The sequence below is a fragment of the Mobula birostris genome, chromosome 2, assembly GCF_030028105.1.
Source record: "Mobula birostris isolate sMobBir1 chromosome 2, sMobBir1.hap1, whole genome shotgun sequence".
NCBI classification, from domain to species: Eukaryota; Metazoa; Chordata; class Chondrichthyes; order Myliobatiformes; family Myliobatidae; genus Mobula; species Mobula birostris.
Window position 1 is genome coordinate 179008209 of NC_092371.1, and position 288358 is coordinate 179296566.

The window sequence follows — 288358 nt, forward strand, 5'->3', positions numbered from 1 at the left end:
AATCTAGTCCTTCAGAAAGTTATTTCTGACACTATAAAGTGATTATGAAATATGAACATTGAAACCATAGACACCAATGCATGTTCTGTGAAATGTGAAGCTGTTTAAAATGTGCCCTAAATCCTATGAGTTAGTCCAGAGTAATTTATCAAGTCATCAAATTCACAGTATTGACAGAGATCTTGAAATTATTCACCATTGATTTTGTTAGAAACTTCCTCATTCCCAGTAACATGGCAAACATAAAATTCACACAGCTTTCAATATTGAAATCTAAATCAAATAATATCTGTTTGCTAGATATATTATAACCATTGACATTAAATTACAGTAAACATATAATGACTGGGAATAATCATTGCACAATATGACAGAGAGAGAGAGAGAGAGAGAGAGAGTGGGGGGAATTAATTTGGGATTATTTTGTGATAGACATGAAATTAAGTTCATCCTTGTAAGAAGCATCAAGACAGCTTCCAACGCCTACTGCTTAATTTGTAGCATTCAGGAATACAGTCTGCAATAATTACAATTCTAAATAATTCAAACGTATGTGGTACCTTTTGAGCTAATTATTTTAATGTTCAGATATTATTGACAAGTAACTGGCACTCTGTTGCATTGAAGTGAGATATGAAAACAATATATTTAAATTAAGAATCTGAATTTATTAAACACTCACAACCAGGGTGAAATTAAAATTTAATACTATAAAGTGAAATATTTGAAATAGGATTGGACGATGGTAAGAAATGTGTATCAATCCATTTTGCACTGAAAAGCAAAACTGATGGATCCCTGTTCTGGTGATGTTTTTAAAGCAAATTTTGCATTAACACTCATTTGAAAAACTTTCACTGCTTGTAGCAGTTTGTAAATCCCATTAACAAGTTACTAAAACATTTTGGATTATGAATTTTCAACACTGGTTTTGAGATAAATTAGAGTTGACCCTAGACTGCTCAGTAAAATTAAAACCCTTTTCAATATTAATTTATCTTTCATTAGGTGGTGCATTTACTGCATTGTATAATTGAGAAATTTCCCGAAGTACCTCACAAACCACACATTTTCTTCTGTTTGCCAGCTACAACTGGGATTTTTCATATAGCAAGATTTCACTAACTAAAAATAATAATAATAATAATAATAATGAAGGGTGCATCCGGAATTTTTCCGGGTAGCCGTCAACTTCCTTGCACGCCGCTCTGACGTAGTGGGAAATCGCATACTAGGCAAATTATAGTAGTGATTTGCCATTGCTTTCTGCCAGGTGAGTTTTTTTTTCAAAGAGATAACCAGCTCTTAACCCCACACGGATGGAAAGCGTGCCGGGGAGCCGGCTGGGTTCGAATTCGCAACCTCCGCCCCGCAGTCCAAGCGCTGATGCCACTACACCACCAGCCGGCCCAACTAAAAATATAAAATGATAATAATTTCCTCAGATCTTTGAAGGAATAAAAATAGGAACCAGACCACAGAAGAGCTCATTGTTCTTTAAATGTAATGTAGTCATTAGCATTGAAGTGAAAGACAGGAGAAAAAAATGAAGAATTATTCATGCAATTATTATTACACTCTCCTTCTAAACCATTGAATTTAATTTTTATAAGAATATGTAGTCTATGCACACCCAGGAAGAAGTACATTTGTTGTTGGGAACCTAATAACAACACAAAACTGTTTACTACCACATAGTAGTGTAATATATGATTATTAAGTGTTTGGTCATTTTGGTGACTTATGATTTACATCACCACAATCTCTGCATACTTAATAATCATATCTCCTCTCATATGGAACATAGTGTAACCTGTTTTCGACTCTAGACCAATAACAATTGATAATATCATGGTTTTTTAAGTTGCATATTACATTTTTATAGATGCATTGAACTCACCTTCTTTGCGTGACATCTTGCACACTTCTCAGGAGTACTGTGGCACCTGCTGGGCTCTGGGGAAAGCATAAGAAAAAAAAACACACCAAAATTTCAGCTTTGTATAAGAACCTGAGAAATACACTTTTTCACCACTGATTTTCTGTTGCTGGAGGTTATTTACTCCTTTTGTTGGACCACTCATACATTATGTTGGGCACAGAATTCCACAGTTTGTTAAAACAAATATTGTTTTTCAATCATTACTGCCTGACTCTTTCTCTCTTTAATGTATTTCACAAGTGATCAAAGTACCAGCACCAGGCAATAATACAAATGCAATATCGGACTAAGTTTTCGGTGACTTCTTAGTCACCTGATCATGACTGACCAATCATACAGTCCAATCAATGGTCAAATCAAAAAGTAAACAGAGCAGACAGAATAAGGCAAACAAAAGGAATGGTTACAACATAACCTGGAATTTTCCAAATGGTCAGCAGTGACATCCTGACCTTTAACCTCTTCTGTGCTGAAAAAAGCATGGGCTATGTTACAGGCAAGAGCTTACTTTGTAAAATTCCCAACCAATACGCTCTCTTTCAATGAACAGCATTTAACGAGTAGGCAATTCTCTTTAAATGCTGTTTATTGATAAGTTAGCAAAAGCAGGTAGGTAGATGTCATGAGTTAATAAATTTTTGGACATTAAGGGATACCGGAGTTATGGAAATAGGCCAGGAGTATGGAATTTATCTTTCACTAGTTTTAGTAGTGAAAAGATTAGAAACCTCACTACAGTGCTTCTGTTCCTTACAGTCTTATGTTTGTTTGGTAAATTAATATAATTTGTTTTGTTATTGGAAGGGGAGAATCAGTAATTCAGATGAATGTACCATACCTGTTTATCTAAATAAATAAATAAATGTTTTATTATGGCACTGTACGTTTTTATTGGATATTTTTGGGGTATGGATGTTCCTGAAAATGCCACCCAAATCAAGATACTTCCACGATGTTGTTGGGGGAAGAATGAGCTTCAGGGATCCAGTAATAATGAGGGAAGAACAATATAAGTGTACAATTTAGAGGGAAACCTGCTGCAGTTTTGTGATCTTCCCATCTTCCTTGTCCTTCTGATGGTAGCAATCATGGTTTTGTTATATGTCTTTGGAGTATCCTGCATGAGTATCTGAATAAAATCTACAAATAAAACCCAAAAAATCGACACAGATTTTGCAGATGGTATGAATGATACCCAGTACCCCAGTGGTGAATGGTGAATGATTTGTCACTCAGCTGGGTCGTTTTGTCCAGGATAATATTACGCTTCTTTGTATTATTGGAGCCGAACTTATCTAGATGAGCCATGTCACAATTCTGTGCCTGGGTCATCTGTTTCATCCATTATCAGCTTTAACATTGTTATAATACATTCACAGGTTTGTACGGCCATTTTAGAGGGCAGTTAAGAGTTAAGTACCCTTCAGTGTTCATGCATTAAGTCACATCAGAAAAGGTGCCATAGCAGATGTCTTCCACCAAAGAACATTAGTGAACTAGTTTTTACTATAATCCAGTAGTTTCATACTCATAATTACCAAAGAATATTCCTTTTATTTTTGCAGAGTCTTTACTGAATTTACAGTGGGATTTGACCACATTTATCCGAATTGAGGTCAGGTCTATGAGTTATTAGCTTGGTAATTTAAGCAGCACACTACCATGAGGCTAAATATATTAATACATATTTTTAAATATATACAATTAATATGGTGGATTCCTATGGAGAATTCAAGTGTGTGCTTAAAATGCACAACAAAAGCTGAGTTGTATTGAGTGCAAAAATTAAACAATGCCATTTGTGTATGATTAAGCAACACAAGCCAAATAAAATCACTCTTGCAATTTTGGGAAAAACTTGATATACGGTATGCAATAAGACGGATCTTTTTTCCAGCAATCCCTTGTTTCTTTAAAATTAAGCAGAATATCAGTCCAAAGAGCCTGCTCTTTTCCTTGAACTGATAGGTTGGCAAGAGCAAAACTTTTGAGCTTTGTGCTATTCTGGACAAAAAATAATTACTTAAACTGGTCATCTGAAATACAAATGAGCTTATTTTTATTGAATATATTCTAATTAAAAATGTATAATTTTGGTGCATTCAAAGCAACGTATTTGTATTTTGCTTTTTAGGCTAAGGCTCCTGGAAAATTGCCTCCATGTAGGACAGACGCACTGATGCAACGCTCAGCCTTGTTTCTTGGCATGTTAGGCTTCAGCATGAATTATTACAGTACATGGCAAATGCACCTCCAGCAGAAGTCAGCCTGAAATGTTGAAGTCGGATACTGATGAGGTCAATGCTGCCTGTTCAGAGTTGAACAATGAAGTTGACATGGTGATGGATGTCATCAGACTGCATATCTTACTATGCGCAATGGCTCGATATTCAAAATGCAAATACACTATGAGAGCAATAATTTGTCCTTGCAAAAGGAATTGGTCTCACCAGTGCAGAGTGTTTGTATTCTGAGAAATTCTGCTGTTTGAAATTACTTACCTGAGATGAGAATTTAGGATAAGCTATGTTGAAGTAGGGTGTGGAAGAAACAGATTATGTGACGTGCAGTGCTGCCATAGACTGTAATGCACACTGTATCACCTGTTTGAAATCCATTCAAAAGATTCTATTGCTCTCTTCTCAAAGGACTACAGTAATCTGAAAAATGAATGCAAACTAAGCTAACTAATTGATTATTGTATCTTCCTTTTATGGGTGAAAATGAGTGTGATAGAAGAAAGATTGAGATAAATGCACCAAAAAGATAAATGTATCTAAAGGAATCAAAGCATTAACTTTTATTAAGGCTTGAAAATGTTGGATTAAGTTGAGGCTTCCATGGTTTGTTGTCTCATCAGGTTTATCTTAATTTTCTGTCAAGGATCAATAGAACCATTGAAAATGAACAAAAATAAATAATCCAATGAATTATTATTTATTTGATCGTTATTTCAGTAATGATCTTTGTTTAAGCCAGTTAACAACTACATATCAAAAGCAATTTGGCAAGGTACAGCAACCAAGACCACCTTAGCAAATGAATTATCACTACCACATATGCCTGGGAGAATATATTGAGTCTAAATACAAGAACATAGAACATAGAAATCTACATTGTTGTGCTGACAATGTAACCTACTCTAAAAACTGCCTAGAATTTCCCTACCGCATAGCCCTCTATTTTTCTAAGCTCCATGTACCTATCTAGGAGTCTCTTAAAAGAAACCTATTGTATCCAAGTGATACTGGTAACTGAACGAAGCAAAGTGGGGTAGAATATGGAACGTAGAACTGTATAGTGCAGGAAAAGGCTCTTCAGCCCACTATTTAACCTAGTAATTAAATGCCTAACAAAATTAATCCCATCTGCCTACACTTAATTCTTTAAACACCCTGCACATGTCAGATGTGGACTTGCCCCAAGACAAGTTCTGCTTAATAAAATACTTATTTGCCCTGCTCCCATTGAGTACTCTCCAACCAGGTCCATATTTATCCTCGCAAACAACAGGAACTCTGCAGATGCTGGAAATTCAAGTAACACACATCAAAGTTGCTGGTGAACACAGCAGGCCAGGCAGCATCTCTAGGAAGAGGTACAGTCGACGTTTCAGACCGAGGCCCTTCATCCTGACGAAGGGTCTCGGTCTGAAACGTCGACTGTACCTCTTCCTAGAGATGCTGCCTGGCCTGCTGCGTTCACCAGCAACTTTGATGTGTGTTGCCCATATTTATCCTTATCTATAGCTATCTTAAAACTTAAGAAATTGTAGTGACTGTTCCTTAACTGTTCTCCCATTGAAAGGTCAGTCCTCTTACCAAGTTCATTATTGAAAACCAGGTCCTGAATGGCTCCTCCTCTTGTTAAGCTATTTACATATTGATTTAAGAATCTCTCCTGGATGCATCTATAACAAATTTTGCCTTATCTAAACATTTTGCAGTAAGGAGGTCCCAGACTATATTGAAGTCACCCACAACAATAATGTTCCCTAAACTGTCTGTAAGTCTGTTCCTCAATGTCCTGGTGTCTACTGGTGTGGTGCAGGGCAGGGAGGTGTCTGTAGAATCTGCCAATGAAAGTGATGGCATATTTCTTGTTTTTGAATTTTACCCATATAGATTCAGAGGATGCCCCCTCTGAGCACAGCTGTAATTTTGTCCTTGATTAATCGTACAGCTTCCCATGTTACCTTCCTCTCTATCTCTACTAAACCATTGAAAACCTGGAACATGAAGCATCCATTCCTGTCCCTCTCTTGAGCAAATCTCTATAATCACCAAAACATCATTTTTCACGATCCATACTCTAATTTTATCATCTTTGCCCCCAATACTCATTGAAAAATCATACCAAAACTTAAACCCACATGGGAAAAAATGAAGTCCATTTTTTTCTTTCTTGTGACACATTGTAATATAAATATTACATCAAACATCCCATTGAAATATTACGAGATGAGAGTGTTTTTACAATTCATGATTAATAGACGTGAGTTCCATTGGCAAGTCCCTTGTTAATTTAATTTACCTATTTGCTCATTAGGTACCTTCTTTACCTTCTTTAAACTTTCCTGTCCTTTGTGCAGCTTACAGTCATAGAACTATACAGCATGGAAACAGTCCATTCACACTTGTCAATTTTTTCCCTGAGCTAGTCTCCATTTGGCCCATGTCTCTCGATATTTCCTATCCACATATCTGGCTAAATGGTTATTAAACACTGTAATTGTACCCACCTCTACGACCTCCTCTCGCAACTCATTCCATGTCCCACCATCCACTGTACATTTCTCTCAGATCCCTCTACCCTGGGATAAAGACTGTGACCATTCATCTCATGGTTTTATAAACCTCTATAAAGTCATCAATCAGGCTCCTACATCCTGAGAAATACGTCACAGTTTATTAAGTCTCTTCTTAGCTCAAACTCTCCAGTCCTGGTCATATGCTTGTGAATCTTTGCTTTGCCCTTTTCTGCTTAATGACACCCTTCCTAAACCCAGGTAACCAGCACTGCATACGGTATTCAAAGTGTAGTCTCACCAAAGTCAAATACAGCTGTATCATGCCATCCAAACTCTTGCTTTCAGTATCCTGACATTCACGCCAAGTGTGTTGCTTACCACGCTACCTACCTTGTCTACATTGATTGGTCAGGGGACTATGTAGCTTTATTCCTTTGGTCACCCTGTTGCACACTTTTAAGGGCCCTACTGTTTAAGTCCTGTAATTGTACTTTATCTGAATGCCTATAGTATTTGAGACATGGTCAGAGAACTTCTGGCATAAATCAGTACAAATCAGATATGATTTAGTGACCATTACAGAAACATAGTTCCATGATGGGGATTTTTGGGAATTAAATATCCAAGGATGGGCAAAAAGGTAAGAGAGGCAGAATAGTGCTCTTATTTAAAGATGAGATCAGGGTGATAGTGAGAGATGATACAAGATCTAAGCAGCAGAATGTTAAATTCATCTGGGTGACATTAGGAATAGTAAAAGGGGAAAAATCACTGCTGGGAGTTGTATATAGGCTGTCAAATAACAACATTACTGTGGCACAGGAGATAAACTAAGAAATATCTAATGTCTGTAAGAATGGAATATAAGTTGTCATGGGAGACTTTAACTTGCACAAAGATGAATGAATCAATTGGGTCAAGTAGTCACAAAGATGTTTTCATAAAGTGCATCAACCCAGAAGAGCAAGAAGTGAGACACTGTAGAAGATTGAACTAGATGGCAGAGCACAAAGTTAATGTCAGAAACATTAGAAGTGTAGAGAAACAGAGGGATATTAGGCCAATGTCAATAGATCCCTCAAAGTTGTTCGCAAGTTGATAGGGTGGTTAAGAAGGTGTATGGTGTGTTGGTTTTCATTGTCAGGGAATTGAGGTTCAGAGCTGTGACAATGTTGCAACTCTATAAAACCCTGTTTAGACCTCACTTAGGTCTCTTGGAACCCTGGAATATTGAACTGCCAATCCTGACCCTCCTGCCACCAGGTCTCTCTAATGGGAACAATATCATAATTCCATGTGTTGATCCATGCCCTGAGCTCATCTACCCTTCCTACAATACTTCTTGAATTGAAATTTATGTGACTCAGAACATTAGCAGGTGGCATGGGTAGCATTCCTGAAATCACAACCATATAGGTCCTGTCTTTTAACTTAGCACCTATCTGCCTGAACTCTACAGAACCTTATTCCTCTTCCCACCCATGTCACTGGCACCTACATGGACTATGACCTCTGGCTACTCTCCCTCCCACTTAAGAATGCTGAAGACTTGATCCGAGATGTCCTGGACCTAGACACCCGGGAGGCAACATACCATCTAGGAATCTTGTGTTTGTCCACAGAACCTCTTTTCTGTTCCCCTAACTAACAAATCCCCTATCACTGCAGCTCACCTCTTCTCTCCCTTTCTGAGCCACAGAGCCAGACTCAGTGCCAGAGACCTGACCACTGTGACTTTCCTCTGCTATGTCACCCCACACCCTTCCCTCAAAAGTATACAGTGATATATCTGTTGTTGAGGGGATTGCCACAATGGTACCCTGAATGGTCTTTTTAATCCCTTTCTTCTTCCTCACTGTCACCCAGTCTCCTGTGTCCTGTACCTTGGACATATCACTCCCTCAGCCAGAGTTCATCCAGTTCCAGCTCCATTTCCTTAACATGGAGTATTAGAACATGCAGCTAGATGCATTTCTTGCAGGTGAAGTTGTCAGGGGCACTGGAGGTCTCCCTGCTTTCCCACATCCTGTAAGAGGAGCATTCAACTATCATGCCTGGCATACCTACTACTCTAACTGTGCAATTATAAAGAAGGAAACAATAAATAAGTTGGGAAAAAAACTATCTGTGGCTTTTAGTCTTCTCTCACTCAATCCTCTCCTCTCTGAAACCTCGAAGAGCTAAAGCCTCAAATCTCCACTCTAGCACTGTTCACTCCAACACAAGCCACTCCACTTGCCCCTGTCTTATTTTTATTTCCCTATGCTGATGAATCCCAATCTTTGCTGTTCAAATGCTGAAAGTCTTGCAAAGTGCTACTTTTTAATGCACACTCGCCGAACTGTGTAAGTCACATCTTCTCTCGCTCACTGATTGTCTGCTGTTCAAAAGCCAAAACTCCCACAAAGCACTGCTTTTAATACACACTTACCAATCTGTGTGAGTCACCTTTTCTCTCACTCCCAATCTCTAATTGGCCACAGGAATGCATGGTCATTTAGAACTGAAGCTATTGTCGATTGCAGAATGATTTAGGTTTTATAAGTGGAATCAAAAATAAAGGGAGTCCATTTCAGCATACATGGCTAATTTGAAGAGATTGTCTGAGCATTTGTTGTCAGTATGGTAATGGGCTAAATGATGCGCTGAGAGATTGTTTAGTTTGTGGAATCTTACGAGGAAGTATTCAAAAACAGCTCCTAATAAAAGCACGACTCACATGTAAAAGAGCAGTTGAAATAGCTGCATCAATGGAAACAAGAAACAGAGACATAACTGAGTTGCGGTAAGGAATGAAAGTGAACGTGAACAAAATTGCGATGTCTAAACAGACACTGGCTTGGCTGAACAAATTGCATTACCAGTATGGTAGGGGTTTACATACGCCAGACCAATGTAGGCTTAAAGGCAAAACTTGCAGAAAATGCAACAAAGTACAAAGAACATATCAGGCAGACAAAAATAAATGAACTGTACAGGGAAGAGAAAAAGATAAAAAGTCAAGTTGCAGTTTCAAAAAGAGCACCAATCTGCATGCTGATAATGACGTGAGTGGCACAGGACTGAGTAGCCTTGAGATTTAAAATGTAAAAACTAACAGTACACAAGTGATAAGGTTTACACTAGAAGTGAATAACAAATTAATTAAAATGGAATTAGACACTGGCCTGGCTCTTTCAGGCATTCCACAAAATGATTTTGAACAGCATTCCAAAGATGCTGAACTGAAGCCTACAGATATCGAAATAAGAACTTATATAGCTCCTGTGGGAATGGCATTTGTAAAAGTGAAATACAACAATGAGCAAGCCACATTGAGCTTGTGTCTGGTAAAAACAGTAGTGCCAGCATTGTGGAAGCACGACTGGCTGAGACAATTATAACTTGTTAGGAGATCCAGCAACCATTTGCCACATTCACTGTAATAGCATCAACTGAAAGTGAATTAAGAAAAGTACTGGATGGTGCCACAACTGTCTCCATGCTGTACACCATGATACCCTGTCCAACAGAAGGCAAACAGGTATTGGTGCCAACCTCTGGATGGAAAGCATATTGCATCAAGGATGGACTATGGTGCACAGAGGAATCATGGAAGCAACAAAAGCAGTGGCCTGATACAACAGTTTTTGTAGGCAATGTAAAGTTTCTGACCTGTTAATCAGGCAGTTACATATAAAATGTGGCTTGGTTTTAAGCTGAAAAAGAGTTCAAGGAGCTTCAAAAAAATTGGAAGCATTCGGTTTTTGTGACGATAAATAACTCTGTGTGTATTAGTGTTATAACAAGAACTTCAAGTGAGAGACAAAAGCTGCTTGTAAAAGTAGATGCAACGAACAAAGCCCTGCTGGATGAATGGAAGGCCAAAATGAAAGGCGCCAATGGAGATACGAAAACAGAGGATTAATCAGAAGATCTTGTTGATCAGGAAACCAGGAAATCAGGAAAGGAGATCAGATCATAAAGGGAACAGTAGAAGGATTAATAAGATAATATTCCAGTGAACTAAATGCACTTTCCCAAGAACAAGATGCACGTCCTGGAAAGAAGAAAAAAAAGAAAAGAAAGAGAAGGATGACATACGTGTTATGGAAATGGAAGAGGATAAGCAAAACCTAACTGAGAAATAAGCAAATTCAGAGATACTCGCAAGAAACTAGAAGAAAAAGGAAGGTGAGGAAAAGAAAGAAAATGAGTTGTAAAGGAGAGAAGAAATAAAGAGAAAAACCAAGAAAAGGAGAAGAGGGATGTCCAGAGCATCAGAACTCCCTCCTGCACTCTCAGAATCACCCCTACAACCACTACAGAGGCATTTCACAGCCACAAATCTCACCTGGCAAACAGAGTGAGACTCCTTTGTTAGGAAAAGTGTTATCCCACAAGAATAAGAAAGCCTCCACAGTGATTAAACCTTTAGGACTGAATGGAATAATTTAAAATTTACTATGCTGTGTAAGTCTGTATAGTAGTTGTATTACATAGTATACAGTGTTGAGATGCACTCTATATTGAGTTGAAGTTTATAGCAAAGCAGGGAGGAGTGTTGTGTATTTAATATATCAGTAATATTTGAGTAATATTGAAAATATATTGTTTGATTAACCATCCTTTGTTGTTTACATAATACATATTATCTGTAAAAGTATGTAAATGGCATACGTCATCACGCCATTATGTGATACATGTGCACCTCACTTAAAGTAAGTAACTAAATGTACTTGAGTTATCCCCAGCGCTTATGTATCAAAAATACATAATAAAAGACCAACAAATTTGAGATGATAAATGTAGAAAATGCCAAGAAAAAACAGAAACAATCTAACACATTGCAGTATCCTCCACCAGTTTAGATCAATCTGATTACTTACACAGGCACAATCAAGTGGCAAGTATCATTCACCAAAAGTTTGCTTTAAAATACAACCTCATAAGTGAAGCCATACCTTACTATAAGTACAAGCCTGATCCAGTTTTAGAGTCAGAATCTCGCAAATTATATTACAACTGCTCCATTATTACAGATACGATAATCCATAATAAACTTTCAGATATATATTATGGGATAAACAAGCAAGAACAATTTACTTAATAGATATAGCCATTCCAAATGCACATACCTTGCAGAAATCAATAAGTGAGAAACACCATAAATATTCTGAATTAAAAGAGGAAATTGAAAGACCATGAAGCATGAACAAGGTGTACATTGCCCTGATAGTAATATAACCTATTGTTTTAATACCATTCTTTAATCTACCTACATCTGTTCCCCAATGTCCCAGTGACTATTGAGGAGTCTGTAGTACAATCCCATCAGAATGATCGCACCCTTCCTAATTTTGAGCTCTATCCGTATAGACTTAGTGTATGAACCTTCTATTATGTCCCCTCTGAGTGTAGCTGTGATATTTTCTGTGATTAGTAGTGCAACTCTCTCCTCCCCTTTTTTTTACCTACCTCCCTCTTTATCTTTTCTAAAACATCAAAACACTGGACATTAAGTGCCCATTCCTGTCCCTCACTCAACCAAGTCTTTATAGTGGCCACAACTGACCTTAGCACCTTGGAGGCAACATAACAAACCTTTACAAACACAGAACCTCCTGTCTATTGCCATAACTATTGAGTCTCTGATTCCTGTTGCTTTACCTGACTTTACCCTTCCCTGCTGAGCCTCAGAAATGTCAATGTTGCCACGGACCCAGCTGCTGCTGCTGTACCCTAGTAGATCATTCCACCCCACTACCAGCTATATCCAAAAGGGTATAAATGTTGCTGAAGTCAATGGCTGCAGGCGCACTGTCAGACCGTGTGATCTTCCTTTCTTGATGGCCGCTCATCTGTTGCCTGTACTTAGGTGTGACCACCTTGCTAGAACTCCTGCCCATGATCTTTCAGCATCCTAGACAGTCCGAAGTACATCCAATTCTAGCTGCAATTCCTTAATATGATCTTGATGGGAGAATCTATTGTTTGGATCTCTATGTAAAATTCTTTGAGCAGGATTACAAGTAGGAAAGATAAAGGGGATGCAGTGGATGTTGTATATTTAGATTTACAGCAGGCCTTTGTTTGACAAGGTGCTGCACATGAGGCTGCTTACCAAGTTAAGAGCCCATGGTATTATAGAAAGGTTATTGACATGGTTGGAACATTAGCTGATTGGTAGGAGGAAGTGAGTGGGAATAAAAGAATCCTTTTCTGGGTGGATGCCAATGACTAGTGATGTTCCACAGGGCTTGGGACTACTTCATTTTACGCTGTATATAAATGACTTAGTGATGGATTAGGTAGCTTTGTTGCCAAGTTTGCTGATGATACAAAGATTGGTGGGGGGTAGGGAGTGTTAAAGAAACAGGAAGGTGGAAGAGGGCTTAGACAAATTAGGAGAATAGGCAAGAAAGTGGCAGATGAAATACAATGTTGGAAAATGCATGGTCATACACATTGGTAGTAGAAATAAATGTGCAGGCTATTTTCTAAATGGGGAGAAAACCCCTAGAGGTTAACTTGCAGTTTGAGTTGGTGGTGAGGAAGGCAAATGCAATATTAGCACTTCGTTCCAAGAGGTCTAGAATACAAGAGCAGGGATGTGATGCTGAGGCTTTATAAGGCACTGGTGAAGCTTCACCTTGAGAATTGTGAACAGTTTTGAGTTTCTTATCTAAGATACAATGTGCTGGCATTGGAGAGGATTTGGACAAGGTTCTCAAGGGTGATTCCAGGAATGAAAGGTTATCATAGGAGAAATGTTTGATGGCTCCAAGCCTGTGTTCACTGGAATTTAGAAGGATCTCATTGAAACCTTTCAAATGTTGAAAGACCTAGACAGAGTAGGTGTGGAAAGAATGTTTCCCATGGTGAGGGAGTCTAGGACAAGAGGGCACAGCCTCTGAATAGAGGGACATCCATTTAAAACAGAGATGTGGAAAAATTTCTTTAGCCAGAGGGTGGTGAATTTGTTATCACAGGCAGCTGTGGAGGCTAGGTCATTGGGTGTATTTAAGGCAAAAATTGATAGGTTCTTGATTGGCCACAGCATCAAAGGTTATGGGGGAAATATTGGGGCTGAGGAGGGGAAAAAGGATCCACCATGATTGAATAACAGAGCAGACTCAATAGGCCAAATAGCCTAATTCTTACGAGCTTACATCTTATAGTCCAATCAAAGTGCATCGGGTTTTGTTACTTAACTCCAAATATAATAACAGTGATTCAATACAAATTAAAGATAGCAATTGCATATATTACTTTAATATTTTAAGAGTAGACAAATGGTTCCATGGAATTACACCATAACAGAGGGGTTCCCATCTTACCTGACAAGAAAAACTCTGAATATTCAAGTCTCTTTGGGAATTGGGACACTAAAATCTTCCTATTTTATTTCAGACTTGTGAGGGCCAGCTTTCCAGATACAAAAAGGTGCAAATGTTGATTTACACCATTGGCAAGAGGCACAACTGCCAGTTTGGAAACTTCCCTGATGATGTCATCCCAACTGTTACACAATTGGGTTATGACCAAAGAAATAAATAGTTGGGGTCGCTTAGCACTTTTGTGGACTTTGTCAAAAATAAAACTTCAAAAATAGTGAAAAGAAAACTGTCAATGTTACACAATACCAGCCCTGTACTTTGTCCAGTGTGAGCTCCTGACAGCTCAATCTCTCTATCTCACTGAGAACAATGAATCCCGTTTATTAGGCACTAGGACATACCATCTTTAGTTGCCCACAAAGTTAACTCAAGACTATACATGAATTGAAATATGATGCACCTCACAATGTAACTACAATCCTATTACAAAACAAACAGAAGTATCTACCTTAAATAGAGTACACAAAGCAATATGTACACATTTACACATCCTCATTCCTAACAAAATGGAGTATTCTGAAATGCATGGTGGGAAAGGTACCATAAAGCAAACCCTTCAGGACCCATTAGTAGAATATACCAGAGGGAAGACATTGAAGTGTGCATTCTCCGTGCAATGACAGCAGAATGACAAGGCAGTGTTTGTGTGTGTGTGTGTAAATGCACATGTATAAGGAGTGCATATACCGAGCACTCTCCGTCACACCATCAATCAACTTATTTAACTACTGTGTTCTTCTATGTTATAAAGGTACAAACATTAGGATGGTCAATGACTAATGGCTAGTTACATGCTCAGAAAAATCTTAATTGTATTAACAGATGCCAATTATTAAATCAAATCTCTTTATACAAGTTTTCTAGATGAATTGTCTTGTCAGTTTCTGAAGCAGTCTTTCTATGGTTCTGTAGTTAGCTCTCTGAATGGATTGGTGGGGGGGTGGGGGAACCTTGTGGGAAAAAGAGCAATTGTTACCTTGTTTTCCTAGAATATTTGCTTCTGTAGTAAATGAGATATGGTCTGACCTGTGTCTTCATTCATTTCATTTAATACCACTTGCAATTAAGTTCACAGAATTCAGTTCAATAAGCAGTTTACTTTATTTTCCCCCTTGGACATTTAAAGCTGAAGTTTTAATTATTTAGTCAGTACAAATTAATACTTTATTCCAACCCATCCAAACCGACCACATTTCAGACCTGAGCTTGTCTGCATTTAGCTTATATCCCTCTAAGCATTTCCTGTGCATATATTTGTTCAAATTTCTTTTAAATCTTGCAATTGTACCTACTTTTTTTTGGTATTTGGTGACTTGGTCATCTTCATTGGAATTTCAAAAACTTAGGTAATTAGGAAAATGGGACTGCCCATCTTGCACACCTAGTTTACATTACTTGAGTTTATTTTGTAAAACAACTACCTGGCTTGTTTCAATTGCACCTTGTCTATTTCTCTTGATCTAGTCTGGGACTCATCTCTCTTGGGAGGTTTTTGAATTTGGGAGATTTATCCCAGCTTTTGATTTGTAGTAATATTGTGCATTCTTTAAATGTATGGATTTGTTGAAATTGCAGGTTTTATATGGTCATGCAGTTCCATAGTGGTTGGGAATTTTTTTTTTGGTGGTATATTGACATTGAAGGTATGATCTAAGCGTGAGAAGGAGGGTATAATATGTTTGAATTGTGGCATTCTGGAAAGATTACGTTGAGCCTGAATATCCTTGGGTATTAGGAAACTGGCTATTTGGATGTTAAGGATAAAGTTTTAGTGAACTAGACTAAGTACTTTTATTTAGATTTAGAATCAAGTCCAAGTGCAATGATTAGTGGCCAGTATGTATATTAAAAATGTGTGTATCTTAGGGTAGTATTCATTTATTATTGGGTGGGAAGCTGGGAGAAAGGGAATTTTCACATGGGTGGGAAATATATTGAGGATTAATTGTTTGCATAGCATGACTCTTTCTGATGGGTATTGACCAATTTAATTTCCAGTGTTTGCTCTTGGGTTTGGGTATTTGAACTCCTAGTCTCACCCGAGTTTCCTGCTGGAATTGTTCTTGCTGCTGCCTACAACCTCATCTCCCTTCCTTTTATAATTAGCTGAAACAATTGGGTATTTGATTGTACTTTTTTTTTTCATTTTAATGTTTCACCTTGTTAAAGTCTGTCAAAAACATCATGCCTCTATCTAAAATCACTAGGCCTGAATTTCTTGTTTGAGGTATTTTCTGATAAAGTATGATGATTTGTTACACCTGGCTCCATGGCCCTGACATATATTCCTTATTGATTTTGATATCATTGCACGTCTCATGTTACTTCTACAATTACATTTGGGCACCTGAGCAATATTTGTTGAGTTGTTGACAGTTAATAAAAAAAAACTAACTGTGTCCGCCTTAATTAATAGTGGCTGTGGGTTAACCTCTTGATATGGTAGTTTCAACACCAGTGGTTAATCATCTTGTACTCTTGTTCCTGTAAAAATTAGAGCTGAATAAGCTTGACTTTCATTTTCTTTCTTGTGTAACATATCACAGCATAATTTACAATGACCCACACCTGGATCATATCACTCCATACCACCCCCATCCATGTATTTATCCAAACCTCATAAATATTGAAATTGAACTCATATCCACCACTTCCACTGGCAGTTCATTCCACCCTCTGAGTTCCCCTCATGCTCCTCTTAAACATTTCATCTTTCACCCTTAATCCATGACCTCCAATTCTAGTCTCACCCAACCCATTTCAGTGGAGTAAGGGAAATTACAGTGGTATGAGAGAGGAGTTGGCCAAAGTAAATTGGAAGGAGCTGCTGGCAGGGATGTCAGCAGATCAGCAATGGCATGCATTTCTGGAAAAAATGAGGAAGGTGCAGAACATATGGTAAAATAGTACAACTATGGCTGAAAGGAAGTTAAAGCTGTAGTAAAAGCGAAAGAAAAGCCATATAACAAAGCAAAAATTAATGGGAAGATAAAGGATTGGGAAGTGTTTAAAAACCTACAGAGAGCAACTAAAAAAAAATCATTAGGAGGGAAAAGATGAAATATGAAAGCAAGCTAGCAAATAATATCAAAGTGGATAGTAGAAGTTTTTTCAAGTACGTTAAAAATAAAAGAGAAATGAGAGTGGAGGTAGGACCGTTGGACAATGAGGCAGGAGAAATAATAACAGGACAAGGAGATGTCTGATGAACTAAATGAGTATTTTGCAACAGTCTTCACTGTGGAAGACACTAGCAGTATGCCTGATGTTGTAGTGTGTGAAAGAAGAGAAGTGCGTGCAGTTACTATTACAAGAGAGAAGGTGCTCAAAAAGCTAAAAGACCTAAAGGTACATAAGTCACCCAGATCCAATGAACTGCACCCTAGGGTTCTGAAAGAGGTAGCGTTAGAGATTGTGGTGGCATTAGAAATGATCTTTCAAAAATCATTGAACTCTGGTATGGTGCCAGAGGACTGGAAAATTGCAAATGTCACTCCACTCTCAAGGAAAATCCTGCCTGATGAACCTGTTGGAATTCTTTGAAGAAATTACAAGTAGGATAGATAAAGGGGATATAGTGGATGTTGTGTATTTGGACATTCAGAAGGCCTTTGACAAGGTGCCACACATGAGGCTGCTTATCAAGTTAAGAGCCCATGGTATTACAGGAAAGTTAATAACATGGTTAGAGCATTGGCTGATTGGTAGGAGGTAGTGAGTGAGAATAAAAGGATCCTTGTCTGGTTGACTGCCAGTGACTAGTGGTGTTCCGCAGGGGTCAGTGTTGGGACCACTTCTTTTTATGCTGTATATAAATGTCTGAGATGATGGAATAGATAGCTTTGTTGCCAAGTTTGCAGATGATATGAAGATTGGTGGAGGGGCAGGTAGTGTTGAGGAAACAGGTAGGTTGCAGGAGGACTTAGACAGATTAGGAGAATGGGCAAGAAAGTGGCAAATGAAATACAATGTTGGAAAAAGCATGGTCATACACTTTGATAGTAGAAATAAATGTGTGGACTATTTTCTCAACAGGGGAGAATCCAAAAATCTGGGATGCAAAGGGACTTGGGAGTCCTTGTGCAGAACCCCCTGAAGGTTAACTTGCAAGTTGAGTCAGTGGTGAGGAAGGCAAATCTCATGTTAGCATTCATTTCAAGAGGTCTAGAATACAAGAGCAAGGAGGTGATGCTGAGGCATTGTAAGGCACTGCTGTGGCCTCACCTTGAACATTGTGAACAGTCTTGGGCCCCTCATCTTAGAAAAGATGTGCTGACATTGGAGAGGGTTCAGAGGAGGCAAGGATTATCATACAAGAAACGTTTGATGGTTCTAGGTCTGTACTGTCATGGTCCGGTCCATGGAATCCGGACTCCGGGTCTTCCGGCTGTCCCTTGTTTTGGTTGACAACCATAAGCACCTGATGATCATCTTGGGGCTGGGAATATAAGTGGCCCTGGGCTTGAGTGTGGTTGCTGGTTTGTCTTGTTGGTCTTCCCTCAGAGCAACCTACTGGTGGAAGGCTAGTGCAGCCATCAAGATATGGATTTGGCTGTTCTGTAGCCTGCTGGAGTTACTGGCCACCTTGAGTCTTGGAGCCACCCCAGACCTAGCTCCCTTCCTGTCCCTTGCCTCTTTTGGGTAAGCCAGGCTGATTGCTGTTACCTTGCAGTTGGCTCTGTCCCTCCCTGTCCTGCCCAGGTGTTGCCTCAAAGTACCGTTGCCTCAAAGTACCCTTGCCTTGCCAAAACTTCACCTGTTCTCTGGGAACCTAAGCCTCCAGTCCTGTAGCCATGTCATGTCCTTGCCTAGTTCTGGGGTCCGAGCCTGAGGCAAGACCCAGTTTCTGGGTCCTTGTCCAGTCTCTGGCTTGGAGTCCAAGCCCAGGCTCCCAGTTCATAGTTCCTTGTCTGGGGTCCCTGTTTCCTGTCCATGTCCTAGCCCAGGTCCTGCATCCTAGTCCTGTTCCTAGTACTTCAGTGTTTGTGTCTTGCATTTGGGTCTGTCCCCAACGCCCCCCTTTGTGACATGTACTTGCTGGAATTCGGAAAGATGAGGGGGATGTCATTGAAACCTTTTGAATATTGAAAGACCTGGACAGAGTAGATGTGAAAAGCATTTTTCCCATGGTGGGAGAGTCTAGGACAAGAGGGCACAGCCTGAGGATAGACTGGGTGACCTTTCAAAACAGATGTAGAGAAATTTCTTTAGCCAAAGGGTGGAGAGTTTGTGGAATTTGTTGCCACATGCAGCTGTGGAGGCCAAGTCTTTGGGTGTATTTAAGGCAGAGATTGATAGCTTCTTGATTGGACATGGTATCAAAGGTTACAGGGAGAAGGTTGGGAACTGGGGTTGAGGAGGAGAAAGGAGAAGGATCAGCCATGAGTAAAAGACTCAATGGGCCAGATAGTCTAATTCTGCTCCTATGTCTTGTGGTCTTATGGTCTAACCTCTATCTGCATTTACTCTATCTGTACCCCTCATTATTTTGGTTACTTCTATCAAATCTCTTTTCATCTTCTGCACTCCATGGAAAATATCCTAACCTATTCAGCCTTTCTCTATAACTCAAGTCCTAAATACCCAGCAACATCCTTGTACATTTCTCTGTACTCTTTCAATTTTATTGATATCTTTCTTGTAGGTGGGCAACCGGAACTGCACACAATACCCTAAAGCAGGCTTCACCAATGTGCTATGCAAATTCAGTACAACATCCCAACTCCTTATACAATTCACGAAGTGCTGCCACAAGAAACCAGCATCTATCATCAAAGACCCCAGGCCACGCCCTCTCCTTGCTACTCTCATCGGGGAGGAGGTACACACCACCAGGTTCAGGAACAATTATTACCAGGTTTCTGAACCGATGTCAATGTTTTCAGTCACAACTCTGAACTGAATCCACAACCAACACTCTCACTTTCAAGTGTGTAAGTTGAAAGTGAGCACGTACACTCACAACTCGTGTTCTCAGTATTGCTTTTTCATTTGCACAGTTTGTTATTTTCTTGTATGTTGGTTGTTTGTCAATCTTTGTTTATGTATAGTTTTTTTTTTGTCAATTCTATCGTTTTTTTTATTTCTTGGAAGTGCCTGCAAGAAAATGAATCTGCAGGTAACCTGTGGTAACAGATACACACTTTGATAATGAAGTTACCTTGAAATTTGAACTTTGAAGTAATCCCATAACAAGCAGATCAGATTTAAGTCAGACCTAACTGTGAATAGTTTTGGGCAAAGCAGACTTCACAAATATTGCTGTTTGCAACAATGAAGGGAGGTTTCCACTGTCATCCTGGTAGTGATGTACAATCCTCCTCCAGCCAATGTCAAGCAGGCACCGGAGGAGCTGGGCACCACGGTCAGCTGTCACAAAACAGCACACCTGGTTTTTTGTACTGTTGCCACGAAACTACAAATTTACTTGACTTTTGCAATGCTACATTTCCAACTCTCTTTGCACTTAACAAAATAATCGTGAAACAAGTTTTATGCCTCTTTCCTAAACTTCTGAAAGAACCTTGGATGAAAAACATCAAAATCCAACCCGACACTACCAAAGAGGTTTTTAAAAGTTCCTAATTGTATATGCCTTTACAACCACCCATGGTAGATGCAGGTACATTATCAATAGCAACACACACAAAATGCTGGAGGAACTCAGCAGGTTAGGCAGCATCTATGGAAATGAATGAACAATTGGCATTTTGGGCTGAGACCTTCTTCAGGACTAGAAAGGAAGGAGAAAGAAGCCAGAATAAGAGGGTTGGAGAAGAGGAATGAGCACAAACCAGAAGGTGATCAATAAAGCCAGATGTGCATGGAAGTGGGACGAAGTAAGGAGCTGAGAGGTGATATGTGAAAAAGGTAAAGGACTGGAGAAGAAAGAATCTGATAGGAAAGAAGAAAGTCCAGCATCTGTAGATTTTCTCTTGTTTGTGATTGGTATATGAGGTGTTGCTCCTCCAACCCTAGAGTGGTGTCATCATGGCAGTCGAGGAGGCATGGACCAAAATGTCATATGGGAATGGGGATTGGAATTAATCCTGCTTTGTGCAAATGGAGTGAAAGTGCTTGACAGAACGATCCTTCAGTCTTCATTAGATCTCACCAATAAAGAGGAGGCTGCATCAGGAATATCAGATACAGTAGATGACCCCAACAAATGAAGTCATGCCTCACCTGGAAGGATAGTTTGGGGCCCTGAATGGAGGTGAGGGAGGAGATGAACAAGCAGGTGTTACACTTCTTGTACCTTTAGGTTTAAGTGGCAGGAGAGAGGTTAGTGAGGAGGGACAAATGGACAAGGAAACCATGGAGGGAGCATTCCCTGCAGAAAGTAGAGAGTTGGGGAAGGCAATGCACTCAGAGGGGTTTAGGTTCAAAAAAGAGAGGAGTGCTGAAGTTGAGACAGTTGATATCTGTAATGAATAATTTAAACAACATATATATATATTACTTAAATACTACTGAAATATTAAATGCACAAGTCTTAAATTCACTTGGTCCATTTCTTACACCTCTCTTCTCTTTCCTGATCTCTGTCTCCATATCAGCAGACAAACTGTCCACTGATATCTTTTATAAACCTACCTACTCCCATAGCTACCTTGAACCTTCTCATCCTGCGCCCTGTAAAACTGTCATTCCCTTTGCTCAATTTCTTCATCTCCTATGCATCTATTCACAGGATACTTTCCTTTCCAGAACATCAAGAATGTCCTCCTTCTTCAAAGAATGAGGTTTACCTTCCTTCGCCATCGACGCTGCCCTCACCAGAATTTTCTCTATTTCCTGGATATCTGCTGTCATTCCATCTTCCCACTGCCTTAATGGGCTAGAGTTCCTCTTGTCCTCACCTACCACCCCATGAGTCTGGACATCAAACACATCATTCTCCGCAACAGGATCCTACCACCAAACATATTTTTACCTCCCTTGTACTCTCCATGTCCCACAGGGGTGTGATGTGAAGCTTTTATAAGCCATTGGTCAGACCGCACTTCGAATATTGTGAGCAATTTTTGGCTCCTTATCAAAGAAAAGATATGCTGGTCTTGGAGAGGATCCAGACGAGGATCACAAGCATAATTCCGGGAATGAAAGGGGTAACGCATGAGAAGCATTTGATGGCTCAGGTCTTGTACTCACTGGAGTTCTGAAGAATGAGGTGGGAGGGGATCTCATTGAAACCTATCAAATGTTGAAAGGCCTAGATAGAGTGGATGTGAAGCAGATATTTCCTAGTGAGTGAGTCTAGATTCAGAGGGCACAGCACCAGGTAGAGGGATATCCACTTAGAACCAGAGATGAGGAGGAATTTCTTTAGCCAGAAGGTGGTGAATCTGGGGAATTCATTGCCATCAATGGCTTTGTAGACCAAGTCATTATGTATAGTTAAAGCAGAGGTTGATAGGTTCGTGATTACTCAGGGCATCAAAGATTATAAAAAGAAGACAGGAGAATAGGGTTGAGAGGAATAATAAATCAGGCATGATGGAATGGCAGAGCAGACTCGATGGGCCAAATGGCCTAATACTGCTCCTATGGCTTGTGGTTTTATGGATCACTGCTTCGGTGATTCCCCTGTCTATTAACCCTCTCCACTAATCTCCCTCCTGGCACCTACCCCTGCAAGAAGCAAAAGTGCTACACCTGCCCATTTTGCTCCTCATTCACCTCCATTCTAAGCCCCAAACAGTTCTTCCAGATGAGGAAACACTTAACCTGTAAATCTCTTGGGGTCGTATACTGAATCTGGTGCTCCCGACGTGGCCTGAGATGGTGAGATCTGATATAGATTGAGGGACTGCTTTGTTGAGCACCTTCATTCCATCCACCAAAAGCAGAATTTCCTGTTGACCAGCCATTTTAATTCCAATCCCCATTCTCGTTCCAGTATGTCGGTCCATGGCCTCCTCTACTGCTATGATGAGGCCATTCTGAGTAGTAACACCTCATATAGTAACTTGGTAGCCTCCAACCTTGTGGCACGAACATCAATTTCTCTAACTTCCAATAATGTTTCCCCTCCCCTTCCCCTCTTCATTTCCCCACTCTAGCTCCACTCTTATCTCTTTTCTTCTCCTCACCTGCCTATCACCTCATGCTGGTGCCCCTCCTTCCTGTTCTCCCATGGTTCACTTTCCTCTCCTACCAGTTCCCTCTTCTCCAGCCCTCTGTCTTTCTCACTCACCTGGCTTCACCTGCCACCTTCTAGCTTGTCCTGCTTCCCCTTTTCCCTGCGTTCTTATTCTGGCTTCTTCTTCGCTTCTTTCCTGACCTGATGAAGGGTCTCAGCCCTATCACCTTCCAGATTCTTACCTCATCTCTCTTCTCCACCCTCTCACCGACTTTCACCTATCACCTGTCAGCTTGTGCTCCTTCCCCTCCTCCCACCTGCTTAGTCTGGCTTCTTTTTCCTTCCTTTCCAGTGCTGATGAAGAATCTTGACCCAAAACATCAACTGTTTATTCCCCTCCATAGATGCTGCCTCACCTGCTGAATTCCTCCAACAATTTGTATGTGCTTGTATGCGTGAAGTTAGTTACATGTATAAGTAAAGTTAAAATGGATCTTCTGGGAAGATACTAAACTGGGGGAGGCCAGATTATGATAATACTGATCTTTTAACCTACTCTAACATTAATCTAACCCTTCCCTCCCACATAAGACCTTCATTTTTCTATCATCTATGTGTCTGTCTCAGAGTTTCTTAAGTGTCCCTGGAGTATCTGCTTCTACCACCACCCCTGGCAGGATGTTCCATGCATGCACACTCTCTGTGTATAAGAAAAAGATATTACCTCTGACTTCCTCCCTATATTTTGTTCCAATCACCTTAAAATTAGGCCCCTTATATTAGATATTTTGCCCTATAAAAATGTTCCTGATAATCTACTTGATCTATGTCTCTTATCATCTTGTACACCTCTATCAAGTCACCTCTCATCCTCTTTCACTCAAAAGAGGAAAAATTCCTAAAACCTCAGCTTGCTGAACCTAATCTAATAAGACCCACTTTCTAATCCAGGCAGCATACTGGCAAATCTCCTTTGCACCCCCTCAGAGGCTTCCACATCTTTCTTTTTTCATCTACCCTTCCATCATCAAAGATCCTTACCACCCAAATCATACACTTTTCTCACTGCTGCCATCAGGTAGAAGGTACAAGCGCCTCAGGACTCACACCACCAGGCTCAAGAACAGTGACTGACCCTCAACCATCAGGCCCTCGAACAAAAGGGAATAACTACACTCATTTAAGGACTCTTTTATCTTGTTACTTCAGGCTCGTTCCTTATTGCTATTTATTTATATCTGCATTCACAGTTTGTTGTCCATTGTTTACAATTACAGTTCGATCGATTTGCTAAGTATGCTTGCAGAAAACGAATCTCAAGATTGTATGTGGTGACCTGTATATACTCTAATAATAAATTTTACTTTGAACTTTGAACTTCATAATGAGGCGGGGTCCTTGTATCAAGAAAAAGACAACTAAGTAGAGGGTAGGTAAACTCAAGAATAAAGACAGGAATTTGTTCTCGAAGTCAGAACAGATGGCAGAGTACTTTGCAACAGTATCTGCAGAGTAAAAGGATTTGAAGAATAGTGAAAGCAGAGTGGGCAAGATAACGTGCTGGGCCATTCTGAGATTCAGGATTGTGTGCTGATTTTCTGAAAAGCATTAAGGTGAATACGTCCTCAAGGCCTGATGTCATATATCCCAGAATATTGAAAAGAATAAGTGAGGAGACTACTGGAGCTTTGACAAAGATCTTTGTGTCCTCATTAGCATCAGGAAAGGTGCTGGAGGACTGGAAAGAAGCAGAAGGAAGTGGCAATGATCCAGGTAATTTGAGGACATGAGCCTCATGTCAGTGATAGGAAAGTTATTGATTTGTGTGAATTTGGAAAGTTATGACCTGCTTAAAGACAGGCAGCATGGTTTTGTGCCAGGTACATCGTGCCTTGAAAACTTGTTTGAGTTTGTTGAAGACATGGCAAAGCTTGATGACGGGAATGTAATAGATCGACTTCAGTAATGGCATTTGACAAGGTTGCTCATGATAGATTAATTCAAAAGATAAATTCTTATGGGAACTAGGGTGAATTGCAAGTCTGGTTTCAAACTGGCTTGCCCAGAGAAAACAAAGAGTAGGGGCAGAAAGGTATTATTTCAGTTTGAGTTCCATGACCAGAAGTGTTCTGCAAGGATTGATGCTGGGACCTCTGTCTATGATATATTTCAATGACTTAGATGAAAATATAGATGGGTGGATTAGTAAGTTTACAGATGACAGTGATATTGGAACAGTAGCAGACAGTGTCAAGGACTATAAAAGAATACAATGAGATATACTGCAGATCTGTTACAGATATGGGCAAAGTAGCAGATGGTGTTTAATCCAGGTAAATATGAGTTCTTGCATTTTAGAAGTCAAAAGAAAGGAGAGAGTGTATTGAGGTAGTGATAGGGGACTCGATAGTTAGAGGTGCAGATAAGAGGTTCTGTGGTCATGACAGAGAATCCAGGATGGTTTGTTGCCTCCCGGGTGCCAGGGTCAAGGACGTCTCTGATCGCTTGCATGACATTCCGAAGTGGGAGGGTGACCAGCCAGATGTCGTGGTGCACATCGGTACCAATGACATAGTAAGGAAAAGTGAGGAGGTCCTGGAGAGTGAGTATAGAGAGCTTGGTAGGAAGTTGAAAAGCAGGACCTTAAGGGTGGTAATCTCAGGATTGCTACCTGTGCTACATGCCAGTGAGGATAGGAATAGGATGCTCTGGAGGATGAACAAGAGGCTGAGGAACTGGTGTAGGGGGCAGGGTTTCAGATTTCAGGATCATTGGGACCTCCTCTGGGGCAGGTGGGACCTGTACAAGAGAGACGGGTTACACTTGAACTACAGGGAGACCAATATCCTTTCAGGAAGGTTTGTTAGTGCTATTGGGGAGGCTTTAAACTAGATTTGCAGGGGGATGGGAACCAGAGTGCCAGAGCTGACACTGTGGCTGGGGTGAAAATAGATGATGTTAAAAGTTCAAGCAAATCCGCTGACAGAAAGGTTGTGAGTGGTGGTAAAAATCTTCTGAGGTGTATATATTTCAATGCTAGGAGTATTGCGGGGCAGGCGGATGAGTTGAGGGCGTGGATTGACACGCGGAATTATGACGTTATAGCAATTAGTGAAACTTGGCTACAGGAGGGGCAGGACTGGCAGCTTAATATTCCAGGGTTCCGATGTTTCAGATGTGATCGAGGCAGAGGAATGAAAGGAGGGGGAGTAGCATTGCTTGTTAGGGAAAATATTACAGCAGTGCTCAGGCAGGACAGATTAGAGGGCTTGTCTACTGAGTCCTTATGGGTGGAGCTGAGAAACAGGAAAGGTATGGCCACATTAGTGGGATTGTATTACAGACCACCCAATAGTCAAGGAGACTTGGAAGAGCAAATCTGCAGAGAGATAGCAGGCAACTGCAGGAAACATAAAGTTGTGGTGGTAGGGGATTTTAATTTTCCATATATTGATTGGGACTCCCATACTGTTAGGGGTCTAGGTGGTTTAGAGTTTGTAAAATGTGTTCAGGAATGTTTTCTAGATCAATATATAGAGAGACCAACTAGAGGGGATGCAATATTGGATCTCCTGTTAGGAAATGAGTTAGGACAAGTGACGGAAGTCTGCGTAGGGGAGCACTTTGGTTCCAGTGATCATAACACCATTAGTTTCAATTTGATCATGGACAAGGACAGATCTGGTCCTAGGGTTGAGGTTCTGAACTGGAAGAAGGCCAAATTTGAAGGAATGAGAAAGGATCTAAAAAGCGTGGATTGGGACAGGTTGTTCTCTGGCAAAGATGTGATCGGTAGGTGGGAAGCCTTCAAAGGAGAAATTTTGAGAGTGCAGAGTTTGTATGTTCCTGTCAGGATTAAAGGCAAAGTGAATAGGAATAAGGAACCTTGGTTCTCAAGGGATATTGCAACTCTGATAAAGAAGAAGAGGAAGTTGTATGAAATGTATAGGAAACAGGGAGTAAATCAGGTGCTTGAGGAGTATAAGAAGTGCAAGAAAATACTTAAGAAAGTAATCAAGAGGGCTAACAGAAGACATGAGGTTGCCTTGGCAGTCAAAGTGAAGGATAATCCAAAGAGCTTTTACAGGTATATTAAGAGCAAAAGGATTATAAGGGATAAAGTTGGTCCTCTTGAAGATCAGAGTGGTCAGCTATGTGCGGAACCAAAGGAAATGGGGGAGACCTTAAATAGGTTTTTTGCGTCTGTATTTACTAAGGAAACTGGCATGAAGTCTATGGAATTAGGGGAATCAAGTAGTGAGATCATGGAAACTGTACAGATTGAAAAGGGGGAGGTGCTTGCTGTCTTGAGGAAAATTAAAGTGGATAAATCCCCGGGACCTGACAGGGTATTCCCTCAGACCTTGAGGGAGACTAGTGTTGAAATTGCAGGGGCCCTGGCAGAAATATTTAAAATGTCGCTGTCTACAGGTGAGGTGCCGGAGGATTGGAGAGTGGCTCATGTTGTTCCATTGTTTAAAAAAGGATTGAAAAGTAATCCAGGAAATTATAGGCCGGTAAATTTAACGTCGGTAGTAGGTAAGTTATTGGAGGGAGTACTAAGAGACAGAATCTACAAGCATTTGGATAGACAGGGACTTATTAGGGATAGTCAACATGACTTTGTGCGTGGTAGGTCATGTTTGACCAATCTATTGGAGTTTTTTGAGGAGGTTACCAAGAAAGTGGATGAAGGGAAGGCAGTGAATATTGTCTACATGGACTTCAGAAAGGCCTTTGACAAGGTCCCGCATGGGAGGTTAGTTTGGAAAATTCAGTCGCTAGGTATACATGGAGAGGTGGTAAATTGGATTAGACATTGGCTCAATGGAAGAAGCCAAAGAGTGGTAGTTGAGAATCGCTTCTCCGAGTGGAGGCCTGTGACTAGTGGTGTGCCACAGGGATCAGTGCTGGGTCCATTGTTATTTGTCATCATCTATATCAATGATCTGGATGATAATGTGGTAAATTGGATCAGCAAATTTGCTGATGATACAAAGATTGGAGGTGTAGTAGACAGTGAGGAAGGTTTTCAGAGCCTGCAGAGGGACTTGGACAAGCTGGAAAAATGGGCTGAAAAATGGCAGATGGAGTTTAATACAGACAAGTATGAGGTATTGCACGTTGGAAGGACAAACCAAGGTAGAACATACAGGGTTAATGGTAAGGCACTGAGGAGTGCAGTGGAACAGAGGGATCTGGGAATGCAGATACAAAATTCCCGAAAAGTGGCGTCACAGGTAGATAGGGTCGTAAAGAGAGCTTTTGGTACATTGGCCTTTATTAATCAAAGTATTGAGTATAAGAGCTGGAATGTTATGATGAGGTTGTATAAGGCATTGGTGAAGCCGAATCTGGAGTATTGTGTTCAGTTTTGGTCACCAAATTACAGGAAGGATATAAATAAGGTTGAAAGAGTGCAGAGAAGGTTTACAAGGATGTTGCCGGGACTTGAGAAACTCAGTTACAGAGAAAGGTTGAATAGCTTAGGACTTTATTCCCTGGAGCGTAGAAAAATGAGGAGAGATTTGATAGAGGTATATAAAATTAGATGGGTATAGATAGAGTGAATGCAAGCAGGCTTTTTCCACTGAGGCAAGGGGAGAAAAAAACCAGAGGACATGGGTTAAGGGTGAGGGGGGAAAAGTTTAAAGGGAACATTAGCGGGGGCTTCTTCACACAGAGAGTGGTGGGAGTATGGAATGAGCTGCCAGACGAGGTGGTAAATGCGGGTTCTTTTTTAACATGTAAAAATAAATTGGACAGATACATGGATGAGAGGTGTATGGAGGGATATGGTCCGTGTGCAGGTCAGTGGGACTAGGCAGAAAATGGTTCGGCACAGCCAAGAAGGGCCAAAAGGCCTGTTTCTGTGCTGTGGTTTCTATGGTTTCTATGGTACAGAGGGATATTGGGGTCCAAATCCATATTTGACTGAAAGTGGCCACACAAATGAATAAGGTGTTGAAGAAGGTATATTGCATGCTTGCCTTCATTGGTAATGATGTTAAGTATAAGGGTAAGAAAGTCATGTTGCAACTATATAAAACTTTATTCAGACGGCATGGAGTATTGCATGCATTTCTAGTTATTCCATTATAGGAAGGATGTGAAGACTGTGAAGAAGGCACAGAATAGATTTACCAGATGTTGACTGCATTAGAAGCCACAAGCTATAAGAACAGGTTGGACAAACTTGGTATATTCTGTTATTATGAGTGGCATAGATGGGCCTGAATCTATTTCCCAGGGCCGAAATGTTAAACACCAATGGAAATGCGATTAATATTAGAATATTAGAAGGGTCACTGAGGGGTGGGGGGAGAGGGGAGAGTCAGGTGACAGATAGTCAAAAGGGACGACATCAAGGGCATGGCAGGTCATTGAAGCAGGCAGTTTGGTGAAATCTAAGAGTCTTTTAGACAGACATATGAGTAAGAGCGGAATGGAGGGATTTGGATGATACACAGGGGAAGGATATTAGAATAAACTGTTAACAGGTCAGCACATTTTGAGCTGAATAGCTTGTCTAGTGCGATAATGTTCTGTGATCTATAACTACTTCTGTAATGCATCACATTGCCTGCCATTAAATTCTAAATGCATCCAATCTTATTTGCTAGCTTTGCTGGCCCTCTACACTTTTCCTCCTTAGACTTAACTTATCCTCAACTTTCATATCCAGGTTGAGGCACATTTTCTTTATTTTTAAGCACTAGATAGGAATGTTTGATTTCTCAGTCTCTTAAAGTCAACACTGAACTAAACATAGAAACATAGAAACATAGAAAACCTACAGCACAATACAGACCCTTTGGCCCACAAAGCTGTGCTGAACATGTCCTAACCTGAGAAATTACATAGGGTTATCCATAGTCTATTTTACTGAGCTCCATGTACCTGTCCAGGAGTCTCTTAAAAGATCCCATCATATCCTCCTCCACCACCGTTACCAGCAGCCCATTACATGCACTCACCACTTTCTGCGTTAAAAAAAGCAGCTCACCCTTGACATCTCCTCTGTACCTACTTCCAAGCACCTCAAAACTGGCCCTCTTGTGTTAGCCATTTCAGCCCTGGGAAAAAGCCTCCGACTATCCACACGATCAATGACTCACATCATCTTATACACCTCTATCTGGTCACCTCTCATCCTCCATCGCTCCAAGGAAAAAAGGCCAAGTTCACTTAACCTACTCTCATAAGGCATGCTCCCCAATCCAGGCAATATCCTTGTAAATCTCCTATGCACCCCTTCTATGGTTTCCACATCCTTCCTATAGTGAGGTGACCGGAACTGAGCACAGTACTCCAGGTGGGGTCTGACCAGGGTCCTATATAGCTGCAACATTAATTCTCGGCTTCTAAACTCAGTCCCACGATTGATGAGGCCCAATGCACCGTATGCTTTCTTAACCATAGGGTCAACTTGTGCAGCTGCTTTGAGTGTCCTATGGACTCGGACCCCAAGATCCCTTTGATCCTCCACACTGCCAAGAGTCTTACCATTAATACTATATTCTGCCATCGTATATGACTGACCAAAATGAACCAAATAACTAATCTTTAGATCTGCTCTTTTACATTCAGGACCCTTATCTCAGAATCAAATCTATGGGTAAATAACACTGGACAACAAAAATTTTGCTTCCTAAATACTTTTGGGTGTATCTTATGAATTTTGGACTACTGACTATGGAAGTTCCCTATTATGCACCATACTTTTTTTTAGAAATAGCCTATATTTGTTATTTCAATTCATAATTCAAGTCAATTAAAACGTTGACAACAATCTACGCTGAAAATTTTCTACCTTGTCCAGGCATGCCTGTGTATGCAGGACAGGTTTCAGAAAGGCTATGAAAGCCTCACGCACACACTGTTCTATGCATTGCGTTTACACGTATAGCGGTTTGTGATCACATTGATGCGCATGCTTTGCGTGTACAGCATACTGTGTCTACTCATTATAATAAAGTAATTGTATTTTCAGGAGTATTTGTGACAGTAAAATGTCTCACTAATACAAAGGTTCAAAGTTTCAAAGTTTCAAAGGTTGAATTTAATGTCAGAGAAATGCATACAATATAGTTTGCAATACTTTCAAAGGTTCAAAGTTTCAAAGGTTGAATTTAATGTCAGAGAAATGCATACAATATACATCCTGAAATGCTTTTTCTTCAGAAACATCCATGAAAACAGAGAAGTGCCCCAAAGAATGAATGACAGTCAAACATGAGAACCCCAAAGTCCCTCCCCAGTTCTCCCCTCCTGCGCATAAGTGGCAGCAAGCAACAATACCCCCTCCCCCCAACAGCAAAAAAAGCGCATCAGTACCGTCACCGAGCCCAAGCATGTGCTAAGCAATAGCAAAGATACAGACCAAAGTTACCCCAAAGGCTTTACATTTCATCTGACACTCGACAAACCACAGGCTCTCTCTTCCCCTGGCAAGGGAGAGGGAGGTGTCGCCCATTTTCACAGCGAACGGGAGATAGAACAACAACCCGCTGGTTTATAATTTTAAAAGTCAGTTTCGTCCCCTTTTTCAAGCTCTGTGTCGGAAGATTGCAAGGACCTCAGGTCTTCGGGCCCACAGCGAAAGATTTTCCGGCCTCCCTGATGACACACGAGTCTCCTGCCGTGACCCTGACCCTTGATCCGCCCGTCCCCGGAGCCCCGAGATCTTAGGCTTTCACAATCAAGACTCTCAGGCATATCAAATAGCGGCCACTTATGGAACCCCGAGAACAGGTCCCATTCCCGCAAAGAACCGAAGCTTGCGTGTAACTCCAGGTCAAGGTCTTCAAAAGAATCCTGAAAGGGAAAAATAAAGATATTAAAGGTAGAAATAGAGCTGTTTCTGAAGATGTAAGCAAAGGAGTCGCCGTTAGGCACCATTATCCCTCCTAAGCTCCGCTTTCTGTTATATTTGTGGTGCGTATATGCTTAGGTCTCAAAGACGGAGCAGGACTCTGCTTATTAAGAAAGCTTAAGAGCTCTACTTTTGCTGTAAAATTGGTGGCCAAGAGAAAGCTTGGACTATCACATTTATTGCACAACATGTACTGTCAACTTTAGAACTGGGCTCAGAGGTACTCGGAAGTCAATGCTGTTTGCTGTCACAATGATATGGTGAGAGCAGAAGGATCATGTGACAGACTGCTACTTGTGTCCGACCAGTGTGTCCAGTTTATCTGCTTAAAAACAAGAAATCCATTGAATACCCCATCTTCCTTCAGCCATGAGATCTGTCCCGCATGACAATAGTCTTCCAGTACTGAAGCCACCAGAGACATGGAATCTGGAGGAGGCAGATTAAGGTGCCATGACACACAAGCAAGGAATGGAAAACGACACTGAGCCTGACAGAGATTTTGAACCATTTATATCAAGTGAGACTCACCTGATAACTCAGTCTAAGTTAAATGACCTGGTCAGAGAATTAGTTTGTCAAAGGCAAAAGCAGAATTACTGTGTTCAAGAATACAAGGATGGAATCTGCTGTCACTGGGCACAAAAATTTCCATGAAGGATTTTGATATTTGAGACAGATGTTTCCCAGAATAATTGATGCCAAGATTAAGGAAGGCATTTTTGTTGATCCACAAATCAAACTGCTAATCAATGATGGGCAATTCAAAGAATTTCTAGTGGGACCAGAGAAAATCACATGGGAGGCATTCAAGGATGTTTTTGAAATTTTTCTTGGCAACTACAGAGCACCAATCTATGTTCAACTGGTTGACAACATGCTTCAAGCATACAGAACCATGAAGTGCAACATATCACTAAAGATTTATTTTCTGCATTCCCATTTAGACTTCTTCCCTGCAAATTCTGGTGCTGTCAGTGACGAGCATGGTTAAAAGTTTCACCAGGACATTGTAGTCATGGAGAAATAATATCAGGGCAACTGGAATCCATAAACAAGAGAAACTCTGCAGATGCTGGAAATCAAAGTAATACACACAAAATGCTGGAGGAACTCAGCGGGCCAGGCAGCATTTATGGAAAAGAGTAAACAGTTGATGTTTGGGGCTGAGACACTTTATGAGAGCATTTTGTTTGTATCACAACTACAGTTCATCAATGCTGGCTGGTTATTGCTGAATACTTAAGCAAGAAGCCTCAAACTCTGAGTGCAAATGAAAATCATCAACAAAACATTTATAGCTTAGTTGATCTATTGCAAAGTGCCAGCACCCTTGTGCAATTAAACACATTATATTCAATAAAAGTTAATTTCTTGTTTTTTCTAAATTCCTGAAATTATATTTCTGTTCAGCTTCAAGCAGTCAAACTACAAAAGATTTCTGAGGAAGCAACACTTTTGAAAAAAAAATTGCTGTCCAGTGTAATTGGTTGTAAACTACTATGGAAAAAATACTGTGTCACCAGGAAACATTTATTTCATTATAGCAGTTAATCCTTTTTAGTTACAAAGTTCCAACCTCTGAAAATGGCAAATAAATCTAAAATTTACATTGAACAATGTAAATCATTGGAATTGGTTTATTAATTGTCACATACTGGAATACTATGAAAAGCTTCTCTGGCATATTGTTCAAACAGATCAAATCATTGCACAGTGTATTGAGTTAGTCTGATGTTAAACAATAACAATAAAGAATAAGCTGTAACAGCTACAGAAAAAGTACAGTGGAGGTGAACAATAAGGTGCAAAATCGTAGCAAGGCTGATTGTGAGGTCCACCTTACCATATTAGGGAACAATATAATAGTCTCTAAACAGTGTAGAAGTGAGATCCTTGAATCTAGCGGTACGTGACATCAGGCTTTTGTAACTTCTGCCCAATGAAAGAGTGGAGCAAAGAGAATGTCTGAGGTCCTTGATTATGCTGGCTGCTTTGCTGAGGAGGCAATTCACAAGTCCATGGAAGGGGAACTGTTTTGAGGTTTTGCTGAGCTATATCAACATCTCCCTGCAATTTCTTGTAATTGTGGGCAGGGTAGTTGCCATACCAAGCCATAATGCATTTAGGTAAAATGCTTTCTATGGTGCATTGATAGAAATTGTTTGTGGACATCTTTAAGGTCCTGAGGAGATAGGAGTGTTGGTGAGCTTTTAGCCATGTTGTCTATGTGGTTGAAATAGGACAGGTTATTGGTAATGTTCACTCCTAGGAATTTGAAGTTCTCAAATCTCTCAAATTCAATATCATAGATGTAAGAACATAAGACATAGAAGAATTAGGCCATTCAGCCCATCAAGTCATTCTGTCATTCCAACATGGCTGATTTATTTTTCCTTTCAACTCTACTCTCTTATCTTCTCCCCATAAACTTTGACACCTGACTAATCAAGAACTTATCAATATCCACTTTAAACATCCACAGATTCACTACTCTCTGGCAAAAGAAGTTCCTCCTCACCTCTATTCAAAGTGGATATTCCTCTATTTTGAGGCTCCGCTCTCTGGACCTAGACTCTTTAATTATAGGAAACATCCTCTCCACATCCACTCTATCAATGCACAATAGATTTTAATGAGAATAAAAGAACCTATAGTGGATTACAGGAGGAACGGAGACAGGCTCACCACGATCAACATCAATGGATCTGAAGGTGAGAAGGTGAGTAGCTTCAAGTTCCTCGGTATACACCTCACCAATGATCTCACCTGGACTGTACATACTGGCTGTGTTCCACCTCAGGTGACTGAAGAAGTTCAGCATGGGCCCCCAAATCCTCAAGACCACCACAGGGGCACCATTGAGAGCATACTGACTGGCTGTATCACCACCTGGTACAGGAAATGCACTAACCTTGATCACTGGGCACTGCAGAGAGTGGTATGGACAGCTCGGCCCATCTGTGGATGTGAATTTCCCTCCACTGAGGACTGAGGACCAAAAGCTGTGGGACAGCTTCTTTCTACAATCCATTAGACTTTTAAATTCACAAGTCTGTACATTGCAACTGAGTCATAATGCAAATATTTTTACTCCTCATGTTGTGGGATTGATATAAGATCTGAATGAATTCTAAATTCTAATTCTAATCTTCCTTGTAATATCCTGGGTTCTTATACTCTTCAGTTGTTTCATGAGTGTCACCTTGTCAAAGCTCTTCTGAAAATCCAAGTACAAAACATTCACCAGTTCCCCTTTGACAGTCCTGCTTACTATTTCTTTAAAGAATTCCAATAGATTTGTCAGGCAAGATTTTCCTTTAAGAAAACCATTCTGACTTTGGCCTATTTTATCATGTGCTTCCAAGTACCCCTAAACCATATTCTTAACAATCGACTCCAACATCTTCCTTACCATTGAGTTTGGCTAACTGGACTACAACTTCCTTTCTTCTCTCTCTCTCCTTTTTTGAAGAGTGGAGTGACATTTGCAATTTTCCATTTGTCTGAAGCCATGCCCGTATCTATTGATTCTTGAAAGATCATTGTTAATGCCTCCATAATCTATTCAGCTGCCTCTTTAAGAACCCTGGGGTGTAGTCCACTGGGTCTAGGTGACTTACTTACCTTCAGATCTTTCAGTTTCCCAAGCACCATCTCTTCGTTATTAGCAACTGCACTCAATTCTTCCCCCTGACACTCTTGAACTTCTAGCATTCTACTAGTGTCTTCCACAATGAAGACTGATGTAAAATACTTATTCAGTTCATCCTCCATTTCCTGTCCCCTGTTACTATCTCTCCAGCATCATTTTCTAGTGACCCAATATCTACTTTTGCCTCTCTTTTGCTCTTTATATATCTGAAAAGATCTTAGTATCATTTTTGATATTATTGGATAGCTTGCCTTCATATTTCATCTTTTCTCCCCTTAAGATTTTTTATACAGTAGTTGCCTTCTGTTGGTTTTTTAAAAATCCACTAATTTTTGCTATATTATATGCCCTCTCTTTTACTTTTATGTTGGCTTTGGCTTTAAGTTCTCTTGTCAGTCACAGATGAATCATTCAGCCTTTAGAATTCTTCATTTCTTTGGGATGTTTCTATTTTGTACCTTCCAAATTGCTCCCAGAAACTCCAGTCATTGCTGCTCTGCCATCAACTCTGCTCATGTCCCCTTCTAATCAACTTTGGCCAGCTCTTCCCACGTGCCTCTCTAATTCCCTTTACTCCACTGTAGTACTGATACTCCTGACTTGACCTTATCCCTCTCAAACTGCATGGTGAATTCTATCATATTATGATCACTGTTTCCTAAGTGTTCCTTTACCTTAAGCTCCCTACTCATATCGGTTTCATTACACTGCACACAATCCAGAATTTCTGATCTCCAGTGGGCTCAACCACAAGCTGCTCTAAAAAGCCACCTCAGAGGCATTCTTCCTCTTGGGATACAGCATCAACTTGATTTTCCCAATCTCCCTGCAAATTGAAATCCCCCATGACTATTGTAACATTACCCTTATTAAATGCCTTTTCAATCTTCTGATGTAATTTGTATCCCACGTCCTGGCTACTGTTCGGAGGCCTATATGTAGCTCCTATCAGGGGCTTTTTGCCCTTGCAGTTTCTTAACTGTACCCATAAGGACGCTACATCTACGTCACTTCTTTCTAAGGATTTGCTTCAAATTTTAACAAGAGCAACCTCAACCCCTCTGCCTACCTGCCTGTCCTTTTGATACAATGTCTATCCTTGAATGTTAAACTCCCAACTATTATCTTCTTTCGGCTATGACTCAGTGACGCCATACTTCATACCTTCCAACCTCTAACTGCGCTACAAAGTCATCCACCTTATTCTGTATACTGCATGCATTGAAGTCTAGCACCTTCAGTCCTGTATTCACCAGCCTTTTTGATTCTGCACCCATGTTACATTTCAACTCATCCCACTGAACGTAATTTTGCACTATCATCTGCCTGTCATGCTTCACAATCTCACTACACATTGCATTGACTTGTTTACCAATTGCTTCATCCTCAGTCCTATAACTCTGATTGCCATCCCCCTGGGATATTATTATAACAATGAATGTAAACATATTCACTGTTTCCTTTGATGTTCTTTATTCTCTCATTACTGTACTATGCATATTCAGTTTATTAAGACCTGAGTGAAAAATTATTCAAGCAGATTGATTTTCTAGTAACAGCCCTGGAAATTGCTTCTGTAATTCCATTGATCAAATGTCTGTTATCACAAGGGATGCTGATAAATTATATCAAAGGCTTCATATTGATTTTTTTTCAATTTATGGCTTTTGTTGTCCATTATTAATGTTCTCACTTTGTAGATTTAGTACTGCAATGGACTGGATTTTTATTTTTCTTCCCGGTTAATGGACATAATATACCTTCCTTTAGGGTCCAACAGACACAAAGCCCGTACTTAACTTTTTATTATTAAGTCTCACTAGATTTGAGGAATTTTTTTTTTGTAAAAGTCTTATATAAATGTGGCTCCATGATTTTGATACATACAGAGCCCATAAAAAGTAATACCCCTCCCTTGGAAGTTTTCATATTTTATTGTTTTACAATATTGAATCACAGTTAATTTAATTTGGCTTTTTTTTTGACATTGATCAAGAGAAAGTGAAAACAGATCTTTACAAGGTGATCTAAATTAATTACAAACATAAGACACAAAATAACTGATTGCATAAGCATTTACACCCTTCAAACTCAGTAAATTAACCTTTGGCAGCAATTACAGCTTTGAGCCTGTGTGGATCGGTCTCTATCAGCTTTGCACATCTGGACACTGCCATTTTTCCCCATTCTTCTTTACAAAATTGCTAAGGCTCTCAGATTGCATGGGGATTATGAGTGAACAGCCCTTTTCAACTTGAGCCACAAATTCTCAAATGGATAGAGATCTGGACTCTGACTTGGCCACTCCAGGACATTAACTTTGTTGTTTTTAAGCCATTCCTGTGTAGCTTTGGCTTCATGCTTAGTGTCATTGTCTTGCTGGAAAACAAATCTTCTCCCAAGTCGCAGATCTCTTTCAGACTGCATCAGGATTTCCCTGTATTTTGCTACATTCATTTTATGCTCTGTCTTCGCAGGCCTTCCAGGGTCTGCTGCAGTGAAGCACCCCCACAGCATGATTCAGCCACCATCATGCTTCATAGTAGGGATGGTGTGTTTTTGATGATGTGCAGTGTTTGGCTTACACCAAACATAGATTTTAGTCTGATGACCAAAAATTCAATTTTGGTTTCATCAGAACATAGCACCTCCTTTCAGCTGACCACAGAGTCTCCCACATGCCTTCTGGCAAACTCCAGCTGAGACTTTGTAAGAGTTTTTTCTCAAACAATGGCTTTCTCTTTTCCACTCTCCCATAAAGCTGTGACTGGTGAAGCAACCAGGCAACAGTTGTTGTACACACAGTTTCTACCATCTCAGCCATTGAAGCCTGTTACTCTTCTAGAGTTGTCATAGGTCTCTCGGTGGCCTCCCTCACTAGTCCCCTTCTTGCACGGTCACTCAGTTTTTGAGGATAGCCTGTTCACGGCAGATTTACAGCTGTGCCATATTCTTTCCATTTCTTAATGATAGACTTCACTCTACTCCAAAGGATATTCAGTGACTTCAAAATTTTCTTAAATCCATCTCCCGACTTGTGCTTTTCAATAACCTTTTCACAGAGTTGGTTGGAGTGTTCTTTTCTCTTCATGGTGTAGTTTTTGCCAGGATACTGACTCACCAGCAGTTGGACGTCCCAGATACAGGTGTATTTTTGTTACAGTCAATTGAAACACCTTGACTGCAGACAGGAGATCTCCATTTAACTAATTATGTGATTTCTTAAACTCATTGGCTGCACTGGTGATGATTTGGTGTGTCATTTTACTTATGTAATCAATTATTTTGTGCTTTATATTTGTAATTAATTTCGATCACTCCGTGGAGATCAGTTTTCACTTTGACACAAAAGAATCTTTTTCTGTTGATCAGTGTCAAAAAAGTCAAATTAAATCCACTATGATTCAATGTTGTAAAATAATAAAACACAAAAACTTTCAAGCGAGGTGAACAGGCACTGTATCAAACAAAATATCTATTACTTAACTATGGGCAAGATATTGGAAGTCTTGAATTTGTGCCTTGAAGATCTACAATTATAAGCCAGATGACTGCAGCCAATAAGCTGAAAATCAGTGGCGGCGAAGTTACTAGAGGGGATTCTGTGAGGCAGGTCTGTCATCCACTGGGGCACTAAGTACAACAACTGGAATCTATTACAACTGTACAAGATATTGCTGACACCATACTTGAAATATTGTGTGCCGCTCTGTCTGCCTGGCTAGAGGACTTTTGTTATTAGCAGAATGGGTGCAGAGAAGGTTCATAATAATTTTACTGAGATTCGAGGGCTTGAGTTAGAAAGAGAAACAGGATATGCCGGGCTTATTTCCCTGGAGTGTTGGAGGCTAAGGGGAGACCTTATAGAAATTTTTGAGAAGCATAGATAATGTGAATAGTCATGACAAAGTAACAGTTATAAGGTCACAGTTAGAAGGTGCAGATTTAAAGGTGAGAGCGGAAAAATTGAAAGGGGACATTCCCGGCAAAATCTTACATACAGAGCATGGTGCATATGTGGAATGAACTTCAGAATAAGTGGTAGAGGTTGGAAAAATTACAATGTTTAAAAGACATTTGGATGTATTCACGGACGGGAACAGTGAAAAGTGATATAGGCCAAATGCAGACAAATGGGACTAACTTAGCATCAAATAGCTTGGCCAAATGCCAAAAATTTGAGAGTTTTGGGGACAGAAATTATTGTAGTTGCTACTGCTTGGGAAACTGGGAAAAGTGAAGGTAGGTAAGTCACCAGGACCAGATGGACTACACCCCACAGTTCTGAAAGAGGTAGCTGAAGGGATTGTCGGGAGATCTTACAAGAATCACTAGATGATGGAATGGTTCTGGAGGACTGGAAGATTGCAAATATCATTCTTTCAGAAGGGAAGAAGGCAAAAGACAGGAAATTATAGGTGAGTTAGTCTGACTTTGGTGGTTGGTAAAATGTCGGTGTCTATTATTAATGTTGGGTTTTCAGGTCATTTAAGGCACATGATAATATAGGCTAAAGTAAGCATGGTCTCCATTAGGGGAAATATTGCCTGACAAATCTATTGGAATTCTTTGAGAAAATAACGGGCAAGATAGACAAAGGAATGTTAGTGGATGTTGTTTAGTTGGATTTTCAGAAGTCCTTCGACAAGGTTCTGCACATGAGGCTGCTAAACAAGATAAGGACCCATAATATTACATGAAAGATACTAACATCGAAAGAAGATGATTGAATTACTGACAGGAGGCAAAGAGTGGGTATAAAGGTTGGTTGCCAGTGGCTAGTATTGTTCCATAAAGGTCGGTATTGGGATCAATTCATTTTACACTATATGTCTAAGGGTTTGCAGATAGAATTGATGACTTAGTGGCCAAGCTTGCAGATGATTCAAAGATAGGTGGAGAGGCAGTTAATATTGATGAAGCTGGGAGTCTGCAGAAGGACTTAGACACATTGGGAAAATGGGCACAGGATTGGCAGATGGAATACAGTATCGTTAAGTGTATTGTCATGCACTTTGGTGGAAGGAATAATGGCATAGACTATTTTTTAAATGAAGAGACCTCGCACTGGATTCCCTAAATGTTAACTTGCAGTTTGAGTAAGTGGTAAAGAAGGCAAATGCAACGTTAACATTCATTTCATGAGGACTACAATATAAGAATAAGGATGTGCTCAGGCTTTATAAAGTATTGGTCGGACTACATTTGGAGCATTGTAAGAAGCTTTGGGCCACTAATCTAAGAAAAGATGTGTTGGCATTGGAAAGGAGGTTCATGAGAATTATTCTGGCAATGAAGGGGTTAATGAACATGGAGTGTTTGATAGCTCTGGGACTGTACTCACTGGCATTTAGACGAATGAGGGTTGATCTCATTGAAACCTTTCAATATTGAAAGGCCTAGATAGAGTGGATGTGGAGAGGGTGTTTTCCTACAGTGGTGAGACTAGGGCCAGAAGGCACGGCCTAAGAACAAAGGGATGTCCATTTAGAACAGAGATGAGGAGGAAATTTTTAGCTGAAGTGTGATGATTCTGTGGTATTCATTGCCACAGGCTACTGTGGAGGCCAAGCCATTGGGTATATTTAAAGCAGAAGTTCTTGATTAGTAATGGTGTCAAAAGTTATATGGGGAAGACAAGAGAATGAAGTTGAGAGGGATAATAAATCATCCATGATGGAATAGCAGAACAAACTTAATGGGCTGAATGGTTTAATTCAGCTCATAAGCCTTCTGGTTGAGTGAAAAGTGGACTCATGGGCAGAGGTTGGAATCTGATAAGGAAGGTGATGACAGGAATACGTGCCAAACACAGGGAATTGGTACTAGCTTCGATAGGAATCTGGGTTGACGTGGACCAGTTGGGCTAAAGGGGCTGTTTCTGTGCTGTATGTCCCTGACTCCATGATCAGAGGAATCAGATAAGGTAAGGATAATGGGCAGATGAAGAAAGTTGAAGGATAGTGTGATAGACAGATAAAACGGGGGGGGGGGAGTTGGAAAATGAAACTGGGTGGGGTGGAGCATGGGGGAGATAAGGAAACAAAAGGAGAGAGAGAAGAGCACAGTGAGTATTGGGTTACCTGTAAGTAAAAAATTCCATGCTTGGACCATTGGGTTATAGACTACCGAGACTAACCTGAGATGCTACACTTTTCAGTTTGTGTTGACTTCACTATGGTAAGGGAGAAGGCTGAGGACTGATTTTTTTTTTCTAGAAATGTGAAGGAAACTATAATGTCACAGTACTGTGAGCTCACAATGGTGATTGTGAACAGAACATAGGTATCCCACAAAATAGAAATCTTGTCTCACCATTGTAGAGGAGGTCATGTCAAAAGAAATGAATAGGATAGTCAAGATTGGAGAATGGGCATCTGAATCTTTGTCTGATGTGGATGGGCTTTCTGGGTTTGTGGATGGCAGGAAGGCACGAGATGTATGTTAAGTGTTGCATTTCCCATAGTTACAGGTGAAAGTGCCAGGGAATAAGGAGGGGTGGGGGGCAGTAAGGATAAGAGAACTGGGGAGTCATGGAGAGATGATCCCTGCGAAAGTAAAAGGTGGAGGGGTGGAACCTCTGAGTAGTGGTGGGCTTTTGTTGCATTTGGTAGAAACATTGAAGGAAGATGTGCCATATGCAAAAACTGATAGGGTAAAAGGTGAGTTACAAGGGAAATTTAGAGTTGTGGGTGGGGCAGGAGTATGGGAAATAGAAATGTGTCAATCATCAACCTTTATCACCTTCATTACAAACTTCTACCCTGACCCCAAATGAATTTGGACCAGTCTGCTGTCTCTCTCCCTCCCTTTGGATGAAAGTGTAGATGGCAGGATTGGTAAGTTTGCAGAGTTGGGACATCATGTTATAGTTGTTCAGGTTGACCACAGTATTTTATGCATTTTTTTCGTCACACTCCTGGAAAGATGTCATTAAACTCAAACAAGATTCAGAGGCATGTTGCCAAATTTGCAGGACTTCAGTTATAAAACATTAGATACACTGGGACTGTTTTCCCTGTAGCAAAGGAGGCCAAAGGACACATAAAGGGGATGTATAATATTATAAGATGCAAAGATAGCATAGATTGCTGGAGTCTGTTCCTCATGATATATTGTACGTTCCTATCCGTTAGTTGCTTGATTGACTGGTACCAATATGGTTCTAATGAAACTTGAACAACTTCCTCTTTCCCCAGATCATTAATTGAATCCCATTTCACCCTCACTAATTTACAAACTATGCAGTCAACTCTCAGGTCTTCATTACTAGTTTCTACATGGAAACAATTTTCTCTTGATAGGTGCAAACAGAGGCATCATAGAAAAGGAAAGGAGTTGAATACCCTTGCAAAAGAATGCCCAGATCCCCAGATTTCAATTTTGATGTTTCAAAATTGAATCTGCCATCAGTTTGAAGAATTTCTTCACTGTTGGAATTATCTTCTATCCTTGTTTGGACCAAGGCTATCTGTGTAGCCATATGAACCTGTGAAACTTAATTGAGCATGTATAAAAAGATTACTGGTTAGAAAGAGTCACCTGTTAGTGCCATTGATGACATCTTCCACCAGTATGTTGATAATTAGGAATAGATGGATGGAATTATGCAATATTTTTGCAATCGACAATATTGGAATTATGACAATTTTGTGATTTATTGATTGAGTACCAGTTGTAGCAAAGAAATTCTTCCCTTTTCTCACCAGAAATAAAAGTAAGTAGAACCATTAATTCATCATCCTTTTCTAATATTTAACTCTCTTCAACAAATCGTCAGATAGATTTAAGTACTTCCTCTGGTGTATGTTTCATATGAATACCATTCTATAAGCTCCTTCACCTGTGATTTAGCTACTAAACTTAGAGGAATCATTTCTACTGACAGGAGAAGGGGAAAAGGCAGGTTATTGGTGTCTTAAAACCAGTTACTTTTGGCAGATGGATCTCATTAGCCATAGTTGGCAGCTCATCCAGGAGAAGGAAAATGCTGATCTCATATCTCCACTGACTTGCAACAATACCCACTCGTAGGAAAGGCTTCAGGAGTAAACTCCAAGGAAAAATCCGGAGCTGGAGTCCCGAAGGCAATCCCCCGTTGAGCTGAAGTCTGACTAGCCACTCCTGCAATGCCGCTGGTACCAAACTGTATTGGTCTCTTCCATTCCTTTGTATTCATCAGCTGCATGGAGAGGGGGAGCCTGCTGTATAGGCAACAGCATTCTCTCCATATCATACTGCCTAGGCTTTCAAACTAGCTTGCATATCACATAGACGGTTAGGACGCAATATCCAATCTCAGCGCCAACCAACGGAGGGCCTCGTATTCTAGGAAGTGGAAATGTTTTTACAATTCCTTAATCTTGGTGAGATTTAGAAAGTTTGTATTTTCATTCTGAATTTTTTTTTTAAATTGCTTCCTTCAGGTTTTCTTTGCAGGTGTTCTATAGGTGATAGGCCAAGGTCAGGAGAACAACTTTCCATCTTGAATGGTTTTGATATGTGTAACTAACTTGTAATTTTACATGGTATATGGACTTCTTGAACACAAAATATTTGTAGGTCAAATATGATGACAGAATATATAATTAATGGTAAGACTCTTGGCAGTGTGGAGGATCAGAGGGCTCTTGGGGTCCGAGTCCATAGGACACTGAAAGCTGCTGTGCAGGTTGACTCTGTGGTTAAGAAGGCATACGGTGCATTGGCCTTCAACAATCATTTAGGAGCTGAGAGGTAATGTTGCAGCTCTATAGGACCCTGGTCAGACCCCACTTGGAGTACTGTGCTCAGATCTGGTTGCCTCACTATAGGAAGGATGTGGAAACCATAGAAAGGGTTTAGAGGAGATTTACAAGGATGTTGCCTGGATTGGGGAGCATGCCTTATGAGAATAGGTTGAGTGAACCCGGCCTTTTTCCCTTGGAGTGACGGAGCATAAGAGGTGACCTGACAGAGGTGTATAAGATGATGAGAGGCATTGATCATGTGGATAGTCAGAGGCTTCTTCCTAGGGCTGAAATAGCTAGCACAAGAGGACACAGTTTTAAGGTGCTTGGAAGTAGGTACAGAGGAGATGTCAGGTGCAAGTTTTTTACGTAGAGAGTGGTGAGTGCGTGGAATGCACAATGTAACCATCTCTAAAGACTTAACACTAATCTCTGGAAAAAAAAATCCTCAAATAATTCATTGTGTTCTCTCTGATGGTGTAACAGCTTATTTCATCACATGATGTGATAAAACTCATAAATGACAATGCATTTAGTTTTACCCGGTTTTTGTGTCTGTACCTGTTCTATTTCTGTACATAAGTTGTCTACCAAGTACTCCACCCTTAGCTCTCAGCTTTGATTAAAATAGGGAAAAACATAAATAATATGTCAAGAGCATAGATGAGTGATAATTCTGTTTCTGTTCATAGAGAAAATCCATAGTCATCTCAGAATGTCTCAGAAGTAAGTTGCATGTTTTACATCGGCAATTCTTGAAATGCAAGAATTTCCTGTATTTGCATAACTAAGACAGTGTTTGGAAAACTTAATGAGTGTTATGGAGTGTTTTGGCTTTGGCTCAACAGGCTTAGGCAATGACAGTCTTGGGCAAGCACAGATACAGGTTCTAAGTAGGTTTTGTTTTCTGCTGATACATAGCTAGCGAGCTGCAAATGGGTCCAGAGTTAGTGCTATGTTCCTTGTGTGAGATGTCGAAGTTTTGGATGACCTCCAGTCTCCCTGATAATTACATTTGCATGAAGCGCACTGGGCTGCACCTCCTTGGAGACCGTGTTAAGGAACTGGAGCTCGACGACCTTCAGCTCACACAGGAGAATGAGGAAGTGATAAGTAGGAGCTAAAGGGAGGAGGTGGGGGAAGGGGAAATGGCTTTCCAGGGAGAAGCTGCAGCAAGCAGGTTTCTGCACTGAGTCTGGATCTGTGGCTCAGAAGAGAAGGGGGAAGGGGTGAGCTGTAATGGTAGAGGATTCGTTGTTTAGGGGAAGAGAAAGTTTGTTGCCTCCTGGGCACCAGGGTCGGAGGCACCTTGAATCAAGTCCACAGCATTCTTAAATGGGAAGGTGAGCAACAAGAGATTCATGGTCCAAATCGGTACCAATGTCATGGGTCGTATGGATGATGAACTATTGCAAAGAGAATGCAGGGAGTTGAGTGCTAAGTTAAAAGACAGGACCTCCAGGGTTGTGATCTCAGGATTGCTATCCGTTGATGAGTCTTTGGACGTGAGGTAATGCAGCAGCAAGATCCGTGGACCTGATACAGATTACAGAGAAGGAGGTGTTTGCAGTCTTGAAGCAAATTGGATAAATCCCCAGGGCCTGACAAAGTGTTCCCTTGAACCCTATGGGAGGCAAATGCAGAAATTGCAGGGGCCCTAGCAGAGTTATTTAAATTTCATTTGCTGCAGGTGAGGTACTGGAGGATTGGAAGATATTTAATGTTGTTCCATTGTTTAAGGAAGGTTTTAAGAATAAGCCAGGAAATTATAGGCTGGTGAGCCTGACATTAGTAGTGGGAAAGTTATTGAAAGATATTCTAAGGGACTGGATATATAACTATTTTGACAGACAGGCACTGATTAGGGATAGTCAAAATGGTTTTGTGCATAGTAAGTCATGTCTACCCAATCTTACAGGGTTTCTTGAGGAAGTTACCAGGAACGTTGATAAAGGCAAGGCAGTGGGTGTTGTCTATATAGACTTTAGAAAGGTCTTTTGAAAGGCCCACATGGGAAGTTGGTGAAGAAGGTTCAGTTGCTTGGCGTTCAAGTTGAGGTAGTAAATTGGATTAGAAACTGGCTTTGCAGGAGAAGTGAAAGAATGATGGAAGATGGTTGCTTCTTTGACTGGAGGACAGGGACTAGTGGTGTGCCGCAGGGATCGGTCTTGGATCCAGTGGGATCTGAACCAGCTGGAGACATGGGCTAAAAAATGGCAGATGAAATTTAATGCCAACAAGTGTGAGGTGTTGTACTCAGAGGAACAACCAAGGTAGATCTTACACAAACAGTAAGGCATAAAGCAGTGTGATAGATCAGAGAGATTTGGAAATATAGATGCATAATTCTTAGAAAGTGGCATCACAGGTTGATAGGGTTACAACAAAAGTTTTTGGTGCATTGCCCTTCATAAATTAATGTATTGAGTACAGAAATCAGGATTTTATGTTAAAATTGTGTAAGATGTTGGTGTGGCCTAATTTGGAATATTGTGCACAGTTTTGGTAGCCTATCTGCAGGAAAGATGTAAATGAGATTAAAACAGTGCAGAGAAAATTTACAAAGATGTTGCCAAGATTTGAAGTCATGAATTATAGGGAAAGGTTCAATAGGTTAAATCTTTATTCCCTAGAATATAAAAAATTGAAAAGCAATTTGATAGAGGTATACAAAATTATGACGGGTATAGATAGGGTAAAGATAAGCAGACTTTTTCCACTGAGGTTGGGTGAGACTACAACCAGATGTCCTGAGTTAAGGGTGAAAAGTGAAATGTTTAAGGGGAACATGGGGGAAGAATATCTTTACTCGGAGTATGGCGAGAGTGTGGAATGTGTTGCCAGCACAAGTGGTGGATGCATGGTTGATTTCAACGATTAAGAGAAATTTGGATAGGTACATGGTAGAGAGGACTATGGTCCAGGTGCAGGTTGATGGGACTAAGCAGATTAAAACTTCTGCATAGATTAGATGGGCCAAAGGGCTTGCTTCTGTGCTGTACTGTTCCATGAATCTAAGACTTAATATTTGCTTCAACCAGCCCATCTATACACTATTGTTTTGGATCCCTCCTCTTTAAACCCTCCCAAGTAGCATGAGCAAATCTCCCAGCAGCATATTTTTCTCTCTCCGGTTCAAGTGCAGCTAGTCTATCTTGTACAGCTCCTTCCTGCTCTGGAATAGATCCCAATAATCCATGTACCTGATGCCTTCTGCACCAGCTTCATAGCCATTCATTTAGCTCAACTATCTTTCTATTTCCTGCCTCATTAGCTTTTTGCATAGGGAGTAATCCGGAGAATGCAACCTTAGAAATCTTGTTTTATAACTACCTAACTCAGTAACTTCCCTTTGAAGGGGGACATCTCCCTTCCTGCTTGTGATATTGGTACCAATATGGACACAACCTTTGCCTTTCAGAATGTTCTGTGCCTACTCAGAAACATCCTTGAACCTAACACCACAGAGACAACGTAATACCTAGAAATCTTGCTTGTGGCCATAGAAACACCTGTCTGTGCCCTGACTATAAAGTTTCTTTATATCTTTGCACTCCTTGATTTTACCTTAAACTAATTTATAGAAAAGCCAGTTATGGTGCTACTTATCTGACTGTTGCTGCTATTTTCTTCCAAGAGAGAGTCTCCATCGAGAGTACATGAAACTGGTATACTTGTTTGAGAGAAAATCAGATGTGGCTACCTCTCCTGTTGGTTACCCATTTACCTGACTGATCCTTTGGTGTGACAAGCTTTCTGAAGTCCCTATGTATGTCACTCTCTGTCTCCTGTATCATCCTCAGTGTGTCCAACTACCACCCCAACTGAGTTAATTCCTACAAATGTCATCAGCTGGACATTCTTCTTTCAAATATAGTCATCAGGGACACTTGTCTGCTTCCCGGTCTCCCATATCTGACACTCCGCTGACTGCCTTGTTTGGATCCACAGGCTCTAACCTCTTGGACAGGCTTTTTATGTGGAACCTTGTGAAAGACCTTGCTGACATTCATGTAACCACACTTCCCCACTGGTTTGGAAGATGGTAGAATCAATTATTAAGGATGAGGTGACACAGTACAAGACAGGACAAAGTCGGTATGGTTTCTTTAAGGGAAAATCCTTCTTGACAAACCTGTTGGAGTTCTTTGAGGAGATCACAAGTAGGGTAGATAAAGGGGATGCAGTAGATGTTGTATATTTGGACTTTCAGATGGCCTTTGACAAGGTGCCACAGATGAGACTGTTTACCAAGTTAAGAGCCCATGGTATTACAGGAAAATTACTAACGTGGATAGATTGGAAGGATCCTTGTCTGGTTGGCTCCCGGTGCCTAGTGGTGTTCCGCAGGGATCGGAGTTGGGACCACTTCTTTTTATGCTGTATACAAATGATTTAGATGATGGAATAAATGGCTTTGTTGCCAAGTTTGCTAATGATACAAAGATTGGTGGAGGGACAGGTAGTTTTGAGGAAACAGGTAGGATGCAGAAGGACTTAGATAGATTAGGAGAATGGGCAAGAAAGTGGCAAATGAAATATAATGTTGGAAAATGCATGGTCATGTACTTTGGTAGTAGAAATAAATGTGCCAACTATTTTCTAAATGGGGAGAAAAACCAAAAATCTGGGATGCAAAGGGACTTAGGAGTCCTTGTGCAGAACACCCTAAAAGTTAACTTAGAGGTTGAGTCGGAGATGAGGAAGGCAAATGCAATGTTAGCAATCATTTCAAGATGTCTAGAAGACAAGAACAGGGATATGATGCTGAGGCTTTTTAAGGCACTGGCGAGACCTCACTTTGAATATTGTGAACAGTTTGGGGCTCCTCATCTTATAAGAGATGAGCTGGCATTGGAGAGGGTTCAGAGGAGGTTCACAAGGATGATTCCAGAAATGAAAGGGTTATCATACAAGGAAATTTTGATGGCTTTGGGTCTGTAGTCGCTGGAATTTAGCAGGATGGGGGGGGGGAATCTCATTGAAATTTTTCTAATGTTGAAAGGCCTAGACAGAGTAGATGTGGAAAGGGGCTTCCCATGGTGGGAAAGTCTAGGACAAGAGGGCACAGCCTCAGGATAGAGGGGCGTCCATTCAAAACAGAGATGCAGAGAAATTTCTTTAGCCAGAGAGTGGTGGATTTATGGACCTTGTTGCCAGATGCAGCTGTGGAAGCCAGGTCGTTGGGGGTACTAAAGGCAGGGATTGATAGGTTCTTGATCGGACATGGCATTGAATGTTACAGGGAAAAAGGCTGGGAACTGGGGTTGAGGAGGAGAAAAAAAAAGGATCAGCCATGATTGAATGGCGGAGCAGGCTCAATGGGCCAAATGGCCTAATTCTGCTCTTATGTCTTATGATCTCAATAATACATTCTGCTACCCTCCTAAAAAAACTCAGTTAAATTAGTTAGACAGGATCTCTGATCAATGAAGTAATTCTGACTATAACTGATCGATTATTGCCTTTCCAGGTATAGACTAGTATCGTCCCTCAGGGCTTTTACTGTTATTTTTACTACTACTTAAGTCAGAATCACTGGCTTGTAATCACTTACTTGAATAAAGATGCCATATTGGTTGATGTATTAGCTTGCTGCCCAGTGCAAATGGGCAGAGGTAACCGAATAGGACAGTACCATATATATCACAGCCGGACATGGTTATAGCTTGAGGAAATACAATACCTTTACAAGGATAGAGACAATAACCCTCCTAAATTATAAGTTTCTTTGAATGCCAATCTTGATTACTTGTCTTATTTATCAGCACTTTCCTATGATCTCTGAAGCTATTCATTGCACAACATGCTGCTCCTATTAAAGCATGTCACATCTGCTCATACTTTATTATTATTTCCTTCAAAGTCTCTTCACACTAGTATGCTTTCTCCTCTATTGATCTCTTTCCACTTCCTTCCTTCACTTACTTCTTTCTGGAAGTTCAATAACAGGGAGCAGACAATCATGGTGGGAGGGATATGTTTCAGACATATGTTGTCTTAACTTGAAATGAGGAACAAGAATATTATGAGCAAGGAGTGGGTCAGCAGTGTGTTGTCTGTTGGTTTGGTGGACAATTGCTGCACAGCTTCTAACCTTTCCTTTATTGCTTGAAGTACATTCAGTGGCCACTTTATTAAGTTCAAGTTGAAGTTTTAGTCATTCAACTGCATACTCATACAGCCAAATGAGACAACGTCCCTCCGAACCAAGTTGAACAACACACTGCATATATCTCAGATGCACAACACATAAAGTAACATGACAACAAATAAGTTAACAAATAATACAGTGTATGTACATTGCATGTTTAAAAGTAAACATTTTAATGCTACCGCCGCTTCAAACTTGATAAGACCTGGGTGGCGGCAGGGGGTTCAGTGGTCTTATGGACTGGGGGAAGAAGCATTTCCCATCCTAACAGTTCTTGTCCTAATGCTATGGCCTGATGGTAAGGGGGGGGGGGGTCAAACAGATTATTGGATGGATGGATGGATGGATGGAAGGAATTACTGACAATGCTGAGGGCCCTGGCTATGCAGTGCTCCTGATAAGTGCAATCCTACTGTTAATGTCTTTTTCCTATCTCAACAGATTCCCTTCTACCCCATTCAGCTTCCATTTTCTTCTGCATAAATAAGGCTAATTTATCCAGCTTCTATTAAAGAATATTTTCCAATTAACCAACAGTCAACAAGTTTTATAATGTATTACGTTGTATTCTTCCATGGTGTAAGTTATAAAAGGAATGGTATTCTTTCATTGTTGTCAGTTTATTAGTTGTTCACTTTTACTTTCATGCTGTGATCCAGCTACACTCAGTGGCCACCTCATTAGACGATAAGACCATAAGACGTAGGAGCATAATTAGACCAGTTGGGCCACCAAGTCTGTTCCACCATTCAATCATGGTTGATCCTTTTTCCCCCACGCCAGGTAGATAATCTCTGAAAAGTATTAATAATGTCTTGGGTCACCCTTCTTGTAAAGAGACTGTCCATAAGAAGGCAATGGCAAACCACTTCTGAGGAAAAATTTGCCAAGAGCAATCATGATTGTATAGTATAGTCCAATCTTTGAGCTCAGGAATAAGAAAGTACATTTATCACTAGCTATATTATCTCACTAGAGGAGTCTTCCAGTATGTTCTCTCTGAGTGCTATGGTGACATTTACCCTGATCACTAGTGCTTGTCCCCAGTTTTTTGATTTTTTTTTCTACTGAGTCTGAAACATCTGAATCATGTAACACTGAGCTGCCAGTCCTGCACTTTTCTAAATGTCTCTTAAACGGCTCTACTGTTTCTGCCTGTACCACCACCCCAGGTGACACAACCTAGGCACTTACCACTATCTGTGTAAAAACTTGCTCCTCACTTCTCCTTTAAAATTATCCCCTCTCACCTTAAATGCGCAATTCTGGTATAATATATTTAAAATCTTGGAATAAGATATTGCTGTCTATTCTACCTATTTCTCTCATAATCTTATAAACCTCTCTCAGATCTCCCCTCAGCCACCGGAACTCCAGAGAAAGCAACACAGGTTTATCCAAATTTTCATTATACCACATGCCTTCTAATCCAGGCAGCATCCTAGTAAACCCCTTCTGCACCCTGTTCAAAACCTCAACATACTTCCTATATTGGGGCATCCAAAACCATATGCAATATCCAGATGTGGCCTAGAGTTGTATAAAGCTGTAACATAATTTCCTGACTTTTGAACTCAATGCCTCGATTAATAAAGGCAAGCATGCCATATGCCTTTTTAACCACCCTATCAACCTGTGTAGCCACTTTCTGGGAGCTTTGAACTTGGACCCGAGATCCCACTGCTCATCAACACTATTAAATATCTTGCATTTAACAGTGTACTGTCTCTTTGCTTTTGACCAGCCAAGTTGCAATCTTTAACATTTGGCCAGATTAAAGTCTATCTGCCATTTCTCCACCCATATCTGCAACTGATGTACCGTATATCCCATTGTATTCTTTCCCAGTCTTCTATGATATCCAAACAAGTTTCTGTAATGGCAACAACAAAATCCCATGCAATAATCTGGGCCCTAAATTGTCTGCTTTATCTGTGATAGTCCTTGTATTAAAGTAAACACACTTCAGACCACTGTGCTCATTAGCTTGACCATGCCTGCCAATCTTTTCAGCCTTACTTGACGTAACTTGAATTGTTTTCTCCAGAACATTGGAGGCTAAAAAGTGACCTGATAGGAATGTATATAATTTCAAGACGTACAGGTAGGGTCGATAGAGTATTTCTTGGGATTGAACTGTCAAATAATTGAGGGCATAGGTTTGAGGTGAAAAGATGAAAATTTGAAGGAAATTTGCATGGTAAGATTTTACATGGAGCATGGTAGATGCCTTGAATGTGCTGTCAAGAGATGTGGTAGGAACAGACAAACTAGCAAACTTTAACAAACATTTAGATAGACACATGAACAGGCGCAGCACTGAGGAATTATGAATTACATGCAAACTCATGTCAGTTTAAATTGGCATCATGGCCAGCACAGACATCAAGGGCCATATGACCAGTTCTTATGCTGTGCTGCTCCATGTTCTCTGATCTATAAACTACTCCAGAACTAGCAAATATTTGATTTATACAGTGCCTATAAAAATATTCACCCCCACCTCTCGGAAGTTTTCATATTTTATTGTTTTACAACATTGAATCACAGTGGATTTAATTTGGCTTTTTTGACACTAATCTACAGAAAAAGGCACTTCTGTGTCAAAGTGAAAACAGATCTCTACAGAGTGATCAAAATTAATAAGAAATATAAAACACAAAATTATTGATTGGATAAGCATTTGTCCCCCTTTGATATGACACACCAAATCAACACTGAAGCAACCAATTAGTTTTAGAAGTTACATAAATGAATAAAATGGAGATCTGGTTTTGGAGACCTATGTGCAGTCAAGGTGGTTCAATTGATTGTTGTAAAAATACACCCGCATCTGGAAACTGCTGGTGAGCTAGTATTCTGGCAAAAACTACACCATGAAGAGAAACGAACACTCCAAGCAACTCTGGAAAAATGTTGTTGAAAAGCACAAGTCAAGAGATGGATACAAGAAAATTTCCAAGTCACAGAATATCCCTTGGAGTGCAGTTCAGTCAGTCATGAAGCAATGGAAAGAATACGGCAGAGCTGTAAATCTGTGGAACAGGCCATCCTCAAAAACTGAATGACTGTGCAAGAAGGAGACTGGTGAGGGAGGTCACCAAGAGACCTATGATAATTGCGGAGGAGTTACGAGCTTCAGTGGCTGAGATGGGAGAGACTGCGCATACAACAAATGTTGCCCGGGTGCTTCTCCAGTCACAGCTTTATGGGAGAGTGGCAAAGAGAAAGCCACTGTTTGAAAAAAAACACACACACACAAACTCATCTAGAGTTTGCCAGGAGGCATGTAGGAGACTCTAAAGTCAGTTGGAAGAAGGCTTTATGTTCTGATGGAACCAAAATTAAGCTTTTTGGCCATCGGACTGATCACTATGTTTGGTATAAGCCAAGGACTGCACATCATCAAAAGCACACCATCCCTACTCTGAAGCATAGTGGTTCTGCATGATGCATGATGCTGTAGGAATGTTTCACTGCAGCAAGCCCTGGAGGACTTTGTGAAGGTAGAGGGTAAAATGACCACGACAAAGGTAGATGACCTGGAATGGCCAAGTCAGAGGTCAGACCTCAATTCAATTGAGTATTTGTGGCTGCACTCGAAAAAGGTTCTTCACTCACGATCCTCATGCAATCTGAGAGAGCTTGAGCAGTTTTGTAAAGAATAATGCAGAAAAATCTCAGTGCCCAGATGTGCAAAGCTGATAGAGACCTATCCACACAGACTCAAGGCTGCACTTGCTGCCAAAGGTGCATCTACTAAATACTGACGTGCAGGGGCTAAATACGTATGCAATCAGTTATTTTATCTTTTATATTTGTAATTAATTTAGATCACTTTGTAGTAATATGTTTTCACTTTGACATGAAAGAGTCTTTTATTCTGTTTAAAGCCAAATTATATCCATTGTGATACAATGGTGTAAAACAATAAAACATGAAAACTTTCAAGGGGAAGAATACTTTTTATAGGGTCTGTGACTATCTTGAGATGCTTTGATGTAGTTAAGGCAAAAAGATGTATTGACAAAATGATGGTGAAAGGCAAGAGGGAATGGTAATAGGTCAAATAAACTGAAACAGAAAAATGAAGGCAGAAGATTTGCTCTGGTGAAATGTCTTTGACTGTAAGTTTTTACTGTTTATTCTTCACTCCACAGATACTCTCTTCTGAGTTTTTTCAGTGTTTTTTGTTGCATCCTTCATATTTCCGTCTGTTTCTGCAGAGCAACTGTGAATGAGAATAGTGGATTATTAACTGAATTGCTGAACTCAGTGCTATGTATGGAATGTGTTTAGGTGAAAGATGAGGCACTGTGCCTTAGTTTTACATTATACTTCATGGTAGGATGTAGGAAAAGCTGTTGACAGTGAGGTAACTTCAGTAGTGAATGTTGAACTCAGATGTTCTTTAAAGTGGTCACTAAATCTGTCTTGGCTGTTCCAATGTAGAGTCAAACAAATTGTGAGCAGTAAATGCAAAATACCAGTTGCTGTTTCATAATCACTCTTTTACCCAAAAAATATATTTCTGGCCCGTGTTTTGAGAAGAAAGGAGGCATATATTGTATTTTTCTTTGTGTTTGCATGGGAAAGTGTTGTCTAGTAGGAATGTGTGTGCAGGGATGATGCAAGAACCCACCAATTGTGTTTGTTCTCTTTGGAGTAGAAGGTATATTTGAAGGTGACATCATGCTGGAGGTGCTAGAAATGGTGTTTGAATGCCTGAATGAGAACTGGGCATATGGGGACTTCAGCATTTTTCTAGGAAGAAAGGTCAATAGAACTGTAAAAGATGGAGACCAGAGATCTGAGGGTCCTCTCAACCATAATGGAGGTGGGATCTTCAATTAAGATGTCCTGGTTCTTCTGACAGCCATTCCTCAGCTTCTAGCTTGTTAGAGCAGTTAAGAGATGGGCAATGAATTCTGACAACATTAGCTTTTCTAAAATAAAATGCTTGGGTGATAGCTTAAAAATGTACTTAACCTCACAAACTTTTGAAATTTCTAAAAAGATTGACTTCCAACCTGCTGTTTCAACATAATTCATTCGGGTGCATCAGAAATACAAATCCAATACATATACTCTAACTCATCTTTTCATGAATAATGCCGATTACTCACACAATAGAATATGCTTTAGATTATTGATAATAGTAGGTCATGCGCTATTTCTTCTGGAATGTTCACATATTATTCAAATATTTCAGTTATTCAAATATTTTAGTTATCCAACATTGCGCGGAATAGAACTATAGCACTTTCCAGTCCATTAATAGTTATTATATTTAGCTAATGTAGAATTCAGTATGAAACTACATTGACAGGAAAACAGTTCAATTGACAGATGTACTAACTTTGAGACACAGCTTGTGAGAACCACTGGCAAGATAATGGGACTTTTATTCAATTTTGGTTCAGCTGAATTCCAGTTCTTTCATTAGTTTGGCAGCAAAACAACAGAATAAATGCTTGAGTCAATTTCACAATTGGATTTTCAAAAAATAATCAATTTTTAAAGTGTAAACAGATTTACTTATTGTGCCATAAAAGTTTTGAGTCCAATTGCTTTTTTGGTCTGTGGGTATAACTGATTCGCAAAAATGTCTGGGTGAAACAAATCTGCCCTACGTTCTTTGGATAAACAGGTACACTCTGATCATCTGATTCGTCGCTACGGTTCTCTGATCTTATCTTCATCCTGCTCGGATATCCTGAAGCTGCTAACTGTATGCCCAACCCATCTTCTGAACGGCTGCTGTGGAAAAGATCAAGATTAGTTATATAACAATCTCCAACACCACCAGCAGTTATAATTCTCCACCCCTTTTTTTCCAGCAAACATGGTATCAAAACAAGTGTTATGGAGGAACTCTGGCCTGAGCATATCACTGAAAAAGATCAGGTAGTGCGCACAAGTAGTCGAAGTTAACAAGCATAATACATTCTTGCTCTTTCGGAGATTCCAACGAAACAAAAGAACGTCACAGGTGTTTTTAGTCTGCAACTTTAATGTGCCACTTCCAAACAATGATATTTTGTTTTGGGCGAGTTCACCAAAGAATACCCGTGGCTACCAGAACAAAAGACAAAATAATAAAAGTTCGCTTTAACTCCAGTTAAAATACCCGTTGCTAACAGTATTTGCTGAATCAGTCCCCACGGTTAGTGAAAGTGCGAGAAAGACGAAAGGTAAGAGAGGGACGAGAAGAGAGTGGAGAGTAAAAAAAAAAGCCGGGGGGGGGGGAGCGTGAGAAAAGGGGAGGCAGTGGAAGGAAAGGAGAGGATGGGAGAGGGGAAACTCTGCTATTTCCAGATTTTCCCTTTGATTTCTCTCCCACCCCCTCAGGAGCCTGGAGGCTGCAAGCTGGCAGCAAAGATCGCCCTTGATCTTGCGGCGATTGGTCGAACTAATCCTCCTAAACACTGTCATCGGTGAATCACGTGACGGATAGGCAGAGTGCTGGGGAGCAGCGTTGAACTGCTGGCTCCTGGCTGGCGGGTTTCTGTCTGTCGGAGTCTCGGAAGGTGCTGCCCGTCCTCCTGTATTTTGTTTTGGGAGTTTGAACTCGATGTAGCCTCCGGTGTGCAGGAGAGGAAGAGGGAACGAGAAAAAGCCCACGCGCCCCATTACTCAGCAGTCTGCTTCTCCTCCAAAGGATCAGCCCAATAATGTGGAAAATTAAGCACAGAGGACTAAAGGATTCTTACTGCGAGGACGACAAACCACAGGAGGTATCGAAGGTACGTTTTCTCAGGAATGCGGAGGACATTAGCTCTTTCCTGTGTACTCCACTATGGGCGCTACCCACACCAAAGGCACCGACTGCAAGTCCGTTATAAGGCGGCTGTGAAAATGCCGGCTAACTTTGTGCAGCCCGGCCTTGTATAGCTATCACGATCAGTGTAGGCAGTGGCCTATGAGTAGTGTCTATGAGGTGAAGACAATTATAATTGAAAGTTGTTGAATGCGTATTGCCACTCGATGCGAAGAACACTTGTATCCTTGAACTCCGCCAGCTCAGAGAGGTGGGATCTCTCACTCCAGTGTTCCCCAGGGGAGAAACCCACTGCAGAAGTATCCACTGGGCTGCAATATTCGATGCAGCTCTGTGACTTGACCGACGAGTCGGAGAGTGCCAATATTAGTATAGGATATCTGGTAGTGAAAGGGATAGATACTAACAGGAACAGTGTACTTTATTGAATTCGATTAAAAGACGCAATTGCTATGTTTCCTATCGCATCTTCGAGGATGTTAAGCCGGTCGTCTTTCGGTTGCATGCAGATCAATGTTAAAGTCGGCGCATTTTTGCTTCAGCATTTTATCTAGCTAAATACTGTGAAACAAAGATGAAATATCCAAAAAAACAGCTGCAACGTTAGCACGCTTTAGGTGCTTACTATTTATTGCATTTGTTTTTTTTTCCTTCCGATGCAATAACATTGTTTTAACTATTAAGATCTGGCTACAGATGATTTTCAGTTTTTGTACTTAATTCAGTTGAGAGCCTATTGCCTTCTTCAGTGAGCAGTAACATAGTTGAAATATCTGTTTCATGACCTGTTTCAGAGCAAGGATCCATTGCTTCCAGAAGAGGCTACAAGTTCTGTCTCGCAGCTCGCTACAAAGGTAGGAATCTGTTTTCACTCAGTACTATTTTCGCTTTGAATTGATTGCTCTGAAGTTTTCTGTGTATGTGGCTTATGTCTTTGCAGCTAAAGCCGAGTCTTACTTAAGCGGAACAAATTTTAACTTTAGTAATTAGTAAAAAAAACGTTGCTCATTTCATCTATGTGCTCAAGTGGCTCAGTTGAAATAGGCTATGAGGAGACTGAACAACGTGATAAATTAATAATGACAGGGTCAATATTATGAATTAGTAATGATAATGTAGAATAGACGAATCCCTGTAGAATATTTGTAGTACCTGTTGCATTTTGCTGCAAACCTTTTCTTACATATTTTCTCATTGAATTATTCAAGAATGGGCTGTTAGCTGGATGAGAGGGCCTGAGTTACAGGGAGAGGCTGGCTGATGTTTATTTCTTGGAGCATGGGAGAATGAGAGACAATCTTCATATACAGTGTAAAGTCTGTAGTTTATATGGCCTCCTTCAGTTTTCTGTGTTTTCTTTCTTATTGCCGTTTTCTGGGTGGCGACATGTTAGTTTATGTGCAAGAGTGGGGTTGGGAATTTGGGGTCTGATGTTCTTGCTGGTGTTTTTCTGTGTGGGCAATGTGAATTCGTTTGTGTGTGAGCGAGGAGGTTGGGGGTTTGATGTAATTGCTGTTTGTTTCTTTTGCGTGGGGGGTTAGGGGTTTGATGTTTTAGCTGCTGTTTTCTGGGTAGGCAATCTGTTAGTTCTTGTGCAAGGGAGAGGTTGGGGTGTTTGGAGTTTCTGAGTTTTGTTTCTTTTTCTTTTTTATGGGGGGATGGGGTTGTTGTCCTTTCTTTCTTCTGTATTTCATGGCTATCTGGAGAAGATGAATCTCAGAGTTATATTCTGCGTCCATAATTTGATAATAACCTTTGAGCCTTTAAAAATGAACCATTGAATCCTGTAGATGTGTTTAAAATAATGAGAAGCATTGATGAGGTGAATGGTAACAGTATTCTCCCCAGGGTATAGGATTACCTGAAGATGTTTAGGGTGAGAAGAGAAAGATTTAAAGGGGACCTGAGGAGGAACACTTCCACAGAGAGGAAGTCATTGAGGTGGCTACAATAATATTTTTTAAGAAGCACTTGAATAGGGACTTGGAGGGGCATGGTTTATAGAAATATGAACCAAGCACAGGAAATTGAGACTGGTTCGATGTGCACCATAGTTAGTGTGAACTGGTTAAGCTGAAGGATTCATGTCTTTGTTGTATTGCACTATGACCGATTCTAACTCAGTTTACTATTTGAAAGTTATTATTGAGTCTACATCCATCACTTCTAAGCAAACTCCAAGAATGCGAAAAACCTGTAATTAATTCATACACCACGCAATGTAAATTTTTCCCTCTGAAGTAGAGAAATAAACAAAAAGGTGCAGTCCTGTTAATGCCTTCGGTGATCTTACGACATCTCATTTTATTTTACTGCCAACAAGAACTTTTGAAGCATAGCTGCTTTTAATGTGGAAGCTAATTGACCCAGTGCAAGCTTCCACAACAGTCTTGTGAAAAATGACTAGGTGATTCGTTTTGATAATATCAATTATGTCATAGAGTCTACATAATGGAAAACATTCTCTAAAAATAGCACCACTCTTTCAGAATAATGCCTGGGGATGTTTTATGTCCATCAGAGAGAGCAGTCCGGGGCTTGAGATAATAGTATTTATTTATCTATTTGTTTAGTCATCTAGCACGATAACAGCCCCTTCCGGCTCAATGAGCCTGTGCCACCCAGTTGCACCGATGTGACCAGTTAATCTACTAAACCATACAACTTTGGAATGTGTCTGCCAACTGGAGCAGCACGTGGTCATGGGGAGAATGTGCAAGCTCCTTACAAATAGCAAAGGAATTGAACCCGGATTGTTGGCACTCTAGTATCATTACACTAACCACTGCGCTACTGTGCCGCCCCTTATTTGAATAATGGCAACTCCATGAAAAGCTAAGAGAGAGAAGCTTTTTTATAACATGAAATTTTTGATCTTGAACCGATTAAGAACATTGGATTAAAATTGTTTTCTGATATCTGGAAACAGCAGTGGTTCATAATGAATTAAGTTACTTTCACTGATGATTTGTTTATTTACCTATTCCTGGTATCTGGATTTTGTAGGTTTAGGGCTTGAGGTGTGAGGTCAAACCCCAGTCAATGATATAAACCAAAAAAAAATCCAGGCAGACGATTCACTGCAATGCTAAAGAATGGTACATATTTGGAGGTTCTTTCTTTCAAATGAAAAGTTGAACTGAGGCTCTATCTACTGTTGCAGGTGGGAGTAAAACAAAGTTCTATTTAGAAATTTGTCCATGCCAGCTAGGATACTCATCTAAGTTAGTCCCATTTACCTGAGTTTGGCTCACATACTTCTGAACCTTTCCTATCCATGTACGTAGCAACACACACAATGCTGGAGGAGCTCAGCAGACCAGGTTTAGATTTTGCTTTGGATTTCCAGCATCTGCAGATTTTCTCATGTTTGCTGTCTGGTTACATGTCCAAGTGCCTTTTAAATGTGTTTATTGTTCCTGTCTCAACTACTTCCTTTGCAGTGGCGTATCTAAGGTATGGCACGTGCCCTGGGCGCCACTTGAAGGGGGTGCCACTGAGCAGTTTCTATTGAAGTCAGACAAGTCATCCTCGGATAGTGAAAAAAGAATTTTCTTCTGATATATGATCTGTCTTTGATTATATTGGGTGAGAAGCACTAGGATGGCCTTATTTCAGAGCATTGTGTAAGAAGACCATGAAACATTTCTTCACGAAGAAGAACGAAAGTGGAACTGAAGGACGATAGAGACAAAAGTTGGAGGCGGAGGAAGCCAAGAAGTCGAGCAAGTTCTTCATGCCCTTCTTTGAAAAACCCCGAACAAGTAGTTGGACACATTCCATGGAGTGGCTTGCACCTGCTACAAGTTTGTTAGAATCTGAAGGTGGATCAAGTACAAGTGCGTCACAAGCCGAGGAGGAAGTCAAGTCAGATAAATCCGTGTATGATGAGATTAAGAGTGAGGCTGCCACAGAGAACGTGGACATGACAGGAGGGGAAGATGATGGTGGTGGTGGTGATGTTGAGTTTATTGACGAGATGTTACGTGACGAGATTGAACCTGACGACACTGAACCTAGTGAACTGGATGGTGTCAAAGAGCCTCGAACTGTCATACCAGAAGCGATTGAACAGCATGACGTTGGGCTTCTGAAGTTCAACAAGGATACTGGAAAAGCAATTCTGCCTGACGCGTTGAGAACAGAAATAATAAAGCTGGGTTCAAAGTATTTTCAGAACAATGAGGGGCCTTTCCTACCAACAAATAACCGCTCAGTGAACAAAACTTGATTCAAGAGGAAATTGGGAAATGGTCGTGGTGAGGAAGTGACTCGCTCATGGCTGATCTATTCCCCTTCTAAAAAGTCTGCATTTTGTATCTGTTGTCTTCTCTATTCCTGGTCAGGCCATCAATCCTCAAAGGAGCAAGAACGTGGATTCAACCTGTGGAAAGCACCTGAAAGGATTTGTGTTCATGAAAATGCCAAGAATCATCGGGAATGCTTCACACAGTGGAAATAAATGGAAAGAAAATTAGCTGGAAACAGAGGAGTTATTGACACGATATTTCAGACACAGATTGAGAAGAAAAAGCAGAAGTGGTGTGATATCTTGACGAGACTCCTTCATTGCATAAAATTCCTTGAAACTCAGGACCTGACTTTGCAAGGACATAGCGAGTCACTTCAGCTAGACGATGACCCCAACGCAGGAAATTCCCTTGGCTTACTGAAACTACTGGCCATCTTTGACCCTGTCATAAAAGAACACCTCACTCATTTAGAAAGTCATCCTGGATCCACGTCTTATCTTTCACTGGGTGTCCAGAACGAATTCATCCACATGATGAGCAGATGTCAGAAGTAGTGAGGTATGTGGAAGTTGATTTTCAGAGGAAAACAGTCCGTGTTAGAGAGTCCTTCCTTGGTTTTATCCAGATAAGCCAGAAGGATCCTGAGAGCTTGGTTGAAGACATCTTGAAACAGTTAGAGAAGGACGAAATGGAGCTACAAGATCGTCGGTCATAGTGCTATGACAACCCCGCGGTGATGGCTGGACACAGAAGTGGTGTTCATCAAAGAATAAGTGTTGTGTGCGCAACAATCACTCACTTAGCTTGGTGGGTGTACATGCAGCCAAGCAGGATACAATGATGGTCACGTTTATTGGAACCATCGAAGCTCAACGTGTTTTTCTATTGTTCAACACAGCACTGGGAAAGCATCCCTGTGGTTGTTAAGTCGGAGTCCGAAACCAGGTGGAGTGCAAGGACAGAGCAATGAAGCCCGTCAACAAGTACCTTGAGGAGATACTTCAAGTTCTCCGGGACACAAGATAGACAATGAAAATAAGACCAGTGAAACGAGAAGTGACGCAAGGCAGCTGTACAACCGCATGTTGAGTTACTGTTTTCTGATTTTGCTAGGATTTTGGAACAAAGTACTCATTTGCATTGATGGTATTCAAAGGCTGCAGGATCCTAGCATGAACTTCCACAGTGCTGCCCTGAATTTGAAAGCCCTCCGAGATCATTTATATGACGAAAGAGGAAGTGTTGGTCAGTGAGTCACTTGAAGGAGGAGTCTATCTCTGTCACGAATGGAATATTAAAGTTGAAAGGCGTCAGAGACGAAAAAAACAAATGGCTGATGAGAACTCAAGAGACACTGGGTTAACAGCTAAGGAGGAAATGGAAAGAGTCATGAAGGGAACACTCAACCGTCTTCACAGAGAAATGGATGAAAGGTTTGCTCGTTTGCATGACACTGACGCCAAGCTTGGGTTCCATCTCGATCTCGAGTGCGAAAATTTGGGCGAATTGTACAGCTCTGATTTTGATGGATAGCAGCTATATGAAGAAATTTTGGATTGCAGAATGTTGCTGTCAAGGGGGGTCAACATGAAAATATCAAGACCTGAAGAGCTTCTTGAATTTATTGTTCAGTATAGAGATGAGAGCGTCTTCCCCAATATTCGCATTGCTATTCAGATATTGCTAACCATTTGCAGTTTCCATCGCCAGCTGTGAGAGATCATTCAGCAAGTTAAAACTAATACTTTCATACTTTAGAGCCTCCATGGGTTAAGGTAGACTCTGTGATATTGCAGTGCTGAGTGTAGAAAGAGAAGAAACTTGAAAAAGCTGACTTTGATCACATCATAGACCGATTTGCATCAGTGAAAGCAAGGAAGGTGCAGTTATAATTTTCATGTAGTGCCATAATTAAAAGATTAACGAGCTTGACTTGTATTTTTGAGCTGATATTATGGTAAAGTTATCTAAAAGATGGGTGTCAGATGTTTGGACAGGGGCGCAATTTCATTGCTTGCCATAGACACTATTTTCCATTATTACACCCCTGTTCCTTTGGCAGCTCATTCCCTATGCATGTCACCCACTGCATGAAGAAGTTGTCCCTTTGGTACATTCTTCAATAAGAAGAGCAAGGATTTTATCCCATGTATACTGGGAAATGCTTGTATCTCAATGAACAACAGAAGAAACGACTGACCAGATCATTATAATTTCACTTTGTGGTGAAGCTTGCTGTGCACAAAATAGCTGGCATATTTCCTACATCCAATACCAAATGCATTACAAAAGAAATTATTTTGTAGTAACACACTGTGTGGTATCTAACATTAGAAAAGACCAGACTTGAAATTCAGAATTTTTTTTTTACTACTGTGTTTTCTTTTTTTAGTATAATGTGTTTTATGGAGTAGAAATATAGCCAGTCATACTGCACCACTCTTGAAATTTGATTGTGAGATTCCTTTGGGAATTGAATGAACATGCATCAGTAGTGCAGGGGTTTGCAGCATTCCACAAACAATGTTCCTTTCAGAGCATTGTGAGAAAAATTATATCAAGTAAAAGTTAGATCATGCTGTGACTCAAGGACATCAGTTACAGGGAAAGGCTGAATAGGTTAGGATTTTATTCACTGGAGTGTAGGTGAATGAGGGGAGATCTTACAGAGGTATACAAAATTGTAGAGGATAGATGGTGATGGATAGTGATTTTTTTTTTGGAGGTTTTTCCCCTCAAGTTGGGTGAAACTAGAGTTAGAGGTCATAGGTTTAGAGCAATATTTCCCTACTACTTTTTAGCCCAATGTCCCCTAAAGCACTTTCATACTTGCAAATGCCCCCCCAAAGCACCTTCATTCTTGCCAGCGTCCCTCTTAGGCACAGTGTACTTTCTAGCACCCCCATAGTGTGAAGACATGTCTACCATATGCTAACATGAGCAAAATGATTCTGCTTTAAATTTGTATTTGTCTTTAAGCCTAGCTCACACAGTAACTGTGCACTGTAGAGCAGCTTCAGTATCAATGTAAACCTTGAGCTTGGTGGTTTTTAGCAAGCATTGAAATACTTAATTCAAATTGTGACAGCAAAAGCCTTAAGTCCTTACGTGTAACAATGTCCAAGTGGTATCTTTTTGTGAGTATGTGGTTCACTGCACTGACATCCCTTTGAACAAGGTAGGAGAATGGAAAAGCAATGAGGGGCAGTTTGGCTCTTCTCCAAAGACCAGGAAACCTCGTATGGCAACATAACCACATACCACAAAAGCCGACATTTTTGAAAAGCATTTTTGTTTCTTCTTCATTCTGAATTTTTGTTAAGTTCTTCTTGCAAGCTCTCTTCCTGATCTTCCACCTTGCAAAGAAATGGGTTAATTACCCAGTCCGGAATTTCCAGATTGTTTAAATTATTAAATTGATTCTGAAAATCCTTCTTCTGTGACTGCAGGTGTAGGCAGTACTCTTGAAAATAGCCATTTATGAAAGAGAGTGCCATACCTTCCATACAGGGACACTGCAAGAACATTCTTCTCCTAATATTTTGGTTTGTATATTTATAATTTTTTGATGAAAGTGAACAGTACACTTTTTGTGTGGATTAACTTGAAATTCTCGCCTTGCAGTTTCATATTGAGAATATTTATTTTGTCATACAGATTGGCTAGGAATACCGTACCTCCACGTAGAAGTTCAATCTTGTTTCCCAAGCTTTTGTTGACTTTGAGCAAAAAAATCAACACAGTGTCAAAAAATCAAAGAAACGTTTTAAGCAGCAGCCTTTTGATAGCCAACGCACCAGTGTGAAGAAGCAAGCATTCAAGCTCTTCACCGCTATCTTGCCATTACTGGCAAAATATTATATTTAATGGATGGACTTTAATTTTGTTGATAGCAGACACTACAGGAGTCATGCTTGAAAAAAGTCGCTGGCTGAGTGTTTTTGGCTACAAGATGTTGACGATAAATTACGCAACGGATTGCAACAGACTTGGGATTTCTTTTTTCATAAATACCATTAAACCAGAATGGCATATATGATGCTCTATCTGTTGCACAAGAAATCATGCTCCTAATCAGAATACTTTTAATCCTCAATATACATTTTGATCTTGTCGTAGATTGATTCTCCGTTGATATTTGTTTTAACTTTTTACAAAAGAGAACCTCTTCATAAACTTCCATTTCTGATGAAGCATACATATGCCATACATAGAAAGCATAGAAAGAGTGCAGGGGAGATTTACAAGGATGTTGCTTGGATTGGAAAATGTGCTTTATGAGAATAGGGTGAGTGAACTTCACCTTTTCTCCTTGGAGCGACGGAAGATGAGAGGTGACCTGATAGAGGTGTATAAGATGATCAGGGGCATTGATCATGTGGACAGCCAGAGGCTTTTACCCAGGGCTGAAATGGCTAGCACAAGGGGGTGTAGTTTTAAGGTGCTTGGAAGTAGGTACAGAGGGGATGCCAGGGGTAAGTTTTTCACATGGAGATTGGTTGGTGTGTGGAATGCACTACTGGCGATGGTGTTGGAGGAAGATACAGTAGGGTCTTTTAGGTGACTCCTAGATAGGTACATGGAGCTTAGATAAATAGAGGGCTATGCAGTAGTTTAATTCTAAGCAGTTTCTAGAATAGGTGTAACATGCTGTAAGGTTTCACTGCTAATGTAATGGGTTCTCTGTAATATTCCACTGCTGAGATAATGGTTTCTCTGTAGCAGAAATGTTTGGGTTATGACTAGAGATAACGGGGCATGTTAGCCAATGAGCGGGATGTTGTTCTTTCTTGAGTGGGAGCTGGGAATTTGCGATCTTTTGCCGGGGAGCGATGAGGAGAGAAGACGCGAATGGAGAGAGTTGGTAGACCACAGGACGGAGTGGACGTGGAATGAGTGTCTGATGATCAGCGACAATCAGAGGAGGTTGATAGTGAACGAACAACCTTATCAGTGAGCTCCAACATTGTGCATTAGACTGTTTCATGAGAATGGACCCTTTTTCTTTTGTTTTCTTTACTAACCATATAGGCAAATTTAGAATTATAAAGCTCAGTCGTTTTATCGCAGATTGTGTACTGTTCATGTTATTTTGTAGTACTAATTTGTAACAGTGGACACATTGCACAGCATCTACCCAAACAAGATTTCTTAAGTTTGGCCGGGCCGAGGGGCTATCATCCCCTATATTGAGCCGCTAGCTGGAGTGAGAGTTACAATTGTGGGGCTCATCCGGGCTTGATTCCGTTGGATGCTGTGTGATTACCCTAAGTGTGGTAGATATTCATACTCCGGATGAATTGTTAATTCGCCTGTTAAGTACTGTTAAAGTTGCGATTGTGAGCAGAGGTTTGATGAAATGGCGGGCGCAGCTCTGGTTTTAATGCAGACCAGCGCTGATGTAACAGTAGCTGTGGGCGGTGGTTTCAAAGACAAGGTTCTATCATTTCTGAGGAGTGAGGGGGAAGGAGTGGTCAGATTTGGAATGTCTAATTAGTTCACGTCCTCCAGTGAAGAGTGAGAATTCTGAGTTAGTATCTGCCCTTGCCCCTCTGGCGAATAAATGGAAAAATCAGGGTCCATGTCCCTGCTATGGTAGGCTCCGCCTATTCTCTGGAATAATGCCTACTCCTAAAGGGGAGGAGGAGTATGAGAATTGGACAGAGCAGACCTCTCAGTTGTTAGTTGAGTGGCAGTGCTCTGATGACATAAAGCGACAGAGATTGGTTGAGAGTTTGAGTGGGCGGGCCGCTGACGTTGTGAGAGCCGTCAGGTAGTGGTATCCCGTAGCGACAGCTGGCAATTACATGCAAGCACGGGACAATACTTTTGGCCCGACAGGAAGCCCCACGGAGCTCGTGGGGTTTCAGAATATGTGCCAGAAGAAGGGGGAAAAGCTTACTGCTTTTATTTTTCAGCTAGAGAGGCAGTTAAATTGCTTGCAGTGCAGAAGGGTCATTCAGGCAGCTGAGGTGGATCAGTTAAGAATGGACCAGATAGCCAGGGGCACCCAGTCCCAGGAGTGATTGCTTTGGGTCTCCGACAGTCTCGTAAGACGCTCCCCCCTCCATCTTTTTTTGAGCTGATCAGAGAGGTACAGGAAGAGGAGAACGCATTGGAGGCGTGGGAGGGCTCCGTCAGCAGGGTACAGTCCTCGGTAGTAGTCCCCTGCGGTGAAGTGACCACAGTTAGCCTACCCTGGGAGCAATAGAGGAGACTGTAGCAGAGTTGAGAACGGAGATATGTTGGCTGTTATCAGCGGGTGTGACCCCCCCCCCCCCACCATATGATAGAGCTGATGGGAGTCAGATCCCCCAGGTGTCATGCCAGGAGAGTGAGCCCCCGGGTACCTAAGTAGAGAGGGTCGTTGGGAAAACTTAGAGGAGACCCAGTGAGGTCATTCCCAGCAATGTACCAAGGAACCCCAGAAAGTGAAAGACCCTATTCCTGAAGGCTTAGTGGGACCATGCTCCAGTGTGTCGCTAGGGATAGAGGGTATTTATGCTAAAGCCATACTCTGCACCGGATCACAGGTCATGTTGTACCGTTCATTCTACAACTGGTATCTGAAGCATTTACCCTTGACACCATTCAGGGCACTGGAGACCTGAGGGCTTGGTGCTAGTGATTATCCGTACAGCAGTTATTTGTCAGTGAAGTTGGAGTTCTCGGAGGTCGATGTGGGAGTGATTGAGGTCCTTGATACATTCGTGCTGGTTTGTCCGGACCATGTTGAGAAGGGTGGCGTTTCATTTCTGGTGGGACAAACACTCCTTTTGTGAGGAGGCTCATGGGGGACTGCAAGGAGAAGGCTGGCGAAAGCTTTCTGGGAACGTTGTCCATGCACCCGGTGTTTTGAGCTGCTTTTGAGGAAGTACATGGCTGCATTAGGCTGGATACCGAATCTAGACAATAGACAATAGGTGCAGGAGTAGGCCATTCGACCCTTTGAGCCAGCACCGCCATTCACTATGATCATGGCTGATCATCCACAATCAGTATCCAGTTCCTGCCTTATGCCCATAGCCTTTGATTCCGCTATCTTTGAGAGCTCTATCCATTTCTTTCTTGAAAGCATCCAGAGACTTGGCCTCCACAGCCTTCTGGGGCAGAGCATTCCATATATCCACCACTCTCTGGGTGAAAAAGACGAGGGACTCTTGGTTTACCCAGTCGAAGCCAATAGTAGTACGGCCCGGGGAAGTAGCAAGAGTGATGGGGACCCCCATATTTCCTGGAATCCCTGAGGTCAAAGCCCTCAGTGGACGCTCCGGAAAACCACGAAGGGAAGTTGGAATTTCCTACTGGGGTCCTGGTGAGGCCCGAATTGCAGAAGCCCTCAGTTGTGCAGGCAAGCAAATTGGCAGTGACTGTCAGGAACACTACAAAGAGGGGGATGCCTGTGGCACGTCTGTTCCTGGTGACGGTAATGTCTAGTGCCCCCATGAGACACGATGGGGAAAAACTTTTGGAAAAGGGGGAAAAGTTGACTGCTGAGTCATTCAACTTCAGGGACACCCCAGTTCCTTCAGGTTGGAAGAGGGGGTTCGTGGAGAAGATGTTGAAGCTGGAAGGTGTCTTTTCGACTAACGAGTTTGATGTGGGTTGTTCCAAGGGCACACGTCACACTATCCGGGTGACTGAGGATATCCCGTTCAGAGAAAGGTTGCCTGCAGAGGGGGAGGGCGTTCGACAGCATTTATGTAAGTTGAAGGAAGCTGGGATCATCATCGAGTCCTGAAGCCCCTATGCGTCCCTAATAGTAGTGGCCTGAAAGAAGGATGGGAAGGTATGGATGTGTGTGGACTATAGAACTCTGAACAGGCGCACCATCCCTGACCAGTATACTGACCCGAGGATTGAAGACGCACTGGCCTGCCTGAATGGTGTGAAGTGGTTCAGTGTGCTGGACTTGAGGAGTGGATATTACCAGATCCCCATGAGTGAGGTCGACAAAGAGAAAATGGCATTTATATGTCCCCTGAGATTTTTCCAGTTCAAAAGGGTGCCCCAGGGCATCTCAGGGGCTCCTACAACCTTCCAGTGGGTCATGGTGAAGGCGGTGGGAGTTATGAACTTGCTGAGTATTGGTAAATCTGGATGACCTCATAGTATTTGGATCCACCTTGGAAGAACACGAAGCGAGGCTGCTGAAAGGTTAAAACGTTCCCTGGACAAGTGCCAGTTCTGCCAAACGTCGTGTTAGCTATGTTGGGCACATGGTCTCACGGTATGGAGTAGCTATAGATCCAGCTAAGATCGAGGTGGTTACCACTTGGCCAAGACCCCAGACTGTGAGAAACAGGTAATACTTTAAGTTGGTGATCATTCAGTTGAACTGAGATATGAGAAATCAAACCTGTTTTAGGCTCAAAGGGAATGAGTGTGCTGTGATAAGGTAGAGATCAAGAGAGACTGAATAACCCAAGAGGCAGTGGTACCAGTGGAAATGGGCTATCTTCAAGTGTTGGTGTCCATTTTCAGAGGAAGTCCTGCCCTTTTGGATATTGGACCAGGCGGCACTAAGTGTTACTTTCCCTAAAAAAACAAGTTTCACCTACTGCTGCATTTGCTGACGTCAACAATGTTCACAGCTTATTGAAACAATGAAATCTGTGAGTAATAGTTTGCAGTACTCCTCTCTACGATATAATGTTAATTTAAAGAAGCCTCCCTTTTTTTTATGTAGGAGAACATCCTTATCAATCGGTTTCTCTGAGTTGATAAGTATGTTCACTGGCCCCTGAATTTGTGAATCCTGGTTGTAGCTGACCAACAGGGCATTCTTGGGGCTTCTCCAGGGGATGGAGGAGTGGGTTTGGGGGATATTACTCCTGGGAAGAGATTATGCATCCTATATGCCACACTTTCATCTTCACTTTGTTTGCAATAAAACCTGTTCTTGGTTATCTGTACCCTAGATGAGATTTCTTTAAAAGCATTGACACACTTTCTTTACTTCCCTTTGGTCAGCATGGAGTTGGCTATCCAGCTGTCTCATAACGCGACTGCTATTTGAGAAAATTACAGGTCAAAGTTTATTACACTTGGAGGTAGCAATGGTAAAACCTGTATTTTATTTTTTTCTTCATAATTTTTATTTTGGCATCAACAAGTTGTGTAGCAATATTTTATAATGATAGAGATTAAGTATGCTCAAGATGAGGCTTGTAATGTTGGAACAAGGAGTAATATACTTGAAAATTAGAAGCGTTTTTGAAATGGGCAGAAAATGACCAAAATGTTTAATGAGGGCATGGCAATCAGGCGAGGATTAGAAGGTGAAAGAAAGGATATGAGAGTAAAATACCATGCTGATGGAAAGGGATTAGTACTGGGGGAGAATACAGTTTTACAATATATTCTGGATTTGTGGTGAATTATTGTGACATAATATGAAGTAGAAAAACACATGGCCATGTTGATGACAGTTATTGGATTTTGCTGGCTGTAATCATACCTATCACCAGGAAAGATGATTGTCATCCATAAAACTTGCCACATTACAGGAAAGCTTGGAAACCAGAACTGCACATGATACCCAAAGTTTTGTGCCAGTATAAAATTATGTCCCAACTCTTGCACTGTCAGTACAAAGTCTGATGAAGGTGAGCATGATTTTTCACCACAGTGTCTGAACTGTACTATGGTTTTCATGGTAGTACATCCTTGTTCCTCAGGTTTCTATTCCCCAGGGTCCTGCCATTCTTTGTGTTAGTTCTGACCTGGTTTAACTTCCCAAAATACGGCACTTTGTACTTGTCTGAGTAGCTTCCATCTGCCATTCCTTTTCACACTTTCCCAGTTGATCAATATTATGTTATAATCTTATATAGCTGCCTTCATTGCTCAGTATACCACAAAGTTTGATTTCATCTGCAAACTAATTATGCCACCTGCATCTCATCCAAGTCATTAGTGTATATGCATGTGTGTGTGATTTATATATATATATATACACACACACACACATAATTTATACATTTTATAAAATATATGCATATATATTTTATAACATCTATAATATCATGGCTGGCACACAGCTAACTCCTGCCTACCATCTAAGGGCTTAAGTTAGGAGTCAAGCCAGTGAAGGAACACCCTCCACTTGCCACGATGTGTGCAGCTCCAGCAGTGTTGAAGAAACATTACAGCACACAGAACCAGCAGCCTACTTTTACTTGTTACATCACTGAAGCAGAGGAGCAGCAGTTTATACCATTTACAGTATGCACTGTAGCAACTTGACTAGTCTCCTTGGACAGCACCTTCCAATCCTACAGCCTCCACCAGCTAGAAGGACAAGGGCAACAAATGCTACTTTATGGAAGTTGCCCTTCAATCTACATATCATATACAATACATCTCCATGATTGAAGAAAATCCTGTAACCCTCCCAAACAGCATTATTGGTATATCCATCCCTCATCACCACCACCCTAAGGGCAATTAGATCCTGACAGTCAGCAAAGCCACATCTCTTAATGAAAAACCTTGCTCCCTATACCCATTCCCATTCAGTAATGCTAAGCAAACTATATTGTTCAGTCATAAATTGAACTTATTGGAGTGAATTACAATGTTGAATACAGTGCATTTAGTACTAATCCTAGGAATGATATACGAGGCTTGTGATTCCCCCCCCCCCCCCATGAAGAGGTTGTTCAGGATGACAATTTGCATTGTCTAAATGGATTGGAGTAAGAAAATAACTCTAATATTATCAAAGTGCTGTTGAATCAGAAGGTATAGGTTTTGAACTTATCTGAAGTGCCTTGGGTCATTGAAAGTGCTGCAGCTAGATGGATGGAAATTGTTCCAAATTGTTGCAGTCATTCTGTGCTTTGGTGTGGCTGTGTTTGTGTCTGTCCATCAATAGAACTGTCAAGTGGGTAAAATATCACTCTGATTAAAGAAAATATTGAAAACACTGCAGTTGTACAATGAATGTGGTTTGATTAAAAAAATGTAATTTATCCACTTTACTCAGATCACCTGAGATAAAACCCAGTAAGCGCTGGCTGCTAAACCACGAATGTCTGAATGTGGCCAGATGTTAATTGCTGTTGTGTCTGCACTAGCTGTCATCTGAGAAATTTGTTTATGTTTTGGTGTTTGAGGGTGGAAGCTGATGAAGGAAAGGAAGGATGGAAGATTCTCATGAGAGAAATTAGTTCTGTGATTATAAAAAGTGACTATTTCAATATCAGTTAAACATTTTACCAAAAGATATAGATTGGTAGAAAATATGGGTGAAGAAATGGTAGAAGATTAATCTGGACAAGTGTTGGGTGTTGCACTTGGGAGGGAATGTACAAGAGCAAAGTCTACAGGACCCATGAGAGCGCAGATCAGGGAGAGCAAGTTTGTAACTCCCCAGAAGTTGCTAAACAACTTTGTATGATGGTAAGAAGGGCATATGGCATACTTGCCTTCATTGGTTGGGACATCGAGTATAAATGTTTTGTTTTTACATGGAGAATAGTAAATGCCTGAAACATGTTGCCTGGGGAGATGGACAAAGCAGCAGTATTTAAGAGGCATATAGATGTGAGCAGGTCTGTTTCTGTGCTGTGCAGTTCTATGATTGAAATAAAGTTATGTTTCAACAAAAATTAAAATGACTTGGAGTTTTTAAAGTGGAATCCATTTGAACAGTTCTCAATTCACTCTTTTTCAATTATCATGTCATAGAGTGCTATAGCACAGAAACAGGCCCTTTGGCCAATCTAGTCCATGCTGAACTATTAATCTGTCTAGTTGCATCAACGTGAACCCGCAGCACAGCCCTCCGTTACCCCTCCCATCCATGTACTGTAGCTATCCAATTTCTCTAATGTTAAAATCAACCCCATATCCACCAATTCTGGTGGCAGCTCATTCCACACTTCTTCCACCCTCTGAGTGAAGAAGTTCCCTCTTATGTTTCACCCTTAACCGATGACCTGTAGTTCTATTCTCACCCATCCTCAGTAGAAAATACCTGCTTACATTCACCCTATCGATGTTCCTCATAATTTTGTATGCTTCTATCAAATCTCCCCTCATTCCCTTTTGCTCTAGGGAATAAAGTTTTATAAGCTATTCAACTTTTCACTATAACTCATGTCCTCAAGTCTTGGCAATATCCTTGTGATTTTCTCAGCCCTCTTTCATTCTTATTGATATTTTTCTTGTAGGTAGGTGACCAAAACTGGGCACAATACTCCAAATTAGGCCTCACCAATGTCTTAAAGAACTTCAACGTAACATCCCAACTCCTGTACTCAGTACTTTAATTTATGAAGGCTAATGTGCCAAAAGCTGTCTTTACAACCCTATGTACCTGAGACATATCTTTCAAGGAATTATGGATGTGTATTCCCAGATCCCTTTGTTCTACTGCACTACTCAGTGTCCTACTGTTCACCGTGTAAGTTGTACCCTGGTTTGTCCTTCCTAAGTGCAACACCTCACAATTGCCTGCATTAAATTGCATTTGCTACTTTTCACTCCATTTTACTACCTGGTCCAGATCCCACTACAAGCCTTCCTCGTTGTCTACACCCTCAGTCTTGGTGTCATCTGCAAATTTGCTGATCCAGTTTACCACATTCTCATCCAGATCTTTGATATAGGTGACAAACATCAGTGGATCCAGCAATGATCCCTGTGGCGCTCCACTAGTCACAGACCTCAGTCAGAGAGAGAACCATTTGCTACCATTCCCTGGCTTCTCCTGTGAAGCCACGTTGAATTCCATTTACTATCACATCCTGAATGCCAAGTGACTGAACCTTCTTGGCCAAAACCCCCATCCAGCACCTTGTCAAAGGCCTTGCTAAAGTTCATGTGGACAACAACCACTGCCTTGTCTTCATCATCTTTCCTGGTAAGTTCCTAAAAAGGCAAAAAAAAGCTAAAAATTATAAAAATGCTGTAATCTTCATGATGAGCATGCTTACTGGGCAGGGCTTGAGACAATTGGACCAAAGTAACTGGAAATGAGACAAGTTGCCCATTTTACATTTGTAAGTTCGGCATATGGTGAGGAATGGTGGTAACAAAGCTAGAGAGGTTGCAAGGCTGGAATATGCCACCTGTCCTCTAATCAGTCTTTTTATTCTGGCTTCTGCCTCCTTTTGTTCCAGTCCTGATGAAGAGTCTTGGCCTGAAACATTGACTGTTATTCCCCTCCATAGGTGATACAGACTTGCTGAGGTCTTCCAGCCTTTTGTGTGTGCTGTTACGTGTTAAGATTGTTGCTATTTTTTAATCAAGGCATTGGGTTGTTTGTCTATTGCTGGAATGCTACAGAACAGCTGATCCATGAGTAGCACCAGATGGCTTGTAGCAATGCTTCATAAGGACGCACTTAGAGACTTAATTAGGCAAGGTAGAGAAAGATTTGGTCCTAATGCAGGCAAAACTGATTTGTGTAGTTTGGCAAATAAATTGGCGTGGACTGAAGGGTCTGTTTCTGTGGTGTAGGACACCGTGACTTTGAATACACCATGTAATAAGAAACAAGGTAAAATTATGTCTGGGTGTCTGAAGCCATCTCTTTGAAACTTATTAATATCTCCCAGATATGGGTGGTGGGTTAGAGATACGTAACTATGAAAGGGGATATAAGGCGCTCCCTCCCTCTGCTAGCTTTCAGGTCATCCTTGTGTAAGGTGTAGCAGCTGCTTAAAGGCCAATTTATACTTCTGCGTCGAATCTATGCTGTAGGTACAGCGTAGCTGCATACCCTACACCGTAGCCTGGCGCTCACCTCCCCAAAAATGTAACTACGCATCGCAGACTGCAACAACTGTGATTGGTCCGCTTGATAGCACCGCATTTCCTCCTTCGCTTTTCTGGTTGCTTCTTCTCGTCAAATCATCAAATCTACCTGACGACATCTGAAAACATTTGAAATGCATTTCCTCGTCCATGTCTCCCAGTGGCCGGACAAGCACAGAAAATTTACCCACCTTCTGCCTCAATTTGTTCAATGGTCGTACACGCCATCTCTTCTGATGCCTTCTCTCTTTTCTGCATTGCAGTAATTTCAATAAAAGTAACCCTTGTTCAACGTTTATTAGCTCCAACTCCAACATGATGTGCTCAATTTCAGTTGCCGCTGTTTGAAGCACACGAAGAAACTCAACACAGTGGCATAGAAACCCCACCACCAGCCCCATTGCAGAGCGATGTAGACACACCAACGCACAAATATAAATACTCACAATGGCGTAGGCCACTTGTGTAGGCTACAGCGTAGAGCCTACGCAAAAGTATAAATCAGCCTTAGGCCCCAAATCAAGGTCCCAGGAAGCCATGGGAGCAGGTGGTGGATGGTTGCATGAACAACTGATGCACTTCATGTCCTGGTTATGCGACCACTGATGTCAGGCAGACAGTCTCTGAAGAGTATTGATGATGACTGGGGTCATGTATCTTGTAAAGACACTGCCCAGAAGAAGTCCATGGCAAAGCACTTCTGTAGGGAAAAAAAATTGCCAAGAACAATCATGGTCATGAAAAGTCCATGATCGCTCAAATCTCAAAAGCTGTAGCAAAAGTTTGTTTCTCTCTTGAAAATTCAATACAGGTTGATTTCCCCTTATCTGAAATGTTTGGGGCTGGATGTGTTTTGGATTTTGGATTTTTTCAGATTCTGTAACGTATAATAAGATAGCTTGGGATCTTCATCATTTTTGACTCTGAGTTAGTGTATTAGCAGCCTTTGTTTTACGCTTGTTCATCACACATACTATATGTACTGATGCAGCTGTTCAGTGTGTTAGATTTTTATCAGCAAAGATCTTGGCACATTCATCAATGAATTTCACTGCTGCTTCATGATCATCAGACGCTTTATCAGCACAAATCTTTAAACATTTAATGCACGCCTTTTAAATTTCTGAAACTAACCTGCTGAATATTCACAATTACCTTCAAATTGCAGTTTGTCGTGATAGATCTTTGCTCGTTTCACTTCGTTGCTGACAAATCCACTCTTTCAGTACATGATTGAGATCTTCAATTTTTACTTTATGCATTGTTTTTCTGTATTTTCATTAACTATGTTCATTAACTATTTACGTGAGGTCACTTCTCATAGCTATCTGTGATGTGCAGAGAACTGCACGTTGCTTGGGAACCTTCCCAGTGCCTTTGTAATTTTCCATTTATGACATATCAGCACTCAAAAGTTATTATTTTGCTGGTTTTTGGATTTTTAGAATTTTGGATATGGGGTGCACAACCTGTAGTTGTGTTTGACAAAGTTGTTGTGACTCAAAATTAATTTTCAGAATTCCAAGCAAGAAACATGGTGCAGTTAGTTTTATTTAGAGTAAAGTAATTTTAGACACATTTCTGGCTATCCTTGTGCCTGCTGGGAAATTTAACTCTTGAAAACTTGAATATAAGGTTTTCCTCAAATAATTTCAACAGTTAAGTATAGCTCAGAATTGTTTTTTAAATGAGATTTTTAGTGTCATCAGTTGAAAAGCAAGTGTTCTCATTTACTCAAAACTAATAGGTTTTACTAATTCTGTTCCTCTTTCTTCTGGGCAGTCTTTTGGGATCGAATATGATTGACGTGAAGCACAGGTTTAGGAGTTCTGAGGCAGCCAATTTAGGAATTTAATATTTTTCTGTAGTGGGGACGTAATGGTTGATGAGATGGATGGGTGGCTATTTTGTGAAATGCTTGTTCCTTCTGCTTTCATGAGTTTTCTCTGGACCAGATGGAAAGTCTTAATCTGAAATATTGACTAATTTATGCTGCAATTTGAGAGGGAGAAGCATAAGTCATATGTATCAATGGAATAAAGGGAATTACAGAGGCATGAGAGAGGAGCTTGCCCAGTTGGTTTGGAGGGTGATACTGCCAGGGATGACGGCTGAGCAGAGGTGGCTGAAGTTTCGGGAAATACTTCACAAGATGCAGGATAGTGGGAAGTTTTATTGGTGATCGGGAAATTTTAAAAGTCCAACAAAAGGCATCTAAAAAAGCCATAAGAAGGGAAATGATGAAATGAGAACAAACTAGCAGGAGTGAGTGTTATTACTATTACAAGGGGAGAAAGTGCTAGGCAAACTGAAAAATCTTAAGGTGGATTTAAAAAAACATTATGGGAATCGTATGTAGACCAGATGGACTACATCCTAGATTTCGGATAGAGGTTGCTGAAGAGATAGCAGATGTATTGGTTATGATATTTGAAGAATCTTGATTCTGGCATGATTCCAGAGGACTGGAAAATTGCAGATGTCACTTCACTCTTCAGGAAGGGAGGAAGGCAAAAGAAAGGAAAGTATAGGCCAGTTAGCCTAACCTCAGTTTTTGGAAAAGTGTTGGAGTCTGTTATTACGGATGAGGTTTCAGGATACTTGGAGACTAATGATCAAATAAATCAAAGTCAGCATGGTTTCTGTAAAGGGAAATTTTGCCTGACAAATCTGTTAAGAGTTCCTCGAGGAAGCAGGGTGGACATAGGAGAGCCAGTGAGTGTCATTTACTTGGATTTTCAGAAGGCATTTGATAAGGTGCCACACCTAAGGTTGCTTAACAACATAAAATCAAATGACATTACAGGCAAGAAACTGGCATGAATGGAGGAATAGCTGATAGGCAGGAGGCAGTGAATGGGAATAAAAGGGGCCTTTTCTGGTTGGCTGCTGGTGACTATTGGTGTTCCATAGGGGGCAGTATTGGGACTGCTACTGTTCACATTGTTTGTCATTGATTTAGATAATGGAATTGATGACTTTATGGCAATATTTGTAGATGATGCAAAGATAGATGGAGGGGTAGATAGTCCTGAGGAAACAAGCGATTATAGGAGGACTTGGATAAATTGGAAGAATGTGCAAAATAGTGGCAGATGGAGTACAGTGTTGGGAAATGTATGATAATGCATTTTGGTAAAAGGAACAGAGGTGCTGATTATTATCTGAATGGGGAGAAAATTCAAACATCAGAGGTGCAAGGGGACTTGGAAGTCCCTGTGCAAGGCGCCCGGAAGGTTAATTTACAGGTAGAGTCTATGGTAAAGAAGGCAAATGCAATGTTGGCATTTATTTCAAGGGGAACAGAATTTAAAAATGAGATAATGCCGAGGCTTTAGAAGAAACTAGTCAGGATGCACTTGGGGTATTGTCAACAATTTTGGGCCTCATATTTCAGAAAGAATGTGTTGTCATTGGAGAAAGTCCGGAGGAGGTTCATGAGAATGATTCTGGGAAAGAAGAGGTTGACATATGAGGAGAATTTGGCAGCTCTGGGTCTGTACTCACTGGAGTTTGGAAGAATGTGTTTGGGAGTGGGGGGCGGTATCTCATGGAACCTTCCGAATGTTGAAAGGAGTAGATAAGGTGAGTGTGGAGAGGATGTTTCTATGGTGGGGACATTCAGAACTAGACAGCATTTCTCAAATTGAGGGACAACCATTTAGAACAGAGTTGAGGAGGAATATTTTAGCCAGTAGATAGTGAATCTGTGGAATACTATGCCATAGACAGCTGTGGAGGCCATCTCCATGTGTATATTGAAGCAAATATTGATAGGTTCCTGATTGGTCAGGGCATCAAAGGTTATGGTGAGAAGGTAGGTGTATGGAGTTGCAAGGCATACGAGATCTGCCGTGATGGAATGGCAGAGCATACTTGATGGGCTGAATGGCCTAACTTTGCTTCTATGTCTTGTGGTCTAAAGTGGTGTTGCAGGTAGATAAGCTGGTGAAAATGTTGTTTAGCATGCAGGCTTCCATCAATCAGGTCATCAAGTGTAGGAGTTGAGATGTAATGTTGCAATTGTATACGTTGGTCATGAAACCAACTTATAAAGTTTTGGTTGCCCCATTATAGGAAAGATGTAGTTAAACTGTAAAGAGTAGAAAATATTTGAGGATGTTGCCAGGAGTGGAAGACCTGATTTACAGAAAGAAATTAATCAGACTATGTCTTTGTTCCTTGGTGTGCATGAGAATCAATGGTAACCTTATAGACACAAAATGCTGGAGGAACTCAGTAGGCCAGGCAGTATCTGTGGGGGGAGAAAAGTAGAGTCAATGTTTTGGGTCGAGACCCTTTGGTAGGACAACCCAAAACACCGACTGTACTTTTTTCTGTAGATGCTGTCTGGCCTGCTGACTTCCTCCAGCATTTTGTGTGCGTTGCTCAGATTTGCAGATCTGCAGATTTTCTCCTGTTTGCAACCTTATAGAAGTGTTTAAAGTTATGAGAGGCGTAGATAAGTTTGATATTTTTTTCCCCTAGGGTAGGAGAGTTGTCTGGTATGCATAAATTTAGAAGGAGGGGGAGAGATTTAAAAGGGACCTGAGAGGTAATTTGTTCCACCCCAAGTGTTGAGTGGAAAGAATGAGCTGACAGAGGAAGTGGTTGAGGCAGGTATCACAATAGTATCATTTAAACAACACTTTGAAGTACTTGGATGGGGGGGGGGGCTTAGAGATACAAGCTGAACACCAGAAGTTTAGACTAACTTTGTATAATGGGCTGGGTTGATCAGACTCAAAAGACCCAAATGATTCCAGTGCGTAGGAAATGTGGTTACAAGCATACAAGCAGAACAAAGTAACTAAGCTTAATTTATGAAACAGAAAGCCAAAATAAACCACAGTAAATACTATGTAGTAAGAAAGATTTTGGGGCTCACGATTCTGAGTTTCCACTTGATTTTCGGTCTCAGTGAAATCCCAAGGACAGAGGGAAAGGTGTTTTAAAAACGAGTTCAATCCTCAAGCATTGAGAGACACGCAGAGACAGATAAACTCTTTGGTGTTTTATTCTCATGGCACTAACTCAGCATGGTTTCTTCCATTCAAACAACTCGTGTTCATGGACAGACATCCTCATGCCATTTGTGCCTTGAGGCCAAGGAAGACTCCAGCCACCATCTGCAAACATTAAACATTAACAACCCTACAGCGTTTAACTTGTACAGACACCTTGACACCTTGCATGCTGGGAGCTCACAAAGAGTTAAAGTGTCACTTGGCACTGTTCAGATTTTCGTCCAATATTTCACAACACTTTAATACACTGCAACACAGCTTGGTGGGCACGCTGGTCAGCATAGGCTCTATTGTTCCGACTCTATGTACTTGCTTTACTTATATCAGATCTCCTGAAAACCTTAGGAGATATGACTTCCTGTGACCACAAACATAGCTACTCACATACCTTGAACTTCTGCTGATTTTATTTTGATTTTGGGATTATTCCAGGCTACCGTTGTCTGCCTTGTCTCTGCTACATCAGCGATCACGGAAAGTCAAGAGAGAATGTATGCTCCAATCACCTTTGACCCACCATGTCTGCACCGATACTTTTGCCTATTTACCTGCATTGGGTCTGTATCCTTTAATATCCTGTCTTTCTAAATGCCTGTGAAGTTTGATTCTATCTGATTTCATTCCTTCATTTTTCGTGTGGTCCAGGTACAAAGCTTGCTCTGTGTCCCCTCAGAACCTCTTAAACTCTTCTCACCTTAAACCTACCCCCTCTTGCTTTTGATACTCTGACCATGGGAAAAGTTTTGTCGATCTGCCCTACCTGTGCTTCTCAACTTTATATTCCTATATCAGTTCACCTCTCAGACTCCTTCATTCTAGAGGGAAAAGGCCAGCCTATCCAATCTCTCCATATAATTACAGTCTTCCAGTCCAGGAAACATCCTGATGAATCTCCTGTGCTCTCTTTGCAGCAGAGTCACATCTTTACCACAGTGAAGTGACCAGAACTACACACACAATTGAAGATTATGATCTACATTATTTTATGATTGTTGAGATATGTAGCTACTTCTCAGTTCACATCTTTGTAGATGATCATGAGGCTGTTTGATTACTACGCATCTCAGTGCAAAAGCACACAGATGGTCTGTAGGACAAGGTAGCTGGAATGAATAGTGATGTATCCTGTTTGTTTCTGAAGCAGCCAGCATAATCAAAGATGCCACCCACTCTGTGCATTCTGTGCTCTTAACTCTCCATTAAGGCAGAAAATACAAAAGCCCCAAAGCATGTACCACCAGACTCAAGAACATCTGAAGATTGTCATATGGTCTCCGGGTACAATAAAATGGAGTTTTCACTTCATAATCTACCTCACTATGACCTTGCACCTTCTTGTTTACCTGCACTACACTCTCTGTAACTGAAACACTTTACTTTGCATCCTCTTATTGTTTTTCCTTGCACGAACTCAGTGCACTGTTGTAATGAAATTATGTAAAGTTTCAAAAAAAAGGTTGAAAGGTTCATTTATTATCAAAGTATACAACTCTGAAATTATTCTTCTCCAGATAGCCACAAAACCAAGAAAGAAAAGAACAGTAGCACTAACATCAACCACCAAATCCCTCATCACTGCACAAAAAGCGAACACAAACGGAGCAGGCGTATCGACTTCCAAATCCCCCTCCCCTGCACACAAAAAACAAGAAAGATTGGGTGAAAAACACAGATTTAAAAAAAACTATAAAACTGAAAGAAAAGGTCTATAGTCCAAGTCCATATCCAAAATGCACAAAACCTCGGTAACATTCTCTGGACACCACGGCAGGCCTTACCCTCTCCGGCAGCAAGCGATTTCCCCCCACCCCTCCCAAGCGATCAAAAGGCAGTCTCCCCTCTCTGTAGCAGTGCGATATCACCAGCGATCTCTCTTTGGCAGCAGAGTAAGCCCCCAACAATAAAAAGGCAGGCAGCTGGCGCTCACCGGGATTCACATGGATGTTTCATCTCCCTCATCGCTTTAATCGACGAACAGTAGAAGCTTTAATTGGTGAAATGGAGTCGAACATCTACTTGCACTCCATCCCACAGTCATCTTGCCATGAGGTTCTTGAAGATGTCGACTGAAGGAGTGTTGTGCGCAGGTGCCATCTTGACCGGAATCTGCATGGACAACATACAAAAGAAGTTTTGCACTGATAATAAGCCAATTTACCAGTCCTTTCAGCCCATTGATCTGAGACAATCATCAAAAACGTATTTGTATCAATCCGTTTTTATTTCCCCATGTTCCCCTCAATTCCTGGCACTTTCTATAACTCATTGCAAAATAGGGACAATTTACAGAGGCAAATGATTTTACTAAATCCACATCTTTGAAATGTGGAGGGAAAGCTGGACGAAATCCACGTGTCCAAAGAAAGTGTGTAGATTTGACACCTCTGCTGCTACGTATTTGATGCCATATAACTTATAGAAGTCCTAGAAGGTTTAGGAGTCAAACTGGATACACTGGAGTCTGTGGTAGAACAAAGGACCTTACAGAAAATTGTGCCAATTCTGGGCAATGTTGATCAGTGTCAAAAACGCCAAATTAAATCCACTGCAATTCAATGTTGGAAAACAATCAAACATGAAAACTTCCAAAGGGGTTGAATGCATTTTATAGGCTCTGTACATGAGGAGCTTTATAAAGCCACCAGCAGATCAAAGAGGCACATAATAAAGACCTGCCTTTTTAGGTTAAGGACACAGGCCAAAGATAAAAGTACTTGTAGTGTTAGCTTAACCTCCTCCAATTCAATGCTTTCACGATAACTTTGTTGGATCAGAATTAGGTTTAATATCACTGGCACTGAGTATGTTGTGAAATTTGTTGTTTTGTAGCAGCAGTACAGTGCAATAAAAGAACTACACATTGCATTAAGAAATATATATATGTGTGTGTGTATGTATGTATATGTTTGTGAGTCTGGCTCTGTGGCTTGGAAGGGAAGAGGGGACAAGAACTCCCAGTGGAAGAAGAAAGCAAAAAACAATGGTTTTCATGGGTTTGTTCAGAAATCTGATTCCAGAGGGGAATACTCTGTTCCTGAAACATTAAGTGTGTGTCTTCAGGCTCATGTACCAACTCCCTGTTGATAAAGTTGAAGTACACTGTATTTTAAAGTGTTTCTCATAATAACCTAGAACAATAAAGCATAGGTAAAGGCCTTTCACCCTATGATGTTGTGCCAAACTAATTGTTATTAACAGCTAATAAAACTCATTCTTCTGTTTGCACATGGTCCATATCCCTGTATTCCCCATATGATCATGTGCCTACCCAAGAGCCTCTTAAACACCTCAATCATACCTGCTTCCATCGCCATGATTGTGCATTCCAGGCACCTACCACCTTTTGTTTTAATAAATGCTTGCCCTGCACATTACCTTTGAATTTTTCCCTCTTATTTTTAATGCATGCACTTTGGTATTAAACATCTTGGCCCTAGGAACAAGATACTAGCTGAACACTCCATCTATGCCTCTCATAGAATGAACTTCTACCAAATCTCCTCTCAGCATCCACAGCTTCTGAGAAAATAAACATAGTTCGTCCAGTCTGATATTGCACACGTCCGCAAAACCGGGCATTCTGGTAAACGACCTCCTCAACCCTCTTTAAAGCCTCCATCTCCTTCCTGTAATGGATTTCCTATAATTCCAGAATTGAATGCAATATTCCAAATGTGACTTAACCAGAATTTGATAAAGCTGCAACATCAAAGCTCAATGCCTTTGTATACTTGACCTCAAGATTCATCTGTGCATTTTATAATAAAGGCAACGTATCATAAACTGCCTTTACTGCACTATCAACGTATGCAGTCACTTTCAGGGAACTATTGACTTGAACTTAAGACTCCTCTGTGCATCATTACTGTTTAGGATCTTGCCATATTACTTTTGACTTCTTATTTTTACTTTTGAGCTCCTGAAGTGCAATACCACAATTGCTCCAATTAAACTCAATATTCTATTTCTTCACCCATATCTGCAACTGATCTATATATTGTTCTCTCCTTTGGCAATCTTCTACACTATCCACAATCTTTCCAAATTATTAACTCATCCAACTAAGTCATTGGTAAATATCACAAATAGCAGCTGCCCTATATGAATCCTGTATAAAAACACCATAGACCTCCAGCCAGAACAAAATCCATCCAACTTTGTTTTCTTCTCTGGCTGAACGAATTCTGAATTAGAATGGCCGAGTTACCTTGGATTCTTTAATCTTCTGGATGAGCCTACCATGAGAGACTTTGTCAAATGCTATGTAGACAATGTCAGCTGCTCTACCATTGTTGATTACTTCATCACCTTTTCAAGTTAGTATGTTTTTCAAGAGACCCAACACAACCCCTTTCTTTATCTCAAAATGCCCTAGCACGTTAACATGCCTCAGACTGATCTCAGTACCCTTCGTGTAATGCAAAGTACTCATTTCAGACCTCACCCACAGCTGCAGATTCCAAGCATGTTTTCCCTCCTTCATTCTCCTTCGTCATTGAGTGATCCTATTCTCTCCTTGCTTATCCTCTTGCTCTTAAAATGAGTACAAAGTGTCTTGGAATTTTCTTTAATCTACTTGCCAAGGACCTGCCTGCTTGGTTAAAAATGGAAGTGGTCTTATAGGGAAGGGATTAAAAATTGCAAGGGTAGAAATCTCTAGATTATTCCCAGTGCCAAATGCTAGTTAGTGTGCTAATCACAAGATATGACAGATGAAGAGTTAGTGTGGTTGAAGAGTTGGTGCAGGACAAGGGTTCAGGTTTGGGATTCTTGAGGCTAATTCTGGGACAGCTGACCCGCACAAGAGGGTACAGATTGAACCTTAACTGGAGTGTGATTGATATCCTTGTGGGTAAATTTGCTAGGGCAGCTTTAAACTAAATTGACAGAGGGGTGGAATCGAAAACAGAAATGTGGCAAGATGGGAGGCTTGAAATTCATCCAGAAATCATGGATAGTAAGGTCAGTAGACAAGACAGACAGCAGTACGGCAGGGAGAAAGGCAAGTCTGATGAAATTGCATTTATTTCAATATAAATGGCCAAATTAGTAAGGGGATGAATTCTAGGCATAGATTGCAATAGACTAGCAATTCTCATCATTACAGAAACATGGCTTACATTACTCCAAGTCCAGTTTGACCAATGCCTTACAAAACCTCAGGATTGCAACCTTGCTTTATGTTCTAGACCTCTTGAAATGAATGCTAACATTGCACTTGCCTGTTTCCACAACACCACCAAACCTCGTCATTAGTAAACTTACCAACCCACCCTTCCACTTTTTCATCCTAGTCATTTATAGAGAGCAGGATTTCCAAGCTGATACCGGCAGAACACCACTGTTACCAACCTCCAAGCAAGATATACTTCAGCTACTACCACCCTTGCTTACTGTAGGCAAGCCAATTTTGCTAAGTTTCCATGGGTCATATGCTTCCTTACTTTCTGAATGAGCCTACCATAGGGAACACACTAAAATCCATATACACCTCACCCACTGCTCTACCTTCAGATGTGTGTTTTGTCACCTCCTCAGTGAATTCAGTCAGGCTCATGAGGCATGATTTGCCCCTCACAAAGCCATGTTGACTATCCCTAATCAGACTATGGTTCTCCAAATGCTTGTAAATCCTGTCTCTAAGATTCCTCTCCAATAGTTTTCCCACCACTGATGCAAGACACTTTGGTCTATAATTCCCAGGGTTTTTCCCTGTTACCTTTCTCCAGCAAAGGAATAACACTTGCCATCATCCACTTCTCTGACACTACCTCTGTGGATAGTGAGGATGCAAAAATCATACCAAGGTATAGCAATCTGTTCCCATTTGTCCTGTTGTAATCTGTGATATATCCCATCTTGTTCTCGGGACTTAACCATCCTGTTTTTCAGAAGATCCAGCACGTCCTCTTTCTCAACATTAAAATATTCCAGCATATCAGCATGTTCCACTATGACCTCACATTCATCAAGGTCCCTCTTACTGGTGAATACTAAAGCAAAGTATTCATTAAAGACCTACCCTACCAACTCAAACTCCATGCACGTTTCCTTTCTTTTTATTTCCGATCGGTCTTGCCCTCACTCCAATTATCTTCTTGTTCTTCACATATGTGAAGAACGGCTTGGAGTTTTTCTTAATCCTACTTGACGAGGCTCTTTCATGCCCTATTCTAGTTTTTCTGTCCATTTTTAAAACCCTTCCCAGCTACCTTGTAATTTACTAGAACCCTGTCTGATCCTTGCTTCCTAAATCTTAAGAACGCTTCTTTCTTCCTCTTGACTAGATGTTTCACATTTCTTTTCAACCATGGTTTCTTCACTCTGCCATCCTTACCCTAACTCAATAGGGCAATCCTATCCAGAATCTCATGAAAGTATATTTATAAGCTGTATTCTCCCATCTTTGGACTCATTAGCATTTAGAACTGTGAGTAATCCAGAATTACTGCACTGATATCCTGCTTTTTGACAGTTTTCCTACCTCATGGTACTGTAGTCACTCTGCAGGATATCATCCCTTTTCTGCTTATATCATTTATTCTAATATGCATGGTGACTTCAATCTGCTTGGACCCCCTGTGAGAATGTTCTGCAAATGCTGAGAGACATTCTTGACCCTGGCACTAGGCAGGCAACACACTATCAGAGTTCCATTTGCAGTGTCCTATCACTATAGTGCTGTCTACCTTTACCCTGCTCCACTGAGTCTCCAATCTAGCCTAAGAACTACTTGCTGCCACTTTCTCCTTAGCAGTATCCAAAATTATATACTTGCTCCATCTGTCTATCCTCTGTACTTTTCCTAGTGATCACCCAGCTGTGTGCACCTTAGGTATAATTACCTCAGTAAACTCTCATCTGTGATGCTCCATTTCCTGTTCCTTAATGCAGAGAGTTAGGAATTGCCACGGACCCAGTAGCCACAGAAGTCATGAGGAAGTTTCAACACTTGAAGTTTCCCTGATCTTTCATATGTGGCAGGAGGAATATACTGCTGCCATGCAGCTACACTAACTGGATGAGTAATTTTGAGAAATGCCTGAAGAAGCATATGTGTGGGGGTTTCTCGCTGTTTAATTAATTTACAACTGATCACTACCTTAAACTGCATTAACCTGCTGTTGATCCATATACATTAGTGTCTTTGTCCAATAATAATCTCATCAATCTTAATCTTAAGTTTCAATGGACCTGGAATCAGCAGCCTTTTGCAGTGTGTGTCAGATTTTTCTTTACTTTGTGTGTGGGAGAAAAACACTTGAATGTCCTCCATTTAATTTTAAGATTCTGGATCTCTGTTCTGATTGCCTCACTAAAGATTACTTTAACTCTGCATTGAACTGATCACATACCCTTCTATACTGCTAATGAATTATTTGCTAGCAACAGTGAAAACACCTTGAGATACAGAACGAATATTCATTTTATTCTATACAAAAGGGAATGCAAGTTTAATTTCAACCCTTCAGTTCCATTATCCTTGATATAATTTGACTAAATTTGCACTACGCTCAATATATGCCTTTATGTGCCTTATGGACCTCCAAGCCTTTGGGCTAACTCAGTGGGGCAGCTCATCAACTGCTGAATCATACCTGAATTTGTCCTGATCTCAGGTGTGATTTGTATGCTGTTGGCTTGTTTTCCTTGTTACTGTATGAGTTTCCACCCAGGTGGTCCTGCTTCCTCCAACATCTGATCAACCATTGGCTTGGTCACTGCATTAATCTTTGTAAATTGTCCCTTGGGTGCAGTTGAGTGGTAGAATCTCATGAGAACTGAGTGTGGGATGAATAATCAATAACCCAACATTAATTGTATTGTTTAAGTGGATGGCTGATGATGAACATGAAACACACATCAAAGTTGCTGGTGAATGCAGCAGGCCAGGCAGCATCTGTAGGAAGAGGTGCAGTCGACGTTTCAGGCCGAGACCCTTCGTCAGGACGAACTGAAGGAAGAGTGAGTAAGGGATTTGAAAGTGGGAGGGGGAGGGGGAGATCCAAAATGATAGGAGAAGACTGGAGGGGGAGGGATGGAGCCAAGAGCTGGACAGGTGATAGGCAAAAGGGGATACGAGAGGATCATGGGACAGGAGGTCCGGGAAGAAAGACAAGGAGGAGGGTGGGGGGACCCAGAGGATGGGCAAGGGGTATATTCAGAGGGACAGAGGGAGAAAAAGGAGAGTGAGAGAAAGAATGTGTGCATAAAAATAAGTAACAGATGGGGTACGAGGGGGAGGTGGGGCCTAGCGGAAGTTAGAGAAGTCGATGTTCATGCCATCAGGTTGGAGGCTACCCAGGCGGAATATAAGGTGTTGTTCCTCCAACCTGAGTGTGGCTTCATCTTTACAGTAGAGGAGGCCGTGGATAGACATGTCAAAATGGGAATGGGATGTGGAATTAAAATGTGTGGCCACTGGGAGATCCTGCTTTCTCTGGCGGACAGAGCGTAGATGTTCAGCAAAGTGGTCTCCCAGTCTGCGTCGGGTCTCGCCAATATATAAAAGGCCACATCGGGAGCACCAGACGCAGTATGTCACCCCAGTCGACTCGCAGGTGAAGTGTTGCCTCACCTGGAAGGACTGTTTGGGGCCCTGAATGGTGGTAAGGGAGGAAGTGTAAGGGCATATGTAGCACTTGTTCCGCTTACACGGATAAGTGCCAGGAGGGAGATCAGTGGGGAGGGATGGGGGGGGACGAATGGACAAGGGAGTTGCGTAGGGAGCGATCCCTGCGGAATGCAGAGAAAGTGAGGGGAGGGAAAGATGTTCTTAGTGGTGGGATCCCGTTGGAGGTGGCGGAAGTTACGAAGAATAATATGTTGGACCCGGAGGCTGGTGGAGTTGTAGGTGAGGACCAGGGGAACCCTATTCCTAGTGGGGTGGCGGGAGGATGGAGTGAGAGCAGATGTACGTGAAATGGGGAAGATGCGTTTAAGAGCAGAGTTGATCGTGGAGGAAGGGAAGCCCCTTTCTTTAAAAAAGGAAGACATCCCCCTCATCCTAGAATGAAAAGCCTCATCCTGAGAGCAGATGCGGCGGAGACGGAGGAATTGCGAGAAGGGGATGGCGTTTTTGCAAGAGACAGGGTGAGAAGAGGAATAGTCCAGATAGCTGTGAGAGTCAGTAGGCTTATAGTAGACATCAGTGGATAAGCTGTCTCCAGAGACAGAGACAGAAAGATCTAGAAAGGGGAGGGAGGTGTCGGAAATAGACCAGGTAAACTTGAGGGCAGGGTGAAAGTTGGAGGCAAAGTTAATAAAGTCAACGAGTTCTGCATGCGTGCAGGAAGCAGCGCCAATGCAGTCGTCGATGTAGCGAAGGAAAAGTGGGGGACAGATACCAGAATAGGCATGGAACATAGATTGTTCCACAAACCCAACAAAAAGGCAGGCATAGCTAGGACCCATACAGGTGCCCATAGCTACACCTTTAGTTTGGAGGAAGTGGGAGGTGGAGGCAAAGTTAATAAAGTCAACGAGTTGTGCATGCGTGCTGGAGGCAAAGTTAATAAAGTCAACGAGTTCTGCATGCGTTTGATGATGAACATGAACTTGGTCTGCCAGTGAGCCTGTTGTATCTCTTAAAATCGAGTTTATACACAAGCACATGTATGCACAGGTGCAATGCAACTCCTACTTGCAGCAGCATCGCAGGCACAAAGCATCAGTAAAACAGCATTCCCTTGAAAAATATAAAAATTGTAAGTCTTAAGACTTACTGAAGAATAAAGTGCAGTGACTTGGTACTTGTACCAGTTTGAGGTGATCAAATTATAATGGTTATTCCATGAGAATAATTGTGTTCCTCAAGAGAGTTTGGCAAGAGGAACCCGAGCAGAGGAGGGAATCAAGTGAGGTCTGGTAAGTCCTTTTTTAACTTTACTCTTTATAGTGAGTGTAGTTAAGGTGTCAGTGATAATGCTCCTCCTGCAGGATGTGGGAGTTCAGAGAGACCCCCAGTGTCTTTGGGGACTGCACCTGTGGGAAGTGTGTTCAGTACCGTTCCTGATTCATCATATTAAGGAGCAGGAGCTGGACTTGGACATACTGAAGATCAGAATAGGGTTAATATGACTGTCATATGTCATGAAATTTGTTAACTTTGCAGCAGTAGTACAATGCAATACATAATAGGGAAAAATGAATTACAGAAAATATATATACTTGTTAAATTAAGTAAGTAATGCAAAAATAGAGATAAACATGTCTTAATACCAGAGGGCATGCATCAAAGGGGAGAAGGGGTAGGTTAAGGAGGGATGTGAGGGGTAAGTTGTTTCCTCAGAGCAGTGGATGCCTGTAATGCACTGCCTGATATGATGGTAGAGGCAAATACATTAGAGGCTTTTATGGGATGTTTGGATAGGTACCTGGATGTAAGGAAGACGGAGGGATATGGACATGGTGTAGGTTGGAGGGTTTAGTGTTTGGATGTTTTTGATTTGTTTTTTAGATGGTTCGGCACAACATTGTGAGCTGAATGGCCTGTTCCTGTGCTGCACTGGTCTATGTTTTAAAAAAAAGTATTGAGGTAGTGTCCACGAATTCAACATCCCTTCAGAAATTGGATGGCAGAAGGGAGGAAACTGTTCCCAAATCATTGTGTGTGTGCCTTCAGGCTTCTGTATTTCCTTCCTGATGGCAGCAATGAGATCCTGTATGATGGCGGTCCTAAATGATGGATGCTGCCTTTTTGAGGCAATGCTCCTTGAGGATGTTCTGGATACTACAGAGGCTAGTGGCCATGAAGGAGCTGACTAAGTTTACAACTCTGCAGCTTACTTTGATCCTGTGCAGTAGCTCCCCATTCTAGACAGCGATGCAGCCAGTCAGAATGCTAGCTGGGAATATCATAGACAAACTTTAATGAGGTGGTCACATTTCAGGTGCAGGCTGCAGGTAGTTGGGTAACCAGGACAAGTACGGGGATGCAACAGACAGCGCAGTGTCCTTCTGTGGCATTTCGCTCAGCAACAGATACCCCCTGGTGTGGGGGTGCATGATCTTTCTGGGCACAGCAACAGTAGCAAGCTCTGAGGCTTAGCGAATAGGAGAAAGATCAGGCAGGTGTTAATTAGATTAGATTATGACACGCAGTCCTCTTTTATTGTCATTTAGTAATGCATGCATTAAGAAATGATGCAATATTTCCTCCGGTGTGATATCACAAAACACAGGACAGACCAAGACTGAAAAAACTAACAAAACCACATAATTATAACATATAGTTACAACAGTGCAACAATACCATACCTTGATGAAGAACAGTCCATGAGTACAGTAAAAAGTTCAAAGTCTCTCAAATGTCCCACATCTCACGCAGACAGGAGAAGGAAGAAAACTCTCCCTACCATGCCCGACCACAGTCCGACTCTGAGTCGTCCGAAAACTTCGAGCCTTCGACCAGCCTCTGACACCGAGTACCGAGTGCCATCTCTATCCGAACAATTCAACCTCAATCTCGGTCGCCAGCAGCAGGCAAAGCCGGGGATTTTGAGGCCTTCCCTTTGGAAGGTTCTCTATCATGCAGTAACAACAGCAGTGAACTGGCGTTTCAGAAATTTCTCCAGATGTTCCTCTGTGCTTTCACGTCTGTCTCCATCAAATCAGAATTGCCCACGGCCCCTATTTAACGGATACTATATCATTTTTACCGGAAGGCTGCACGCGCGCGGCGCACTGTGCTCTCTCCTCCCGCTGACTTTTGATAGGAGACTTGATTGTTCGGAGGGATGGTGTGTTGCCTCCTGGGTGCCAGGATCAGGGATGTTTTGGAGCAACTGCAGAATATTCTCAAGACAGAGGGTGAGTAGCCAGAGATATTGGTTCCAATGGGATAGGTAGAAAAATAGAAATGAGGACCTCTGCAGTGAATATTGTGAGTTAGGAGAGAATCTTTTAATAAAAAAAAAACAGGACCTCAAGGGTAGCAAACTGGATTACTCCTAGTGCCATGTGCCAAGCATGGGTAGAAATTTAAATACAGTTCAGATGAATGTGTGATTTAGGAGCTGGTGCACGGGGCAGAGATTCATGTTCTGGGATGACTGGGATCTCCTAAAGGATTGGGATGACCAGTATAAGAGATGGATTGTGCCTGACTGGAGGGGGAGGGGTAACATCCCAGTTTATGATCTTTGGGAGAGTTCAAACTAGAGTGGGAGTGGGGTGTGGCCCGGAGCAGAAGAGTGGCTGATGAGAAATCAGGATAATTCTGTAGCCAGTGCGAGCAAATTTAGTCATCAGGATAGACTGGAACACAGTAAACAGTGGGGGTGGGGGGAGAGAGAAAGATCATTGGTTTGAGCTGCATTTGTTTTATTGCAAGATATCTGAGGAGTAAGGAGAAAGAACCCAAGGCATATATCGGCTCTGGGAACAGGGATATCATAGCCATAGCTGAAAACACAGCTGAGGGAAGGGCAGGACATGGATGCTACAGTCATATTAGAGGTGCAGGTAGGATGGGGGGAGAGCTGCCTTCTTGTGATGAAAGAGGACATAACTTGAGAGGCAATTACTTGGAGATCATTCAGTGAGGACATATGGGTAGAATTTATAAACATATAGGGGATGGTCACTCAGATGAGGTTGCATTATTGGACCCCCTCCCCCCCTCCACACACACACACACACACACACACACACACACACACACAATAGTCAGCAAGAATTGGAGGAGCAGATATGTAGAGATTTCAGTTAGTTATAAACAAAATAGGGTAGGATTAGTGGGAATTTTTAACTTCCCTAATATTGACTGGATCCGCCACAGGTTGGACAAAGTGGAATTTGTGAAATGTGTCTGTAATCCTCTCACTGTGGCTTGGAACAAACTTGGCTTGTTGGTTAACTCTGGCTAATAGCCACGTGAGTCAGCATTGCATGGAGAAGGCCAACTTCAACTTCAATAAGCAACACACGTCTATGGTCGGTATGAATCAGGTTCAACCAAACAGGAAAGTTGGGATGTTCCAATGAGGGAACAAACATTGTGGTAAATGCTGTATAAATGCTGCCCCACGCAGGGTTATCATTCACCAGGAAATAACCTCACATTAAAGTGAAAGTATACTTACAGGTATTTCAACTTTAACAAACAGTTAATAGGAGGGATAAAGGATAGATAGATACTTTATTGATCCCAAAGGAAATTACAAAATTGCAAAGCATCCCAAAAGAAAAGGGCACTACAGTTAAACCAGTCTAAATGGTCACATAAACAGTGGAGCTCATTTCTGGAGTATCTGGGATGCTTCGCTTTGATTACCATGTGGTGAACCCATGTTCTGCGTGAAAGACCCCAGCTACAGTTTGAACTTCCTTCGCAGACCATTTCGAATGAACTGGCTTGCTCTGGAGTATTGACACTTCCTCCTTGGAACCATTTGTCTGCACAATAGGGTCTCTCCTTCGGGTGGGATCTCCTGAGCATCTTCCCTTGTGTTCTTCTCCGCATCTCCTAACAAAAAAAATCCCAAAACCAGCCCACTGTTCTTCAGAAATCTGATCCTGCCCAGCTCTTTCGAATATTCCATGGCATCCCACTGGACAGAATGTTACAGCACAATTCCAAACAAATCCAATTGGCTGACACAACATTCCAAAGTTAAGCAAATGCTCCTTATCTCAGCTGAACCCAAAACGCTATGAAGCTTAACTAACTAAACAGACTGCGTTTGCAAAAAACTGCTAAAAATAAAAGTACCTCACAGTGTAGCGGTAGGAATATAATAAAACATGTACTAACTAGAGCATTACAAGTCAAAGAAAATTCCATTATTAATATATAGAGGGACCTACTCGACAGGGTGTAACACTGGATCTACACATGGAAAGTAAGGTAGGGCAAGTGGCAGAAGTGTCTTGGGGTGAGCACTTTAGGTCTAGTGATCACAACTTTATTAATTTCAAAACAGTTACAGAGAAAAATCTGACTGGTTCACAAATTATGGTCCTGATCTAGGGCAGAGCATAATTTTGGAGCCATTAGGTGGGATCTTGTATGGGTGAGCTTGTTTGCAGGGAAAGGAGCCAAATGGGAGGTCTTTCATTGTGTAGTAGAGTCAGAGTCACACAGTATGGAGACAAATCCTTTGGGTTTATTTGTCCATTCATGATTATAATATTGTGTAGCTCAGCATGTTAGTCCACCAGCCTCGTTTGGCCCACTGATCGTTAAACACCTCCAATCCACGTACTTGATGGAACTTAAATGTTTTTAATGTGCCTGCCTCCACTACTCTTTCTGGCAGCTCATTCCAAATGTGCACAAATCTTTGCATGAAGAAGTTGCTCTTGATGTCCCTTTTAACTCTCTTGCCTCTTTATTAGCACACCCTTTCTGGGAGAATGACTATGTGCTTTTACCTTGTTTATATCCCTCATGATCTTGTATACTCTCCTATGTCACCCCTCAGTTTCCTACGTTACAGGGAGTAAAGCCCTAGTCTGTACAATCTCTCCTTGTTACTGAGACCTCCCCAAGTGTAGGCAACGTCTTGGTAAACCTTTCCTACACTCTTTCTGGATTAATAACACCTTTTTTTTAATAGTAAGATGGCCAAAACTGTACAAACTCTGACTTCGCCAATATCTTGTGTAATTGTAGCATGACTTCCCAGTTTCTACACTCATCATCAGTACCCATTCTACCTGTGACACTACTTTCTGATACTATCTGGTGATGGCCTGAGTGCAGAGGGAGAAACATTGAAGCGGAATGAACAGTTCACTGAGTTTTAATAAGAACTGAGCTGAACAAAAGGAAAATGATAACACCAGACCAACAGCTCCACTAACTAAAGCTTAACATGAACACTGTGGTTCAGAGGCAGTAACTTAATACTAAATTAATATCATTCCTTTAAAGTGTCAATCTAAATTGCAGTCTTCTTTCCCTGAACTTGGACTAAGGCAAGTGGAGACTGAAGCAAAAGGAAAAGATTTAAATACAACAAAAACATCCAAATTGGCTGGAATGTGCATTCTCATGAGCGGGATTGCTGACCCCTTTCAGCTGCCCGCCTGCGTGGGGGCCCAATCTCTGTGGCAGACTCCATGTTTGTGACAGGACCCCTCCCTAGGTGCAGCTCCCGAGGCGGCAGAGACCTGTGCCTGTTGGAAGTCGCAGATGAGAGACTTATCCAGGATGTCATGAGCTGGAACCCAAGAATATTCCTCTGGGCCATACCTCTCCCAATCTATGAGGTAATGGACCCTGCCCTACTTCCAGTGAGATCTCAGGAGGTACCGCATAGAATAGACCAGGGACCTATCCACCAATCATGGAAAGAGAGTTGACTGGAGGAAGTGAAACATGGAACCCTGGGTGAACCTTCATAGATAATGGTAGGCGCAGTCTATAGGAGGCTCTGTTGATGGTCTGCCCTCAGTGAATGGGGCCTTCTTGCGGCTCTCAAATTTCAAAGGAAGATCTCTAGACGCTAGCCAAACTTTTCCCCCTGTTGTGAGAGGCCTCACCCGTCAGTGGATCCGATCAGCCTGCAGGGCATATGGTTTCTGAGTGCACAGAAGAGAAGCCCTGGCCTGTCTCCATATGCGCTTATAGTGTCAGACCACACATTCAGCATGAGGAACTCCCATATCAATATTGTGTTCAGAGTCATGGAATCCCCTTTGGCATTTAAAGGAGGACATGCCAGAGGAGGATGACTGGAGGATAGTGTGGATAATCTCTGCTTAAACCAGTTGCGAGCTCCAGGCTGTGGGGTTGGAAGAGACAGTGCAGTGCAGGATTGTCTCCAGCTCCTGATTCACTTTCTCAGCCTGGCTATTAGCTGGTGGGCGGGGGGGGGGGTGGTGGTGGAAACTAGATGAGAGGCTGGTTGTGGCTCCCAAAAGAGATCAGTAAGCTTTCCAAAAACACAATGTAAACTGTGATCCTTGATCAGGCACTAGTCCTGAAGAAAGCCTGAACCCTGAGGGTGGCAGTTCCACGAGCTGACGAGTGCTTTGGAACAGCAATGAAGTGGGCTGCTTTGGGGAACCGGTCTACAACTATCAGAATGGTAGTGTTTCCATCTGAAGGAGGGAGACCAGTGCTGAAATCGGCTGAGAGGTGGGACCAGGGGTAGTGAGGCACGGGCAGTGGACAGAGCAGACTGGCAAGGCCCTGACGTCATGCCATGTTCTGGGCAAAAGTGAGATTGGCAGAAACAAGACATGGACATTTTGGCATATAGACGGCCCCACAAAATTGTCTCTATAAACACCAGTGTCCACTGAATTCCCAGATGGGCAACTAGATGGGAAGAGTGAACCCACTCCATCACTCTGGGGCACACAGCGGCAGAGACAAGCAGCCAGTTGGGAGGTCCCCCACCTGGGCTTGGATCTGACAGATGGGCAGCCCTCACCATCCTTCTGTTCCCAAAATCACAGAGGTGGCTATGCACAAGTGAGGAAGGATGGATTCTGGATTGCATTGTCATCAGAGATGGTAGGAGAGAACATTGGCCTTGGTATTCTTGTTGCCAGGACAGTAGGCTCGGGTGAAATTAAACTGGGTGAAGGAGAGAGTCCAATGGGTTTGACGGGAGTTGATTCTCTTGGTGTCATGAATATTGGAGAGGTTTTTGTGATATGTCCATACCAGGAAGGGCTGCTCTGGCCCCTCCGGCCAACGTTGCCATGCCTCCTTAACAGCCAGAACTTCTCAGTACCTAGCATCATAATTAGGTCTGCAGGAGTCAAGTGATGGGAAAGAAAAGCATAGAGTTGCATCCGATTAGCTACAGAAAAGCACTGGGAGAGTACAGATCTAATGCTGACTTCTGATGCATCAACCACAACAATGAATGGACAGGGTAGGTCTGGATGTTGCAGCACTGGGGCAGTGGTAAATCGTGACTTTAGTTCTGAGAATGTTTGGTTTGCTTCACTTGCAAATAGGAATCCTGCAGATGTCTTCTTGGTGAGTGTATTTAAGGGAGTTGTGATGGAATTGAAGTTTCTGGTGAAGGAGCCATTAAAAATTTGCAAACCTCATAAAGGGCCTCCTTGTTTGACTATAAATGGTTTGGGCCACTGTGACTGCCTGAACTTTACATGTGTCTATTTAAATACTGTGAGGGGTGAGGATGTAACCCAAGAATGAAACCTGCTCTTTGCGAAACTTACTTTTCTGGCTTGGCATTAAGTTTGTTCTGGAGGAGGCTGGGCACATTCCTGGCAAGAGTGGAAATAGATAAGAATGTCATCCAAATATAGAAAAACAAACTGATTCAACTTGTCCCAGAGCACATTGTTGCTAAAGACCTGTAAGACAGCAAAGGCAATGGCCAGACCAAATGACATCACAGGGTACTCATAGTGGCCATTGGAGGTGTTGGATGCTGTCTTCCACTCCTCCTCCTTGGATGTGAAGCAGATTGTAAGCATTGCACAGATCTATTTTGGAAAATGTGGTTGCTCCCTGGAGATGTTTAAATGCAGAAACAAGCAGGGGAAGAGGGTAGCAGTTCTTCACCATAATGTTGTTGAGGGGCCGATAATCAGTGCAGGAATGGAGCTTCCCATCCTTGCTCATATTAAAAAAAAAAGCCCACCCCTCCTGGCTAGCTTGACAGCCTATCTCTCCTTGATGTTTGCTTCCCTTGCCAGGTTTTCCCCTGCCAGGTTTTCCCCAGTCGGGGTGAGGATTAGAACCGGGTACAAGGACTTCGGCACAGTAGTATGGCCGGTTTGAAGGCAGGGAGTTGGCTTCTTCCGTATTGAAGACTTCAAGAAGGTCAGCATAATCAGCTGGAACACCAGACTGGTCCGCAGTAGCAGCTGGCATAGGAGGGGATGTGCTGACAGGGGTTTGAGCTGGACCCTGCCAGGCAGACAGGCATGCTGGTGCCCACTCTTCGAGCGCCTTTAGTAGACGATTCACATGAATTTCAGGATCTTGGGGTGTATTGAGGAACAGTGGGACCTTGAAGGTTAAGAGGAGATGTGATTGTGATTAATAAAGTAATGAGGGGTATAGACAGTGTAGGCTGTAGAAAACTTTCCCCCATATCGGAGGTAAATAAATCTTAAGGAAACATGTTTAAAGTAATGGAGAAAAGATTTAGGAGGGATATGAGGGGACCAGACAGTGGCAAGTCCCTAGAATGCACTGCCTGAGAGTGTTTGAAGCTGAGTTGCTGACAGTATTCCAGATCTTTCAATGCCCTCTCTTTCTACCACAACAACAAAGTAAAACACATCCTAACAGTAACAAGATATGCAAACTCAGTTAAGCCATTAGAAAGAATCTAATAAAAACAAACTGTTATGCACTGTGGAATGTTTTAAAAATAAATCACGTATTCTCTGGAAAGTGTTCAAAATCCTCCCTAAATTCTTAAATCAGATTATATATAAACAGCTCAAAAGTTCATCCAAATACATGACACTAATTCAACTTCCAACTTGTTACTTCATTCCACAGGCAGCTTTTGATGTGTTTGAAAATTACTAGGCTGGAAAAGACACTTCCAAGCAGAAAGATGATTCTGAAGGCTCAATGCAATAAGCTGATGAAGAATAAAATCCTTAATTATCTTTCTGGAGCCAGCACCATGTAAATACTTGTATGTGATCTGACCAGAGTTTATATATCACGGATCTCAAAATGGACGAAGGTGAAGAGGAGGGAGTGCCATATCCAACTATATAAAAGAACAAGGATTTGGAAAAAAAAATTGAACAGGAACCAAGAAATACAGTGCCTTGTTAGTATTCAGCTCCCAGCTCTTCGTTCACATAAATGAGTATTACGTCCAGGGATTTTGATCAGTTTAACTGAGAATTTTTGTTTGTGAATCACGTGCTTTTTTTTTTCCACAGTAGAGCCCAAAAAAGCAGGGAAAATTGTAAAGCATGTGTCACGTACCCCGTGACAGGTTAAAGATCCAGCAGAAATGGAAAACACTTTGTAGTCCAGTATTGCTATTAACTAATGGTATTTATAAGAAACTGCAATACAGTAATATAAATGCAGATAAATCAAACAGGTTAGCAACGATTAGATATGTATACGTGTGGAAATATATGAAAGCCAAGCTTCTTCACGTCTAGGGGTAAATAGATAGTCTTATGATGATGAGTAAAGTTCAGTTCGGTTTGTGGTATTGAGTTGTGTAGTGATGGAGAGAGAGAGAGGGAGAGATTTGAGTCTTCAGGTGAGCTGATGCCGTCGATCTTCCTGTCCTCCGAATTCCTTTAGAAGTCACCGACTGTGACCACAACAAAGAGGACCGTTCTTCTATGGTGGAATTATCAACCCAGGCGAGGGTTGGACACACAAATAACTCCCCACCGGTCACTCCCTTTTTCACACTGCGAGAACCACTGATCGATCCGTCTGATTGATCCTCCAAAATCCACCTTTTCTGTGGGCACAACAAAGCTCATTCAGTGTTCAAAACCATGTGTCTGTGTGTCTATCATCTGATCTTCTATTTATCTCACCGTGCTGAATACCAACGGTCTCTCAAGTAGCTCCTCCCTTCTCTCTCTGTAAGAACTTACAAGCAGGCAGCGTCCTTGTAGAAAGTATAAACAAACTGAGCAGATTTCACCTCTTTCTCTTTTTAACAAGGTGTCTGTGTTGGGCACCTCTCTCTCTCTCTTTTCCAAAAGCACGGTTCATAGGGGTAATTCAGGACCCCATCACACATGAAAAGCTAAAAATTCAAAACCTGAAATGTCTGCAGTTCCAAAGTATTTATCCTCCTCAGATAATAAATGAACCTTTGAACCTTTTGAAGATTTTCCCATTCCTCCTTGCAAAATTGCTCAAGCTATGACAGGTTAGTTGGGGAGTGGCAGTGGATAACAATCTTGAGGTCTTGCCAGATATGTTTGATTGGGTTAAGGTCAGGACTCTGACTGGGCCAATAAGGGACATCAGTTTTCTTCAGTTGAAGCCACTCCATGGTTTCTCAGGCAATGTGCTTTAGGGTCATTGTACTGCTGAAAAACAAATTTCCTCCCTAGTTTAAGCTTTCTGGCAGAGGCTAGCAGGTTTTTATCCAGGAACTCTCTGTACTTAGCAGCATTCATCTTCTCATCAATCCTGACCAGCATCCCCATAGCATGATGCTACTGCCACTTTACTTACAGTAGTGATAGTGATACCTGGCTGATGTGCAGTATTAGATTTACGCCAATGTACTACTTAGTGTTGAGGCCGTTAAGGTCCACTTTATCTCATCCGACTGCAAGACCTCTTCCATATCTTTATAGCATCTTCTAAGTGATGCTTTGCAAACTTCTTACAGGCAAGGATATGCTTTTGTTTTTTAGCTAGGTCTGCTGCTTTACCAGTATTCCATAAATACCCTTTTTGTGCAAGGTCTTGGAGATTGTGGAGCCATAAACTTCATCTCCAGTTGCAGCCATGGACTTCAGCAGCTCACTTAGAGTGACTGTTGAAGTCACAGTAAACTTTTGTTGAATGTCGTTCTTCTCTGGCGATTAAGTTTAGAGGGATAGCCTGCCATAAGCAGTGTGGCTCTGGTTTCATAATTTTTACACTTTTTCACAATGGACTGCTCTGAGCTCTGAGATATATTCTATGCCTTTGGGATGGTCTTGTACTCTTCCCAAGACCTGTGCTTCTGTTATCATTTCCTTGACTTGTTTTGAATGCTCTTTTGTCTTCACTTTGGTTTGTTCTGTTGGAAATCGACAATACTTTTGGAACTTAGAGAGAGGACTATTTTTATGAATTCATTGAAGACCGCTGATCCTCCAATTTTCTACATCAACAAATTGGGTGAGTTGGTAAGGTGAGTTGCACCTGAGGAAAGTTAGTGTAGTCATTACAAAGGAGATAAATCCTTTTCCAGCCTCACAATTTTGGCTTTTAAATTTTAGTAAATTGTTGACAGGTTTTGGAATTTTTCTTTTAATTTGACATGATGCATATTATTTTGTAGATTAGCTCAAAAATGCTACTTCAATATATTTTAAACTTAGACAATGAGACACAAAAATACAAAAATTGATTGGGGGCTAAATACTTTTTTAAAGGCACTGTATCACAATTAGGCATAGAAGTATAGAAAACCTACAGCACAATATCGGCCCTTCGGCCCACGAAACTGTGCCGAACATGTCCTTACTTTAGAAATTACCTAGGGTTACCCATAGCCCTCTATTTTTCTCAGCATGTACCTATCCTGGAGTCTCTTAAAAGACCCTATTGTATCCGCCTCCACCACTGTCGCCGGCAGCCCATTCCACGCACTCACTACTCTCTGAGTAAAAAACTTACCCCTGACATCTCCTCTGTACCTACTTCCAAGCACCTTAAAACTGTGCTCTCTCATGCTAATGATATCAGCCGTGGGGGAAAATGCCTCTGACTATCCACACAATCAATGCCTCTCATCATCTTCTACACCTCTATCAGGTCGCCTCTAATCCTCCATTGCTCCAAGGAAAAAAGGCCGAGTTCACTCAACCTTTTCTCATAAGACATGCTCCCCAATTTACATCCTTGTAAATCTCCTCTGCACCCTTTCTATGGATTCTACATTCTTCCTATAATGAGGCGACCAGAACTGAGCTCAGTACTCCAAGTGGGTCTGACCAGGGTCCTATATAGCTGCAACATTACCTCTCAGCTCCTAAACTCAATTCCACAATTGATAAAGGCCACTGCACCGTATGCTTTCTTAACCACAGAGTCAACCTGTGCGGCAGCTTTGAGTGTCTTGTGGACTAGGCCCTCAAGATCACTCTGATCTGCCACACTGCCAAGTCTTACCATTAATACTACATTCTGTCATCATAATTGACTTACCAAAATGAACCACCTCACACTTATCTGGGTTGAACTCCATCTGCCACTTCTGAGTCCAGTTTTGCATCCTACAAATGTCCTGCTGTAACCTCTGACAGCCCTTTGTGTCATCAGCAAATTTACTAACCCATCCCTCTGCTTCCTCATCCAGGTCATTTATAAAAATCACGAAGAGTAGTGGTCCCAGAACAGATCCCTGAGGCACACCACTAGTGACCAACCTCCATGCAGAATATGACGCGTCCACTCTTTGCCTTCTGTGGGCAGGCCAGTTCTGGATCCACAAAGCAATGTCCCCTTGGATCCCACGTCTCCTTATTTTCTCAATAAGCCCTGCATGGGATACCTTGTCAAATGCCTTACTGAAATCCATATACACCACCACATCTATTGCTTCATCAATGTGTTTAGTCACATCCTCAAAAAATTCAATCAGGCTCGTAAGGCACGACATGCCCCTCACAAAGCCATGCTGACTATTCTTAATCATGTACCTCTTCAAATGTTCGTAAATCCTGCCTCTCAGGATCTTCTCCATTAACTTACCAACCACTGAAGTAAGACTCACTGGTCTATAATTTCCTGGGCCATCTATACTCCCTTTCTTGAATAATGGAACAACGTCCATAACCCTCCAATCCTCTGGAACCTGTCCCGTCCCCATTAATGATGCAAAGATCATCGCCAGAGGCTCAGCAATCTCCTCCCTCGCCTCCCACAACAGCCTGGGGTACACCTTGTCCGGTCCCGGCGACTTATCCAACTTAATGCTTTCCGAAAGCTCCAGCACATCCTCTTTCTTAATATCTACATGCTCAAGCTTTTCAGTCTGCTGTAAGTCAACCCTACAATCACCAAGATCCTTTTCCTTAGTGAATACTGAAGCAAAGTACTCATGAAGTACCTCTGCTATCTCCTCCAGTTCCAGACACACTTTTCCACTGTCACACTTGATTGGTCCTATTCTCTTACATCTTATCCTCTTGCTCTTCACGTACTTGTAGAATGCCTTGGGGTTTTCCTTAATCCTGTCCGCCAATACATTCTCATGGCCCCTTCTGGCTCTCATAATTTTTTTTTCTTAAGCTCCTTCCTGCTAGCCTTATAATCTTCTAGATCTCTATCATTGCCTAGTTTTTTTGAACCTTTCGTAAGCTCTTCTTTTCTTCTTGACTAGATTTAAAACAGCCTTTGTACACCATGGTGCCTGTACCCTACCATCCTTTCCGTCTCATTGGAATGTACCTATGTAGAACTCCATGCAAGTATCCCCTGAACATTTGCCACATTTCTTCTGTACATTTCTCTGAGAACATCTGTTCCCAATTTATGCTTCCAAGTTCTTGCCTGATGGCTTCATATTTCCCCTTACTCCAATTAAATGCTTTCCTAACTTGTCTGTTCCTATCCCTCTCCAATACTATGGTAAAGGAGATAGAATTGTGATCACTATCTCCAAAATGTCTCCCACTGAGAGATCTGACACCTGACCAAGTTCATCTCCCAATACCAGATCAAGTATAGCCTCTCCTCTTATTGGCTTATCTACATATTGTGTCAAGAAACCTTCTTGAATACACCTCACAAACTTCATCCCATCTAAACCCCTCGCTCTAGGGACGTGCCAATCGATATTTGGGAAATTAAAATCTCCCACCACAAAATCCCTGTTATTATTACACCTTTCCAGAATCTGTCTCCCTATCTGCTCCTTGATGTCCCTGTTACTATTGGGTATTCTATAAAAAACACCCAGTAGAGTTATTGACCCCTTCCTGTTCCTGTCTTCCACCCAGAGACTACGTAGACAATCCCTCCATGTCTTCCTCCTTTTCTGTAGCTGTGACACTATCTCTGATCAACAGTGCCACGCCCCCACCTCTTTTTGCCTCCCTCCCTGTCAAGACAAGGACCTCAAGGTTATGACTCCATATTTCTGCATGTCCACACCCTTTATTATGATGTCCTTTCCCACTGTTGAAGGCTATCACCTTCATGTAGTGATTCCTTGTACAACTAAAGCAAAAGTATATTCCGAACCAGGAGCGCAGCTAAGTGAGCTGATAGACCATTCAGCAGCAACAGTGGGAAGACTTATGTAAGGTTAAGAACTAGGCCTGATTAACTTGTCTTCAACCAATTTCAATCGATGGTCACTTAGGATGATGGCAGATAGGCAAAAGACTTAAAGGCCATGTCCCAGGGCCAAGACAGATGTAGTCTGGGACTGTGTAGCCCTGGGAAGGCAGAATGGTGGGTTGATTATCCAAGCAGGAGAGACCATTACTTGTTGAGCTCTTTCAAATGCCTTCTCTTTCAGGTTTACAAAGTTTGAAAGCTCTTATTTCCAAAATTGATTGCTGCTGGTACCTGTTTCAAGAGAGCTCCTCATAATCCCACGATGCAAACTAGAGAAATTTGTTCACCTAATTTTAATAGCTTCTATCGCTCATTTCGTCGTAACCTATTCTCTCTTACATGCCTATTTATTATGCCGAAGTTTCCTCACATTCAGTTACACTTGCGGGTAGAGTGGGATCAAATCCAGGTCATTGGTGCTGAGCACTACTACCTGCTGCCTCACTGTGCTGTCCCTGAAGTTCCTTAGTTGTGCTAACACCTCAAGCTCAACATATGTAAATATAGGGGGCACACTGTTGTACCAGATAAAATCACCTTTGGTTTATTGCTGTGATGGTAAAATAGAACATCCTTGATCAATTATAAATTGTTTTCAAATGAATTGAAATGAATGGAATTGACTTTATTACTTATATCCTTCATATACATGAGTAAAAATCTTTACGTTATGTCTCCGTCTAAATATGCAATGTGCAATTTATAGTAATTTATAATAAATATTATGTTCAACAGAACAGTCAATATAACATTGAAATACAGTTGTGTCAGCATGAATTAATCAGTCTGATTGCCTGGTGGAAGAAACTGTCCCAGAGCCTTTTGGTCTTGGCTTTTATGCTGTGGTACCATTTCCCAGATGGTAGCAGCTGGAACAGTTTGTGATTGGGGTGACTCGGCTCCCCAGTGATCTTTTGGGGCCCTTTTTACACACCTGCCTTTGTAAATGTCCTGAATAGTGGGAAATTTACATCTACAGATGCGCTGGCCTGCTCGAGCCACTCTCTGCAGAACCCTGTGATTGAGGGAAGTACAGTTCCCATACCAGGCAGTGATGCAGCCAGTCAGGATGCTCTCACTTGTGCCCCTATAGAAAGTTTTTAGAATTTGGGGGCCTATACCAAACTTCTTCAACCGTCTGAGGTGAAAGAGGTGCTATTGTGCCTTTTTCACCACACTGCCGGTATGTACGTGAGATCCTTGGTGTTGTTTATACTGAGGAACTTGAAGCTGTTCACCCTCCTCTCAACCCCAGATCCATTGATGTCTGTAGGGGTTAGCCTGTTTCCATTGCTCCTGTAGTCCACGACCAGCTCCTTTGTTTTTGCGATACTGAAGGAGAGGTTGTTTTCTTGACACCACTGTGTCAGCGAGGTGACTTCTTCTCTGCAGGCTGCCTCATTATTATCTGAGATTAGGCCAATCAGTGTATTGTCGTCAGCAAATTTAATTAGTAGATTGGAGCTGTGAGTGGCGACACAGTCATGGGTATACAGAGAGAAAAGGAGGGGGCTTAGTACACAGCCCTGAGGGGCACCTGTGTTGAGGGTCAGAAGGGCAGAGGCGAGGGAGCCCACTCTTACCACCTGACGGCGAGGTGACAGAAATGTAAAAGTATAAAGCTGATAGCTTGATTTGATATTTGTATTTAAAACTCAGTATGCCAGCAGATGACATCGGTATTGACTTGCTTTCTCACTGTTATTATTTAACAAAGGAGAGGCTATCCAAAATATTTCCTAATATAGATAATTATTGTGATAGGTGCAAAAATGAAGTAGCGACTATACATTCTGTTCATGTCCCTCATTGAAATCTTTTTGGAAATCTTTATTTTCTACAATTTCTGAAGCTTTGAAAATTAATTTACAACCTAATACATTGACTGTTCTATTCAGAATAGTTCCGCATCATATTCAGGATATTTCATTTTCAAACCAACATGTAATTGCATTTGTTACATTGTTAGCAAGAAGAGCTATTTTATTGAAGTGGAAAGATACCTCCTCTCCTACACTAATTCAATGGTTTTCCCAAGGAATGTTATGTCTTAGTTTGGAAAAAATTAGAAGTAGAACTTTTGATCCCGGTTTTGATTTTGAGAGAAGGTGGGGCTCTTTTGCTAAATATTATCATTTAATTTGAATTAGTTTACATGGTTTCCTTCCAATTTTATGTTCTATAAATGTGATTTGGCGGTTGTTGTTTTCTTTTTCTTCTTTTATACATATAAATGATTGTAAGACGTATTGCTCCAAGAGTTGGTTCCTAATGGTTTTTTTTCCTCTTTTTTTTTGTTTTGTAGTTAGTGGGTTTTTCTTAGTTGAGGTTCTCTTTTTTCCTTCTTTTTCTTTTATTAGCATATATAAGTTTTTTTTTCTTCAGCTTTATTAATTATATATATACTAATTTGTTGAACTTCTGTATTTTATAGCTGTAGAAGATTATATATCAATGAAAAGATTTAAAAATGAAATAAAATGACTTTTGCTTTCTTCTGATGGGAAATTGACTTGACACAGTGCCAACTGGAGGCTAGTTTAGTGAGAAAGGTTGGGAATATAGTCAATTCTGATTTCTTGGAAGCTCAAATTTGGGAGCAGTTAGAAAAAACTAAAGTACTCCAGAAATTTATCACTGACTTTATGATAACGTAAGGAATCATTGCGTTTTCATGCCCAACTATGCAAGTAAAATTTGGTTCTTTTGTCTTCAATGGGATTTCAGAATCATTGGCATCTTATCACAAAGGACAACTTAGTATCATATCAGTTTAGTTCTGTAAAGTTTGGAATGCAAATTTCCTGTTGGAGTTTGTACTTGATTATACCCTCTAAGTATTTGTGATACAAGTACACAGCCCATTTCACTTTCCATTTGATCAGCTAAATTAATTGTTGAGTTAAATTAGATCATTTCCAAAGAAGAACCCCTGGAAAGAGCCACCTTAGTTTTCTCTGCACCATCAATATTTCCTATTCCTGAATTTGCTCTTTAATATGTCATCATCAGTGAAATAAGTTGATGATTGAATGCTTAGAAATTAGGGCAATCCTAGACAGCATTTTGTTTTCTCAAAAGTGTGTGTGTGTGTGTGTGTGTATCCCCCTCTCTCTCCCCTCTCTCTCCCCTCTCTCTCCCCTCTCTCTCCCCTCTCTCTCCCCTCTCTCTCCCCTCTCTCTCCCCTCTCTCTCCCCTCTCTCTCCCCTCTCTCTCCCCTCTCTCTCCCCTACCCCCCCCTCCATCCCATAGGATGATGATGTTGTTTCCTTTCAGTTTTCTAAAAGGAACAGCGTGTGCGTGAATGGATTTTAGGTGAGTAGGGGGTTGCACAGGTCCAGACCCACCCTCTCGACATCCCCTCCCGGATCCAGCGGCATGGTGAGGTATAAGACGGCTGGGGGAAGTTCTGTTGCAGTCAATGGACAGACCAAGCTTCGATGCAAGGAATGCCCTTTCCGCACTTCATGGTATCTGTTTGCTAGCTAGCCGTTGAACCTATGAGAGGGTTCATCTGCCCTTTGACAGGTCTTGTTTTTCATCCTGCAGGGTGTCTAGCCACCCTCCTCACCAGGCAAGCCTGGTGGGGGAGCCAGTTTAGTTGCCGACCACCTGACCATGCGATACCAGTACCACGGTACCAGTAGCGCTCAGACAAGTGACCTGACATCAACAATGTACTTGAGCATCAGTTCCTGTGTCATAGAATAACTCGGACAATCTCATCTTCCAAGATGAGAGCAAAAAGATGGAGCAGCAAGTCAGTGTTTGTTGACCACTTGAAATATCCTTACCTTTGAAGATGGCAATAGAAGTTATAGTATCATACAACTTGGAAATAGACCATTGTTCTATATCAAGTATTGGGCACCCTTCTGCATTAAACCCATCTCTCAGCATTTGGTCCATATCCTTCTATGCCCAAGACATACATGTATTCATCTGCTTCTTACCTGTTGTCAGTGACCCAGTTTCAACCTCTCTCCCAGAGAATGCATTCCAGCTCTTGCATTTAGAAGTGTCAACTGTGTCTGCATCCCTTTATAGTTTTAGGTATTGAGCTCCTCAGATAAAGGGCGTAGTTCAATTACCTTTGAGGGAGATTGTTGAGTATCTCTTTTTTAATTTATGGATACTTGCTCTAAATGAGGGGATCCTAACCATTTTTATGCCATGAACCAATACCATTAAGCAAGGGCTCTGTGGACCTCAGGTTAGGAACCCCTGGTCTTGACTTTCACCAAGTTGTTCAATGGCAAAATCTTCCTTCTGTGAATACTGATGGAAAAATACACTCCACGGCCACTTTGATAGGTACTTCCTATAACTAATAAAGTGGCCACTGAAAATATGTTCATGGTCTTCTGCTACTATAGCCCATCCACTTCAAGATTTGACATGTTATACATTCAGTTACTTAGAACAACGACTGAATCTTTTGACTACGTCTGCGTGCTTTTATGCATGAAGTTGCTGCGGCATGTTGTGCTGATTAGATATTTACATTAACAAACAGGTGTACCTAATAAAGTGGCCACAGCGCGTACCACCTTCTTCTTCATGTGCCTTGCGTGTTACACGCTTGGACGATCATGGCTTTCCACATCGAACGATCCCTGGCAGCGTCAATGATATCTCGCACACTCAGATCTGTCAGTTCTTTCACAGTGTCCATATATTTTCTTCTTTGCCTTTCTCTTCTGCATTTCCCAGGCATACGGCCTTGTAATGTAAGGCATTCTGTTTCTCTCTTTCTGATTACATGGCCCAGGAATTTAAGTTTCCTCTCATTTAATGTTCTCATTAAAGATCTTTTTGTATGGGCACGTTGGAATACTGTCTCATTAGTTACCCTATCTCTATATGATATTTTCAGCATTCTTCTAAGAAACCACATTTCTGGTGCTTCTAACTTTATTTGGAGTTCTGGTGTTATAGTCCATGTTTCGGAAGCATACAGCAAGATTGACCAGATGTAACATTTTTGTAGCCTAAGCCTTGCTGTTATAGAAATGTGTCTGTTGGTAAAAATGGGTTTCATTTTTTTGGAAGTTGGTTTTGGCAATGGCAATTTTTCTTTTTATTTCTATTTTACTTCTAGCATCTTGTGATATAAAGCTACCAAGGTAATTAAAGCTGGTCTTTTGTTCAATCTCTTGGTTACCGATGTAAAATCGGCAGTTGGGAGTATCCTGCTGTTTTGATATAACCATACATTTTTTTTTACAGTTGACGGTTAGACCAAAATCTGCACTTGTTTTTACTACTTTGTCTAGGAGGATTTGTAGGTCTTCTGCAGCACTTGCTGTTGGGGGGTACCATCCCCGACTAGGAGTTGAGGATGCCATCGTCTTCCTGCTGAAGCGTGTCTATGCCCACCTGGACAAGCCAGCGAGCACTGTGAGGATTTTTTGACTTCTCCAGTGCGTTCAACACCACCCACCCTGCTCTGCTGGGGGAGAAGCTGACATTGATGCAGCTGGATGCTTGACTGGTGTCATGGATTCTTGATTACCTGACTGGCAGACCACAGTACGTGTGCTTGCAATACTGTGTCCGACAGAGTGATCAGCAGCACTGGGGCTCCACAGGGGACTGTCTTGTCTCCCTTTCTCTTCACCATTTACACCTCGGACTTCAACTACTGCACAGAGTCTTGTTATCTTCAGAAGCTTTCGGATGACTCTGCCATAGTTGGATGCATCAGCAAGGTAGATGAGGCTGAGTACAGGGCTACGGTAGGAAACTTTGTCACATGGTGTGAGCAGAATTATCTGCAGCTTAATGTGGAAAAAGACTAAGGAGCTGGTGGTAGACCTGAGGAGAGCTAAGGTACCGGTGACCCCTATTTCCATCTAGGGGGTCAGTGTGGACATGGTGGAGGATTACAAACACCTGGGGATACGAATTGACAATAAACTGGACTGGTCAAAGAAAACTGAGGCTGTCGACAAGAAGGGTCAGAGCCGTCTCTATTTCCTGAGGAGACTGAGGTCCTTTAACATCTGCTGGACAATGCTGAGGATGTTCTATGAGTCTGTGGTGGCCAGTGCGATCATGTTTGCTGTTGTGTGCTGGGGCAGCAGGCTGAGAGTAGCAGACACCAACAGACTCAACAAACTCATTCGTAAGGCCAGTGATGTTGTGGGGATGGAACTGGACTCTCTGACGGTGGTGTCTGAAAAGAGGATGCTGTCTAAGTTGCATGCCATCTTGGTCAATGTCTCCCATAATGTACTGGGTGGGCACAGGAGTACATTCAGCCAGGGACTCATTCCACCGAGATGCAGCAGTGAGCGTCATAGGAAGTCATTCCTGCCTGTGGCCATCAAACTTTACAACTCCTCCCTTGGAGGGTCAGACATCCTGAGCCAATAGGCTGGTCCTGGACTTATTTCATAATTTACTGGCATAATTTACATATTACTATTTAACTATTTATGGTTCTATTACTATTTATTATTTATGGAGCAACTGTAACAAAATTCAATTTCCCCCAGGATTAATAAAGTATGACAATGACTATGTATCGTCTGCATATCTCATATCGTTGATGTTAACACCAACAGTTTTTATCCCATCTAGGTCTATTTCTCTGAGAATCATTTCACTATAGATATTAAATAATTCCAGTGAGGCAGTGCATCCCTGTCTAACTCCTCTTTGAATTTTAGTCCAACTGCTTATATTATCATCAATTTTTACCGCTGCTGTTTGATTCCAATATAAATTTTGAAGCAGTTGTTAGTTCCTTCCGTTAATGTTTAGTTTAGCGAGAATTTGAAATAATTTTTCATGTTGCACTTTGTTGAATGCTTTAGTGAAATCAGTAAAAGGTAAAAAGACATAATTTTCATATTCAGTTGCCCTTTCTGAAAGCATACGTAGTATGAAAATTGTGTTCCTAGTTCCTTTATCCTCAGTAAACCCATATTGCAATTTAGAAGTTTCTGGCCTTGTTTTTAATTTGACTCAGAACAACTCTCAACAAAATCTTCATGATGTGACTCATAAGACTGATTGTTCTATAATTTTCGCAGTCAATAGTTCCAGGAATTTTTTGACAGAGTTATAAATACTGATTTCAAGAGATTGTCAGGCAATACACCAGACTCATATATGCTATTAAACAGTTAAAAAAAAAATCTATGCCCAGATCTTCTAGGGCTTGTATCATTTCCACTGAAATTTCATCAGGTCTAGTGGCTTTACCATGTTTCATGCTTTTCATTGCTTTAGTTATTTCTTCTTTGGTAATAGGTGGGCCAGTAGTAGGGTGTTTAATATCTGGGGGTTCCCCTCTATTATCTTCAAAAAGCTGCTCTATATACTGAATCCACCTCTCTCATACTTTACCTGGATCTGTTAGTATGGATCTGTCTGCTGATCTTATGCATCCTGTAGAGGAGGTTTTCTTAATTCTAGTAATTTCCTTAATTTTCTTGTGCATTTCTTTGCTGTTGTTAATATGGCCTTCTACTTCATTGCATTTTTGATTCAGCCATTCTTCCTTTGCAATATTGCACAATTGTCTGATCTGTCTGTCATGCTGTCTGTATTGCACTTCATTATTCTTCACTAACCATCTTTGTTCCATCGGATCTAGAATATCTTGGGTTATCCACCCCTTGTTATTGTGTTGGATTTCTTGTACTGTGATTATCTCCTCTGCTGATTGCTGTATAGCATATTTAAATCTGTCCCAAATAGGTGCTGTTACATTTTCATTGAGGTGTTCTTCTACAGCTGTTTTGAATTGTTGCTTAAGTATGCCATCATTTTTAAGTTCTCCCAACATACAGTCTACTTTCTCTTTTTTCAGTGTTTCCTTTCTTTAATTTGTTTTGATGGTAGCTATTACTGTATGGTGATCTGAACCACAGTCTGCTCCTGGGTAGGCTTTAGAATTTGTGATATTATTTCTAAAGCTTTCATTGATGGTACTGAAATCTATTTGATTCCTTGTTCTATCTCCAGGGTTAATCCAAGTACACAATCTATGTGGATGGTTTTTATACCAAGTATTGGTGATCACTTGGTTGTTTCTGACAGACCAATCAGTAAACCTTTCTCCATTTTCATTTTTCTCTCCTAATCCAAAAGGTCCTTTGATGTTATCAACCCTTTCCTGTCCAACTTTGGAGTTAAAATCTCCCATGACTAGTTTTATATCCTGAGATTTACATTGCTCATAAGCACTGTCGAGATCTTCATAAAACTTGTTGATCTCCTCTTCATCCGCATCATTTGTTGGCACATAGGCTTGGATTATGCTAATGTTAAAAGGGGTTACCCCTTAGTTTAACTAAAAGCAGCCGGTCGGATATCGCCCAATATCCCATAAGACATTTTGATACTATTGCGTAGCTATATCTTCCAATTCCAGGCACAGACTGCACGTGTTATCATTTAATGGGCCTGACTTAACCATATAACCACATAATTAGAGCACGGAAACAGGCCATCTTGGCCCTTCTAGTCCGTGCGGAACTCTTACTCTCACCTAGCCCCACTGACCTGCACTCAGCCCATAACCCTCCATTCCTTTCCTGTCCATATATCTATCCAATTTAACTTCAAATGACAACATTGAACCTGCCTCAACCACTTCTGCTGGAAGCTCATTCCACACAGCTACCACTCTCTGAGTAAAGAAGTTCTCCCTTGTGTCACCCCTAAACTTTTGCCCCTTAACTCTCAACTCATGTCTTGTTTGAATCTCCCCCACTCTCAATGGAAAAGGCCTGTCCACGTCAACTCTATCTATCCCCCTCATAATTTTAAATACCTCTATCAAGTCCCCCCTCAACCTTCTATGCTCCAAAGAATAAAGACCCAACTTGTTCAACCTTTTTCTGTAACTTAGGAGATGAAACCCAGGCAACATTCTAGTAAATCTCCCCTGTACTTCCTCTATTTTGTTGACATCCTTCTTATAATTCAGTGACCAGAACTGTACACAATACTCCAAAATTGGCTTTACCAATGCCTTATACAATTCCAACATTACATCCCAACTCCTATACTCAGTGTTCTGATTAATAAAGGCCAGCATACAAATAGCTTTCTTCACCACCCTATCCACATGAGATTCCACCTTCAGAGAACTATGCACCATTATTCCTAGATCCCTCTGTTCTACTGCGTCCTTCAATGCCCTACCATTTACCATGCATGTCCTATTTTGATTAGTCCTACCAAAATGTAGCACCTCACATTTATCAGCATTAAACTCCATGTGCTATCTTTCATCCCACTCTTCTAAGTGGTCTAAATCTCTCTGCAAGCTTTGAAAACCTACTTCATTACCCACAACTCCACCTATCTTAGTATCATCTGCATACTTACTAATCCAATTTACCACCCCATCATCCAGATCATTAATATATATGACAAACAGCATTGGGCCCAGTACAGATCCCTGAGGCACACCACTAGACACCGGCCTCCAATCTGACACAGTTATCCACCACTACTCTCTGGCGTTTCCCATCCAGCCACTGCTGAATCCATTTCACTACTTCGATATTAATACCTAACGATTGAACCTTCCTAACTAGCCTTCCATGTGGAACCTTGTCAAAGGCCTGACTAAAGTCCATATAGACAACATCAACCGCTTTACCCTCATCAACTTTCTTAGTAACTTCATGAAAAAATTCAATAAGGTTTGTCAGACATGACCTTCCACGCACAAATCCATGTTGACTGTTCCTAATCAGACCCTGTCTATCCAGATAATTATATATGCCATCTCTAAGAATACTTTCCATCAATTTACCCACCACTGACGTCAGACTCACAGGCCGATAATTGCTAGGTTTACTCTTAGAACCCTTTTTAAACAATGGAACAACATGAGCAATACGCCAATCCTCTGGCACCATCCCCATTTCTAATGACATTTGAAATATTTCTGTCAAAGCCCCTGCTATTTCCACACTAACTTCCCTCAAGGTCCTAGGGAATATCCTGTCCGGACGTGGAGACTTATCCACTTTTATATTCCTTAAAAGCGCCAGTACTTCCTCTTATTTAATTGTCATACTTTCCATAACTACCCTTCTTGTTTCCCTTACCTTACGCAATTCATTATCCTTCTCCTTAGTGAATACTGAAGAAAATAAATTGTTCAAAATCTCCCCCATCTCTTTTGGCTCCACACATAACCATCCACTCTGATTCTCTAAGGCATCAATTTAATTCCTCACTATCCTTTTGCTATTAATATAATTGTAGAAACCCTTTGGATTTATTTTCACCTTACTTGCCAAAGCAGCCTCATATCTTTATTTAGCTTTTCTAATTTCTTTCTTAAGGTTCTTTTTACATTGTTTCTATTCCTTTAGCACCTCATTTACTCCAAGCTGCCTGTATTTATTGTAGATCCCTCTCTTTTTCTGAACCAAGTTTCCAATATCCCTTGAAAACCATGGCTGTCTCAAACTTTTAACTTTTCCTTTCAACCTGACAGGAACATAAAGATCCTGTACCCTCAAAATTACACCTTTAAATGACCATTTTTCTATTACATCCTTCCCATAAAACAAATTGTCCCAATCCACTCCTTCTAAATCCTTTCACACCTCCTCAAAGTTAGCCTTTTTTCAATCAAAAATCTCAACCCTGGGTTCAGTCCTATCCTTCTCCATAATTATATTGAAACTAATGGTTTTGTGATCACTGGACCCGAAGTGCTCCCCAACACATACCTCCATCACCTTAATATATTCACCTCTGTGACCGTCACTTGCCCTTAATATTTTTATAATATGCTTTCGGAATTGCTTTAATCCTGTGCTAGTAATTTTATATTGTGTGGGATATCTCCTTGCCTTCACAATTTCCTTCCTTAGTTCTTCATTCCACTCCTGACAGGTGCCCCTATCATTTGTTCCTTGTACCTGTCCTTTGCGTTCATTTTTTTTCTCAGACTCTTTGTTCTTACCCTGACAATAAATGTTGACCTGATATCTTACGCATTGGGAAGCATTCCAAGGAGAAATAGCAGGTATAGACTTGCTTGCAAATAGGTGCTCCCAATCTTCATTGATGTTACCTTTATTACTGGTCCAAGCCCATGCTTTTTCATTACAGCTTTAAAATATATAAGGTTATGTCATTATCTCTGACTGAGATATCCACCTTGCACTTAATCATACACATTCCCCAAGATAAAACCAATTCCTTCCCTCATTGGTCTATTTGCATACTGTGTCAAAAATCTCTTTTGGACACCTCAAATTTCCACCCATTGTGAGCCTTTAATATCCCGTTATAGAATGGAAATTGAAGTTCCTCAACACGATAGCACTATTTTTATTGCATCTCCCTAATATCTGCCTACTCATGTTTCTACGTATTGCTCTATCTTTTGTTGAGTATTGGGAGGTCTGTTTTACAGGTCTAGAAAGGCAATAATACCCTTTTCATATCTAATCTCAACCCAAAATGGCTTCATTTGAGGAGCCTTCCAGGTTATCTGTCTGCCAGACAGTACATTTAGCAGTTAAATAAGATAGAATGGGACACAAGGGGTTAAAATATCATGAAACATTTGAAATGCCACCCGTGCAGTGGACATATAGTAGGTCAGTTTAGTGGAAGAAAATCAGAACATTATCTTCGTTAGTATTAAAGTAAAGCCATCTTTGACTAACTTTACTCTGAGCTCCTTTCTCTGCAGATTGAGATTAAACCTTTTTCAATAGCAATGGTAAACTAATTTAGGAGTCTGAAGTCCATTTCCTGCATCATCCCTTCATCTGACCTGTCCTTCTATTCCTAGATTCAGTATCTTATGGCAGTGGAGCTGCAGTGAGTCATCCTTGACCCTTGCACAGAGAGGCCTGCAGTCTCTTTTGTGACCACAGAAGTGCCCCTGCCAGTGTAGCTTTCCCAGTCCTACAACATTTTGTACTGTGACCTGTACAGTGGTGCCACAGTGACCTGTACTGTGGTGCTGCTCTCACTTGGGAGGTTAGCTCGCCACCACTGAAGAAAAACATTATCCAACGTGGTACAGTATATTTATTGGCGAGGGGATGACCACAGGGAGCTTTTCACTTTTTCCTGGTAGTTACATCCCTTTCTGTGCTGTGGAGTGTTCACCTCAGTAAACATGCTGTCTAATACATTTTCCCCATCCCAGTAATTCCATAACAAATCCATCTGCTCTCAGTTGTCTGTCAAGAACTGCACGAGACTCTACATCCTGCAGGAGGAGCAGACCATTGCCCTAGCCTCCATTACATGAAATGTCAGATACCGTGTTTGTAGGTTTAACCTGAAATGGGGCAAGTTTAAAGGGCTTTTCTGGTGCAAGTGTTTTTTTTTACACAGAGTTAGAGGTGTCAGGAACATGCTGCCTCGGAGGTAGTAGAGGCAAATATGATATCAATATTCAAAAGGCACTTAGTCGAGCATGTTGTATATAAATGCTGTCTTAAGAGCAAGTTTCTGTGTATTACTGTTTAACACTTATTACTACCTTGTGACTACTCTGCTTGGCTATCTAAATCTGTCAATTAATTTTACATTGTAATGAAAGTGATAGTTGTATGAATTAATGCATAATTGCATATACTAACAAAACAATGGCAGAATTTTCTGATCAAAACAAATCACTTGCACTTGTCAGTAACCCACTTCTTGTTTGCATCTGCAGCACCCTCAACCCCAGCTTCCTGACTCCTTAGCAAGAACTTTGTTAAACTTCTGCAGAAGGCTCAGCTGGTATTAATACAATCATTCTAAAATATATAAGCAAATATTAAAACTCAACAACATCTTTAAATGTGTATAATTTAAAATTGAAAATGAGCAGTTCATTAAACTCAGTTTAAAACAAAATTTTGTGATTTAATTTTTATATTTCAGGATAATTAAACTTGCAATCAACTTGCAACATTTTCAGATTTCATGTTTACTTTTTATTGTTCAGTAGTGATGCTAATTAACTATTCCAACCAGCAGTTCTTGATTCAGACATTATGCTGTTCAATAATCAGTTTTAAACTTTAAGAAGAAATCTTGTTACTTATCTGGTGTTCACATCTCCCAGGTGTTTTGTAGAGTGCACTGCACATTTTGGTTTTGTTAACTGCAGTATGTTGCAGACTAGAAAGCCATAGGAAATCCTTTGAGTATTGTGTGACTCGAGTGCTACATTTCTTTTGTTTTAGCCGGACAGTATAATGATTTAGTTGTGCAAGCATATTTGAATTGAGTTCTGTACTGGTGCATTTTACATTAATTTACTTCAAGATATGAACATTAATTGAATGAAGTTATAACATTCCCTTTGTGGCTTTTAATTGTTATTTGCATATCTGAACTTTATGGTTTCATATAAAGCAGTAGAAATAAAATTTGTTTGCAAATTGGACGGTATTTCCCACACAGTCCAAGGAAAATCCGATAAAAGGAGGTGTATTTGGCCCAGTACATCACGGGTAAAACCCTCCCAACTATTGAACACATCTCCATGGAACGCTGTTGGAGGAGAGCAGCATCCATTGTCAAAGATCCTCACCACCCAGGCCATGCTCCTTTTTCGCTGCTGCCATCAGGTAGAAGGTACAGGTGCCTCAGGACTTGCACCACCAGTTTCAAAAACAGTTATTACCCCTGAGCCATCAGGTTCTTGAAGAAAGAGGATCTATTGAGGTGTTCCCATAACCAGTGATCTCACTTTAAGGACTCTTATCTTGTTAATTCACATTCTTGTTATTTATTGCTATTTATTTATATTTGCATTTGCACAGATTGCTGTCTTCTATGCTCTACTTGCTCTTTCATTGATCCTATTTATACTACTATTCTATAGATTTGCTGAGTATTCCTGTAGGGAAAAGAATCTCAGGATTGTATGTGGTGACGTATACTACTCTGATAAATTTTACTTTGAACTTTGTAAAGAAAATATTGAGTTAAGTTGGCCAAGGAATAACAAGAGCCAAAAGTTTATGCTTTTCTAAGGAGTGTGGAAGTTGGAGATTCAATGCACAATTCTTGGCTCATCAGTGAGCATCATAGTTTAAGCACATGGAAATTTGCTCTGATGGAAACCTTGTTAACTCCAAAACTGACACAAGTATGCTGGTTAGCAAATGGCCACCGGTTTTCATAATAACTTTACCATAGGAGAGAGTACATGGATTTTCAGTCATTGTGTTGGAGAGTTTTGTGGCAAAGACCCAGAGGAGAAAGATTTGCCATATATTTAACATTTAACCAATTTCCCCGGGGATCAATAAAGTATGGCTATGACTAAATGCACAATTAATATAACTCACATGTATTCTCTCTGACTCGTCTGTAAATCGCTGTTGCTGCTCCGTCCTTCCCTTTGTCTTGTGAATTTCTATCAAGGTATTTGGTACGATAAAGTATCACTGTATACTATCTTTTTAAATAGAATCCAGAGGTCATTTCTTGAATAAATTTGCTAATGATTTTGAAGATTTCACAAAAGCACCAGGAAAATCTCATTGTTCAGAAGTCTTTTTCAAATCATTGACAGCAAATGGACAAGAGCTAAATAGAATCTAACATCTTTATCTTGTGTTTCAATTCTGATTTATAACATGGCACAATGGAAATGTGAAATTCCATGAAAATCCTCCATTGTCCAAGTGTTTCCAACAAATCTTTAGACTGTCAAGGACATGATATTGGGAAGCCTGCATTTATTTCCAATATTTGTTTCTCAAAATATGACTGATTGTTCTTCTACAATGTGGTTTATTAAGACATCTCAGAATAGTGTGCAGTAAAGGATGAACTATAGTTCTGACAAATTAGGAATGGGAACAGTTATTCCATGTATGACATTAATTGTTTGCACGTAGAACAGCATCCATTTGAGTCAGTGAACATCCATGGTGAAATGTCATCAGTCCGAAAAATGATATGTTTCCCTCTCTACAGATGTTGTGCTGAGCGCTTTGTTTTTATTTCTGACTTACAAAATCCACAGTATTTTGTTTTTGTGTTGCTATCAAAAGATGTGTGCATCTGTCATTCTTGAAACCTGCAAATGATCAGATTCCCTGATGAAGAAAACAAAACAGCAGATACTTGTGCCAGAACACAGACATTGAAAGCACATTTTGGTCAAGGCCTTGTAAGAGGCAAGAAGAGAACTTCTGTTTGAGGAATACCAACTTTGAAGAAGTGGCAGTGAAGTCAACAGGAAATCCTACATAAATTTAAAAATACCGAAGAGTGAATATGTGTGGAAAGAGCAACTGAGATAATATTTTCATTTGAAGAACATTGGAACTTTTTAGAGAAGCTCGTGGTTGAGCCCACTAGGGGATCAGCTATTCTACACTGAGTGTTATGCAGTGATCTAGAATTAATTAGAAAGCTTAAGGTAAAAGAACCCTTAGGGGAAATGTGATCATAATATGAATGAATTTGCCTTGAATTTTGAGAAGGGAAAGGTAAAGTCAGATGTAGCACTATTACCGTGGAGTAAAGGGAATGATAGAGGCATGAGAGAAGAGTTGGCCAGAATTGATTGGAACATAACACTGGCAGGGCTAATGGTAGAGAGGCAATGGCTGGAATTTCTGGAAGCAATTCAAAAGTCACAGGATATATACATCCCAAAGAGGAAGAAGCATCCTAAAGGCAAGATGACACAACCATGGCTAACAAGAGAAGTCAATGCCAACATAAAAGCCAAAGAGATGTCATATAAAAGCAAAAATTAGTGGGAAGTTAAGGGATTAGGAAGCTTTCAAATACCAACAGAAGGCAACTAAAAAGTCATTAAGAAGGTAAAAATGGAATACAAAAGTAAGTTCATCAATAATATTAAAGAAGATACCAAAAGTTTTTTTCAGATATATAAAGTGTAAATAAGAGGCGAGAGTGGATATTGGACCACTGGAAAATGAAGCTGGAGAGGTATTGATGGGGGACAGGGAAATGGCAGAAGAACTGAATGTATTTTATATCAGTTTTCACTGTGGAAGACATTAGCAATGTGGTAGAAGTTCCAAGTGTCAGGGTTCATGAAGTGTCTGAAGTTACCATAACCAGGGAGAAAGTTCTTGGGAAACTAAAAGGTCTGTAAGTCACCTGGACCAGATAGTGTACATCCCAGAGTTCTGAAAGAGATGGCTGAAGAGATCATGGATTAATGATCTTTCAAGAATCACTAGTGTCCGGAATGGTTCCAAAAGACTGGAAAATTGCAAATGTCACTCCACTCTTAAAGAAGGGAGAGAGGCTGAAGAAAATAAATTGGCCAGTTAGTCTAACCTCAGTGGTTGCAAAGATGTTGGAGTCGATTGTTAAGGATGAGATCTCAGGGTACTTGGAGGCACATGATAAAATAAGCCTTTGTCAGCATGGTTTGTTCAAGGGAAAATCTCGCCCGACAAATCTGTTGGAATTCTTTGAAAAAATAACAGGCAGGATAGACAAAGGAGAATCAGTTGCTATTGTGTACTTGGACTTTCAGAAGGCCTTTGACAAGGTGCCACACATGAGACTGTTTAACAAGCTACAAGCCCATGGTATTACAGGAAAGATTCTATCAGGGGTAAAGCAGTGGCTAACTGGCAGGATGCAGAGTGGGAATAAATTGAGCCTTTTCTGGTTGGCTGCCAGTGACTAGTGGTGTTCCACAGGGGTCTGTGTTGTGACCGATTCTTTTTATGTGATATGTTAATGATTTTGATGATGAAATTGATGGCTTTGTTGCAAAGTTTGCAGATAATATGAAGGTAGGTGGAGGGGCAGGTAGCTTTGAGGAAGTAGAGAGGCTACAGAAGGACTTGGGCAGATTAAGAAGTATGGTCATGCATTTTGATAGAAGAAATGAAAGGGTTGACTGTTTTCTAAATGGAGAGAAAATACAAAATATTGAGGTGCAAAGGGACTTGGGAGTGCTTGTGCAGGATCCCTTAAAGGTTAATTTGCAGGTTGTGTCTGTGGTGAGAAAGGCAAATGTAACATTATCATTCATTTCAAAAAGACTAGAATATAAAAGCAAGGATGTAATGTTGAGACTTTATAAAGCACTATTGAGGCTCATTTAGAGCATTGTGAGCAGTTTTGGACCCCTTGTGTCCTGAAACTGGAGTCGGTTCAAAAATGATTCCAGAATTGAATGGCTTGTCATATGAAAAGTGTTTGGCTCTGGGCCTGTATGCACAGGAATTCAGAAGGTGACCTCATTGAAACCTGTCGAATGTTGAAAGGCCTTCACAGAGTGGATGTGGAGAGTATGTTTCCTATGGTGGGTGACTGTGGGACCGCAGGACATGGTCTCAGAATAAAGGGGCATTCTTATAAAACAGAGATCAGGAGGAATTTCTTTAGCCAGAGAGTGGTGAATCTGTGCCACAGGCAGCTGTGGAGGCCAAGTCTTTATGTATATTTAAGGCAGAGGTCAATAGATTCTTGATTAGTTAGGGCATGAAGGGATATGGGGAAGAAAATAGGAGATTGGGGCTGAGTGGAAAAGTGGATTAACTATGATGAATTGGTGGAGAAGACTCAATGGGCCAAATTGCCTAATTCTGCTCTTATGGATTATGATCTTGTCAAGATCATAAAGGTGGAAAAAGAAGAGCAAGATTGTCTTAAGTTGAAAAGAAGGCACAGAGATTTCCCAAATTTGATTTTGCAACTTACCTAGGTGTGTTCTGAATTGAATTGCTCCTTCAAATAATTATGATGCAGTAGTTGGTTATGTTACTACTAGCAACCAATGTTCCAGATCAACAGTCATGAGTTCAAATCTCATAATAGAAGCTGGAGAATTTAGATTTCAAATTTATTAAATTACTGGAATTATGTTTCTTTTATCATTAGCATAATTGTAATCTGATGGTTGCAAAAACTGATCTGGTTTACTGATATTCAGGGAAGAAAATTTGCTGGTCTGAACTATGGCTCCAGAGCCATTTATTTCCCTTCTCAGTTGAAGTGGAATTGGGGATGGGGAATAAATGGCCATATTGCCAATGCCATCTGTCCCCAGTGCACAAGTGCACAATAAAACTAATACCATTAACTCTTCACTTCTCATTTTAATATCTTGTAAGGTTTTCTTTGTTTTCTTCTACTTTCTGTGCTTTTCTTTATCAATTAACAGACTATTCAGTTGAGAAGAATATTGGTCAAAGCTTAGTTCAGCATATATTCTATCACTAGACAGCTCTTACACTTGGAACAACACAGGAGAAGTCCCTTTGGCCGATTATCTCCTTTGCAACTCCCATTTCCCCTTTCATTATTTTTCCTTATCTTTGTAAAATATTCCTTTGACAAACATCCAGAAAAATCTGTCTTGATTCCTTTTGCCGTTAGTCTATGACGAGGGATAATTTACAATGGTCAGCTAACCTATCAGTACCTTTTGGGAAGAAATTGGTGCACACATATCGAGCATGCAGATTCTACCCAGACACCATCTGAAGTCAGGATTGAACCCAGATAGCAAACTATGAGGTGGTAGCACTGACTGGAATTGTTTTTCCTGCTAACTGCTCCTCAAGTTCTGAGATCCGTTACAATGCCTGCATTTGCTGCTCCTGGAATTGGTAAACACTGTCCAGATCTGGAATAAATCTAAAATAAAACTGTTCCAATCTGTGTGATTCCCTGCTCATGTACAGAGCGATTGAAGGAATCCTGAAAATGCCCTTGTTATTACATGCTTTGCATTGTAGCTATTGTTACTTTAATAAACTTTTTGCTTGATTTAGGTTCAAGGAGCAAGTCTAAAAAGTTGGAAGGAAGTAGCCTCACTTTTCAATAAAGATGATGAGCACAAACTGCTGACTGACAATGAACCTAAGAGGTGAGTATGGTCATCGTAAGTTGTCCCGTGATTAGGTTAGGGTTAAATGGAGGTTGTCAGGGGTTGTTGGGCAATGTGGCCACAGGGGATTATTCTGCGCTGTATCTCTAAATAAGTAAAATAATTTTTTTTTTTACCAGTATGCTGCCTGGATTAGAAGGTATGAGCTATAAGGAAAGATCTGAATAAATTGGGTTGTTCCTTGTGGAAGGTCAGTGGCTGAGGGGAGAACTGATGGTGGATTTTAAAATTATGAGAGGTGTAAATAATGTAGACAGTCAGAATCTCTTCCCTACTATAGAAATGTCAAACTTTAGAGGATGTATTTTCAAGGTTCGAGGGGGAAATGTCAAAGGTGATGTATTTTTTTATATACAAAGTGGTAGGTGCCTGGAATATGTTACTCGAGGTAGTAGTGGAGGCAGGCAGTTTGGTGGAGGTTAAGTGGCTTTTAGATAAACACATGAATGTGAAGGGAATGGAGTGATGTAGATGATACGCTGTAGAAGGACACTTGGTATCAGTTGGCATCAAAATCTACACGATGCCATGGGATGCATGACCTGCTCAATGCTCTACTCTTCTATTTCTATGTAATTCCCTGTCCAGATATTTGTGTGGATTCAATCGCCTCAATTTGGGTTATAAAGAAACCCGTCAGATATGATGTATTGGAGGATCAGGAAACTCCCTTTTATTGTTCCTCTGCTGAAGCACCATTAACAGAAGATACGACTAAGAGCAGCAAACAAAAAATCAAGCTCTTTTTTCGTAGCCTTAACTTGTATTTCAGATTCTGTGTTTTTGCCCATTCTTGCTGCAGTAATTTATCAGTTTTTTTTTGTGCGGTTGAGGGGGAGGGGTTGGTTGATGGTCTTGTTGCCGTTTGGTATTTTGTTAGTTTTTTTTGTTGGGGAGGGGTTTTGGGTTCAATGTTCTTGTTGCCATTTGGCACTTTGTTAGTTTTTTTTGTTGGGGTTGATGATTGCGTTGATGGTCTTTTTTTGTGGTGGGGTGTACATTTGATGTTTTCCTTTGAACAACTTCGATGGTTTTCTTTGATTCATGGCTATTTGGAGAGGATGAATCTCTGTCGTATCCTGCATACAGTTGCAAGAAAAAGTTTGTGAACCCTTTGCAATTATTTGGTCTTCTGCATTAATTCCTCATACAATGTGGTCTGATCTTCATTTAAGTCACAATAATTGAAAAACACAATCCGCCTAAACTAATAACACACAAGCAATGATACTTTTCATGTCTTTATTGAACACATTGTTTAATCATTCACAGTCCAGGCTGGAAAAAGTATGTGTACCCTTGTACTTAACAACTGGTTTAACCTGGTGCAATAACTTCCACCAAATGTTTCCTGTAGCTGCTGATCAGACTTGCACAATGGCAAGGGAAGAAATTTAGACTGTTCCGACATACAGAACTGTTTCAGTTCATCAGTATTTCAGGGATACCTTGTATGAACAGCCCTCTTCAGATTATGCCGCAAAAGCTCAATTGGGTTAAGATCGGGACTCTAACTTGGCTATTGCAAAACCATTCTGTTCTTTATAAACCATTCTGTTGTTGATTTACTGTTGTGTTTCAGATCATTGACTTGTTGCATCATCCAACTTCTATTAAGTTTCAGGTGATGGACCATTACCCTGACATTCTCTTGTAAAATGTCTTGATACAGTTTTGAATTTATTGTTTCCTCAATGATTCCCACCTGTCCAGACCCTGCAAAGCAGCCCCAAACCATGATGCTCCTTCCACCATGCTTCACAGTTGGAATGAGGTTTTGGTGTTGGTGTGCAGTGCCCTTTTTCCTCCACACATAGAGATGTGCATTTCTGCCAAAAAGTTCAACTTTTCTCTCGTCTGGCCACAGAACATTGACTTTGTGTGTCTTTTTTTATAAGGTAGGGCACCTTTACCCCTTCAATCTCATCTCATTGACTGGAACACCTGACTACAAACAGCTTTTGTAAAAGACATTACCCCAGAGGTTCACATGCTTTTTTGAATGTAGAATGTGATTGTTTAAATAATACACTCAGTATTGATGAGAAGTAAAGTTCTTTGTTTGATATTAGCTTAGGCAGATTGTGTTTGTCTACTATTGTGACTTGGATGAAGATCAGGTCACATTTTATGAGTAATTAATACATTTTATGAGGTAGTTCACGGTAAAATGCAGAATGCCTTATAGTTACAGGTTTCCCCTGCTATCCGAAAGTAGAGCGTTCCTTTGAAACCGTTCATAAGCCAAAATGGCGGAAAGCAAAGAAGCAATTACCATTAATTTATATGGGAGAAATTTTTGAGTGTTTCCAGACCCAAAAAATAACCTACCAAATCATACCAAAAAGCTCATAAAACCTAAAATAGCACTAACATATAGTAAAAGCAGGAATGATATGATAAATACACAGCCTATATAAAGTAGAAATAATGTATGTACAGTGTAGTTTCACTTAACAGAATTGGGAAGATTTAGCTAAAACCGATTTGTAAAAAAAAATCAGCACGTACACGCATGCGCACATACCTGCCCGCGCAAGGCTTCACTGTCATGGTAGCTTTTCTCGGGGTAAACACAAGTTTAAAGCGGGTGTCTTTTTTCATAAAAGCGAAAATCCTCTTTCGGTTAGCAAAAACAGGTACTGATGTAGGTCTTTCGTAAAAGCAAAGTGGCGTAAAGCGAACGTTGGTAAAGCGAGGGACACCTGTACAAAGTGTAATGCAGGGAGAAAGTAAGTTGCAACGTCACAATGAGGTAGATTGTGAGGTTACACGTCCATTATATCATGCAAGAGAAGCTTTCAATAGTCTTATAATAGGTAGAATGGTAGCTGTCCTTGAGCTTGGTGATGCATGCCTTCAGGCTTCTGTGTGATGGAAGAGGGGAGAAAAATGAGGAAGGTAGGATCTTTAATTATATCAGCTTCTTTACCAAGCCAAAAAGAAATGTAGACAGTCGATGGAGGTGAGGCTGGTTTCTGTAATGTGCTGCATTGTATCCACAACTCTCTGTAGTTTCTTGTGGTCTTGTATAGAGTAGTTGCTGTGCAAATGGTGGTGCATCTGGATAGGATGCTTTCTATGGTACATTTGATAAAAATTGATGAGGGTCAAAGGAACATGCCAAATTTCTGTAGCTTCCTGGGGAAGCAGAGGTGCTGGTAAGCTTTCTTGTCTATGACGTCAACATGATTGCACCAGTAGAGACAATTGGTGATATTTACTCCTAGGAACTTGAAGCTGTCGACCCCCTCAACATTAGCATCATTAATGTAACAGGAGCATGTGCACCAATCCCTTGAAGTCAATGACCAGTTCTTTTGTTTTGCTGATATTGAAGGAAAGTTATTGTCATGACACCTTTTCACCAGGGTCTATATCCTCTTTCTGTATTCTGACTCATTGTTACTTGAGATATGGCACAATATGGTGGTGTCATCTGTAAACTTGTAGATGGAGTTAAAGCAAAATCTGGCCGTGCGAACATGAGTGTGTAGGGCATGAGTAGGGAGTTGAGGCTGCAGCCTTGTAGGGCACCAGTGTTGAGAATAGTCGTGGTGGAGAAATTGCTGTCTATCCTTACAGTCTGTTGGTCAGAAAGCCAAGGATCTGGTTGCAAAGCAAGATGTTGGGGTTTCGTGGCAATTTTCCTTGGAATATTAGCATTGGAGGCAGAGCTATTGTCAGTAGATGATAGGCTGGTGTTAGGTGTCTTTACTGTCCCTATGTTCCAGGGAGCTGTGTCCACTGTAGAGCTATTTCGACAGCAGGTGAATTGTCAAGGTTGTCTGGGAGATTCGGGCTGAGACCTTTCATCAAGACCTGATGAAGGGTCTTGGCCTGAAAAATCGTCTCTTTATTCCTCTCCATAGATGCTGTCTGACCTGCTGAGTTCCTTAAGCATTTTTTGTGCATTATTCCAGATTTCCCGACTCTGCAGAATCTCTTGTGTTCGTATTGCAGGTGTTCAGTAGTTTTGTCCATTCTGCCATTGGCAGCTTAAATTAGAATCATTCATGTTGAAACACATTTGACATCGAGCTCATTGTGTGATGTAACAGTAGTTTTCCTGCTGCAGATTCCCTTCATTGTCCTCGACTAGAATGCAGCTTGTACAGAGCAGAATTGCTGAGATGACACTTGAAATGGTCTCTATTGCTAAAGGTTTGCACTGACAATCTGGTGTTTTCAGATGTACTCAACATTTTCTTTCAATGCAAGGGAAAACCTATCAGAAGGTTGAGCATTACTTAACATCTCAGCGGCATAAAAATGCTTTACACTGATATTTTGTTTTGAATGATTCATTTAAGTAATTTCCTTTTGACTTCAATAAAGATTCCCAATGTTCAGACTCCAGTAAACATGCCTCCTGAGTTGCACTGTAAAAGTTCTGACATCTTGCAGTCTTAGAGTAGTTACAAGCTTCAAAAAACTGGATTGGAAGCTTAGTTTTGCATGAGAAATCTGGGTTAAATAATTGTTACATAAGAACAGAATTTTTGTTTGGTTAAGATGGTTTAATTTGATACTTATACATTATTCAGCCTGAAGTTGTAATAATTGCATTGATTTGAATGGACTTAAGATATAATCATGTAATTTGAGCCCTGTGCTATTTTACAGTTGAGTTTAGTCACTGGATCCAAGTAATGTGAAGCCTTGTCTTATAACCTAAATTCAGTCTCATGAAGGCTGCATATTAAAACCCAATTTGAGGACTTTAAAACTTGTTCTCCAAAAAAGGATATAGTTTTCTCCCAACATTAAGAATTAATGGCATGAGCTTGTGTTTAAGAATGTTTTTTAGTGGGTGAAGGCAGTTAACATAACTCTGGACAGGCAGCTCTGTATTCCACTCCGCAGGTGACCACACAATGGTGGTTGCAATGTAACGGCAGTTTAGTTTACTTTAATGTTATTCCAGTTATCTTTTAGAGAAGTTACTGTTAAAACAAATGATTACTGATTAACAAGAAATAATTTGTCATCTCGGCTTGCACTGAGCTTTTCTACAAGCATAATGAAAAAGTTATCTTGCTTTTTATGCTGTGATTGTTTGCTGGTATTCCAAAAAATGAACCCTGACAGTGGTATGAGTGGGCAAAATATGTTTTAAGAAAAGGCATGTTGGGAGAAGTAAGTTTGTCCTGCATTTCAGCTACATCTGTGCAACAGTAATACAGTAATGCCTTTTATTATTTTTGCTGCTAAAGTGCAATGAATGACTCAGCATGATTGTCGATGTTATGTATTGCTGTGAACAAAGATGATCTTCACAAACAGAGGTGTATATTCAGATGAGTGGCTCTGTATATTTTTTTAGATTTGTAGCTGTACTGAGTTCAACACCGTGTAGGGCACACCTGAAATGTGGTTTTGTCGCAGCCTGTGAGAATCTGCGGAATGTATCAGTACAGTACCATGTGCCTTCACTATTGATAGTGAAGATCGTGAGAGAGGATGGAAAGGGGAGCAGTGTTAAACAACTGATGCAGAATGATCAATGCAATTTAAGCTGTTATTTCAACCAAAGTTTGTGAAATTTTAACCAATGTTACTTGATGTAAAAGTTGCACCCGAGCACAGGTTCTTGTTCAAAAATTCCCAGGAAGTCAACTTACATAAGAATCATAATAAGGGCATCTTGGTAATTTGTTATTTATAGTCACACATATTGAGATACAGTGAAGAGTTTTGTTTGCACACCATCCAAACAGGAAGTAAATAGAAAAACAATAACAGAATACATAATTTTACAGTTACATAGAATGTGCACCGCAGGTAGACAAATGAAGTGCCAGAGCCGTGATAAGGTATACTGAGGGATGAAGAGTTCACCTATATCATAGGAGGTGTCCATTCAAGAATTTTATAACTGTGGAGTAAATGCTATCATTAAGCTTGGTGGTAGGTGTTCTCAAGTTTTTGTATCTTTTGCCTGATTGGAGGTGGGGGGGTAATGAGAGAATACCGGGGTATTTTGAGTACCTGTACAAATGAGATAGTTTGCCTCTGAACTGGAAGGGGAATGTTTGCCAGTGCTGCTCTGGGGAAGAAACTAGAGTTGCAGGAGGTGGGAGCCAGAGTGGCAGGTCTGCAAGTGGAGAGACTATGAGCGGACTTAACATGACGAGTGGCTGACCATGGTGGAACTCATATTCTGAGTTGAGTCTGTTTCAGTGCAAAGAGCATTGTAGGTAAGGCAAATGAGCTTAGGACTTGGATAAGCACATTGAATTATGACATTGAAGCCATGGTTGGCCTGATCAGAGGGGATGACGAGACAGCCTACAGGGACGAGGTCCAGCACCTGGCCGCATGGTGTGCCGATAACAACCTGGCCCTTAACACCCAGAAGACCAAGGAGATTATTATGGACTTCAGGCATGCTAGGAGCCACACTCATGCCCCCATCTACATCAATGGAGCTGTAGTGAAGCATGTATCAAGCTTCAAATTCCTTGCTGTCCACATTTCCGATGATCTCACCTGGTCCCTGAACTCCTCCATCCTGATCAAAAAGGCACAACAGTGCCTTTATTTCCTGCGGAGCATCAAGAAACCTCACCTCTGTCCCAGGATACTGACAGACTTTGACTGCTGTACCATTGAGAGCATACTCACCAAATGCATCTCAGTGTGGTATGGCAATTGTCCCATATCGGACTGCAGAGCACTCCAGCGGGTGGTGAAAACTGCCCAGCGGATTATCGGCACCCAATTGCCCACCATTGAGAACTTCTACTATAAACGCTGCCTGGGCAGGGCGAAAAGCATTATCAAGGTTGTACCTCACCCTAAAAATGGATTTTTTTACTCTCCTCCCATCCGGTAGGCGCTACAGGAGCCTCCGCTCCCGCACCAGCAGGCTCAGGAAGAGCTTATTCCCTGAGGTTGTGACCCGGCTGAACCTCACATCACGGCGCTAAGCAGTATTGCACCCATATTGGACTGTCTCAGTACTTTTATATTTGTATGCTCTAGCACTTAATTTTTATTCGCAGTTATTTTGTAAGTAAGACTATTCTTTTGCACTTCTGGTCAGATGCTAATTGCATTTCATTGGCTTTGTATCTGTACTCGGCACAATGACAATAAAGTTGAATCTAATCTAATCTAATCTAATCTAATTAGTCCGACTTGGTTGCAGAAGGGGCAGAGCTGGCCTGTTCCAAGATTCCATTGTTTTAGACATAATAGAAGGAAGGGATTAAAAATAGAGTGGTGGCAATACTGATCAAGAAAATGTGACGACATTGTTCAGATAAGACAGACTGGAGGGCTCATTTGCAGAGGCAGTATGGTGGAACTGAGGAACAAAAAAGACATGACAGTGTTCAAGGGTGTATATTATGGACTTTCGCAAAAGTCAGTGTGATTCAGAGGAGCAAATTTGTAAAGAGGTAGGAGACAGTTGTAAGAAAAAAAAAACAAGGTTATGATAGTTGGTGAATGTAACTTTCCTCATAGTGACTGGGACTCCCATACTGCAAAAGGACTGGCTAGGATGGAGTTTGTCAAATGTGTTCAGGGAAGTTTCCATTAATGTGTGCAGGTTGCAACTTCAGAGAGCACGATACAGAATCTGCTGTTAGAGAATGAGAAAAGGCAGGTGACAGAAGTTATGTGGGGCAACACTTTGGATCCAGTGAACATAATTCCATAAGTTTCAAGATAATTATTGAGAAGGATAGAGCTGGTCCTCAGGTTGTGATTCTAAGTTAAAGAAAGGCCAATTTTGATGGTTTCAGAAGAGATTTGGCAGGTGTAGATTGGGATAGGTTCAAATGCAAAGTAAATTCACTTTCGAAGTACATGCATGTCATCATATACAACCCTGAGGTTCATTCACTTTTGTGCGGGCTTACTCAATAAATTCAATAAACATAATAGAATTAATGAAAGACTGCACCAACGGGGTGTTCAACCGGTGTGCAAAAGACAACAAACCATGCAAATGCAAAAAGAAAGAAATAATGAATAAATAAGCAATAGATATCAAGAATCTGAGATGAAGAGTGCTTGAAAGTGGATCCATAACCTGTGGGAATATTTCAGTGACAGGGCAAGTGAAGTTCAGTGAAGTTACCCCCTTTGGTTCAAGAGTCTGATAATTGAGGGGTATTAGCTGTTCCTAAACCTGATGGTGTGTGTCCTGAGGCTCCTGTACCACTTTCCTGGTGGCAGTAGTGAGAAGAATACATGTCCTGGGTGGTACATTCCTGCAACAATGCTTCGTGTAGATGTGCTTGATGGTGGGAGGGATTTTACTCATGATGGACTGGCAGTATCCACTACTTTTTGTATGATTTTATGTTCAAGGGCACTGGTGTGATGGAGCCAGTCAATATACTCTCCAGCACACATCCATAGAAGTTTGTCGAAGTTTTAGATGTCATACTGAATCTTTGCAAACTCCTAAGAAAGTCGGGGTGCTGTCATGCTTTCTTAATTACACTTGTGTGATGGCCCGGGACAGGTCCTCTGAAATGATAACACCAAGAAATTTAATGTTGCTGACCCTCTGCACCTCTGATCCTTCAATGAGGACTGGTTTATGGACCTCTGATTTCCTCCTCCTGAAGTCAATAATCAGCTCCTTAGTCTTGCTGAAGAGGTGTTCTTGTGGCACCACTCAGCCAGATTTTCAATCTCCCTCCTTTATGCTGATTCGTCACCATCTTTGATTTGACATTGGTGTCAACAGCAAACTTGAATATGGCATTGCTATGCTTAGCCACACAGTCATAAGTGTAGAGCGAATAGTGCAGAGGGCTGAGCACACAGCTTTGTGGTGCACCTGTGCTGATGAGATTGTGGAGATGTTGCCAATCTGAACTGACTGGGGCCTGCAAATGAGGAAATCAAGCATCTATTTGCACAAGGCAGTCTTGAGGCCAAGGTCTTGAAGCTTACTGGTTAGTTTTGAGAGGAAGATGGTATTGAATGCTGAGCTGTAGTCAATAATAAGCATTCTGATGTATGTGTCTTTGCTGTCCAGATGTTCCAGGGTTAAGTGAAGAGTCAAGGAGATGGCGTCTGCTATGCAACTGTAGCTACAGCAGGCAAATTGAAGTGGATCCAAGTCACTTCTCAGACAAGGGTTGATATGTTTCATCACTAACTTCTGAAAACATTTCATCACTGTGGATGTAAGCACTACTGTACAATAGTCATTGAAGGACGTTGACACATTCTTCTTAGGCACCAGAATAAATGAAGGCAGGTGGGAAACTCAGACTGCCGAAGCGAGAGGTTAACGATCTCAGTGAACACTCCAGCCAGTTGATCAGCATAGTCTTTAATACTTGGCCAGGTATCCTCCTTGGGCTGGATGCTTTTCTTGAGTTCACCTTCCTGAAGAATGCTCGCACCGGCCTCAGATACTGAAATCATAGAATCATTGGGGCTGTGGGAGTTTGTGACAGTTCCTCGGTGTCTTGATGTTCAAAGCGAGCGTAGAAGGCATTGAGTTCATCTGAAAGCGAAACCCTGCTGTCGCCCATGTCAGTTGATTGTACTTTGTAAGACATGATAGCATTTAAGCTCTGCCACAGCTGTCGAGCATCTTTTGTTGATTCAAGTTTAGTTCAGAGTTGCCACTTCGCCCATGAGATAGTTTTCTGGGGATTGTACCTGGACCTCTTGTAACTTTCTTGGTCGCCTTTAATGCACTCATTATTGTCGATCTCATGGTTCATCCAGGGCTTCTGATTGGGGAAAACTCTCACTGATCTTGTAGGGACAAACTCATTTACAACTGTTTGTATAAAGTCTGTGACAACAATAGTGTATTCATTCACATCCACAGATGAGTCCTTGAATATGGCCCAGTTCACTGACTTGAAGCAATTCCGTAGCCTCTACGTGACTCCAGCGACTACCTGTTTGCTGTCCTAATCTCTGGAGCCTTGCTCTTTAGCTTCTGCTTGCATTTAGCAGAAGGACAGCCTCGTGATCAGATTTCCCCAAATGCGGTCAGTGCATAGAATAGTAGGCATTCCTTTATCTTAATATAACAGTGGTCTAGTGCATTGGAGCCTCTGGTGCTACAGATTATATGCTGATGGTAATTGGGCTGGGTTTTCTTCAAACATGCCTGGTTGAAGTGTGTCAGGATGGACTGTTTCTTGTTAGGTGACGGCATCATGCAGTATCCCAAGCATCTGATTATAGTCAGCCGCTGGTGGCATGTAAACTCCAGTGAGGATCATGGATGATAACTCCCTGGGTGAATAGAACATTAAGTTCCATTTTCCCACTGGATTGGCCTTCCGCACTGTCCACTATCCCCCAGTCCATAAATGTGCTTAATCAGTTTACCACATTGTCACCACTGATCATTAATATAGTTATCCCTTTTTCTTAATGTAAGTTTTAAACGCTCATCCTTGGCCTTGCTTACCAAGGATATTTCAAGATCTCCTTTCACCTTAGTTTCCTGCTTAAACACTTTCCTACTACCTTTATAAGGGCCCAATCTGATTTTAGCTTTGTAAGCCTTACATATATTTCCTTTTTCTTCCTGACTAAATTTCAGAACTCACAGGTCATACTAGGTTACTTTACCTTACCGACTTTGTTCTCATTCCTTACCAATATCTGTCGATTCTGAACTCTAATCAAGTGATCTTTATAAACAAGTCCCACATGTCGTACATGGACTTGTCCCGACAGTAGCTGCTCTAATCAATATATTTTAGCACCTGCCTTTTCCGGTCATAATTTTCCTTCCCCCAACTTAGTACTGTTCACAAGTTCCAATTTTATCCTTACTCATAATTATCTGAAAACATTATGAGTTGTAGAGTTTAGACCCAAATGTTCATGCATTGCCAGGTCTGTCGCCGGGTCTTGCTCATTTTCCCAAAACAGCTGAGTAAGTGTGATATTTCAAAAGCAAGAGGGGCTGTTAAGACTTTTTGACAGGTTTGAGGGTGCATGAGCCATTGCTTGTGGTGAGTGAACGTGAGATTTTAAAAGTGAGTGAGGCCTGTTAGAACCTTTCAAAGGGGTTGAGGTCATTGGGCAGGTAGGAACTTGGCAAGGGCCGATAAAAAGAAGTTGGGTTTAAGAGGAGCAACCATTGTTGGAGTGGCTGTTGTAGAAATGGACCAGGCTTAGAGTGGGGAGCTTTGAGGCTTTGGCTCTAAAAACGTTCATGAGAAGAGGCAGAGAACAGGGTTGACAAGTACAACTGCAAGAAGTGCACCCAGCTGTAACGTCTTACAGACCATGCTAGGGAACCAGAGCTGGATATACTCAGGATCATTCAGGAGGCTGTGAGGTTGGTTGACAAGAAATACAGGGAAGTAGTTGCATCTAAGGTGCAGGACCCAAGTAACAAGGTGACCATCACAAGGAGGAAAAGTGATACACAGACAGTGCAGTGTATCCCTGTAGCTGTCCTCCTTCCTAACAGGTGTAATGTTGGGGTGGGGGCTGAAGACCTAGCAGAGGAAAGTCACGGCAGCCATGTCTTTGAGATTGACTCTGCCTCTCTTTGGCTTAGAAGGGAAGGGAGAAGAGGAGTGCAGTGGTGATGAAGGGGAGCAGCAGTAATAAGGGATTCATTAGTTAAGAGAACAAACAGGAGATTTTGTGGACAGAGACTCCCAGGTGCCAGGGTCAGGGATGCTACAGAATAGGTTCACAGCTTTCTTAAGGTTCAAAATTAGGGTCAAAGGTTCATTTTATTATCAATTGTATGCAGAATACAATTCTGAAATTTGTTGTCTCTTCTCTAGATAGCCATACAGAAAACCATATTGGTTGAAAGAAAGACATGAATCCCTGCCCCCTGCATGAAAAGAAAATCAAACAAAAATTCCCAAACCCCAAACACCCCCAACCTCTCCCTTGCACAAAAACTAACAGATCACCCAAACCCCCAGCCTGTCAATTGGCAACAAGAAAGAATAGGCTCGAACACAATATAAAACATAGAACTGAAAGAGGCCAATATGAATTATAGTCCAATCTATAAATCTCAGTGTTTCATGAGTGACTTCAGCTTCACTATTAGTGAATGCCACCTTCTCAGTACGAAAGATTTAGTTGGGATATAATTTGTTTGGTATATCCTGGAAAGGTTAGAGGAGACAGAAGGGGTAACACTTGATCTGGTGTTCAGCAATGAACCAAGTCAGGTGTCAGCCTTCTCATTGGATGAGCCTTTCAGAAACAGTGATGACAACTCACTGAGCTTTGGCACAGTCTGGGACTAGGATAGGAGCAGACGGTATGCGAAAGTAGTTAATTGGTAATAGAAAGTAGTTTAAAAATTACTATTAAGTAATGTGGCTAAACCTTAGGAGATTAAGTGCATTATAATTCAGCAAATCTTGTAACTTGGAACTAATGGGTCATCTGATTTTTGTTGCAGCAGCTTCAGAATGCTGAAGCTCCCAAGCTATCTGACTTGAAACTCTTCACAGTTGCTAACCATGCAAAACAGTGTAATACAGATGAAAATGTATCATGCTAACAAGATGGCATTTGAAAGTCCAATGTTAGAATGTGATTTTTGGCTCTCTTTTCCTGATTATCATAATTCAGGTTTGCCTGCAGTTTTAGCTTTTAATTCTATGTAATTTTTTTTCCTCTGTGAACTATATATGTGAGCTTCAGTAATCGACATGCACTGATGGTGTAGACAGTACTAGCAGACTTGCATTCCAGGATGCTTAGAATCATAATAGAAGACATACTGCCGTACTGGAGAACTTGGTTGAAGAGATATAGAAGAGGGGTGTTACATTCCTACAGGAGGTAAAAGGGATCTATTTGCCTTTTCTGTCTCTCCTACGCAACAGCTGGTGTAGCTGTCCCAGACTTGATCACCCTCTCTCTCTTGCACGCTAAGGAAGATTGATGATGGTCAAGCACCTGGTCTCACATGATGATTCCAAATGTACAACTCAAAAATTTAGTTGTGCACAAATAATTGATGTCTGAGGCGCTCAGAGCTATTGTTGATGTACTTCAAGTCGTTAGACTCCAGCTGGTGAGTAAACAGTTAAAAGTTAGGTACATTTATTAGCAATTGGCCACATCGATCAGCTGGTTGTTCTTCAGAGAGACTGTTAGTCTCCATCATCACTGACAACAGGCAACAAAAATGGTGCAGGCTACAGTTGTTTTAAATTTGCTTACGGTATAACCATTGTTGGTAGAATCTCAGGTGATGACGGAAGGGCGTACAGGAGTGAGATATGCCAACTAGTGGAGTGGTGTCACAGCAACAACCTGACCCTCAACGTCAGAAAGACGAAAGAGCTGATTGTGGACTTCCGGAAGAGTAAGACGAGGGAACACCTACCAATCCTCACAGAGGGATCAGAAGCGGAGAGAGTGAGCAGTTTCAAGTTCCTGGATGTCAAAATCTCTGAGGATCTAACCTGGTCTCAACATATTGATGCAATTATTAAAGAAGGCAAGACAGTGACTATACTTCAGTGGGAGTTTGAAGAGATTTGGTATGTCAGCAAGTACACTCAAAAGCTTCTATAGATGTACCATGGCGAGCATTCTGACAGGCTGCATCACTGTCTGGTATGGGGGGTGGGGGGACTACTGCACAGGACTAAGAGAAGCTGTAGAGGGTTGTAAATATAGTCAGCTCCGTTTTGGGTACTAGCCTACAATGTACCCAGGACATCTTCAAGGAGAGGTGTCTCAGAAAGACAGCGTCCATTATTAAGGACCTCCAGCACTCAGGGCATGACCTTTTCTTACTGTTACCATCAGATTGGAGGTACAGAAGCCTGAAGGCACACACTCAGCGATTCAGGAACAGCTTCTTCCCCTCTGCCAACCGATTCCTAAATGGACATTGAACCCTTGGACACTACCTCACTTTTTCTTAATACATAGTATTTCTGTTTTTCTGCACAATTTTTAATCTATTCAATATATATATACTTTATAAAGTATACTGAATAAGATTTATTTATTATTTTATTTTTCTTCTTTTATATTATTTATTGCATTGAACTGTTGTTACTAAGTTCAAGTCACATGCCGGTGATAATAAATCTGATTCTGATTTTATTACCATATGTCATCTTGCGCAGACTACAGACTAAACTATGGGACTCATCAGATCTCTAAAACATAAGGGGAAAATGGCACCCCCTCCAATTCCCATGTAATTGACTACCTAGGGTTTAAACAGTTTTATAATATGGTTGACTGAATGCTTTCATTACTTGTCACGTCTCCTGCGCTTAACTCTGAAGCTAGTTTGCAAAATTTATCTTCCACCCCCTACAGAACCTAGACAGTACAGCACAAACAACACCCCTTCCTTACAGAACCTAGATAGCACGGCACAGACAGCACCCTGTCCTTACAGAACCTAGACAGTACAACACAGACAGCACCCTGTCCTTACAGAACCTAGACAGTACAACACAGACAACACCCCGTCCATACAGAACCTGGACAGTACAGCACAGACAGCACCCTGTCCTTACAGAACCTAGACAGTACAGCACAGACAGCACCCCTTCCTTACAGAACCTAGACAGTACAGCACAGACAACACCCCGTCCATACAGAAACTAGACAGTACAACACAGACAGCACCCTGTCCTTACAGAACCTAGACAGTACAGCACAGACAACACCCCTTCCTTACAGAACCTAGACAGTACAGCACAGACAACACCCTGTCCTTACAGAACCTAGACAGTACAGCACAGACAACACCCTGTCCTTACAGAACCTAGACAGTACAACACAGACAGCACCCTTACAGAACCTAGACAGTACAGCACAAACAACAATCCCTTTGGTACACAATGTCTGTGCAGATCATGATCCCTGTTTATACTAATCCCATCTGCTTGCATATTATCTATAACCCTCTATCCCTGTGTCCCCTTGAATCCCTCTTAAATGTTGTCATCACATCTACTTTCACTATGTCTCCTGACGGTGTGCTCCCACTCACTCTGTAAAACAAAACTTGCTGTATAAATCTCCCATTCTCAGTTCAAATCCATGCCCTCTAGTGACTGACTTTTCAATCCAAGGAAAAAACTCTTATCCATCCCTTGCTTTCCTTGCAGATTTGCTGTTTCCCAGATACCTTCTTAAAGCTCATGTCTAGCTCTGCTTCCCATCCTCACAACATTAGACTCCCAGTCTCATGAATTTTTTTTTATGTTTGTTATTGCTAATCATTTTAGTCTCCTTCACTCTATTATAGCTAAGTTTTGTGGTTGAGCCAAAGTCAGTTGGGGGTTGATGATATAATTTACTGTGTTCTTCTTGCAAATATCTGTTGTTATTCCAAAATCCAGTGATCCCAGGCCAATCAGCATGTTAACTAAAATAAACTAACACATCAGGAGTCAATTGCCTTTTCCCAACCATGTACCTTTGGGTAACCACATGCTTTTATTTTGTTAGCTGTAAAACTAATTGTGAAAAGTAAAATAAAAAAAATAGATTTATTGTTAATTGTCCCATGTGATGTTAAGTCTAAGAACCAAATAATGAATATCATTAGGTTGGCCTCATCACCCACATCCGATGAATGCATGTATTTGAAAACAATATTTGCAGTAATTTTTTTCATGCCCCTTTTATCTCTGCAGGACAACTGTGAAAGTAAAAGAAGATGTAAAAATGGAAAAGAAACCCAGTTTCTGGGACACCTTGGGAATTAAACAGAATTCAGCCAGCAAGAGTCCCACAGAAGGAGGAACTTGGGAACCACAAGTTACAATGGAGAATCCTTATAGCAATTTGACTGACTCCTGTGTCTGGTCTGACTGGGCAAGTGAGAGTAGCAGCAGTTCAAAATATACCACCCTGGAGAGTGAAACAAATGTGAGTGGTTCCAGGTGGGGAATCATAACGGCAGGGAAACTGCCTGGAATCCGAAGACGCAGCAAAGGAAATCTGACTGACTGCTGGGAAGAACTCGAGTGATACTTCGCTATCTGCTTTAATGATAGTCCAAAAATTAGTTGCACAGTTCTCACCATTTTCAGTTCTTCCGTCGGGTTTTCTGTGGATTCTTTGCCTCTGTGTAATTTTATGCATGTGAAGTCGGTGTCTGTTGAGCACTAAACTAAAATCGCCAACCTTCTTTCTTTTGTGCCAATTCTTCAATAAATGTATTAGCACCTTTTCCATTTGGTTGAGCTCATTTTAAATTGTCCCATCAGCATTCTTTATTTGTGACTGCTTGTCATCAGCTTTATTGAGTGCCTAAATATAACTATTTATTGATACCTCATTCTTTTGAACATTAGGTATACTGTATTTGTTTATGAGCATCAGTATATATGCATGCTTATTTTGGCTACTACTCCACTGCACATATTGGGTACTAGAGACCACAGTGGAACAGAATAGGAGGTACAGGCAGTAGATTTACTTTGCATGTGTTTACTGTTAGTGACCATAGACTAGCTTCTTCACCTTTGCCCTTTTCTTGACTTAATAAAGATGGGTGGTTGGATTACATGTATTACAAGGGCTGTTACAGTTGTGGAAAAAGAAAACTCAGCTTCTCCTTCATGTATGCTGAATGATGAGAAAAAGATTCTGGTGAACTGAATTTGAACATCTGTTAAACAGTTAGCATTGGTTTGGAATCCAGTGTCTTACCATCGCTGGATAAAAGTTGTGTGAAGTTGTTTTTGTCTGAATGTCTTGTATGTTTTTTTTATTTCACAGAAAGCCAAGTATTTTCAGCAAAAACTGATCCAACAGCTTTGTTTTCAGTAAGCCTTAATTCATCAACTGGGGGATTGATATCACTGATTCTGTCGTGACATGCTCTGATGTAGTAATAGCACCCACTGTGAAACTGCTCAATGAGCTTTTTAACTATGGGAATCAATGAAAGACTACTCAAGAAATTTCTCAGGAATCTTCTCTGGCTTTACTCACCTTTTAAACACAAAGTTTGCTTTGGCTGTTGTATCCAAGTTCTTTAGTGTAGTATCAATATATTTGGTGACCTAAATCATAACAGTGACTAGTTAAAGTGCAATTGGTAAAACAGTAGGCACAATAATTCACTGAGCAGTTTTCTTGGGAGAGTGCCATGCTAGATGACTATGTCTTGTCCAAGTCTGGACCTTCAGCTTCATTTGTAAAGAGTGGGAATATTATCAGTTTCCACGCCCTATGAAACTGTTGGAATTATTGTCCAGTAAAGGAGGGGCTGGAAAAAAAATCATACTCTTTCAAGCAGTAGGTTTGTATTGCAATAAGCAATCTGCTGTAAGAACTCTGGGCGGTGCAGCATTGGTAAGAGGAAAGGAGTTGCTTTTCCCCAACACAGGCTGTCTGACCTGCTGAGTGCCTCCAGCAGTTTGTGTGTTGGTCCAAATTCCAGCATCTGCATTCTCCTTTCTGCAGAAGGATTCCATTGGCTTTCACACTACTTCATAATACTTCGTATTAAAGGTTCTAAGATGACCTATTAAGCAATCTTAAGAACAGCTAACAGATTACCAGTAGTCAGGGTGTTTCAGTCATCAAATATTTGATATTGATTGTATAATTTAACTTGAATCAGTTGCCTCATGAAGCACTTTCTGTACACTTCAAAGTTTCCATACTGCTTTTAACATTAAACCTTGAATTGTAACCTTCACAAAAATTATCTTCATTCATCAAAGGCTTGGTCTTTTGTGATGAAACAATTTAAAGGTTATTTTTGTTTTGTTGGTAGTAACGTTCTTAGAATTAGAATTAAGCAGTTACAATGATTCTGCGTTGGGAAGGAACAAAAAGCACCCAACCATTGTGGGAAATTCAATTAAGCAACAGGAACAGTTAATACTTCAACTCTAACCCAAATCCAGCATCCAATAGTGAAGAGAAATTAAATACGAGAGTTTTGTTATTTAGCAATAACATGATTGTCAAATGATACAGCAGTACATGATTACTTTTATTAAATTGCATCTCAGGGTGATTAGACAATTGTATTTAAAAAGCTTTATGTCAGCAGTTATTGCTAATTTCTGAATGGATCATCATTGGTTTAGTGAATTTGCTTACTGCAAAATTAATTTTGTTTTGTACCACAGATCTATTTTTGCTGGCTGCTGTTATTATCAGAAATGCTGCCAAAGTATTTAATTAATCCTTGCAGACTGAAATTACCTAGTATAGAAAGGTCACTTGTTCATTTGTGAATGATCTACAAATGTAGATAATGCAACTGTACAAAAGCTGTGGTAGCACTTCATGTTAATAGATTAAAAGTTTGGAAGAATTTTCTTGATAAATGGTTTAGTAAGAACATTTTTAAATACTGCAATTGTATTTTAAAACTAATAAGTATTTCCCATTCACATATTTTACTACCGAATTCTTACTTTGTACTGTATGCACAGTAGTCAACCTTTTGATTTCAATGTGATGTGACAGATGATTTTTTTAATATTTAGAGTTGACTTTAAAACTCGCTTTTCTTTGTATAATTTGCCAGACAATGCTGCTTCACATCAATAAAGTGTTAAGACAAAAGTTTTGCTTTTCATTTAATTGGAAATAATTAACTGACGAAGTAAAGACATTTATTTATTTAAGACGGCGTTAATGTGGCTGGATCAGGAAAAAATTGTTGCTGATAGTTACACCGAGGTACTTGAAGTTCTGAGCCATCTCTATCACAGCACCAGTATTGCCAGGCCTTCTAAAATCAATGATCAGCTTCTTTTACTGACATTGTGGGAAAGGTTGTTATGACATCATGCCCGTACGCGCTCTCCTTTCTGAATTTAGTGTCATTGTTGTTAGAGTTCTGGCCCACTTCAGTGTTGTTATCTGAGAACTTGTATATGGAGTTAAATCTGGAATTGGCTATATAGTAAAGAGGCTGAAGACAGAACCTTGCAGGGCACTAGAGTTGAGGATAATAATAGAGAAAGTATTGTCACCTGCCTTCAGATTGCCTGGAAGTCAAGGATCCTGTTTCAAAGGTAGGTGTTGAGTCCCAAGTCCAGGAATTTGGAGAACCGTTTGGAATTATGGTGTTGAGGGCAGGGCTGTAATCAATAAACAATAGTCTAATGTAGGTGTTTCTAATGTACAGGTGTTCCAGGTATGAGTGTATAGCCTGCGTATACTCTCCGTCATGGACTAGTTTTAGTGGTAGGTAAATTGTAGTGTGTCAAGGTTATCTGGGAGGCTGGAGTAGATGTCTGTCATGATCAGCCTCTTCATGATGTTGGATGTTAATGCCAGCAGGAAGTAGTCAATACAGTGTATTATCTCATTTTTCTTAAGTTCCAGGATGAAAACGGTCTTAAAGTAGGTAACAGCCTCAGATTGGAGTAGGGAAAGGTCCAAGATATCTGTGAATATACCTGACAGATGGTCTATGCTGAATCTGATGACACAGCCATAGATTCCATCTAGGCCAGTCATATTATGCAGGTTCACTTCCCAGAAGCTCAATATGATATTTCCAATGGGTACAGGTGCAATACAGGCAGAGTGTGAATTCAGAGAGGGCATCTTTAATCCAACAGTTGTGATGTGATGTAACATCTGTACAAAACACATTGGTCAGGTCAGGACAATAGCAAAGGATAGAGTGGGGCATAGATCAACTGAAGGTTTGGGTAGAACAGTAGCAGGTGGAATTCAATCCTGACAAGTCTGAAATGAAGCATTTTGGTCATCCAGTGCTGGCCATAAAAACTGGCTAAATTTAATCACAGCATCTGAAAATCATTTGGACAGTTAGGTAGATGGGAAAGGATAAGAAGGAAATCTGTCAAATGTGAGAAAATTGGATAGGTATTTTAATTGACCCAATAGAAACTTTATGCACTACTGAATCCCAATATTTTCCTATTTATAATCATAACATATTTTGGGTGTTAATAAGCAATTAAGTCTGTGTTAAAGTCCAATAATACTTGAGAATTAGTAAAATAACTGTCTAAAATTAAGTGTTGCCCAAGAATAGTTTGTTCACATCCTTATTTTGCCTTGATATTATTGGTGATCTTGGTTCACAGGCTTGAAAAGAAAGTTTGTATAAGGGTTAGACTTTCAAGGGCCATATTCAGGCTAGGTGACTGCACTATGCATACTGTTTCTGTAAGCTTATCATCTTGACTGTTACCTTAGTGAACTTCCACACATAGGAAGACTGCACAACGTGTCTGCATACTGCTCTGCTAACACACCATTTTAATCCATGCTGCAATTTCCACAATAGAAATTTAAAAAAAAAACACCAGGATGTAGTGTTTAACTAATAGGGATTTTTAATGGTCGAGAATAGCTGTCGCTAATCTGCATTCAGCTAGGATCAATCTCAACCCTAATGCCTTTTATGACAGAAGAAACCACTTCGATTTAAAGATTTAAAATACCTGTAATGAGCTGCAATATTTATAAGGCAGATCAAGAGTTCAATCTTAATACGGCATCAAAAACTTCACACTTCCAAAATATCTACATGGCGGAGTTCTGACAGTACATAACCAGTGGTGCAAAATATTATAAATTTAAAGATTTTATTAAAAATTAATTTGCATCTCAAACGTGTTACAATGTTGTACTTGGATCACCAAAATCTGCAAAATTACAAGCAGCAGGAGTGACATAACAAAATAATGCACTTCATTACATTATACTTTTTAAAAAATATATTAAATACACAATGAATCATAAGCAGGAACAGTTTTACTCATACAACTGCAACTTAAAAAAATATTATTCATACAAAAATGCTGTTTAGGGTCCAATGCTTTATCCAAAAGGTGTGCTGTGGGTGAAAATGATAGCATGTATTTGTTTTTGCTAAAAATAGCTAAAACAATGTTTCGCTTTTACATTTAGCCTGAAATATGATTATTGTGCACAAACATGTTGAAAATGAATTCTAACTTTATTAATACAAATCAGGAATCAAAACATGCAGATATTGGAAATGTCCTACATTAGTTTCATTTAATTTTGGTAGTATATGGATATAAAAAAAAATTAATGAAAAACATATTGCAGAAGAAAAGGAAGCAAATTGGTTGCTCTCGTATGAGAAATGATCAAGGCTATCGAACATAAAAGCCTTAAAGCATCAGTAGTTCCACTTAAAACTTAAAGAGATCTATGAAGTGCTGAGGCGACACTGGTGTACAGCAACTTTCAGGATTGTTGGCTGTACAGGGATGGCCTGTATCCTAGTGGAAAATATAATGAAGAAGTTTTAGCTTTTACTATTAACATTATGAAGGTACAGGTTGAGTACCCCTTAACTGAAATGCTTGAGGTATTGGATTTTGAATTTGTTTTTGGATTTTGGAATATATAATGAGATAGCTTGGGATTGTCATCATTTCTGACTCGGAATTTATGTGCTACCAGTAAGTAGTCTTTGGCTTACACTTTTTCATTACACACATGTACTCAGTACTAAAAATTATTATATTTTCATTGTATTAATGGTATGTAATGTATGCAGGGTAACAAAAGCAGCGCAGCAGCATCAGGAGAATACTTGAATCACCTGTTGAACAACAATAAACAATGCAACACACACACAAAATGCTGGATGAACTCAACAGGCCAGGCAGCACTTTGTGTGTGTTGCTTGGATTTACGGCATTGCAAATCTTCTCCTTTGTGACAATAAACATCAGGCTTTCAGTCTTTACCTATGATTATTATTCTTTGATTTAAAATGTTACAGTACAATGTATGTATTTGTTGTTTTTAAGTTTTACGTAAGGTATAAAAACAATCAGCATTGTAGACTTGCTCTGGTGTTAAGATTTCCATCTGCAGTGCTTTAAGAATTTAAGACCGTTATGCAAGCTCTGAAAACAATCAGCATCGTAGACTTGTTATGCTGCTAGATTTCTATGATCAGCAGATGCTTTGAAATTTTAATGCCATGCTTTTTCTTAAATTTGTGCAATTAGCCTGTTGAATATTTACAATTGCCTTCAATATTTCATTCATCATGATAGATCTTTGCTTGTTTCATGGTCAGCGTACTGTTAAGTGGCAAATGTTCACTTCTTAATGAATGATACGTGATAAACATCTTCATTTTTCAATTTATGCAATGTATTTTTCTATTTTTCATTAACTTCTGTTCATTACATATGTGAGGTCACTTCTCAGAACTGTCTATGGTGCACAGATACCTGGACAGCTTCTGGGGACCTTCACAGCGCCTTGTGGAATTTTCCATTTGGTGACATCATGTTAGCACTCAAAAAAAGTTTGGATCTTAGAGATTTTCAGATTTTTGAATTGTGGATAAGGGGTACTCAACCTATAGTTGCTAACTGCAGCATGCTTTCATTTTCTCAAACGAGATTATATACCTTTAAGAGAAATAGTACACAATCATTTTTTGTATAAGTCTAAGACATCAAGAAGTTGACTGGCCTGCAGAGATTGGACAGATACATACTAGATGGTATTCAAGAACACAAATATTTGAAAATACCTTGAATAGTAAAGCAAGGCAGTAGTCCTTTGAGATCAAGGAAGGAGGAGCAGGGGAGGTGGGTGCAGGCATAAAGGGAAAGGGATGAGGAGGAAAGAACAAATAGAAATAAAGAAATTAAAAGAACAGATTCACCAGATCCTTTCCACTGGACTTTTAAAGTCTTTGTGAAATTACAGATACAACACTAAATATACAATTTATGAAAAACAAGTCAAAATTAATATTTTTCATGGAATATTGAGCTAACTAAACAAATAAGGTACTGAGCCAAGAGACAATTAAATATTTAATATTCCACACCTTAACTGACAAAATGAACAATAAAAAGATTTCAGAGATTAAATTCCAAATTGTTATTTAATTTGTAGAAAGGCAACTGATAGGGCACTCACCATCACATTGGCATGTAAGTAAATGTTTAAATCTGTTCACAATTCACATTTTGCTCCAGAAGCAGAAAAGTATACATGACAAGATATGCAAATCTAGAAGTTAGATTGTGTTATTACATCAGCTTTGACCTGAGGCAAACTTGCAACTTCAAGACAATATTGAAACCAACGCCAAATTCTGTCAACTACAATAGTCTCACCAGTCTGTAATCATCCACTGTCCCAGCACCGATCCTTGTGGGACACTTCTAGTCACAGATATCGAATTGCAAAAGCGATCTTTACCATCACCCTGTCTCCTATTGCCAAGCTGATTTTGGATCCAGTTTCTCATTGGCACGAAATTTGAAACAGTCTCTAATGTGGGAATTTGTCAAAAGCTTTGCTAAAGTTAAAGCGACCACCTGTCCAGTCAACGTTTGAACTGGGAGAATTGGTTGCAATAAGGACACAACTGAATCACATCTGAAATGCTGCTTAACATGGAAAAATTGTTTGGGGCCCTGAATAATGGTGAGGCAGCAGGCAATAGAGCAGATGTAACACTTGGCACTGTTGCAGTGCTAAGTGCCTCGAGACAGATTGGTTGGGAGGAACAAGTAGGTAAGTTGCAATTGAATTGAATTGACTGTATTTCTTACATCCTTCAAATATATGAGTAAAAATCTTTACGTTACATCTCCAACTAAATGTGCAATCATAGCAATTTATAATTAATAGAACAGTTAATGTAATATAGAATACATTCAAGTCAGCGTGGGTTCATCAGTCTGATGGCCTGGTGGAAGAAGCTGTCCCGGAGCCTGCTGGTCCTAGCTTTTATGCTGCGGTACCACTTCCCGGCTGGTAGCAGCTGGAATAGATTGTGGTTGGGATGGCTACACACCTGTCCTTGTAAATGTCCTGAATCATGGGAAGTTCACAACTACAGATGCACTGGGCTGTCTGCACCACTCTCTGCAGAGTGCTGCAATTGAGGGAAGTACAGTTCCCATACCAGGCAGTGATGCAGCCAGTCAGGATGCTCTCAATTGTGCCCATATAGAAAGTTCTTAGAATTTGGGGGCCCATACTAAACTTCCTCAACCGTCCAAGGTGAAAGAGGCACTGTTGTGCCTTTTTCACTTCATAGCTCTTCTGTACAGACCACATGAGGTTGTGGGTGATGTGGATGCTGAGGAACTTGAAGCTGTTTACCCTCTCAACCCCAGATCCAATGATGTCAATAGGGGTTAGCCCATCTCCATTCCTTCTGTAATCCACAACCAGCTTTTGTTTTTGCGACTTTGAGGGAGAGGTTGTTTTCTTGATGCCACTGTGTCAGAGAGATGACTTTTTCCCTGTAGGCCACTTCATTATTGTTTGAGATTTGGCCAATCAATGTAGTGTCATCAGCAAATTTAATTAGCAGATTGGAGCTGCCTTGCAATGGGATCCTAATGGAGATGGCAGAAGTTGCAGAGTGATGCAGTGGTGGAAGGTGAGGACAAGCGGATCCCTATCCCTGTAATTTTGGGTGGGGGGGATGGGAAGAGCACAGACCTGTGGAAAATGGAGGAGATATGGGTGTGCTTCATTGATGGCAATAGAATGGAAAATCTTTTCTGAGCAAAGAACAGGACATCTCAGCGGTTGTGGAATGGAAAACATGAGAATAGCTATGGCAGAGGTGGAGGAATTGAGAGGAGGGAATAACATCCTTGCAAGTGACAGGGTACAAAGAGCTGTAGTCAATGTTACCATGGGAATCAGAAGTATGTAAAAGATGTCAGAAGATAAAGAGATCAGGAAAGGGAAAAGACGTGTTGGGGATGGACCACTTGAGTTTGTGGGAGATGTGAAAGTTGATGAAATTGATGAGCTCTACATTGGTGCAGAAAGCAACATCAATGTATTGATACAGATTGGAGGATCACTTTTTTGAACACCTTCACTCCTGCTACAGCAACTGTGATCTTCTTAGACTTGCTATTTAAATCCCACTTCCCATTCTTACATTGATGTGTGTCAATGGTTGCCTGTACTGCCGAGTACAGGCTAGACACAGATTTGAGAAACAACACCTCATATTCTGCCCTGGTATTCTCCAACCTGACAGCATCAACAATTATTTCTCTAACTTCCCTCTGTTTCCATGCCCCCACCTTTCTTTTCCCTTATTCCTCTGATCTCTTTCCACAAACCCCTACCCATGATCTCCCAGTATCTCCTTCCATTCCCACTCCACATCTTCCCTGTCTCACATGGATTTACCCATCAATTCCTGCTCCTTTGCCCTCCCCTTTAATTCTGGCATCTGCCTTTCTCCTTTGGAGTCCTGATAAAGGGTCTTGACCTGGAATATTGAATTCACTTCTCTCCATTAATGCTGCTCGACTTGCTTAATTCCTCTAACTTTTTGTGTGTGTTGCTAATAAGTACGTTACTTCTATGGTGAAAGACATAAAAAAACTAGGATGTGGATGTGTTGGATAAAGTGAAAGATGTGAAAGTAGACAGATCTCCAGGGTCTGTGTGTAAATATGGAAGAACATTGCAGGAGGCTTGAGAAGAAACCGGGGAGACCTGGCTGAGAAATTGCTTCATTGAAATACAACGGTATACAAGTAAATGCAGTGTGTAATGAGATTGTGAGGAAGGATAGACAGATGATTGGGTAAATGCAGTCAGTGGGCTGAGTTGAAGTATAAAATTGGGACAAAATCGAAAAGGGTGATGAATGCAGGACTGAAGGTGTTACATTTGAGTGCACACAGTATGTAGATGATCTTGTAGTGCAGTTAGTGATAGGTAGGTATGATCCTGTGGGCATCACTGTGTTGTAGCCGAAAGAAGATTATATCTGGGAACATACTGTCCAGGAATACACAATGTATTGAAAGGACAGGCAGATAGACAGAGTAGTTGAGATGGTTCTGTTGGTAAAAAAATGAAATCAAACCCTTAGACAGAGGTGACATAGGATCCAGAGACGTAGAGTCCTTGTGGGCAGAGTTAAGAAAATGCAAGGGCAAAAAGGCCCTGATTTGAGTTACAGACAGGCCTCCAAATAATAGCCAGGATGTGGGATACAAATTAGAAAAGGAGATAGAAAACGCATAAAAAAATGGTAATGTCATGACAGTCAAGGGTGATTTCAATATGCAGGTGGATTGGGAAAGTCAGATTGGTGAGAGGTAATTTGTAGAATGCCTATCAAATGGCTTTTTAGAGCAGCTTGTAGTTGAGCCAACGAGGGGAAAGGTTATTGTGTAATGAACCAGATTTGATTAGTGAGCTTAAGGTAAAGGTACACTTAAGAGGAAGTGATTATAATATGATAGAATTCATCCTGCAGTTTGAGAGGAAGAAGATAAAGTCAGGTTACAGAGGAGTGAAGGGTATTAGAGAGGATAAAGGAGGAGCTGGCCAAAGTTGATTGGAAGAGGACAGGGATGATGGCCAAACAGTAATTACCAGAGCTTCTGGGAGCAATTTGGAAGGTGCAGGATGCGGATTCTGAAACTGGTTAACTCTTCTTCGATCTGTGCTAGTCATTCACTGATTCAATTTAAAATTGTATATTGTTACCATTTGACAAAGGAGAGATTGTGTAAAATATTCCCTAATGTTGATAGTTATTATGATAGATGTAAAACTGAGACAGCTACACTGACACACGCGTTTTCGACAATTTCTAAAGCACTTAAAATTAATTTACAACCTAACAAATTAACTGTGCTTTTGGAATAATTACTCAAAATATCCATGGTATCTCTGTGCCTGACGAACATGTTATTGGTATTTGTTACATTGATAGCTAAGAGGGCCATTTTGTTGAAGTGGAAGAATACAACGGCTCCCACTTTATCACAATGGTTCTCTCAAGTGATGCTATGTCCTAGTTTGGAGAAAATTAGAAGTCGAACCTTTGAACCTATGTTTGATTTTGAGAAAAGATGGGGTTCATTTGCTCATTATTATCATTTGAGTTAATTGATGGATTCTCCACGATCTAACTGTAAATTTTTGGTACTTTTTTTTTGCTGGCGGTTTGATGTTCATCTTTAGAAGCTTTATGTATGACGCATGGCTCTAGGGTTGAACATCTAATGGGATTTTTCTTTTTTCCCCACTTTTCTTGCTTAGTAGGGGATTTTTTTTCCATCACAAAATTTTTTCAATCTTTATATAATTTTTTTTCTTGAGACATTGTAAGTGTTGTTTACTTCGATGTACTCGTGTTTATTTTGGAAAAAAATAATAAAAAGATTTGAAAAGGAAGGTGTAGGATAGATGCATGCCAAAGATGAAGAAGTATTCTAAAGGGAGGATGAGGCAACCACGGCTGATAAGGTAAGGCAAACACAGCATAAAAGGAAAAGGGAGAGCATATAATAGAGCAAGAATTAGTGGGAAATTAGAGGACTGGGAAGCTTTTAAATACCAAGAGAAGGTGCCTCAAGGAGAGAAAAGTTGAATATGAAAGTGCACTAGCCAATAATATAGAAGGGAATAACAAGAGTTTTTTTTCTATATATATGGGAGAGAGTAAAAGAGGTGAGAGTAGATATCAGGCAACACACATCAAAGTTGCAGGCCTGAAACGTCGACTGTACCTCTTCCTAGAGATGCTGCCTGGCCTGCTGCGTTCACCAGCAACTTTGATGTGTGTTGCTTGAATTTCCAGCATCTGCAGAATCTGCAGAATTCCTGTTGTTTGTGAGAGTAGATACCAGCCTGCTGGAAAATGACTTTGGAGAAGTAGTAATGGGGAAAAAAGAATTGGTGGATGAATTTATTAAGTATTTTCTGTCAGTCTTCTCTGTGAAACACAGAGCCAGACATTCGAGAATCATGGGACAGAAGTGTGTACAGTTGATGTTATTAAGGAGAAGGTGCTTGGGAAGCTGAAAAGTGAGAAGGTAAATAAGTCACCTGGACAAGCAGTTGTGAGTCCAATGTTAAGGATGAGATCTTAGGGTACTTGGAGGCACATAAGAAAGTAGGCCAGAGTCAGCCTGCTTTCCTTTAGGGGAAATCTTGTTCAACAAATTTGTTGAAGTTCTTTGAGGAAACAACAGGCAGGATAGACAAAGGAGAGTCAGTAGTTGATGTTTACTTGCATTTTCAGAAGCCCTTTGAGAAGATGCCATACACGAAGTTGCTTAACAAGATAAAACCTTATGGTAATACAGGAAAGACACCAGCTTGGATAGTTCACTGCCTTAGCCGTGAATTGGCTTCATGGCTGTGTCCTCACTTTCAGGGACTCTGCAGTTCATATTCTGTGTGTTATTTGTTTACTTTTTTATTGTTTGAACACTTCCTTGTTTTCTATGTTGGGTGTTTGGAGATCTGTGGTGTGCGTGTTCTTTTTGAAGGGTTCCATTGTGTTTCCTTGTTTTGTGGCTGTCTACAAGAAGACAAATCTCAAAGTTGTATACAGTATGCACTGTTCGATAATGTACTTTGAAATACCTCTTCTTTTCCTGTTATATGGCAATGATTTGCATGTTGGAGGTAAACGGCATGGCTTTGGGAATGCTGTATAACAGAGGGACATTAGAGTACAAGGACTTGGATCCCTGAAAGAGTCGTCACAGGTACACAGGTTAGTAAAAAAGCCTTTTGACATGCTGACTTTCATAACTCAAAGTATAGAGCATGAATGTTAGAAGGTCATGGTGCAATTGCACAGAACATAGGAGAGGCCATACTTTGAGTATTGTATTCAGTTTAGGTCACCGTGATATAGGAAAGATATTATTAAACTAGAAGGAGTACTGAAAATATTTACAAGGATGATGTCAGAATTTGAGAGACTGAGTCATAAGGAGAGGTTGGATAGGCTAGGATTTTATTCCTTAGACTGTAGGAGACAGAAAGGTGATTATATTGAGGGGTATAAAATCATGAGAGGCATAGAAAGACTCGATCTTTTTCTTCCCTGGAGTTCAGAATCAAAGACTAGAGGGCTTAGGTTTAAGGTGAGAGTTGAAACATTTAACAGGAGTTTAAGGGGCGACTATTTCTTTTGTACACAAAGGGTGGTATCAATGTGGAGTGAGCTACCAGAGGAAGTGGTCGAGGCAGGTACAATAACAAATTTTAAAAGATAGTTGGACAGTTAGACTAATTAGAAAGGTTGAGAAAGTCATGAGCCAAACTCCAGCAAATATGACCAGCTTGGATGGGGCATCTTGGTTGACATGAACGATTTGGCATGAAGGGCCTGTTTCAATATTTGTCTTCTCCTGGACTCAAGCTAGTCCCATTGTCCCAAAAAACATCTGCAGTCATTGAGGTCACTTTTCAGTTTCAATATTGAAGTATGGTTGGCATCATTCCTTCACTATACCCCCTTCAAGTACATGAACCATATACAAATAGATTTGATTGGGTTGTTGCACTAATTAAAATGTATTGATCAAGTCCAATGATATTTAAAGTGATGCTTCTTTGTTACACATCTAGGACAGTGGATAAATGCAGTGCAAGCATCCTGTAAGGCTTTTCTGCAGTTAACCACTAGACTCTGAAAAAACTGAATAGAGCTCCTATTAGAAATTGAAATGGGCCACTCGAGATTAAATTGAATTTATTGAATTACCAAAAGAACATAGAACTTTACAGCACAGTACAGGTGCTTCGATCTATGATGTTGTGCCAAACTTTAACCTACTCTAAGATCAATCTAACTCTTTCCTTCTACATAACCCTCCATTTATCTATTATCCATGTTCCTCTCTGAGTTTCTTAAATGGTACTTATGTCTCTGTCTCTATCACCATGCCTCGTAGGGCATTCCATGCAACCACCCCTCTTTGTGTGAAGAATTACCTCTGAAATCTGCCTTATATTTTCCTCCAATCACCTTAATATTATGCCCTCTTGTATTTGTCATTGTCACCCTGGGAAAAAGGTGCTGGCTGTCCACTCTATCTCTGCCTCTTATCACCTTCAACAACTCTATCAAATCCTCCTTTACTTCAAAGAGAAAAGCCTGAGCTCGCTCAACCTGTCTTCATCCGACATGCCCTCTAGTCCAGGCAGTATTCCAGTAAATCTCCACTGCACCCTTTGTAAAGTTTCCACATCTTCCTTTACTGAGGTGACCTGAACTAAACACAATATTTCAAGTCTGGCAACACGCATCAAAGTTGCTGGTGAACGCAGCAGGCCAGGCAGCATCTGTAGGAAGAGGTGCAGTCGACGTTTCAGGCCGAGACCCTTCGTCAGGACTAACTGAAGGAAGAGTGAGTAAGGGATTTGAAAGTTGGAGGGGGAGGGGGAGATCCAAAATGATAGGAGAAGACAGGAGGGGGCGGGATAGAGCCAAGAGCTGGACAGGTGATAGGCAAAAGGGGATACGAGAGGATCATGGGACAGGAGGTCCAGGAAGAAAGACAAGGGGGGGGGGGACCCAGAGGATGGGCAAGAGGTATATTCAGAGGGACAGAGGGAGAAAAAGGAGAGTGAGAGAAGGAATGTGTGCATAAAAATGAGTAACAGATGGGGTACGAGGGGGAGGTGGGGCCTTAGAGGAAGTTAGAGAAGTCGATGTTCATGCCATCAGGTTGGAGGCTACCCAGACGGAATATAAGGTGTTGTTCCTCCAACCTATCTGGACTATTCTTCTTCTCACCCTGTCTCTTGCAAAAACGCCATCCCCTTCTCGCAATTCCTCCGTCTCCGCCGCATCTGCTCTCAGGATGGGGCTTTTCATTTTAGGACGAGGGAGATGTCTTCCTTTTTTAAAGAAAGGGGCTTCCCTTCCTCCACTATCAACTCTGCTCTTAAACGCATCTCCCCCATTTCACGTACATCTGCTCTCACTCCATCCTCCCGCCACCCCACTAGGAATAGGATTCCCCTGGTCCTCACCTACCACCCCACCAGCCTCCGGGTCCAACATATTATTCTCCGTAACTTCCGCCACCTCCAACGGGATCCCACCACTAAGCACATCTTTCCCTCCCCCCCCCTCTCTGCATTCCGCAGGGATCCAACCTGATGGCATGAACATCGACTTCTCTAACTTCCGCTAAGGCCCCACCTCCCCCTCGTACCCCATCTATTACTCATTTTTATGCACACATTCCTTCTCTCACTCTCCTTTTTCTCCCTCTGTCCCTCTGAATATACCTCTTGCCCATCCTCTGGGTCCCCCCCCCCCTTGTCTTTCTTCCTGGACCTCCTGTCCCATGATCCTCTCGTATCCCCTTTTGCCTATCACCTGTCCAGCTCTTGGCTCTATCCCGCCCCCTCCTGTCTTCTCCTATCATTTTGGATCTCCCCCTCCCCCTCCAACTTTCAAATCCCTTACTCACTCTTCCTTCAGTTAGTCCTGACGAAGGGTCTCAGCCTGAAACGTCGACTGCACCTCTTCCTACAGATGCTGCCTGGCCTGCTGCGTTCACCAGCAACTTTGATGTGTGTTGCTTGAATTTCCAGCATCTGCAGAATTCCTGTTGTTTGCATTTCAAGTCTGGTCTAACCAGGATTTTCCAAGCTACAATGTTACCTTGCAGGTCTTAAACACAATCCCCTGACTAATGAAAGCCAAAACACCATATGCCATCTTAACAAACCTATCAAATTGCAAGGCAACTTTGAGGGATCCATGGATGTGGACCCCAAAAAGTCTCTATTCCTCTATACCTATAATAATTCTTTCATTAACCCTGTATTCTGATTTCAAGTTGAATCATTGCATCATTAATTTTCCTGTTCCATTTTCAAATTTTTAGCCCAGTTCCGCATTCTGTCAATGTTCCACTGCAACCTACAACAACCTTCCACGTGATTCAAAAGTCCACCAACCTCCGTGTCACCTGCAAACTTACTAATTCTCTCTTTCACTTCCTCATCCAAGCCTCATGAAAATCACAAAGAGCAGGGGTCCCAGAACAGATTCCTGTGGAAGGATACTCCTCATCTTCTACAATCCCCTGCCTTCTACGGGCAAGCCAATTGTGTGTCCACACAGCCAAGGTTCCCTGGATCTCATGTCTCCTGACTTCCTGAATGAGTCTAATATAGTGAATCGCATCAAAGGACTTACTAAAATTCATATGCCTTGCTCTACCTTCAACAATGTTTTGCCACATCCGCCAAGATCAGGAACTTGGAAGCATTAATTGTGAGCAGATGTTCTCAGGGAAATGTATGGAAAAAATGTGGCAAATGTTCAGGGGATACTTGCGTGGAGTTCTACATAGGTACGTTCCGATGAGATGGGGAAGGATAGTGAGGTACAGGAACCGTCGTGTACAAAGGCTATTGTAAATCTAGTCAAGGAGAAAAGAAGTGCTTCCGAAAGGTTCAAAAAGCTAGGTAATGATAGAGAGCTAGAAGATTATAAGACAAGTAGGAAGCAACTCAAGAAAGAAATTAGGAGAGCCAGAAGGATCCATGAGAAGGCCTTGACGGACGGGGTTAAGGAAAACCCCAAGACATTCTACGAGTATGTGAAGAGCACGAGGATAAGACGTGAGGGAATAGGACCAACCAAATATGACAGTGGAAAAGTGTGTATGGAACCGGAGGAGATGGCAAAGGTACTTAAGGAGTACTTTAGTATTCACTACGGAAAAGGATCTTGGTAATTGTAGGGATGACTTACAGCGGACCGAAAAGGTTGAGCATGTAGATATTAAGAAAGAGGATGTACAGGAGCTTTTGGAAAGCATCAAGTTGGATAGGTCACCGGGACCGGACGAGCTGTACCCCAGGCTACTGTGGGAGGCAAGGCAGGAGATTGCTGAGCCTCTGGCGATGATCTTTGCATCATCAATGGGGAAGGGAGAGGTTCTGGAGTATTGGAGGGTTACGGATGTTGTTCCATTATTCAAGAAAGGGAGTAGAGGTAGCCCAGGAAATTACAGACCAGTGAGTCTTACTTCAGTGGTTGGTAAATTGATAGAGAAGATCCTGAGAGGCATAATATAATTAGGAATAGTCAGCATGGCTTTGTGAAAGGAAGGTCATGTCTTACGAGGCTGATTGAACTTTTTGAGGATGTGACTAAGCACATTGATGAAGGTAGAGCAGTAGATGTAGTGTATATGGATTTCAGCAAGACATTTGACAAGGTACCCCATGCAAGGCTTATTGAGAAAATAAGGAGGCATGGGATCCAAGGGGACATTGCTTTGTGGATCCAGAACTGGCTTGCCCACAGAAGGCAAAGAGTGGTTGTAGACGGGTAATATTCTGCATGGAGGTCAGTCACCAGTGGTGTGCCTCAGGGACCTGTTCTGGGACCTCTACTCTTTGTGATTTTTATATATGACCTGGATGAGGACGTGGAGGGGTGGGTTCGTAAATTTGCTGATGACACAAAGGTTGGGGGTGTTGTGGATAGTGTGGAGTGCTGTCAGAGGTTACAGCGGGACATTGATAGGATGCAAAACTGGGCTGAGAAGTGGCAGATGGAGTTCAACCCAGATAAGTATGAGGTGGTTCATTTTGGTAGGTCAAATATGATATAGTATTAATTGTAAGACTGTTGGCAGTGTGGAGGATCAGAGGGATCTTGGGGCCCGAGTCCATAGGACACTTAAGGCTGCTGCGCAGGTTGACTCTGTGGTTAAGGAGGCATACGGTGCATTGGCCTTCATCAATTGTGGGATTGAGTTGAGGAGCTGAGGGGTAATGTTGCAGCTATATAGGACCCTGCTCAGACCCCACTTTGAGTACTGTCGTCAGTTCTGATCGCTTCACTATACGGAGGATGTGGAAACCATAGAAAGGGTGCAGAGGAAATTTACAGGGATGTTGCCTGGATTGGGGAGCATGCCTTATGAGAATAGGTTGAGTGAACTCAGCCTTTTTTCGTTCGAGCGATGGAGGATGAGAGGTGACCTGATAGAGGTGTATAAGATGATGAGAAGCATTGATCATGTGGATAGGCAGAGGCTTTTTCCCAGGGCTGAAATGGCTAGCATGAGAGGGCACAGTTTTAAGATGCTTGGAAGTAGGTACCGAGGAGAGGATATCAGGGGTAAGTTTTTTTTTTATAAAACGCAGAGAGTAGTGAGTGTGTGGACGGGGCTTCTGGCAACGGTGGTGGAGGCAGACACGATAGGGTCTTTTAAGAGAATCCTGGACGGGTACATGGAGCTGAGAAAAATAGAGGGCTATGGGTAACCCTAGTAATTTCTCAGGTAAGGACATGTTTGGCTGAAGGGCCTGTATAATGCTGTAGGTTTTCTATGTTTCTATGATCTCTCTAATCAAAATATGCTTCCCCAAATACTTAAGTTCTGTGCCTAAGAAGCTTCTCCAATAATTTGCCCACCACTGAAGTAAGACTTTCTGTTCTATAATACCAGGGTTATCCCTACTCCCTTTGTTGAACAAAGGAATGGCATTTGCCATCCTCCATTCATCTGGTACCACTCCTATCGCCAGTGAGGATTCAAAGATAATTGCCAAGGGTGCAAAAATCTCTTCTCCCACTTCCCATAGCAACCTGAGGTATATCCAGTCTGGCCCTGGGGACTTATCTATCCTAATGTTTTAATAAAGCTCTAGACATCGACATGTTCATGCATTTCAGTCTATTTTATGCTCTCCTCACAATTGTCAATGTCCCTATTACTGGTGAATACTGAAGGAAACTGTTCCACCACTACCTCCTCTGACTCCAGTACATGATTCCTCTACTAACCCTGTTCAGACCTGCCCTCACACTGGCCATCCTCCTGTTCTTCACATACGTGAAGAACACCTTGATGTTTTCCTTAATCCTGCTCACCTAGGTCTTCTCATGCCCTCTTCTATCTCTACTAAGTCCATTCTTCAGCTCTTTCCTGATGTTTTTGTCACTCTCTAGAACTCTATCTGATCTTCACTTTCTAAATGTTTAAGTAAGCTTCTTTCTTCTGCTTGACTAGATGTGCCATCTCTCTTGTCAACCATCGTTCCTTCACCCTACCATCCTTTCTCTTTCCCAATGGGATAAATCTATCCAGTACCCCAGCAAGTGCTCCCTAAACAACTTGCACATTTCCGTTCTGTATTTTCTGTTCCTGAGTACTGAATATTTCTGTTCCTAGTTTATGATCTGCAGTTCTATCTGTTAGCATTATAATTTTCCCTTCCCCAATTCCCTCCCCAGTGCCATAGTAAAAGTCAGGTAATTGTGACCACTGTCACTGAAATGGTCTCCCACTGAAAGATTTGGCACCTGACCAACTTCATTGCTTCATACTAGAGGCAGTATGGCCTCTCCTATAGTCGGCCTGTCCACATCTTGTATCAGGAATCCTTCCTAAAAACAAACCTAACAAATTTTGCCTCATTCAAACCTTTTGCATGAAGGGGATGCCAATCAATACTAGGGAAGTTGAAGTCCCCCATGACAACAAGCCTGTTATTTTTGCACTTTTCCAAAATGCACATCCGAATCTGTTCCTTGGTGTCTCTGTTGCTGCCGGGAGTTTTATAGAATACTCTCAATAGAGTGATTGCACTCTTCCAATTGATGACCTCCACCCTCCTTGCCTCAGTGGACAACTCCTTGTTGTCCTCCCTTTCTGCAGCTGTGATACTATCCCTGAGAAGCAATGTCATTCTCCCACCTCTTTTGTCTCTACCCATTCCTTTTGAAACATCTAAACTTCAAAGCATCCCGCAACCATCCCTGCCCATGACAGCCAACCCTCTATATTCCTGATATTTCTTATAGTAAAATACATTAGTTCCTGATAAAATACCTTAGTTCCCGATATTTCTTATACTCAATTACATTAACTTCAACCCATCACACAGACTGCAATTTTGACCCAATAACTGTTTATACTTTCTCAAAGACATTCAACATACCACATCTATTTCTGCACCAACTGCCTCACGCGGTGAGACGCAGCACATGTGGAAGGGCATTCAGGACATCACCAATTACAGGACAACATCACCTACCTGTGCTGGTGATGCCCCCCTCCCAGATGCATTGAAGAACTTCTGAGCTCGTTTCGAGGCAGTATATGATGTGGTGGCGAGGAAGACCACTCCTCCTCCCCCTAATGACCAGGTGCTGTGTCTTACCGTGGCCGATGTGAGGAAAACTCTATGCAGGGTCAACCCACGGAAGGCTGCTGGACCAGACAATATTCCTGGCAGGGTGCTCAGAGGATTTGCAGACCAGCTTGCAGATGTTCTCACTGATATCTTCAACACCTCCCTGAGCAGCGCTGTCATTCCAGCATGCTTCAAGACCGCCACCATCATCCCCGTACCAAAGACGTCTTCGGTGTCCTGCTTCAACAACTACCGTTCTGTTGCATTCACATCCATCATCATGAAGTGTTTCGAGAGGCTTGTCATGAGGCACATCAAGACCCTGCTGCCCCCCCTCACTAGACCCCCTGCAGTTCGCGTATCGTCCCAACCGCTCAACAAACGACGCCATCGCCAGCATCCTCCACTTGGCCCTCACCCAGCTGGACAAAAAAGACACGTACGTTCGAATGCTGTTTATAGACCTCAGTTCAGCATTCAACACAATCATTCCTCAGCACCTGACTGGAAAGCTGAAATTGCTGGGCCTGAACACCTCCCTCTGCAACTGGATCCTAGACTTCCTGACTGGGAGAACTCAATCAGTCCAGATCGGGAGCAGCATCTCCAACACCATCACACTGAGCACGGGGCCCCCCAGGGCTGTGTGCTCAGTCCACTGCTGTTCACTCTGCTGACCCACGACTGTGCAGCAATACAGAACTCGAATTACATCATCAAATTCGCCAATGACACGACCGTGGTAGGTCTCATCAGCAAGAGCAATGAGTCAGCATACAGAGTGGAGATGCAGCAGCTAACGGACTGGTGCAGAGCCAACAACCTGTCTCTGAATGTGAACAAAACAAAAGAGATGGTTTTCAACTTCAGGAGAGCATGGGGCGACTACTCTCCACTGAACATTGATGGCTCCTCCATTGAGATTGTTAAGAGCACCAAATTTCTTGGTGTTCACCTGGCGGAGAATCTCACCTGGTCCCTCAACACCAGCTCCATAGCCAAGAAAGCACAGCAGCGTCTCTACTTTCTGCCAAGGCTGAGAAAAGTCCATCCCCCCCCCCCCCCCACATCCTCACCACATTCTACAGAGGATGTATTGAGAGCATCCTGAGCAGCTGCATCACTGCCTGGTTCGGAAATTGCACCATCTCGGATTGCAAGACCCTGCAGCAGATAGTAAGGTCAGCTGAGAAGATCATCAGGGTCTTTCTTCTCATCATTACAGACATTTACACTACACGCTAACCTCATAAAGCCAACAGCATTATGAAGGACCCCACGTGCCCCTCATACAAACTCTTCTCCCTCCTGCCATCTAGCAAAAGATACCGAAGCATTCGGGCTCTCACGACCAGACTGTGCAACAGTTTCTTCCCCCAAGCCATCAGACTCCTTAATACCCAGAGACTAGACTGACATCTACATCATTTATTATATTGTAATTTGTCCTCTACTGTACCTATTGTCTTGTTTATTATTTATTGTAATGCCCTGCACTGTTTTGTGCACTTTCTGTAGTCCTGTGTAGGTCTGTAGTCTAGTGTAGTTTTTGTGTTGCCTTACGTAGTCTAGTGTACCCTTGTGTTGTCTCACTTAGTCTAGTGTAGTTTTGTGTTGTTTCATGTAGCAACGTGAGGAACGTTGTTTCATTTTTACTGTGTACCGTACCAGCAGTTTATGGTTGAAATGACAATAAAAAGCGACTTGACTTAACTTGACTCATCCTCAGACCTATCACTCTGATTCCTATCCACCTACCAAACTTGTTTAAACCCTCCCCAACAGCTGTAGCAAATCTGCCACAAGGATATTGGCCCTGCTCAAGTTCAGGTGTATCTAGGCCTTTTTGTACAGGTCATACCTGCCCACAAGGGATCCCAGTGATGCAGAAGTCTGAAACCCTGCCCCTTCATCAAATCATCCTATTCTTACCCTCAATGGCATGCAGTTTAAGGCAGCAATCCAGGAGAAAACTACCCTTGTGGTCCCGCTTCTCAGATTTTCACCTAGTTCCCTTATATTTTCTGTTCAGGACTTCATCTTACCTATGTCATTGGCATTAATATATAGCATAATTCCTGGCTGCTCATCATCCTCCTTTAGAAAGCTGTGGACTCTATCTGAGACATTCTGGACACTGGTATCTGGGAGGCAACATGCCATCTCATTGGGTTTTTCACTCCACAGAATCTCCTGTATTCTCCTCTAATTATCACCATTAATCTCCTATCACTACTGCACTCCTCTTCCCTCCCTTCCTTTCTGAAGCACAGAGCTGGGCTTAGTGCCAGAGACCTGGTCACTGTGGCTTTCCCCTGGTATTTCACCACTCCCCCACCGCCAACTTTATCCAAAGTGGTATATATATTATTGAAGGCAACAGTCACAGATGCACTCTCAGCAATAATCACAAAATAAAAAACGATTCAACAAAACTCAGAAATATTGCCCATTACCTTCCAGAACAAAATACTGCAATGGCGACAGAATTGAAGGGCATCTCCATATTGCTCCTTTTTCGGACAGTACTTCTGAAGTGTGAAATACATCAGCTTCCAATCAACACAACCGTTCTCGGTCAAAATCAAGTGTCTACAAAACTAGAATAACAGATACATATTATTTTTTCACAACTCAACTTCCACTATTTTGTTCAGAAGTAAAATTATTCAGAATTCAGAAGATATTCAGAAAATGAACATAATGTCATATCTTGTAATGGTTCAAAACAATACTGAAATTTCAAATTTAAGATGATAAAGAAGAGAATAACAAGGAATGCATCGATAGTCTACCAAAACTATTTTTTTTCCATTTTAATGCTTGATTCCAAATTACATCAGGCTCGTGTGGTTGCATTAACTCCTCCTTCAATTTTCATATCATGCAACTACTATAAGTTCCATAATATTACTTTCAGAAACTCATGTGCCAAGGGAATTCCTGTGCTTTAAACATGCTCTATGGTGTCTGGCATTCTTGAGTAATATTTTGAGATAGCTTGGTATATTGCAGTTGATTATTTCTGGTAGCAATGTGATATTTAGCTCAATTTCTATTAAATTGTGTTGTGCTACTATGACCAATATTGTTGTGTAAACTGATTCCTCAATCACTTTGAAGCTTGTTCAATCTTTGGAGGCAAAAGAGAAATATTGGACAATTAAATACCAAGATTCACAAAGAAAAGTGTGCCACTCATCTGCATTTGCAGACTGTCCCCAGGTTACAACTAGTTTTCCTTTTTTTATGCAGATGTACATCAGTTGATTTTGGCTACAAGATGAAAATACGCAAATTTGTTTGATTATGCTGTGATACTCCATAGTACTGTAATGATTGGCATCAAAAGCACAAAAGACTGATAATGAAGAACAATTGCTAATATCAGACAGAAAAGACTAGTTCTGCTGTTCATTGGAAGGAACATTCATTGGAGTCTTGAATTTAATAATATTCTGGGAGCTTGCTCATGTGTACAGGTATATATAACTTAAGTTTTCATAACCTGGGACAGCAGGTGAAATGAGAAATCAATAAATAATGTGCAAGAAATCAAAATGCATCTCTATTAAGAGGTCACAGTTTAGTTGTTTTCACTTTTCCAAACTTCAAGCAAAATCTGGACTTACTAAACAAAGTTGGCATGGGTATGTGCAGGTAATGATTCAAGCAAAATCTGGATTTACTAAACAAAGTTGGCATGGGTATGTGCAGGTAATGATCCACAATAACAACAGCAAGTATCACACAAAACTGGAGCAAATATCAACACTATTGGATTAAAATGATGTCAGAGTGTGAAGGGTGCGCAGAACACTGTCAGTGGAGTTGGGAGAAAAAGATACATTAGGGGCATTAAATAAATTCTTAGGTAGACAATGGATGCTAGAAAAATAGAAGGTTATGTATGAGGGAAAGGTTAGATTGATCTTAGAGTAGGTTAAAAGTCTGGTACAACATCATGGGCTGAAGAGCCTGTACTGTGCTGTAATGTTCTATGAACCAGAAAATAGGCAATATTTTTTATCTTAGACTGGAAGGAGTCAAAGTGGATGTAGAGGGTCATTTTATTATTTTTTTTTTATATAAAGAGACCTCTGAGCAGGGTCTGCCACAAGAATTTATGCTGGATCTCCTGTTATTTGTCATCCAAATTTGGATGAGAATGTAGATAGCATAGTTAGTAAGTAAGTTTGTAGATTGGGTACATACTGAACAGTGAAGGTTATCCAAGTTTACAACAGCGTTATTTCAGGATCTAGATCACGTGGATAGGTGCACCAAGGAATAGCTGAGAAAAATTAACTCTGTAAAGGGCCAAACCACATATAGGGAAGTTAAACCAGGGGAGGACTAATGCAGTAAACAGTAGGCCCTGAAAAGGCTATTGAAGAACAGAGAGACTGAGAGGTACAGAGTTCCCTGAAAGTGACAACTCAGAGAGGTCAAAGCAATATTTGGCATGCTTGCCTTCATCAGCCATGGCACCGCGTACAAGCACTGTAAAATCATTTTACTGCTGTACAAGACATTGTGTGCAATTCTGGTTGCTGTACTAAAAGGAATGATGTTATGGAGGTGGAAAGGGTGCAGAAAAGATCCACAAGGATGTTGCCTGCAGTGAAAGACTTGAGTTACAAGGAGAAACCAGAAAGACTGTTGATTTTCCCATGGAGCATGGAGGCTTAGGAGTAATCCTAGAGGTCTATAAAATCATGAGGGGCATAGTTAAGCAGGATGCTCATGGACTTTGTCCCAACATTATGGAGTCTAAAATTAAACCACCCAGATCTGAGATGGGAAAGACTTAATGGCGACCAGAGAGACAGGTTTTTCCACATAGAGACTGCTGGGTACATGGAATGAGCTGCAACAGGAAGTGATAGAGGTTGGGGTAATTACAATGTTTAAGACATTCAGGAGGATACATGGAAGGGAAAAGTTTGAAGGGATATGGGCCAAATGGAACCAGTTTGGGTTGGCATCTTGGTCAGCAAAGTTGGGGTGGATTGAAGAACCCTTTTTGATGCTATATAACTATGACTCTATGGAAGAATGCATATATGTATGTTCCTCAGCAAAGAGTATAGGACAACTGGTTATTTAAATATTAAATAACCAGCTTAATTATACAGCCTAAAAGTAGGGGTCTTGCTATCAGTGATCTTTACCAAATAATAGGGAAGCAAGTAATAAATACAAAGGAAACTAGGAAAGCACAGGATAAGGAAAGGCAATACTCGTCTATATTTTATATATGTAAATGGACACAAATTTAACTTCTCTTCATAACCTGGCTGTTTTATTTTTATTAAGCTTCACCTGATATACTTGCCTGCTTTTCCGGAAAATGGTACTGGCAAAGTTTTTTCCACAGATATCTATCTTCACTAAGCATATGCAAAGTGGAAGTCACCTGTCCCAAACTGATAATGTCCAGGCCATCAGAAAACCTGTGCAGAATGCTTCTCTGCATGTGAAGTGGAAGGTCACTCAGTGTCACACCACTACATATTCTCTGTACATACAAGAAAAAGCATACATGCCATTAGCTTTATCTAAATAAGACTAAAATATTCCAGGAACTTTTATAATTTTGCCAAAGTTACAAAACAATTCAATTATAACTCCTTAAAAAAAAGCACTTAAGTTTGGAAATTCAGCACCTAGCTGTCCTGCTAAAATTGAACTGCAGGACAGTATGATTTTTCAACAGTTTTTTCCACCATTATGGAAAGCAGCCAGGATACAAGACTCAGACAATTCAATGAATTCAAGTTCTATCCAAGGGATCAAGGAGTTGAAAGCTAATCCGTGTTTAATAATTTGACCCACCTCAAGCCTGTGGAAACATTCCTGTTGCTTATGGCCTGCAATAATTATTGTAATTAATTAGCAATTACTGTAACTAAAGGTGTAATGCTTTACTGAATCAGGGTTCAATTCCTGCCGCTGTCTGTAAGGAGATATTACGCTTCCCTATGACTGCAGAGGTTTCCTGCAGGTGATCCATTTTCCACCCTCATTCCAAAAGACTATGGCTTAGTCAGTTGTGGTGTGTTAAGTTGGCACCAGAAGCATGGTGACTCTAACAAGCTGCATCCAGCACACCCTTTGGACTATGTTGGATGTTGACGCAAGTGATGCATTTCACTACAAGTTTCGACTTTCAACGTACAGATTACAAATAAAGCTAATCTTTAATTAGACCTCCAGCATCTTTCATCTGCTGGGACTCTGGAAGTCCCAAGAAATAGGACTTCCAGTTAGAAATCTATTCTACAGTCAACTTGCCTCCTGAAAGCAAAACAATTGTACGCTTGAACTGAAAAAAAAAACATTTTTAAAATTTAATTCACCTATTCTTGGAGTATAAGATCCTCATTCCAACCCACACTTCCCTTTACCTCATTCTTCCCACCCCTCTCCCCTGCATCTTTTCCTTCCATCTCCTCTGGAGTCTGCCTCAAATAAATTTTGCACAATTTTAGATAAGTTCTTCAGAAGTCTACCCATTATATTCAACTATGCACCATCTAACTTTGATGTTCCAATAATTTAGATGGATTAACATCCAAAGTGATGGTCAGGGGGTAAAAAAATTGGTAAGTGACACCTTCAACCCACTTTAGTAGATATTCTCATACTGACTAAAATCTATATTTTTTGTTATATGCATCAGAATTATTGAACCATAGATGAACCATAAGAATATAGCTACATATGATTACACTTTTCCAAAAAGAAAAATCAAAAATATAAAATCGTATACAGTAAACAAATTCATTATGGTCAAGTTGAAAACTTTATCCAGTTAAAAAAACTAGGGCATAAAAGATAAATCAAACCCTTTAATTCATATTGATCAGCTATAATTGCCTTAACAACAAGGAAGTTAAAACAAAAGGTAGCAACCAACAGAGTAGCTTTATTCTTCCTACCCTGGTAATCTTCAGATTATTTAGCTGATGTTGCCAATTCAGGATGGTTTCCAAGCGGTAAACCCAGATATTAATGTTCCCAACTAGGACACACCTTCCCACTTCACGGATTAGGATACAGAGAGCAGAAGCCAGATCCTGCAGAAGATTTTTGATAAGTCGAGGATTCTGTTGGTCCTCAATCACTGTTACACAAGGAGAAGGCATATATATCAATCTTCACAATAATTTAAAGCTTGGATTAGAATTTAAGTAGACTTAAAAGCACATCAGAATTACAAATGATCTTTTCAGCTTTGGGGTTATTTGAAGTTAATATTGAGAAGTATAATTTATTTTCTTAAATTGGTTAATTCTATCTGCAGGAGAAATTTTACCTGCAAAATCTGAGGTGCTATAAAACTCTTGGAAGTTTAGAATAAGCTTTAAATTCATGGGCCATCTTCTGAAAAGATCAAGGCAGCAAAAAAGGTACTCACCATAAAGCTCATCTAAAAAGTATTTCCTGTTTAAATATTCTATGTTCTATGAAACTAGCCTAATGTAACATTGGTGTGCAATTCCACTGGGGTGAAGATTCCCATGTAATGGCAGACCTCTCCCTCCCCTCATGATCAGTACAGAAATTTTAATGAAGACATTCAGATGTCCCAGAGGTAAGATTATTGCAATGCAGCAAATTATTCCAAATACTATTTCACTACCCTTGTTTAATTATTTGTGTTGGATTTAAAGTTTAATATTTTTATAGTAGTTAGAATCCCAAGTTAAAATAGGTTGTTCTTTGATTATCCAATTGCCAAATAAAATGATCAAAGTATTAAGTTTTCAAATATTCCTCAGTGTTTTTGCAAACACAATGTATCCGAAAGAAAAAAACTATCCTGTAAATTAGTTTGGCAACATTTTAAAGCCGCACTTTGAGAACACAAATAACCAACAGGGTAAATTAACAACTGTACAGTTGTATTAAAGAAAGAAAAGCAAATATATGGAGGCATACTGTACATTTTCTACAAAATTTCAACAAATCAGAATCCAAAACAATGTCCCAAACATGAGAAAATATACAGATGCTAGAATGTACCAATATTGCCAAAGAATTTACAGGTACCAATACTGAAGGCTAACACTTTTTTAGAAAATGGAACAAACAAGATCAATCACTGCTAATTCTGCAAGCTTTCACATCACATCAAACCCAATACTCAGAGAAGTCAGATGTTATTTGGTCATTCACAGGATGTGGATGTGGTTAACAAAGCTGGGATTTCCTGCTCATCCTTCAGTAAAAGGGTAATTAAATCAACCGCATTGGTAGGTCAGGAGTCACAAATAGAACAGACTATTAAATTAGATTTCTTTTAATATAAATAATAATTTTGAAATTTCAGATATAACAGGTTGTCCTTGTTCAAAAGCAAACTTGTGTCAGAATGGCAAATATATGTATTTTTGAGTTTTTTTGGTAAATCTTGATGGCAATAATTTTGTAAGGATTTAATACTCTGAGCCGACATAGTGTTAATTATATTTAGCTCCACATGATGGTTCTACAAAATGTATAACACATAACTGGGGATGTTAAAATAATAACTAGGCTACACATGATTAATATTGCATTGATCCTTCATGACCTTCAAAACTAGGAAAGAATAGAATCATAGGCCCAGGAAGCAGGTAGGGATGAAATATCTGCTGACCACACCAAACAATTGGACAGTCCCCTCCCTATTTTGAAAATGGTTCCCTGCAAAGCAGTCTTGATAGAATGAATAGGAAATAAAATATTGCCTTCAAAGAACAACATTCAATACAGGTTGCTCTGGGAAGTAGTGGAAATGCTATCTGGGGCCCTAATGGATATGTCTGCAGCTTCATTATCTACAGGGAATGTGCCAGAAGACTAGCAAACTGCTAAAGTACTTTTAGAAAGGTTGTAGCTGATTGGTGATGACTTGCTGTGGGGCAAATGCTGCTTCATGAATTTGAATGAGGCTTACTTAAGACTGAAGGCAGGATCATGAATGTTGTCTTTTAGGTTTTTAAGACATTTGATGAAGAAACATAGTAGGCTAGTCCAGAAGATCAAGACGCATAGCATCCAAGGTAAGCTGGCTTAATGGATCCAAAACTGACGGTGAGAGGAGGCAAAGGCTACAGGAGCAAGAACACTTCTCTGAACAGGCATCTGTGAGCAGTGGTGTTCTATAGGGTTTGGTGTTAAGATGTGTTGTTTATAATCTATATTAATGGCTTGGATGAAAATATAGGAGGTATAGTGTAATTAACATTTTTGAGGACGATGAGAAGTTAATGCAGTTTTAAATTGTGAGGAAGACCATCAAAGGCTATAGAAGGATGTATCAGGTAACACGTTGTGCAGAGTGTTGGCAGATGGAATTTAATCCCAACAAGTTTAGGGTGACACACATCAGAGTTGCTGGTGAACGCAGCAGGCCAGACAGCATCTCTAGGAAGCAGTACAGTCGACGTTTCAGGCCGAGACCCTTTGTCAGGACTAACTGAAGGAAGAGTTAGTAAGAGATTTGAAAGTGGGAGGGGGAGGGGCAGATCCAAAATGATAGGAGAAGACAGGAGGGGGAGGGATGGAGCCAAGAGCTGGACAGGTGATTGGCAAAGGGGGTATGAGAGGATCATGGGACAGGAGGCCCAGGGAGAAAGACAAGGGGGGGGGGAACCCAGAGGATGGGCAAGGGGTATAGTCAGTCAGAGGGACAGAGGGAGAAAAAGGAGAGTGAGAGAAAGAATGTGTGTATAAAAATAAATAACGGATGGAGTACGAGGGGGAGGTGGGGCATTAACAGAAGTTAGAGAAGTCAATGTTCATGCCATCAGGTTGGAGACTACCTAGACGGAATATAAAGTGTTGTTCCTCCAACCTGAGTGTGGCTTCATCTTTACAGTAGAGGAGGCCATGGATAGACATGTCAGAATGGGAATGAGATGTGGAATTAAAATGTGTGGCCACTGGGAGATCCTGCTTTCTCTGGCGGACAGAGCATAGGTGTTCAGCAAAGCGGCCTCCCAGTCTGCGTCAGGTCTCGCCAATATATAAAAGGCCACATCGGGAGCACCGGACGCAGTATATCACCCCAGTCGACTCACAGGCAAAGTGTTGCCTCACCTGGAAGGACTGTCTGGGGCCCTGAATGGTGGTAAGGGAGGAAGTGTAAGGGCATGTGTAGCACTTACTCCGCTTACAAGGATAAGTGCCGGGAGGGAGATCAGTGGGGAGGGATGGGGGGGGGACGAATGGACAAGGGAGTCACATAGAGAGCGATCCCTGCGGAAAGCAGAGAGGAGGGGTAGGGAAAGATGTGCTTAGTGGTGGGATCCCGTTGGAGGTGGCGGAAGTTACGGAGAATAATATGTTGGACCCGGAGACTGGTGGGGTGGTAGGTGAGGACCAGGGGAACCCTATTCCTAGTGGGGTGGCGGGAGGATGGAGTGAGAGCAGATGTGCGTGAAATGGGAGAGATGCGTTTGAGAGCAGAGTTGATGGTGGAGGAAGGGAAGCCCCTTTCTTTAAAAAAGGACATCTCCCTCGTCCTGGAATGAAAAGCCTCATCCTGAGAGCAGATGCGGCGGAGACAGAGGAATTGTGAGAAGGGGATGGCATTTTTGCAAGAGACAGGGTGAGAAGAGGAATAGTCCAGATAGCTGGGAGAGTCAGTAGGCTTATAGTAGACATCAGTGGATAAGCTGTCTCCAGAGACAGAGACAGAAAGATCTAGAAAGGGGAGGGAGGTGTCAGAAATGGACCAGGTAAACTTGAGGGCAGGGTGAAAGTTGGAGGCAAAGTTAATACAGTCAACAAGCTCAGCATGCATGCAGGAAGCAGCGCCAATGCAATCTTCGATGTAGCGAAGGAATAGTGGGGGACAGATACCAGAATAGGTACGGAACATAGATTGTTCCACAAAGCCAACAAAAAGGCAGGCATAGCTAGGACCCATACGGGTGCCCATAGCTACACCTTTAGTTTGGAGGAAGTGGGAGGAGGCAAAGGAGAAATTATTAAGAGTAAGGACTAATTCCGCTAGACGGAGCAGAGGGTGGTAGAGGGGAACTGATTAGGTCTGGAATCCAAAAAGAAGCAGAGAGCTTTGAGACCTTCCTGATGGGGGATGGAAGTATATAGGGACTGGATATCCATGGTGAAAATAAAGCAGTGGGGGCCAGGGAACTTAAAATCATCGAAAAGTTTAAGGGCGTGAGAAGTGTCACGAACATAGCTAGGAAGGGATTGAACAAGGGGGATAAACTTTCCATTTATTATTTCTGCCAAAGTGCATAACCATACACTTTCCAACATTGTACTTCATTTGCCACTTCTCTGCCCATTCTTCCAATCTATCCAAGTCTCTCTGCAGACTCTCCGTTTCCTCAGCACTACCGGCCCCTCCACCTATCTTTGTATTGTCAGCAAACTTAGCCACAAGGCCATCTATTCCATAATCCAAATCATTGATGTACAATGTAAAAAGAAGCAGCACCACACAGACCCCTGTGTAATACCACTGGTAACCGGCAGCCAACCAGAATAGGATCCCTTTATTGCCACTCTTTGTTTCCTGCCAATGAGCCAACGCTCTATCCACGTATGTAACTTTCCCATAATTCCATGGGCTCTTATCTAGTTAAGTCGCCTCATGTGTGGCACCTTGTCAAAGTCCTTCTGAAAATCCAAATATACAACATCTACTGCATCTCCCTTGTCTAGCCTACTAGTAATTTCCTCAAAAAATTGTAATAGGTTTGTCAGGCAGGATTTTCCTTTAAGGAATCCATGCTAAGTTCTGCCTATCTTGTCATATGCCTCCAGGTACTCTGTAACCTCATCCTTGACAATTGACTCCAACAACTTCCCAACCACCAATGTCAAGCTAACAGGTCTATAATTTCTTTTTTGCTTCCTTGCCCCCTTCTTAAGAGTGACATTTGCAATCTTCCAGTCCTCCAGAACGATGCCAGAATCTATCAACTTTTGAAAGATCATTGCTAATGCCGCCGCAATCTCCACAGCTACTTCCTTCAGAACACGAGGGTGCATTCCATCTGGTCCAGGAGATTTATCTACCCTTAAACTATTCAGCTTCCTGAGTACTTTCTCTGTCGTAATTATGAATGCGCACACTTCTCTTCCCTGCCACCATTGTATTCAAAACTATTCAGCCCCCACAACTATTTTCACATTTTACTGTCATTTTCTAAATTTAAAATATATTGAAGAAGGATTTTTTTGAGATAATCTACAAAACATTGTGCATCATATCATAGCAAAAGAAAAAAATCCAAAACCAGTCAACAATTTACTAGAAGTAAAAAACCAGGATTGTGAGGCTGTAAAAGTATTCATCCCCTTTGTTATTACCCAATTTGTTGAAGTAGGAAATTGGAGGATTACCTGTTTTCAATTAAGTCATTCTTATGAATAACTACCTCCCCTCTCTGTAAGGTCCAACAATATGGTAAATTTTCAACAGACCAAACCAAAATGACGACAAGATAACAGGTACAAGGTCATCTCAAATGCACTGAACATACCTCAGAACTCAATACAATCCATTATGAAAAAGCAGGAAAAAATACCACACCTTGTAGGTCAGGCTGCCCCTCTAAACTTAGTCATTGGAGAAGAATGGCATTTGTAACCCTACTGTGACACCAACAGTCACTCTGAGTGAGCTGCCAAAGTCAGTGGATGCAAATGGAGATGAAGTTCATGGCTGCACAATCTCCAAGACCTTGAACAAAAAGGTTATTTATGGTAGAATGGGAAGGAAGAAGCCCTGGCTATATTTAAAAAAAAACATTTCTTGCCTGTAAAGATTTTGCAAAGTGTAGCTTGGAAGATACTGTAAAGGTGTGGATGAAAGCCTTGGGGTCAGATGAGACTAAAGTGGAATTTTTTGCCCTCAACACTAAGTGGTAAGTGCAATGTAAAGCTAATATTGTGCATCAACCATGTAAACATAGAAGCATGGAAAACCTAGAGCACAATACAGGCCCTTTGGCCCACAAAGTTGTGCTGAACACATGTCCCTACCTTAAAAATTACTAGGGTTACCCATAGCCCTCTATTTTTCTAAGCTCCATGTACCTATCCAAAAGTCTCTTAAAAGACCCTATCGTATCCGCCTCCACCACTGTTGCCAGCAGCCCATTCCATGCACTCACCACTCTGAGTGAAAAAAACTTACCCCTGATATCTTTTCTGTACCTACTCCCAAGTACCTTAAACCTGTGCCCTCTTGTGGCAGCCATTTCAGCCCTGGGAAAAAGCCTCTGACTATCCACATGATCAATGCCTCTCATCATCTTATACACCTCTATCAGGTCACCGCTCATCCTCCGTCGCTCCAAGGTGAAAAGGCTGAGTTCACTCAACCTGTTTTCATAAGTCATGCTCCCCAATCCAGGCAACATCCTTGTAAGTCTCCTCTGCACCCTTTCTATGGTTTCCACATCCTTCCTGTAGTGAGGCAACCAGAACTGAGCACAGTACTCCAAGTGGGGTCTGACCAGAGTCCTATATAGCTGCAACATTACCTCTCGGCTCCTAAATTCAATCACACGAATGATGAAGGCCAATACACCATAGGCCTTCTTAACGACAGAGTCAACCTGCGCAGCTGCTTTGAGCATCCTCTGGACTCGGACCCCAAGATCCCTTTGATCCTCCACACTGCCAAGTCTTACCAATAATACTATATTCTGCCATCATATTTGACCAACCAAAATGAATCACTTCACACTTAACTGGGTTGAACTCCATCTGCCACTTCTCAGCCCAGTTTTGCATCCTATCAATGTCCCGCTGCAACTTTTGACAGCCCTCTACACTATCCACAACACCCCCAACCTTTGTGTCATCAACAAACTTACTAACCCATCTCTCCACTTCCTCATCCAGGTCATTTATAAAAATCACGAAGAGTAAGGGTCCCAGAACAGATCCCTGAGGCACACCACTGGTCACTGACCTCCATGCAGAATGTGACCCATCTACAATCACTCTTTGCCTTCTGTGGGCAAGCCATTTCTGGATCCACAAAGCAATGTCCCCTTGGATCCCATGCCTCCTTACTTCCTCAATAAGCCTTACATGGGGTACCTTATCAAATGCCTTGCTGAAATCCATATACACTACATCATGCTCTACCTGCAATGTGTTTTGTCACATCCACAAAAAATTCAATCAGGCTCGTAGGGCACGACCTGTCTTTGACAAAGCCATGCTGACTATTCCTAATCATATTATACCTCTCCAAATGTTCATAAATCCTTTCAGGATCTTCTCCATCAACTTACCAACCACTGGAGTAAGACTCACTGGTCCATAATTTCCTGGGCTATCTCTACTCCCTTTCTTGAATAAGGGAACAACACCCTCAACCCTTCCCCAAACGTCTCCCTTCCCCATTGATGATGCAAAGATCATCTCCAGAGGCTCAGCAATCTCCTCCCTCGCCTCCCACAGAAGCCGGGGGTACATCTCATCTGGTCCTGGCGACTTATCCAACTTGATGCTTTCCAAAAGCTCCAGCACATCCTCTTTCTTAATATCTACATGCTCAAGCTTTTTAGTCTGCTGCAAGTCATCCCTACAATCACTAAGATCCTTTTCCATTGTGAATACTGAAGTGAAGTATTCATTAAGTACCTCTGTTTCCTCCAGTTCCATATACACTTTCCCACTGTCACACTTGACAGGTCCTATTCTTTCACATCTTATCCTCTTGCTCTTCACATACTTGTAGAATGCCTTGGGATTTATCTTAATCCTGCCTGCCAAGGCCTTCTCATGGCCCCTTCTGGCTCTCCTAATTTCCTTCTTGAGCTCCTTCCTGTTAGCCTTATAATCTTCTAGATCTCTAAAATTACCTAGCTCTCTGAACCTTTTGTAAGCTTTTCTTTTCTTCTTGACTAGATTTACTACAGCCTTTGTACACCACGGTTCGTGTATCCTACCATAACTTCCCTGTCTCATTGGAACGTACCTGTGCAGAACTCCACACAAATATCCCTTGAACATTTGCCACATGTAACACCAACCCTACTGTATGGGGGAAGTAGCATCATGCTATGGGGATGCAAGGATCAGAAATTTGATCAGGATTGATCTGAAAATGAATGCTGCTAAATACAGCGAGATCCTGGATAAAAACCTGCCAGCCTCTGCCAAAAAGTTTAAACAGGGGAGGAAGTTCATCTTTTCGCAGGACATTGACCCAAAACACTGTGTCCAAACAACCAAGGCATGTGTTCAAATGAACAAAATTGATGTCCTTGAGTGGCCCAGTCAGAGTCCTGACCTTAACCTGATCATGCATTTCTGACAAGACCTCAAGATTGCTGTCCACCGCCAGTCCCCAACTAACCTGGCACAGCTTGATGAATGGGAAAATCTTGCTCCATCATGTTGTGCAAAGCTAATAGAGACTTACCCAAAAAGACTGCAGGCTGAACTGACTGGCTACAAGTGAAGAAATCAAAGATCCAGTTGCACAAAGAGGTATTGAGGCCTAGGTCTTGGAGCTTATTGATTAGTTTTGAGATGATGATAATATTGAATGCAGAACTGTAGTCAATGAAGTATGCATCTTCACTGTCCAGATGTTCCAGAATTGAGTAGAGAGCTAATAAAATGGTATTTGATGTTGACCTGTTGTGACGGTAGGCAAATTGGAGCAGATCAAAGTCACTTCTCAGGCAGGACTAGATATGCTTTGTCATGTGACCTGGATGGTGCAGAGAGTTCAGTAGTCTTGCGGCCTAGGGCAAGAAGCTGTTTCCCATCCTAACAGTTATTGGCCTAATGCTACCATACCTCCTATTTCATGTTAAGGCAGTCAAAGAGATCCTTGATCCTGCGTACACAACCTTCCTGATAAATATCTGTGTTGGGTTCTAGAGAGACCCCAGTGATCCTCTCAGCAGTCCTCACAATTCTTTGTAGGTATTTGCAGTCAGATGCCTTGTAATTCCTGTACCAGAGTGTGATGCAGTTGGTCAGGATATTCACGATGATGCTCCTGTAAAAACTGCGTAAAGTGGGAGGGGAGGGGGGGGCTCACTCTCTTCACTCTCCTCAGCAAATGGAAACACTGCGGTGCTTTCATGTCAAAGAGGTGGTGTTGAGGGACAAGGTGAGATCATCCATTATGTGCACTTGCAGAAACTTGGTGCTACTAACTCTAGCTTCTTGGAGGATCCATGTACGTGCGGTGAAGTGTGATCAGCCTAAAGTCCTGAAGTCCACAATCATTTCTTTGGTCTAATCTACGTTGAGACACACATTGTTGTGCTCGCACAAATTCTACCAGTCATTCTACCGCCTCTCTGTATGCCATCTCAATGTCGTTGTTGAGGAGGTCACCCACTGTTGTGTCATCGGCGAACTTGATGATTTGGTTTGAACGGGATCTTGCAGGGCAGATATATCAGCTGTGTGAACAGCAGCAGGCTGAGCACACAGCCCTGGGGAGTGCCATAGCTCAGGGGTGATGGAGTTGGAGGTGTTTCAGCCAACATGGACAGACTGTGGCCTTTCTGTCAAGAAGTCCAAAATAGAGTCACAAACAGTTGGGGTGAGACCCAATGAAGACAGTTTACCCACCAGAATGCTGGAGAAACTCAGCAGGCCAGGCAGCATCTGTGAAAAAGAGTACAGTTGATATTTTGGGCCGAGACCCTCTCCAATCCTGCTGAAGGGACTTGGCCCGAAATGTCAACTGTACTCTTTTCCATAGGTGCTGCCTGGCCTGCTGAGATCCTCTAGCATTTTATGTGTGTTGCTTGGATTTCCACTATCTGCAGATTTTCTCTAGTTTACCCACCAGCTTCTTGGAGATTATTGTATTAAACACCAAGTTGAAGTCGATAACCAGCATTCTGGCATATGAGGCAATGCTTAGGGATTGGGCCACTGCCTTCAGGTTGGAGGACAGGACGACTCTACACTCAGCAAGAGCACACTCTCTCATCCCATCAGGAAGTCGAAGTGTGAGGATGCACAGAAAATCCACAGACACCTTTGTGACACCAAGTATCCGCGGCACATGTGGAAAGGTATACAAACCATAACCGATTACATGTCCATCACGTCATTGACAGCAACACCTCTCTTCCCGATGGGCTGAATGCTTTCTATGCAGTATGACCAATTGAATGATATGACATTGAAGAAAGGCCCCTTTCTTCCTGAGGAACAGACACCCTGTCTAGCCACAACCAATGTGAGGAAGACTCTAGCCAGGGTAAAACCATGCAAAGCTGCAGTGTCAGTCAATGTACCCGGTCAGCTGCTGAGGGGCTGTGTAACCCCACAAACAGAGGTCTTAATGGACTTCCTTAACATCCACTGTCCCTCCAGGCTTCAAGGCAGCCATCATCATTCCACTGCCCAAGAGAACAACGGTAACTGGCCTAAATGATTACTGCCCAGGGGCACTGGCTTCAACAATCAAAGACTCCAGCCAGCCTGAGTTGGTGGAAGAAGCTGTCCCGGAGCCTGTTGGTCCTGGCTTTTATGCTGCAGTACCATTTCCTGGATGATAGCTGCTGGAATAGATTGTGGTTAGGGTGACTTGGGTCTCCAATGATCCTTCAAGCCCTTTGTAAATGTCCTGAATCATGGGATGTTCACAACTACAGATGTGCTGGGCTGTCCGCACCACTCTCTGCAGAATCCTGCGATTAACAGAGGTACAGTTCCCATACCAGGCAGTGATGCAACCAGTCAGGATGCTCTCAGTTGTTCTACTGTAGAAAGTTCTTAGGATTTGGGGGCCCATACCAAACTTCCTCAACCGTCTGAGGTGAAAGAGGCGTTGTTGTGCCTTTTTCACCACACAGCTGGTGTGTACAGACCATGTGAGGTCTTCGGTGATGTGGATGCTGAGGAACTTAAAAGCTGTTTACCCTTTCAACCCCAGATCCATTGATGTCAATAGGGATTAGCCCATCGCCATTCCTCCTGTAATCTACAACCAGTTCCTTTGTTTTTGCGACGTTGAGGGAGAATTGTTTTCTTCACACCACTGTGTCAGAGAGATGACTTCTTCCCTGTAGGCCACCTCATTATTGTTTGAGGTTAAGCCAATCAATGTAATTAGCTGTGGGTGGTGACACAGCCAGGAGTATATACGGAGTAAAGGTGGGGACTTAGTACACAGCCCTGAGGGGCACCTGTGTTGAGAATCAGAGGGGTGGAGGTGAGGGAGCCCACTCATACCACCTGCTGGTGATCTGACAGGAACTCCAGGATCCAGCTGCACAAGGCAGGGTCAAGGCTGAGGTCTCTGAGCTTTCTGTCCAGCCTGGATGGAATTATGGCATTGAATGCTGAACTGTAGTCCAAGAACAGCATTCTCACATAAGCACCTTTCTTCTCCAGATGTGTAAGGACGGTAGGTAGAGCAGTGGCTATTGCATTATCTGTCGATCGGTTGTGTCGGTAGGTGAATTGTCGGGGTCCAGTTTGGGTGGTAGCAAGCGGCAGGTGTAATCCTTGACCAGCCTCTCAAAGCATTTGCTTATTATTGAGGTGAATGCGACAGGCCCGCCAGTCGTTCAGGCATGTTACCTTGGTCTTACCACTCATCCCACAATCTCTTTCACCCACTATCATCAGGAAGAACGTACGGAAGCACCAGGACTAGAAATGCCAGACTGGGTAACAGCTTCTTCCCTCAGGCTGTGGGACTAATGAATACCCTGCCCCCACCGAGGTCTCATCACCAGGATAGCGAGCTGTTTGCTGTCCTATTTACCTGCGCTGCTCTTTACTACATGGATTTTGCATTATATTTTGTTAACTTATTTATAGTGTAATATATAGTGTAATGATATATCTGTGTGGGTGCATTGTTTCGTTTGGTTGTATATATGTAAAGTCAGATGACAATAAACCTGAACTTGAATTTCCGGGTGGGACAGGACAGAGTGGTGTGCAGAAGCAATGGCATCATCAGTGGAATCATTTGAGTGATAAGCAAACTGGAAAGGGTCCAATGTAGCAGGAAGATGGGATTTAATGTGATCCATAACCAGCAGCTCAAAGCACTTCATTATTGTTGAGGTCAGTGCCACTGTACAGTAGTCATCGAGGCAGGTTAATTTCACCTTCTTGGGCATCAGGATGATGGTGGAGATCTGGAAGCTTGAGGGGATAGTGGACTGCCCTAAAGAGATGCTGACGAAGTCTGTTAGAATCTCCGTTAATTGGCTGCACAGTCCCTCAGCACCTGACCAGGTCCGTTACCAGGCCCCACAGCTTTACGTTAGGGTATTCCTCACATCAGCTGTGGCCAGATAAAGTGCCTGCTCCTCGGGTCAGGAAGGGGGACCTTCCTCACCAGCACATTCTCTGTGCATAAAACCAAGCGTAGAAGACATTTAGTCAATCAGGAAGAGAAGTGTCACTGTTATTTATGCACAGGATGAAATTTGTTGTCCGTTATAACCTGAATGCCTTGCCACATGTGCCTCAAGCCTCTGGTGTCACAGAAATGGCCGTTTATTCTCTGTAAGTAATCCTACTGTGCCTTCCTGATGGCATGGGAAAATGCAGCTCTTGCTGACCTGAAAGCAGTCTTAAACCCCCAACGATGCAATCTCTCAGCCACTTGGTTTCAGTGATAGCGTTCAAGCCCTGCCACTGCTGTCGAGCATCTTTCAGTGATTCAGGTTTGGTTAGGAATTGCTACTTCTCGCGTAAGGTAGCTTTCCGTTGGGATGCAGCATGTTAAAATGCTTTTAACTGCACATCTATACAAGGTCCCAAGTGATTAGTTGTCCTGCTGCCATCTCAGTCTTCTGATCTCTAATCTCTTCTAAATACCAGGTTGCCACAATTCTATTTGGTGGGGATAAAGATACGTTAAGCTTACACTGTAAAATAACCAAAAATCAAATATAATCAAATCGTACTTAACACTTTGGAATATAAAATTGATGTTTTTCTTGGCAAAGAGGAATTTAGTATAGTTAATTTAAAGTTCACATTTTTTTTTATTTTAAAAGATAACAAAATGTACCTTTCCGAACAATCTTTTCCAAAATATTGAAGTAATTCTTCTGTGCAACTCCACTCAAAGAGGTTAGCTGTGAGTTTGCCACAAGCTGCAGAAGCTGTTAAATTAAAAAAAAATCAATGAATTGTGCTTCCCTGCAGGTTAATCAAAGTGTGCACATATAAAATTACATAGAGAAATCCTTCCACTTCAAGGTTCACGTCTTAGCATAATGAATTATGCAATAAATGTACACCAATACTCAATATAGGAGACAATGTGCTTTGCGGCAATGATAGTAAATAGTGCTTTATATGTTGAACTGCAAGTGAAAAAGGGAGTTATTACATTTCAAATGCCACTTAGGGCAATTCATAAGCACTTCATACCTTTAGACTTGTACTGGAGATCAGCTGCTCTGAAGGGATTATATGGTAGTGTCTCTGCATGTCACAAAAATCACTTGTAGAATCTAGCACCATTTTAGTCAATGAACCAGAACTACTCCTTTTTCTTTCCCTTAGTAAAATTATCAGATGTAGTCCCACATTCAAAAGAATTTTGCGCAAGAACACTTCATTAAATTTAAACAGATTAAACACATTTAAAGACAATTATACCCAACATATGAACAGGAGAGGAGGTTCCAGAACACCAAAGAGGCTACGCCATGAAACTATTTTGCAAGCAATATGTTTATAGTGTTCAACACCAAAATGAATCCATACCTTGCATTTGGGAATCTAGAGGACAATGAAAATAAAGCTGCATAAAGATTACATATCTGTTGATGAACAATGATTGATGATTCTCCTGAATATTCAGATAGATGTTTTTCTGAATTTAATATCTCAGTAATATTGTAAGTATATTGTTCAATGTTGTTTAGATAATTCATTATGGGTTATATGCCAAAGTACATGAATGGCATATGTCATTTACGTCACCAGGTTATATGTATGTGCCCTGCTAAAAGTAAGATAAGACTAGACATATTATCCCTGAATCTGTGTTTTTCTCTCAATTAGTTTTGTGTTTTGGAATTAAAATTATAGAACAGTGGTGACCAGCAAGTTTTAAAATGAACCCAAGACAACTCCCTATTTGTTGAACTGCAGCGAGATGTTCCAGTCTAAAAAAAGGAAGTGTGCTTTCTTTTTAAGAGGAGAAAATGGTCATGTTAACATAAAGGCAGAAAATGAATGAAATTCATGGGTTCATAAACAGCGAGTACCAGGTAATAATGATAATAATACATTTTAATAAAGCAGAAATGGCTGACTACATCAGAAAGTCAGATGCATTTCATTGCACAACACATATCTGGATTTTGTATACTAAGCAAATTGAGCAATATTTTGAAGCAAATGAAATAGCCAATAGCAAGTGCCACTGTTGCTGAGTGCATTGGGTGGAAAGGCATACAGTGGAACTAGCTGAAATGAGCTTTTCTGATATTGTGAACGTAATGCAGGAAAATTTAGAACCAAAGCCATTGTTGATTGCAGAATGCTTTAGGTATAAGTGGAATCAAGAGGAAGAGGAGTCCATCTCAGCATACGTAGCTGAATTGAAGAGACTGTTCAAGCACTGACAGTTTAGTGAAGGATCTAATGGTACACTGAGAGATTATTTACTTTGTGGAATCTTACAAAAAAAAGCATTCAAAATGGCTCCTAACAGAAGGACAAGTCACATTTAAAAGAGCAGTTAAAATGACTGCATCAATGGAAACAGAAGATAGAGAAACAGTTGACTTGGAGTCATGAATGAAAGTGAGCACGAACAAAATTGGAACATCCAAACAGAAACCTCCCTGGCTGAGCAAATTGTATCACCATTGTGGCAAGGGCTCGTGTACACCAGACCCATGCAGGCTTAAAGGCCAAACTTGCAGAAAATGCAACAAAGTAGGCCACATCAAAGAACATGATGGGCACAGAAAACTAAATGGAAGAGATAAAGCAGTTTCAAAATCTGATAATGACTAGGGTGATTAAGGACTGAGTAGCCTTCAGATTTTCATGTGAAAACTAACATGAATAAAGCAATATAGTTTATACTAGAAGTGAACAGCAAATTAAATTTGAATTGGACACTACCTCAGCAGTTTCAGTCATTCCACAACATGAGTTTGAATGGCATTGCAAAGATATTGAACTAAAGCCTGCAGATATCCAACTAAGAACTTGTACTGGAGAAAAGATAACTCCTGTTTTAATGACATTTGTAAGTAACAGTGAAATACAACAACCACCATGCCACATTGGGCTTATATGTGGTAAAACCCTACTGTATAGCATTAACAAACTAGGATATTAATTCCCCTCCAGTTCAGGTGCAAACTGTCCCTTCTGTTTAGACCCCACCTTCCCTGGAAGACAGCCCAATGATCCAGAAATCTTATGCACTCCCTCCTACACCAACCCTTTAGCCACAAATTAAACTGTATAATCTTCCTAGCTCTAGCCTCACTAGCATGTGGCATGTGGCATGGGTAGCAATCCTGAGATCACAACTCTGGAGGTCCTGCCCTTTAACTTAGCATCTAACTCCCTGAACTCCCGTGCACAGCCTCGTCACTAGTCCTACCCATGTCATTGGAACCATAACTTCTGGCTGTTCACCCTTCCACTTAAGAATGCTGAGGATTCGATCCAAGATACCCTGGACTCTGGCACCCAGGAGGCAACATACTATCTGGGATTTGCGTTCTCGTCTGCAGAACCTCCTGCCTATTCCCCTAACTAACATATCCCCTATCATCACAGCATGCCTCTTCTTTACCCCTTCCCTTCTGAGTCACGGAGGCAGACTCCATGCCAGAGGCCTGACCACTGTGACTTTCCTCTGATAGGTCAACTGCCCCACTCCCCCAACAGAGTCTAAAGTAATATTCCGACCACTGTTCTAAAGTAATATACCTGTTTTTGAGGGAAATGGCCACTGGGATACTCTGCACTCGCTAATTAACCCTTTTCTACCTCCTGTTATCCAGTTTCCTGTGTCCTGCACCTTGGGTGTAAGCTCCCTCTCTAAAAGTCCTATCTATCTCACCTTCGGACTCCCGGATGAACCAGAGTTCATCCAGTTCCAGCTCCAACTCCTTAACATGGTTTGTTAGAAGCTGCAGCCGGATGCACTTCTTGCAGTTGTAGTGGTCACGGATACTGCCTTCCCACATCTCGCAAGAGGAGCATTGCACTATCCTGCATCAACAGGACAAACTAGTCCTAACTGGCTTGCCAATGTCTCAGTAAATGCCAGTATCACCCAATACCAATACACAAGATTAAAGAAATATGTAATACCTTGGTTCAATTTAGGATTTCAAGTGGAGCATACACTGAACGGAGATTCTATCAGACTAAGATAAGTATAAATTTACTGTCTTAAAGTACTAACACATTTTGAGGCTGCCTTTTTTGTGTGGGGGGGGGGGAGTTATCACATGAGATTTAAGTAGACAAAGTTAACATGGTCTATTTTACAAAACGTTGGCCATTGAGCTTAATATCCCACAGCATTTCCTCGCTATTTTCAGAAAATTATTTTAGAAATTTGTAAAATGTATTTTAATGGCTTTGATGCCCATTAGCACTCAAGCACAAAGTGAGCTGAAGGATAGAATTCTCAAATGCATTTCCCAGAAAGTATTTTAAAAATATTCAGCTGCTCATGTGGTGCATTAGCTCAATTGAAATATACTTCACAAATACACTAACAGTGGCAAAAAAGAACTACAATGTAAAATGTGAAGTGGGATATTGAGCAGACAGAATAAGTGGAGCTTTTATTTCTGTAAATGAATACATCCATCAGAAGTGCTCAGAAGAAAGTAGAAACAATCTAAGGTCATTTTCCTTTGTATATCAATTAAAAAAAAACACCAGGGAAAACCCAATGACTGTTGGAGAATTTGAAACCAATTAACAATGGAGCCATGAGCAGAGAAACCTGCTCCTTGTTCTGGAACCTCCTCACCTGTTCATATGCTGTGCATATTTAGCTTAGAATGTGTTAAATGGCTGACCATTTATACCAGAAGACCATAAGACAAAGGAGCATAAGTCGGCCATTTGGCCCATCTAGTCCGCTCCGCTATTTTATCATGAGCTGATCCATTCTCCCATTTAGTCCCACTCCCCCGCCTTCTCACCATAACCTTTGATGCCCTGGCTACTCAGATACCTATCAATCTCTGCCTTAAATACACCCAATGACTTGGCCTCCACAGCTGCCCATGGCAACAAATTCCATAGATTCACCACCCTTTGACTAAAAAAATTTCTTTGCATTTCTGTTCTGAATGGACGCCCTTCAATCCTTAAGTCATGCCCTCTCGTACTAGACTCCACCATCATGGGAAACAACTTTGCCACATCCACTCTGTCCATGCCTTTCAACATTCAAAATGTTTCCATGAGGTCTCCCCTCATTCTTCTAAACTCCAAGGAATACAGTCCAAGAGCGGACAAACGTTCTTCATATGTTAACCCTCTCATTCCCCGAATCATCCTAGTGAATCTTCTCTGTACCATCTACAACGTCAGCACATCCTTTCTTAAATAAGGAGACCAAAACTGCCCACAGTACTCCAAGTGAGGTCTCACCAGCGCCTTATAGAGCCTCAACATCACATCCCTGCTCCTATACTCTATTCCTCTAGAAATGAGTGCCAACATTGCATTCGCCTTCTTCACTACCGACTCAACCTGGAGGTTGACCTTAAGGGTATCCTGTACGAGGACTCCCAAGTCCCATTGCATCTCAGAACTTTGAATTCTTTCCCCATTTAAATAATAGTCTGCCCGTTTATTTCTTCTGCCAAAGTGCATAACCATACACTTTCCAACATTGTATTTAATTTGCCACTTCTTTGCCCATTCTTCCAATCTATCCAAGTCTCTCTGCAGACTCTCCGTTTCCTCAGCACTACAGGCCCCTCCACCTATCTTCGTATCATCAGCAAACTTAGCCACAAGGCCTTCTATTCCATAATCCAAATCGTTGATGTACAATGTAAAAAGAAGTGGCCCCACACAGACCCCTGTGGAACACCACTGGTAACCGGCAGCCAACCAGAATGGGATCCCTTTATTCCCACTCTCTGTTTCCTGCCAATCAGCCAACGCTCTATCCACATATGTAACTTTCCCATAAATCCATGGGCTCCTATCGTGTTAAGCAGCCTCATGGGTGGCACCTTGTCAAAGGCCTTCTGAAAATCCAAATATACAACATCCACTGCATCCAACCCTATTTATCAGCACTTGTCTGTAGTGTTCTATGTTCCAATATTTGAATAGGTACTTGTTAAATATTGGAAGTCTCTGTCCCTACCATGCCCCCCCACCCCCCCACACCAATGAGAGCATTACAAATACAAATGACTCATTTACATTTACTCCTTACTTTAAACTTATGACCTCTGGTTATGTCATGGAAAAATGTTTTTAAAAAATTGGAAATGGATGGAAAGATGGCGCCAATAAGTAGAGACTCTGCATGCAGCTCTGATGGGAGTCATTAAGTAGTCCAACTGAAATCCACAGTCACAGCCATGGGTACTTCTGTTGTGTTTTCTAACTTCAAAACATTAAACTAGTTCAAAGGAAGACATGAGAGTCCAGGAATGCAGGTCGATCTTCCAAGTTTACTTTAAGTGAGGCACGCACATACCACCGTCAGTTAATCAGGACAGCTGCTTATTTGAGACAACTCTTATAGAACAAAAACTAATTGAGAAAATAGACAGGATCCCCTTTATTTATGTTGAACACAATGCTGCTTAATTGGGACAGGAGATTATTGCTGAACAGTTTCTAACTAGCAACAGTCATGTGCACTTGTGTGGCCGTTAGACAGTACAGAGCAAACAGATTTTAAATAGTGTCAGTTGTGTGTGCTTGTGGTATGTTTACCCACTTGGGCCGATGGACACCAATTCAAAAAGTAGTGCTTTTTGGTAATTTTGGCTTTTTTTATTTTGACATTATGCAGGAAGGCAATGAAGACTGTACATTATCTGCACTCTGTGTCTGCGCTGATTTAACTCATTTACAGTCAAAAGAACACAGCAGCATAAACTGGATGAATACCTCTGTTGATAACTATTAAGAACCAATGCAATTTTATAGTACTGTAGTGGTATTGGTAGTGTTCTAATTTATTCTGTATTTCATTTAAATACATAAATTGTTATTCAGTTAAACAATAGCTCATTTTTTAAAACACCTTTTAAATATTTCCATCAAACTTCAGCTAATTAGGGCAGCCACTTAACTAGGCCAAAATGGACTGGTCCTGATGTGTCCCAATTAACCAGAATTTACTGTATACAGTATATTTCTTACTGTAATTTATAGTTTATTGTTATGTATTGCAATGTACTGCTGCCACAAAACAGCATATTTTATGATATATGTACTGGTTCTGAATTGGGAATGGTTTATTATTGCCAGTTATACCAAGACAGTGAAAAGCTGTCTTGCACAGAGATCATGGAAATCACGATTATTACACAATGCATTGAGGTAGAACAAGTAACACAATAAAAATGCAGAATAAAGTGAAAAGATACAGAGAAAGATTAATTCAGGTAAATAAGAAAGGGCAGGCTCATAACAAGTCTTGACCTCACAATCTTTTTGTAATAAGGGACCATTTAATAATCTTATACTAACAGGGCAGAAGCTGTCCCTCAGTCTGATTGTAAATGCTTTCAGGCCTTTGTAAGTTCTGCCTGATGGAAGAGGGGAGAGGAGAGAACGTCCAGGGTGGGTAGGGTCTTTGATTTTGCTGGCTGTGGCTCATTTACTGAGCCAGCAAGTACAGACAAAGAAGTAAATCCAATTTACCCAGCTTCTCCTCAGACAGTAAATGAGGCACTCCATCCCAGGCAACATCCTAGTGATCCCCAATGTGCAGAGCAATCTTTTTTGTACCATAGAATAATCCAGAATTTGAAAATAAAGCACCAACTAGTCTTCAAAATAAAGATCATTAAAAACTACCAGAATCGTATAAAACCATCAGGTTCACTAATGCCCTTTAGCAGTAGAATTCTGCCATCCGTATCCAATCTACAATTACTTGCAACTACAAGACTCACACCTAGCTGACTCTAAAATACTTTCTGAAGTGGCCAACCTATCTTCTAGGGTAACCATTACAGCTACGGTTAAGCAGGATGAATAAAACTGAACAGATCACCTGATATTGATGCCAGTACTGGATATGAACATAGCAATGATGCTCTGAAAACAACTGGCCTTGTACAGTGCTGTCAAATATCTGGGGACTGGCTTTCACAGGCTTCTCAAAAACTGATATATTTGCAGTCACAGAATCACAGGGATTGGTAGTGTAATACTAAGACCAATGGTGTTAGTATTACAGAAAGAATAGATGACTGGCAAAGAATACATCATTTACAGTTACAGACATGGGTGGAGAAATGACAGGTGGAGTTTAACCTGGCCAAATGTTACACCTTGGTAGGTCAAATGTAGAGAGATAGTGTGCTGTTAAGGCCAAGGCTATTAACAGTGTTGATGAGCAGAGGGATCTTGGGGTCCAAGTTCATAGCTCCCTGAAAGTGGCTACACTGGTTGATAATGGTTAAGAAAGCATATGGTGTGACTACCTTTATGAGTACAAAAGTCAGGAAATTATGTTGCAGCTTTATAAAACCCTGGTTAGACTGCATCTGGAGTATTGCATGCATTTCTGGTTGGCCCATTATATGAAGGATGCTTTGGAGATGGTGTAGTAGACAAACTTTTAAACTGGTAATAAGGGTTGGACAAACTTTGGTTATTCTCAGTCGAGCATCAGAGGCTGAGGCAAGAACTGACAGATTTTTAAATTCATGAGATGCAAAGGTAGGGTAGACAGTCAGAATCTGTTTCTCGGTGCAGAAATGACAAACACCAAAGCATATAAAGCTGAGGGCCCCAAGGTAGAGCAGTGGATGTAGTGTACAGTATATGGATTTTAGTAAAGTGTTTGACAAGGTTCCCCATGTTAGGCTCATCCAGAAAGTAATGAGGTACAGGACTCATGGAAACTTGCCTGCATGGACTCAGAATTGACTTGCCCTCAGAAAGCAGAGGGTAGCTGTAGATAGATCATAATCTGTCTGGAGCTCAGTGATTAGTGGTGCTCCGCAGGGATCTGTTCTGGGACCTCTGAGTTTTGATATATTTAAAAACGATGAAGTGGAGGGGTGAATTAGTAAGTTTGCAGATGAGACGGAAGTTGGAGGTGCTGTGGATAGCGTACAAGACTGCCGTGGGTTGCAATGGGATATAGACAAGATGCAGAGTTGGGCGGGGAAGAAGCAAGTGGAGTTCAATCCTGAAAAGTGCGAAGTGATACACTTTGGAAAACTGATCTTCAAGGTAGAGTACAGGACTAATGGAAGAATTCTTAGCAGAGTGGAGGAACAGAGAGGTATTGGGTTTTATGTCCATAGATCCCTCAAAATTGCCACTCAAGTTTATGGGGTGTTTCTGAAGGAATATGCTGATTGGCCTTCATTATTTGAGGGATTAAGTTCAAGAGCTGAGAGATAATGTCGCAGCTCTATAAAACTCGGGTTAGACCACACTTAGAATATTGTGTTCAGTTATGATCACCTCATTACAGGAAGGACAAGCTTTTGAGGGTGCAGAGGAGATTTACCGGGATGCTGCCTGGATTAGAGAGCATGTTTTATTGGGAACGGTTCAAAGATTGAGTGAGCTAGGGCTTTTCTCTTTAGAGCAACAGAAGACAGAGGTGTAAAAGATTATAACAGGCATAGATGGAGTAATTACCTAGCATCCTTTTTCTAGCTCAGCAATACCATCCAGAGGACATCTGGTTCAAGTGAATTGAGAAAAGTTTAGTAGGGAGGCCATTGGGAGTTATTTTTTACTTAAGTGGAGAGTGGTGAGTGCCTGGAATGCACTGTTGAGGCTGGTGATAGAGGCTGTTACATTGGGACATTTAGAAGACTCTGAGATTGGCAGATGAATATACGAGAAATCGAGATTAATGTGCTTAGTAGGAGGGAAGGGTTATATTGAGCATGTAGTTTGTTTATACAGGTTGATGGAACATCAGGGGCTGAAGGACCCTTCCTGTGCTGTATTGTTCTATGTTCAAAGGTGCTATGAGGGGCAAGTTTTTATTTTATTAAGTGCAGAGTGGTAGCTGCCTGAAATTGTTTACCAAGCACAGTACTGGAATTGAGCAGTTTGGAGGCTTTTAGATGGACATGAATGTGAAGGGAATTGGGGGGGGGGGAGAAGAAATGAGGACATTTAGTATAAATTGACATTAAGATCAGCACAATATCGTGAGTGGAATCATCAGCCCACTGGTGATGACTGATACAGATCAATGTTCTGTATCACGGGAGAACACACAAACTGTACATCCAGCATCCAAGGTCAGGATAAAACCTGGATCTCTGGTATTGTAGTTCCACTAGGGCACCACTGCACAGTGTTAGGTAAATATCCATGTGGTGCTCTTTCTGTGCAGGTTGGTAACTCCACTCAAGTGAATGTATCTGGTGAAAATCCATCTGCCATGGCTGTAATAATGCTGTGTGACCAGATATCAAGCTCAGCATGGCTTAGGCTCCATAGAATCAGAATCAGGTTTATCGTCACTGCCATATGTCGTGAAATTTGTTGTTTTGCGGCAGCAGTACATATAATATAAATTACAATTATATGTATATATTTTTTAAACAAGTAATTAAGTACGAAAATACATATTAAGTAAATCGTGCAAAAAGAGAGTAAAATAGTGAAGCAGTGTTCACAAGTTTATTGATGTTCATAAATCTGATGGCAGAGTGGTACAAGCTGTGTACAATCAGTAAAATAAAAACAACTGAACAAATTGGAATCTCATTGCTACAGTGCTCTACTCAATTCAAAAGGCAAATATTCTCTCTGCAGTATTAATCGAGTTCACAGATTACTACTTACTTTAACAATGTAGTTGAACCTTCTCATGTCTTGAATTGCACTTGAAAAATCTAAACGGTTAAAAGCTTCTCCCAGTGTACAGTAACCATGTCTCTAGAAAAGGAAGTCAAAAGATTTAAAAAGCAAACAGATATAATTGAAGAAATTGTTAATGGGGATCACACAGAAAAATAACTTACTTCTCTAGTACTTCCTTTATGAATGTAGATCCACTTTTCCTTATAGAAGTCTGGAAAACAAAACAAATACCATTTCCAAAAGCAAACAGGATATTACTGGATGATGTGACATTAATACAAGCCGATACATTATTGAATCCCTGAGTCATAATGCAGTACAGTACAGAAACAGGGCCTTCAGCCCATCTAGTCCATGCTGAAACCATGTAAACTGCTACTCCCAATGACTTGCACTAGACCATAGGCCTCCATCCATGTACCTATCCAAACTTCTCTTGAACACTGAAATCAAGCTCACATGCACCACTTGTACTGGCAGCTCACTCAACAATGTCATGACTCTTTGAGTGAAAAAGTTTCGCCTCATGTACCCTTAAACTTTTTAACCTTTCAGCCGTAAGCAATCACCTCTGGTTGTAGTCCCATCCAACCTCAGTGGAAAAAGCCTGCTTGCATTTATCCTATCTATACCCCTCATAATTCTGTATACCTCTATCAAATCTCCTGTCAATCTTCTACATTCCAAGAAATAAAGCCAATTCTGATCTGATGGAGACGGATGTGAGGAGCACGGAGGAACATCTGTAAAACTTCTGAAATGCCCGCTTCGCTGCCGCTGCTACTGTGTGGTAACCAGAATCTCTGGAGCAGAAGGCCTCAAAATCCTCGGCTTTGCTTGTTTCAGTGGCCGGGGTGAGGTCGAAGGTGCTCCGCAGAGGATAGTGCTCGGGAGGCTGTATGGGAGAGGCTGGTTGGAAGCTCAAAGTTTTCGGACGGATGGACTCAGTGTCGACTGTGGTCGGCTGCTTCCAAGACATCGGCAAGTTGACAGTGCCTGGAGGTTTATGGCAGGGGATTTCTCCCTTTTGCCGCCTGCTATCGGAGACTCGGGAGTTGATCGACTCGGGGACTTTTGAGACTTTATTTACCGTGCCCATGGTTTGTTCTTCATCAAATTATGGTATTGCTTTGCACTGCTGTAACTATATGTTATAATTATGTGGTTTTGGCAGTGTCAGTGTTTGGTTTGTCCTGTTTTCCGTGATATCACTCTGGAGAAACATTGTATCATTTTTTAATGCATGTATGCATTTCTAAATGACAATAAAAGAGGACTGACTGTTCTCATAATCTAATCTAACCTATTCACTCTTTCCTTATAACACAGGTCCTCCAGACCTGCAACATCCTTGTAAATTTTCTCTGCACTCTTTCAACATTATTTACATCTTTCCTCTACGTAGGTGACCAAGACTACACACAATACTCCAAATTAGGCCTCACCAACATCTTATGCAACTTCAACATAACATCCCATCTTCTGTACTCAATACATTGATTTATGGCCAATGTGATGCCACTTTCAATGAATTATGTACCTCTGTTCTACTACACTCCTCAGTGCCCTAAGTTCACTGTATAAGACCTACCCTGGTTGGTTCTACTTAAGTGCAAAACCTCATACTTGTTTGCATTAAATTCCATCTGCTATTTTTCAGCCCATTTTTCCAATCAGTTATAGGAAAAAGTTAGGACTTTATTCCCTGGAGCACAGAAAAATGAGGGGAGATCTCATAGAGGTACATAAAATTCTGAAGTGTATAGATAGGGTAAGTACATGCAAGCATTTCCTCCTCAGCTTGGGTGAGACTAAAAGGGATGTTATAGGTTTAGGGTGATAAGTGAAATCTGAGTGGAAACTTATTCATTCAGAGCAAGGTACAAGTGTGAAACAAGCTACCAGCTGAGATTGTTAATGCAGGCTCAACTGTAACATTTAAGAGAAGTCTGTATAGGGACATGGATGAAAGGGGTACGGTAGGCTATAGTCCAGGTGCAGATAGACGGGACTAGGTAGACCAGGCTGGTACAGACTAGATGTGCCAAAAGGTTAGTTTCTATACTGTAATAATCTATGACTCTAAATTATGCTTCCTTAGAATATACTTAAAATTATGAAATTATAGTCCCCAGATGTTGCAAGTGTTCCACTCCTGAGAACTGTCCAGAAACCACTTTTTCCTGCAAGTCAGAAATAAATATTCTTAATGAGGGTCAATTAACATGACCATGTATATATTGTCTTCCACACATAGTACAGAGTCAGAATGTCCCATATAGCATGGCTCATTTTGATAGTCATAAACTATCAATGGACATTATGTTGCTTAATAAAGCAATTTGCAAGATTTAGTAGAAGAGATTTACTTGTTAGTTTCCAAAATAATTGATCCTGTAGTGATTGAGTAATTTAAAAAAAAAATAGATTTTGACTGAACAGTGGTGCAGCTAGAACTGCTGCCTTAGCTCCAGTAACCCAAGTTCATCGGAGTTCACAAATGTGTCTTTGTGGTGTTTGCATATTCTCAGTGAGTATGTGGGATTTCATGGTGCACTAATTTCCTTCCATATGCCAAGACATGAGCAGGTAAGTGCATTGGGAACTGCAAATTGCACTTAGGGTGTAGCTGAGTCTCTGCAAATTAATGGGAATAAGGAAACACTAATGCATATAATTAGATGCTTGGTGACCATGATGGCCCCAATGACCCTTTTTAATGCTGTATCACTTAAGGGCATCCATATCCTCTTACTATCTCTTCTTTCAGTTAGTCCTGACGAAGGGTCTCGGCCCGAAACGTCGACTGTACCTCTTCCTATAGATGCTGCCTGGCCTGCTGCGTTCACCAGTAACTTTTAAGTGTGTTGCTTGAAATTCCAGCATCTGCAGATTTCCTCGTGTTTGCCATATCTAGAAATACTAACTTTCCTCCAATCACCTTCAAACTATGTACCCATTTTCAACCTCAGCAAAAGACTGACTACCCTCTTGATCTATGCCTCTTGTTATCTTGTATACCTATGCACATGTATGCAAATACAGTTGGGTATTTAGAACAATAATATACCCTAGAATAACACAGCAAAAATTAACAATAAACTGTTTGTGACTAATCAATGTAACAACTAAGTCTTCAGCCAGAAAATACATTAATTGTTCATTTTTTTGATGGTAGTAAACCTTATATTCACTTTGTGTGTTGATATTAAAATGATCCTTCTTCCTCTTTTTTGCTACTACCTCACAGTCTTCAACAATGTTATTTCCATTGAGCTGTTCTTGCAATCTATGGCAAACAACAAAAAAAAATCAAATAGTTATTAAATGCAACATACACACATCCAATCAAAATGTTAAACCATTTTATGGAAACACATTTCTGCATGAATAAAAATATTAGATTCAATCTGAAATTGCAAAGATGAACATTTTTGAATTGGTTGTAAAATATACAAAAGTCACGTAATGCTTCTGAATAATAATTAGTGAATGTAAAAGGTCAGGAAATGTCACTTAAAACAGGAAATACATTGTTGACAGCAGCTCACTAGCCATATTATGCAAAACAGAAACAAGGAGATTAACAAGGGAGCACTGATCCATTGCTGCAGGATTGTTTCTCCTTTGATATAACATTTGAAATGCATTATATTCTTTCTGAAAACTCTAAAATTTCATGTTAAAGTTGCAAAAATGCACTAAGTAAACATAGAAACATAGAAACCTACAGCACAACACAGGCTTTTGGCCCACAATGCTGTGCGGAACATGTACTTACTTTAGAAATTACCTAGAGTTACCCATAACCCTCTATTTTTCTAAGCTCCATGTACCTATCCAGTAGTCTCTTAAAAGACCTTATCGTATCTGCCTCCACCACTGTTGCTGGCAGCCAATTCCATGCACTCCCCACTCTGCGTAAAAAAATTACCCCCAAGATCCCCTCTGTACCTACTTCCAAGCACCTTAAGACTGTGCCCTCTCGTGTTAGCCATTTCAGCCCTGGGAAAAAACCTCTGACTATCCACACGATCAATGCCTCTAATCATCTTATACACCTCTATCAAGTCACCTCTCATCCTCCGTCGCTCCAAGGAGAAAAGGCCAAGTTCATTGAACCTATTCTCATAAGGCATGCTCCCCAATCCAAGCAACATCCTTGTAAATATCCTCTGCACCTCTCTATGGTTTCCACATCCTTCCTGTAATGAGTGACCAGAATTGAACACAAGTTGGGTCTGACCAGGGTCCTATATAGCTGCAACATTACTTCTCAACTCTTGAACTCAATCCCATGATTGATGAAGGCCAATGTACTTTATGCCTTCTTAACCACACAGTCAACCTGCACAGCAGCTTTGAGTTTTCTATGGACTCAGATCCCAAGATCTCTCTGATACCCCAGACTGCCAAGAGTCTTACCATTAATACTAATAGTACAGTTGAAGGTATATACAGTATTTGGATTTTTCAGAAGGCCGTTGACAAGGTGCCACACGAGGTTGCCTCAGAAGCTACAGGCTCATGGTATTACAGGAAAGATGCTAACATGGATAAAGCAGTGGCTGATTGGCAGGAGGCAAAGAGTGGGAATAAATGGAGCCTTTTCTGGTTGACTAGTGGTGTTCCACAGGGGTCTGTGTTAGGACTGATTCTTTTTATGTTGTATGTTAATGATTTGGATGATGAAATTGATGGCTTTGTTGCAAAGTTTGCAGAAGGTACAGAGATAGATGGAGGGGCAGGTGGTTTTGAGGAAATTGGGAGGCTACAGAAGGACACTGATTAAGAGAATGGGGAAAGATGGGGCAGACGGAATACAGTGTCGGGAAGTGTATGGTCATGCACTTTGGTAGAAGAAATGAAAAGGTTGACTATTTTCTAAATGGAGAGAAAATAAAAAATTTCAGGCACAAAGTGATTTGGGAGCCCTCGTGCAGGATTTCCTAGAGGTTAATTTGCAGGCTGAGTCCGTGGTGAGGACGGTAAGTGCAATGTTAGCATTCATTTCAAGAGAACTAGAATGCATCCTAGGTTTTATATTCTAGTAAATACAAAATAACCTGCAGATGCTGTGATCAAAGCAACACTTTCAGTACTCTGGATGAACTCAGCAGGTCGGGCAGCATCAGTTAGAAACGATGAGTAGACGTTTCGGGCCGGAACCCTCCTGCCAATCAGCCACTGCTTTATCCATGTTAGCATCTTTCCTGTAATACTATGAGCCTATAGCTTCGAGGCAACCTCATGTGTGGCATCTTGTCAATGGCCTTCTGAAAAATCCAAATACTGTATATACCATCAACTGTACTATTAGTATTAATGGTAAGAAGGGTTCCAGCCCGAAACGTCTACTCATCGTTTCTAACTGATGCTGCCTGACCTGCTGAGTTCATCCAGTGTACTGAAAGTGTTGCTTTGATCACAGCATCTGTAGATTATTTTGTATTTACTAGAATATAAAACCTAGGATGCAATATCGAGACTTTATAAAACACTGGTGAGGCCTCACCTGGGTATTTGCATGCAGTTTTGGGCCCCTTAGATTAGAAAGGACATGTTGAACCTGGAGAGTACTCAAAGGTGGGGTCACAAAAATGATTCCAGAATTAAATGGCTTGTAATATGAAGAATGTTTGATAGCTCTGGACCAGTATTCAGAGGAACTTAGAAGAATGGGGGGGGGGGGGGGGCGGGGGTGACCTAATTGAAACCTATCAAATGGTGAAAGGCCTTGACAGAGTTATGGTGGGAGTGTCTAAGACCAGAAGACACAACCTCAAAATAGAGGGGCATCCTTTCAGAATGGAGTTGTGGAAGGATTTCATTAGATTTAGAGTGGAGAATCTATGGAATCTCTTGCCACAGGCAGCTGTGGAGACTAAGTCTTTATGTATGTGTAAGGCAGAGGTTGATAGATTTTGGATTGGTCAGGGCATGAAGGGTTACGGGGAGGGGGTTGGGAAGGCAGGAGGTTGGGGCTGAGAGGCAAAAAGGATCAGCCATAATGAAGTGGCGGAGCAGACTCGAGGGCCAAATGGCCTAATTCTGCTCCTATGGTCTTATAAAAACGTAGGGCCTCGATTTATGACAATTCAGAGTTTTTTAAAATTTCAAACAAAATTGCAATAAAAGTGATATGCAAATACTTAAAACACTTCTGTTAATGTACATTCCATACATTTAAAATAATGTATACAATATTTATGATTTCCCGCAGAGATACTCCTAAGAAAAATAGTATGCAATAGATACCACATTTTGTTTCACCCAAGCCAATCAAGCAAAATTAGTGTATCTTATAACTGACTAAGTGCATATTACAATTGTAGAAAATACCTGGAATTGAAATGTGAACATTACTTCCTCATGTTCACTAACATTTAATTAGAAAGCCAACATTTAATTGGCCATCATTAACAGCCTTTATCCTTTTACACCCAATAATGATGATTAAATTGTAAAATATGCTCCAAATCGGGATTCTGTGTATTTGAGAAAGATATTTACAAGTGATGGTTCTTTTGCTCTTCTGGATTGCATAAATGCAGGTCATTAGTTTAAGGGGAAGTTGCTGACTAGCTCATTCTTAATGATAAACTCACTCAGTGATTACATTCCTTTACTTGCTTGCCTCTCTGGAAGGTGTACTCACCATCATGTTGTTAACACTGACCATCACCAACTCAGCATGTCAATGACCAATTTGCTGAGCTGTGCTAGCAGAATGATGTTCAAGTTATTTTTTTCTAGGATTGCTCGTCATGGTCCTGACACTCCAGGCTTATTTTCCCCTAAAAGGATGGGAAAATGATTCTCCTGCACCATTTCAACACGAGAGGGAAGTCTGCAATGCCCATCAACCACACCCCACAGATTCCAAAAATGTGTTGATTTAATTGATTACCTCTTGTGTCATGAGCATGTTTGAAAGAATAGATTACAGGGAAATAGGTAGGATAATGGGATTACTCCGAGAGCTGATATGGACCCAGCAGGCCAAACAGAGTCAAAATGCTGGAGGAATTCAGCGGGCCAGGCAGCATCTATGGAAAAAGTAAACAGTTGGCGTCTTGGGTCAAGACCCTCCATCTCAGCCTGAAACATTGACTGTACTCTTTTTCATAGATGTTGCCTTGCCTGTTGAGTTCCTTCAGCATTTTGTGCTTGGATTTTTAGCATCTGCAGATTTTCTCTTGTTTGCAATAAGCCAGATAGCCCTTCTTTATATTACAAGCAAATATATAAAAAAAAACTAGCAACCATAATTTAGCTCTCTTCAGAATCACTTACTTAAATTGAAAAAATTGGAGGTCAGAGCATGGTTTCTGTGGCAACACAATCATTTATGCTTTTCATTGGCATAACTGGTTGTCTATTATGTTTCATGCTAAACCATAAGTCAGAGTCAGACAGCACTACAGCATTAAAAAGAGCCCTTCAGCCCATCTAGTTCATGCTTAACTGTTACTCTGCCAAGTGCCATTGACTCACACTTGGACCATTTCCCTCCATATCCCTCCCATTCATGTACTTCCCATTTGCACACTCATGTACAAAACACTTTTCAAAGTTGTAGTTGAACTCACTTCCACTACTTCCACTGGCAGGTCATTTTACACTCTCACCATCGTCTGAGTGAAGAAGTTTCCCCAGATGGCCTCCTTAAACATTTCACCTTTCACCCTTAACCTATACCCTCTAGTTCTAGTCTCACCCAACCTCAGTGGAAAAAGCCTTCCCTGCATTTACCCTATGTATACCTTTCATAATTTTGTATACGTCCACCAAATCACTTCTACACTCCAGGGAATAAAGTACTAACCTATTCAACCATTCCCTATAACTCCGGTCTTCAGTTCCTGTAAATTTTCTCAACACTGTTTCAATCTTACTGATATATTTCTTGTAAGTAAGTGACTAGAGCTGCATACAATATTCTAAATTATGTCTCATCAGCATCTTATACAACTTCAACATAACATAACACCCCAACTCCTGTACTCAATGCTCTGATTTTTATGAAGGTTTAACATAAGCTTTTCACTTCTGCCAAAAGTTTTGAAACAGCAGCAATCAAATGCCTTCTGGAAATGCAAGAGAAATACATTACCAGTACTGGAGAGATTGCGGAAGCATTAACAATGATCTTTCAAGAGTCGATAGATTCTGGCATGGTACGAGATGACTGGAAAATTGCAAATGTTACTCCGCTATTTAAGAAGGGTGGGAGGCAGCAGAAAGGAAACTACAGACCTGTTAGCCTGACATCAGTGGTTGGGAAGTTGTTGGAATCAATTGTTAGGGATGAGATTACAGGGTACCTGAAAGCACATGATAAGATAGGCCAAAGCTAGCATGGTTTCCTGAAAGGAACATCCTGCCTGACTAACCTACTGCAATTTTTTGAGGAAATTACAAGTAGGGTAGACAAAGGAAGTGCAGTAGATGTGGCGCACTTGGATTTTCAGAAAGCCTTTGACAAGGTGCCACATATGAGGCTGCTTTGCAAGATAAGAGCCCATGGAATTACTGGGGAGTTACTAGTGGAGCATTGGCAGAAAACAGAGAGTGGGAATAAGGGGATCCTATTCTGGCTGGCTGCCGGTTGCCAGTGGAGTTCCACAGGAGTCAGTGTTGGGACCGCTGCTTTTTACGATGTATGTCAATGATTTGGACTATGGGATTAATGGATTTGTGGCTAAATTTGACGATGATACAAAGATAGGTGGAGGAGCGGGTGGTGTTGCGGAAACAGAAAGACTTAGATAGTTTAGGGGAATGGGCAAAGAAGTGGCAAATGAAATACAATGTTGAAAAGTGTATGGTCATGCACTTTGGTAGAAGAAATAAATGGCCAGACTATTAATTACATTGGGAGAGAATTCAAAATGCAGAGATGCAAAGGGACCTGGGAGTCCTTGTGCAGGATACCCTAAAGGTTAACCTCAAGGTTGAGTCAGTGGTGAGAAGAGGAATGAAGCCAGGGCATCAAAGGGTATGGGGAGAATGCAGGGGCGTGGGGATGACTGGAAGAATTGGATTAGCCCATGATTGAATGGTGGAGCAGACTCGATGGGCCGCATGGCCTACTTCTGCTCCTATTTATTATGATCTTATGGTCTTTAAAAAACACCAAAAAAATTGAACAATCACCATTTGATTCACAAAATTAAGTTTACTTTTCATGATTATCTTGAGTTTTTCTAAGCGCCTTGATGTCACAGCATTCCTAGTGGTATAACTTTTCCCTACCAGGTTCGTCTATCAGTATTTTGACCAAAAGCCGAACAGCACTACACAACCACATGCATGACTAGAAGAGAACAAAGGCTCTGTGGCAAGTGACCTAGTCTTCACATTAAACCCTTTCCACAGTCCAACAAATCAATTTTCTCCAATCGTCTAGGTGGGTATAGCTCCACCATCTCAAGATGCTCAGCGCCATTTAGAAAAACGCAGTCGCACTTGATCAGCATCCATCAATTTCCCTACCGTATATGTTCATTTTCCCCAACATAGCAAAGGCTGCAGTATGTATCATCTGCAAAATGTACCCCGTTACTCTACCAGGCCAGTGTGCCAGCACCTCCCAAACTGTGACCACTATCATCAAGAAAGCCATGGGCACAAATGCAGAGGGACACTATCCTAAATAGGAAATGTGTTGCTTTTCCATCATTGTCACTGGATCCAAATCCAGGAACATCCTTTCCTCAAGCATGTTGAAAGTGTTTTCATCAATAAAGAACTGCAGTGATTAAAGACTAACTCAGCAACACCTTAAAATTAAGTTAAAGAATAGAAATATTGGCAGTGATGACTAAATCCGCCCCCCCAAAAAACGAAGATAGCAGAATAAAAGAAACTTCAACAGTGCATTTAGAAAGCCAAAAAGGAAGAGCAGCTCTTGCATGGATTAATCTTTTAAGTAACCGGTCCTACTGAATGCTATTAAACATCCATTACCATAAAGCCATTAACTGAGACGAAAAAAGGGATCAACCACCAACTAAATAAAATGGAAGAGTATGCGGGGGGGGGGGGGAAGAGGTAGATTGATCTTGGAGTAGATTGAAGAGTTGGCACAACATTATGAGCCAAAGAGCTATGATAAACTGTTCTGTTCTATATTTTAATACAAGAACCTTAAAACTACAATGCATCAGTCTGGTTTGTGAATAGAGTAGATTCTGGTTAATTAGGACACATTGGGACCAGTACATTTTGGCCCAATTAAGTAGCTGCCCTAATTGGCCAAAGTCTCAGAGAAATAATTTCAACATTTTAGAAGACAAACTACTGTTTAAGTGAGTAACAAATTAGGTATTTAAATGAAATACAGAAGAACACTACGAATGCTACCACAGCACTGAAAAAGTGTGTATTAGTTCCAAATAACTATTGACAGAGGAATTCATCCACCATACTCAGCCATGTACATAGTGTCCACGGAGGTGGACCACCTCACAAACACAAGAAAATCTGCAGATGCTGGAAGTCCAAAGCAACCCACACAAAATGCTGGAGGAACTCAGCAGACCAGGCTGCATCTATAGAAAAGAGTAAACAGCCGGTGTTCTGCCCTGAAACATTGAGCCGGAGTGGCTCCTCTAGTGAAGGGTTTTCTCATGTCTAATTTGCAGCAGCCCACTCACCTTTGGTCCCCACCTGACATGCGGCTCTCACCTGTGGCTCCAAGTTGCTGTTCGCATGTGATAGCAGCCACACCACGGTATGTCCCTTCAACAGGCAGGCTGAACCAGGTGAGGGTAGCTGGCAGGCCTCATACTTGGGTGAAACAGGGACAGGCCTGTCCTAGCATGCAAAGTCAGCTCCTGCAGACTACGCAGATGAGATCAACAGTGAGCTCCAAAGACCAAGAATGCAGTTCTGCAACGCTTCATGGACAGTGACAAACATGATAAGGCAGAGAATAGTCATTCACTGCGACCAAGGAAAACCCCAGTTTGTGATGACTACTTGTACAACTAGACCCGGACTTCCGAGGTTGAGAGACTGGAACTATCCTAGTGCAACAACCTTTCCCCACTTTAAAAACTCCCCTGCACTGTCATTGTCAGATACAATGGACAACCAATATGCTGCTGTGTTCTTCTGATAGACTGTTAGTGAATAAAATTAGCGCAGACACCTAGTGCAGATATTAGACTGCCTTCATAAAATACTTTTGATTGCATTCTCCAAATCCTCATCTTCACTGTAACATTCAAGGTGATTGTCGATACCTTCAAGTTATTTGTAATTCCTAGCTGAAGTGAAATGGTTTCATTTTCATTCCTGGCTGTTTCTGGCGTCTCTAAGCCTGAGTGCTTGAAACTACAGTGAACAAAACAATTCTAAATTGTCTTACTGTTTAGTTCTCACAAACTGTCATGGACAAAATCCCTGTTCTTTTAACACAAACACATGCAACTGATGCTATTTTAAACTGTTCAATCTAAGCACAGTGTACTGTCTAAGGCTATACAAGTTCACATACCTGACACTGCTTAAAAACTGTTTAGCAACAGTCTCCAGTCCCAAATAAGTAGCATGGTATCCCAAGAAAAGAGAATCTTGGCTATTTGCTCGATTAGTTTTTGCAATTTAAAAGTTGTCCCAAATGAACGGTTGCCTTAATTAACCAGAATCCACTGTAAATTGGTAAACTTACATTAAGTAGTATTGGCACAGCAAAAGTAAAGAAATCCATGACACAGTGTTATAGTTTGTAATAGATCTGGTGGTTGTGGAACCTCACAAAGATACACATTTTAATTAAAAGGTCAGGCAAGTGGGCAGAGGAGGTGGGATGGCTCTGTTGGTAAAAAATGAAATAAAATCTTTAGAAGTAAGTGATACAGGATCAGATATAAAATCTTCATAGGTGGAGTTAAGAAACTACAAGGGTAAAGAGACCCTAATGGGAGTTACATATAGGCCTCCAAACAGTAGCTAGGGTGTGGAATATAAATTATAATGAGAGCAAGAAAAGCGATATAAAAAGGACAATGTTAACGTGGTCATAGGGGATTTCAATGTGCAAATAGATTGGGAAAAATCAAGTTTGTGCTGGATCCCAAGAGAAGGAATTTGCAGAATGCCTACTAGATGGCTTTTTAAAGCATGTTAGATTAACAGAACACAATAGCACAGAAACAGGCCTTTTGGCCCATCTAGTCCATACTGAACCATTAATCTGCCCAGTCCCATTGACCTGCACCAGGAGCTCGTTATCCGTCCCGTCGATGTACCTATCTAACTTTCTCTTAAATATTGAAATTGATCCCGCATCCACTACTTCCTCTGGTAGCTTGTTCCACATTCTCACCAACCTCTGAGTGAAGAAGATCCCCCTCAAGTTTTCCATAACTATTTCACCTTTCACACTTAACCCATGACCTCTAGCCATGTTCTCATCCAACCTCAGTAGAAAAATCTAATTGTGTTTACTCTATCTACACCTCTCATAATTTTGCATACTGTATCTCAATTGAATCTCCCCTCAATCTTATGCTCTAAGGAATAAATTCCTAACCTATTCAATTTTTCCCTATAACTCAGTTCCTCAAGTCCTGGCAACATCCTTGTAAATTTTCTCTGCACTGTTTCAATCTTACTGATATCTTTCCTGTAGGTAAGTGACCAAAACTGCACACAATACTCTAAATTAGGCTTCATCAAAGTTTTATACAATTTCATTATAAGATTCTATCTCCTGTACTCAATACTTTGGTTTGTGAAGGCCAATGTACCAAAAGCTTTCTTTATGACCCCATCTACCCATGACATCACTTGCAAGGGACTATGGATATGTATTGCCCAATCCCCCTGTTCTACCACACTCTTTTATATGGTCACCATACAAAACCTACACTGGTTGATCCTTCTAAAATGCAACTATTAAACTTGTCATTTTTTAGCCTATTTATCCAGTTGGTCCCGATCCCACTGTGGGTTTTGATAGTCTTCCTCGCTGTCCATTACACCCCAAATCTTGGTGTCATCGACAAATTTGCTGATCCAGTTTACCACATTATCATACAGATCATTGACACTGATGACAAACAACAACAGACCCAGCACCAGTACCTGCAGTACACCACTAATCATAGGCTTTCAGTCAGAGTGGCAACCATCTACAACCACTCTCTGGCTGGAGGCCTGTGACTTGTGATGATGAGCTTGTTGTGGAGCCCACAAGAGAAAAGGTAATTCTGGATTGGGTATTGCATAATGAACAAGATTTGATTAGCAAACTTAAGGTAAAGGAACCCTTAAGATGTAGTGATCATAATATGAGAGAATTCACCTTGCAGTTTGAGATGGAGAAGCTATAATCACATGCATTGGTATTGCAGGGTGTCACGTGACCAGCAACAATAAATATAGAATTGAGTCATGTTTTAAAAACAAACATAAACTTTTATTAAACTCTGCTCAACAATAGCAAAAAGTATTCAAACGACTAACTTAACCGGAAGTTAACTGCTATACGGCAACTCTGGAACAGTTCTTAAAGTGGTAAATTCGAAAGTCCATGTGATTTACACAGTCAATAAAGAGAGACTTCTCTGGAAATGGATTTCTTCGAAGACCTGACGTTACTGCTGATTCTGTCCAAAGGATTCACGACGAAGGAAATAAAACGGCTTAAAGGATCTGACCTTGTCCTGGCGAATGAACACTGCACAAACCTTTCTGATCTTACAGGGGTTATCTTAGATGCAGGCCACTATTTCTGAACGAAGATTCAAAAAGGTCGATCCTGTATTAAACCGGCGAACAACACCAACTTTACTCAATCCTTCAGGTTCCCTTACTTTAGTAAGGTCTTCACTCTCCAATACTAGACTTACAAAAGAAAGTAAAACTCTTCTTTAAAACAGAACTGCATCAAGAGATGAATACGCAGCATAACGGAGTAACTGACGAATTAAACAATGAATCAACTGTGTAACAACAGGGGTTTCCCGTTACATACCTGTTGAGAACATGTCATCTCATGACCTCACACTGGTGGGAAAATTACATCACCCCATCATCACAAGACCATTACATCATGCCCACAAGATACTCAATTACATCATGGTCATAAGACAGTCACAAGATACCCAGGAGGTATGTAACAAGGGAGTAAATGGAACTACAGAGGCATGAGAGAAGAGTTGGCCAAATCTGATTGTAAGGGGACACTAGCAGGGACAATGGCGGAAGTTTCTGGGAGCAATTCAGAAAGCACAGGATGGGTTCATTCCAAAAAAGTATTTGAAGGTGAGGGTGTGGCAACTGTGCCTGACAAGGGAAGTCAATCACAGCAAAAAAACAAAAGACAGGGCACATAATATAGCAAATGTTAGTAGGAAGCTACAGGATTGGGATGCTTTTAGAAATCAACAAAAGGCAACTAAAAAGCAATAAGGAGAGAAAAGGTGAAATTTGAAGGTAAGCTAGCCAATAATATAAAAGAGGCTGAAAAATCTTTTTGGTAGATATATAAAAAGTACAAGAGAGGCAACAGTGGATGTTGAACTGCTGGAAAATGACACTGAAGAGGTAGTAATAGGCGACCAAGTAGTGGTGGATGAACTCAATAGGTATTTTGCATCAGTCTTTATTGTGGAAGATACCAGCAGTATATCAGAAATTTGAAAATGCTAGGACAGAAGTGAGTGCAGTTGCTATTACTAAGGAAAGGTGCTGGGAAGCTGAAAGTTCTGAAAATAGGAATATCACTTGGATGAGACTGACTACACCTAGGGCTTCTGAAAGTTGTGCATGAAGAAATTATGGAGGCATAAGTAGTGATCTTTCAAGAATCACAAAAATCTGGAATGATTCTAGCAGACTGGAAAATTGCAAATGCTACCCCACTCCGTAAGACCTGAGGTAGGGAGGCAAAAGACAGAAAATTATAGGAAAATTATATATGAATTCAGTGCTTTGCAAGATATTGGAGTCCATTATTAAAGATGAGGTTTCAGGATACTAGGGAGGCACAGAATAAAATAGGTCAAAGTCAGCATGGTTTCCTTAAAGAGTGTTTTGAAGAGCGATCCCAGGAATGAAAGGGTTATATATACGACCCATTGATGTGTTTGGGCCTGGACTCAATGGAGTCTAAAAGAACAAGTGGGGGTCTCATTGAAACTTATCGAATATTGAAAGGCCTAGATAGAGTAGGCATGGAGAAGATGTTTCTTACAATGTGAAACTCTACGACCAGAGGACACAACACGATACAAGGACATCTCTTTAGAACAGAGATGAGGAGGAATTTCTTTAGCCAGAGGGTGATGAATCTATGGAGTTCATTGACACAGATGGCTGTGGAGGTGAAGCCATTAGGTATATTTAAAGTGGAGGTTGCTAGGTTCTTGACTAGAAAGGTTGTTGAAGATTATGTGAAGAAGGCAGAGGAATGGAGTTGACAAGGATAATAAATAAACTGTTATGGAATCGTGGAGCAGACTCAAATGTGCCAAGTGGCCTGATTCTACACCTGTGTATTACTGGATAATGAAGGCCAAGTAGATCAGGAGGAGAAATAATTAAATGGACAGAGCGCGTACAGCTACTGTTGGTTGGAAAATTCACTGTTAGTGCCATGAGTTTATAGACTACCTAAGCAGAATATAAGGTGTTATTGCTTTAGTCTGCATTTATCCCTATCTTGGTGAAGGACAGATGTGTCGGTATTAGAATGGGAGGAGAGCTGAAATGAATGGCAACCACAAGATCCTCATATCAACTGCAGGCAGGGTGAATGTGCTTGGCAAAGCAGTCAACCAATTTGTGTCCTGTCTCACCAGTGTAGAGGTGACCACAGCAGAGCAGCGAGTGCAATGAACGATGCTGGATGTGAAAGACTGGAGCGGCTGCTTATGGAAGGGATGATGATGAGGAAGGAGTTTTCAGGCCAGGTATTGTATCTTTTATGGTTAGAGGAAAGTGCTTGGGGAGGGACGAGCTGATCAGCAATTATGAAGAGAGTGATCCCTGCAGAAAGCAGAAAATGCGATGATAATGTTGATGGTGGGCTCATGAAACTCCTGTTTATTGACTGTAACTCTACTTTCTACACCACAAGTTCAAATGAACTCATCTCCAAACTCCTATATATAGGACTCTGCACGTGGATCCTTAACTTACTGACCAACAGACCACAATCATTAAGACACAAAATACTCTGCAGATGCTGGGGTCAAAGCAACACTCACAACACGCTGGAGGAACTCAGCAGGTCAGGCAGCATCCGTGTAAACGATCTGTCAACGTTTCGGGCCAGAACCCTTTGTCTGGACTGAAGAGGGAAGGGGCAGAGGCCCTATAAAGAAGGTGGGGAGGAGGGTGGGAAGGAGAAGGCTGGTAGGTGCCAGGTGAAAAACCAGAAAGGGGAAAGATAAAGGGGTGGGCGGGGGGAAAGCAGGGAGGAGATAGGCAGGAAAGGTGAAGAAAGAGTAGGAGAAAACACAATGGGTAGTAGAAGGAGGTGGAACCATGAGGGAGGTGATAGGCAGCTGGGGGAGGGGGCAGAGTGAAATAGGGATAGGGGAAGGGAGGGGGACGGAACTACTGGAAGTTGGAGAATTCTATGTTCATACCAAGGGGCTGGAGACTACCTAGACGGTATATGAAGTGTTGCTCCTCCAACCTGAATTTAGCCTCATCATGGCAGTAGAGGAGGCCAGGTATGGATATACCCAAATGGGAATGGGAAGCAGAGTTGAAGTGGGTGGCTACCGGGAGATCCTGTCTGTTGTGGCGGATGGAGCAGAGTGCTTGACCTCTTTCCCCTTACTGGTTTTTCACCTGGAACCTACCAGCCTTCTCCTTCCCACCCTCCCCCCACCTTCTTTATAGGGCCTCTGCCCCTTCCCTCTTCAGTCCTGATGAAGGGTTCCGGCCGGAAACGTTGACTGATTGTTTCCACGGATACTGCCCGACCTGCTGAGTTCCTCCAGCGTGTTGTGAGTGTTCACAATCATTAAGAATAGGCTCCACTGCCGTGAGTATTCTCGACACTGCTGCCCCTCAAGGCTGCACCCTCAGCCCTTCACTGTACACCCATACACTCATGTATGTCTGGACAGAGTCTTCCAGAACTCCATTTATAAGCTTATGATGAACTGAACTGAAACTACAATGTGACAGAGTAAAGACAGGAAATACAGAATGTATTGGCATGGTGTGAAGACAACCACCTCTCCCTCAACGCCAGCTAAACAAATGAGCTGGTCATGGACTTCAGAAAGTGCAGCAGAGTACAAACCCTTTCTATATCATTGGTGCTGAGGTGGAGGTAATTGACAGCTTTAAGTTCCTAGGTATAAATATCAACAATAACTTTTCCTGGTCCAGCTATATAGACCCTATGGCTGATAAACCACATCAGCACTCCTACTTCCTCAGAAGTCCAAGAAAATTCAGCACATCCCCATTTTTTTTTAAAGCAGGTTGCAACAGAGAAAACACCCTATCTGGAAGGAACAGATCTTGGTATGACAACTGCTGTGCGGAAGAAGACAAGAAATTTCTAGATACAGCTCAGTTCAACACCTAAGCTAATCTCCCTCTGTTTATTCTGTCTACACTTCCCACTGATGGGGAAAGTAGCCAACAAAAGCAAATACGGTACCCCTCCTACACCAGTCATTCTGTCACCTGGTGATAAATATTCCTTGAGAACTTGTCCCACCAACTCAAGGACAGCTTCTATCCTGCTGTTCTAAGACTCCTGAATGGACGATAAGTTGGATTCTTGACCTCACAATCTACCTCAATGTGATATTGCACCACAGAAGCGTAGCGGTTAGCGTAACACTATTACATAGCTCAGGATGTCAGAGTTCAGAGTTTAATCCCAGCATCCACTGTAAGGAGTCTCTGTAGTCCTCCTTGTGGGATGCATGGGTTTTCTCCGAGTCCTCAGGTTTACTCCCACAGTCCAAAAGACGTACTGGGTAGGTTAACTGGTAATGGCAAATTGTCCGACGGTTAGGGTTAAATTGGGGTTGCTGGGCAGTGTGGCTCAAAAGGCCTATGCTGTGCTGGACAGAGAATTAGTTACTGCTGAGCTGCACTCACTGGACTTTCTCCTTACTGTAATATTTTATTCTTCATTGTTATTCTTTTACCTTGTACTATCTCAAAGCACTCTTGTAATGAATTGAACTGTATAAACAGCATAAAACAGCACAGCACAGCACAACATAACAGTACAACATCCTTCAACCCACGATGTTGTACCAACCCTTTAACCAACTCTATGATCAATCTAACCATTCCCTCCTACATAGCCCTCCATGTACTGTCATCCATGTGGGTATCTAAAAGTTTCTTAAAAGCCCCTGATATACCTACATCTACCACCACCCCTAGCATGGCCTTCCACTCCCCCACAACACTCTGTATAAAGAAATTATATAAGAGGCTTTGGTGATAATTTACCAAAATTCTCTGGACTCTGGGCAGGTCCCGGTGGATTAGAGGAAGGCAAATGTCACATCACTGTTCAAAAAAAGGAGGTAGGCAAAAAGCAAGTAACTATAGGCCAGTTAGTTTAACATCTGTAGTTGGGAAAGTGCTTGAAGCTATTGTAATGCCATGGTTCATATTTTTATGCTGCATGTGTTTCATTTTGGCAGCTCTGTAAGAGCAGACTGTTCAGTTTTCATGCTTGTTTGGGTTACCGTTGAAGATAAGAGAGGAGAAATGTATGCCATCCAATTAGGATGGTCAGATTAAGGGGAAGTTTCTCTGATGAGGGACACTAAGGTTGGGCTTGGAGTTTTTGGTTTAAATGGTGATGAAGAGGGAAGAAGCTGGGGAGAAGAGGTTGTAGCATACGATCTGGTGGGAGACCCGTTCGTTCGAGATGGATTGCAAGCGACGTTCAGAAGGGGGTGTGTGCTTTCACATTGACCGAGGGCCCAGTGTGTGAGTGACTGAGAAGTTCAAGATGATCTGCAACTTGTGCACATTTGACTGTTTAATTAGAACGGGTCCTTTTCTTTTTGTTATTCCTTACTAACCCTTCAGTTAAGATTCATAAATATAATTCCCTTAATCGTATGCAGTGTACTGCCTGTCATTTTGTGCCATTAATTTGTAACAGGGTAGCAAATGACACAGCATCCACACAAACCGGGGTCTGGGGTGGGATTGAGCACACCTCAATCTCACAAGTTTGGCCTGGAGGTTGTCTTCCCTAGACTTATGCAGCCAAGCAAACCAGGGTGTTTCGCTATCATTAAAGAAGAAATAGCAAGGCATCTGGAAAGAAATGTATCTTTCAGGCATGGATTCAGCAAAAGCAAGTCCTGTTTGACAAACTTACTGGAGTTCTTTGAGGATATAATGAGCGCAGTGGATAGACAGGAACAGATAGACATTATTTACTTGGATTTCTGGAAGGCATTTGATAAGGTGCCATATAAAAGACTTATCCATAAGATAAGGATGCATAGAGTTGGGGGTGATGTATTAGCATGGATAAAGGATTCGTTAACTAATAGAAAACAGTAAGTTGGGATACACGGGTGTTATTCTAGTTGGCAATCAGTGGTGAGCGGTGTACCGCAGGGTTGGTACTGGGCCCGCAACTGTTCATGATGTACGTTGATGATCAGGAAGAGGGGACCGAGTGCAGTGTACTTAAGTTTGCTGATGATACTAAAGTCAGTGGAAAAGCAAATTGTGCAGAAGATATAGAAAGTCTGCAGAGAGCTATAGATAGGCTAAGTCAGTGTACAAGGCTCTGGCAGATGGAGTACAATGTTAGTAAATGTGAGGTCATTTACTTTGGAAGGAAAAATGAAAGAGCAGATTATTATTTAATTCGTAAAAAAATTGCAGCATACTACTGTACAGAGGGACTTGGGAGTGCTTGTGCATGAATCAGAAAAGGTTGATTTGCAGGTGCAGCAGGCTATCAAGAGGCCAAATGGGATGTTGGCCTTCATCGCTGGAGGGACTGAACTTAAAGAGTAGGGAGGTTATGCTACAACCGTACAGAGTACCGGTGAGGCCACACCTAGAGTACTACGTGTAGTTCTGGTCTCCTTACTTGAAGAAGGATATACTGGCTTTGAAGGCAGTGCAGAGGAGGTTTAGCAGGTTGATTCCAGAGATGAGGTGATTAGACTATAAGGAGAGATTGAGTTGCCTGGGACTATACTCGCTGGGATTCAGAAGAATGAGAGGAGATCTTATAGAAACATATAAAATTATGAAAGGGATAGATAAGATAGAGGCAAGAAAGTTGTTTCCACTGGCAGGTGAGGCTAGAACTAGGGGACATAGCCTCAAGAATCAGGGGAATAGATCTATGATGGAGATCAGGAGGAACTGCTTTTCCCAGAGGGTGGTGAACCTGTGGAATTCTCTGCCCAATGAAGCAGTGGAGTTTAAAAACGCACACACAAAGAAATCTGCAGATGCTGGAATTTCAAGCAACACACATAAAAGTTGCTGGTGAACGCAGCAGGCCAGGCAGCATCTCTAGGAAGAGGCACAGTTGACGTTTTGGGCCGAGACCCTTCGTCAGGACTAACCAGGACAAAGTAGTAGAGGCTACCTCAGTAAGTATATTGAAGACAAGGTTGGATAGATTTTTGCACAGTAGGGGAATTATAGGTTATGGGGAAAGGGCAGGTAGGTGGAGATGAGTCCATGACCAGATCAGCCATGATCTTATTGAACGGTGGAGCAGGCTCGATGGGCCAGATGGCCTACTCCCATTCTTATTCATTATGTTCTTAAGCTCTTATGTTTAATTCCCACCCCACATGCACCCCTACGCAGCACTATCAAACCTATCCTCTAGGATATTAGTACCCCTCTTGTTCAGGTGCAAACAGTCCCTTCTATACAGATCACACCTTGCCTAGAAGAGAGCTCAGTGAACCAAAATCTGAAACTTCCCTCCTGTACATTCTTTATATCCATCTTCCCATTTCTGGCCTCACCCGCGCATGGCACAGGTAGCAATCCTGAGATCACAACCCTGAAAGTCCTGTTCTTTAACTTAGTACACAACTCCCTGAACTCCCTATGCAGGACCTTGTCACTCTTCCTGCCTGTGTCATTGGTACCGATAAGGGCCACAACCTCTGGCGGCACGCCCTCCCACTTAAGAATGCTATGGACTCAGTCTGAGATGTTCCTCACCCTGGCACCCAGGAGGCAACATACCATCTTGTTCATCTGGGAATCTTGTTCTCAACCACAGAACCTCCTTAATGTTCCCCTACCAACAAATCCCCTATTACTACAGCTCTCATTTTCTCCCTCCCCCCATCCCTTCTAAACCACAGAGCCAGACATCTGATTGCTGTGGCTTTCCTCTGCTAGGTCATTCCCCTCCCCCACTTCCCCAACAGTATCCTGTTGAGGGAATGGCCACAGGGGTACTCTGCACTAACTGCTTATCCCCTTTCCTTCTCGTAACAGTCATCCCATTACCTGTGTCCTGCACCTTGGGTGTAACTACCTCCCTGTATGTTCTGTCTATCAACCTCTCAACCTCCTGAATGATCTTAAGTTTATCCAATTCCAACTTCAACTCCTTAACACAGTCCGTCAGAAGCTGCAGTTAAATGCGCTTCTTGCAGATGTAGTTGTCAAGGATACTAGAGGTCTCCCAGCTTTCCCATATCCTGCAAGAGAAGCATACCACTCCCCTGCCTGACATCCACACTACTCTAAATGTTCATTAAGAAAGAAAGAATAAATAAATAACAAAAAAATTCTACCTCTGGTTTACACCTCTCCTCGCTGAAGCCTCAATGAGCCAAAGTTTCAACTCCCCACTCTAACACTGAGCCACTCACACAATGGTTGCTCCCAAAGTGGCCACTCTGCTTAAATCTAACTTTTTTTTATTGGATCTTAGCAAGTGCATAATTATGCACAATCCCATGTCTCCTCGGAATCTGTGGTGTGCAAAATGTTCAGATTGCCCACGCTCACTTCATTTAAAATCTGTCTCCTCTACTCAACTTAAGATCCCGAGATAATATTGCAGTTCTATAAAACCATGGTTAAACCACACTTGGAAATGGTGCTCAGTTCCAGACGCCTAATTTTTGGTAATGATGTGGAAGCTTTTGAGAGTGTGCAGAGAAGATTTATCAACTTGCTGGAGCAACTCTGATAAGTATAGACTGAATGAGCTAGAGCTTTTCTTTTTTGAATGAAGGAGAATGAGAGGTTACTTGATAAAGTTATACAAGATGATAAGAGACATAAATCGATTAAATAGCCAGAGACTTTTTCCCAGGGCAGAAGTGGCTAACACAAGGCTGCATAATTTTAAGGTGATTGGGGGAAAGTAAAGGGGAGGGGGAAATCAGAGGTAATTTCTTTGTACAGAGTGGTGTGTGTCTGTGGAAGGCCATGCCAGGTTGATGCAAATATATCAGGGGAAAGAGGTAAAGAAAATTGAAAGACTGCAGAAAAAATTTACAAATATCCAGCTGAGACTTGACACCTGAATTATAGGGAGAGACTGAATAGGTTAGAACTTTATTCCCTAGAATTTAGAAGATTAAGGGGAGATTTGATAGAGGTATACAAAATTATGAGGGGGATAGATAGGGTAAATGCAAGCAAACTTTTTTCACTGAGGTTGGGTGAGACTACAAACTAGAGGTCATGGGTTAAGGGTGAAAGGTGAAATGATTAAGGGGAGCTTGAGGGGAACTTCTTCAGTCAGAGGGTGGAAAGGGTGTGGAACAAGCTGCCAGTGTAAGTGTTTTTTGCAGATTTGATTTCAATACTGAAGTGAAATTTCAATAGGTACATGGATGAGATGAGAATGAATGTCTCTGGTCCAGGTGCATGTCTGTGAGACTAGGCAAATAAACTGCTCAGCACTAACTAAATGGGCCAAAGGGCCTGTTTATGTGCTATAATGTTCTATGACGCTGTGACTCAACCCTCTGACTAATGGCCACTGTGTGGTGCCCCTATCCTTCCACTAACTCTGTATTCTGCCTTCAAATTTGTCCTTACAAAGTGAATCACTTCACATTTTTCCAGCTTGGACTTCATCTGCCAATTCTCAGCCCAACCCTGCATCCCGTTAATATCCCATTGTAGCCTATGACCATATTCTATAGTATGCACAACTCTACCAACCTCCAGCTCATCTGCAAACTTACTAGCCAACTCTGCCACCTCCTCATCCCTCATTCATAAAAATCACAAAGAACAGAGGTCTCTGCAGAACTTCACTAGTCCCTGACCTCCAGGCAGAATACACCCCATCTACAACCACACTGTGACTCTATGGGCAAAACAATTCTGAAATCATTCAGCCGTTTTCCTGGATCCCATGCTTTTTAAATGAACCTACCACAAGGAATTTTATCAAACATCTTACAAGATTCATTCACAACAGCTTCACTGCTTTACCTTCATGAATGTGCTTTGTCAGGTCTTCTAAGAATTCAATTAGGCTCATGAAGAATGACTTGTCCATCATTAAAACCATGCTGACTAGCCCTAATCAGACTATAGTTCTCCAAGTGCTCACAAATCCTGTCTCTAAGAATCTTCTCCAATAATTTTCCAACATTAATGCAAGACTCAGTGGTCTATTATGCCAGGGTTATGTCTACTCCCTTTCTTGAGAAAAATAATATAAATTTGTCACCCTCCAATCATCTGGTACTATTCCTGTGGCCAATGAAAATGCAAAGGAGCATCAATCTTTACCTTCTCTTCCCATAGTAACCTGGGGCACATCCCATCTAGCCCCAGGGAATTATCTATCTTAATGTTTTTCAATAGTTCCAGCACATCCCTTTTCTTAATGTCAAGATGTTCTTGCACAGTCAAATATTTTGCATTGTCCTCATAAGTGCCAAGGGCCCTCTCACTGGTGAATACTTAAGTATTCATTATGGATTTTCCTTTCTGCCTTTGACTCCAGGCATGTTTCCTCTTCTATCCCTGATTGGTCCCTTCCTTAGGCTGGTCATCCTCCTGTTCTTCATATACATGTAGATCAGCTTAGGGTTTTCCTTAATCCCACTCACTAAGGTCTTCTCCTGCCCTCTTCTAGCTCTCTGATCCATTCTTAAGCTCCTTCCTGGCTATCTTGTAACTCTCAGGACCCCTGTCTGATCCTTGATTCCAAAACCCAAAGCAAGTTTCTTTCTTCCTCTTGACTGGATGTTCTACATCTCGTGCAGCCATAGTTCCTTTGCTCCACCATCCTTTCCCTGTGTTAGTGAGACAAAACTATCCTAACTTCCACATTTCCACATTGCATTTCCCAGAGTACATCAGGTCCCAACTTATGGTCCTGCCTAATAGCATCATAATGCCTCCTCATCCAATTAAACACTTTCCCACACCATCAGTTCCTAGCTCTTTCATAGCTATGGTAAAGGTCAGGGAGTTGTGGTCACTGTCTCCGAAGCGCTTAACCGCCAAGAGATCTGACACCCATGCAAGACCAGTTTTTCACTGTACCTCAGAACACGTGACAATAAAAAACCTATTTACCTCGTGTATGATAAAGAACTCCTGATCTCTCATTCTGCCACGTCATGACCCTTGCACCATTCTGACTACCAGCACCACACTTTCACTCCAACTGTAACACCATATTCTGCAATCTGTTTTTGCAGTTCCTTTTCCTATGATGTTAATATATGTATGTATAAATGGAACAATCTGCTTGGATGGCACCAAACAATATTTTTCACCATATCTTGCATCAAAATTCAATATTTCTACACCACAAGATTTTCAAGAAGGAACAACAAATTTAACATGGGTTAATTATCCAAACTTCCAATGGTTATCTACATCTGATAATGCTGTGATTTATAAAAATAGCATACATGGGCCCAGAAAATGTTAATGACCTTAAAAATAATGGTTGACTATAAAGTCATTTCTATATTGCTGCCATTTCAACATTACTCTAAGTATCTTACTTAACAGGATGCCCTGTGAATAAATAATAGTGACCTTAAACAAAATAGCCAGCTTTCGACGAATCATTACCCAGAGGGTGAAACTGCTTCCACTTTATATTGATCCATATACAGTATTTTACTGGATGGCAACTTGTTTTCAGTTCTTTAAACAATCATTTCCTCCTGTACTTTCCCTGTCTATTCTACTTGGTCTTGTCCATTAAATTTATCTTTTGCTTGTTTGGTTTTAGAAGAACTTTTTTTTAAAATATTGATATCCTACCATAAAATAAGTTAATCTCCTTTAAGTGATATCAGGGGATAAATATTATTCCATGTAACCTGCCTACTGTTATCAATCTTTCTGTTTTTTCATAATTTTGGTTTTCTTTGCATCATCCAAAAGGCATCTCCTCTGTGGGCACTTTCCAATCCAATCCTCACTGCCCAGTAGGCAACTTAAACCAATATACAAGACAACTTTACCCTCCTCGCCATCCCACCCCCACACACACATACCAGAAGGCAATTGGAACACACTGCTTGATGGATAGTGGGTGATGGCAGGGCACAAACCAGCTGGCAAATTGGATTACTTGATGGTCACTACAGATATGAACTCTGTTCCTGTTGTACGACATGACTAGGAGTACAAGGAAAGCTTCATTTAGCTCTTCACCTCTTCATCTCATCCCAAGAATTAGCATCCTGTATCCCAACTCGGTGGCAAATTCATCCATTTGGGTAAAAACAGTCAAATCTACGCCACGTCACTAAACCTCCGCATAGCCTCAGCAATACAATCCCCTTTCAATAAATAATCCCGCTGTACTTCAAGGGACCTTGCCTTTAACAGTATATTCCCGCGAGGTAGCGTTGACCACCCATTCACTGTCCCGCACTGGCTGCAAAGTGGGACTTCGGGCAGCCTGGAGGACGTATTTTGGGGAAGGATGCTGTGTAGGTGCAACCCCCCACCCCCCAAAATGCAAAAGCACAACACAATCGAAACCGCTAACTCGAACCTGTGCTCGCTGGCGTTTCGACGGGAGGGATGCAGAGAGTACCTACCGTGTGCACACCTGCTTTTCCCCGTGACTATCCACTTCCCGGTAAAACTGCGAGCGTTTCCACCCTTCCTCGGATTTCACCCAACACCCTCCCGGGGAGCGCCAATCCTGTCCCAAGAACGGCATCCTTAGCTCAGAAGAGACTCCAACCACCTCCGACTGTGCTTTTATTCCGTTGTGATTCCAACAAACAGCTCGAACGTTTACATCACAACTGACAAGCGACGTTCCTTCACAGGCAACCCCGACCTTCCGCACTGCCTTTGTTGACAGAAGCGCTGCGGTAGTTCCACCCCAACCCCCATTTAGCCACTCGAAACCAATGAAAAGTGAGCTCCTCCTCTTTATTCCGCAATGTCTAGAGCTTTCACTGGTCCATTTTAACGTCAATCGTCAAGAAGACGCGAGTGCTTTTCCTCCTTCCTTATGTGCTTGTTCCCCAAAACTATCCAGTTGCGGGTTCATCTAATAGTACGACGTTTTTTTTCCCCGTGTGTAACTGAGAATCAGCCTTGTGAGAAGAAATCATTATATCTCATAAAGAAATATATATCCTGTTCTAATAAACAGTTGGACTGAAAGTATCAAAGATGTAAAAAAGAGATTATACTGTAGAATTTGCGGCAACTACCGGGACACTAAATTGCAGATAAAGGAAAGGTGTGAAAAACATGTTTGTTGTAGTGGGTGAGTTCGAACTCCTTCATAAAGACTCCTTACCGCTAAAAGTTTAGATGGGGTTAGATGGACCTTTGAGGGATTCTTAAATCAACGTGTTGAAAACAATAGAGGGCCTAGTACTGGGTAGCCAGGTGACTGAACTTTCAAAGGGAGAACATTTAGGGTACAATGATCAAAGCTCCCTAAGTTTTGAAATAGACTCAGGTATGGATTTTGCAGGAGAGCATTAAATTGGAGCAGGACAAGTTACAAGAGTATTAGGCAGGAACTAGGGAAAGTTGAAGCAGAAAATTAATCAATAAACAATAAACTGTAAGTAGGAGAAAGGCTGCAGATGTTGGAAGTCCAAAGCAACACACATAAAATGCTGGAGGAACACAGCAGGTCAGGTAGCATCTATGGAAAGGAATAAATATTCAGCATTACCGACTGAGACACTTCTTCAGAATGGAAAGGAAGGGGGAAGGAGCCAGAATAAAAATGTGGGGGGAGTAAACAATAAACTGTTCTGCCTTCAATACTATTATTACAAGCAAATTCATCACCAAATTCCAGACCTGGGAATCAATGCCTCCCTATGCAACTGAATCCATTGTAAGAGTCTGTTCTAATTCCAACTGAGGCTGCACTCTGGATAATGGTGAGTACAGGAAGGAGAGAGAGAGCTTAGTGGCATGGTATCTTGACAGCAATCGTTCCCTCAATGTCAACTATACAAAAGAGCTGGTCATCAACTTCAGAAAAGGGATGGTGGGCTTGCACATGCTGCTGTTCAGATTGAGAGGGTGGAGATTTTAAAGTGCATTAGCTAGGTGAGGTAGGTGGTGAAGGGTACATTGGCCCAAGTGATGGAGGGGGAGAGGGCTGAAAGACCAGTCTGGTGGGACAAGTGGAAACAGAGAAAAAAACCTATGAGCAGGTAGAGTAGGACAGTGCTGGGACTTTGTGAGGGGAGGTAGAAAAGGAGAGGGGGTGTGGAAAGTAGAGATAAAGACAGAACTGTGAAAGGAAGCCAGCCATGGGAAGGGATAGAAAGGGTAGGCCAGGTGAGAAGAAATGCAAATGAATTCCAGCATCTTCAATCTCTGATGTCTCCAAAGAAATTAAGTAATTGGTTAGGAGATAACATAAAAACATATTCCAAAAAAGAAAACCATTTGACTAATCATGCCCATTCCTGGGATGCTATAGCCATATTGGAAATGTGGCTGAGAAAACCACTAGACCGATTGCCTAATATTCCCTGTTATAGATGCGATGAACATGAGAGAGGTACAACTTAGCAAGGAGGGAGTGTCGCCTTGTTGATAAGGGAGGACATATCAGCAGTACTTTGAAATTAAACTTTTGAGGGATCATTCATTGAGGCCATATGGGTAGAACTTAGAAAAAAGAAGGGAAGGGTCACTTTAGGCCCCCAATTGTCAACGGGGAGTTGAGGAGCAGGTTTGTTGAATAATTGCTCATAGTTGTATGAATAATAGGGCTGTGGGACAGTTTAATTTCCCTGTATTGACTGGAGAACCTACAGTGATCAGGACCCAGATGGATGTAATTTGTGAACTGTATCCAGGAATATTTCCTGAGTCAATAAATGTATATACGTGGAGGGTTCAGTACTGGACCTCCTCTTAGGGTACAATGTGCAGTGAGTAACTGTTGTGACAGCCATGGAGAAATTTGACTGTACTGACTAGAATTCTATAAATCTATTCATTATAGGAATAGATTCTCTACACTCTCATTCCTGATGCAGGGCTGTGCCCTGAAATTTCAACCATCCCTTTGCCTCCTCAGTTGATGCTTGACCTGCTGATTCCACCAACAGTATGGTTTTCAATTGAAGTTCCCGTAAGTATAGTCTCCCTTCTACATAAATATAAAAATTGATATGCAAAAGCATTTCTAAGCCTGTGCATTAATAATTTCAGTAGGAGACTGAAATACCAGGCAACCACTGCTGTCGGCATATGAACCATAGTAATGATCTTCTAGTCCAGATGGTGCAGATCTGTGCTTTGTATTGAAGTTGCAGCTCAGACGTAGTTGTTTTTGGGTTCATAGTGATGGTTTAGGGACTGAGAGCAAGGGTAGGGGTCAGGTAGCGTTTAGGAACGTAGATGTAGGGAGGTTAGAGATCAGAGCAGAGTCTAGGCCTCTGCTTCTTGCTCGAAGGGCAGCAATGTGGACGTGTGACTAAGGATACCCATGGTTGAATATCGGGCTGGCAGACCAGTGAGAACTAGAATTAGTGGACTCCCTAGGTCGGCAAGTCAATGGATTGGAGTTCCGTGCAGGCAGTAGGTACGAGGGCTGGTGACAAACCCACCCCAGGTTTGCGGGTCAATGGGACTGGAGTTTAAAGCCTAGTGTTTGGGGTCCCATCACTGGCAAGTCTGGAGTTTGGGTGTTAATCCATGGTTCTCAGTTATCATCATCACTAGCAATTCCTGGGGTTGATACCAAAGATCAAAATCCAAAGGTTGATAGGAAGTTCAGTAGTTGAGGCCTAGTGTCTGGAGTCCTGAGTCTGCAAGTCTCTGTGAGTCTACAGGGGAAATCAAAAGCCTAATATCTGCAAATCTGAGTCCAGTGGAGGCTGGAGGTGGAAGACGTTCTGTCCGGGGGTTGGAGGACTGTGTGTGCGTGGGTGGAAGGGAGGAACAGGGCTTGTTTTGCCATTGTTGTTTTGTCATTTGTTCTATTTTGCTGCATTCTGTGTTGTTTTGCTGAGCACTTTGGGCATGCTATGTTGCCACTGGAATGTATGGCAACACTTGTGGGCTGCCCTTAGCACACACTTGGGTATGTTGGTTGTTAACACAAATGACGCATTTCACTATTTGTTTCGATGTACATATGATAAATAATCTGATCTGAAACCTGCCCCTCACATTGCCTTTAAACTGCACTCCTCCCCAAAAGTATGTCCTCTCGTGTTTTACATTTGAACCCTGGGGAACAGATTCTGACGGTCTAAGTATCTATGCCTCCCCCAATTTTAAAAATCTCTATCTCTACAGAGGATAGTTTTTAAAGCTTAAAGTAGTGAGGGAATGTTGATGCTGGCTGTTATCTATAAACAGCAGTCTGTTGCAGGTATTGCTGCTGTCTAGGTGGTCCAAGGACAAACAGAGCAGTGAGGTTGGACCTACTGTGGCAGTAGACAAGTTGCAGTAATTCTAGGTCCTTGCTCGGGTAGTAGCCAATTATAGCCATGACTGGCCTCTCAAAGCACTTCATCACAGCAGAGTGAGTGTTACTGGGTGATGGTTGTTGAGTCACCCTGCTCTTTTTGGGCATTAGTATCCTTGATGCTCTGTTAAAGCAGGTTGGAACCTCAGACCGCACAAATGAGAGGCTGAAGACGTCTATGACGTCCAGCCGGTTGTCAGCATAGATTTCCTGGCAGGCACACCATCGGGATCTGATGCCTTATAATGGTTCATCCTCTTTAAAGATGTTCTGTTGTTGGCCCCGTTTAGAGATCACAGGATCTCCAGATGCTATGAGAATTCGTCCAAGTGTTGTGTTATTCTGCTTTTCAAAGTGTGCATAAAAGTCATTGGGCAGTAAAGCAACAGAGCCATTTATGCTGTTAGGTTTTGTCTTGTAGGAAATAATAGCATGCAACCTCTGACAAAGCAGTTGTGCATACAATTGTGTATCTACCACGTCACATTTTCGCTCTCACAATGGCCTTTTGCAAGTCATACGTTGACTTCTTGTGGAGTTCTGGATTACCAGTTCTGAATGCCACAGATCTAACATTCACTGCATTGCAAATCTCCTAGTTCTTCCAGGGCTTCTGGTTAAGGAAGACTTGGTATATTCTCAAAGGCATCTGCATGGGTCCCAGCTATGTCTACTTTTTGTTAGCAATGTGGAATAGTCCATATTCCAAGCCTTCCCCAGAAATCCTCCCCAACTCTTTCTGCGCTACATTGATGACTGCATTGGTGCTGCTTCATGCATCCATGCTGAGCTCATCAACTTCACCAATTTTGCCTCCAACTTCCAACCTGCCCTTAATTTCACTTGCTCTTTTTCTAGTACATCTCTCCCCTTTCTCAATCTCCCTGTTTCGATCTCTGGGGACAAATTGTCTACCGACATATTTTATAAACCTACAGATTCCCATGGCTATCTTGACTATACCCCTTCTCACTCCGCCTCCTGTAAAATGTCATTTCCTTTTCTCAGTTCTTTCATCTGTCATATCTGATCCCAGAATGCCGCTTTCCAGGACATCAAAAGTGTCCTCTTTCTTCAAAAAAATGGTGTTTCCCTTTGTCTACCAGTGATGCTGTCCTCTCCTGCATTTCCTCCATTTCCTGGACATCCACACTCACCCCATCTTCCTCCCACCTTAACAGGGATTGTATTCCTCGTCCTCACCTAACCACCCCATGAGCCTCTGCATCCAACATATTATCCTTCGCCACTTTCGTCATCTTCAACTGGATCCTACCACGAAACACATCTTAACAGCCCCCCCCCCGCCAACTCTCCACTTTCCACAGGGATCACTCACACTGTGAAGTGCTACACCTGCTCATTAACCTCCTCCCTCACCTCCATTCGGACCGCTGGCAGTCCTTCCAGGTGAGGCAATACCTTACCTGTGAATCTGTTGGGTTCTGCTGTATCTGATCCCCCTGACACAGCTTCCTCCACATTGGTAAGACCCGACAAAAATTGTGGGACTGCTTTCCCGAGCATCTTCGCTCCATTTCAGAATTTCTCAGTGGCCAACCATTTCAATTCCAATCCCCATTCCCATTCTGACATGTCAGATCATGGCCTCCTCTTCTGCCATGATGAGGCCATTCTCAGATTTGGAGGAGCAACACCCTATATTCCATTCAGGTAGCCTCCAAACTGATGGCATGAACATCAATTTCTCCAACTTATGATAACTTTCCCCCCTCCCGCTTCTATTCTTCTCTCTGACTTCTTACCTATTCTCCTCACCAGCCTGTCACCTCCCCCTTACCTCTCTCCCATGGTTCACTCTCCTCTTCGATCTGCATTCCACACACCACACTGTGGAAAGAAAAAGTTACCTCTGGCATATCTCCTCCAATCATCTTAAAATTATGGTCCCTGATATTAGCCAATTCTGCCCTGGGATAAAGTCTCTGGCTAGCCAATCAATCTATGTATCATCTTGTACACCTCTATCAAGTCATCCCTCACTCTCCTTCACTCCAAAGGGAAAAGCCCTGCTCACTATCCTCAAAAGACATGCTCACTAACCCAGGCAGCATCCTCGTAAATCTCCTCTGCATTTTCCAAATCCTATAATGAGGCAATCAGAACTGAACACAATATTCCAAGTGAATAAAAAGCAGGGAATAAATAGCTGGAAGATCACCTCATGGCACTTGAGCTCCTTACCCTGACTAATGAAGGCCAGCACAATGTACACCTTCTTAGTAACTGCTTCAATTTACAGGGCAACTTTGAGGATGTGGAGCTAAGATCCTGCTGTTCCTCCATACTGCTTAGATTCCTGCCATTAATTCTGTATTCTGCCTTCCAATCTGAATCACATCAGATTTTTCTTGGTTGATCTCCATCTGCCACTTCCCAGCTCAGCTCTGCATCCTGTCAATATCTCATTTTAACCTAGACATTTGCCTACATGATCGAGAACTCTATTAACCTTTGTGTCATCTGCAAACTTACTATCCTACCCTAACGCTTCCGCAGCCAAGTCATTTATTATAATCACAATGAGTAGGTGTCCCTATGGAAGACCACTGGTTACTGACTTCTAGGCAGAATAGACTCCATCTATAACCACCCTAGGGAGCTTAACTTAAAGGAACCCTTAGGAGGCAGTGATAATAAATTTATTCTGCAATTTGAGAGGGGGAAGCATAACTCACATATATCAGTGTCACAATGGAATAAAGGGAATTTCAGAGACATGAGGGAGGAACTTGCCCAGGTGGATTAGAGGGGGATGACACCAGAACAGAGGTGGCTGAGGTTTCTGGGAATAGTTCATAAGGTACGGGATAGATATGTCCCACAGGAGAAGTTGTTCTCAAGTACCAGGGCTAGGAAATTGTAGCTGACAAAGGAAGTTAATAACTACATAAAAGCTAAGGAAAAGCTATATAAGGTAGCAAAAATGAGTGGTAGCAAAATTTGAATGACTGGGAAACTTTTAAAATCCAACAAAAGGCAAGTGAAAAAGCTATAAGAAGGGAAACTATGAAATATGAGTGCTGACTAGCCAATAATATAAAGAAGTATACGCAAAGATTTTTCAGTTAAACAATGAATAAAAGGGAGGTGAGAGTTGATGATGGACCACTTTAAAATGATGCTGGTGAGGAAGTAATGGGGGGGGGGAACAAAGAAATGGCAGATGAACTTAATGGGTATTTTGCTTCATTCGTTACTGTGGAAGACATTAGCTGTATGTCAGAGATCCACGAGTGTCAGGAAGCAGGAGTGAGTACCATTGCTATTAAAAAGGAAGAAGTGAGAGGCAAGCTGAAAGGTGTTAAGGTGGATAAGTCACCTGGACCAGATAGACTTCATCCCAGAGTCCTGACAGAGGTTGCTGCAGAGATAACTGCTGCACTGGTCATGATCTTTCAAGAATCACTTGATTCTGGCATGGTCCCAGTGCACTGGAAAATTGCAAATATCACTCCACTCTTTAAGAAGGGAGGAAGACAAATGAGAGGAATTTATCAGCCAATTAGCCTAACCTCAGTTGCCGGGAAAGTATTGGAGTCCATTATTAAGGACATTTTGGAGACTAACAATAAAATAAGTCAAAGTCAGCATGGTTTCTATGAAGGGAAATCTTGCCTGACAAATCTGTTAGAAATTTTCGAGCAGGGTGGACAAAGGAGGGGTAGTGGATGTCATTTACTTTCATTTTCAGAAGGCATTTGTAAAGGTGTCACACATGAGGCTGCTTAAAAATATAAAATCCTATAGTGTTATGGGAAATATACTGGCATGGATAGAGGAATGACTGACAGGCAGGAGGCAGTGAGTGGGAATAAATTGGGTCTTTTCTGATTGGCTCCCAGTGACTAGTGGTGTTCCTTAGGAGTCAGTATTGGGACAACTACATTTCCCATTGTTCGTCAATGATTTAAATAGTGGAATTGATTGAAATATTGAATTGACTTTATTCCTTACATCCTTCACATACATGAGGAGTAAAAATCTTTATGTTACGTCTCCATCTAAAAGTGCAATGTGCAATCATAGTAATTTATAATAATTTATAATTAATAGAACAGTCAATGTAACATAGAGATAAACTCAAATCAGCATGAGTTAATCAATCTGATGGCCTGGTGGAAAAAGCTATCCCGGAGCCTGTTGGTCCTAGCTTTTATGCTGCGGTATTGTTTCCCAGATGGTAGCAGCTGGAATAGATTGTGCTTAGGGTGACTTGAGTCCCCAATGATCCTACAGGCCCACTTTTCACACCTGTCTTTGTAAATGTCCTGAATCATGTTCACAACTACAGATGCGCTGGGCTGTCCACACCACTCTCTGCAGAATCCTATGATTAGGGGAGGTACAGTTCCCATACCAGGAACTGATGCACCCAGTCAGGATGCTTTCAATTGTGCCCTTTTAGAAAGTTCTTAGGATTTGGGGGCCCATACCAAACTTCCTCAACCGTCTGAGATGAAAGAGGCACCGTTGTGCCTTTTTCACCACACAGCTGGTGTGTACAGACCATGTGAGGTCCTTGGTGATGCAGATGCCAAGGAACTTAAAACTGTTTACCCTCTCAACCCCAGATCTATTGATGTCAATAGGAGTTAGCCCATCTCCATTCCTCCTGTAATCCACAACAAGCTCCTTTGTTTTTGCGACATTGAAGGAGAGGTTATTTTCTTGACACCGCTGTGTCAGAGAAATGACTTCTTCCCCGTAGGCCACCTCTTTATTATTTGAGATTAGGCCAATCAATGCAGTGTTGCGGCAAATTTAATGAGCAGATTAAAACTCTGAGTGACGACATAGTTATGGGTATACAGGGAGTAAAGGAGGGGACAGTACACAGTCTTGAAGAGCTTCTGGGTTGAGAGTCAGAGGGGTGAAGGTGAGGGAGCCACTCTTACCACCTGCTGGGCGATCTGACAGGATGTCCAAGTTCCAGCTGCACAAGGCAGGGTCGGAGCCGAGGTCTCTGAGCTTCCTGTCGAGCCTGGAGGGAATTATGCCGTTGAATTCTGAACTGTAGTCCAAAATCATGCATTCTCACATAAGCATCCTTCTTTTCCAGATGTGTAAGGATGCTATGTAGAGCAGTAGATATTATGTCATCTGTTGATCGCTTGATGGCTTTGTGGCAAAGTTTGTGGATGATACGAAATTGGGTGGAAGGGTAGGTAGTGCTAAGGAAACAATTTGTCTAAGTCCTGCTGCCAAGGATTGCAGCAGGACTTAGACAAATTAGAAGAATGGGCAAAAAAGTAGTAGATGGAATACAGAGTTGGGAAATGTGCGATAATGTATTTTGGTAAAAGGAACAATAGTGCAGACTGTTCTCTAAATGAGGCAAAAATTCGAACATCAGAGGTGCAGAAGAACTTAGCAGTCAATGTGCTTGACTCCCAGAAGATTAATTCACAGGATGAGTCTGTGGTAAAGAAGGCAAGTGTGATGTTGACATTTATTTCAAGGAAAACAGGATATAAAAACAAGTGGATAATGCTGAAGCTTTGTAAGACACTAGTCAAGCTGTACTTGGAGTATTGTTCACAGTTTTGGGCCCCTTTGACCAGAGGAGCTCCATGAGCATGATTCTGGGAATGAAGGGGTTAACATATGAGGAGCATTTGGCAGCTTTTGGCCTGTGCTTGGAATTTAGAAGAGTGCATGAGACTCTTTATTGAAACCAAATGAATATTGAAAGGACTAGATAGGTGGATGTGGAGAGGATGTTTCCTATGGTGGGGGTATTGAAAACTAGAGGCCGCAGCCTCAAAATTGAGGGGCGACTTTTTAGAACAGAAGTAAGGAGGAATTTTTTCGCTAAAGAGTGGTGAATCTGTGGAGTGCTTTACCACAGACTGCGGTGGAGGCCAAGTCCATGGGTATTTTCAAAGCGGAAGTTGATAGATTTCTGATATATCGGGGCATCAAGGGATATGCTGAGAGGGCAGGTGTATGGAGTTGAATGGGGTCCGGGATTAGCCATGGAACAGACTCGATGGGCTGAATGGCCTAATTCTGCTCCTATGTCTTATGGTCTTATAGTCCTTTATGTGTAAACCAATTTTGAATCTACATAGTCAAGTCTTCTTAGATCTGATGCCTCCTGATCCCTGAATGAGGGAACCTTATTACACGTTACTAAAATCCGCATACACTACATCCAGGTTAGTTGATCATTTTAAATTGACCTGTAATTGGGTTAGAGGTAAATCAGTGTCGATGGGAGTTGCTAAATTTAAGTTATCCCTACTCACACTCTTGAACACCTTTTTTTTGCCACCCTCCAATCATCTGGTACCGCTCCTGTGGCCAGTGAGGATGCAAATATCATCACCAAAGGTGCAGCAATCCCCAGTAACCTGGGTGTATCCCATCCAGCCCAGGGGCCTTTTTTTAAACTAATGTTTTTCAAAGGTTCCAGCATATAATCTTTCTGAATGTCAATATATTCTAGCATATCAGCCTGTTTTACCCTGTCATCACAAACGTCAAGGTCTCTCTCACTAGTGAATGCTGAAGCAAAGCATTCATTAAGGAGCACCCCTAACTTCTTCAACTCTAGGCAAGTGTTTCCTCTTCTATCACTGATTGGTTCTACCTCCACTCTAGCCATCCTTTTGTTCTTTACATAAGTGGATTACACCTCGTTGCTTTCCTTGATCCTACTTGACCAGATGTTGCCCATCTCTTGTTCCACATCTCCTCATCCTACCATACTTACCCTGCCTCAATGGGACAAAGATATCCAGAACCCAAAGCAACTGCTCCCTAAACAACCCACACATTTGTTTTGTAAATTTCCTTGACTATATATGTTCCCAATTTACAATCCAATGTAAGATGTTGGAAAAGATTTGTAGCTCGGGTTGAGGATATTGTTGTTGAGTGGCTCACCGAGTTGGCTTGTTAGCTTGCAGACATTTTGTTACCCAGCTCAGCAACAAGCCAGCTCGGTGACCCACTCAACAACAACATCCTCAACCCAAGTTACAAACCTTTTCCATGCCTAGCTGGGTAACGAAACATTTGCAAGCTAACAAGCCAGCTCGGTGAGACACTCAACAACACATTCCTATGTCTCTGCCTAATTGTATCATGATTCCCTTCTCCCCAGCCAAATACTTTCCAATACTCTCTGCTCCTATTCCTCTGCAAGGCTACGGTAAAAGTCAGGTTGTTATGGTCTCTGTCTCTGAATTGCTCACTCACCAAGTGATCTGATACCTGACCTGATTGATTGCCTAGCACCAAATCCAGTGTGGCCTCTTCTCCAGTTGGCTTGTCTACAGTTTGTGTCAAGAACCTAATAAGTTCTGCCCATCTAAACAACCCACACAAAATGCTGGACGGGACTGATGAAGTGTCTTGGCCCGAAATATTGACTGTTTACACTTTTTCATTGATGCTGCCTGCCTTACTGAGTTCTTCCAGCATTTTGAGTCTGTTGCTTGGATTTCCAGCACCTGCAGATTTTTTTTGTGTCGGTGAACCACCCCATCTAAACTTTTTGCACTAAGAAGGTATCAATATTAAGGAAATTGAAGACACCCAAGACAACAACCCTGTTATTTTTTGCACCTTTCCAAAATCTGCCACTTGATCTGTTTCTTAGTGTCTCTGTTGGTATGGGGGGCAGCAGGAGTCTATAGAATCTTCCCAATACAGTGATTGCTCCCTTCCACCAACACTGATTCAATAGACAATTCCTCCATGACTTCCTCCCCTTTTACAATTATGATGCTATCCTTGATTAGTAATGCCACTCCCCTTCTCTTTTATATCCCTCCTTGTTTCTATTGAAACATCTAAATATGGGAACATCCAGCAACATTCCTGTCCTTGCGCAAGCCAAATCTCTGAACTGGCCACAATATTATATTTGCATGTACTCAGTTCATCACCCTTGTTCCTGCAAGGAGACTCTGTACACCCTCCCTCTGGAATGTATGTGATTTCCCTGGATGTTCTAGTTTCCTCTCATAGTCCAAAGACATACCAGGTAGGTTAATTGGTCACTGTAAATTTTCCCATGATTAGGTTTGGGTTAAACTGGGATTGTCAGAGGTTGCTGGGACAGTGTGGCTCAAAGGGCTGGAAGAGAATATTCCACACTGTATCTCCAAATAAAAGTAAAATAATTCCTCAGCCAGATATCCTATTCTTACCCTCACTGGCAATCCAGAGATTACTGCACTTGAGCTCCTGCTTTTCAGTTTTGGCTCTCTCTTCAGGATCTTATCCTTTTTCCTACCTGTAACATTGGTACTAAAATGTACCATAACTTCAGGCTGCTCATGCATATTAAATTCCATCTGTCACTTCTTGCCCCAGATCTGTAACTGATCTATAACCCATTGTGTTCTTTGATAGTTTTTTACATTGTGTAAAAAATTTTGCTGTCGTCTGTGAATTTGCTAATCCTTCCATCTATATTTTCATCCATACCACTGATCTTCAACAACTGCCAGCTTGTACTTCTTCCCCCTTCCTCTACCTTCTTAATCTGGCTTCTGACCCTACCAGTCTTAGTGTAGGGTCTCATGTCGAAAAGTCAACTGCCTTTTATCCTCCCCTCCCCCATAGATGCTGCTTGGCAATGTTCTCTCTAATTTTTTTTTAATAGCTGCATGGATTAACTATTGTTCTGAGCAGGAAGTTTCTGCACTGCCTGAAAGCTGCACCGCAATTTAAATGTTTATTTTGTAATATGCATGCTATGAGTATTTAGAATAAAAGTTGAAGAGTAACACACTTTTTATTTATTAATTGAAGAGTACAATGAAATACAGTACAAAAAATAAAATACTTCATGTTTCATAAAATTTTTCTTACCCGTCTATTCCAGCTGCGTGGCAACAAATGCTATGTGCAGGGGAGCATTTCAGTTACTGTGCAGCCATGCACCCATGCAGCTTAGAGGGAATAGTGCTACCCGGCTTGCTGAGTCCCCCAGCATTTTGTGTGGGTTACAGTCAACATTCGGTGGCTAATTATTAGGTGCAGAAATGGAACTTGGTGTATTCTTCCGCACCTGTAGCCTACTCACTTCAAGGTTTGATGTTCTGTATGTTCAGAGATGCTCTTCTACTCACCACTGTTGTAATGTGTGGTTATTTCAGCTACTGTCATGTTCCCGTTAGCTTAAATCAGTCTGGGCATTCTCCTCAGACCTCTGTCATTAACAAGGCGTTTTCATCCACAGAACTGCCCCTTGCTGGATGTTTTTTGTTTCTCCTTCCATTCTCTCTAAACTCTAGAGACTGTTGTGCATGAAAATCAAGGAAATCAGCAGATTCTAAGATCCTCAAACCAGCCCATCATTCCACTGTTAAGGTCACATTGATCACATTTCCTCTTCATTTTGATTTTGAATAACAACTGAACCTCTCGACCATATATGCATACTTTTATGCACTGAGTTGCTGCCAAATGATTGGCTGATTATATATTTGCATTAACAAGCAGGTGTATATGTTGTTACGTACCCTGTAACTGGGTTGCCAAACCAGCAGAAATGGACCACTTAGTTGGAGTCTGGTTTAACAGAACTAATAAAGTTTTATTAAAGAAATAAGTAACACAGTACTCTAATCATAAGGATATAAATGCAACAGGTTAGCAATGTACACAGAACATAGAACATAGAATAGTACAGCGCAGTACAGGCCCTTCGGCCCACAATGTTGTGCTGACCCTCAAACCCTGCCTCCCATATAAGCCCCCACCTTAGATTCCTCCATATACCTGTCTAGTAGTCTCTTAAACTTCACTAGTGTATCGGCCTCCACCACTGACTCAGGCAGTGCATTCCACGCACCAACCACTCTCTGAGTAAAAAACCTTCCTCTAATATCCCCCTTGAACTTCCCACCCCTTACCTTAAAGCCATGTCCTCTTGTATTGAGCAGTGGTGCCCTGGGGAAGAGGCACTGGCTATCCATTCTATCTATTCCTCTCATTATCTTGTATACCTCTATCATGTCTCCTCTCATCTTCCTTCTCTCCAAAGAGTAAAGCCCTAGCTCCCTTAATCTCTGATCATAATGCATACTTTCTAAACCAGGCAGCATCCTGGTAAATCTCCTCTGTACCCTTTCCAATGCTTCCACATCCTTCCTATAGTGAGGTGACCAGAACTGGACACAGTACTCGAAGTGTGACCTAACCAGAGTTTTACAGAGCTGCATCATTACATCGCGACTCTTAAACTCTATCCCTCGACTTATGAAAGCTAACACCCCATAAGCTTTCTTAACTACCCTATCCACCTGTGAGACAACTTTCAGGGATCTGTGGGCATGTACCCCGAGATCCCTCTGCTCCTCCACACTACCAAGTATCCAAGTATCCAGAACTAGGGTAATAGGAATCAAACAAGCTCTATCGCAGTCTAGGGGTAAAATGATCAGTCTCAAGTGATGCAGAGTTCAGTTCAGCTTACTACAGTTCGCAATAATCGCTGTTGTGCCATTAGAGAGAGGGAGAGAGAGAGGGAATATGCAAATCTGATTCAGACAGACCTTTAATATTCTTTGCAGTTAGCCCTCGGGCAGACCCTTTGTTATGTCTTCTGTGTCACCGACTGTGACCCCTCCGCTCCGGATACGACCGTTCTTCCATAGTGAACCCGGCACCCAGGCAAGGGCGGACACACACACCAGGTTCCCACCGATCGTACCCTTTTCACCCTGTGTGTCTATGGTCGGTTCCCGCGACCAGACCTCCAAACTCCACCAACTTGTGGGCGCACACCGCTCTTCCAGGGTCTCATTATCTCGTGATCTCGTGGTGTGTGTCGTGCCTTAGCGAACGTGTTCTTTTTATACCCCTGCTGGGGTATCGCCTGTCCATCAAACTTCAAACAGTTCAGGTTCAAAGCAACCGGTCTGTCAATACTCTTAATTGTGTTTCTCTTCTGTTATCTCTCTCTCCTCTCTCGTTAACATTTTGAACGCTTCTCCATTGTCTCCCTTATCTCTCTCATCAGTATCAATCTTCTGATAACTTGGTTTGTCATCACAATGTTTACCTAATAAAGGCCACTGAGTGTATATTGGGAAAGTTGAAATCACCCATGAAAACAACCTTGTTGTTTTTGCACCTTTCTCTAATCTGCTTGCATATCTGTACCCCAATGAACTGTTGGCCTTTGGAGGTATAATCCAGTGGTCCCCGACCAACGGGCCGCAAAGCATGTGCTACCGGGCCATGAGGAAACGATATGATTTGGCAATATGAAACGATATGAGTCAGCTGCACCTTTCCTCATTCTCTGTCACGCACTGTTAAACTTGAACACCACCACCGCCCCCCCCCCCCCCCACCCAGTCGGCCGGTCCGCAAGAATAATGTCAATATTAAACCGGTCCGCAGTACAAAAAAAGGTTGGGGATCCCTGGTATAATCCCATCAGAGCAATAGCACCTTTCTTATTTTTGGGTTCTGTCCACATATACTCAGTAGGAAAGCCCTCCATTATGTTCCCTCTAAGTGCTGCTATGATATTCTCTCTGATTAGAAGTCTTTCTTCCTTTTAAGTCTCTCTCTACTTCCTCTAAAATTCTGAAACCCTGGAACATTAAACATCTGCTCTTGTCTCTCAGCCAATCTTTAGTATTGATCCAGTCTCTATGTTCAACTCCCAAACCCTTAATACTCCTTGCATTCAAATCACTTTAATCCTTCCATCCCATTGTGTATATACTGTCTCTTGCTCTTGCCTATTCTTCCTTACAGACTTACTGACCATGACACTTTGCTTCTTCTCGATCGCTCTACCTTCTGAATTTGTGCACTGGTTAGCATTCAATACTATATCAATTTACATCTTCCCATCTGCTTCATGCTACTGCCCCTGCCAATCTAGTTCAAACTCTGCCAGGAAAACCTACCCATCCAGGAAAGTATGCCTCACACAGAATTTGCTTGAAAAAAGGGAAAAAATAACACATATGTAGAGAGTTATACAATGCTGTGCAGCTATATGAATTTCTATGAATCTATGTATCTCTCTGTCAGGGCAACTCAAATGTAGAAGATAATTTAGATTAAATTATGAGGACACTCAGTCCTCATTTATTGTCATTTAGAAATGCATACATGCATTAAGAAATGATACAATGTTCCTCCAGAGTGATATCACAGAAAACAGGACAAACCAAAGACCAACACTGACAGAACCACATAATTATAACGTATAGTTACAGCAGTGCAAAGCAATACCATAATTTGATAAAGAACAGACCATGGGCACAGTGAAAAAAAGTCTCAAGTCCCAATGGACTCCCGAATCCCTGATAGCAGGTGGCAAAAGGGAGAAATTCTCTGCCATAAACCTCCAGGCACCGACAACTGCCAATGCATTGGAAGCAGCCGACAACAGCCGACACTGAGTCCGTCCATCCGAAAACTTCGAGCCTCCGACCAGCCCCTCCAATACAGCCTCCCGAGCGCCATCCTCTGCTGAACGCCTTCGACCTCGCCCTGGCTGCCGAAACAAGCAAAGCCGAGGATTTGGGGCCTTCTGCTCCGGAGATTTCGGTTACCACACAGTAGCAGCGGCAGCGAAGTGGACATTGCAGAAGTTTCTCCAGATGTTCCTCCGTACTCGCATGTCTGTCTCCATCAAATCAGAATTGTGCACGGTACCCTACTTGACAGATTACAGATATCATTCACCGGAGAGGACACGCGCGCTGCGTTGCGCTGCCATCTTCTTCTTCTCCTGTCATAATATCCTCATAATTTCGATTTCTATATTATACATTTGGCCATATTATCAATAGCTGGTTTCTGCCCCATATTGGGTCAACTACTAGTGCGTATAGGCATCCGCTAGGCTTGCGAGACCATGGATCTGAGCCTTGAAAGTTTTCAATCTCCAGGGCGCAGGCCTGGGCAAGGTTGTATGGAAGACTGGCAGTTGCTCATGCTGCAAGTCTCCCCTCTCCACGACACCGATGTTGTCCAAGGGAAGGGCATTAGGACCCTTACAGCTTGGCACCAGTGTCGTCGCAGAGCAATGTGTGATTAAGTGCCTTGCTCAAGGACACAACACACTGCCTCAGCTGGGGGTCGAACTCACGACCTTCAGATTGCTAGCCGAATGCCTTAACCATTTGGCCACGTGCCTATATAGCGGGTATATATATTCTAGATTTAGTTTGTGTTTCTTTACATTATCTCCCAGATACAACTGCTTAGTTAAGAACACAAAAAACATAAGTGCATAAAAAAAATAGGAACAGGAGTACACATCAGTATCTTCAAACTTGCCTCACCTTTTAACATGATCGTTGTTGATCTCAATAGACAAATTCTCAACAGACATTTTTCCTTATTTCTCCAATTATTTTATATAACTAATGAACAAAAGTGATTAAAAGGTGAAAAAGAGACACAAGAAGCCAGTAAATCAATGTTTTATTGTGCAGTGCAATAGTTGATCTAAAACAGCCGCCAAAGACAACTGACTGTTTGTTACATGACTTGCACACTTGGTAAGCTGCAATGTGGTGCTCAGTGCGCATAACATCCTTAAGTACAGAGGATAGTCATAGAGTCATAGTACATGAGAGCACAGAAACAGGTCTTTTGGCCCATCTAGTCCACACTGCCCTGAACTTTTATCTAATCCCATCTACCTACACCATCTCATCCATGTACCTATTTAAACTTTTCTTATATATTACAATAAATCCACATCTACCACTTCTGCTGGCAGCTCATTCCAGACTTGCAGCACTCTCTGAATGAAGAAGCTCCCCCCCCAAGCTTCCCCCGAAATATTACAGTTTTCATCCTTGATCTATGATTTCTCATTCTATTCTCACTCAAACTGAGGGGATAAAGCTTTTATGCACTCACCCTTTCTATACTCCTCATGATTTTGTATACCTTGATAAGATCTTCCATCATTCTCCTGCACTTCAGGGAATAAAGTCCTAACCGATTCAACATTTCCACTGAACTCAGGTTCTCAAGCCCTGACAACATTCTTGTATGCCTGTATTTATATTAGGATGAAATCATCTGTGCACTCTATCATCTTTACGCAATGCACAAATAATACCATCCTAATATCAATACAGATTTAGCAAATATCATAGGCTTTGAGGAGAAGAACACGCTTTATCCAGCTGTGGTTAGAGATAGAGTTGGTAGTGTAGCATTAGTGAAGTCTGGAATAATGTCAATGATCCCAATGGGGACTACCATTACCAGTTCTTTGAAGTGGGACAAGCATATTATGCTCATCACTATGAAAGCCCAGCAGAGATTGTTCTTCCTGCACCATCTTAGGAAATTTAACATCTCAGGGTGTTCCCTGATGAACTTTTACTCAGCCATCATTGAGAGTGTTGTGATCACCACTATTACTGTTTGGTTTCTCATCACCTCCTCCCTCTGCCACGTTGCAGTGAGCGGTCCACTAAGAGGAGAAGATCATTGGCTGTCAGCTATCAACATTAAAAGACATGTTCATCACCAGAGTGAAGAAAAGGGCTGAAAAAATTACTACTGACTCCACCCAGCATTTATCGAATTGTTATCAGGGGGATGCTACAAGGCCATCGCCATCAGGACTACACATCATCTCCAAAGTTTCTTTCCTGTAGTTATCCAGCTTCTCAACAAAACATTATCTCCAAAGTTCCTGTACAACATCTGATAAATGGTCTTTCTTGTTCTCCTTGTTCCTTTGATAATAATTTACTGTGTTCATATGTTGGCATTTACTTAAGTTTGATTATTGATATTTGTGCTAATTGTTGATTGCTCACAGCTGTTTGCACTATTGTCTTGCAAATTGTTGGTTGCTATTGTGTTGTCTGCTATGGTATTGTCCTCTGTTTTAAGCCTGGTACCAAGTAACAATCAATTCCGATATGTTTCACATATTAGCAATAAAGTGATTCTGAATCTGATTATCTTCCATCCCACATGTGCCCCTTCTCATCTTGGGGAGATATAGGCATCCACTTCTGAAAGGATAATGTATCATTGGTCATCAGAGGCATATATTAATCCATTATCATCTATCACTTGAAGTCAGTTTGATTCCAATTTGGCTCCACTGATTGAAGTTGAGAGTTTCTATCATGCAAAGTTTGTCATTGCACTATGTGAGTTTCTGAGCATAACTATTTCACAGTAGGACACACAAATTCAAAATGCACAGCAGACTCTGGATGGTGCAGAGTTTATTGTTATGGCTAGTTTGTGGGGAGGACTTTGTTTTAAGGACCATGCTGGAAAGGGATGTCATCAAAGTAATAAAGACATCAAGCCATTTTGCAACTGAGCCTGGATATTTGGCAGGTTTATTACATTATATTTCTCTGGCTTAAATTACCATTTAGGATATGTACATCAAACTGACAGAAATGCTCCCTGCTTAAATAAGTGCAATTGATAAACTCCAAATTATATAAAGAAATAAATATCATGGCAGGTCAAATAACTATGTTAATTAAATAATTGACATTATCTTCTTTTTTTTCTGAGGTATTCAGTGATTAGACCCCACAGTCTACTTTGTTAGCCCCACTGATAGCATTACAGAGGGAAATGGCCAGAGTAAGCAACCAGGGAAACATTCTCACACAGAATTTGTAGGAACATCAGTTTGAAACTGAAGCTGAATTCACAACTGAGAGAAGGATTGTTTTGTGCAGAGTAAGAATTTTGCAGATGTTTTTAATATTAAAATCACTCATTTTGTAGGAGGGAGTGGTGGTTCAACATTTTATATTCTTTAATGTATTTTGTTTTGTATTATTATAGTTAACTTTACTTATTAACCTAAATTTGAAATTTATTTCAAATATCTTAGATTAATTTGATTTTCATAATTAGTTTATTTTAGGTTTGAATTGCTGGTTGTGGGAAAGAAATAAAGATTTCTCAGTGCCTGTGAAAACATTTTACATCAACAATTTGAGATTATTTTTCAATTGTACAGCCATATAAGAAGAATTTGAGAAATATAGAGACCTTGAGGTTGTGATGGGTTGTACGAGAGACCTTAATATTCAAGGAATCAATATATGAAAGGTTAGTTCAGGAAACTGCTAAAAATATCAGCCATGATATTATTCAAAGGCAGAACATTCACAAGGTGCTGAATGCCCTTTGCCTGCTTCTACTTCTCATGTTATTAGGATTGGAGTGCTAGTCATTTGAGTGTAGAGAGAGCTCAGTTCTCGAAGGGGTTCATCCAGGAGTTCTGGGGATGCATAGTGAGATTCTGAGTGTCTCATATAGTCAAACAGCACAGAAACAGACTTTTCAGTCCACTGCATCCATGCTGACCATTAAGAGTTTATCTAAACTAGCCCCACTTACCAGCACATGGTCTGAACTTTCTATGGCAATTCAGTGCCTGTCAATGATAAAGACTGAAATCTAGCTAAGAGGGTTGCAAAGCAAAGGAACTTAAAGGAAATCTGTTATGCAGATTAAGTTTTTATCTTAAAGGAGACCCATGAAGTGAATTTCCAGAACTAGATTTGTATCTTGGGATCTGCTCAAGAAGGTTGCATTTAAATCATGCATATATTACATTTGCTGCTAACTGTGCTGTCCATGGCCTATGCACGCACTATGGAAAATCTCACATGTGGTATCCAGACAAGATTGCTGTAGACCACTCCATATTATGATAAATGCAGGGAAAACCAAAAGATCACTTTCTGATCTCAGATAACGATCTGGATGATAATGTGGTTAACTGGATCCACAGAAGTTGCAGATGACACCAAGATTGTGGGGGAGGGGGGTAGTAGTGGACAGTGAGGAAGACTATCAGCTCTTGCAGTAGGATCTGGATCAGGTAGGAAAATGGGCTGAAAAATGGCAGATGGAATTTAATAGAGTTGCACTTCAGTCGGAAGATCTTACACAGTGGACGGTAGGACACTGAGGAATATGACAGAACATAGGGACCTGGGATTGCGGGTCCATAATTCATTGAACGTGGTATCTCAGGTAGATAGGGTCATAAAAAAAGCTTTTGGCACATTGACCTTCATAAATCAAAGTATTGAGTACAGGAGATGAGATGTTATGTTGAAGTTGCATAAGACATTAGCGAGGCCTAATTTGGTGTATTGTTTGCAGTTCTGGTCACCTACCTACAGGAAAGATGTAAGTAAGATTGATAGAGGTATACTAAATTATGAGGGGTCTAGATAGGGTAAATGCAAGCAGATATTTCCACTGATGTTGGGTAGGACTATAGCTAGAGGTCACGTGTTAAGAATGAAAGGTGAAAAGACGAAGGGAACATGAGGGGAAATGTCTTCACTCAGAGGGTCGTGAGAGTGTGGAATGAGCTACCAATGCAAGTGTTACATGTGAACTTGATTTCAACATTTAAGGTAAGTTTGGATAGGTTCATGGATGGTAGGTTTATGGAGGGCTATGGTCGGGTGCAGGTCGATGGGAGTAGGCAGTTTAAATGGTTTAGTATGGGCCAGACGGGCTAAAGGGCCTGATTCTGTGCTGTACCTTTCTATGAGTCTATGACTCTAAGTAATTTCCCAGCTTTCATTAATAGCTTTTCATAGAAATTCAATCACAGACTATGCATAATCAAGGCACTGCATAAATGGATTTCTAGGTCAGTGTGCTTTGTTTGGCTGCCTCTGTCTCTAGCCTATTCTGTTTGATAAATGTTCCTCAGTTTTAAGAAGATTGAGACAAGCAAGGCTCCCCCCACCCCACCCTCTGCATTCTAAAGGAGCACCATTGAGAGCATCCTGACAAGTTGCATCTCCATCTGGCCTGGGAGCAGTTGAGCATCTGACCAGAAGTCCCTAAAAAGGACTGTGAGAACAGCTGAGAGGATCATAAGGGTCTCCCTACAATCCATCAGGGATATTTATCAGGAGCGGGGCTACGCAGGGCCCTAAGTATTATTAATGATCCCACTCATCCATCAAGTATCTTCTTTCACTTTCTACCATCAAGCAGGAGACTACCATGCATAAAAACAAGAATGGTTTGGATGAAAAACAATTTCTTCCCTCAGGCCATTAGGCTTCTGAACTCCCTGCTGCACTGTATTCCAAGTGTCATTGGCTAATCTGTTCCGTACCTTACAATATTTAATATCAATGCACTCAGTCTGTTATTTATATGTGATTCATCTGTAGATTTTATCCTTCACAAGTTATCATGTGTTATGTGCACTTCCGTGCTTTACACACAGGCTCAAAGAAGCGTTGTTTTTTTCTATATATATTATATAGATATACACATTATATACATGTATATAGATGAATGACAATTAACTTGACTTGACTTCTACATCACTGAACAGTTAATCCATAAATTTCCAACCATAGTCCAAAGCAAGGATAACTAAAATGACAGAACATAGCTTGGAGTAAGTGGAAGAGGTTTGAAGGGAATCTGAGGAAGAATTTTTTTATCCATACGTGGTTAGACTCAGGAGCATATAGCCTTGGAAGGCTGCAGAGTCTGGTATCTTCTCATCACTTAATACTGATCCACACAGCACTTAAGTTGTTATCACACAGAGGGCTACAAATCATGTGGACTAATACAAATGAAAATAAAAAGGAATGCAGATGCTGGAAATATAAAATAAAAAAAGAGAAGATGCTGGAAATATTCAGCAAGTCGGGTAACATATGCTCGGAATAGATGCTGAGTTTCAAGTTTCAGGTTGATAGTAATATTAATATTTGAACACTTTATTTCAGAATCAGAATCAGGTTTATTATCATTGGCATGTGATGTGAAATTTGTTAATTTAGCAGCAGCAGTTCAATGCAATACAAAATATAGAGGAGAAAAAAATAAAAATTTTTAAAAAAGTAAATCAATTGCAGTATACGTATACTGAATACATTAAAAAACCTGCAAAAACAGAAATACTGTATATTAAAAAAAGTGAGGTAGTGTCCGAGGGTTCAATGTCCATTTAGGAATCGGATGGCAGAGGGGAAGAAGCTGTTCCTGAATCACTGAGTGTGTGCCTTTAGGCTTTTGTACCTCCTACCTGATGGTAACAGTGAGAAAAGGGCATGCCTTGAGTGTTGGAGGTCCTTAATAATGGACACTGCCTTTCTGAGACACTGCTCCCTGAAGATGTCCTGAGTACTTTTGGGATAGTACCCAAGATGAAGCTGACTAGATTTACAACCCTCTGTAGCTTCTTTCGGTTCCGTGCAGTAGCCCGCCCCCCCCTCCACACCAGACACTGATGCAGTCTGTCAGAATGCTCTCTACAGCACATCTATAGACATTTTTGAGTCTATTTGTTGACATGCCAAACCTCTTCAAACTCCTAATGAAGTATAGCCGCTGTCTTGCCTTCTTTATAACTACATCAATATATTGGGACCAGGTTAGATCCTCAGAGATTTTGACACCCAGGAACTTGAAACTGCTCACTCTCTCCACTTCTGATATCTCTAAGAGGACTGGTATGGGTTCCTTCGTCTTACCCTTCCTGAAGTCCACAATCAGCTCTTTCATCTTACTGACGTTGAGCGCCCGGTTGTTGCCGCGGCACCATTCCACTTGTTGGCATATCTTGCTCCTGTACGCCCTCTTGTAACCACCTGAGATTCTACCAACAATGGTCATATCATCAGCAAATTTTTAGATGGTACTTAAGCTATGCCTAGCCACACAGGCATGTGCTTATAGAGAGCAGAGCAGTGGGTTAAGCACACACCCCTGAGGTGTTCCAGTGTTGATTGTCAGTGAGGACGATAGGTTATCCCCAATCCACACAGATTGTGGTCTTCCAGTTAGGAAGCCGAGAATCTAATTGCAGAGGGAGGTACAGAGGCCCAGGTTCTGCAACTTCTCAATCAGGATTGTGGGAATGATGGTATTAAATGCTGAGCTATAGTTGATTGTGTTGTGTTGTCCAGGTACTGTTGACCTATTTTGGCAATAGGCAAATTGCAATGGGTCCAGGTCCTTGCTGAGGCAGGAGTTCAGTCTAGTCATAACTAACCTCTCAAAGCATTTCATCACTGTTGATATGAGCGCTACTGGGCGATAGCAAGATATTGACTTGTTCCTATCACAGTATAAAATAACATTTCATAAAAACGTGTCTGAGTTCGACTGGGGACAATTTCAAAATCATGCTATCAGAGTTGGTTTTATGTAGACAAAGCAACAATTCAATGAACTTAAAAATGCAAACACGAGGAAATCTGCCGATGCTGGAAATTCGAGCAATACACACAAAATGCTGGTGGAACGCAGCAGGCCAGACACCATACATAGGAAGAAGCACAGTTGACGTTTCGGGCCAAGACCCTTCATCCTGACGATGTCTCGGCCCATAATGTCGACTGTGCTTCTTCCTATGGATGATGTCTAGCCTGCTGCATTCCACCAGCATTGTCTGTGTGTTAATTCAATGAATTGCTGGTTGGTAGCTTTGAACTTGCAAAGGTCAATATTGTCAGCACTGTCAGTCACCACAAGAGGGTGGTACAACCCTTTTTCTTCTTTTGTTTTGATTTTTAAATAGGCAATGCATAGTACAAGATAGTTCTGTTGACAACATATGTCAAGGAAATGTGTTATTAGTGTTGTAAGCAACCTGTTCAATTTTAATCTCAGAAGTTCAGTGAAACTAGAGGAAGTTACAAGTTCTGCCTGCACTAGTGATTATTCCTGCTGAGTAAGATCTCTATCCTTCATTGGCTTCATCTGGGATTGTTGACTTAATTCTCCCCCTTGTACTAGCTTATAATCATATGTTGGGAATAAGTGTGAATACAAGAATTGAGAAGTATCTGAATAATCACTTGAATTTCCAAAGCTACAGACCAAGTGCTGGTAAATGGGATGAGATATGTACTTGATGGGCAGCAGGGACATGGTGGTATGAAAAATTTGCTTTTCTTTTGTACGATTCTATGGCCAATTTGCCATAGATTCCTCAGAGTTTGTTAGAACTGGAACTTCCTTGGTCCTCCAACATGGGTATTCATTCTGAGGGTAATGCACAGGGTTTGTTACATTCACAGCGCTATTGTATATTCAACCAAACTTCCTAGGCACCAATTTAACTATGAAAGACACTGTCATGTAAAATATCTGTACCATTTTGTCAGCTACTTGCAAAAGCTTCCTCTGAACACATTGGAATTATCAGAAAAAGTGTGATATTTTGTAAATGAAAGCATTTTTGCACTGTTGTAAGCTAAAGCTGCATTTGCAGTTACCTGGCATAGAATAATGATGAAGTTCACATTGGATGACCACTGAGGAGAAGAATATTGGATTGCAGAATTATAGAGTGCAAATGTCCAATTTTTCCCCAGCTGCCGTTAGTGAAACAAATTAGGTATCTTGGAGTACATTCAGTTAAATATATTACTACTTAAGTTGTATACATTACAAATTTCTCCTTCCCTTCTTCATATAATTTAACATTACTTAAAACCTTTCAATTATGCAAGAGATCTCTCTTGGAAATACTGTCTGACCTCCAACTGAGCCATTCAAAGAGGCATTCACTGTCTAATTTGCACTGTCCTCACAGGCTTGGTGTACTAATCATCTGTGGTTGACTCTGTACTCCTTCATCAGTAGTCATCCCTGATGCTAGGAGATGACTGCAATCGTCTCGATTTCCTTGGCTTTGAAAATAATAGTGTATTCAATTGAATACATTAGGGCAAAAGTCCACCTTTGAAATCTATATACGGCACTGGCTTCACTTCATGGAAAAGGGAAATCAGAGCTTTGTGATGTGTATAAATATTGATGTAACATCCACAATTGTAGCAATGCAACTATTGTACTTGAAATATGACAGTTGAACCTTCTGACTGTTGCACTTAGACTTCTGGACAAAAACCATCTTGTTTCCAATAGACAGCAATGATGTGATACTCACAAAATAAGATTAATATGCATTTTGTGGATTAGAGGACTATCACATCATCACACTGCTGCAATACTTTATAATAAGTCTTTTCTTGATTTTCAATCCAACTCCTCTACATCCTTTTTCCAGAAATTCGTGGAGATAGGAGCAGAGCTAGATTTGTCTAGAATTTATTATTATAATTCACCATACTTAATAAGCAGCTGAGTAAGTGAGGTAAGGTTGCTTCTGCAGTACTTGCATGATCAAAATAAATGAGAGATATCAAAAGAGATGCAGGTAATATGATGACAGTAACTTTGAAGTCAAAGTGTGGGCTATGGTGAATGTCAGACTTTGATGCCGAAGGTGAAGTGTCTATGTATTTTATCCCTCTTTCTCAGTAGAAGGGGATTGGGGAGATAAAGGATATGGAAGCTAAGGCAGTGGTATACTCCTGCAGAGTGAGGCTGATCAGATACATTTCCAGTATCCCTGCTGCCTGTACCTACAAGAAGTGAGCCCAGCTGGAGCTTTTGTCAGTCCACAAGGGATAGTCGGAGCTGCCGATGAATTCACAATGATGAGATAAAGGCATGGAACAGTATTTGGAATTCTGGTACTACTGAATCATGTAAGCAAGGTTGAGACAGTTCTGGCAGCTTAATGTTCCAGCACACAGACGTTTCAGAGATGACAGAGCAGAATACCTAAGAGGAAGGGGGTATCAGTCCATGAATTAAGAAGAACATAGCAGCAGTAATTGGAGAGGATATCCTGGAGGTACCATCTATATTTTTGTCATTAGGGTAAAACATAAGAGGAATGACCATTTCAAGGTTCAAAGTTCAAAGTAAATTTATTTTTGAAGTATAAACTATATGTCACTATATACAACCCTGAGATTTGTTTTCTTGCAGGCATGATCAGAAAATCCAAGAAGCACAATATGAAAGACACCATCCAACAGGACAGATGAAGAACCAATGTGCAAAAGACCGCAAGCTGTGCAAATACAAAGGAAAAGGGAAGTAATAATAATAATAATAAATAAATGAGCAATTAGGTGTCCTTGAAAGTGAGTTAACAGTTTGTGGGAATAGTTCAGTAATGAGGCGAGTGAAGTTATCCCTGCTGGTTCAAGACCCTGATGGTTGAGGAGTAATAACTGTTCCTGAACCTTGTGGTGAGGGTCCTGAGGATCCTGTACTTTCTTCCTGATGGCAGCAGCAAGCAGGGAGCATGGTCTGGATTGTGGGGATCCTCCATGTTGGATGCTGCTTTGCTGCACCATTGCTCCATGTAGATGCAGTCTATGGTGAGAGGGCTTTACTCGTGATGGACCGGGCCATATCTACTACTTTTTATAGGATTTTTCATTTGCATTGGTGTTTCCATACTAGGCCATGATGCAACCAGTCAATATATTCTCCACCACACATCTGTAGAAGTTTGTCAAAGTTTTAGCCGTCATGCTGGATCTATGCAAACTTCTGAGGAAGCAGAGGTGCTGCTGTACCATTTTTATAAATGTACTTATGCGCTGGGCCCAGGACAGATCCTCTGAAATTATAACACAGATGGAATTTAAAGTTGCTGACCCTCTCCACTTCTTATCCCCTGAAGAGGACTGGCTCATGGACCTCTGGTTTCCTCCTCCTGTAGTCAATAATCTGCACCTTGGTCTTGCAGACATTCAGTGAAGGTCTGCCGAAGAGTTTTGGCCTGAAACATTGACTGTACGTTTTTCTATAGATGCTGCCTGGCCTGCTGAGTTCCTCCAGCATTTTGTGTGTGTTGATTGAATGAAGGGTTTTTGTTGTGGCACCACTGAGCCAATTCTTCAATTTCCCTCCTATATGCTGATTCATCACCACCTTTGCTTTGGCCAACAACAGTAGTGTTGTCAGCAAACTTAAGTCTGGCATTGGACCTGTACTTAACTACACAGTCATAAATGTAAAGTGAGTAGAGCAGGGGACTAAGTGCACAGCCTTGTGATGCATTTGTGCTGATGGAGATTGTGGAGGAGATGTTGTTGCCAATCCAAACTGACTGGGGTCTGCAAGTGAGGAAATTGTGGATCCAATTGCACAAGGAGCTCTTCAGGCCAAGCTCTTGAAGTTTTGATTAACTTTCATGGAGTGATAATATTGAATGCCAAGCTGTAATCGATAAAGAGCATCTTCATGTATGCATCTTTGCTATCGAGATGTTCCAGGATTGAGTGAAGAGCCAATGAATTCACATCTTGTTGTGATGGTCGGGAAACTGGAGCAGATACAAGTTGCTTCTCAGGCGGGAGTTGATATATTTCATCACCAACCTCTCAAAGCATTTTATCACAGTGGATGTAAGTGCTACTGGACAATACCTGGACCCACTGCAATTTGCCTATCGCCACAATATATCAATGGCAGACACAATCTCAATGGCTCTGCACATGGCTTTAGACCACCTAGACAACACAAACACTTACATCAGGGTACTGTTCATCGACTATAGCTCAGCATTTAATACCATCATTCCCACAATCCTGATTGCGAAGTTGCAGAACCTGGGCCTCTGTACCTCCCTCTGCAATTGGATCCCCGACTTATAACCAGAAGACCACAATCTGTGTGGATTGGTGATAACATATCCTCTTCACTAACGATCAACACTAGCGCACCTCAAGAGTCTGTGCTTAGTCCACTGCTCTACTCTCTGTGTACACATGACTGTGTGGCTAGGAATAGCTCAAATACCATCTACAAATTTGCTGACGATACAACTATTGTTGGTAGAATCTCAGGTGGTGATGAGAGGGCGTGCAGGAGTGAGATATGCCAACTAGTGGAGTGGTGTCGCAGCAACAACCTGGCACTCAATGTCAGTAAGATGAAAGAGCTGATTGTGGACTTCAGGAAGGGTAAGACGAAGGAGCACATACCAATCCTCATAGAGGGATCAGAAGTGAAGAGAGTGAGCAGCTTCAAGTTCCTCGGTGTCAAGATCTCTGAGGAACAAAACTGGTCTCAACACATCGATGTAGTCATAAAGCAGGCAAGACAGTGACTATACTTCATTAGGAGTTTGAAGAGGTTTGGCATGTCAACAAATACACTCAAAAACTTATATAGTTGTACCATAGAGAGTATTCTGACAGGCTGCATCACTGTCTGGTATGGAGAGGCTACTGCACAGGACCTCAAGAAGCTGCAGAACGTTGTAAATCTTGTCATCTCCATCTTGGGCACTAGCCTACAAAGTACCCAAGACATCTTTAGGGAGCAGTGTCTCAGAAAGGCAGTGTCCATTATTAAGGACCTCCAACACTCAAGGCATGCCCTTTTCTCACTGTTACCATCAGGTAGGAGGTACAGAAGCCTGAAGGCACACACTCAGCGATTCAGGAACAGCTTCTTCCCCTCTGCCATCCGATTCCTAAATGGGCATTGAACCCTTGGACACTACCTCACTTTTTTTAATATACAGTATTTCTGTTTTTGCACATTTTTAAAATCTATTCAATATACGTAATTGATTTACTTGTTTATTTATTATTATGTTTTATTTTATTAATTTTTTTTTCTCTCTCTGCTAGATTATGTATTGCATTGAACAGCTGCTGCTAAGTTAACAAATTTCACATCACATGCTGTTGATAATAAACCTGATTCTGATTCTGATAGTCATTGACGCAGGTTCCCACTTTCTTTTTATGTACCGGTGTAGTTGAAGCCTACTTGAGGCAGGTGGGTGCCCCAGACTGCTGAAGTGAGAGGTTAAGGAATACCATAGTCAATTGATCAGCACAGGTCCTTGGTACTCGACCAGGAACCCCATCTAGGCTGAAAGTTTCCTGTGAGTTCACCGTCCTAAAGGATGTTCTCATGTTGACCTCAGAGATTTAAATCACAGGGTCATTGGGGGCTGTGAAGTTTGTGAAAGTTCCTGAAGTTTTGATGGTCAAAGCAAGCATGGAAGGCATTGAGCAACACACACAAAATGTTGGAGGAACTCAGCAGGCCAGGCAGCATCTGTGGAAAAAAGTACAGTCGCCGTTTTGGGCTGAAATGTTGACTAACATTTCCAGAGATGCTGCCTGGCCTGCTGAGTTCCTCCAGCATTTTGTGTGTGTTGCTTGGATTTCCAGCATCTGTAGACTTTTTCTTGTTTATAGAAGGCATTGAGCTCGTCTGGAAGCAAAGCCTTGATGTCACCTATGTTGCTTGGTTTAACTTTATAGAAACTAATGGCAATCAAGCCCCACTACAGCTGTCAAGCATCCTTCAGTGATTCCAGTTTAGTTCAGAATTGCCACTTCACCCATGATATGGCTTTTCAAAGGTTGTAGCTGAACCTTTTGTATCTTTCTTGGTCGCCAGACCTGTATGACACTGATCTGGCTCTCAGAAGATTGTGGATCTCATGGTTCATCCAGGGCTTCTGGTTGGAGAAGACTGAGGACAGACTTGTTTTTATACAGTTTATGACAACTGTGGTGTATTCATTCAGATCCTCTGATGAATCCTTGAACATAGCCCTTTCCACCGAACCGAAGCAGTCCCATAGCCCTCGTCTACCTCCAGTACCCATCTTTGTTTCCGTATCTTTGGAGCTTTGCTCTTTTGCTCTTAGCTTCGGTCTGAGTTCATCATGAAAGACAGATCCCCACCTTTGTCCTTCTGTGAATCAGCAGTTCAGTCCATCCTGTGTACTGAGAATTCCTCAGGTCTGATCACCACATCCAGTGTGTTCTGAGTGAGCTATGTCTCCATGAAACACAGAATGCAGCAATTCCTCACTTCCTTCCTACCTTAGGTCTTCAGTCTTGATTTCCAGTGACTGTATATTTGAAAACAAAATGCTGGGTGGAGGGCGTCTCACCCCTTTGCGTTTCAGCATGGCTTGAAGTCCGGCCCTCCTTCCTCTCTACAGCCACGGTGATGTATCTTTGTCTGCATAAGTGTGCTGTACCTACATGCTTGAGGGTTATGTCTGCTGAGTCTTTCAGAAGATTGTGAAATAGCTAGTGAAATAGATGGTTCAAACATGCATTGCTTAAAGGGAAATTACATGCTGCAGGTTGCAGTAAGAACAATTCAAAAGAGGTATATTTAGAAATTTTGTGAGCAGCCCTCAGCATGTTGCCATGGTTCACTGGTGCCATCTTGGTCTGCTATTTGCTGTTATAATCAGAGGAATGAGGTAGGAGTGACGATATTGCAAGGGTTGTAGAGTTTTAATAATTAGCAGGAGGCAGGAATATGCAAGTAACAATTTAGAAGAGCAATGGGGTTACTGTGTAGTAGTGGGGGATTTTAACTTTCTCAATATTGACTAGGATTCCCTTATTGCACAGGGCTTAGGTGGGGCAAAATTTGTTTAGTGTGTCCAAAAATGTTTTGTAGATAATGTCTATATCACTCCACCACTGATGGTGTTGTACTTGACCTAATCTTGGGAAATGAAACTGGAAGTTGTTGGAAGTATTGGTGGAGAGACAATTTGTGAAGAGTGGCCATTATCCTGTAAATTTCAACATTGTTATGGAAAGGTATAAGGTTGGTCCTCAAGTTAAGATATTGAATTGGTGGAAGGCTAATTTAAATAGTCTTGGAGAGGACAGTAAAAGGAAAGGGGGAGAAGAGTTGTAGTGATGGGGGATTTGTTAGTTAAGGGAACAGACAGGAGGTTCTGTGGACGAGAATGAGATTCCTGGATGGTATGTTTCCTTCTGGGAGCCAGGGATATCTTGAATCAAGTCCTCAGCATTCTTAAGTGGGAGGATGAACAGTCAAAAGTCGTAGTCCATGTAGGTACCAATGATATGGTTTGGATGAGTGATGAGATTCTGCATAGGGAGTTTGGGGAGTTAGGTGCTAAGTTAAATGGTAGGACCTCCAGGGTTGTGATCTCAGGATTGCTACCCATGCCACATTCTAGTGAAGCCAGAACTAGGAAGATTATACAGCTTAATATGTGGCTAAGGAGTTAGTGTAGGAGGGAGGGCATGACATTTTTGGATTATTCTCCTCTTCCAGGGAAGGTGAGATCTGTAAAGAAGGGACAGTTTGCACCTGAACTGGAGGTGGACCAAGTGGGAAGGTTTGTTAATGCTGCACAGTGGGGTTTAAACTAGAGTTGCAGGGGGATGGTAACCAGAGAGCCATAGCAGTCAGTGGAGAAGTTGTGGAGGCAAATGTTGGTAAGACCTCAGACAAAGTTAGGAATCAAAAGGTTGAACGTGGTGCAACTAGTGTCCTGAACTACATATATTCCAAATCAAGAAGTATCATATGAAAGGTGGATGATAGTGCAGAAGATGAAGTAGCTAGTTTACAAACAGAGGCAATATGTAGTGAGTAGAGCCTTTGGTAGGGCAAAATTGCAGACAACAGGATGAGTTGCAAAGTATAAGGGGGCAAAATTTAAAAGGGTGAATACAGGACTGAAGGTGCTGTAATTGAATGTGTGCAGTATACGGTATATGATGGATGAACTTGTAGCACAACTGCAGATTGGCAGGTATGATGTTGCAAGCATCACTGAATCATGGCAGAAAGAAGAATATAGCTGGGAGCTTAATAACCAAAGATACATACTGTATCAAAAGGACAGGCTGGAAGGCAGAGGGGGCAGCTGTACTCTATTGGTAAAAAATGAAAGCAAATCATTCGAAAGAGGTGACATCAGAAGGAAGGTGTTGATTCATTGTGGATGGAGCTAAGGAACTGCAAGTGTAAAAAGACCCTGATGGGAGTTGTCTACAGGCCCCCAAACAGTAGTAAGGATGTGGCCTACAAATTACAATTGGAGGTAGAAAATGCATGGCAAAAGGGCAATGTTACAATAATTATGGGGTCTTCAACATGCAGGTAGATCGGGAAACTCAGGTTGGTGCTGGATTACAGGAGGGGGAGTTTCTAGAGTGCCTACGAGATGCCTTTTTAGAGCAGGTTGTGGCTGAGCCCACTACAGTATCAGCTATTCTGCATTGGGAGTCCTGCAAGGAAGCAGAATTGATTAGAGAGCCTAAGGTAAAAGAACTCTTCAGGGCAAGTGATCATAATATAAGCGAATTCACCCTGAAATCTGAGAAGGAGAAGCTAAAGTCCGATATATCAGTATTACAGTGAAGTAAAGGGAATAGCAGAGGCATGAGAGAGGAGTTGGCTAGATTGGAAAAGCATACTAGCAGGAATGATGGCAGATCAGAAGTGATTGGAATTTCTGGAAGCAATTCAGAAGGCACAGGATATATACATCCCAAAGAGGAAGCAGTATTTTAAAGGAAAGATGACACTACCGTGTGAAAGCCAACATAAAAGCCAAAGAGAGGACATATAATAGAGCAAAAATTAGTGGAGAGAGGATAGGGAAGCTTTAAAAAAACAGAAGCTAATTAAAAAAGTAGTTGAGAAGGTAAAGATTGAACATAAACGTAAGCTAGCCAGTAACATTAAACTGGATGCCTAAAGTTTCTTCAGATATACAAAGTGTAAAAGAGAGGTGAGTGTGGATACTGGACCGCTGTAAAATAATGCTGGAGGGGTAGTAATGGGGGACAACGAAACAAAATGGCAGATGAAGTGACTAAGTATCTTGCATCAGTCTTCACTATGGTAGACAGTAGGAGTATGGTGGAAGTTCCAGGTGTCAGGGGTCATGAAGTGTGTGAAGTTACCATAACTAGAGAGAAAGTTCTTGTGAAACTGAAAGTAGATAAGCCACCTGGACCAGATGGTGTACACCCCAGGGTTCTGAAAGAGGTGCTGAAGCGATTGTGGAGGCATTAATAATGATCTTTCAAGAATCACTAGATTCCAGAATGGTTCCAGAAGACTGGAAAATTTCAGTTGTTACTCCACTCTTCAAGGAGGGAGAGGCAGAAGAAAGAAAACAAAAAGTTAGTTAGTCTCACCTCAGTGGTTGGGAAGATATTGGTTGATTATTAAGGATGAGGTCTCGGTACTTGGACGCACATGATTAAATAGGCCGTAGTCAGCATGGTTTCCTCAAGGGAACATCTTGCCCGACAAATCTGTTGGATTTCTTTGAAGAAATAACAAGCAAGATAGACAAAGGAGAATCGGTTGATGTTGTGTACTTGGATTTTCAGAAGGCCTTTGAGAGGGTGCCACACATGAGGCTGCTTAACAAGCTACAATACCATGGTATTAATGGAAAGATTCTAGCATGGGTAAAGCAGTGGTTGATTGGCAGGAGACAAAGAGTGGGAATAAATGGAGCCTTTTCTGATCGGCTGCCCATGACTAGTGGTGTTCCACAGGGGTCTGTGTTGGGACCAAGTCTTCTTATGTTATATGTCAATGATTTGGATGATGGAATTGATGGCTTTGTAGCAAATCTTCCAGGTGATATGCAGATTTTCTAAATAGAGAGAAAATACAAAAAACTGAGGTGCAGAGGGACTTGGAGTTCTTTTGCAGGATTTCCTAGAAGTTGATTCACAGTTTGATTCTGTGGTGAGGAAGGCAAATGCAATGTTAGCATTCATTTCAAGAGGACTAGAATATAAAAGCCAAGATGTAATGTTGAGACTTTATAAAGCACTAGTGAGGTCTCACGGAGTATTGTGAGCAGTTTTGGCTCCCTTATCTTCAAAAGGATGTGCCAAAACTGGAAAAGGTTCAAAGAAGGTTCACAAAAATGATTCCAGGATTGAATGGCTTGTCACTTGAAGAGCATTTGATACCTCTGGGCCTGTAGTCATTAGAGTTCAGAAGTGACATTGAATCTTATTGAATGGTGAAAGGCCTTGGTAGAGTGGATGTGGAGAGGATGTTTCCTCTGGTGGGGGAGTCTAAGACCAGAGGACACAGCCACAGAATAGAGGGGCATCCTTTTAGAACAGACATGAGGAGGAATTTTTTTAGTCAGAGAGTGGTGATTCTGTGGAATTCTTTGCCACAGGCAGCCATGGACCCCAAGCCTTTATGTATATTTAAGGCGGAGATTGATAGTTTCTTGATTGGTCAGGGCATGAAGGGATAAGGGGAAATTGGGGCTGAGAGGAAAATTGGATCAGCTATGAAGTATTTTGGAGCAGACTTGATGGACCAAATGGCCTAATTCTGCTCCTATACCTTGTGGTCTTATAGATTAGGAGTCAATACTCATGATTGAAACAATAATTAACAAGCGGGTTTCTATGAAAAGAACTTTAGAAAGAGTTGAAGATCAGCATGTTCTGGTAAAGATGGAAGGAAAAGATGGCAGGAAAAGATGGCAAGATTAGGGAAACTTGGATGAAAAAGATATTAAGGCAATCCCAGTCTTCCCCTTGACTAAATGTTCCACTTCTCTTGTTCAGAAGGTTCCTACATCATGCCATCCCTTCCCTGCAATGCCAACCTATCCAGAACCTCATGCAGGTGCTTCCTAAACAACCTCAACATTTTTGTTATGGATTTCCATGAGTTGCATCTATTTCAAATTTACACTCCCCATTTCCTGTCTAGGAGCATTATGATTCACCCACTGCCTCTTAAATACTTTCCCATAGCATCACTCCTAGCCCAGTTCAAGGCTATACTAGATATTAGTAATCTGTGATCAGTCTCTGAAGTGCTCACCGACCGAGATCTGTCACTTTACCAGGTTCATTGCTTTTTGCTAGTGATAGTGTGGCTACTCCTTTAGTTGGCCTTTCCAGAAATTGTATCAGGAATCCTTCCTGAACACACCTAACACACTCTGCTCCACCTAAAGCTTTTGCACTATGGAGGTGCCAATCAATTTTAGAGAAGTTGATATCACCCATGACAACAACCCTGATATTTTTGTACCTCTCCAAAATCTGCCTTCTGATTTGCTTTTCAGTAGCTATTGGGGGAATCTATAGCACACTCCCAATACAGTGATTGTTCAAAGACTGACTCGGTAGACGATCGCTCTGTCACAAAGGGGGAGCGTTGGGGATGGACCCAAGTGCAAGACACAGACACTGAAGTACTAAGAATAGGACTTGACTAGAGTAGGGATGTGACAGGATACAGACAAGGAGCAGGGACAAGAACGCAGACTTGGGCTAGGACTTGACCAGGAAAGTAGGACCTGGATGAGGAACTAGGAACAGGACTAGGAGCCTGGGCTTGGACTCCAAGCCAGAGACTGGACAAGGACCCAGAACCTGGGTCTTGCCTCGGGCTCGGACCTCAGAACTAGGCAAGGACATGACATGGCTACAGGACTGGACGAGGCTGGGGTCTTGAGGCTTGATGCTGCAGGCTGGGGTCTTGGAATGCGGAGGCTGATAACTTGGAGGCTGGAGCTCAGAGACAGACTGGGAACTGTACATCAATATAGCGCCGGGACTTATCCTTCGAAGAGCCGGGACTCATCTTTAACACGACACTAACATGAGACAGAGAGCCGGGACTTATCCTTAGACAATCCGGGACTCAACATTATCTCCACACCAAGGTGGGATAGGTCCATCCATTGGGTAACGGCAGAATGGCCTGACTTACCCAACAGAAGCAAAGACAAGACAAGACAGGTCCCCCCACAGGGCAACTGCAGAATGGCCTGACTTACCCAACAGAGGCGAGGACAAGAAGAGACAAACACCAAAGAACAACAGACAGTTCCATCTCTGCATCGGGGTTGCTACAAGTCGCAGTTACAGCCAGCAACCTCGGCTGGTTACTGAAACTGCCAGATCCCTACCTAGCTCGGAGTGGCTGATGGCCACTCAGCTGGCCCGGGAAACAGCCAAATCCATACCGCAAAGACAGCTCTGACTACCGACAGCAAGGCTCCGTGAAACGATGGTTCTCCAACGCAGCCTAAAGATGGCAAGTGGCCGCTCTAGCCTTCCACCGGCAGGTTGCTCCCAGGGAATCTTCACTAGACAAACCAGCAGCCCACACTCGACCCCAAGGCTACTTATATTCCAAGCCCCAAGATGGGAATCAGGTGCCTATGATTAACCCAACTGAAACAAGGGACAGCTGGAAGACCCAGAGTCCTGAGTCCACAGAGCGGACCGTGAACTGGAATGCGGACTTCACGGATCGGACCATGACACACTCCATGTTGCCTTTCTTTCTGCAGCTGTGATACTATCCTTGATTAGTAATACCATTCCACCACCTTTAGTTTTCCTCCTTCCCGGTCCATGTGACGATATCTACAATAAATCCTGGAACATCCGTCAGCTATTCCTGACCTTGTGACAGCCAATTTGCTGAAAAGGCTACAATTTTATATTTGCATGTACTGATCCATGTTCTCAGTTCATCGGCTTGTTCCTGATAATTCAGGCACATTTCAACCCATCCAACTGACTTCATTTATGCTCTCTCTCTACTGCCTATTCTTTCTCGCAGTGTCTCTACACATTACATCTCCCCTTACATGAACTGTTCCATCCTCTGGTTTCCATTTCCATGCCAATCAATGTTAAACACTCACAAACAGCTCTAGGAAACCTGCCTGCAAGGATATTGGTCCCCCTTGAGTTCAGGAGTAACCCATCCCTTTAGTACAGGTCATACCTTCCCCAGAAGAGATCCCAATAATCCACAAATCTGAACCCTTGCCCTCTGCACCAGTTCCTAAGCCACACATTCATCTATTTTATCAACCTGTCCTTACTGTCAGGAGCATCTTTGTTCTAAGGCTTTCCAAGTGAAAAATGAGGCCTCTGTACAAAGAAAAAAAAGCCATCCCAACAGCCAGTCCTGAAAATGGCAATGCTGATTTTAATGGCATCGGGCAGGAACATGCAAAGGATTATTGGGAAAATTTGTTAGCAGACAAAAGGATGTCTGGTAAAGTGGGGGAGCTTTTAAAAATGAGATAGTGAAGATTCAAGGCCAACATGTTCCTGTTAGAATGAATAGCAAGGCAGAGATTATTGCATCTTTGTTATCCACGGGTGAGATACCGGAAGACTGGAGGATGGCTCAAGGTATACCTTTACTTAAGAAAGGCTGCAAGGACAAACCAGGGAACTACAGGGTAGTTAGCCTGAAACCTGTGGAAGAAAAATTTTTAGAGGGGTTCTGTGGGACAGGACTTAACTGAGTTTATAAAGTCAAGGATTGTGTGCGTAGGAAATAATGTCTTATGAATTTAATTTTATTAAATTAATGAACAGGAAGACTGACTAGGGCATGGCAATAAATATTGTCTACATCAGGGGTTCCAAATCTTTTTCATGCCATTAGGTAAGGGGTCTGTGGACCCCAGGTTGGGAACCCTAGGTCTCCATGAACTTTAACAATCTCCCACCCTGCTTTGGAATGTGAGATTACATGGGATCCAGGGTCAGCTAGTCAATTGGATACAATATCAGCTCGGTGGTACGAGTCAAATGGTGGTAGCTAAGGAGACAAGAGAAAATCTGCAGATGCTGGAGATCTGCTGAAGGGTCTCAGCCTGAAACATCGACTGTACTCTGTTCCATAGATGCCGGCTGGCCTGGTGAGTTTCTCTAGCGGTTTGTGTGTGTTTTGTGGTAGTTAAGGGCTGCTTTTTAAATTGATGGCCTGTGACCGGTAATGACCTAAAGTGATTGGTGCTGGGTCCTGTGTTGTTTGTCATATGTATTGCTGATTTGATGATAATGTAAGTAGTATGTTTCGTAGTTCTGTGGCTGACATTGAGATTGATGATATAACGGACAGTGGGGAAGTTTGTCTAAGGATCATGATCAGCTGGGAAAATGGGAAAAGGAATGGCAGATGGAAGTTAGTTCTGACAAAGTGGAAGGGATGGATTTCGGGAGGTTAAACCAGGCCAGGTCATATGTGGTTAATGGCAGCGCCCTGGGATACAGTAAGACCGAGGATACTAGTAGATAATACCTAGAAAAAGACAGTTATATTGGTCATTGAAGGAGGTGTGGCACAAAAGATTCACAAGGACGGTGCTGGGACTGGAGGCTTGAGTAATAGAGGGAGACTGAATATAATATGCTGGAACTGCTTTCCCTGGAGTGAAGGAGGCTGAGGGATGATCTTAGAGAGGTTTATAAAGTCAAAGATAAGGTGGATGATCACAGCCTTTACCCAGGGTAGGATTAATCTAAAACTGAAAGGCATAAATTCAAGGTGAGAGAGGAAACATTCAGGTGGGTGGAATAACATGCTGTAGGAGATAGTAGAGGCACATAGAATTATAATGTTTAAAAGACATTTGTACAGGTACGCACATGAGTAAGAAAGGTATGGAGGGATATATGCTAAATGTAGGTAAATGGGACAAGTTCTGGTAAGTACCATGATTGACGTGAATGTGTTGGACAGAAGGGCCTGCTTCCATAAAGAATAACTCTATGACATGATATGCACAGATCTAAGAATAAATGAAAATCCTGCAAAGCAGAAGTTAACATTAACACATATTCTTTAAAATGCTCTAAGCCATAGTGTAGTTGGGGCTACATGCTTTTCATTGTGAGAAGTTAGGGATAACTAATCTGCAGCAAAATTTAATACCTCCAATTTAATATATTTTGTTTTTGTTTTGTCATGTTATTGTATTAGAGTCAATGCAAGATAATGAATGGTGGCCACATCTGCATGAAATTCAGGATCAAGCACAATCCTTCAAAAATTGTGCCATTCTCTCGAAATATGTTACCTCAGAAGGAAATTTATTAGTTACATCCATTAAACCTGGGATGCCAAGAAAAGGCACAAGAGCAAATATAAAAATATTACAAAATATTTATAGGCAATTTACTCTGAACATATTAACACAATTACAAAGGAGGCACGAAAACGGCTATATTTCATTAGGAGTTTGAGGAGATCTGGTATGACAACAAAGACTCATAAGTTCCTATTGATGTACTGTGGAGAGAGTTCGAGCTGGTACATCAGCAGCTGATATGGAGAGGCGAATACATCCAGCTCCATGACAAGCACTAGCCTCCCCAACATGAAGGACACCTTCCAAAGGTGATGCCTGAAAAAGGTGACATCTATAATTAAGGACTTCATCTCATTGCTACCATCAAGGAGGAGTTACAGGAGCCTGAAGACACACATACAATGTTTTAGGAACAGTTTCTTCTCTTCTACCATCAGTTTTCTGAATGGACAATGGTCCCATGCAGATCTCAAAATCTTTTTGCTCTCTTTTTACACTACTTATTTTTTAATATTTATATTGTAATTTATAGTTTTTGTATTATGTATTGCAATGTACGGCTGCTGCAAAACAACAAATTTCACAACATATGCCAGCGATATTAAACCTGATTCTGATTTTGATCTCTTTAAATTATAAGCTGATCTCCTATCTGATAATGTTCAATGTAAAGAAACAGTGCAAATGGATTACTCACTGCTCATTGAATCAGGAAACACCATTGGTAGAAAAAAGATAGAGTAATCTTATTAAACTAAGCAGCAATATATTTCCCATCAAAAAGATCACCCTGTGCATATGTGTAGTCGAATGGCTTTTTAACATCAGTAGTGAAGTACTGCTTAATTAAACAAGGGGAAGAATATACTTGGCCTGTAGTATACTTAGCACACAATTAAGTGCAGTTTATTGATAGCTGTTACAAGGGTATTGCCAGGTCTGGAGGGCCTGAGTTATAAGGTAAGATTGAATAGGTTAGGACTGTATTCTTTAGAACGTAGAAGATTGAGAGGAGATTTGATAGAGGTATAGAAAAATATGAGGGGTATAGGTAGGGTAAATGCAAGCAGGCTTTTTCCACTGAGGTTGGGTTCCTGAGGTCATGGGTTAAGGGTAAAAGGTGAGATGTTTAAGAGGAACATGAGGGGAAACTTCTTCACTTTGAGGATCATGAATGAGCTGCCAGCACAAGTAGTGCATGTGAGCTTGATTTCAATGTTTAAGACAAGTTTAGATAGGTACATGAGTAGTAGGGGTATGGAGGCCTATGGTCCTGGTGCAGGTCGATGGAAGTAGACTGTTCAAATGGTTTTGGCATGGACTAGATGGGCCGAAGGGCCTGCTTCTGCACTGTGCTTCTCTATAACTCTATGTAATTGTATTGCATCAAAAAGACACAATAATGAAACGCAGGTGATAAGTAAGGACTGAAAGAGCTCACTGTTCTCAGTTGTCCAGTGTTAACTACAGGAAGCTGTAGTTCACCACTGTGCCCATAGATGAGGTTAGCAAGGAACAACTACAGTGCCAGAAACAATTTATTTACCAGGTGTAATGGAAGTTTATAATAAACTACTAAAAGCTGTTCAAACTCTGGGCCTTACCAATGAATATATAGTTTAGCAGCTAATCTGATAAATAAATGTAAAGTTACGGACAAAGGAATTGGGGAATTAAGAATACTGGATTGCAAATGTCGCTTGAACAATAAAAGAAGTCACTTAGAATTGGATGCTTTTGAAACAATGGGCTTGAATTTGCTCCAGTAGTGCATTCATCGTGCCTTGTTTATCAAATATGCATGCTTTGATGTTGTCAGAGTTTGGCAAGACATTAAATTGTTCAGAGTATTGGAGATGGTCCAGAGGAGACTTATGAGAATGATCCTGGAATGAAAGGGTTAACATATGAAGAGCATTTGGTGGCTTTAGAATTGTACTAGCTGCAGCTTAGAAGAATGAGAGAAATCTCATTGAAACCTACTAAATATTGAAAGGTGAACGTAGAGTCGATGTTGAAAAGATGTTTCCAATATTGGGGTAGAGACAAGGATCAGATGGCACAGCCTCAGAATACAAGGATGTCCCTTTAGAACTGAGATGAGGAGGAATTTCTTTAGCCACAGGGTGGTGAATCTGTGCAATTCATTACCACATATGGCCATGGAGGCTAAGTCATTGGATATGTTTTAAACAGAGGTTGACAGGTTCTTGATTAGTAAGGGTGTCAAATGTTACAGAGAAGGCAAGGGAATGGAGTTCAAAGGGAAAATAAATAAGCCATGATTAAATAGCAGAGCAGACTCAATGGTCCGAATGGCCCAATTCTGCTTTGATGTCTTAAACTCTTATGGACATCCTTGTTAATGGAAAAATACTTTGCTTTGCTAGTGTCGTATGGTGGCTGGTGTGCGATAGCCTCCCTGTATTGTAAGAATTCATGAAAAGTCATTTCTCATTCTTCAGAAATAGAATATAAACAGGTAATCCATGGCTCCGAAGGATTGCTTAAGAAGAAAAGATTGGCTCCATCTACAGGTCCGCCATAAGCCAAGCAGATGAACTTTAGTATTGAGAGACTTGTGTATTAAGGATGGATAGGGTAGAGCTCAAAAGTGGAAAACTGGCTCCAGTCCGTTGATTTAAGATGGTAGGTTGCATGGAAACCACTCAATACTACAGCTACTGGCTTACTTGCTTGTGGTAAAAGGTTCCAGTGAGAATTGACTTTCTATACTTTGAGAGGTTTCTCCACATCATCATGAGTACGACTGATGCTGCTTTTGATTAGACATCAGGTGAAGAGCACTAACAGCAGCAGAAGCCACCTCCTGGTCATTGTCTAATAGTTGCAATTCACAACTAGCTGCATTCCAGGAATCAGTGCATATGATACAGAATATACAAGAAGAGCCTGAGGTTCCTCACTACATCTGAACAGCAGTACGTCATAAGGCTTGTGATGCTTTTCATGAGATATTGGCAGTCTGCTAGTGGGTGAACAGTTCTCTGCTGCACCTTTCCCATGGCTGATAAAATCAATACTTTCCTTGTGGTTCTGCTGGAAACCTCTGCTTATATATTAACTTTTATGCTAAATTCACTTAACCTAGTACTCCTTCAGCTTTGGCAGTGCCCGCTGGCCTTCTGTGGAAGTTTTCTACAATTCGGTACAAACTCATTAAATTTTTTGTGAATCTTTCCTTTTAGTTCTTCCTGTTAATTGAATTTGACAAAAAAATCTACTAATCATCCACTGGAATTTGGTACTTTAAATATACTTGTAAATGCTGGTCAGTTAAATTCTGCCCTTGATCCATTAATCAGTTATGCAAAACATAGCCTTTTCTAAGCTTCTATTGTATTTGTATCGATTTGCAGATTGACTCATGTATTATGTACACATTGATTCCTTCTAACGTGCGAGTAAAGGAATTCTGACTAAAACACGGATATGAGAAGAATAATATCTCAGAAAAGTATTTTATTTGGATTGGCATTAATTATACTGGAGATTGATGCTAATCAATAGGATCCATTCCACTATCTACACGGCCTTACCATAACACAGTTTTAATTCATATATTAATGTTTCAAGATTCCTTAAAGTTGTTATGGCTGGAAATGGTAGTGGGAATAAGCTCCCACTACTTATTAAATGCTCCCAATGGTGTGTGTCTCAAACAGCCTCTGACAACCAAGTACAGCTCCTGGCCATTATGTGTGACTTGGCTACTAAGCCCAACAGAACCATTTCTACTGACAGGAGAAGAGGCAAAGGTGAGTTACTGGCATCTTAAAACCAGTCACTCTGGGCAGATTGGTCTTGTCAGTTGTGGCTGGCAGTTCATCCAGGAGAAGGAAAACTCAGATCTCCAACCTCCGCTGCCTTGCAGCTATACCCACTCATAGGGAAGACTTCGGGAGTAAACCCCACGGAAAAATTCGGAGCTGAATTCCCTAAGGCAATCCTACATTGAGTTCATTGGTGACTGGCAACTCCTGCGATGGCATTGGTGCCAAACTGTATCAGTCTCTGCCGTTCCTTTGGATTCATCTGCTGCATTCTACATGAACAATGGTTTGCTCTCCATATAGCTCTGCTCTGGCTTGTGCAGTGGCTTGTGTATCATGTAGGCAGCTAGGGCATGACATCCATGGTCAACCACGATCAATGTAAGGCCTCGTAATGTTTCAATCATAAACACGTGGAAATCCTTTAATTACAATAATCATTTCTATGTTTGAAAATTGTTACTTCTGAAAATCACCATTAGTTGAAAGGCAATAAATTAGAACTGAGCCTTACATAAGTGGTAAGGACATTGTTGAGAAAATTCTGATTATCTTTGCTTGGAAAGGTTGGGTCTGATTAGGACTCAGCATGGTTTTATGCAGAGATCTTGTTTTGCTAATTCAAATTTCAAAGTTCAAAACATCAAAGTTCAAAGTAAATTTATCATCAATGTATATATATGTCACCATATACACCCTGAGATTTGTTTTTTTGCGGACATACTCAATAAATCTACAATAGAATAATAATCATAACAGAATCAATGAAATTCCCTCCAACTTGGGTGTTGAATCAGTGTGCTGAAGAGAACAAACTCTGCAAATACAAAAAGAAAGAAATAATAATAATAAATAAATAATCAATAACTGTCGAACATGAGATGCAGAGTCCTTGAAAATGAGTCCATTGATGGTTGGAACATTTCAATGATGGGACAAGTGAAGTTGAGTAAAGTTATCCCTTTGGGTTCAAGAGCTTGATGGTTGAGGGGAAGTAACTGTTCCTGAACCTGATAGTGTGAATCCTGTGGCTCTTGTACTTTCTTCCTGGTGGGTGCAGTGAGAAGGGAGCATCTTCTCAATAGTGGGGGTCCCTGATGATTGATGCTAGTTCCATGCTAAAGCGTTTCATGTAGATTTGCTCAGGAGTGGGGAGGGCCAAGACCCGTGATGGCCAAGACCACATCCATTACTTCTTTTAGGATTTAGAAATAGTTCATTGAATCATTTGAGACGATAACTAAGAAAATCAGAGTGACTACAATTAAGTTTTAGACAGGTTCCAAGTCGTAGTCTGGTCCAGAATATTAAGGCATAAGGAAAATGAAACGGCAAATTGAACCCAAAATTATCTTTATGATCTGAGGGAGAGATGGATTGATGTTTTTCTGATAGAAAGTCTTTAACAAGTGGAGTACATCAAGAATATCTTATCCTTTCTTGCCCTTCCCCTCTCTAAGGCAGAACGATCTGTCTTTAGCAAGGTCAATACCTTTGTCACCATTCACCTGCACCTCACTGAGCAGTGCCCTCCATGATGCTCAGCTCTTCCATTGCCTCCATCTCCAAGCCAGCTTCATTCGCAAGGATTCCCCACCCTCTAAATTTTGGGGACCACTTTGTCAAGTACCTCAGCTCCATCCGCAAGAAGCAGAATTTTCCAGTGGCCAACAGCTTTAATTCCTGTCCTCATTCATGTGCCAACGTGTCAGTCCATGGCCTCCTCTTCTGCCACGATGAAACCACTTTCAGGGTGAAGGAGCAACTGCTCACATTCTGTCCAGGCATGAACACCAATTGCTCTTTCCAGTAATAGTTTCCCTCCTTTTTTATTCCCCACTCTGTCTTTTACCTCTCCTCCTCAGCAGCTTAACATCTTCCCCAGGTGTCGCTTATCCTTCCCTCACTTCCATGGTCCACTCTCCTCTCCCATCAGATTCCTTTTTCTCTAGCCCTTTGCTTTTTCTACCTATCTCATCCCAGTTTCTTACATCATCCACCCTCTCCCACCCACCTGGCTTCACTTATAACCTTCGAGCTTGTCCTCAGTCCCCTCACCACTCTTTTATATTCTGGCATCTTTCCATTTCCTTTCCAGTCCTGATCAAGAGTCTTGGCCTGAAACGTTGACTGTTAATCATTTCCGTAGATGCTGTCTGACCTGCTGAGTTCCTCCAGCATTTTGAGTGTGTTGCTTTGGATTTGCAGCATCCATAAAGCTATGACAGAATTAGGCAATTTGGCTCATCGAGTCTGTCCTGCTATTTCATCATGGTTGATCCATTTCCCCATTAATTTCATTCTCCTGGCTTCTCCTCATAACTTTTCATGCCCTGACTAAGCAAGGATCTATCAACCTCTGCTTTAAATGCACCCTGTGACCCAGCCTCTGCATTCTTCTAAATTCCAGCAAGTACAGGCCCAGAGCCTTCAATCACTGCTCATACGATAACCCTTTCAATCCTGGAATCATTCTTGTGAACCTCCCCTCAACACATACTTTCTTATCTACGAAGCCCAAAACTGCTCTCAATACCCCAACTGAGGCCTCACCAGTGTCTTATACAGCCTCAGCATTACATTACAAACTAGAGAAAATCTGCAGATGCTTGAAATCCAAGCAACACACACAAAACTGCTGGAGGAACTCAGATTCCCCCTTCTACAGCCCTTTATCTTTTTCTCCAATCGACAGCCCAGCTCTTTACTTCACCATCCCCTACTCCTGGTTTCACCTATCACCTTGTATTTCTTCCTGCCCTCCCCCCACCTCTTGGTCTGACCTCTTATCTTTTTTTCTCCAGTCTTGATGGAGGGTCTCAGCCTGAAAAGTCGACTGTTCACTTTTTTCCATACATACTGCCTGGCCTGCTGAGTTCCTCCAGCATTTTGTGTTGGTTGCTCATCATTACATCCTTGTTTTTATATTCTAATCATCCTGCACAATTCCTCCTTTGCACCTTGGATTTTTGAATTTTCTCTCTATTTAGAAAATAATCTATGCTTTTAGATGATTTAGATGATGAAATAGATGGCTTGTTGCCATGTTTGCTGTTGATACAAAGATTGATGGAGGGGCAGGTAATGTTGGGGAAACAGGTAGGATGCAGAAGGACTTAAACAGATTAGGCCAATGGACAAGAAAGTGACAAATGAAATATAATGTTAGAAAATGCATGGACATGCATTTTGGTAGTAGAAATAAATGTGCAGATTATTTTCCAAATGGGGAGTAAAATCCAAAAATCTGAGATGCAATGGGACTTGGGAGTCCTTGTGCAGGTTAGCTTGCAAGTTGAGTTGGTGGTGAGGAAGGCCAATGCAATGTTAGCATTCATTTCGAGAGGTCTAGAATACAAGAGCAGGGATGTGATGCTGAGGCTTTATAAGGCACTGGTGAGGCCTCACCTTCAGTATTGTGAACAGTTTTGGGCTCCTCATCTTAGAAAAGATGTTGTGGCATTGGAGAGGGTCCAGAGGAGATTCACAAAGATGATTCCAGGAATGTAAGTGTTATCATACGAGGAACATTTGATGGCTCTAGGTCTGTACATGCTATAATTTAGAAGGATGAGGGGGGATCTCATTGAAACCTTTCAAATATTGAAAGTCTTAGACAGAGTAGATGTGGAAAGGATGTTTCCCATGATGGGAGAGTCTAGGACAAGAGGGCACAGCCTCAGGATAGAGGGGCATCCATTCAAAACAGAGATGGTGAGTAGGCTAATTGGCCTATAATTTTGTTTCTTCTGCCTCCCTCCCTTCCTGAAGAATGGAGTGACATTTGCAATCTTCCAGTCCTCGGAACCATGCCAGACTCATTTGATTACTGAATTATCATTACTAATGCCTCCACAATCTCTACAGTTACCTCTTTTGGAACCCTGGGGTGTAGTCTATCAGGTCCAGCTAACATATCTCCCTGTAGAACTTTCAATTCCCCATGTACTATCTGCCTGGTAATGGCAAGTGCACTCTCTTCTGCCCCTTGATACTCTCAAACTTCCGGCATACTACTAGTCTTCCACAGTGAAGACTGATGCAAAATACATATTCATTTTGTCTGTCATTTACTCGTCCCCCATTACTATATATCCAGCATTATTTTCCAGTGGTCCAATATCTACCTCTCTTATACTCTATATATCTTTTAAAAAAAACCTCTGTTATCTTATTTGATATTATTGGCTAGCTTTCCTTCATATTCCATCTTTTCCTTCATTATGACATTTTAGTTGCCTGGTGGTTTTTAAAAATTTCCTAATCCTCTATCTTTCTATTTTTGTTCTATTATATTCCCTCCCTTTTGTATTGGCTTTGTTTCCCTTGTTGGCCACGGTTGCATCATCCTGACTTTAGAATACTTTCTCTTATTTGGAATGCATCTATTCTGTGCCTCCTGAGTTGCTGTTAGAAACTCCAGCCATTAGCTCTCTGCTGTCATCCCTGCTAGTGTCCTCTTGCAATCAGCTTTGGTCAGCTCCTCTCTAATGCTGCTGTAATTCCCTTTACTCCACTGAAATACTGATACATTTGACTTTAGCTTCTCCCTCTCAAACTACTGGGTGAATTCTTTCATATTATGATCACTATTATCTACATGTTCCATTGTCTTAAGCTTCCTAATTATAGCCAGTTCATTACACAACACCTAATTCAGAATTACTGATCTCCTCATGAGGTCAACAACCAGTTGCTCGAAAAAGCCATCTCAGAGGTATTCCATAAATTCTCTATCTTGGGGTCCAGCAACAACTTAATTTTCCAAATCAATCTGCATTTTAAAATCTCCCATGTCTAATGTAACATCGCCTTTTTGACATGATTTTTCTATCTTGTGTTTTAATTTGTAGACCACATCCTGGCTACTTTATGGAGGCCTGTAAATAACTCCATCTGGTTCGTTACTCTACCAACAAGTATCTAACATCGTCCAAACTCATGTCACCGCTTTCTAAGATTTGATTTCATTTTTACCAGCAGAATCACTCCTCCTCCTCTGCTGCCTGTCTGTCCTCTTGTTAGATTGTATATCCTTAGATAGTAAGCTCCTAACTACAATCTTCTTTCAGCCATAACTCTGTGACACCCACAATGTCATAAATGTCAATCTCTATCTGCACTATAAGATCATCTACCTTACATTTTATACAGCGTGCATTCAAATAAAACACCTTCAATCTTGTATTTGTCACCCTTTACAGTTTTGAAGTTTTGATTCTGTATCTGCAGAATCTCTTGTGTTTACCTTCTCCTCTTTTGCAGGATGTGAATCCCCTGAAGTGAATATATCGGAGCTGGCTGCTGTGTGGGATAGGGTGTAGTTTGAAGCGTGTGCTGGGAAAGTCTTACATGGTTGAATGTAATGTCTTTGGCTTAACTTTCAGTGAGACGCCCAGAGAAAAAGAGATTACAATGATCTCTTTTTAGGCAGCCTTCATGTGTAGCCTGCAGTCAGAAGACTGACAGAGGAATTGATCAGTGTAGGTATAAGAGAATAGGATATGAAGTACTCATAAAGATATTCCCACAATCTCCAGTTTGGGGCCTAGACTTTTGCTTCACCTTCTCCAGTGTCCTCAGAATTTTCTTCTCTTTCAGCTGGGGATTTGTGTTAATTTACCTCGTGCTGTCAGCATGATTTAACTAGTTTTGAAATATAGTTTTGAAGTTTGATTTTGTCTGAAGTTTTGTGATTACAGATGTCGTTGTCTTGAGATGGAGTCAATCAAATCATTTATTTTCCATTCTGCCTTAGGACTAATTTCATAAGCGTATACTCAATGCATATTCACTGCACTGTGCCTGCAAGATTAAGTTTAAAGAACCTGTTTGCTAATTTATATGTCATCAGTTTGTAATATCTCCCTTTCTCTGAAATCAATTTTATTGATGCTATTAACTTTTGTGTTTACTTCAAGACATAAATGCAATTTTATTTAAACTGAGTTGCTTCTCTTTAGCAGAATGACAACTGTTAAAAATTACAAGCTGTCTGAATGTTGTTTTATATCCTTGTGCCCAGAAATGTCAAAAAATATTTATAAGTTGATAGTTGATATGCAGTGCTTTGACCTTTGTAAGCCAACTCTTACTGAAAGGCTGAAACAAAAGAATATGAATACCCTGAGATATGATGAGTATAGAGTGCCTGCAGGAAGCTGTGAAACAAAGAATACAAGACTTGAGATTCTGTACTGCTTTGAAAGACATGATGTAAGCCTGTAACAAAACAAGAATGTAAGAAAGGGAAGCAGATAGAGTCCAATCATCCCCTTGTGCCTTCTTCACATTTCAATAAGATTCTGGCTAATCAACATAACTTTCCTGCACCATCCCCACTTCCCTCGAGCCATTTAATATCTGAAAACCTTTTGCTGTCTGCCTTGAATCTTCTCAGGGGCTGGGATTCCATTTTCTTTTTATCACCATGAGGTTACAAAGGTTCACTACCATTAGGTGAAGAGATTCTTTTTCTTATCTTTAAGCAGAATTGCTAACTCCATGATTTGCAGTTGCGATTTCTGTATTTCGACATCCTGACAGGGAAAACATCAACTCCATGTTTATTCTGTTAATTTGAGTTATTCATTATATGAAAAAAAGCAATAAAGGATCTTTCTAGAAAGAGTGGTCAGAAAAGAAAAAATGTTTTCTCTCCTATATTTATACACATGTTCTGTCATGTGATATGTACTTATATAGATTTGCCTTCTTATCTTTCAGTCATAAAACCCTCTGGGAAATATGTACTCCTCTAATTCTAGTCATTCACATCTCACTACATTTAATTGATCTGTACAGGCCCATAGCCGCTAAGAAATTTTCCATCTAGTCTCTTCGTAAATTCATGGAGTCACAACACATTGCCCAAGCATCCCTGGACATGCTTCCTGGGCAACCATGTGCTGGACTTGTCATTTGCCTTAAGTAAGAGAGGACTGCTCTTTTTTCTGCTCTCTGTATAAATTTTAGGGCTGGTAGCACATGGGCTTCCAACTCTTTGCACTTGAGTTTCTCAGTGTCCTGAAGGATAACTCCAGGAAGATTTGCGGACAGTTTTATGCAAGAGCAGCTAAAGTAAGGATATGAATGAGAGAAAAGAGTCTAAATGTATCCACAAAGGACATTATTTATTTCTTTCCACTATCAACTGGAAGCAAAATTGTACAAATCATGGATTTCATTACTGTCAAGTATTATGTAAGATCCGATGCAAGTGTTGTGAACTTTTGCCACTCTGAAAGTACTAAATGTAAGCTGAGGCACCAACAAAGGCCGAAGGTACTTTAGAATTGCCTGAAATTATCAGCTGAACTGAAAGGAAAGAGCACTCTAAGCATCACGGCATCAACAAAGAACTCAAAGCAGTGTCTGGGAAGAAGTGACCCTCAAAGTGTGATCTGATTTTATTTAACACAATAATATCAGTGGAAGGGAAGTTTCAGAAAAGGTTTGAGGGACATGATTTATGTTCACCTAGAAAGGCAGGAGTGATTAGGAGGAGTCATTTTGGCTTTGTGCAGGGCAGATCATATCTCACAAATCAGATTAAGCTTTTTAAGCAGGAAGCCAAGACAATTAATGATGGCAGAAGATCGCAAAAGAGAGAGTGCAGAAGAGGTTCACCAAGATGTTAGAAACAAAGGAACATAGAAAACCTATAGCACAATACAAGCCCTTTGGCCCATAATGCTGTGCCGAACATGTACTTACTTTAGAAATTACCTCAGGTTACCCATAGCCCTTTATTCTTCTGAGCTCCATGTATCTATCCAGGAAGTCTCTTAAAAGACCCAACTGTATCCACCTCCAGCACCGTCGGCGGCAGCCCATTCCACACACTCACCACTTTCTGTGTAAAAAACTTACCCCTGGCATCTCCTCTGTACCTACTTCCAAGCAGCTTAAAAATGTGCCCTCTTGTGTTAGCCATTTTAGCTCTAGGAAAAAGCCTCCGACTATCAATGCCTCTCATCATCTTATACACCTCTATCAGGTCACCTCTCATCCTCCATCGCTCCAAGGAAAAAAGGCCGAGTTCACTCAACCTATTCTCATAAGGCATACTCGCCAATCCAGGCAACATCCTTGTAAATCTCCTCTGCCCCCTTTCTATAGTTTCCACATCCTTCCTGTAGTGAGGTGACGAGAACTGAGCACAGTACTCCAAGTGGGGTCTGACCAGGATCCTATATAGCTGTAACATTACCTCTCGGCTCTTGAACTCAATCTCACGATTGATGAAGGCCAATGCACCGTATGCCTTCTTAATCACAGAGTCAACCTGCACAGCTGCTTTTTTTCATTATTAAGTGCAATCGTGAACAATAGCCAGATCAGAAATGCTGATCAAGTCAACTAGTTCCCAAAGAGGACTCTGATAGGCCAATCAGATGGTTCACTGCTGCTCAGTGATAGAACACAAACAAATCATATATACAATTAAGAAACATTAAAAAATAGTAGAAATACTGGAGTCATAATGATCATGATGAAGTCTGCTGGAGAGAGACATTTATACACACGCTGACCTCCATAATTCAAAGAGATTGAAGGATAAGGTTGCAGGGTGACAAAACGTGGCAGGACCATGTGGCTTTGAGCGTCCAATGGACCTGGACCCCAAGATCCCTCTGATCCTCCACACTGCCAAGAGTCTTACCATTAATACTGTATTCTGCCATCATACTTGACCTACCAAAATGAACCACCTCACTCTTATCTGGGTTGAGCTCCATCTGCCACTTGTTAGTCCAGTTTTGTATCCTATCGATGTCCTGCTGTATTCTTTGACAGCCCTCCACACTATCCATGACACCCCCAACCTTTGTGTCATCAGCAAATTTACTAGCCCATCCCTCCACTTGCTCACCCAGGTCATTTATAAAAATCACGAAGAGAAGGGGTCCCAGAACAGATCCCTGAGGCACATCACTGGATACCAAACTCCATGCAGAATATGACCCGTCTACAGCCACTTTTTTGCTTTCTGTGTGCAAGCCAGTTCTAGATCCACAAAGCAATGTCCCCTTAGATCCCATGCCTCTTTCCTTTCTCAATAAGCCTTGCATGGGGTACCTTATCAAATGCCTTGCTGAAATCCATATACACTACATCTACTGCTCTACCTTCTTCAACATGTTTAGTCACAACCTCAGAAAATTCAATCAGGCTCATAAGGCACAACCTGCCATGCTGACTATTCCTAATCATGTTATACCTCTCCAAATATTCATAAATCCTCCCTCTCAGTATCTTCTCCATCAACATACCAACCACTGTAGTAAGACTCACTGGTCTATAATTTCCTGGGCTATCTCTACCCCCTTTCTTGAATAAGGGAACAACATTTGCCACCCTCCAATCCCCCGGAACCTCTCCTGTCCCCATTGATGATTGCAAAGATCATTGCCAGAGGCTTAGCAATCTCTTCCCGAGTCTCCCACAGTAGTCTGGGATATATCTTGTCTGGCCCTGGTGACTTATCCAACTTGATGCTTTGCAAAAGATCCAGCACATCTTCCTTCTTAATGTCTATGTGCTCAAGCTTTTCAGTCCACTGTAAGTCATCCCTGCAATCGCCAAGGTCCTTTTCCGTAGTGAATACTGAAGCAAATTATTAATTAAGTACCTCCACTACCTCCTTCAGTTCCGTTCACACTTTTCCACTGTCACACTTGATTGGTCCTATTCCCTCAAGTCTTATCCTCTTGCTCTTCTCATGCTTGTAGAATGCCTTGGGTTTTTCCTTAATCCTGCTCACCAAGGCCTTCTCATGGCCCCTTCTGGCTCGCCTAATTTCATTCTCATGCTGCTTCCTGCTAGCCTTCTAATTTTCTAAATCTGTGCGGAACGCCATGCAAATATCCCCTGAACATTTGCCACATTTCTTCCGTATATTTACCTGAAAACATCTGCTCCCAATTTATGCTTCCAAGTTCCTGCCTGATAGCTTCATATTTCCCCTTACTCCAATTAAACGCTTTCCTAACTTGTCCGTTCCTATCCCTCTCCAATGCTATGGTAAAGGAGATAGAATTACAATCACTATCTCCAAAATGCTCTCCCACTGAGAGACCTGACACCTGACCAGGTTCATTTCCCAATACCAGATGAATTGCACCCTCTCCTCTTGTAGGCTTATCTACATGTTGTGTCAGGAATCCTTCCTGATGATTCCTAACAAACTCCACCCCATCTAAACCCCTCACTCTAGGGAGATGCCAATCAATATTGGGGAAATTAAAACCCCCCATCACAACAACCCTGTTAGTACTGCACCGTGCCAGAATCTGTCTCCCTATCTGCTCCTCGATGTCCCTGTTACTATTGGATGGTCTATGAAAAACACCAGTAGAGTTTTTGACCCCTTCCTGTTTCTAACTTCCATCCACAGAGACTCAGTAGACAATCCTTCCATGACCTCCTCTTTTTCTGCAGCCATGACACTATCTCTGATCAGCAGTGGCATGCCCCCACCTCTTTATCCTCCCTTCCTGTCCTTTCTGAAACATCTAATGCCTGGCACTCTAAGTAGCCATTCCTGCCCCTGAGCCATCCAAGATTCTGTTATGCCCACAACATCATAGCTCCAATTACTGATCCATGCTCTAAGCTCATCCGCTTAGATGCATGTTGCCTGCATTGGAATGTTATTGTTAAAAGGAAAGATTAGAAAGGCTGGGGTTTTTCTTAATGGAAAGTAGAGGGCTGGAGTATTGATCTTTTCGAGATTTATAAAATTCTGAGGGCAGAGATAGGATAGATAGTCAGAGTCATTTAGCCATGTCAGTGGAACCTTGAGCTGGATGCATAGGTTCAAAGTGAATGGGGAGAATTTTAAAAAGGAGGAGTGGCAGTTTCTTTCTTCATAAAGATGATCAGGAATACATCTTTGAGACAGTGAGTTATTGAAATCCGTATGGAAAGAGTAAGTTCCGCCATTCTTCTCTGATACATTACTCTAAATATTAGAGACTGTATGATATTTCCAAGCGCACAAGGAAGCTAAATTGAGAATATTTAGGCTGAAGATATTTCAATTGGCTCAATAAGCTTGAGAAACAACCTGACTGATAAGTTAATGACCATTTGGTCAGTAAAATGCAGGTCATTTGGATGAAATGAGAATTAGGTCATGGCCAGGAAATAGTCTCCACTAACCAGCATCATATCTCGCACAAAATAAGGTATGTGTGATATTGGAAATCAAATCATCTTACCCCAGGATGCCGATGTAGGCTCCGGCACATCCCACACTGGTTTCTATTCAAACCCCTCCTGCACAATTTGAATCTGATCTGAATTACATGTTTGCTCAAACTATCCAGTGTATCTTGGTTCAGTTTCTTTAATATAACAAGTCAAGTCAAGTCAAGTCACTTTTTATTGTCATTTCGACCATAATTGCTGGTACAGTACACAGTAAAAATAAGACAACGTTTTTCAGGACCATGGTGCTACATGAAACAATACAAAAATTACACTGAACTACGTAAAACAACACAAAAACTACACTAGACTACAGACCCACCCAGGACTTCATAAAGTACACAGAACAGTGCAGGCATTACAATAAATAATAAACAAGACGATAGGCACAGCAGAGGGCAGTAGGTTGGTAATCCGATGGCTTGGGGGAAAAACTGTTACATAAATAAACAGCTGAGTCCGGGATCATGTCTGTTTCTGTACTCCCGCTGAGTATTTCATTGGAGTCGGATGAGCTCCAATTTAATGTCCATTGGAGAGCAGAATGGACGGGAGAGCTGGTCGGCTAGGGCTTGCTTTTTTCCTGGTGCGGACTCCTGCCCGCTCGCCTCGCACACCACTTATGACGTCCCCACCTCCGGCCACTGGCATCAGGCCACTCCGAGGACTGCAGACCCGATTCCCTCAGCAAGCGGACATTAGAGAGGAGAATGGACAGGAGAGCCGGCCAGCTAGGGCTTACTTTTTTCCTGGCGCGGACTCCTGCCCGCTCGCCTCGCACACCGCTTACAACGTCCCCACCTCTGGCCACCGGCATCAGGCGACTCCGAGGACTCCGATTCCCTCAGCAAGCTGAGGTCGCACAACTGAACCAGCAGATCTTCACGAAGGTTTGTTTTTGAGCGGTCTCTGTATTGTAGCCGTACCTGGCAATGGTAGATAGTCGCTCTGTTATCCATTGCCCTAAACCCTAATTGTGCCTTAAAATTAAATAAACAAACTAAAGTTGCACCAGATCCGAAAGGCCGCTGCTGCCGTGCCGCGCCACCTGCTGGACCACAACATCACAAGATCCATGCGTTATATGAGATATTAGCATATGCATGTTCTTGACTTACTTCTGCGAACACACTGTCCAGCTCTGTCTCAAAGCAATTATTGTCTGCATTTCCACTTCATTGAGGACTTTAGTTATAGGGAGAGAATAGATAGCTGTGTTTGCTTTTGCTGGAGCTGAGAAGGCCTAGAGGTGACCGAATATATTAAAAAAAAACTATGAATGGAATGGATTGGATAGATAGCAATACTTTCTTTTTCCATGATGGGAGTGTCAAAGACAAGAAGGCTATGGTTTATCATGGGTTATCTGTTATGCTAATTCCTGCATACCGCCCACTGAGTAAAAGAGTTAAACAAGTTCAAAGGCAGATATAGATGTGGCCAGAAGGAGCAACCTCAGCATTGCAGAACTGCTTTGAAAATATGGACTGGAACATGTTCAGGGAGGTGACTACCTACCTACCTAGTACATCATCTCGATGATGTACGAGATCTGTGACCGGCTATATAGAGAAGTGCAATGAGGATGTCACTGTTATTAAACTCATCCATGTGAGGGCAAGTCAGAAGCCATGGCTGACAGCAGAGGTCTGAGCACGGCTGAAAGATCAGAATGCAGCCTTCATACTGGGGGATAAGACAGCTTTCTGATCAGAAAGAGTTGTGCTTTCCAGTGCCATCAGGAAGGCAAAATGGGATTATTCACAGAGAATGTATAGCCATTTATGTGACACCAGAGACATGAGGGCATTCAGATTATAATGGACTACAATACACCCCGTGTGTCAACAGTAGTGCAGTTTCTCTTCCTGATAGGCTGAATGTCTTTTACACTCGTTTTGATGCACAGATTGATGTGCCAGTGAGGAAAGCCCCTCCCCCCTTCACCCTGAGGAGCAGGCACTCTGTCTGGTCATAGCTGACATCAGGAAATCCCCAGCCAGGGTTAATGCATGTAAAGCAGTGGGGCCTCATAATTTACCTGCTTGGGTGTTGAGAGACTGAGGGTCTAACATATATTTCCAATATCTCTCTGGAACAGTCCACTATCTCCACAGGCTTCAAGGTGGCCTCCATCATCCCAGTGCCCAAGAGGGTGACAGTAACCTGCCTCAAAAACTACCGTCCAGTGGCACTGACCTCAACAATAATGAAGCGGTTGGCTATGGATCATATTAAATCCCATCTTCTTGCTACTTTGAACCCTTTCCGGTTTGCTTATCACTCAAATTGGTCCTCTAATGATGCCATAGCCTCTGCACTCCACTCTGTCCAATCCCATCTTGAAAATGGGGCTTCTCGAGGATGCTGTTTACCAACTTCAGCTCAGCATTTAATATGATTATTCTTCAGAAGCTGGTGAGTAAACTGTCCTTGTTGGGTCTCAACACCTTTCTTAATAACTGGATCCTGGACTTCTTGACAGAAAATCCATAGTCAGTCTGCACTGGCAGAAACTTCTCTAACTCCAACACGCTGAGCCCCTGCCGCCCAAAAGTGCTACATGCTCAGCCCGCTGCTGTTCACACTATGCACGACTGCACTGCTAGATCCAGTTCAATCTGAATCATCAAGTTCACTGATGACACAACAGTGGTTGGCCTCATCAACAATGACGATGAGACGGTGTACAGAGGGAAAGTAGAGTGGCTGGTAGAATGGTACGAGAACAACAACTTGAGTCTCAAAGTGGACAAGACCAAAGAGGTGTTTGTGGACTTTAGACAGGTGCAGGCCGACCACTCCTCACTACACATGCATGGCTGCTCCGTAGAGATAGTTAGGTGCACTAAGTTTCGGGGAGTGCACATAACAGATGATCTCACCTTCGTCCCTGGGGCCGATCATAGCAGCATCTCCACGTCCTAAGGAGATTGAGGTAAATGAGGCTCCCCACCCCCATTCTTATCAGTTTTTACAGGACCACCATTGAGACTGCCCTGACCAGCTCTATCACTGTCTGGTATGGGAATTGTAAGGCATCTAACCATAAGTATTTTTCAAGGATTGTGAGGACTGCTGAGATGTAGTTAAGATGTCACAAACAAGAGAAAATCTGCAGATGCTGGAAATCCAAACAACATGCACAAAATGCTGGGAAACTGAGCAGGCCAGGCAGCATCTAAGAAAAGAGTACAGTCGATGTTTCAGGCTGAAACCCTTTGGCAGGACTATGACCTGAAACATTAACTGTACTCTTTTCCTAGATGCTGCCTAGCCTGCTGAGTTCCTCCAGCATTTTGTATGTGTTGCCATTATGGGGTGACTGTTTGCTTGCAGTTCCAATGGGAATCATCAAATATTGCCACTTGGGACTACTACAGCTGAAAACCACAGTCACAGCAATGGATACTTCAGTCAGTGGCATGGTTTTAAGATGTTTGAAAAATCTATCAAACTCAAAATTGATGAACCTCGAATGGCAGACTTGGGTCGTGAGTGCAATTCCCCCTTAACAAAATGGTAGTGGGGACAGTGCGCTGATCTACAATACAATTGAAAGCCCCCTCACTCCCGACTATCCTGCTGGTGAATGTACAGTCTCTGGGCAGTAGAATTGATGACCTCAGAGACAGATTGCTGTACCAGAGGAACATTAGGGACTTCTGTGCACTTTGCTTCATGGAAACATGGCTACCACCCACTATTTCAGATGCAAAGCTGCAGCTTGATTGCTTCGCAATTCTCTGCAATGACAGGGCAGCTGAGTCTTTTAAAGGCAGAGGAGGTGGAATATGGTTTATGATTAACTCATCGTGGCGCACTAACATGGCACTTCTGTCTCCTGGTTCATCCACGGCTTTTGGTTTGGGAAGGTCTGGTATGTCCTTGAATGCACAGACCCATCCACACAGGTCTTGATAAAGTTGGTGACAACTGTGGCATACGTATTCATTTGGACTCAAAGATGAATTCCTGAATATTGTCCAATCCACCAACTTAAGGCAGTCTGTTAGCATCCACTGCCTTCCTTGACCATATCTTTGTGGTCCTCACTACTGATGCTACAGGTTTTAGTCTCTGCACATAAGCTGGTAGTAGAACTACAGCCAGGTGATTGGACTTTCCAACATGTGGGTGTGGGATAGCAACATGGTAAGCGTTCTTTGATGCTGCTTGAACAGTGGTCAAGTGTGTTGGCTCCTCTGGTTCCACAGCTGATATATTGATGTTAGTTGTTCAGAGACTTCTTCAAGCTTGCCTGGTTGATATCTCCCATAATGATAGGGCAGACATCAGGGTGTGCAGTTTCATCCTCTTGGTAACATTGCTCTGTTCCACTAATGCCTGCCTGATGTTGGCTTAAGGCGAATTGTACACTGCTACCAGAATGATGGCGGAAAACTCCATCAGCAGATCAATGGATGACATTCGACCTGAGACAGAAGTGCCACGTTTGTGCGCCACGATGAGTTAAACATAAACCATATTCCACCTCCTCTGCCTTTAAAAGACTCGGCTGCCCTGTCATTGCAAAGAATTGTGAAGCCCTCATCAAGGGAACAGAGTTGGAAAAGCTGAGCAGTTTCAAGTTCCTAGGTGTCAACAGCTCTGAGGATTTATCCCGGGCCCAATATATTGATGCAATTACAAAGAAGGCATAACAGTGGCTATACGAGGGGTGATTGATAAGTTCGCGGCCTAAGGTAGAAGGAGTCAACTTTAGAAAACCTAGCACATTTAATTTTCAACATAGTCCCCCGCTACATGTACACACTTAGTCCAGTGGTCATGGAGCATGCGGGTCCCTTCTTTGTAGAAGTGGTCCACAGCAGGGGTGATAGATAAGTTCGTGTCCTAAGGTAGAAGGAGATGAGTTATGAACTTCAAACTTTCTGCATTAGCACTCAAAGAGTTGAACTGCACATGCATGTAACAAGAGCGTCTTGGACCTCCAAGTGGTCCACAGCAAGGATGATTGATAAGTTCGTGGCCTAAGGTAGAAGGAGATGAGTTATACAGCTCTCATTACATACAAGTGCAGTTCAGCTCTTTGAGTGAAAATGCAGAAAGTTTGAAGTTAATAACATCTCCTTCTACCTTAGGCCACAAACTTATCAATCATCCCCGCTGCGAACCACTTCTGGAGGTCCAAGACGCCGACTTCTACAAAGAAGGAATCCATATGCTCCACGACCGCTGGACTAAGTGTGTAAATGTAGGAAAAATAAATGTGCTAGGTTTTCTAAAATTGACTCCTTCTACCTAAGGCCACGAACTTATCAATCACCCCTAGTACTTTACATTAGTTGTTTGAGGAGAATTGGAATGTTACCAAAGATACTTGGAAATTTCTATAGACGTACTGTCATGTACATTCTAACAGGCTGCATCACCGTCTGGTATAGAGAGGCCACTGCTCAGGATTGGAAAAAGTTGCAGAAAATTGTAAACTCTTCTAGTTCCATCATGGGCACTAGCCTCCCCAGTATCTAGGACATCTTCAAAAGTCCATGCCTCAAAAAGTTGGCATCATTAAATGCATCATTAAGGACTCCCATTACCCAGGACGTACCCTCTTCTCATTGCTACCATCAAGAAGGAAGTACAGGAGCCTGAAACCACTCACTCAATACTTCTTCCCCTCTACCATCAAATTTTTGAATGGACAACGAATCCATGAACACTACCTCAGTATTTTTCCCTCTCTTTTTGCACTACTTACTACTTTAATTTTCTTTTTTATATATACTTCTTGTCATAAATTATACTTTTTATTATTATGTGTGGCAATGTATTGCTGCTGCAAAACAACACATTTCACAGCATATGCCAGAGATTTTAAACCTGATTCTGATTTTGAAATGATTATCTCTTCCACCCATCAGGAATATTTATCAGGAGTGCTATGTATGCAGGGCCCTAAGCACAATGGTTCCTCTCATCCATCCAACAACCTCTTTGACCTCCTACTGTACCATCAGGCAGGAAGTAATGTAGCATTAGGACAAGAACTTTAGGAATGGAAGCAGCTTCTTCCCCCGGCCCATAGGACTACTGAGCTCCCTGGTGTCTTCACACATGAAGTGCCAGCAGCATTATACTGCTTACTTTTCAACCTGTGTTGTAAATGCACTTTATTATTTGTTAATTTACTGTTTGGAAAGAGTTATGTGTATGAGTTACATGTACTGTGTTTTGCACTGGAGGTATGTTGTTTTGTTTGATCATGCATGTACATGGTTGGTTACAAAAAACTAGACATGAACTTGAACTCAAGGTGAGAAATAAAAGGCTTAGGAAGAATGCACAGCAGGAAAATTTTCACACACGGTGGTTGGAGACTGAATATACTGCCTGAAAAAAATAGTGTAGGTAGATGCTCTCTGAACATTTAAACGGCATCTAGACAAGTAATTGGATTGACATTGCGCCTATGGACATAAGGTGGCTAAATGAGACTACTGCAGAAAGATACTAAAGCAGAATATAAAGTTTAGGAAGCTAAAATCAAACAGAATCCTTAAGGATTATAAAGAAGCTAGAAAAGAACTGAATGATGGAATTAGAAGAACCAGAAGGGGCCAAGAATAGTCTATGGCAGGGTGGATTCAAAATCCCATAACATTCGATAGATAGATAGGTAGATAGATAGATAGATAAATATATATAAACACCGCAAAGGATTCTACACAATGCATGAAGAGCAGGAGGATAATTAGAGTGAGCTTAGGACCAGTTAAGGATAAAAGCAGAAATGTGCCTCAAATTGGAGGAGGGAGGAGGTAGGTGGGTCCTTTGTGCATTTTCTGCTTCAGTATTTATCAGTAAGGGGGAGCCTGACAAATCTGAGTTTAGCATAAAACAAGCAAATATAATGGAACATGTTAATGTTAAGAAAGAGGATGTACTGGAAATTTTGAGAAACATTGGGATAGATAATTCCCTGAGGCCTGATAGGATACAAGTTACAATGGGAAGTGAAGGATGAGATTGCTGTACCTTTGGCAATAATCTGCTTCTTCATTTGCCACAGGTGTAATGCCAGAGAACTGGAGGGTGTTAAGTAGAACATAGAGCAGAGAACATTACAGAACTGTACAGGCACTTTGGCCCATGATGTTACGCGGACCTTTTAAACTACACTAACATCAATCTAGCCATTTATTTTTGCATAGATCTCCATTTTTCTATCATCCAAGTGCCTATCTAAGAATTTATGAAATGCCTCTTATGTATCTGCCTCATCCACCACACTGGCAGGGAGTTCCATGCACTCACTGCTCTCTGCATATAAAAAAAAACCCTCTGACATCGCCATTATACTTTCCTCCAATCACCTTAAAGTTATGTCCTCTCATATTAGCCATTTCCTTCCTGGGAAAAAGTCTCTGGCTGTCCACTCAAAATTTTTTTGTTCAAGAAATATTAACCTTATTCCCAAGATATAAGCCTGGGAATTATGTGGTGTATATGGATTTCAGTAAGGCATTTGATGATGTTCCCCATTCAGAAAGTCAGGAGGCATGGGATCAAGGGAAATCTGGCTGTATGGATTCAGAATTGTCTTGCCCATAGAAGGGATAGTGTGGTGGTATATGGAGCATTTTCTGCCAACAGCCCAATGACCGGTGGTGTCCTCTAGGAATCTGTTCTTGGACACCTTCTCTTTGAAACTTCTATAAATGACTTGGTTGAGGACAAGGGTGTGGACGGCTGGTTTAGTAAGTTTACAGATGACACAAAGGTTGGTGGTGTTGTGAATAATGTAGAAATTTGTCACAGGTTACAATGGGATGCAATGCTGGGCTGAGAAGTGGCACATGGAGTTCAATCTGGAAAAGTGTCAAATGATTCACTTTAGAATTACAGGGTTAAAGGCAGGATTCTTAACAGTATGGAGGAACAGAGGGATTTTGGGGTCCACGACAATAGACTCCTCAAAGTTGATAGGGTTATTAAGAATGTGTGTTGTCTTTCAATAGTTGGGGAATTAGGTTCAAGAACCATGAGGCGGTATTGCTGCTCTATAAAACATTTATCAGATTGCACTTGGAGTATTGTGTTCATTTCTGGTTGCTCTATTTCTGGAAAGATGTGGAAGCTTTAGAGAGGGTGCTGAGAATGCTACCTGGATTTGAGAGCATGTCCTATGAGGATAGGCTGAGCAAGCAAGGGTTTTTTTCATAGGAAAGAAGGAGGTTGAGAGGTGAATTGATAGAGTGTTCAAGATAGTATGAGGCATAGATAGTGTTGACAGCCAGAACCTTTTTCCATGGCAGAAATGGCTAATATGAAGGATATAATTTTAAGGTACTTGGAAGAAAAATTTGGGGGTTGTTACAGGTAGGTTTATCTACAAAGAGATGTCTTCCTTCATCAAAGAATGGGGTTTCCCTTCCTCCAGCATTCACCCACATCTCCTATATTTCCCGGACACCCGCACTCATCCCATCTTCCTATCGCCATAACAGTGATAGAAATCCTTTTGTCCTTACCGACCACCCTTTGAGCCTTTGCATCCAACATATCATTCTCCAATTCCCCCATCTCCAAAGGGATCCTACCATCAAACACATCTTTACCTCCCCCCTTTCTCTGCTTTCCATAGGGATCAATCCCTCCATTATTCCCTTGTCTATTCACCCTCCCGCCACTTATCCTTACAAGCCTCTTAAGTGCTACACCTGCCCATTCACCTCTCTCTCACCTCCATTCAAGATGCCAAGCAGTCTTTCCAGGTGAGGCAACACTTCACCTGCAAATCTGCTGGCATCGTCTATTGTGTCTGATGCTCCCGATGTGGCCTCCTCTACGTTGGTGAGACCCGTTGTAAATTGGGGGACCACTTTGTCAAGCACCTCCACTCCATCTGCCAAAAGCAGAACTTCATGGTGGCCAAGTATTTTAATTCTGCATTTAATTAAGCATTTCCCATTCCATTTCTGTCATGTTGGTCCATGGACTCCTCATGCCATGAAGAGGCTGCCCTCAGGGTGGAGGAGCAACACCTTATATTCCGTCTGGATAGACTCCAACATGATGGCATTAATATCGATTTCTCTTTCTGGTAAAAAAAATCCCTTCCCCTCTTCTCTTCTTCTATTCCCCTCTCTGGCCTCTTACCTCTATTCACCTGTCCACCTGCCTATCATCTCACCTTGGGTCCCCTCCTTTTTCCTTTTCTCCTATGGTCCTCTCTCCTCTCCTATCAGATTCCTTCCTCTCCAGCCCTGAACCTTTCCTATCCATCTTGCTTAACCCCCAAGCCTTAGCTGAGCTACTTCCCTCCCCCCCACCCAACTTTTTAATCTGCTGTCTTCTCTCTTCCTTTCCAGTCCTATTGAAGGATCTCTGCCTAAAATGATGAATTTTTACTCATTTCTATGGATGCTGCCTGACCTGTTAAGTCCATCCAGCATTTTATGAGTGTTCATAAACTTTATACATGTTTGGAATACCAACCCAAAGAAAATATAATATTATGATTCCTACTTCTGCGTAACATCCCTACCTCAAATTACTTAGTGCTGAAATCATTATTGATTTCAGCCTCTCAGCTTCACATTTATTGCTGTGACTTGAGCTGCTGAAACCCCAAATTCTGGAACTGCCTTTCAAACTTTATCTCTCCAATTTTCCTTTCTCCTTTAGGATGTCATCTGTCTTCTTCATAAATAAAATTTTGTTGTTCATCTCAGTGTCAGCTTATATTTGATACTATTATTTGGAAGTACATTGTAAATGGAAGCTGCTGTTATTGATTTCTGACATCACTCCTTACACACATCCTGCAATGGCCTACAGCTTTTTGTCCCCCATCTTGATTTTCTGATAATCTATTACACGCCACATATTCAAATTTTAGCCTATAATCACTAACTTCAACAAAATCTAAGCTCCCCATATGTTTGCCATGGCGTTTTTCAGCAGCCTTCTCCATCTGATCTGCAATTAACTTCTAACAAACAATTTGGCTTCTGGGTAAAGTTCAATGTTCAAAAGTCAAAGTAAATTATTATCAGAGTACATACATGTCACTACGTACAACGCTGAGATTCTTTTTCTGTGGGCATACTTTGCAAATCTATAGAACAGTAACTGCAAACAGGACCAATGGACAGCAAATTGTGCAAATGCAGACATAAATAAATAGCAATAAATAATGAGCATGAAATAACAAGATAAAAGACTGTAAATAACTTAAATAACTGTAGTTAACAGTTGAGAGGTAGCAGCTGTTCTTGAACCCGGTGGTGTGAGTCCTGAGCCACTTGTATCTTCTACCTGATGGCAGCAGTGAAAAAAGAGCATGGCCTGGGTGGTGACAATCTTTGATGATGGTTGCTGATTTTCTACGGCAATGTTTCATGTAGATGTGCTCAATGGTTGGAAAGGTTTTACCTATGATCTACTGGGCTGAATCCATTACCTTTTGTAGGATTTTGGTGGTCTTTTAGATATAGGGTACTGTAAATTGCACACAATGAAAGTAAGTTTGAACTTAGCAAATAAATAATGGAGATAAGAAATATTTAACATATTATCTTCTTTTTATCCTAATACCTAGACTCAAAATAGCCCCAGTGTTCCAAATGCTGCTTCAGCATTGATCTCCAGAAGATAAATCTTGACTGGACTTATAAATGAGCGTGACTCTTCAAAGTGTAAAAAGAATCAGAAATTACCTGGAAGGTGTGACAAAATAAATTAAACTTTTAAAAATGAGTCAGAATTAAGTTTATCATTTTTGACATATGTTGGGAAATTTTTGATCTTGCATCACGAGGGGGAGAGTAGATGAACTACTTCAAATCAGAGCCCCCTGCTAGTGACTCAACTTTAATTTTCCAGAGCCCTCAAGAAGAAGGTTACATTCACATCCTAGTGACATACAGAAATCATGAGGGACATATCAATGAAACAATAAGATGGATAAAACTCAAAAGAAAAATAGTTGCTGGCAATTTAGATATTTCCATGATTATCTTTTTAATCAAAAGCAAAAAAGGTATGGGCTGAAGAATTAAGTTATGTACCTATTATATAAGCTTTGGCAGGTTTTGTTCTTTAACTTGTATCAGTGTTCTGATTTTGTATTAATTTTTATATAGCCATTAATATCAATGCACTAAACAAAGCTTCACAACAGACCTATGATGTAACACTTGCTTACTTTTTAAAAACTGATTTTATAAAATTTACCTTAATTTTTCTTAATAATTAACAATTATTTTATAGTCACGTTAAAGCACTATAAATAAATTGCAAGGCATAAAAAGTGTCAATATTTTATGAGGTAAAAATGACCTGGTCAATATAAACACTGGTATTGGTAGTTTGCTCTCATTTCCCTTTGCCTGATTCAGCAGTGTGTGGTACTGATTGCCAATGTTGACAGATGGACTATTCCAGTCTATTAACGTGGCCAACAGCTGTTAGTAGCTTTATCAAACAATCTTTCTCAAGCGTTTGAACATAGTAATCTGCAGACTAGCCTTTATCTAAACTTTTCAAAACTATGTAAACAAGGTGAAAACACTGGTGGTCAACCATAGCAAACAATGCGTGCCATTAAGTTAAAGGATGCCTTTGCTATTCCCATATATCTGAAAGTATAGCTTTGAAAAACCACTCACTGTTGTCCTCCCATCTAATTGAAATACCTACAATTTTCTCAGTAGTGCGTCCAAGTTTGCCTAAATGCTGGAGGAGCTCAAAGGGACAGGCAGCATCTATGGAGGGAAATGGACAGTTGATGTTTCAGGTTGAGACCCTTCATCTCGATTTAATTTTCATTAGTAAATATTTACACACTGCCCAGTTAATCCTAAATGAGAAACCTATGTGTGTGCATTTGGAATAATATTTGAATATCTTTTGTATACTTGCCTGGGTGATCTATTATTCTGTGCTTTATACCTGTACATGACAGAAGGTAACAGTGAAGAGAACGTGGCTGAAGTCACTGAAATAACTGAGTTATATTTTGATTTGCTGTGCAAATGATGGAACGTATGCTTGCCTTCAGTTATCTTCATATTTCATCATAGACTAAATAACACAACGTATGCAGAACAGATGGGCCCCTGAAAAATGCTGAGCTAAGTGAGATTGTGTGCAACTGCTTTAATCAACTTCCAAATAATGAGAACTATAATTCCTATTCTGAGAGCAGAAGGAATCTGAATCCAGACAAGTCTCCACAGAAATGGAAAGCAGCCCTGATTAGGAGTAGACAGCATGGGTTTGTGTCTTCCAAGGAGATGATGAAAGTGTTTGATTAAGATAAGGATGTTGTCTACATGGATTTTGGTAACCCATTCAACCAGGTCCCTCATGGTGGGCTCATTCAGAGAAAAGGATGCATGCAATCTGCAGTGACTTGGATGTTGGACTCAGAAGTGGCTTGGCCATTGAAGAGAAGGTAGTTGTCAATGGTAGTGGTTGTCGTTCTGGCTGGAGGTCTGTAACCAGTCTGTATTGGGACCTCTGCTACAGTATATGCGATGTGTGTGTGTATGTATTTATATATAAATGACTTAGATTAAAACATGGATGGGTAGGTTAATAAATGTACAGATGACACACTGATTGGTAGTGTTATGGAGGGTTCAGAAAACTGTCAAAGGGTACAGCGAGGTGTAGATCAGTTGCACATATGGGCAGAGAAATAGCAGTTGAATTTTAATCTGGCCAAGTGTGTGGTGTTGAACTTTGGAAGAAGAAATGTAAAGGGACAGGACACATTTAAAAGAAGGATCCACGTATGCTGATGCACAGGGGTATCTTTGGGTCTAAGTCCATAGCTCCCTGAAAGTGGCTAAACAAGCTGATGGGGAGGTAAAGAAGGTTGTTGCCTTTACTAGTCCAGGCAATGAGTTCAAGAGTCAGTAAGTTATGTTGCATCTCTCTAAAACTTTGGTTTGGCCACATTTGGAGCATTGTATTGAATTTTGGTCGCTCTATTATAGAAAGGACGTGGAAGCTGTGGAGGTAGTGCAGGAGAGTTTTACCAGCATGCTTGCTGCCTTGTTTAGAAGACATGTGTCATAAGGAGCGAATGAACAAACTTGAGTTGTTTTTTCTGGGATGGGGGAGGCTGCAAAGAGATCTAATAAAAGGCTATGTGCTTATTGTAGAGTATTTAATATTTAAGTAATATTTGAATAATTGTGCAAATATATCATTTGATTAAGTAACCTTCTTTGTTTCAATAATTCATTACAGGCTATATGTATAAGTACGTAAATTGCATACACCATCACAGCACCATATGACTTGTGCGCGCCTTGCTTATAGTAAACGTGAAATTAGATTCACATTTCGAACTACTGTGTCTTCCTTTGAATGAGTTCAATGTTTTGAAGTTTCAAAACACAACACTGGGAGCAAAATATTTTTAAAACAAACCTGAGGTGGCAATCAACCTGATGAAGTGAAGTAAGACATTTGAATTAAAAGAAATGCAGTGAGGAATAATGGGTAAAAAAAACACAGTATAATGTGTGCAGAAACAATCACATTAAAAATCAGCAGCACAGCACGTGTTCTTCGGAAGGGAAGACTCAAGTTTTTTTAAAGTCAGAAAATGGAAGAATTCATGGGTTCAAAAAGAGTGAATTAAGGGTTGTAATACTCATAAAAAATGAGCAGAATTGGCTGGCTACATAAGAAAGATTGGCACATCTGATTTTACAAGAGATAACTGTCTTCAGTATACTAGGCAAACAAATTATTTTGAAGCAAGTACCAATTTTGCAGAGTGTATTAGGTTTAAGGGTCTACAGTTTGCTTGGAAGTTTAACTGCATCAACCACTGCATTGGTGCTGCTCCCTGCACCCATGCAGAGCTTGTTGACGTCATCAACTTTATTCTCCAACTTCCAGCCTGCGCTCAGATTTACCTGACGTCCCCCTCCCTCCCCTTTCTCAATCTCGTTGTCTTTGTCTTTATTTCTGGAGACAGCTTATCTACGGACATCTATAATAAACCCATGGTCTCTCACAGCTACCTGGACTATACCTCTTCCCACCCTGTTACTTGTAAAAATGCCATCCCCTTCTCTCAATTCCTCCATCTTTGCCATATCTGCTCTCATAGAAATATAGAAACATAGAAAACTACAGCACATTACAAGCCCTTCAGCCCACAATGTTCTGCCAACCATGTAACCTACTCTTGAAACCGCCTACTGCATAGCTTTTTATTTTTCTAAGCTCCATTTACCGACCTAAGAGTTCCTTAAAAGACCCTATTGTATCTCAGGATGATGCTTTTCATTCCAGAATGAAGGAGATGTACTCTTTTCTCAAAGAAAGTAGCTTCCCTTCCTATACCATCAATGCTGCACTCAACGGCATCTCTTCCATTTCACACACATCCGCTCTCACCCCATGGATAGGGTTCCTTTTACCATGATAGGGTACCTCTTGTCCTCACCTACCACCCCACCAGCCTCCACATCCGACATATAATTCTCCAGAACTTCTGCCATCTCTAACGGGATCCTACCACCAAGCACATCATATACTGTGTCTATTGCTCCCGGTGTGGCCTCCTGTATATCGGTGAGACCCAACGACGATTGGGAGACCGCTTCACCAAGCACCTACACTCCCTCTGCCAGAAGAAGTGGGATCTCCCTGTGGGCCCCATTTTAATTCCACTTCCCATTCCCATTCCAATATGCCGATCCATTACCTCCTTTACTGTTGTGATGAGGCCACACTCAAGAAGGAGGAACAACACCTTATGTTCTACCTGGATAGGCTCCAACCTGACGGCATGATCTTCCAGTAGTTCTCCCCCACCATTCTCCATCCCCTTTTCCCTCTCTCACTCTATCTCCTTGCCTGCCCATTGCCTCCCTCTGCTGCTCCTCCCCCCCCTTCTCTTCTGTCATCTCCTAATCGATTCCCCCTTCTCCGATAATTTATCTCTATCACCAATCAACTTCTCAGCTGGCAGAGCGAAAGTGGGACCACTATAAGAGGTCAAAGAGAGCTGGTCCAAGCCCAGTTCCTGTGTATCGCATTTTCACTCCCCAATCTTGGATCTGTACCAGCCCTCCAGCTGCTCAAGATGTAGGTTGGTTGCACTAAGCTCTCCGCCAATGAGAGGTCTTGGTGTAGGAGGCAAGATCACTGCTTTTACTGCAGGGAATCAGGTCACACTCAGGCTGAATGTCCCAGGCTGCATCAGTCAGGAAACTGCTAGGACTGTCCAGTGTCGGGAGGATTGTGACAGGAGTGGCCACTACTCCCAATCCCACAGATTCTGGTTTTATGCTGAAGGTGGAGCTCACCTGGGGTAAGAACTTGAGGCAGGTAAAGGCTTTTGTGGACTCAGGAGCAGCAGGTAATTTTCTGGGTTTAAGAACAGCCCACTGGTTTGACATACCGCTGTGAAAGTTGAGCCAGCCCATGCCTGCAATGGTCCAGGACAGTCGCTCACTAGGTTCCGGGCAGATCCAGCAATATACAGTGGGGTTGCAGATCAGGATAGGGGATCATGTGGAAGACATTAGTTTCTACGTTACTGACTCTCCATTCATACCCCTAATCCTCGGTACCCTTGCCCTTAGGGGAGGGGAGAATCATTGCTTAGTCCAGTCATTGTACGACGGTTTGTTTGCGGCATGGGGTGTTTCAACACCCAGACTCTCCTGTGACCAACGACAAATAAGGGAGCAGGCATCAGTGCAAGGGAATGTAGGACCTTCTGGAGACCTAGTCCTGTCCTCAAGAGTGGACGAGCTGGTTCCAGCCAATGGGACTATTCCAGTCCTGACACTGTCTGGTTGAGATCACACAGGAATGAGAGTGAGAGAGAGAGAGAGAATCTCTAGTTCAGGAAAGGTCCAAGGAGAGGCCCAAGCAGTCTGGGAAACTCACTGCTAAGCTTTAGGCTTCTAGCTGTCAGATCTCAAGGAGGGGAGACCCCTGAATGCCGATCCTCGAAACCTGTTGGGGGGGGGGTGGGGGTGGGCAAGAACCCTCTGTAATGCCTCTCTACCGTTGCCTGAGGATGCCGACAGGGATTTGGACTCTGATTTGGCCACTGTTTCTATGAAGGAACTTTGTGAATGTAGGGAGAGGATTCATGGGTCTGTCAAATCACCTGTCACCTAAGAAGCCTCAGGAGTCATCCTTGAAAGAAGGTCTGGAGGAGATAGCAACACCTAGACTGGTCAAAATGCCTTTCATCTACAAGGACTTGGAAGAGGTCTTCAGCAAGGGAAAGGCCTCAACTCTTCCACCACACGAACCCTACAACTGTGCCATGGACCTGCTGCCCGGCACTTGTCCTCAGCGGAGTCGATTGTAGATGCTCTCAGGCCCAGAGAGAGGCACAATGGAGGAGTGCATAAAGGAAGCTCTTGCCATGGGCTTCATTTGGCCCTTTAACTCCCCCGCTGGTGCAGGCTTATTCTTCATACAAAAGAAAGATGGAAGCCTGTGGCTGTGCATTGACTATACGAGAAGAAACTGCATAATGGCTAAGTATCACTGCCCCCTTCCACACACAAATACGGCTTTCAAAATGCTCCAAGGATTGAGGGTATTCACAAAACTAGACCTACAGAGTGCATACAATCTTGCCCATATTAGGGAAGATGATGAGTGGAAGACTGCGTTCAATACAGCGACAGGGCTCTATGACAACATGGATATGCTTTTCAGCCTTGTGGATACTCCAGCCATTTTCCAAGCCTTTATAAATGATGTGCTCTGGGATACGCCACATAGTTAGCTTTTGTTCAGCTGGATGAAATCCTAATCTCGAAGTCCACGGAGGAGAATGTCGCTCATGTCAGGGACATTTTAAAGATCCTTTTAGACCAACTTTATGTCAAGTTGGAGAAGTCAGATTTCACATGATGACTGTTTCAGTTTTGGGTTTTGTCATCTCCAATAGCAATCTCAAGATTGTCTCTACCAAGACCCAGGCAGTCAGAGACTGGCCACCACCAACCAATATCAGACAAGTGCCACAAACCTTGCAACTCACATCAAAGTTGCTGGTGAACGCAGCAGGCCAGGCAGCATCTCTAGGAAGAGGTACAGTCGACGTTTCAAGCCAAGACCTTTCGTTGGGTCTCGGCCTGAAACGTCGACTGTACCTCTTCCTAGAGATGTTGCCTGGTCTGCTGCGTTCAGCAGCAACTTTGATGTGTGTTGCTTGAATTTCCAGCATCTGCAGAATTCCTGTTGTTTGCACTGTCCACGAACCGTGCGGTTTGTTAACTTCTACCAGAAGTTCATCAGAAACTTCAGCTCAGTGGCAGCTCTGCTGACGGCACTAACTAAGAAATCCATGAGCCCTTTTGTCTGGACTAATGAAGCAGAAGCTGCTTTTGCAGAGCTTCTTAAACAGTGATTCAAAACAACTCCCATTTGGTTTCTGCTAACCTGGACCTTCCCCTCATCATGGAAGTGGCCATCACAAACATCGGAGTGGATACTGTCTTGTCCCAATGACTATCTTCAAACAGTAAACTGCATCCATGTGCATTCTTCTCCAGGCAGCTATCCCCAGCAGAGAGGAACTATGACATCAGGAACTTCTTGCGGTTGTTAGCCTTGGAGGAATGGCATCACTGGCTAGAGGGGGTCAAAAAAGCCAGAAGGCAGATGCCCTGTCCCATCAGTTTGATGAAACAGAATGAGAGGAGTAGCTTACCACCATTTTGAGCATGGCCAGGGTGGTAGTGCCAATTTTTTGGAGTATAGACACTCTTGTTCGCAAGGCCCAAGCTCAAGTGGAGATTCCTAGGAATGGTCCTCCAGGTGGGCTGTTCATCCCAAGTTCCTTCCGGTCCCAGGTACTCCAATGGGGACACTTGTTGAGAATGACCGCACTCCCAGGGATTGCTAGGAGCCTCGAGTTTATCAAGAGGAGATACTGGTAGCCTGGAATGACAAAAGAAGTTCAGCAGTACGTTCAGGCATGCAAGGTGTCCGCCCAGGCTTCTCCACTCACTACCTATTCCAGAAAGACCTTGGGCACACATCTCCATGAACTTTGTCACAGGTCTCCTGCCATCCAAGGGGAAGTTGGTCATCATGGTAGTTGTTGAGCCTGCAAGTTCATTGCCTTGGAGAAGCTACTGTCTGTGGTGAAGATGGCTGATATCATCCTGGACCAGGTCTTCAGGATCTAAGGCTTCCCAGTGGACATTGTCTTGGATCATGGTCCACAATTCACACCACACTTCTGGGGGGTGTTCTGTAAACTGATAGGGGCAACAGCAAGTCTTGCCTCAGGGTTTCACCTGCAATCCAACTGTTAGATGGAGCGGACCAACCAGGTTTTAGAACGTACCTTAAGCTGCCTGACTTCCGAAAGACCGGACAAGTGGTGTGACCACTTGATGTGGTGGAAGTCACCCATGACACCTTACGGCATTCGGTGTATGGGATGTCACTGTTTGAGTGCCAGTTTGGTTATCCTCCGTCTCTCTTTCCGGAATAAGCCGAGGTTGGGGTCCCTGCGGCTGAAGATCTCATCCAACGCTGCAAGCAAAGATAGATTAGGACAAGGGAGAGTTTGCTGGATTCTACCCAGAAAGTGGAGACCAAGGCGAACCAAAAGGGAAGTCCGGGACTCAACATATCGACACAGTTACAAAGAGGGCAGGACTGCATCTATATTTCTCAAGGAGTTTGTCAGTATTTCGTGTGTCTCAAAAGCTCTCAAAAATTTCTACAGATGTACCATGGAGAACATTCTAACTGGCTTCATCACCATCTGGTATAGTGGTGGAGGGTGGCTACTGCACGGGATCAAAGTAAGCTGCAGAGAGTTGTAAACTTAGTCAGCTCCATCATGAGGACTAGTTTCCATACGATCCAAGACATCTTCAAGGACCAATGCCTCAAAAAGACAACATCCATCATTAGGAAC

The 288358-nt window shown here is 41.5% G+C and overlaps 2 protein-coding genes and 1 long non-coding RNA gene across 4 annotated transcripts in view; 2 read left to right on the forward strand and 1 right to left on the reverse strand.

Annotated features, from left to right (window-relative positions):
* LOC140209808 (uncharacterized) overlaps nt 1-4872 on the forward strand; it is a 5341-nt gene extending 469 nt beyond the window's left edge. Inside the window, exon 2 of the long non-coding RNA XR_011889072.1 lies at nt 4077-4872. This is a non-coding gene — a long non-coding RNA (uncharacterized lncRNA). The remainder of the gene's footprint in view (nt 1-4076) is intronic.
* Nucleotides 4873-57001: 52129 nt separating this feature from the next.
* LOC140193944 (testis development-related protein) lies at nt 57002-139341 on the forward strand. Of its 2 annotated transcripts, XM_072251143.1 has the most exons (5): nt 57002-57315; nt 58145-58204; nt 123079-123173; nt 136373-136675; nt 138803-139341. In XM_072251143.1, exons 1-5 carry the CDS (start codon nt 57244-57246, stop codon nt 139137-139139), a joined length of 867 nt encoding a protein of 288 aa, XP_072107244.1. In that variant the 5' UTR covers nt 57002-57243; the 3' UTR covers nt 139140-139341. The 2 variants fall into 2 exon arrangements, with proteins under 2 accessions (XP_072107244.1, XP_072107245.1); XM_072251144.1 differs by lacking the exon at nt 136373-136675 and having other exon boundaries at nt 57005-57315.
* A 4349-nt stretch (nt 139342-143690) lies between these two features.
* On the reverse strand, nt 143691-215347 carry fbxo25 (F-box protein 25). The gene is made up of 9 exons (XM_072251145.1): nt 215060-215347; nt 192242-192336; nt 189209-189258; nt 189030-189122; nt 179065-179158; nt 165998-166182; nt 164392-164574; nt 161510-161653; nt 143691-144373 (listed from the first exon to the last, which is right to left on the reverse strand). Exons 1-9 carry the CDS (start codon nt 215182-215184, stop codon nt 144284-144286), a joined length of 1059 nt encoding a protein of 352 aa, XP_072107246.1. The 5' UTR covers nt 215185-215347; the 3' UTR covers nt 143691-144283.
* Between the last annotated feature and the right edge of the window lie 73011 nt (nt 215348-288358).

What these genes read in the sequence shown, in the direction of transcription:
- LOC140193944 (XM_072251143.1), top strand. Translation starts at nt 57,244, where the DNA reads ATGTGGAAAATTAAGCACAGAGGACTAAAGGATTCTTACTGCGAGGAC. An exon ending in AACCACAGGAGGTATCGAAG is followed by an intron (nt 57,316 to 58,144) that starts GTACGTTTTCTC and finishes GACCTGTTTCAG; the next exon opens with AGCAAGGATCCATTGCTTCC. An exon ending in ACTGACAATGAACCTAAGAG is followed by an intron (nt 123,174 to 136,372) that starts GTGAGTATGGTC and finishes CATTGTTGGTAG; the next exon opens with AATCTCAGGTGATGACGGAA.
- fbxo25 (XM_072251145.1), bottom strand. Translation starts at nt 215,184, where the DNA reads ATGCCGTTCTTGGGACAGGATTGGCGCTCCCCGGGAGGGTGTTGGGTG. An exon ending in ATAAAGGAAGTACTAGAGAA is followed by an intron (nt 189,123 to 189,208) that starts GTAAGTTATTTT and finishes TTCCTTTTCTAG; the next exon opens with AGACATGGTTACTGTACACT. An exon ending in ACCATTTTCCGGAAAAGCAG is followed by an intron (nt 161,654 to 164,391) that starts GCAAGTATATCA and finishes CTGTTATTCTAG; the next exon opens with TTTTGTAGACACTTGATTTT.